We start from the raw sequence: 288,358 nt of genomic DNA, 5'->3' as shown, positions 1-288,358 counted from the left end.
TTTTTGTTTTATTTTAAAAATGTGAACATTGACCAGGTGCAGTGGCTCACACCTGTAATCCCAGCACTTTGGGAGGCTGAGGTGGGCGGATCATTTGAGGTCAGGAGTTCAAGACTAGCCTGGCCAACGTGGTGAGACCTCTGTCTCTACTAAAAATACAAAACTTAGCAGGGCGTGGTGGTGTGCAGCTGTAGTCCCAGCTACTCAGGAAGCTGAGGTAGGAGAATCATTTGGACCCAAATCTGGGAGGTGGAGGTTGCAGTGAGCCAAGATTGTGCTGCTGCACTCCAACCTGGGCGATGGAGTGAGACTCCGTCTCAAAAAATAAAGATAAAGATAAAATTGTGAACATTAATGTAGTATTTCCCCCACATAATATAGTTTTACATTTCCTAAAACTACAAAAAGTAAAATAAGCATAAAAGAAGCATACTTTGTTCAGACCTAAGTGCGCTGATGCCCTAGTTGCCCCCCCATACGCAGCAGAGCGTGTGGGTTAAGAACATGGGCACAGAGGTAGTTTGGTTCACTTATGGGGGCCTCTGTAGTTCAACATCTCAGAGCCTTTAGTGCCCTCCTTTTTTAGATGAGGATAAGAACCTCTTAAGATTTTTGTGGTAGTGTAATGAGCTACTGCCTGTAAAATTAGATGCAGCCTGGCCCAGAATAAGTGCTCACCTATCATTACCTAGGGGCAGACCAGGGGCTAAGGTAAAGGTATCCTCAGGAGAGTAAGCTAATCAGCCACTTTGGAACATGCCCCCAGCTCTCACACAGGAAGATTTAGTCACTGTCCTGGGTTGACAAGTGTCGTACTACCACCCCCACCCAATTCATGTTCACCTGGAACCTCAGAATGTGATCTGATTTGGAAATAGGATCTTTGTAGATGTGATTAGTCAATTTAAAGTGAGGTCAGGCTGGGCACAATGGCTCATGCCTATAATCCCAGCACTTTGGGAGGCCGAGGCGGGCAGATTGCTTGAGCCTAGGAGTTGGAGACCAGCCTGGGCAACATGGCAAAACTCCATCCCTACCAAAAATACAAAAAGTATCCTGATGTGGTGGCATGCACCTGTAGTCTCAGCTATTCAAGGGGTTGAGGTGGGAGGGTTGCTTTAGCCCTGGAGGTCAAGGCTGCAGTGAGTCGGGATCCACTGCACTCTTAGCGTGGGTGATGGAGACCCTGCCCAAAAAAAAAAAAAAAGCCAACATAAAACAAATTGATATCATACTGGATGACTGGATTAGAGAGGGCTAATTCCTGGTATCTTTATACGAAGAGGGAGAATGTGGACACAGACACACGGGGGAGAACACCACGTGAAGACCCAGACACAGGGAAGAGGCCCTCATGAGGACAGGCAGAGTTTGCAGAGATGCATCTACACACCAAGGAATGCCAGGGTTGCTGGCCACCACTGGAAGTGAGTGGAGACAAGGGCTCTCCCCTAGTCTTCAAAGAAAGCTTAGTGATGCCAGCACCTTGATTTTGGACTTCCAGCCTCCAGAACTGTGAGACCATTTATATTGTTTTAAGTCATCCAGTTTGTAGAAATTTTGTTATAGTAGTCCTTGCAAACTAATAGTCATTTAGCAGAGACCACACTGCATTGAGCGGGCCTTATTCCCTGCCTTCAGCTAAAGCCTCTTGCTTTCTTTAGTTGGAAATTTTTGCATGAATGAGATTATGAGAACAAGACTTTAGGGTTTTGACAAATGGGCTGTAGCTGATACTTTATTAGATGATCAGGCATGCGAGCAGATTGAGGCGGATCTTAGAACATGCATTAATTACTGTTGAACTCAGAAATGTTGCTGCAGCAGCAGCACTGACAGAAGCTTTCCCTGTGACTTGTGTGGTTTTTTTTTTTTTTTTTTTGCCAAGGTCTCACTGTTGCCCAGGCTGAAGTGCAGAGGCACCATCACGGCTCACTGCAGTCTCAACCAGGGCTTAGGCAATCCTTCCACTTCAGCTATCCCAGTAGCTGGGACTACAGGCATGTGCCACCATGCCTGGCTGATGTAAAATTTTTTGTAGAGATGAGGTCATACTATGTTGCCCAGGCTGGGGTCAAACTCCTGGAGTCAAGCAATCCTCCTGTCTTGGCCTCCCAGGGAGGTGGGATTACAGGTGTGAGCCACCACACCCAGTCCCTGTGACTTTTTTTTTTTTTTTTTGATGGAGTCTCACTCTGTGCCATGCTGGAGTGCAGTGGCATGATCTTGGCTCATTGCAGCCTCCACCTCCCAGGTTCAAGCGATTCTCCTGCCTCTTCTGAGTAGCTGGGACTACAGGCATGTGCCACCATGCCCAGCTAATTTTTGTAGTTTTAGTAGAGATGGGGTTTCACTATGTTGGCCAGGATGATCTCAGTCTCCTGACCTCATGATCTGTCCGCCTTGGCCTCCCAAAGTGTTGGGATTACAGGCTTATGCCACTGTGCCTGGCCCCCTGTGACTTTTGAGAGTCTGTATACCACTGTGCAGTTTAGGGTATTTTACAGTGCAAAGTGCCCATCAACAGAAAACAAGTGAGAAACCAGCATCACTCAGTGTGGCACAGCCTTCCCTCATTAGACCCTGTGCGCTGGCCTGCAGGGTACGTGCAGTGGCCCAAAAAGCAGCCGCACCCTACCATAGCATCCTAGCTGGGCTCCAGCCCCGCACAGCGTCTTGTTCATTTATTTGCTTACTACACATCTATATCTCTCCTAAACTAAACAAAATCAATTGAAGCGACAACAAAAAACTGTTCCTCCATCTTGCAGCCCTGGCTACTGCCATTTAGCCAACCGTCTTTCCCCATTCAAATGTCCATTTCCTTATTTTCAGCATAGATAGATGGAGCTCATTTATATGCTGAACACTGTACATGCTGGGAATAACAGCAGATCCTTAGCACTCTGTTAGGCACTGTGCTGAAGGATTTGCATATATTATCCCTTCCAATCTTCACAACCCCACTCAATAGGTCATAGAAAATTTTCTATTTTACAGTTGAGGAAACAGGCACAGTGATGGCAGGTGACTTGTTCAAAGTCATAGAACTAGATCAGCTAGGTCTATGAGCTGGTCACAGCGCTAGACCAGCTCAAGGCCTATGTTCTTTACCACTGAGGCCTGTGTGTCTCTTAGAGTAAGATACAATCCCACCCTCCAAGGAGCCCATCTGGGGCTTTTCCTACAAGCTTTTCCTACAGCTTGTAGGAAGGAGCCCAGCACCTTTTCCTACAAGCTTTGATCCTGGCCGGAAGACCTCAGCTTTATTTTCTTCATCTATAAAATAGGAAATCTAACTTTAGAACTGTTAAGTGAAGTGATGCCTAGGAGTGATAAGCTGAGTGCTCCAAGGTGTCTGTTGAATGGAAGTGACAACAATTTACATTAACTGATTCCAAATGAGTATTCATTTATTGTCATGGAATCAAGTGTGTTCAGCTCAGTTTTGTGGGTTCAAGGTCATGACACCCCTTTCTGTCCTCTCTGCTACATATTGGGCAAAAGGGGCCTCAAAAGGGTGGCCTCCCCTGCTACAGAAGCATGTGATAGGATAAGACCACATAGATGAGAACAGAGCTAAGATTTTCTCAATCCTTTTCATCTTTCTTCAACCAAATGCATCCTGCAAATGAATTGACCATATACAGATATCTTCTCAAGCTCATGAAGACTCCAAACAGTACCTTTTGGAGGGTGGCTCTTACGGGCTGAATTGTGTACTCCCCACCAAAATTCCTATGTTGAAGTCCTAACCTTGCAGGACCTTAGAAAGTGACTATATTTGGAGATAGGGTCTTTAAATAATTTCATTAACATGAGATAAATAGGGTGGGCCCTCATCAGTGTGACTGGTGACCTTTTAAGAAGAGGAAATTTGGCTGGCACGGTGGCTTATGCTTTAATCCCAGGCCTTTGGGAGGCCAAGGCAGGCAGATCACCTGAGGTCGGGAGTTCGTGACCAGCCTGGCCAACATGGTGAAACCCTGTCTCTACTAAAAATACAAAAATTAGCTAGGCGTGATGGTGGGCACCTGTAATCCTAGCTACTCGGGAGGCTGAGGCAGGAGAATTGCTTGAACCCAGGAGGAGGAGGTTACAGTGAGTTAAAATTGGGCCATTGCACTCCAGATTGGGTGACAAGAGTGAAACTCTGTCTCAAAAAAAAAAAAAAAATACAAACCTACATAGAAAGATGTGAATACACCTGGGAAAGATGACCATGTACAAGCTAAAGAGAAGCTCCAACAGATCTTTTTTTGTGGTCTTAGAAGGAACCGACCCTCCAGAAACCTTGCTCTGAGACCCATCCTGTGGAACTGGGATGCATACACTGTTGTGAGCTACCCAGTCTGTGATGCTTTGTTCCTGCAGCCCTAGGAACCGAATACAGTGGCTTGCACATTAACAGGTCAAACTCTTTAGGTTCCAGAAGGTTGGGGGACAGGGAGATTTTGTGGTTTAATCAAGTCTTTAGGGATATCTACACAAAAAGGCCTGAACTACAGTGTGAGATAATCAGTGAAGACACTAAGATTTATAACTTTTAGCTCCCAAAGAGTATTTTGGTCTCAACTTTATGGAAAGTTCCTAAAAACTGAGCAGACTCTCCCTTGCTTATTAGGGATTAAATCACCGTAGAAAGAGTTTTGGAGTAGCTATTAGGAAAAGGCTTGATGTTTAGTCCTTTCTGTGCTAGTATTAGGATGGGCTGGGTTATGCTGTAGAAACCTACAAGCTAAAAATTTAAGTGACTTTAAATGACATGTTTTTGCTTTTTTGTTTCTGAGACAGCTTTGCTCTGTTGCTCAGGCTGGAGTGAAGTGGCATGATCTCAGCTCACTGCAACCTCTGTTCTGAGGTTCAAGTGATCCTTCCATCTCAACCTCCCAAGTAGCTGGGACTCTAGGTGCACACCACCACACCCAGTTAATGTTTTTGTTGTTGTTGTCTGTTTTGTAGGGACAGGTTTTGTTACCCAAGCTGGTCTTGAACTTCTGAGCTCAAACAGTCCACCCCCCTCAGCCTCCCACAGTGCTGGGATTACAGGGTGAGCCACTGAGCCTGGCCTTTTGGGTTTTTGCTCATCCCACTTGTCCATCAGTGGTTGGTTGGAGGCTCTACTTTGCATCCTTCCTGCCTGCCCCAGGCTAATAGAGCAGCCACTCTCTAGAACATTCCCAGTCATTGTAAAGGGAAAGGGAGCTCTGGAGGGTCTCACACTGATAATTACATGCTCAGGCTCAGAAGTGACACATGTCACTTCTGCTCATGATTCATTAGTCAGAACTAGTCAGTCTCTACCAACTACAAGGGGGACAGGAAGTGCAGCCCTACCGTGTCCCCGGAATAGGAGAGAGCTAGAATACTTGGTGAACATCACTAATATCTGTAACAGTCTACCCATCTGGTAACCAAATATTCAATTCACCCCTCCTTCACACACAATATAACCATCCCCCTCCCATTTCCCAGGGAGCCCAAGCGTCCCATCCAGTTTCAGTATTCAGCTCAAAGTTTAGGATCTCATGACAGTCTACTTTAGTGAATGAGGCACAGTCTCATTGACGTGGAGTACGGCTCCTCTTGATTTTGAAGCCAGTGAACTAGAAAGATGAGCGATTCGTGTTCTACTCTCTAAAAATGCAATAGTTGAATAAGGCTGGGATGACAGCATTAAATGCTGCCAGTGGAAATGGGAGAAGTGGGAGAAATACAGCATTCGCTGGTCCATAGCAATCCTGAAGTAGACTAAGGGTGGGCGGACATTCTGAGGCCGCCACTCCTGCAGAGACGGTGTGTTTCTTGAACCGGATGGCCCTGAGTCAACTCCCATGAGTAGTTCCTTCTGTGTTCTCCATGGCCCTTGGTTCTGCTTTGTTTTTACTTTCCTGGATGTCATCTGAAGAGGGCGCTACTGAGATGATCTGTTAAATATTATGATATATATGTCATATATTTGAAAGAATACACACAGGTTTTCATCCACATTTCCTGGCTCATAACTCCCACGGCCCTTGTTATAATGTTAGGGTGCTTTAGGCCTTAGAAAACAGAATCTCTGACTTTCTCCTGCCCTCCTTTCGCTCGCTCGTTTTCTTTCCGAGGCAGGAATCTCCCCCAGCCTTTCTGTCTTGGAGCTGACCATAAAGAAATTCTCTGATCTGTCTTGTCTGATTATAGGTCATAAGATGTAAAGAAAGGGTCCTGCCCCATACGCAGGAGGGAGGAATGCTGCACAGAGAGGCCAAGAAGAATCTGAACAGGCACGCCTTGCTGGGTTTCCCCACTCAGTCTATTAGTATTTATTAATCATACCTTTTTTGTCCAGCCATTTCCATATGGCTATCCATCTTTCAGTCATGCCTATCAAATGAAGTCTCTGTAAAAGGCCCAAGGGGGGCCGGGCGCAGTGGCTCAAGCCTGTAATCCCAGCACTTTGGGAGGCCGAGACGGGCAGATCATGAGGTCAGGAGATCGAGACCATCCTGGCTAACACAATGAAACCCCGTCTCTACTAAAAATACAAAAAAATTAGCCGGGCGAGGTGGCGGCGCCTGTAGTCCCAGCTACTCGGGAGGCTGAGGCAGGAGAATGGCGTAAACCCGGGAGGCGGAGCTTGCAGTGAGCTGAGATAGCGCCACTGCACTCCAGCCTGGGCGACAGAGCGAGACTCCGTCTCAAAAAAAAAAAAAAAAAAAAAAAAAAAGGCCCAAGGGGATGGATTCTCCATACCTCTCTCAAAGTATGGAGAACTTCTGGATAGCTGAATATGTGGAAGTTCCTGGAATGCAGTGTCCCTAGGGAGGGCATGGAAGCTCCACACCCCTTCCATACATCTCTATGTATCTTTTTATCTGTATCCTTCGTAATATTCTTTTTTTTTTTTTTTTTTTTTTTTTTTTTTTTTTTTTGAGATGGTGTCTCACTGTGTCACTCAGGCTGGCGTATAGTGGCATGATCTTGGCTCACTGCAATCTCTGCCTCCTGGGCTCAAGCGGTTCTCTTGCCTCAGTCTCCTGAGTAGCTGCGGTTACAGGTGCGCACCACTATGCCTGGCTAATTTTTTTTGCATTTTTAGTGAAGACAGTTTCACCATATTGGCCAGCCTGGTCTCGAACTCCTGACCTCAGGTGATCCACCTGCCTTGGCCTCCCAAAGTACTGCGATTACAGGCATGAGCCACTGTGCTTGGCCTGTAATATTCTTTCTAATAAACCAGTAAACCTAAGTGTTTCCCTGAGTTCTGTAAGCTATCCTAGCAAATTAATCAAACTCAGGAGGTTGTGGGATCCCCAATTTACAGCTAGTTGGTCAGAAGCATGTAACACAACCTTAGGCTTTCAACTGGCATCAGAATTGGGGGCAGTCTTGTGGGACTGAGCTCTCAGCATGTGGTATCTGACACTGTCTCCAGGTAGATAGTGTTGGAGTTGAACTGGATTGGAGGACACCCAGATGATGTCACTGCATGTTGATTACTTGCTTGGCATGTAGGGAAAAACCCCTGCACATCTGGTCACAGAAGCCCTCAGTGTTGATTATTGTGGAATAAGCATAGAGGAAAGACAGTTGGTGATTTGACCTTACAACCTCCTTGGGGGATGAACAGCATTCTCAGACTGGTTGCTGCTCCAAAGTGATGATGGGCGGCGGGGAGGGGAGGAATAAGTGAAATAAGGACTGGGGAGGGGAGAAGGAAAGGGGAAAATGGGGAGAAGCTGACCAACATGTACCAGGCTACAATTAGATAGAAGTAAGTTCTGGTGTTCTGTTAGTCAGGTGATGATGATTAACGGTAAGGTACTGAATATTATGAAACAGCTAAAATAGAGGCTTTTGTGTGTTGTGGCTGCAAAGAAATAAGTACATGAGGTGACACATTAAATACCCTGATTTGATCATTATACAGTATATAATATCACAACATCAAATTGTATCCCATAAATATTTGTAATTACAAGATGTCATTACAAGGATCATGTAAAATCTCAAGCAGTCACATTTTTAGGCTGGGCTAGTGATTCTTTTAAAAACATGGTTAACTTCTTGACTATTTTAGTCAGTGTGGAGGCTAAAGCAGCTCCATCTTTGATGCTAATCCTGGGAATGCCTGTGTAAGATTTCTACTTTCATATGCCACAGATCCTGCCCTTCCATCGTTTACCTTGACGTTAATGTAAACACATACTTACTATAAATTCTGCCCTGAGGCAAATTCCCTCTAATATGTAAGCCCTGGGTCTGGGGTGGGGGTAACAGAGAGGGGATACACCATCTCTTCACTTGCAGCCTGAGGCATGGCTTTTGTTTTTAAGGGCCTGTTAGATGTCCACTTGCCCCTCGAAAAAATGGATTTGTTGCCTCCTCCTTTGGCCCTCAGCTTCCTCAGACTTTGAGGGTAGGTTTACATAGACCTGCTTAGGACACAACATTTTCAGGTGCTTTTTAAAATAACTGACATCTTGTAATTATAGATATTTATGAAATACAATTTGATGTTTTGATTTATATTGTATAATCAAATCAGGGTATTTAATGTGTCACCTTATGCACGTATTTCTTTGTGGCAAGAACATGCAAACCCTCTATTTTAGCTATTTTATACAGTACCTTACCATTAATCATAGTCACCTGACTAACAACGCCAGAGCTTACTTCTAATTATAACCTGGTACCTGTCAGCCAGCTTCTCCCCATTTTCCCCTTACCTTCTCCCCTCCCCAGTCCTTATTTCACTTAATGTCCTACAGGTTCATGCATATTGTCACAAATGACAGGACTGCATTCTTTTTGATGGTGGAATAGTATTGTGTATGATACTACATTTTCTTTATCCATTTGTCAGTTGTTGGTCACTTAGGCTGATTCAATAGTTTGGCTATTGTGACTAGTCCTGCGATAAACATGGATGTACAGCTATCTCTCCGACATACTGCATTTCCTTTAGCTATCTGGTAGTGAGACTGCTAGATCATGTGGTAGTTCTATTTTTAATTTTTTGTGGAACCTCTGTACAATTTTCCACTATACTAAAATACAATCCCATCAATACTGTGTGTTCCCTTTTCTCCACATCCTTGACAATTCTTGTTTTCTTCATTGTAGTCATTGTAATTGGAGTGAGGTGGTATCTCCTTGTGGTTTTGATTTGCATTTCCCTGATAATTAATGATGTTGAAAATTTTGTCCTGTACCCTCTAGCCATTTGTGTGTCTTCTTTTAAGAAATGTCTATTAAGGTCTTTTGCCCATTCTAAAATCAGGTTATTATTATTTGCTGTTAAGTTTCTTATACATTCTGGGCTGGGAGCGATGGCTTATGCCTATAATCCCAGCACTTTCAGAGGCCGAGGCAGGTGGATCACCTGAGGGTCAGGAATTTGAGACCAGCCTGGCCAACATGGTGAAACCCCATCTCTACTAAACATGCAAAAATTAGCCAGGTGTGGTGGCATGCACCTGTAATCTCAGCTACTCGGGAGGTTAAGGTAGGAGAATTTCTTGAACCTGGGAGGCAGAGGTTTCAGTGAGCCGAGATTGGGCCACTGCACTCCAGCCTGGGCAACAAAGCAAGACTCTGTCTTGGGTGGGGGAAAAAAGTTCCTTATATATTCTGGATGTTAATCCCTTGTCAGATGTAGAGTTTGTAAATATTTTCTCCCATTTTGTAGATTGTCCCTTCACTCTGTTAATTGTTTCCTTTGCTATGCAGGAGATTTTTAGTTTGATGTAATCCAATTTGTCTGTTTTTGCTTTTGTTACTTGTGCTTTTGAGGTCTTCGTTAAAAAATCCTTGCTGAGCCCAATGTTGTAAAGCATTTCCCCTATGTTTTCTTCTAGTAGTTTTATAGTGTTGGGTTTTACATTTAAATCTTTAATCCATTTTGAATTGATTTTTGTATAAGGTGAGATGTAGGGGTCTAGTTCCATTTATTGAAGAGACTACCTTTTCCCTAATGTATGTTCCTGATACATTTATTTAAAATCAGGTGGGGCATGGTGGCTCAGGCCTGTAATCCCAGCACTTTGGGAGGCCAAGGCGGGTAGATCACTTGAGGTCAGGAGTTTGAGACCAGCCTGGCCAACATGGTGAAACCCCCTCTCTACTAAAAATACAAAAATATTAGCCAGGTGTGGTGATCCTTGCCTGTAGTCCCAGCTATTCAGGAGGCTGAGGTAGGAGAATTGCTTGAACCTGGGAGGTGAAGGTTGCAGTGAGCTGAGATGGTGCCACCACACTCCAGCTTGGGTGACCAACTGAGACTCCGTCTCAAACCAAAAACCAAAAACAAAAAAAATCAGTTTGCTGTGGGTGCACGAACTTATTTTTGGGCCCTCTATACTGTTCCATTGTTCTGGGTGTCTGTATTTATGCCAAATTTAACCATGCTGTTTTGTTTACTAGAGTGTAAGTTGAAATAAAGTAGTATGATACCTCTAGATTTGTTCTTTTCGCTCAGGATTGCTTTGGCTATTTGAGGTCTTTTGTGGCTCCATATGAGTTTTAGTATTTTTTCTATTCCTATGAAAAATGTCATTGGCATTTTGATAGGGATTGCATTGAATCTCTGGATCACTTTGGGTAGTATGGCCATCTTAACAAAATTCTAATCCATTAACATAGGATATCTTTCCATTTATTTGTGTCATCTTTCATCAGTGTTTTATAGTTTTCATTGTAGAGATCTTTCACTGTCTTGGTAAAGTTTATCCCTAGGTATCTTACTGGTTTTGTAGCTATTGTAAATAGAATTGTTAATTTCTTTTTCAGATAGTTAACTATTAACAAATAGAAACACTTGATTTTTGTGTGTTTATTTTGTTTCCTGTGACTTTAAATTCATTTATTAGTTCTAACAGCTTTTTGGTGGAGTCTTTAGGGTTTTTGATATGTAAGATCATGTCTGAAAACGGACAATTTGACTCCCCTCTTTCCAATTTGGATGCCTTTTCTTATTGTCTAATTGCTGTGACAAGGACTTCCAGTACTATGTTGAATAGGAGTGGTAAAAGTGGGCATCCTTATCTTGTTCCAGATCTTACCCCATTCAGTATGTTAGCTATGGGTTTGTCATATATGGCCTTTATTGTTGAGGTACATTCTTTCTCTACGTAATTTGTTGAGAGTTTTTTCATGAAGGAATTTGAATTTGTCAAATACTTTTCTGCATAGATTTAAATGATGATTATTTTTCTTTTTGTTAATGTGACATATCACATTTATTGATTTGAGTATATTGAACCATCCTTGTATCTCTTGGATGAATCCTATTTCATCACAATGAATTATCTTTTTAGTGTGCTATTGAATTTCTTTACTAGTATCTTGTTGAGAATTTTTGCATCTATGTTTATCAAAGATATTGGCCTGTAGTTTTATGTCTTGTGTCCTTGTCTGGTTTTGGAATCACGGTAATATTGGCCTCATAAAATGAGTTTGAAAGTATTCCTTCCTGTCGTTTCTGGAATAGTTTGAGGAGAATGGTGTTAGTTATTCTCTAAATGTGTAGTAGAATTCAGCAGTGAAGCCATCACGTTCTGGGCCTTTTTTTTTTTTTTTGGGAAGACTTCAAATTTCCTGAGTTGCTATTCATCTGTTCAGATTTTCTATTTATTCATAATTTAATTTTGGTAGGTTGTATGTGTCTAGGATTTATCCATTTCTTCAGTGTTCTCACATTTCTTGGCATATAGTTATTCATAATGGTCTCTTATGATCCTTCACATTTCTACGATGTAAGTTGTAATGTCTACTTTTTCATCTATGATTTCATTTATTCGGGTCTTTTTTTCTTGGTCTAGCTAAAGGTTTATTGATTTTGTTTATCTTTTCAAAAAACCAACTCTTCATTTTGTTGATCTTCTGAAATGTTTAGTCTATATTTTATTTCTGCTCTGAGCTATTCTTTTCTTCCTTCTACCAATTTTGGGTTTAGTTTGTTCTTGTAGTTCCTTGAGGTGCATGGTTAGCTTGTTTATTATAAATCTTTCTCCTTTGTTGATGTAGGCATTTGTTGCTGTGAACTTCTCCCTCTTAGAACTGTTTTGCTGTGACCCATAGGTTTTGGAACATGCTTCCAGTCTCGTTTGTTTTAAGGAATTTAAAAATTTTCCCCCTTATTGTCTTCATTGACCCACTGGTTATTTAGAAGCATGCTCCACTTATTTATAGGGTTTCTAAAGATTTTCCTGTTGATTTCTAGTTTTATACCATTGCCTTCCAAAAAGATACTTCTTGAGTTTGTTAAAACTTGTTTTGTGGCCTACTGAGATTTCTTAGCTTTTGCTTGTCTGAGAAGGTCTTTATTTTGCCTTCATTTCTAAAGGATAGCTTTGCCAAATAGTTTATTCTTGGCTGAAAGTTTTTTTTTCTTTCAACACTTTGAAGTTTATAATCCCATTCTCTCCTGACCTATAAAGTTTCTGCTGATAAATCTGCTGATAGTATAATGGAGATTCCCTTGTATATGACTTGATGTTTTCTCTTACAGCTTTTAGAATCCTTACTTTGCCTTTGACAGTTTGATTATAATGTACCTTGAAAGGGTTTCTGGGGGTTGAATCTTATTAGGGACCTTTTTTTTTTTTTTTTTTTTTTTGAGATGGAATCTCGCTCTGTAGCCCAGGCTGGAGTGTAGTGGCTGATCTCAGCTCACTGCAAGCTCTGCCTCCTGGGTTCACGCCATTCTCCTGCCTCAGCCTCCCAAGTAGCTGGGACTACAGGTGTCCGCTGCCACTCCCGGCTAATTTTTTGTATTTTTAATAGAGACAGGGTTTCGTTGTGTTAGCCAGGATGGTCTCAATCTCCTGACCACCTAATCCGCCTGCCTCAGCCTCCCAAAGTGCTGGGATTCCAGGTGTGAGCCACTGCGCCTGGGCCTGGGCCCCTTTTTTTTTTTTTTTTTTTTTTTTTTGAGGCAGGATCTTGCTCTCTGTTGACCAGACTGGGGTGTAGTAGTGTGACCATAGTTTATTGCAACTTCAAATTCCTGGACTCAAGTGATCCTCCTGCCCCAGCCTCCCAAGTAGCTGGTAGTTATTATTAGTATTGTTTTTTTGTTGGAGACAGGGTATCACTGTGTTGCCCAGGCTGGTCTCAAACTCCTGGACTTAAGTGATCCTCCTGCCTCAGCTCTCAAGGTGCTAATATTGCAGACGTGAGCCACCATGCCTGGTCTCATCGGGGACTTTTGAGCTCCCTGGGTTTGGATATACATCTCTCTCTCAAGATTTAGGAAGTCTTCAGCTGTTATTTCATTAAATAGGTTTTGTATTCCTTTCTTCCATTCCTCTCCTTTTGACACTTCTATAATATAAATACTTGTTTGCTTAATATTGTACCATATGCTTTTCTTCTTTTTCCATTTTCATTTCTCTTTTTTTTTTTTTAAATGCTTTGTCACCCAGGCTGGAGTGCAGTGGTGTGAACATGGTTCATTGCAACCTCAACCTCCCAGGCTCAAGTAATCTTCCTGCCTTAGCCTCCTGAGTAGCTGGGACCACAGGCACTTGCCACCATGGCTGGCTAATTTTTATATATTTTGTAGACACGAGGTTTTGCCATGTTGCCCAGGCTGATCTTGAAGTCCTGAGCTCAAACAATCTGCCCATCTCAGCCTCCCAAAGTGCTGGGATTACAGGCAAGAGCCACCATGCCCAGTCAACGCCTGTCTTAAAGTTCAGAAATTCTTTCTTTTGCTTAATCTAGTCTGCTGCCGAAGCTCTCAGTTGTATTTTTTTATTTCATTCATTGAACAGCTCTAAGATTTCTTTTTTGATTCCTTTTTATGGTATCTATCTCTGTGGAATTTCTCATTCAGATTATAAATTGTTTTTTGGTTTCACTAAATCGTTTGTATTCTCTTATCTTGCTGTGTTTCCTTATTACTTGGAATTTATTTTCAGGCATTTCATAAATATCCTTCTCTTTGGGATCTATTATGGAGATGTATTGTGTTCCATTGGGGGTGTCATGTTTCCTTGATTTTTTTTATGTTTCTTATATCCCTACATTGATATCTCTGCATCTAGTGGAACAGGCACTGTTTCCGATTTTATGGAGTGGCTTTTGTAGGAAGAGGTTTTTTCCCTGTAGTTGGGTCCTAGGATATTGATTGGGAATGGTGCATTGCTTTTGGTTCTGGATGAACTCAGTAACATGGTATTTGTACAGATTCTTCCACTGTAATTCTTGATTGTGATGTCTGCAATTGTCTCAGTGACCTAGGCCATGGGGGTTCATGATAGTGGTGCTGCAGTTTTGCTGGGGCTGGGGGCACTGGGTTGGTTGTCAGGTCAGAGGGAGTGTGTGTGTGTCATGAGCTAGCAAGCTGTGCAGTGAGCTCTGCAGAAGGGCAGGGCCACCACTAGGCTGGGTGCAGGCGTGGCATGCCAGGGAGCTGTGTGGGGTCTCTGGAGGAACAGGGTTGCATCCTCTTGGCTGGATGTTTGCCTGAGGGTGAGTACATGAGAGCTCGGTAGCTATGAGTAGCTCTCTCTGGGAAGCAGGGGGCATCTCTAGGCTGGCTGTCATGCCAGGGGCAGGCACATGCAGGTTAGGCTGCTGTCACACTTCCCCACTGTGCAGGTCCTCCTGTTTCCCTGGGGAATAGGGTGTCTCATGGGTTCAGACATTGGGGTTTTGGTCATTCCTCCAGGCCTAGGCTCTGAGCAGTTGGAGTATTGGTGCTGCAAGTCCCATGTGAATGTAGTGGGATGATGGCAGGGCCTCAGGAATGGAGGGAGTTAGTGGCTACTGGTCCCTAGGACAGGATGTGCTCCAGCTATGGGTCTGGTTTTAAGATGGCATTGTGCCCTACCAGCTTAGATCATGGAGGTTGGGAGTACCAAGAGTGTTCCTGTCTTAGGGCAGGGCAGCGGTGTGGACTCCTGGCAACTCTTTCTCCTGGATTTAAGGCCTGTGAGGACTGGGAGACCCTCCTATAGCAATGACTTCCGGTATTTGTGGCAGTCACGGGGACCCGTAAAGGGTCTTGAGCTTATCTTTTTCCCCATAAGAAGAGGTCTCCTCTGGCTCTGGGCTGAATCCAGTTGGGGAGACAGTGTGTCAGAGGCACGATGCCTCACGCCCTCTCTGCGGTGCCACCCTGAGCTGCTGTGCCCTGCAGGGATTTCACCACTCCACTGGTACTTTCCAGCATTCTTTCTCCATCACTTTAGTCGAAATACAGTGTTTTGGTTTTTTGGTCTTCCTCAAAGCCAGCAGGGAAGAGTCTTTTTCACAAGACAGGCATTAGAAGCTTCGTAATATGGGCCAGATGTGGTGGCTTACTCCTGTGGTCTCAGCACTTTGGGAGGCCAAAGCGGGCAGGTCACTTGAGGCCAGGAGTTTAAGACCAGCCTGATCAACATGGCAAAACCTCATCTCTACTAAAAATACAAAAATTAGCCGGGTGTGGTGATGCATCCCAACTACTTGGGAGATTGAGGCATGAGAATCACTTGAACCTAGGAGGCAGTGAGCCGAGAATGCATCACTGCAATGGTAACGTTGCTAGCCTGAGCAACAGAGCAAGACTCTGTCTCAAAAACAAAAACAAAAAAGACTGCTATGTCATATGATCAAAAGTGACATTCTGTCACCCTTTGCCATATTGTTTTGATTGAAGCAAGTCCCGGGTCCCACCCACAGTCGAAGATGAACATCACAAAGGTGTGAATGTCACAGGCCCACATGATGGGACAACCATAGAATCTGTCTGCCACACTAATTTTCTGATTTTATATATATATATGAGAGAGAGAGGCAGAGGCGGGGGTGGGGGGGGTTGGTAGAGAGAGGAAGAGAAAGAGAGAGAGATAGTTTTGCTCTTCTTGCCTAGGCTGGAGTGCAATGGCGCGATCTCAGCTCACTGCAACCTCTGCCTCCCAGGTTCAAGTGATTCTCCTTCCTCAACCTCCTTAGTAGCTGGAATTACAGGCATGCACCACCGTGCCTGGCTAATTTTGTACTTTTAATAGAGGCAGGGTTTCTCCATGTTGGTCAGGCTGGTCATGAACTGCCGACCTCAGGTGATCCACCCGCCTCGGACTCCTAAAGCGTTGGGATTACAGGCATGAGCCACTGTGCTGGGCCAATGTTCTAATAATTTGAAGTGCACATCTAGCTTCTATAATAATGTACTATTTTTAAAATATTGGGCCAGATGTAGTGGCTCATGCCTGTAATCCCAGCACTTTGGGAGGCCGAGGTGGGCAGATCACCTGAGGTCAGGAGTTCCAGATCAGCCTGGCCAACGTGGTGAAACCCCATCTCTACTAAAAATACAAAACAATTTGGCTGAGCATGGTGGCACTTGCCTGTAATCCCAGCACTTTGGAAGGCTGAGGCGGTGGGCTCACCTGAGGTCAGGAGTTTGAGACCAGCCTGGTCAACATGGTGAAACTCCGTCTCTACTAAAAATGTAAAAATTAGCAGGGTGTGGTGGCATGCACCTGTAATCCTAGCTACTCAGAAGGCTGAGGCAGGAGAATGGCTTGAACCTGGGAGGCGAAGGTTGCAGTGAGCTGAGATTGTGCCACTGCACTCCAGCTGGGGTGACAGAGCAAGGTTTGGTCTCAAAAAAAAAAAAAAAAAAATTAGCTGATTATGATGGCCGGTGCTTATAATCCCAGCTCTTTAGGAGGCTGAGGCATGAGAATTGCTTGAACCTGGGAGGCAGAGGTTGCAGTGAGCCAAAATTGCACCATTGCACTCCAACCTGGGTGACAAGAGCAAGACTCTCAAAAAATGAATAATGTATTAAAGTTTTAAAACTTTAAAAATTCAACAGAAAAAAAGATTATAAATGACCCTACAGGGTACTAATTTCTTTGTGAATTTTTTTTTAAAGTTATGCTCAGTTCTAATTATTGTGCTTCTAAAGTTAAAGTGTATTTAATAAAGCTAATAGGAAAGATTGAATTTTTTTTTTTTTTTTTGAGATGGAGTTTTGCTCTTCTTGCCCAGGCTGGAGTGCAATGGTGCGATCTCAGCTCACTGCAGCCTCTGCCTCCTGAGTTCAAGTGGTTCTCCTGCCTCATTCTCCTGAGTAGCTGGGATTTCAGGTGTACACCACCATGCCCAGTTAATTTTGTATTTTTAGTAGAGATAGGGCAGACTGGTCTCGAACTTCTGACTTCAAGTGATTTGCCTGCCTCAGCCTCCCAAAGTGCTGGGATTACAGGCTTTTTTTTTTTTTTTTTTTTTTTTTTTTTTCCTGAAACCTTACCTCAGATAGGTGGAGGGTCACTAAAAATTAAAATAATCTCAGCACTTAGGGAGGTAGAGGTAGGTGGACCACCTGAGGTCAAGAGTTTGAGACCAGCCTGGCCAACATGGTGAAACTCTCTGTCTCTACTTGAAAAAAAAAAAAAATTTAGCTGGGCATGGTGGCGGGCTCCTGTAGTTCCAGCTACTCCAGAGGCTGAGACAGAATTGCTTAAACCGGTGAGGTGGAGGTTGCAGTGAGCCAAGATCATGCCACTGCACTCCAGCTTGGGCGACAGAGTGAGACACCATCTCAAAAAAAAAAAAAAGATTAAAAGCGCACTCGTTGGCAATGGGGGTCATGTCCAGAAGGCGATGCCTCTCATCAAACCTTCGTGGGGTTGTCTCTAGAAATCCAAATGTTTCCTCTGGAGGCTGTCATGGAAGGAGATCTAAACTAGAATGTGGAGGACCTGGGCTTCTCTGGGCTTTAATTTTCTATTTCTTTTTTTGAGATAGTTTTGCTCTGTTGCCTAGGCTGCAGTGCAATTTTGGCTCACTGCAACCTCCGCCTCCTGGGTTCAAGCAGTTATCATGCCTCAGCCTCCCGAGTAGCTGGGAGTATAGGTGCGTGCCACCACACCCAGCTATTTTTTTATATTTTTAGTAGAAACAGGTTTCGATGTGTTGGCCAGGGTGGTCTCGAACTCCTGACCTCAGGTGGTCCACCTGCCTCGGCCTCCCAAAGTGCTGGGATTACAGGTGTGACCCACTGTGCCCGGCCTAATTTTCTTATATTTAAGATAGGAATAAAAATGATACTTGCACCAGTTGACTCTTTAGAGACAGATGAATGAGAACAATCTATACTATTTGGCTTTCTAGAAGTTCAATGTCTAGAGTCTATAGATGGGGCATTCTTAATCCTCAGTTTTTCTTTTTTAAATTTCATTTTACTTTGAATTCTGGGATACATGTGTAGAACATGCAGGTTTGTTACATAGGTATACATGTGCCATGGTGGTTTGCTGCACCTATCAACCCATTTAGGTTTTAAGCCCCATGTGCATTAGGTATTTGTCTAATGCTCTCCCTCCCCTTGCCCCCCGCCCCACCAACAGGCCCCGGTGTGTAATGTTCCCCTCCCTGTGTCCATGTGTTCTCATTGCTCAATTACCACTTATGAGTGAGAACATGTGGTGTTTGGTTTTCTGTTCCTTTGTTAGTTTGCTGAGAATGATGGTTTCCAGCTTCATCCATGTCCCTGCAAAGAATATGAACTCATTCATTTTTATGGCTGCATAGTATTCCATGGTGTATATGTGCCACATTTTCTTTATCCAGTCTATTGTTGATGGACATTTGGGTTGGTTCCAAGTCTTTGCTATTGTGAATAGTGCTGCAATAAACATACATGTGCATGTTTTTTTTTTTTTATAGTAGCATGATTTCTAATCCTTTGGATATATACCCAGTAATGGGATGGCTGGGTCCAGTCGTATTTCTGGTTCTAGATCCTTGAGGAATCACCACACTGTCTTCCACAATGGTTGAACTAATTTACACTCCCACCAACAGTGTAAAAAAGCATTCCTATTTCTCCACGTCCTCACCAGCATCTGTTGTTTCCTGACATTTTAATGATCGCCATTCTAACTGGTGTGAGATGGTATCTCATTGTGGTTTTGATTTGCATTTCTCTAATGACCAGTGATGATGAGCTTTTTTTCATGTTTGTTGGCTGCATACATGTCTTCTTTTGAGAAGTGTCTGTTCATATCCTTCATCCACTTTTTGATGGGGTTGTTCCTTTCTTGTAAATTTAAGTTCCTTGTAGATTCTGGATATTAGACCTTTGTCAGATGCATAGATTGCAAAAATTTTCTCCCATTCTGTAGGTTGCCTGTTCACTCTCATAGTTTGTTTTGCTGTGCAGAAGCTCTTTAGTTTAATTAGATAGCAATTGGTCAATTTTGGCTCTTGTTGCAATTGCTTTTGGTGTTTTAGTTATGACTTTGCCAATGCATATGTCCTGAATGGTATTGTCTTGGTTTTCTTCTAGGGTTTTTATGGTTTTAGTTTTTATGTTTAAGTCTTTAACCCATCTTAAGTTAATTTTTGTATAAGGTGAAAGGAAGGTGTCCAGTTTGTTTTCTGCATATGGCTAGCCAGTTTTCCCAACACCACTTATCAAATAGGGAATCCTTTCCCCATTGCTTGTTCTTGTCAGATTTGTCAAAGAATTAGATGGTTGTAGATGTGTGGTATTATTTCTGAGGCTTCTGTTCTGTTCCATTGGTCTGTATATCTGTTTTGGTACCAGTACCATACTGTTTTGGTTACTGTAGCCTTGTAGTATAGTTTGAAGTCAGGTAGCATGATGCTTCCAGCGTTGTTCTTTTTGCTTAGGATTGTCTTGGCAATATGGACTCTTCCTTTTGTTGCATATGAAATTTAAAGTAGTTTTTTCTAATTCTGTGAGGACAGTCAATGGTAGCTTGATGGGGGTAGCATTGAATCTATAAATTACTTTGGGCAGTATGGCCATTTTTCATGATATTCTTCCTATCCATGAGCATGGAATTTTTTTCCATTTGTTTGTGTCCTTATTTCCTTGAGCAGTGTTGTAGTTTTTGAAGAGGTCCTTCATATCCCTTGTAAGTTGTATTCCTGGGTATTTTATTCTCTTTATAGCAATTGTGAATGGGAGTTCACTCATGATTTGGCTCTCTATTATTGGTGTATGGGAATGCTTGTGATTTTTGCACATTGATTTTGTATCCTGAGACTTTGAAGTTGCTTATCAGCTTAAGGAGTTTTGGGGCTGAGATCATGGAGTTTCTAAATATACAATCATGTCATCTACAAACAGAGACAATTTGACCTCCTCTCTTCCTATTTGAACACTATATTTCTTTCTCTTGCCTGATTTGTCCTGGCCAGAACTTCCAATACTATATTGAATATGAGTGGTGAGAGAGGACATCCCTGTCTTGTGCTGGTTTTCAAAGGGAATGCTTCCTGCTTTTGGCCATTCGGTATGATATTGGCTATGGATTTGTCATAAATAGCTCTTATTATTTTGAGATATGTTCCATCAATACCTAGTTTATTGAGTTTTTAGCATGAAGGGGTGTTGAATTTTATTGAAGGCATTTTCTGTGTCTATTGAGATAATTGTGGTTTTTGTCATTGGTTCTGTTTATGTGATGGATTACGTTTATTGATTTGTGTATGTTGAACCAGCCTTGCATCCCAGGGATGAAGCCAACTTGATCGTGGTAGTTAAGCTTTTTGATGTGCTGCTGGATTCGGTTTGCCAGTGTTTTGAGGATTCTCGCATTGATGTTCATCAGGGCTATTGGCCTGAAATTTTCTTTTTTTGTTATGTCTCTGCCAGGTGTTGGTATCAGGATGATGCTGGCCTCAAAAAATGAGTTAGGGAGGAGTCCCTCTTTTTCTATTGTTTGGAATAGTTTCAGAAGGAATGTACCAGCTTCTCTTTGTACCTCTGGTAGAATGTGGCTGTGAATCCACCTGTTCCTGGGCTTTTTTTGGTTGGTAGGCTATTAATTACTGCCTCAATTTCAGAACTTGTTATTGGTCTATTCAGGGATTCAACTTCTTGGTTTAGTCTTGGAAGGGTGCATGTGTCCAGGAATTTATCCATTTCTTCTAGATTTTCTAGTTTATTTGTGTGGAGGTGTTTATACTATTCTCTCATGGTAGTTTGTATTTCTGTGGGATTAGTGGTGATATCCCCTTTATCACTTTTTATTTATTTGATTCTTCTCTCTTTTCTTCTTTATTAGTCTAGCTAGTAGTTTATCTGTTTTGTTAATCTTCAAAAAACCAGCTCCTGGATTCATTGATATTTTTCGAAGGGTTTTTTGTGTTTTTCTCATTCAGTTCTGCTCTGATCTTAGTTATTTCTTGTCTTCTGCTAGCTTTTGAATTTGTTTGCTCTTGTGATGTTAGGGTGTCTATTTCAGATGTTTCCTGCTTTCTGATATGGGCATTCAGTGCTATAAATTTCCCTCTTAACACTGCTTTAGCTGTGTCCCAGAGATTCTGGTATGTTGTGTCTTTGTTTTCACTGATTTCAAAGAACTTATTTCTGCCTTAATTTCGTAATTTTCCAGTAGTCATTCAGGAACAGGTTGTTCAATTTCCATGTAGTTGTGAAGTTTTGAGTGAGTTTCTTAATCTTCTAATTGATTGCACTGTGGCCTGAGAGACTGTTTGTTATGATTTCCATTCTTTTGCATTTGCTGAGGAGTGTCTTCCAATTATGTGGTCAATTTTAGAAAAGGTGCAGTGTGGTGCTGAGAAGAATGTATATTCTGTTGATTTGGGGTGGAGAGTTCTGTAGGATTCTATTAGTTCCACTTGGTCCAGAGCTGAGTTCAAGTCCTGAATATCCTTGTTAATTTTCTGTCTCATTGATCTAATATTGACAGTGGAGTATTAAAGTCTCCGACTATTATTGTGTGGGAGTCTAAGTCTCTTGTAGGTCTCTAAGAACTTGCTTTATGAATCTGGATGCTCCTGTATTGGGTGGATACGTATTTAGGATAGTTAGCTCTTGTTGCATTGATCCCTTTACCATTATGTATTGCCCTTCTTTGTCTTTTTCAGCTTTGTCGGTTTAAAGTCTGTCTTATCAGAGACTAGGATTGCAACCCCTGCTTTTTTCCACTTTCTATTTGCCTTGCTTGGTAAATATTCCTCCATCCCTTTATTTTGAGCCCCTGTGTGTCTCTGCACATGAGATGTGTCTCCTGAATATAGCACACCAATGGGTCTTAGCTCTTTGTCCAATTTGCCAGTCTGTGTCTTTTAATTGGGGGCATTTAGCCCATCTACATTTAAGGTTAATATTGTTATGTGTGAATTTGATCCTGTCATCATGATGCTAGCTGGTTATTTTGCATATTAGTTGATGAAGTTTCTTCATAGTGTCGTTAGTCTTTACATTTTGGTGTGTTTTTGTAGTGGTTGGTACCAGTTTTTCTTTTCCATTTAGTGCTTCCTTCAGGAGCTCTTGTAAGGCAGGCCTGATGGTGATTAAAATCCCTCAGCATTTGCTTGTCTGTAAAGGATTTTTTTTTTTTTTTTTTTTTTTTTTTTTTTGAGACGGAGTCTCGCTGTGTCTCCCAGGCTGGAGTGCAGTGGCGTGATCTCGGCTCACTGCAAGCTCCGCCTCCCGGGTTCACGCCATTCTCCCGCCTCAGCCTCCCAAGTAGCTGGGACTACAGGCGCCCGCCACCACGCCCAGCTAGTTTTTTGTATTTTTAGTAGAGACGGGGTTTCACCATGTTAGCCAGGATAGTCTCGATCTCCTGACCTCGTGATCCACCCGCCTCGGCCTCCCAAAGTGCTGGGATTACAGGCTTGAGCCACCGCGCCCGGCCTCTGTAAAGGATTTTAACTCTCCTTTGCTTATGAAGCTTAGTTTGGCTGGATAAGAAATTCTGGGTTGAAAATCCTTTAAGAATGTTGAATATTGGACCCCACACTCTTCTGGCTTGTAGGGTTTCTACAGAGAGATCTGCTATTAGTCTGATGGGCTTCCCTTTATAGGCAACCTGATCTTTCTCTCTGGCTGCCCTTAACATTTTTTCCTTCATTTCAACCTTGAAGAATCTGACAATTATGTGTGTTGCTCTTCTTGAGGAGTGTCTTAGTAGTGTTCTCTGTATTTCCTGAATTTGAATGTTTGCCTGTCTTGCTAGGTTGTGGAAGTCCTCCTGGATAATATCCTGAAATGTGTTTTCCAACTTGGTTCCATTCTCCCTGTCACTTTTGGGTACACCAATCAGTCATAGGTCTTTTCACATAGTCCCATATTTCTTGGAGGCTTTGTTCATTCCTTTTCATTCTTTTTTCTCTAATCTTGTCTTCACGCCATATTTCAGTAAGTTGATCTTGAATCTGATACTTTTTTCTGCTTGATTTGGCTATTGATACTTGTGTATGCTTCACAAAGTTCTTATGCTATGTTTTTCAGCTCCATCAGGTCATTTATGCTCTTTTCTAAACTGGTTATTCTAGTTAGCAGTCTCCGTAACCTTTTATCGAGGTTCTTAGCTTCTTTGCATTGCGTTAGAACATGCTCCTTTAGCTCAGAGGAGTTTATTACCCACCTTCTGAAGCCTACTTCTGTCAATTCATCAAATTCACTCTCCATCTAGTTTTGTGCCCTTCCTGGAGAGGAGTTGCAATCATTTGGAGAAGAGGCATTCTGGTTTTTGGAAGTTTCAGCATTTTTGCACTGGTTTTTCCTCATCTTTGTGGATTTATCTATTCTCAGTCTTTGAGGCTAGTGACCTTTGGATGGAGTTTTTGTGTGGAGATCCTTTTTGTTGATGTTGATGTTACTGCTTTCTGTTTCTCTTCTAGTAGGACTGTCTGCTGCAGTTCTGCCGCAGCTTGCTGGAAGTCCACTCCAGGCCCTGTTTGCCTGGGTATCACCAGTGGAGGCTGCAGAACAGAAAGATTGCAGCCTGGCCCTTCCTCTGGAAGCTTTGTCCCAGAGGGGCACTAGCCCGATGCTGACCAGAGCTCTCCTGTATGAGGTGTCTGTCGACCCCTGTTGGGAGGTCTCTCCCAGTCAGGGGGCAGTGGGGTCAGGGACCCACTTGAGGCAGTCTGTCCCTTAGCAGAGCTCGAGTACTGTGCTGGGAGAATCCTCCTTGTCAGGATCCGCTGCTCTCTTCAGAGCCAGCAGGCAGGAATGTTGAAGTCTGCTGAAGCTATGCCCACAGCAGCCCCTTCCCCCAGGTGCTCTGTCCCAGGGAGATGGGAGTTTTAGCTATACGCCCCTGACTTGGGGCTGTTGCCTTTCTTTCAGAGATGCCCTGCCCAGTGAGGAGGAATCTGGAGGGGCAGTGTGGCCACAGCGGCTTTGCAGTGCTGTGGTGAGTTCCACCCAGTCCGAACTTCCTGGCATCCTTAGAACTGTCAGGGGAAAGCCACCTACCCAAGCCTCAGTAATGGTGGACGTCCCTCCCCACACCAAGCTCGAGCGTCCCAGGTGGACATCAGACTGCTGTGCTGGCCGCAGGAATTTCAAGCCAGTGGTTCTTAGCTTGCTGGGCTCCATGGGGGTGGGACCTGCTGAGCGAAAACACTTGGCTCCCTGGCTTCAGCCCCGTTTCCAGGGGAGTGGACGGTTCTGTCTTACTGGGGTTCTGGGTACTGCTGGGGTACAAAAAAAAAAGCTCTTGCAGCTAGCTCGGTGTCTGCCCAAATAGCCACCTAGTTTTGAGCTTGAAACCCAGGGCTCTGGTGGTGTAGGCACATGAGAGAATCTCCTCATCTGCAGATTGCAAAAACCATGGTAAAAGCATAGTACCAGGGCCAGATAGCACAGTCCCTTATGACTTCCCTTGGCTCAGGGAGGGAGGCCCCTGGGTCCTTGCGCTTCCCAGGTAAGGCAATGCCTCACCCTACTTCTGCTTGCCCTCTGTGGGCTGCACCCACTGTCTAACCAGTCCTAATGAGATGAACAGGCTACGACAGTCGGAAATGCAGAAATCACCTGCCTTCTGCATTGGTCTTGCTGGGAGCTGCAGACCAGAGCTGTTCCTATTTGGCCATCTTGCCAGAGCCACCCCCAATCCTCAGTTTTTCTAGGAACTCAAATTTGGAAATCAAAAGGTAGATCTTTTTTTTTTTTTTTTTTTCTATTTGCAATCCTCCTATAACAATCTCAAACCTCCCTGAGGCATAAGAATTATCTTAGGCTAACTAGGGGAAAAGTCATTCACAAAATGTAAAAGAGAAAAATACATCTAAAATATATTATCCTTATTACATTCTTTCAAGCTTTCCATAATGTCCTTTACCTTATCACCGGTCACCCCAAATCCCTGTCGAGCCCTGCCCAAATTGCCAACTGGAGTAATGACAGTAATGATTATTTATTGGCTACTTAGTATCAGACAGATGTGCTTTTAAACTTCAACCTTGTAGATGTTCATATCCCCATTGAACAGATGAGAAGCTAGATCTTAGAAAAGGAGACTTGTGCAAAGTAGCAGAGCTAATTTTGGGGAGAAAAATTGTTTAGAAAACATTCGTGTCTTGTTTGCTTTTCTGACTTTGGCTCAGAAGTCATTCATTCATTCAAATGCTGCAACTTTAAAACTTTAAAACACAGCAAGAAAAACATTCACTAAATAACATGGATGCTTAACACACTGCTCAATAAATGGCAACCAATATTATTTATTAACATTTCTACTGATGACCAGGAAGATAAATATCTTAGTGTGCGGAGGACAGAGTCCCTCATGGCCAAAATCTTGGTATAGTTTGATATTTCAACAGCTGGGCAGGAAAGAAGGTAAAGTGCTTTGGGAAGACAGGAGATCCTGGGTGAGATGGAAATGGGATTGAGTTTCCCCTTTTCTTTTGGATGGGAATCTAGAACACCTGGGATCTTGTTCAGGTTTGGCTAATACTGTGGAGAGGCCATTTAAGGACCTTGTGGTTTAGTTTCCTTACCCATAACATGACAGGTCAGGATGTTGGCGGCAAATCTGAAAGGGTCTGCAGCAACTTCGATGCTTGCCTCCTCAGAAGAAAGAATTTGAGGGGCATAAGGCAGAGGGAGAGACTGAGGCAAGGTTTAGAGAGTGTCAATGAAAAAGTCAAACTGTAAAATATTCGAAGACATTTATTCTGAGCCAAATATGGGTGACGCAGCCCTCAGGAGGTCCTGAAAACAGATGCACAAAGTGGTCAGGGTGCAGCTTGGTTTATACATTTTAGGGAGGCAAGAGACATCAATCAAATACATTTGAGAAATACATTGGTTTAGTCCAGAAAGGTGGGGCAATTCAAAGGCTTCCAGGCTGTAGATGAATGTAAACATTTTCTGGGCAATTGGTTGAATTTGTCTAAAGACCTGGGATTCATAGAAAAGGGAATGTTCAGGTTAAAAAAAAGGTTGTGGAGGCCAAAGTTCTTTTGAAGTCTCATGGTGGCTGCCCTTAGAGACAACAGATGACAAATATTTCCTATTCAAATCTTAGTTAATCTCTTTAGGATTGGGAGGGTCTGGAAGAAAAAGATCTAGCTATGTTAATAGAGATTCTTTACAGATGCAAATTTTCCCTCATAAAGAACAGCTTTGCAGGGCTGTTACAAAATATGACGAACATGTTTTGGGGTTAAATATTTTGATTTTATCCCTTGTCTCATAATGTTATGCCAAAGTCAGGTTGGAAAATAAGTCACAATATATAGGGCTAAATAAAATCCATCTGATGAGAATTTGATTTGTAGGGCATGATTCCCCAGATCCCTTAGATAGAAATTTGGGCAAGATTTAACAAAAAAAAAAAAAAAAAAAAAAAATTAGATTTTAGTCCTCATGGAGTTTCACCATGTTGCCCAGGCTGGTCTTGAACTCCTGACCTCAAGTGATCTGCTTGCCTCAGCCTCCCAAAGGGCTGGGATTATAGGCGTGAGCCACTGCACCCAGCCTGACCATATGCTTTGCAAGCACTTTATCTGTGATATTTCATTTAATGTTTATAACATCACACCCATTTGCCTTTCTAGAAGTTCAGTGGTTACAAGTCTAGGGACAGGCATTTTTACCATCCATATTCTACAGATGTAGAAACTCGGGCTTGAAAAGGTAAAGTCCCTTGCTCAAAGTCTCAGCTGGTAAACCGGAAGCTAGGAGTCTACGTTAGGTCTGTCTGGTTCCAGAGGCCCCTCCTTTCTCGAACCCTGCAACATGGTGGCGCTTGTTCTCCATTGCAGAGCACTGGGGATGGTCATAAGGTGATGGTGATGGCGGTGGCCATATGGTAGAAGGAACTTCATCCCTCGCAGACCAAGGAATATCGAGAGTGCAGTATGCAGATTCAGACACTAGGTGGCAGAGTGCCACAGGGCAGACAGCTCCCTATACCTGGGTCTGCGGGGTGTGGTTCTCTCCTGCGTCCTGAATTCTTTTAAATTAAGAAAAGGCTACGCTCTCCTGTAAACCATGCGGTCTTTTACACTAGGACCAAGATATGTGCACCTAGATATATGCTCAAACTGTACGTGTTTCATCCTTTATTGCGAGACATGAAGGAATTAACGAAAAACACAAGTGGAAAGGAAAAGAGCAGTGTACTCAATACTGTAAAAGGCAAAGATTCCCTTTACATGGCTGTTTTAAAAAGTTTTTCAAAAAGATTTTTAAAATTTTTTAAAAAGAATTTTAATAAGAAATTATAATGTTTTATTTGGAAACATTTAATATTAAATTTCCTTTAATTTCCACTTAGTTTTTTTAATTGTTATTTTTATTTTACTCTGTCGCCCAGGCTGGAGTGCACTGGTGCCATCTCCACTTACTGCAACCTCCGCCTCAGCTCAAGCGATTCTCCTGCCTCAGCTTCCAGGGTAGCTATGATTACGGGCGCCCACCCACCACCATGCCCAGCTAATTTTTTGTTTTCAGTAGAGAAGGAGTTTCGCCATGTTGGCCAGGCTGGTGTCAAACTCCTGACCTCAAGTGATCCGCCTGCCTGGGCCTCCCAAAGTGCTATGATTATGGGCGTGAGTCACCGTGCCCGGCCTCCGCCTAGTTTTTGAAAGAAGTAGTTAATCTCTTTGAATTCTTTTTTTTTTTTTTAAAGACAGATTCTTGCTCCTCGCCTAGGCTGAAGTACAATGGCATGATCTCGGCTCACTGCAACCTCCGCCTCCTGGGTTCAAGCAATTCTCCTGCCTCAGCCTCCCAAGTAGCTGGATTACAGGCTCCTGCCACCACCCCTGGCTGATTTTTTGGTATTTTTAGTAGAGACAGGGTTTTGCCATGTTGGTCAGACTGGTCTCGAACTCCTGACCTCAGGTGATCCACCTGCCTCGGTTTCCCAAAATGTTGGGAATACAGGCGCAAGCTACCATGCCCAGCCAATTGTCTTTTCCTTTGTTTTACTGGAGGGAAAAATATCATTCTTCCAATTCTGGAAGGAAAGCATATATCATTTTATAAGAAAGAAGTCTAGTTTGATGATTTATTATAGTCTTGCAGTATTTTAGAGTGTTAGACTAAGACTCAAAATCATGTGTTTCTACTATAGGTAAAAATAGGCTTTTAAAATTTATTCGCGCGCGTGTGTGTACTGTGTGTGAGAGAGAGATGGAGTCTCCATCACCCAGGCTGGAGTGCAATGGCATGATTTTGGCTCGCTGCAACCTCCGCCTTCCAGGTTCAAGCCCTTCTCCTGGCTCAGCCTCCTGAGTAGCTGGGATTACAGGTGCATGCTACCATGCATGGCTAATTTTTGTATTTTTAGCAGAGACAGGGTTTCACTATGTTGGCCCGGCTGGTCTCAAGCTCCTGACCTCAAATGATCTGCCTGCCTCGGCCTCCCAAGTGCTGGGATTACAGGCGTGAGCCACCGTGCCCGGCCCCAAAATAGACTCATCTCTTGATGTTGCCCATAAGTGAATAAAGTTAAGGCTTTTGGCTCATATCTTACTTTAGGACAAAGTAGAGTCTGTCCAGTGGCCTACAAGAGGAAGTAATTCTGCCTTTTCCAAAGTTGTCTGGAGCATATTTTAAAAAATGCAGACTCTCACTTTAACCATATGAAGTCTGGAGCACACTATTTTGCATGCCATGATTACTGGTTATTTAAGCATCATCAATGAAAAGAAACAGCAGAGCAAGAGTCAAGCTTTAGTCTAGTAAGAAATGAGAAACTGAAGCTGTCAGCCACCGAATGGAAATGAGGGGACACTGAGCCAAGGACATGCCACCTTCCTACCCTACAACTCAGAACCTCACAAGGGGAGGCTGTTTTGCCTCTTTAGTCCCGTGTTAAGCTGGTTTTAATCTCCATCTTAATTGCCTTCCTTCCAAATGGATGGATATATTCAGAGAGAGGATCCTGATCAATCCTGATTGTCTGCCAGGGTATCTGCTGATATGGGTAGGGCCACCTGGCATACCCTTGTAGGGCCATGCCCCTGTGAATCAGGCAGTCACATTCGGTGGCAAAGGAGACCTGCATTTGATGTTCAAAATGAGCCCAAGGAGCTTCAGCTCTTGGTTGCAACACTGGGGACAAACTATGAATAATAAAGTGAGTGACACAAGGGCTTAAGGTCAAGAACTCCCGTGGCATTTTGGTTTAGCTCAGTTGGAGGCGTGGGAGGAGTGTGATGGAGCTGAACCCAGATTACAGAGGAAGCTCCATCATGCCAGACCAAGTTGAAGCCATTGAGTGACTTTCAACAGGAATAACATGACTGCACTGAAGGCGACAGGGCTGGCAGTGGGGAGACCGGTTCGGATGTCCTTGCAGCAATCCAGGAGAAATGCTGGTGCTCTGAACTATGCTAGCAGCAGTGGGAGAAGAGGGTGGACTCGAGAGCTGTGGGGGGGAAGAACCTGTAGACTTGGCCACCTCGCTGACGTATTCCTGGGAAAGAGTCTTGGAAGTTCTACAGCGCACCTGGAGGGACGGTGGGGTCAGCGAGGCCGACACTGAGGAACACAGGCGTGGATGCTTGCGCACAGCCTCGCAGCAGATCCTGATTCCCGGGAGGACCCCTTTCCTCCCACATTTGACATGGACAGTCTACGCGGATTCCTCAGAAAAACCTCCTCACTGCCCACAGGTTGCTTTTCCTTGTTCCCCATCGGAGCAGCCTGCTGGAACTCAGCAATGCAGCGGACGGTCCAGGGGTCAGACCAGCTATTGCCCATACTTGGGGGATAACTTGGAAGACAGTCGTTTTTGTGGGAGTGCCTGTGTGCTCCGGAGAGAGACGCCAGTGAGTGAAACTGGAATGAACAACCTGACCTCAAGGAAAAAAATGACCTTATCGTTAGCAAAACAGCAAACACTTCCGCAGTGCCTGTTTCCAGAGCGCTTCACAAGCATGAGCTCATGTGATTTCCTCATCACTTGCTTTTCCAGCTACCACAGGTTTGGAGAAGGCAGCTGTGGATTCTCTTTGGCTTTTGTTGGAGAAGTTTCTCTCTTCCTGGTCAGGAAGCCACATGACCTGAGTGTAACTCGGACGGTGTTGGGTGCTTGCTTGTGGACTCCTCTGGGGTCTGCGGATGACGGGCAGGACGCGGGAACCTGCAGGTTTTGCTGGCTTCCTACTTGCATGGACTCTTTCTTGCCCCAGCTCTGGCTAGGTTCCCAGCCTTCGTTAGAATTCAAGGATGCTTATCTGCAAAGACTTCTGGACAAGAAGGTGTAATGCTCTTTTGTGTGTCAATTTGACTGTGTTGGGTGATGCCCAGAAAGCTGGCAAACCTCTATGCGGGTGTCTCTGACAGGGATGGGCATTTGCGTTGGTGACCGAGTAAAGGCGGCTTTCCTCACTGCTGCGGGTGGTACCATCCAGTCTATAGAGGGCTTGAATAGGACAAAAATGTAGAGGAAGGTAGAGTTCCTGTTCTGCTTGAGCTGGGACCTCCATCCTCTCCCGCCCTCAGACACTGGCTTCCCTGGTTCTCAGGCCTTTGGGTCTGGGCTGGAGCCACACCTCTGGCTTTCCTGGGCCTCCAGCTCACAGAGGGCAGACCATGGGACTTCCTAGCCTCAGTAATTGTATACGCCAATCCCTTGTAATCATCACTTTCTATATATCTACATATATATATATATATATATATATATATATATATATATATATATATATCCTATTGGTTCTCCTCCTCTGGAGAGCCCTAATACAATGGAGTATCATGGGACTGTGCCCCGCAAACCCTATGCTGTGTAGCACCCTGATTCCTGTGACACCTTCCTTATGATGTAGGAGATGTTAATACTGGCGGTAAGATTGAAAATAATTTTTTAGAATGGCTAGACACACAAAGTAGCAATGCATTTAAACCTTGTCTCCTATTGTAGTAGCGTGAGGCATTCCCGAATAAAAAGTAAATAGCAGAAACAAGCAGGTTGGTCGCTTGGGAAGGGCACCTTGAGGGGCCCTTATCAGAGCTGCAGCCCGAGGTACTGTGGCAGGTAAATAAGTTCTGTTCTTGACCGATCAATGGAAGTGTTCAGACTTGCCGGCGAAAACCACAACCTAGAGAACGCAGACGGCCCCACTGCAAGGACAAGGAGTCTCTTGGAGCTCAGACTTTCTAATGATATATTTTCTCCACAGTGCCTGGAAACGGTGTCCTTGTTGGTTTTCTGGGAGACAGCAAAGCTTCCCTCCTCTTTCCCCCCATCCTCGGGGTGGGAGTGACAGCCTTATCACTTGCATTTCCAAGTAAATCTGGCTTGGAGAAAGCAGCTGTGGATTCTTTGGCTTTCTTTCTAGAAGTTTCTGTCTTCCTAGTCGATGAGTCCCATGACTTAAATGTAACAAGGGCAGGGTTCTCAGGTGCCTGCGTGACACTTCTGGGCTTTGTAGAGTACTGGCCAAACCCGCCATGGGGGCCATGGTAGGCTGGGGTGTGGGACTCAGGCACACGGAACACTGCACAGTTGGGATTTCAGGAGCAAGGGCATCTCCAGAATCAGACTTCTGTGTCCTTAAGCAGGGTCTAGAATGTGTCAGGGAACCCACTCTGGGCCTGAAGAATTGTCATTTTTCCTGTTGTTCCTAGATTGTCATGGTCAGACGAAGAGACTGTCTTACAAGCTCCATGCAGAATTTGGGACTGTTGTTTGTTGTAAAGGCAGGTATAACTTGCAGTCTTTCCCTTTGAATATATTTGTCTTCCTAAGTTAATCTGTTACAGGACACCTTATTTGACTTCTTGTCTGGAATTTGAGTCTCTTATCATTAGAAACACGATGTTGCTTTGGTGAAGAATGCTCTTCTCTCTGCAAGAGGGGCAGTGCGGCGAAGTGATTGAGTGCAGGGACTTGGCGCGGCTCTGCCTGGCTTTCTCACTAATAACTGTGTGATCTTGGACAAGTTATTTAACCTCTTGATGTTTCTGTTGCTTCATCTATAAAAAAGGAGATAGTCATGGTGTTCAACTACTTCATAGGTTTGTGGCAGGGAGAAAGTCAGTTAACATGAACAGAGCACTCAGAACAGTGCCTGCTGTGTAGTTAAGAGCTATCTGAGGGTTTGTTTTTCACGACTTGAAATTGGAACAGAATATGAAATAAAGGGTGTCAAGGCAAAGCAGGCTCTCAGTAACTTGGAGTAGTGACAAAAGTCTTGGCTTAGAAGGCAGGAGGCCTGCTCTTTCTGATCAGGCTTCCCACTAAGTAGTGGGCTCACCCTGAACCAGTCTGAGCTTCACTTCCTTTATTTTAAAATGAGATGGTGGCTGGATGTGGTGGCTCATGCCTGTAATCCTAGCACTTTGGGAGGCCGAGGCAGGAGGATCATTTGAGAACAACCTGGGCAACATGGTGAAACCCCATCTCTACAAAAAATTTGCCAGGCGTGGCAGTGCACACCTGTAATTGCAGCTACCTGGGGGGGCTTGAGGTAGGAGGATCACCTGAGCCCAGGAAGTCCAGGCTGCAGTGAGCCATGATTGCGCCACTGCACTCCAGCCTGGGTGACAGAGTAAGACCTTGTCTCAAATAAGATGAGGTGGTGAGAACAGATGAATGGATAAACAAAAGGTGGAATATACAGACAGTGCACTATTATTCAGCCATGAAAAGGAATTAAGTTCTGACATGTGCTACAACATGGATAAACCTTGAGGACATTATGCTAAGTGAAATAAATCAGACACAAAAGGCCAACTGTTGCATGATTCCACTATGTAAGCTATCTAGAATAGGCAAAGGCACAGAGACAGGAGGTGGGACTGAAGCTACCAGGGGATGAGGGAGGGGATATGGACAGTATTGCTTAATGGTTATGGAGTTTCTTTTATGGGTGATGAAAACGTTTTGGATATGGATAGTGGTGCTAGTTAGAAAATATTGTAAATGCACTTCATGCCACTGAATTATACACTTAAAATAGTAAAAATGGCAAACTTCATACTATGTATGTTTTACTACAATAAAAAAGTCAAACAATTAAAAAGAAGAGTGAAGTAGGCTGATGTTGAAAGAAAAAGTTACTTGCTATAAACTTTGAAACTTTTCTAGACCATGAGGCTACCAGAAAGAAAAAGTGACCAGCCTGGGCAACATAGTGAGATCCTGCCTCAGCATTAGCTGGGTGTGGTAGAGTGTGCCTGTGGTCCCAGCCACTTGGGAGGCTTCAGTGGGAGGATTTCCTGAGCCCAGGAGGTTGAGGCTGCAGTGAGCCATGACTGTACAACTGCACTTCGGCCTGGGTGGCAGAGTGAGTCCCTGTCTTAAGGAGAAACCAAAAAACCCCAAACACATCTTATTTTGGGACTGAGATGATACATATGTATACACACACATGTAAAGTTTCGTGAAATGATGTTGACCATTACTATATCTGATACAATCAAAATTTCAGATTCATTCCACTTTTAAAAATGTTTGTAGTTACATTAATTTTGTAACCCATTATGTCCTGTTTAAAAAACATTGTTGGCCAGGCACGGTGGCTCATGCCTGTAATACCCGCACTTTGGAAGGCCGAGGCAGGTGGATCACCTGAGGTCAGGAGTTTGAGACCAGCCTGGACAACGTGGCGAAACCCTGTCTGTACTAAAAATACAAAAATTAGCCTATGTGGTGGCCTGTGCCTGTAATCCCAGCTACTTGGGAGGCCAAGGCAGGAGAATCGCTTGAACTCAGGAGGTGGAGGTTGCAATGAGCTGAGATCGCACCACTGCACTCCACCCTGGGTGACAGAGCGAGACTGTCTCAAAAAATAAAAATAAAAAAAATAAAAAATAAAAAATAAAAAACATTGTTATTGGGAGATTGGCTCATGCTTGGATGTGTCTACCACTGGCCACTAGGGGGAGCTTCACTCCTCAAGCTGAGGAGTGAAGGGAACTGGTGGGTTTGCAGGTGATCGTAGTCGCTGTGCTGGCCGGGACCCCGCTCAGCTAACCTCTTGCAGTCCTTACTAAGGCCTTTCACAGCGGGGCGGGTGGTGCTTGTTTGGAGTTTAGCTGAACGAATGTCTATTTGAAGAAACCTTTCCTGCCTCATTCCCGCCTGGGGGGAGCCCATTTAAATGCGTGCTAGTTGGATTTTTGGCTCAGCACTTGGACCCTCTTCCTCCTGGAGAAACACAGAACATGTCTGTTTCCTGTTGGCATAATGACCCCCTTCAGATGTGTTACTGACAGCCTTAAGACTTGCCATGAACGGCGCGGTGGCTCACACCTGTAATCCCAGCACTTTGGGAGGCTGAGGCAGGCAGATCACGAGGTCAGGAGTTCGAGACCAGTCTGGCCAACATAGTGAAACCCGGTGTCTACAAAAAATACAAAAAATTAGCCGGGTGTGGTGGTGGGTGCCTGTAATCCCAGCTACTCGGGAGCCTGAGGCAGGAGAATCATGTGAACCTGGGAGGTGGAGCTTGCAGTGAGCCGAGGTCGCACTTCTGCACTCCAGCCTGGTGACAGAGTCAGACTCTGTCAAAAAAAAAAAAAAAAAAAAAAGACTTGCCATGAACAACCTGCAAAATTCACCCATTGGACAGGTTATGAACCCTACTGTACGTCAGGTGCCCTCCTCTCAACCTCAGCAAATCAGGCTGGTTCTGCCTGCCATTTTGGTTGTTAGGAAAATGGCATCCCTACAAGGGAGTTTGAAGCTCAGCGGGGAAGCAGCATAGAGAAGCAGCCCTGCACAGTGTCAGAAGCCAGCTGCAATGGGGACTGCCTTTCCTGCCCTGGGCTTTCTCTGAAGCAGGTGTGAGAAGTCCCCTATCTTGGCTGGGCGCAGTGGTTCACGCCTGTGATCCCAACACTTTGGGAGGCCGAGGTGGGTGGATCACCTGAAGTCAGGAGCTCGAGACCAGCCTGGCCAACATGGCAAAACCCCGTCCCTACTAAAAATACAAAAAAAAAAATTAGCTGGGCATGGTGGTGGGCGCCTGTAATCCCAGCTACTCGGAAGGCTGAGGCAAGAGAATCGCTTGAACCTAGGAGTTGCAGGTTGCAGTGAGTGGAGATCACGCCACTGCACTCTAGTCTGGGTGACAGAGCGGGACGCCTCACAAAAAAAAAAGTCCCCTATCTTAGCTCCAGGATCTCTTCAGTGTTTGCAGGGAGAAGCCAGAGGTCCTCAGGCATTTCAGCCTCCCTCCATGAGCACAAGGAGGATCAGATCACTGGCTGATTAACCCCATCATCTTCAGTGCTTCCAAAAATGTTGAACATGATTTTTATCTGTGTTCTCCCATTAGCTCCACCTGCTCTCCTATAAGGCTGTTGTCCATGCTTGACCAAAGTGATGACTGCAGCATGCTCCACCTTCAGAGCAGGCAGAAGAGCTGAAACGTCCTTGGGCAATGAGGATTCCCTTAACTTTATTAGCAGGTGGTAATGCTCTCCTCTCAGTCAGCTCCTCCACTTCCACCTCCTGGGGTCAGTATGGCACAACCAATGTCCAACCCCTATGTGACAAGTTAGTCTGGGATCAGCTGTCAAGGTAAAGAAGATGCCTTCAGGTCACTGCCCAGAGACAGAGCTAGACTTGCTGGATAAGACTGCTTCAGAGTAGTTCTTCCACAGGAATTCAGAAATGACTCTGCAGCCTTTTCCTGTTGGCCACAGAAAATAGCCATGGCTTGTGGTGAAATAACGCTCACCAGCTAAGGGTTTAAGGGGACTCTATGATTCATGCCTGTCCCTGCTTTGATTCTCAGTTGGAAGCCAAAGGCTGTGGAGGTCAGATTTCCCCAGTGCTTTATGGTACAGTCTCCTCAGTGGGAACAGGCTAGAGATGGAATTCTTCCCTCACGGGTGCCTCACCCCAGTACTCCTCAAAAATACCGCTTGAAACTAGCTCCCAAGGCCGTGCATGCTGGTCATGTCTGTAATCTCAGCACTTCGGGAGGCCAAGGTGGGTGGATCACTTGGAGGCCAGGAGTTCGAGACCAGCCTGGCCAACATGTTGAAACCCCGTCTCTACTAAAAATACAAAAATTAACCGGGCATGGTGGCACATGTCTGTAATCCCAGCTACTCAGGAGGCTGAGGCAGGAGACTCGCTTGAACCCAGGAGGCAGAGGTTGAAGTGAGCTGAGATCGTACCACTGCACTATAGCCTGGTGACAGAGTGACACTCTGCTTTAAAAAACAACCCCCCAAAAACTAGCCCCAAGACTTTTATGATAGCTGTCTTCTCTTACAGCTGTTTTTGGGTTACCACCCCCATATTTTCCAACAAGCTACCGTTTTCAACCTTCCGCTTACATTCACAGTCACCGGACACTTAGCAGATGATGGCTCTTTGCAGGGGCTTCTTGATGGCAGCACTCAGGGTAGTGATAATGGTGTGGCTGAGAGCTTACAAAAGGGCTCCACCACAGAAAAGGCGCTGCAGTCATCAGTCTCAAGGGTGGACCAGAGTTCCTAGCTCCACCCTTCCCCACAAGTATTTAAGTAGGTTATTAGAAGTATGTCTCCTGAGCAATTCCAGAATCCTGGCTGGAGCTATTATTGGGAGAGGATCCCACTCTGATGGATTTATTGCATTTTATGGCTCCAAATCCTTTCTTTCTATAGCCAAACGTTGCGGCATGTGGCTTTGCAGTTCCTTTCACTGAAGGATTTGTTGCCCAGTCTCTTGGAATCTGGACTGGTCTTGTGACTTGCTTGGGCCAATGGAGTGCCATGAAGTTAATGGAGTATGAGTTCTGAGCCTGAGCCTCCAGGATCCTTGTCCACCTGTATTCTTGCATTTCTGTTATGGCCATGAGAACACACTTTAGCTATCCGGCCTAGGTCAGGTGACAGCTGTGAGACTGGCCAAGGTCACAGAGCCTCTTCGCTGGGCACCCAGAGGTGTGAGCAATACCTGCATACTATGGTAGGCTACTGAGGCTTTGAGGACTGTTACCTAACAAAATTGTGACCATAAATAACTGACATGTTCCACTTAGAAATCAGAATGATGCACTACTTGAAGAGTTATCAGAAGCAACTTTCACCTTCAAATAAAATAGTTCCCTGTAGATTGCTTCTTTCCTTGCATTGCCCCAAACTGAGTATCTTTCATTGATCTTCAGTGCTATAGATGTATTTCATATCTTGGTAAAAACTGGACAGTGAGCACAAGTGCAAAGTCATTCTTTATTAGGCATCAGATGAACAGGAGGGGGAAGCAAAGGGAAGAGTGACTGCCTACATTTCTGTAGACTCTGGCTAACAGCCTGTCCACCCAGATGGGTGGATTGCTAATAGCAGTTAATGTTCGTATGTTGGCACCTGGGTGAAACTCCTCTCCATGCAGAGGTAAATGTAGGTACAGATCATTGAAAAGTAATCTTTAATTAATTGTTTTTGAGACAGAGTCTCACTCTTGTCACCCAGGCTGAAGTGCAGTGGTATGATCTCAGCTCACTGCAACCTCTGCCTCCTGGGTTCAAGGGATTCTTCTGCCTCAGCCTCCCAAGTAGGTAAGTAGCTGGGATTACAGGGGCAAGCTACCACAACCGGCTAATTTTTGCATTTTTAGTAGCGACGGGGTTTCACCATGTTGGCCAGGCTGGTTTCCAACTCCTGACCTCAGGTGATGCCCCTCTCCACCTTGGCCTCCCAAAGTGCTGGGATTACAGGTGTGAGCCAACTATGCCTGACCAAAAGGTAATCTTCAGAAGACTTACTGGTGGGTGATGATAGTGTTTGGGTCCCTAATTTAAAAAAGGGTTAGAAGCAGTGACAAGAATTTGGCAAAACAAATTCTGAGCCCAAGACTGTTGTGCACTGGCAAGTGTAGGAGGTTTGTCCTCAGCCGGAGCCCCTAAACTCTGACACACAAAGGTAAGTAAAATGACTGTGCTCTACCCTTTTAAATACTGTAGGCCAGGCACAGCGACTCATGCCTGTAATCTTAGCACTTTGGGAAGCTGAGGTGGGCAGATCACCTGACATCAGGAGTTTGAGACCAGCCTGGCCAACATAATGACACCCCGTCTCTCCTAAAAATACAAAAATTAGCCAGGCATGGTGGTGTGTGCCTGTAATCCCAGCTACTTGGGAGGCTGAGGCATGAGAATCGCTTGAACCCGGGAGGTGGAGGTTGCAGTGAGCCAAGATGTCGCCAGCACACTCTAGCTTGGGCAGCAGAGTGAGACTCTGCCTCACTAAAAAAAAAAAAAAAAAAAAAAAAAAGTTCTACAGACCACTATCTGTAGCAAAGTTTATAAGACAGACAACAAGCTTCTGGCTATTTGGTTATGTAGTGATCATATATCTCTGACGATGATTGAAGCATATGGGAAACTTCATTATCGTTCCTTTGGTCATTCAAGGCCTCCCATCAATCAATCTCAGCAAGTGTACTTTGAGTGTCCTGTCTCCTGGAGGTTAATTTATAGATGAGAGAAGATGTAAACAAGTTGCCTCCTTTCCCAGTGAAACACGATGTCTTCTCCCTCTTCTAACTCAGACTCATCTTAGTCTCTGACCTCAGCTGTGGACATACAGTATGTGTCCTTAGGCAAGAGGCTCTTCAGTTGGTTTCTGGGTCCACTGGGCCCCTGTGGCTTTCCAACACAGATTACTCAGTCTCTTGGATCTTAGTGTGAACACCTAGGATGACCGTTTTTCTGCTCTGGAAAGGAAAAACACTCTGCAGTTCTGCCCGATGACAGAATCAGAGCCCAGGAAGGAATGCAGAGGCAGCAGCCGAGAGGGCAGCAGTGCAGCACACTCTCCTCCCTACCACCCGGGTTTCCAGAGGAGACCATGATTTTTTTTAATTTTTATTTTTTGAGACGGAGTTTCGCTCTGGTTGCCCAGGCTGGAGTGCAATGGCACTATCTCGGCTCATTGGGTTCAAGTGATTCCCCTGCTTCAGCCTCCTGAGTAGCTGGGATTACAGGCACCCACCACCACGCCCGGCTAATTTTTGTATTTTTAGTAGAGACAGGATTTCACTATGTTGGCCAGGCTGGTCTCAAACTCCTGACCTCAGGCGATCCACCCACCTCAGCCTCCCAAAGTACTGGGATTACAGGCATGAGCCACTGCGCCCGGCCAACCATGATTTTTAAAATATGCATTCATAAGGGAGTGAGCCGACACAGACTCATGGGATTAGCATAAAGAAACATTTCTTTCCAAGTGAAATGTATGAGTCATTTTTTTTTTTCCTTACAAGACTGCTGTGAGTCAAGTTCTATGGCTAAATTCTGGATGAATACAGGATTTATAAACACTTGATATATTGTCCAAGCTGTAGAAAGACAGACTTCCTATTGGGCAATGGTATCTTTGCAGAATTTGTTTATACTGGGGAGCAAAATTTCCACAAGGAACAGGTTAACCCCTTAAGGCTTAGTCACTGGAAACTGCAAATAGACGAAAGCCCTACAAAGATGAAAGAACAGACACTTAGAGCTCCCTGATGGACAGGAATCCTATTTATCAGAGCCCTTCCTTTACAGCAGCATTTCTCAAAGTGGGGTTTCTGGACCAGAAGCACCAGCATCACCTGGGAACTTGTTAGAAATGCCAATTCTTGAGTCTTTCCAGACCTACCGAATTGGAAACGCGGGGTTGAGGCCCAGCAATGTGTTTTCACAAGCCCTCCCGGGGATTCCGATGCACACCAAAGCTTGAGAGCTACACGTTTCTAAGAGACAATCTCGGCAGACTGTACAAAGGAAATGGCTTTCCTTTCACAAAAATATTTAGTCCCTAGTGCCCTAAGGCATCCATTGTAGATAATAGATTACTTTCTCTCTCTGCAACTAGGATGGTACTGGTCTGTACCATCCCTGGGGATTATTAAGAAAGTCATCCAAATAGTTGTCATTGTTCTATGATTAAGTCCCCAGTGACAATTTTGCTGCCACCAACTACTAAGCCTTTTGGTTACACAGTAGCACTTCACTCCCAGGAACCAGTTTCTGTATCAATAAAGGAAACCTAAGTTATGCTGTGCCAGCAAATCACTCCCTAGCTTATCTGGCTTAGCATGATAAAGGATTATTTATTGTTCCTAATACACCTGTGGCACAGCTTGGCAAGGGAACTCTATTCCACATAGTCACTCAGGAACGACGCTAATGGGATGTCTATGTCAACACTTGCTTCCGTGATCATCACTATGACAAGGGAGTGTAAGATATGGTAAACTGGACTGGCTTTTAAAGCTTCCATCTGGAACTGACACATAACCTCTTCCGTTTCATTGGAGAAGTCACATGGCCATGTCTAACTTCAAAAGTAGGTGGGTGGTACATCCTATCCTGTTGTGCCCAGAAAAAGAACTGGAGTATCTGAGAACAGCCCTCGTGACTGCTATTCAAGGTTATGAGTGGGCCACAAGGGCCATCATGCAAAGCTATGTGTTCACATTCAAGAGATAGCAGGGCTAAGACTTTCCAGTTTTTACATTCTTTCACTATCTCTTTGATCATATTGACTCTCAAATCTATACCCTCCTTCGCAAGATCTTTTTTGATCAAACTTTTTCATTTAAAAGAAGTGAATATATATACAGGAAAGCACACAAATCCGTGTGTCTACAGCCTGATGAATGGTCACAAAGTGAGCATAACAGTTCAGCTACCCCCCAAGGCAAGAAATCAACCATTACCAGGAGCTCACCACCCCCGTTTGGGCTCCTTCCAGCTCCCTCATGGCAACACTCCTGATTTCCAACACCATACTTCAGCTATTTTTTTACACTCATTCAACTAGTATTTCTCAGCTAGGCACCGGAACTTCTCAGTCCTGGCAGATGGTGTTACAAACCCAAACACAAGATTTCATCCTAGTAAGCTTCCTGTTGGTAGACTGGATTTTCTGCGGCGTGACCTATTTTAGGCAGGATTGGGGGTGGGTGAGCTCTCTGAACTCTCAGGGATTTTACCTAATAAATATTTTTCTTATTACCTGTTTATTTAAGCACATCCAGTACTTCCTACAAGAGCAGATGGGACCATAGCAAGAATCTCCTTGCTGCCTGACACATGAGAAGCAGCCTGACCAGCTGGCACCTGCTGTCCTACAACCAGCCTCAACACGGCATCGAGCTGCCTGCACCAGTGACAGCAAAGCAGCACCCATCTGTCTACAGCTCAGGTATTTTCTCTCGCTCTCAGTCTCACAGCCTCAGCCTTCCAGGAGGTTTCTAGGGCTGGGTAACTAGTTCCTTCTGGGTTGGGGAATGGGGAACAAGTGTACAACTTATTTTGGCTCAAATATAAGATTGACATTTGGTTTTAGAAATAGGAATATTTCTTATGCAGCTTCCATTTTATGAAAATTAGGGATACGTTTCCCATCCTCTTATCTATTTAATCAACAAAGGTCTTAATGGAGGAGTGGACAGCTGGATTCTTAAAATGCCAGCTCCTTCCCAGTATCCTCTAAATCAGACATTTCTGTTTGAGCATGCACCTGCAAAAATGGTGTTGTTTTCCAGCTTCACTGCAAGATCCTTACCAGAATTCAGGATAGGTATCTCAAGGATACCATTACAAGTTCCAAATAATTCCTCTTTCATGCTTGAAAAGCTGTGACTGTAGGGTCCCTGTAGGGAATAGCTGGTGCCTTCAATGGGGAGGGGCTTGAGAGTGAGCAGCTCAGGGACACTGTGGTCTACAATTCAGCCACATCCTTTGTGGTAATAAACTGCAACAAAGTGTACTTTAAATATATTTTTATAATCAGTTGGCTTTTAAATTACAGCCATGCTGAATAAGAGCAGAGAAAACATATGATTAGTAATTTCCTTATGTAGAAAGTGGAACAGTTTCTGGCTAAGGCCCAGGGCTTTAAAAAATGTGCTTTTAGTAAAAAAAAGAAAATGGAAAACTGTCTTTATTCCAAAGCCAAAGCAATGGTTCATGGCCTCCTCCTGAGCAGTAACAGTCCAGCTCCACGAGGAAGTGGAAATGGAAAAGATGAGCTTGGGAAAATATTCTAAGCTGTCTGCCTACCCAGCCACTGTCATCTATATACTAAGCCACCCTCTCTGGTCCTTATAAGCACAGAAAAATGGGTCTGTGGCAGCCGTGGTTACTGGTCTTCTAGAAATGACTATTCCAGGAGATGCAGAAATGCTACTGAACATGGATGTGCAGCACAGAAAGCCTATGTGGGATCCTGATCACCAGTGAAAGGCAGCTCCTTATAGAGCTAAGGGAAAGCCAATGTTTGTTTTGATGCAGCTCCCCCACCTTGCCTAACACATTTGGGGAAGAATAGATGTATCATGTTTCATACTTTGGGAGCAACAGCTTCTTAATGTGGACCAAAGGCTATGTTCAGAAACACCTGGAATGCTTGTTAAGGACAGGGATTCTCAGACTGAAAGACAGAATCCTCAGAGCAGGCTGGAAATGCGCTTTTTTTTGAGAACAGAGTCTCGTTCTGTTGGCCAGGCTGGAGTGCCATGGGGGTGATCTCGACTCATTGCAACCTCTGCCTCCCAAGTAGCTGAGATTACAGGCCTGCACCACCATGCCCAGCTAGTTTTTTGTAGTTTTGGTAGAGATGGGGTTTCGCCATGCCCAGGCTGATCTCGAATTCCTGAGTTCAGGTGATCTGCCTGCCTCGGCCTCCCAAAGTGCTAGGATAATGGGCGTGTGCCACCGTGCCTGACTGAAATTTGCATTCTCTACCTGCTCCCTCTGGGAATTTTTAAGCATCCTGTGAAGGGAAGGCTTATATGAAATCATAAAAATGTAATTCTACTTGTAGCAAGCTCCCCCCAAAAGATCTTGCAGGATTTACAGACAGGTTATATTTGGTCATTATTTCCTTTGAAGGAGAAATGGTTTTCTTATGTGATTCCATCTGCAAGGACTGTCAGATACCATCAGTACTTCAGTACTACAAAAATCAGGGATACTGTTCTTCTCCCAAGTATTGACAACTTATAAGGAAAGGGCTCAGTGCTTCATTTATTTTGGAGACCAGTGCTAGATGAAATGTTGCTAGTAAATTTCTCCAGAAGCACCCTTCCTCCCCTTTGGTGAGGCATTTAGTTGTCAGTTTAGTCATAATAGTGTCAGGACAAGTTGCCAGTTTTTCTTTTTCCTTTTTTTTTTTTTAAAAAAAGAGATGGGGGTCTCACTACATTGGCCAGGCTGGCCTCAAACTTCTGGACTTAAGCAATCCTCCCACCTCAGCCTCTGTTCCAGTAGCTGGGATTACAGGTGTGAGCCACCACACTTGGCTTAGTTTTACTTTCTTAACATTAAACTCTCAAAAGTCCCACGGTTCCATTCCTGTTGTCTTGGGGTGGCTCCCAACTGTCAGTGGCTTGACTTCCCAGGCAAGGTTTCTGGGAAATTGGCTCTTCGTCACTTAAAGGTTTAAACCTTGTGTGTGTGTGAGACAGGGTCTCACTCTACCACCCAGGCTGGAGTGCAGTGGCACAATCATGGCATACTGTAGCCTTGACTTCCTGGGCCAAGGTGATTCTCCCGTCTCAGCCCCCAAGTAGCTGGCACTACAGTGCATGCCACCACACCCAGCTAATTTTTATCTGTTGTAGAGATGGGGTCTTGCTATATTGCCCAGGCTTGTCTTGAACTCCTGGTCTCAAGTGATCTGCCTGCCTCAGCCTCCCAAAGTGCTAAGATTATGGGTGCGAACCACCACACCTGCCTAGACTTCCCTTAAGCTGGAAAATAAGATCAAGAGTTGCCAACCCCATGCTGGCCTTACTTGGGAACCTTGCCCAAGCCTCCTGTCACACATCCCTTTTATGGAGTTTGTGCCTCAATAAACTGCAGCCGTACCAATGGGGATAATCAGGTTTGTTTATAAAGTGTACCAGGATCCCAAGATAAAAGGCATTGTAAATGCCTAGTGTGATTAGAGCAAACAAGGTACCAGCTAGCGTTCATTACATAGAAGTTAGATACATACCGTGTAAGACCTCACTCAACGATAAAACAAGCACTCATTTTCTTTTTCTAAATCTAGCATGAGAAATCAGAGGGCAGCATGCAGACCCGGGGGTTCATTTGCTCATTTATTTACACTCATGCCTTTCCTTTCTCGGATGGAACAAAGAAAATTCCCAGGCCCACAAACCACCAGAGATACAACCTTATTTGCTCAAAAGGTAGGTCATGCCCATAAGGGGCAGGGGCAGGCCACGCACAGCTCTACCTCTCTACACACACACGCAGACACACACACACACACTCTCTCTCTCTCTCTCTCTGGCTGTGACCTCACTTTCACAGTTCATGCAGAGGAGGAAGGTCGTCCATGTGGTCCTGGGAGAGCTGGTCTGTTGCTGCCCAGGTCTGCCTGCATGGCTCTCACAGCCCCCCCAAGTTTTCCTCCAAAAGGTTCAGATCTTGACCCTGAAACAGACCTCATAATGAAACACCTATGGGAAAAGTCTATTCTCTGGCCTTTTTCCTGAGCTCAATAATGTTTAATTTTTAAAAAGGGGAAGGAAGGAGGGAGGGAAAGAAGTCTGATATTTCTCCAGTGCACTTGGCTCTCACAGATGGCCTTGGTCAAAATTCATCACCAGCAATTGTGCCAAAACACCTAGTTTGAATTCTGGCTGTCATGCTGCTTCATTTAATGAGATGGTTCCAATTTCCTTTACTGTTTAAAAAGAATTTGAGGCCAGATGCAGTGGCTCATGCTTGTAATCCCAGCACTTCAGGAGGCCGAGGCGGGTGGATCACAAGGGGTCAGGAGATCAAGACCATCCTGGCCAACACGGTGAAACCCCGTGTCTACTAAAAATACAAAAAATTAGCTGGGCGTGGTGGTGGGTGCCTATAGTCCCAGCTAAACTCTGGAAGCTGAGGCAGGAGAATGGCGTGAACCTGAGAAGCGGAGCTTGCAATGAGCTGAGATCACGCCACTGCATTCCAGCCTGGGCAACAGAGCGAGACTCTGTCTCAAAAAAACAAAAAAAAAAGCCCGGCTTCATCTCTCCTTTCTTGTCACTACACGTTTCACCCAGTCACCTGGCAGTTGTACTCAGAGTCAAGGACTAGTGCTTCCGCACCTGAGAAGAACCACCTCGGGCTCCCCTTGGAGGCGACCTGTCGGAAGAGTGCTTTGCCTAAGGAGGCCTCAAACTTCAGCCTCCTGACTCGCAATCCCAGTCAGGAGTCAAGCTCTGGAAGTGGACAAGTGCCCTTGGAAGATGCTGTCTCCCTGTCGGAGCCTGTGACCAGTGGACTGGCATACTCGCCCTCCCTGCTCAGCGCAGTCCATCAGCGTGTGCTGCCACTGCTGCTAAGTCAATCGGCTCGGGGTGGACAGCTGTCAGAGATGAATCAGGGACAAGCAAAAGAGCTTAATGAAATTTTATTTTGAAAATATGGCAAGAGTCTAAGGCACTTCAAACATAGAGGACCAAAGGAAATGTGACATGGTATAAAGGAATCCATAAATACAAAGAGAACTACACCATGTTTCTCTAGAGGCAAATACAAGAGCCAATTCCTCTAACACAATCCAACCTTTATCATTAGAGTTGTGCAATTAATAAAAATGATAATGTTACATGTAGTTCTTCATATCTTTAGTATGGAATATAAAAGTTGAAAATACTGTGTCAATTTCATATAGATACTCTTTTTATAAAAAGTCATATATTACATCTACCTAGATAAAACCAAACGAGAATATTCTTTTGTAAGTTTTATACTTTGAGAGTTTTGTCTAGCCCAGGCCCAAGTTACCGATGATCAAAGTCATCTCAACTTCCTTATTTTAAAATAAAAGACAAGAAAAATCAAAACTATGCTGGAATGAGATTTTGGAAGAGCTTCCTAATAGTTCCACATTTAATAAATGTAAATATTTGAGGAAAAATTTTAAAACATCTCAATGAGAACCTGACACTTCTTTGTGGGAGTGAACAGAAGGTGCCCCTTCAGATCAGGTCAGAATTTCCTATGACTGTACAAAACAAAGCAGAGACTCAACAGCAACAGAGACTGGGTTAAAGTGTGCCCTACACAGAGAGAAGATGGCCAGAAAGGAGGCGTGTGTGCCCAGGCTGGCAATCTCTGCACTATGAAAGCTTCAGCCTTTACCCCTGGGCTTGATGCTTCCATTTGCTGGTGAGCTCAGGCACAATACATATACATTCAGTATCTGTCACCCCAACAGGAACAATTAGCAGCTTAATGGTGGCATGTAAATGAGGGCTATTTGCATACAATCAATCAAATGAACCTCGGTGGGTGGGGCCAGGAGACGTCTTCCTTCCAAGCCTAGGGGTGCCCTAGAGACCAGGAAAGGAAAAAAACTGGGGGTTAATAAGTGACTTCAGGCAGATGTGTACCCTGTGACATAGGATCTTGGCCCACCACAGCCAACAACCAGCTGTGGGCCCAAGCCAGGAGAGCTCTGAGAAGAGGGAACAGGTGTCCACAGCTCCAAGGCCAGCTGGGCTCAGCAGTGCTATGTCCGGCTGTCCTGGGAAGTCACCTTCCCACTCAGAGTGAACTGTGGACTACAGGCTGCCTGCCATCTGCTTCACATGGTGAAATAACCCCATGGGCTCGGAGGGTGCTATCTGGATAATTCTGTACAGAATTAAAACCTCTATGGGAAGCTGTGAGAGCATCTGTCTTACAAGGACAAGCAGGGCCCAGCCTCTGCTAAAACAGTTCTCCTGCCCTTTAGGGGCAGAGGCAGAAAAGAAGAACTCTTAAGCTCCAGACTAAAACTTCCATTTTCTGAATCAACATAAAATCTGTCTCCTGTCAGTTCCTGGAGGAAGGGGGTCCACCAGTCTGGTGGATTTCAGCCTATTTACAAATGCCAAATGCACAACACTGACCGGAGACTGGGCTTTTGCAAAGTTGACATGGGCATACAGAAGAACAGCGATGTCCTTGTGTCCTGCTTCCAGGGCGATCGAGAGCGCAGTGCTGCCATCCTTAAGATAAGACGGAAAGAATAAGCCATGTTGGGTTTCTTAAACCTCCAGGCAACCAAAAGGTAGCAGAACAAAACACCCTCCAGTAATTGGCAAGGTTCCCCAAATATCCCTCCTTGTTCCGTCCTCTGGGAAACTTTTTCAGGACCTGTAAGTGTGAAGGCCTGAGGATGTGAAGATGAACGAGGCAAGCCTCCACCCTCCAGAGGTCCCAGTTAAGAGAATTATCTTATCCAACCATTCTGCCCACCAGGAGGGGGAAGCAGAAGATGGGGACAGAAAGTTTTTTATTTTTCTTATAATTATGAATGAGCAGGCAAGCAGCAGTAGTGTGTGTTTAGAGACTCTGCAATTTGCCAGAGATCTTTTACCTTTCTTCTTAGAGAGGGCACTGTGATCCTAAAACCCTAACCACCTCTGTTTAAGGCTCCAAGGAACATCTGTGTGTAAGCACACAATCCCAGTGGGTTACATAGATACGTATTCTGGAAATAAGAGGGGAAACACTACATATGGGGGAAAAAAGCTTCACTTAACTGCTTGATTTCCATTAAATTTCAGCGATTATAGATGGATATACAGGAGTATCAAGGGAAAGAACATAACTTGTTTTCTGTCTAGTCTTTGTTTTTTGAGACAGGATCTGCCTCTCAGGCTGCAGTGCAGTGGGACGATCACACATCACTGTAGTCTTGATCTCCAGGGCTCAAGTAATTCTCCCACCTCAACCTCCAAGGTAGCTGGGACTACAGGTGTGTACCACTACACCTAGATAATTTTTTTTTTGTAGAGATGGGAGTCTCACTATGTTGCCCAGGCTGGTCTCGAACTCCTGGGCTAGAGTGATCCTCCTGTCTCAGCCTCCCAAAGTGCTGGAATTACAGGAGTGACCCACTGTGCCCAGCCTATCTAGTCTTGAAATAAGGATTTCCCTCTGGTCAGCAGCAGCAGGACGACACAGTTCTCCTTTGGTTTAATGTTAGGATCCTTCCCTCACACGCTTTGAATTTTGAAAGAGAATAGAAGTAAAATCAAACAAAAACCACAGCACAGCTAACAAACTCTTCTGGAAGAAACAAGTCAGAAGCTCTCCCTCCCACAGGGGAAGAAGGGAATCTGGTACAGCTGTAGCTCCTGTGTGCTCCTGTGGAGGTAACTGAGTGTGAAGCTAGTCAGTCCCTCATACCAGTGAAAAGCTCAGCTGGTTTGTTCTCCCTACTGGCTTGGGCCCAGAAGGATCTGACCTACAAAGGATATTTTCCTAACTTTTTGGTGTTTTGAGCTGAAGAAGCTCTGATTCAAACCTGTGATCCGTAGAGAGAAACTTTCACAAACAGAACCAAGCCAGCCTGACCTCTATGACCTTTAAACCATCTCACTGCCTACACACCAGTTCCCACGCCTTCTACCTATCGCCACGCCTCTCCTTTGGCCTGGAGACACCCAGAAGTTTCCCGGTCAAGGAGTTAGATGGAAATGTGGACAGCCTGGGAACTGGGAGAAGAGAGCCAAGTGGTGTTGATGGGACAGACTGAGAAGAAATGGGAAAATGCTTCAAGAAGTCAAGCTAGTCTGCAGGCTCTGGGGTATGCTGTGCCATAAGCTACTCACTTTGATGGGTCACAGTGCCTTCACTTTGGCTGGGAAAGGTTCACCGTAGTAGGAACTGGTTTTAGTCACTGTGTAACCCCAGCCTCTAATGATTAATAATCCAGATTTCCAACTGGACCTGTCAGAAGTCACCTACAGTGAATTTGATTCTGCAATGCAAAGCCACTGATTCCTCTTTAGTAGAGTGCCTCTTGGACATGCCCGTTAAGTCACTTTTTCATGTCATGAATTATGGGGTAGGACCTATTCTGCTTTGGGCACTAGTTTATGAGAGTGTTAGTTTGCACACACTAAGTGTAGCCAAGCTTGGCTGTGAAGGGAGGCGCCTGGATGGCAACACAAATCCAAGAGGAGAATAAAGGAGGATTTGGTCTCCCCTGGCCAAACAGCACTCCCAGAGCTCCCGCCCAGAGTCCCCCAGACCCCTGGCCAGGAGGCCCAGTGGAGACGGCTTACGTTGTCCTCCAGGTGACCATTGCAGCCGGGCTGGGCCAGCAGCAGCTTGACGATCTCCACATGCCCATGCTCACTGGCACACATGAGGGCCGTGGAGCCCTCGTCATCCTGGATGTTGACGTCAGCCCCACAGGCCAGCAGGCCCTTCACCATGTCTATCCGTCCGTGACTGACCGCCAGCATGAGGGCCGTCTGTCCCGCCTGTGGGAAGAGATCACAGGGGACTTCAGAAGTACATACTGAGCTGGCAGTGGTGGCTCCTGGTGGGGCTGTGCTAGGGAAAGGGGGAAAACAGTGTGGTGACAGAAGGGAAACAACTGGCCATGGAACTACTTGGGGTGGGTGGTGGCAAGCAGGGAGAAACCAGCTTCCCATGAGCTATGAGCTAAGGAAGGGCATAAAGTAAGGAGCCAATTTCCCTTTAGCGTGGAGGATGTCTCAGTACAGTGAGGGGCTGGAAGTTCAGGTGGTTATAGTCAAACTGTGGGTGGTGGGTCACGCCTGTAACCCTAGCACTTTGGGAGGCCGAGGCGGGCAGATTGCCTGAGCTCAGGAGTTCAAAAGCAGCCTGGGCAACACTGAAACCCCGTCTCTACTTTAAAAAAGAAAAAAAACCAAGTGTGGTGGCACATGCCTGTTAGTCCCAGCTACTCGGGAGGCTAAGGCAGGAGAATCGCTTGAACCCAGGAGGTGGAGGTTGCAGTGAACCAAGATCATGCCACTGCACTCCAGCCTGGGCGACAGAGCGACACTGTCTCTTTAAAAAAAAAAAAAGTCAAGCTGTGAACACATCTGGACCTGGGACATCGCCTGCGACGAAGACACTGCAACAGAGAGACAGGAAGCAACAGTCACCAAGTATCTGATGGGGATGCCCAGTCATTTATATGTAAGGGAACTAACAGCATTTCCATGCAAACTATGCAAGCGGAGGAAAGGCAAGCCAAAGGAGGGAGAAGTTTCCAGTGTGAAATTTAAGCCCATATTTCCCTGGTGTGTTTGCTCAGCAAGGAGCACCAGGCAGTGCATGGACTCAGGGCAGGCCTGCGAACAAGTGCACGTGGTGGGAGTGTGGCAACTATGCCTGCTCTGCCAGAGTGGCCACCACAGTCCTGTCTGCTGGTCAGGGGTGCATTCCTGAGCACAGGAACCAAGCGCGCTAACCTGACTAGCTTTGGCGTTCACATCCCCGCAGCCAAAGAGTTCTTCCACAACCCGCATGTCCTTCTCTGCTTCCACAGCGGCGAGGGCTGCCAGCATGATGGGGGTGTAGCCTGCCTTGTTCTGGTGATCGACGTTACACACATCTGCAAAAAAAAAAAAAAGTCTCTTAGGAAGCAGACCCTTCTAACGGCAGCCGCTTACAGAGCCACTGAAGGGATGGTGTTTACAGGAGCCCAGTGAAATGGCACCAGGTGGCTGGAGACCAAGAGTGACTTAGAATGAAATGTGAGAGATGTTTTCATGCTAAACCAAAAACTTTTTTCACGAGACCTGAAGCAACAGAAACAACGGTAAGCTTCTACAGCATATCTTGTTTGCAACTGGTAGCAGAAATGCAATGGCTTGGAAGTCTGGGTGGTTGTTCTAATGGCTGCTCTTGAGAATAAATGATCATATGGAATCTAAGCACTTAGCTGTGTTTGGAAAGTGAAGCAGGTAGTGAGCTACTCATCAAAGAAGTGTTTGTAAAAGCTTATGTATGGAACGTTGGACAGGGTGGTACCTACTTATCCAAACACTATTCATTCTGAGACTCTGAATTTACTACTCTAGCCTGTCAGGGGTCCTGAGAAGCAGAATTCCAATCATGTAACACCCAGCTCTAGAATTTATGGTCTGAGAGCAAATGCAGTTAAGTCCCCTTAATAGACTCGATGAACCAGACCTTTTCTATTCCTGTAATTCTTAAGGAGTCTTCAGGGATTAAATTATCCTTCGGGCATTTAAAAGTTCCTTCAGCGCCTTCTCTGAAATGACCGGAATGGTGAGTGTTAGAAAGCAGCTTTTATGTGGGACCAAATATGAAGTGAAAATGTTTAGAATGTTTCTATCATAAAGGAAAAGAAAAGGTACCATGAACAACAACTCCACGCTAAGGACATGTTTTTAAAAGTGGGTGTTTTTTATGCAGAAAATAAAAGGCCCTGTGGTGGAGAAGTGGGTGAGTTCGTGTGCGCTTCAGGGCTCCTCAGCCTCTCAGACTTTGCTCTGCATAGATGCTGAAGTATCCTAGATCTGCACCTTATGGAGCCAGAATCTCAGTCTAGAAGGATGAGCAGTAATACTTCATTAAGAAAAGTGATTAACCCAAACCATCCAACAATGGCATTAAAATTATTTAATTTGCCAAGATGTTTTATCTACTTCTAAGTATACTAAGCTGTTCCTGTCAGGAGTGATAGTGAAATCTTGTTTTCAGCTTCCCTGGATATTATCTACTTCTGTTTAAACAGTTTAATCACTCCCGCTGACTGTATCACCAGCTCTGTTTATAGTCTGGAAAGCCTGAAGAGGAGCGGCTTGAAATTCCTTCCTGTAAGATGGAAGCAGTTATATCTTAACATGGCTCCAAAAACAGGGAACAAACACTTATAAAAGAAGGATAAATCTGCTTGGGTTTCTTCTCTGCATTAATTCCAAGTTCCCAAAACAGAGCAGAAGAGATTGGACAGTGGATGAAGAAAAAATTTTGGAAGAATATGCAATAAAACTGTCCAATTTAAGTCAGGTTCACATTGTATCCTCATTAATCAGACTGAGGTTCTGTGGATTCTCTGTGACACACTAGAAGTAAAAATACGTATTACAAAAATTGAAAGATTTGGGGACTATGTGACACAGGGCTGCTCCATTTGAACAAGAAGTTGAAAGCTCAGAGTTTCCTGAGGGGACCACCTGTGTATGTGCCTCTCCCTCACTTCATGTCTAAGACATCCACTGGCTCTATTCTGGGATGACAAGTTTCTACTATTCTATTATGGTTGAGAGACAAGAATCATACGCCCTTTGCTCTATGCTGTTTCCCCAATAATAGAATATTTTGGTGCGAATGGTGATCATTTTGACCATCTGTTATGGTGGCTTTGCTTAGTCCCCATCTTGACTAACCACACACTTCTGCAAGGACAGCAGTCATGGACTAAGGACAAATCAAGTGGTCCACAAGCACCAACGCTGTGACTCTGGGCCTGTAAGCAGTACTCTGCCTCCTGAGTGCAAACCGGCCAAGCCTGCATGATTCAGCTCAGGAGGGAACGTGAGTCATGCTTCTTACCAGGGATACACCTCTCACTTGAATGCAGCTGAACTGCAGCAGCAAGAAGATCCTCAAAACCTCCTTTCAAAACAGATCTGGAATCTGTGTCACCCAGTTTTGTTTAAACTTCAACCCTCTTGACTCAAGAAAACTCTTGCCATGTCATGTGGAAAAGCAATAAAAAGGATTTTAGCATGGTCAGAGAATTCGGGAGCAGCTCAACCAGGTTCTCTGAGATGAGTCACAACCCAAGTGCTGTTAGAGAAGAGATGGGGTAGAGGGGCAGCCAACATACCGGCATCCAACAGCAGCTTCACAATCTCGAAGTTGGAGTGGGACACGCTGTAATGGAGGGCTGTGTTGCCGTTGCCATCTGCCAAGTTGATGACATAGCGGAGGACATCTGGGGAGATGGCCTCAAAAGCAGCTATGTAGTCCCCCACCATGGCTGGAATGGCTGACTTCTGACTGGACACGCGGAACCACTCGTGCTGGAGGGTGTTCAGACAGAACCTCTGCCAAAACACAGTGTGGTCATTAGTTCTATTTATAGACTTTTTGAGACCTAGTTGAAAGCGCAAGTAACCTGTCCTTTTATAGTCAAAGTATATATGCAGTTAGAATCTGCTCTCAAAACCCAACAGTGCTAAGGGAAGCTTCAAACACCAAACTGGGACATTCCTCCTGATTTTAAACCACACGTAGATTAGATCTCATGTCTATAAAGGAGACCAGACAGCACTGTGCAGAAGCAGAGGCTCTGGAGCCAGACCACCGAGTTTCAAATGCAGGCTCTGCTACCTAAAACCTTTATGACCCTAGGGAAGTTATTCTGCTTCTGTTTCCTCATCTGAAAAATTGGGATAATACCATTCTTTCATAGTTTTTGTGATGAGAATAAACACTAAGGCTTGACTCAATTTATTAAGCTATTAATATATGTAATCATACTGGCCTTGAAAACAATTTTCATAGCAATTAGGAAGAAATTAACTAGCCTACACTGAATTATGCTGCTTCCTTCCTATCCAAACTCACTTCCTTCAACTCCTCAGCACAGCACTAGATTGGGAGACTGTAAGGGTATAGCCAACCCAATTCCCACCCCAATCCCAAATACAACTGTTCAACCATGGAAAGGGAAAATAAAAAGGAAGCCCATCTGGAACTAATTTCATTTTCTCATCAGCTCCACTCTGACTTTCTTAAGCTGTGGACACGTGAAGAAGGCACTTGCTTTGTGGATGATCAGCTCAAACCTGGGTCACATGAAGCTCAATGGAGAGTGAGCATAGTCAGTGCTGGTGATGAGGATGACTACAATGTCTTTTCAATGGACCTTCCTTCATATGAGTTTAATATTCATTTCTGCTGAGTTTAATATTCAACTCTTTAAAAGTTTAAAAACATATCAAAGAAAGATAGCCTATGTCAAAAGCATCGGAACTTAAGAAGTCCTCTTTCTGCAGAAAAGGTAGAGTTGGGATTATACAGCTTCCATCTCTTTATCATCCTGCTACTGATTATTTAGTTTTAACCTTTTCAATCACATTTTGGGTCACTTGAAAAGTATCCTTTTTTCCCTGTATTTTATGTATTCAGATTCCCATTTCTTTGGAGTTGTCACACTGAAAGAAGGGAAATTATGTCTTTTGGTCATCCTAACTCTATTACTGCTAAATAACTGGTATCCTGATATGATTAGCCCTGGCACTGTGTTCACTCGTCCACTACTTTTCACAACACAACACTTTCACACCAAATGAAAATTCAATTAACAAAAAAATGTACCCATCACAGAGGGTGTGGATGATACTATGCTTCGCAATTTGTAGGATGCAGGAAAACAAAATCCTTCCCAACGGCCATGTAACGTATTTTGAGAGCAGGGAAAGAAAAGTGTATTATGGCTATAAAATTTGGGGTTGTAAAGCACCAAGTTTTAAGATTAGGTTAAACCTGATGGGAAATATTGACACTGCAGTGAGATTTTATGGTTTTACTAGTGACCAAGGTATAGCCAGGTATTTTCGTGAATACAAATCCAAGAATTTCAATATGTAGTTCTAGGTTTCCCCTTGACTAGGATTTTTTTTTTGAGAGAGGGTGTTGCTCTGTCTCCCAGGCTGGAGTGCAGTGGCACGATCATGGATCACTGCAGCCTCAACTTTCTGGGCCTCCAGCTATCTTCTTACCTCAGCCTCCCAAGTAGCTAGGACCACAGGTACATGCCATCATGCCTGGCTAACTTTTGTATTTTTTGTAGAGACAGGGTTTTGCCATGTTTCCCAGGCTGGTCTCAAACTGAACTCCTGGGCTTAAGAGATCCACTGCCTTGGCCTCCCAAAGTGCTGGGATTATAGGTGTGAGCCACTGTGCCTGGCCTTGACCAGGAATTTTATTTAGTACAGCTAGCCCTCTGTATCCACAGGTTCCATTTCCATAGATTGAACCACCGGCAGAGTGAAAATATTTGAAAAATATGCAATACAAAACAATACAGTATAACAACTATTTATATAGCATTTACATTGTATTAAGTTTTTGAGGCCTGGTGCGGTGGCTCACGCCTGTAATCCCAGCACTTTGGGAGGCCGAGACGGAAGGATCACAAGGTCAGGAGATTGAGACCATCCTAACACAGTGAAACCCCATCTCTACTAAAAATACAAAAAATTAGCCGGGCGTTGTGACAGGCGCCTGTAGTCCCAGCTACTTGGGAGGCTGAGGCAGGAGAATGGCCTGAACCCGGGAGGCAGAGCTCGCAGTGAGCTGAGACCGTGCCACTGCACTCCGGCCTGGGTGACACTGTCAGCATTTCACCATGTTAGCTAGGCTAGTCTGGAACTCCAGACCTCAAGTGATCCACCCGCATCGGCCTCGCAAAGTTTTGGGAATTATAGGCGTGAGCCTCTGCGCCTGGCCTTGTATTAGGTATTATTATATAGAAATGATTTAAAATATATGACAGAATTTCAAGTATATGTGTAGTTTATATGCAAATACTACACCATTTTACATAAGTGACTTGAGCATCTGTGCATTTTGGTATCCTTAGGGGATCCTACATTTTCTCAATGCACTGAAGACAGCTGTCAACCAGTGGGTTAGTCTGGCCTATGAAAGAATGTGCACATAACTTCAACACATGAGAATGTGTCATTCTTGGCCTTGGTGTCAGATTAACCATTGCCATAGAAACACTTATATGTCCTATGTTGTTCCATTCATGATCACTAAGGCAACCACAAACTCTGCTGTTTGCTCTGAATCTCTTAGACTGTGAGAAGATGACAAGTACAGTTATTTTTATGTTGAAAAATAGTGGCCGCCTGCATTCCACATCAGAGCATAGCATACAGTTTCATAACTGAAAGGAATGCTGACCTCAGCCCAGATAGCATATGTTTTTAAAAGAAACCTAACTTAAAAAAATTCTTGGATGCTGCTCCCTGGATCTTAATGTTCTATAAATAGAAATGAAATATGTAGAAAAATGACGACTGACTGCAATTAGCCCTCCTTTCTGTCTGCAAGTGTATGCCTCACAGATGCCTCCACCCCCAAAAAAAGTATAGGGTGGGTAAAGGATGAAGTTGGGCCTCAAGGAAACACTGGCAGTGTGATCCTGGGAGCGAGACATGATGTTCACCCAGCCCACACATGCTGTGAACAGTTCAGGAGAAAAGCACGCAAGCAACAACTCGGGCAGCCTACAGTTGGCCTTGACAATGAGCCCACTTGTGCACCTTGTACACACAGGGGATGGTGTTTGCAGGTCAGACTCACCATATCTTTGCTGGTCAAAGCTTTGGGGTCATTTATATTATTTTTCAGTAAGTTGCATGCAGACAACATCTTTTCACTTAATTCATACCTGAAAAGGAAAAAAAGAACTTACGATTGGGCACAAGAGGAAAATCATTTTTATTTCAACCCAAATATATATATATATAAATTTTTTTTGAGACAGGGTCTTGCTTTGTCACCCAGGCTGGAGTGCAGTGGCATGATCTTGGCTCACTGCAACCACGGCCTCCTGGATTCAAGCAATCCTCCTGCCTCAGTCTCCCTAGTAGCTGGGACTACAGGTATGTACCACCAGGCCTGGCTAATTTTTGTATTTTTAGTAGAGATGGGGTTTCACTATGTTGGCCAGGCTGGTCTTGAACTCCTGACCTCAGGTGATGCACCCACCTCGGCCTCACAAAGTGCTGGGATTACAGGTGTGGGACAGACACTATGTCCAGCTTCAACTTTTAAAAATGTATTTTTAAAAGGCAAGTGGCCCCAAGCCAGCCTAAGCGGGTATTATGGCACAAGGTGCTTGGATAGAGGCAGCACAGGCATCCTTAGGTGTCCAAGGGTCATGTGCACTGTGCAGAGCCAATACCTCCAGCCAGAGATTGAGGCCTTGTTTGGGAGGGTGACTTTCGGCGTCACCAATTTGGCCTTTATGACGCTCTGCAGTAACATTTAGAGATTTTTTTTTTTTTTTGAGACAAGGTCTCACTCTATTGCCCAGCCTGCTCACTGCAGTTTTGTTGTCCCAGGCTCAAGCAATCTTCCCACCTCAGCCTCCCAAGTAACTGGGAATACACGTGTGTGCCACCACACTCGGCTTTGTATTATTTGTAGAGACAGGGTTTCACCATGTTGCCCAGGCTGCTCTCGAACTCTTGGGCTCAAGTTACCTGCTTGTCTGCCTCAGCCTCCCAGAGTATTGGGATTATGGGTGTGAGCCACTGTGTCCAACCTGTTCTAAGTTTTTAAAAATATTTTTAATCTTAAGGGGGTTGAAGGGAGACCCACATTACTTTTTTTCTGAGACAGGGTCTTGCTCTGTCACCCAGACTGGAGTGTACTGGCATGATCATGGCTCACTGCAGCCTCAACCTCCAGGGTTCAAGTGATCCTCCCACCTTATCCTCTTGAGTAGCTGGCATATGACACCATGCCCAGGTAATTGATTTTTTTTTATAGGGATGAAGTCTATGTTGTCCAGGCTAGTCTCGAACTCCTGTGCTCAAGCGATCCTCTTGACTTGCCTTTCCACAAATTACCGTATATCCATTGTGCTGACCAGTAAACCACACATCCGAACCCATACTTGGTGACTCAAGTGTTTAACCCATATAAAAAATGACATATGGTATATAAATTACATCTCAAAGCTGTTAAAGAGCCATGTGAAACACTTGGAAATATAAACTAAAAACACTTACCTTGTGTTAATGCAGTTAAACTTTCATTTGCCAAATTAAATAGAGGTTAAGTTTTCTGAAATGTTCTATTTATACTTCACATAGTGAAAAACCATACTGAAGTTTCCATCTTTTTTATTCTCTATTTTAGGAGCATCAAATCCTTATCAATGGTCTTGAAAGCTTACATTTTTAGGCACGTGTTTCAGCCAACCAGTGTTTTTCAGAGACTATTTATGATATACTCAAATCCATTCTCATGGTATTCCTGATCACTCAATGTATAACAAAATACAAACACGTGATACTGCATCATCTTTACAGTAAATATCTTTGGCTGAAGCCTCATCCACACAATGATCCTGTAATAATGATACTGACACCCGCATCAACACAAATAGCTAAAGATAAAATCTGAAGTTTTAAAGTATGCTGGCCACCAAAAAAAAAAAAAAGTCTTTAAGGTAAGGTGTTCAAACAATGGAAGTTTTAGTGGATTGTGGTTCCATATATTAAATTACGTAGCAGAGTTGAGGTTTCAGAAAACAAGGGTGATTAGGTATCAGGCCATTCTCTTTTCTACCATAAGAGATTTAAGAGTTGCCATAATCTGCACTTGTATATATTAGTATCTCAAGATGTGTGTACCTCTGAGGAACAGATAAAAGCAAACACATTTAATTACAAAAACTCTGAACTGGCCAACTCGATTGCCAAAGTACATTGAATGTGGGAGGGACAAGGGAGGGAAGGGGAATGTACCACACCTCTCTCTGATTTCCACCTTCTCAGGTTCACATTCTTGAACCTGCATTTCATCTTCCACCCTGGCAGACTTGAAACCTTCAATATTAACTGCATGGTGCCCTTCTGCCATTCCCCGAGTGTCTTCATCCTCCTCCTCTTCCTCTTCTTCAAGAGGATACTCAATGACATCACACTCGTCATCTGACTCGGAAGAAGAGCTTTCATCTGAGCTGGAATCATCACTTGAAGTTGTTTCATACCTAGGTGGCAATTGGGATTTCAGGAGATGCAAGCTGTGCCCACAAAGCCCCAGTGATAGAAATTTCTATGAAGGGATTTACTTTTGACTCCAGAAATTCCACTAGTGATTTTAGATCCTGCACTTAGAAGTTCAAAGTGAGGTCTATTTAAATGCCTGGTGGTTTTGAATGGATTCTAACTTAAATTGGTAATCAGTATCATATAACCAATTGGTATCATGTAACACTTGTTAAAGAAAATAACGGCATCTCGGGCTTAGTATAAATCAAGAGAAAACATTTTATGGAAAACAGATTGGTAGTTGCTAAGTTTTTGTCCCCCCCAACCTCATTCATTTCTTCCTATTTCATACTATTAATCCTCCTAGTATCAAGGTGAATAGATTACATAGGCAATCAATAGTTCTGCTGGTGTATGCCCTCCAAAATCTCCTGGTCGTATCACTGAATAAAACTTTTAAGATTTGGAAAACAGGCACCATAAGGTTAAACCCTGATGGTACACTTTGCTATAAACATTATCTTAACTAACTTTGTATTCTTTCTTATGGAGGCCATGTATCAATTCATTGATTTAATTGTAGGATGACAAAGAGGCTTAACTATATACGTGGGGCAATGGAAAGAGAAGGAACAAACAATAACCATTCTATTTAGAAAGCAAACTGGTGATATGGCTATCAATTGTGAAAGGCCCTACGATTTGGGTGGTAAACATGGAGAGCTAAGCAAAAGAACCCATTTTGAAGGAATAGATGACTATTGTTGGCTCAGAGAGTGATGCTCTCAGTCTTTTTCTGCTCAATTGTGAGTTCTCATACAGGTTAAGTACAAGTTGTCCAACACAGTGCAGGAACCCTGCTGCATTCGTTGAAGACTATTTCTTTCAGCTCAGAGGTGAGGAGATGTAAACTGCTCGGCTTCATCAGGTATCCTTAGGACAGTGACAAATCCTTAAAAGACAGCAAGAGGAGGAAAGAAAAGAAGCCCAAATGCACCTTTCTGCCTTTCTGAGGGGGGACTCTTCCATCACCGCGCTGTGGCCACTTCCCCGACTAGGCACCTTGAAATGTGACTTAGATAGGCAGGAGGCAAAGGAGACTGACAGCATTAGCCTTTAGAACCACCATCTTTCCTTACCCTCCATTAATGCCAACAAATTGAAGATTCTTTTTCGCGCCATTTGAATCTTTGTTACCATCTTTCTTCTTCATGATGGACTTCAGTGTACTTTCATTGTTTGTACATGCTGTGAAAAAGTTAAGGTAATAAAAATGAAAACTCATACCCATACATGTTAAATGACTCTTTTTTCCTGTACAATTTTTTTCTTACGCATGTAAATGTAGATCTTGGCATGTGTATGTGAGAAGTTTCCACAAAATTCAATGGGAAAGTGTGGGCATGCAAAGAAAATAATTCAGAGTTCCATTAATAACATTCTTCACATGGGAAAAAAATCAATTAGTACTTCCAGACATAACAAAGTGGTGACAATTGACATTTGTATCCGGCTTTAGTGCTTATAAAGTGATGTCGTGTCTCATTTGGGCCTCAAGGACCATTTAGGCACTAAACAGGGATTATTATTTTTCTTCAGCTGTGATAACCTGCCAGAATGTAAATAAAAGGCTATTTAAAATATTTCATAATTTGTAGTATCAGGTAAGCTTTCTTGTGCAGCTTTCTTTCTTTGGTAATTTTGAGACAGGGTCGATTTCTGTCACCCAGGCTGGAGTGCAGTAGCATGATCTCAGCTCACTGGAACCTCCACCTCCCGGGTTCAAGTGACTCTCCCACCTCAGCCACCCGAGTAGCTGGGACTAACAGGTGTGCACCACCATGCCTGGCTGATTTTTGTATTTTTTAGTAGAGATGGGGTTTCACCATGTTGGCCAGGCTGGTCTCGAACTCCTGGCCTCAAGTGATCTGCCTGCCTTGGCCTCCCAAAGTGCCAGGATTACAGGTGTGAACCACCATGCCTGGCCTCTGTGGTAACCTTATTTAAAGATATTCTGGGCCTACCTTCCAAACGATATTAACTTTCTTCTAGGTCAATTTAAAAGGTGCACTGACATTAAATTGGAATGCTGGCAATGCTGGCCCTAGAATCCTGATGCCAATGACTGTAAGAAAAGTTACCATAGAGGCCAGCGGCGATCTGGTCGTCTGTCAGGTTCACTGGAGACAGCGTATCTTCCTGAGTGGGGAAGGCATCCAGGCTGTTGACTGGCTTTCCTTCTGAAGTCCCCACTTCTTGCTCAGGCTGGGATGTCTGGGAGCTTAAGGGACTTCCTGACTGAAGGCCTCCACACTTACAGGTATATCCCAAATTACTGCCTATCAGGAAAAAGAAAGGTACAGAGTATGTGATGCTAGGACTGAAAAAGCAGGATTAAAAAAACACAACTCTTGCAACTCATAATTTAAAATGGGACTATTATCTCAGCCACCAAAACTCAGAACCCCCTTTGACTCTTCACCTCTCCTGATTTCATTAGCATAGGCAGACTGCTGAGCCTCGTCATTCTAACTCTACAGCATCTCTTCTTTTCTATTTTGGCTGCTACCATCGTAGCCTTGGTTTCTAGTCATGGAAGTAGCATCCTTACTGCCCCTTTTCCATCACTATTTCCACTCTGGCACAATGCTTCAGAGCATTACTCCCAGCCAGCTCCAGTGCCATTGTTATTCTAGCTAAAACAAAATGTGACAACGCCTAAATAGCACCCACTGCTCAGGAAATGTGGTCCACACTGCAGAGCCAGAGATTCTAAATTATCCATAATCTGGCATCAGCTGACCCTCCCAACTTCATTTCCCACTCCTCCTGTCATCCTTACTGGTACAGGGACTGCATCCATTAAGTGCCAGTACTCACTGTACCGAGATGCAGGTCTTGTTTCCTGGCAGCATGCCTCAGCTTATGCCCTTCTACCTGGAATACCTTTCCTCCCCCATCTTCACACAGTGGCACCCTCCCATCACTGCCTCTTCAGACCCTTTCCTGATCTCCTTCGCCAACAACGTTCCTTGACCTGAACTCTCACAGCCCATCTTTTGTACCTTCTCCTGGGATCTGTGATACAAGGTATAAGATGATGTGGATGATGGTTTTAGACTCCCTTGTAGATGGTAAATATTTTGAGGGCATCAAACAGTTCTGATCAACCTTGTTTCTCTTACCAAATCTACTAGAGTGCTTTTGTATGTGTTAGCCACTTAAAATCTGTTCACTGACCAAAGCAGAAAATTTGGATTAAATAATACTTTGTAATCAATGTATACAGATATGTCAATGAAAAGAGTCAAACTCTGTAAAAAAAGAGGTTTACTCTGAGTCAAGTATGAATGACCAAGGCCAAAAGCACAATCTCACAAGGTCCTGAGAACATGTGCCCTAGGTGGCTGGGTTACAGCTTAATTTTATACATTTTAGGGGACTAGAAGTTACAGGCAAACACAAATCAATACATGTAAGGTGTACAGTGGTTTAGTCTAGAAAGGTGGTAGAACTCAAATGAGGGTGGGGCTTCCAGGTCTCAGGTAGATTCAAAGATACTCTGATTGGCAACTGGTTGAAAAAGTTAACTCATTATCTAAAGGCCTAGGAATCAAGAGAAAGGAGTGTGTGGGTTAAGATAAGGGGTTGTGAAGACCAGGGTTCTTATTATGTAGATGAAGCCTCCATGTAGCAGGCTTCATCTACACAGATGGTAAATGTCTCTCTTCAGATCTAAATAGGTACCAGACTCTTAATCTCTCCTGGATCAGGAAAAGACCTGGACAGGTAAAGGGATTCTCTACATAACGTAGATATTCCCCACAAGAGACAACCTTTGCAGGGCCATTTCAAAACACATCAAAGAGGCCAGGAGTGGTGGCTCACACCTGTAATCCCAGCACTTTGGGAGGCCAAGGCAGGTGGATCACCTGAGGTCAGGAATTTGAGACCAGCCTGGTCAACATGGTAAAACCCCGTCTCTACTAAAAATACAAACATTAGCTAGGTATGGTGGTGGGTGCCTGCAATCCCAGCTACTTGGGAGGCTGAGGCAGGAAAATGGCTTGAACCCGGGAGGCAGAGGTTGTAGTGCCAAGATTGTGCCATTGCACTCCAGCCTGGGTGACAGAGTGAGACTCCATCTCAAAAAACAAAACAAAAAAAGACAAAATACATCGAAGAAATATATTTCAGGGTAAAATACTTCAATTTCTTTTAGGGTCTGCTATTTGTTATGTGACACTATACTAGAGTCAGGTTGGAATTTGTTATCTTATTGCTATAAAGAGTCTGTTTTGCCACTCCTAAGATTTCTGTTTTAATGTTAATGCTGGTCACTTGTGCCTGAATTCCAAAGGGAGGAGGGTATAATGAGGCATGTTTGACACCTCCTTCCCATCATGGCCTGAACTAGTTTTTCAGGTTTACTATGGAATCCCCTGGCCCTATTCAGTTGGTTAGGGGGCTTAGAATTTTATTTTTGGTTTACAGGTATATCACAGAATTTTCAACGTGGGCGATGTGCAAAAATGTTTGTAATATATGGTTAATTGAAAACAGCAGATAATACAATTCCATGTATTGTGTGATCCTATTAAAATACATTCTCACACACACACACACACAAAGTTATCTGAAAGACTCCGTGCTAAATGAAACAGCTATGGTAGTTTTAATTTTTCCCTGGAATAGGCTGGGCGCGATGGATCATGCCTGTAATTCCAGCACTTTGGGAGGCTGAGGCAGGTAGATTACTTGAGGTCAGGAGTTTGAGACCAGCCTGGCCAACATGGTGAAACTCCATCTCTACAAAAATACAAAAATTAGCTGGGCATGGTAGTGAGTGCCTGTAATCCCAGCTACTCGGGAGGCTGAGGCAGGAGAATCACTTGAACCCGGGAGGTGGAGGTTGCAGTGAGCCAAGATTGTGCCACTGTACTCCAGCCTGGGTGACAGAGCAAGACTCTGTCTCACCACAAAAAAAAAAAAATTCTCTGGATTTGCCATTTTTTCTGTAGTGAATATGGGTTAACTGTGTTCAAAATCACTTTTAAAAATGAAAAATTATTTGACTTAATTGTCTAAAAATTTTATCCTAAGGATGTAGAAAAAGATACAGAAGGCTACTGTTTCTATGTTTAAAACAGTAAAAAGAGGCAGACAGTCTGCCTATAAGCAACTAGCACATAAGCACTGGTATATTCATACAAAGGAATTCTATACAGCCATTACAAATCTTTATGTAGGAGAATATTAACATAGAAAGATGAATATGGTGTGTATTAAAAATAGGCCATACAATAGTATGGAGAAAATAAACCTACTTTGGTAAATACTTTTAATTTTTTTTTTTTTTATTGAGAGAGAGTCTTGTGCTGTTGCCCAGGCTAAAGTGCAGTAGTGTGATCTCGGCTCACTGCAACCTCTGCCTTCTTGGTTCAAAAGATTCTTGTGCCTCAGCCTCCCGAGTAGCTGGCATTACAAGTACCTGCCATCATGCCTGGCTAATTTTTGTATTTTTAGTAGAGATGGGGTTTCACCATGTTGGCCAGGCTGGTCTTGAACTTGTGACCTCAGGTGATCTGCCTGCTTTGGCCTCCCAAGGTGCTGGGATTATAGGCATGAGTCACCACACCTGGCCTTATTTTTAATTTTTGTCTCAGTTCAGGTTGTTTTCTTTCAAGACGGAGTCTTACTCTATTGCCAGGCTACAGTGCAGAGGCGTGATCTCAGCTCACTGCAACCTGCACCTTCCAGGTTTAAGCAGTTCTCCTGCCTCAGCCTCCCGAGTAGCTGGGGCTACAGGCACATGTCACCATGCCCGGCTAATTTTTGTATTTTTGGTAGATTCAGTTTCACCATGTTGGCCAGGTTGGACTCGAATTCCTGACGTCAGGTGATCAACTTGACTCGGCCTCCCAAAGTGCTGGGGTTACAGGCGTGAGCCGCTGTGCCCAGCCTCTCAGTTCAAGTTTAATGGAAACTAGAAAAGATCACTAGGCTGATTCCCTCTTATGATACATAACACAAATCAGCATCTACAACACAGCTCAGGCCATTCCCACCAAGGGAAGAAAGGCTGGCCTCTCCACCCCTTGTAGGAAAGGCCTGCTTTGTAACACACCAGAATTCATCTGAATCTGAAGTCTTAAGTTTTACTCATGGGAAACAAATATACAAAAGAGGTTTTGTTCTCATTGCTGCCTACTGGCATTAGTAAATAATTATATTTACATATATATGTATTAGAAAAATCATGGAAGGATATACAGGAAAACTGCTTTGCTAAGGCTACTATAACTTTTTTCTTTTTGTCTCTAATATTTCCTAAATTATACTTTATAAACATAAATTACAAACAAAAATTAAACATTTAAATCTACTCACAATGTCAGGTGATTACAACTTTATCCCTTTCAAAGTAAAGCTCTGAAATCTCTTAGATTCTTAGAAGAAAAGCAGTTTAAGTGTTGACTGTATTTTGAGGCAATTTGAAGAAAAAGAACTAATAACAAGCCCTAAAACTGCTCTGAGGTCTACTCTTCATAAGTATCACCTGTGACGTTGGCTAAAATGCAGATTCTCAGGCACACGGTGCCAGAAGATCATTCTGTAGTTCTGGGATGGGGGCCAAGTGACGGTATTTCTGACATTCCCCACCACCTACAAGAATCACTGATGCAGGCGGCCCACTTTGAAAACTGGTTTAAAACAATGACGCTATAATGAAAGAGAGTTGGCAAAAAATTTAAAGTGAGGCATTAGAGATCACCTAAATTTTGTTGTTGTTGTTGTTTTTTGTTTGTTTTGAGACTGAATCTTGTTCTGTTGCCCAGGGTAGAGTGAGTGCTGTGGTGCAGTGCAGTCTCGGCTCACTGCAACCTCTGCCTCCCGGGTTCAAGCGATTCTCCTGCCTCAACCTCCCAAGTAGCTGGGGCTACAGGTGCGCGCAACTGTGCCTGGCCAATTTTTGTATTTTTAGTAGAGACTGAGTTTTACCATTTTGGTTAGCCTGGCCTCAAATTTCTGACCTCAAGGGATATCATCTAAATTTTAATTCTCATACTTCCAGCTAAGGATTCTGAAGGCCAGCTAGGTTCAGTGACTTGCCCCAGGCCACAGAGCTGAACTAGAACTCACGTTTCCTAATTCTGTGAACAGTCCCTTGTCCACATATCAACAGCACAATTCTTTCTCCTTTAGCTGTGGGATGTGGGGGCTACCTGGACGATTCCTTTACAAATCCAACTTCCTCAACACACACACACAATACTGAATTCAGTGGTCCAAACAATGTTTACCGCCATGTAACATGATGTCCCCTATATGTCCCCTAACTGCAAATATGAAAAGCCTAACTTACCTTTGACTTATTTTAAGCAAAGTAAATAAAGCAGGACATTTATCTTCATTTTTCCTTCTCCAAGTCCATTCATCATTACTTAGAAAATATTGCAGTGGCCTCCAAAAAGTCTCACTAGTTAATCAGAGTGACAGAACACTTTTTTTTTTTTTTTTTTTTTGAGATTGAGTCTTGCTCTGTTGCCCAGCCTGGAATGCAGTGGCGTGATCTCCGCTCACTGCAACCTCCACCTCCTGGGTTCAAGTGACTTTCCTGCTTCAGCCTCCTGAGTAGCTGGGATTACAAGCGTTCGCCACCATGCCCAGCTATTTTTTGTATTTTTAGTAGAGACGGGATTTTACCATGTTGGCCAGGCTGGTCACGAACTCCTACCTTGGCCTCCCAAAGTTCTGGGATTACAGGCGTGAGCCACGGCACCTGGCTGCCAGAACACTCTTTTTAGAGAAACGCTTGTACGAAGCATTTTCCTCTTCAAGAACCAACAATGACTTTTTAAATGCAAATACATGATAGTTTTGACTATTATTGAAACCATAAACATTAAAAAGTAGATACTAGTTTAATAAACTCCTGTGTTCCCATTACTAGCTTCAACAATGATTAGAAGATATCTGGTTTCCCTGATAACTCCCTCTGCCCACTCACACTGGATTATTTTGAAGCAACAGCTAGAGATTCTATCATTTTCATCCATAAATATTTCAGTATATGTCCCTAAAAGAACAAACTCTAAAAAATGCAAACCATTGAGGCTAAAACTATCAAACCTTAAAGATAATTCTTTATGATTATCACATAATCCAGTCAGTAATCAAATTTCTTCAGTCTTTTCTTTGATATGGCATCTCACTCTGTCACCCAGGCTGGACTGCAGTGGTGTGAGCTCACTGCAACCTCTGCCTCCCACGCTCAATCCTTCCACCTCAGCCCCTGCTCCAAGTAGCTGGGACCACAGACATGCACCACCATGTCTGGCTAATTTTTTTTTTTTTATGTATTTTTTAGTAGAGATGGGTTTCACTATGTTGCCCAGGCTGGTCTTGAACTGCTGGGTTCACGCTATCTGCCCACCTTGGCCTCTGAAAGTATTGGAATTACAGGCATGAGCTAGTGTGCCGAACCTCCAATAGTCTCTTAAAAATTTCTTTTATAGGGTGTTTGCATCAGAATCCCAGTCATGTGTTTCCATTGGCTGCTATTAAAGTCTTTTAATCCATAAGTTATCTTTGTTTAAATACAGCTTAAAATTAAAAAAAATTCAAATACGATTTATAGACAATAAAATGCACAGAATTAATTAATTACAGACAGGGTCTCACACTGTCACCCAGGCTAGAGTGCAATGGAATGTGATCATAGCTAACTGCAGCCCTGAACTCTCGGGTTCCAGCAATCCTCCCACCTTGGCCTCTGGAGTAGCTAGGACCACAGGACCCAGGTGCATGCCACCATGCCCCATGAAAATGCACAGATTTTAAGTGTAAGTCAGATGGAACTTGGTAAATGTATATGCCTGTGTAACCACCTCTGTAACAGAGATACAGAACATTTCTTTTTTTTTTTTTTTTTTTTTGAGATGGAGTCTAGCTCTGTTGCCCAGGCTGGAGTGCAGTGGCCGGATCTCAGCTCACTGCAAGCCCCGCCTCCCGGGTTCACGCCATTCTCCTGCCTCAGCCTCCCGAGTAGCTGGGAGTACAGGCGCCCGCCACCTCGCCCGGCTAATTTTTTTTGTATTTTAGTAGAGACGGGGTTTCACCGTGTTAGCCAGGATGGTCTCGATCTCCTGAACTCGTGATCCGCCCGTCTCGGCCTCCCAAAGTGCTGGGATTACAGGCTTGAGCCACCGCGCCCGGCTGATACAGAACATTTCTAACAACCTGGTAAGCCTTGCCTCCCACCCCTTCCAGATAGTGTCACCCAGTGATACCCGGTGCTATAATTTTTCTCACCACAGCTTACTTCTGTAAACCAGGGCTTTTTAAAGCTTCTCCAATCAAGGTCCACTTCCTCGTGCAGGCATCCAAGGGTCAATGTGGAAGGTTTCATCTTGCCTGTGGGAATTTTACCTCTCAACTACTCCTCCACTCTGTCCTTTCTGTTCAGAGTGGTCCCGTGACTTAATTACGAGTGGGGAGTAATTAGATCGTCCTACAGGTCTGGAAATTCACCATCCTTCACCAGCTGAATTCGACCCATACTCTTTTCAAGGCTTGGCCCAAATTCTATCTTCTCTAGTCTTTCTTCTATGATACCATTCCAACCATTCCACAGAGATCTCTTTTTTCCCCCATCATTGTCCTGTAACACTTACTATCCAGACTAAAAAATGTCCTGTCTCCTTGATGAGATGGTCAGCATCTTGAGTTCCTCCATGCTACATTCTTATTTGGTGTCCTGTCCAGTGCTTAGAACAGTGCTGGACCATTGAGAGCCTTTAATAAGTGTCCATGTAATTCAACTGAAGGTCATGAGGATTCTACTGAGGCTAACTGGTAAGGCAAAGAACCTCATTAAATTTCAAACCGGCTCTCATTTGTCAGGTCAGAGGGAACTGGTCTCCTATATTGCCAGAAAACGTTCTTTGGATGGTGTTGAAACTCTGGCTGGTCTTGAGTGGCCTATAAACAACTCTCTGAACTTGATAAGGACCCATTTGTAGTTGTAGGCACCACATGCATCAACATAAGACTGACAAATGACTGCTGTGTTTGAGCAAAACAAAGAAAATGTGCAGCCAGGAAAACCAAAGAATAAAGGAGCCCAACAAACAAAATTCAACAGTTTCAACCCTAGCTACCCTTTAGAATCACCTGAATTGAGGGTGGGACTTTAAACAATATAGATACAATAAACTGTCTGGGTGGGTCCAGGTATGAGAGAGAGAGAGAACATATATTTGCAGTTGAAGTAGAACTCCATCTCAAAAAAATAAAAAAATAAAATAGAATTCAGGGGCCTTCCATAATTCTAACCTTGTGGGCTTTCATTAGTTTTACAAAGGCAGTTTAGTCTTGGGAAGGGCTATTATCATCCTTGCTTTAAGGTTAAACTATAAACCAAATTCCGCCCACAGTTAGCGTGGCCTGTGCCTAGGAATGAACAAGGACAGCTTGGAGGTCAGCGGTAAGACGGAGTCAGCTATGTCAGGTTTCTTTTACTGTCATGATTTTAGAAAGGCAGTTTCAATGCCCCCACCCCCTTGGGTTTCAGTACACCTCAATCCTGAGGTGTGAGCTATGGAGAAGGGAAAGGCTGATGACAGCTCTAATTCCTTCTTGCTTATGGGACACAGTTGGGGAAGGGGTTGCCCCCAAGGTAAGAGGAGTGAAACCGTCTTTAAGTTGACTGTATGCATTCACTGGTGTCTGGTTGCGGTCATTCTTATCCACAGTTTTAGTACAGCACATAAGTGAATAGCAGACTGTAAGATTAATGATAAGCCCTACCATAAGGAGTGAAAGTCCTAGCTTCAGGAGTCCCTGTAGAACCAACCTAAAGCCTTGAGGGACCCAGGTAAATGACCCTGAGAACCAATCAATTATTGGGTTATCAGCAGATAACCTTGTCCAAAAAAATGGACAAGGCTGGAATCTAACAAAAGGGGTACTACAGTTTTTCTGAAACATAATTTTTCTCTCTCTGGTTTTCTATTTCTACCAAAGACCAATCATAGTAGGACCAATTTATTTCCAAAATAAGTTTTAGTTTTATTATGCTTGGGCTAATTATTTGCATAAAGTGCAGCAAGAATAAGTATTTGCCATATGCCCCCCACCCCCCCTTTTTTTTTACATTGACTTTGCTGAAATTTTTCATAAGGAATCTCAGATTAGACCGTATAAAAACCTTTTGAGCCCAGCCAAGGATTTATTTGTGCCTGCAGATACCTATATAAATTAGGTGACTTCCTCGTTTCCTAAGGGCCCAAAATAACTTGGGGCTCCTGAGCTTGTCAGAAAGTGACACTCTTTACTTACCACAGGTTAGGAACCCTGTAAAGGACAAGGTATGAGGTCAGTTTTTCCAAGGGGCTTTCACTGGCTCTAAAGGTCAACTTCAGTTCCCCAAAGTAGTCCGTAAACATGCCATTCCATGTCAAACATGGAATGTTTACGGACTACTTAGTAATATAACCAGTGTCTCCAATTGCAGGCATCAGTATTTTTAAACTTCTCCCTAGGTGATTCTATTCTGCAGCCAGGATTGAGATCCACTGAATTAAATTAACCAATATAAAAGTTGACTACTGAAAATACGAGTTTGGACTCCCCTCTAGTTTCAACCCATCAACTTGGATCCATGTGAATTCTTAGGAATTGCTGGTGGTTTAATTAACAGCTCTGGGCCACTAATAGTAGATGTTCATGCTAAACAGACAGTAAATGCTACCTGAACAATAGGGATAAAAACAGGAGTATTTACGGGCTGGGAGTGGCTCACACCTGTAATCCCAGTACTTTGAGGGGCTGAGGCAGGAGGATGGTTTGAGGTTGGGAGATTGAGGCTGCACTCCAACCTGGGTGACAGAAAGAAACCCTGTCTCTATGGAAAAATAAAAACAGGCTGGGTGCACTGGCTTACGCCTGTAATCCCAGCACTTAGTGAGGCTGAGGTAGGTTAACTGCTTGAGCCCAGGAGTTGCAGACGAGCCTGAGCAACATAGTGAGATCCCCTGTCTAACAAAAAACAAAACAAAACAAAGAACAGCTGGGCATGGAGGTAAGTGCCTGTAGTCCTAGCTACTGGGAGGTTCATGTGTGAGGATAGCTTGAACTTGGCAGTTAGGGGCTATGGTGAGCTATGACTGCACCACTGCACTCCAGCCTGGGAGACAGAGTGAGACCTTGTCTCAACAAAACAAAACAAAACAACATGTGGAGTAATTACAAAACACCTTCAGAATTCTGGCACTCTGGTCTAGATGCTCAAAATTCCCACCGGGTGGCAATGGTTTTCACAGGCGCAACTGGGAAGTTAATGAACAGCAGAGTGGGCAACTGTGAAGTCTTCTGTCATTAACTCAAACTTATTGGCCATAAACACCAATAAAGCATGAGCCTCATTTTACGAACTTGGTCAGACTAGTGATCACTAAAGGACAACAAGTGACAGAAATCTCAGTGTTCTGGAAAATAAGAGGAACACCTTCGATGTATTAATTATCATTCCAAAGTGCACTTAGCTTTTATAATTATCCATATATTAAATTCTAAGGCAAATGAGATGACTATAATGAAAAACAAGTCACTTAAAATGAAAACTTTATGTCCTTGACTTTAGGAATGTTAAAAGCAAACTGTTTTACAAGAAAAATAATTCAATGAAACTAGAGCTGGGAGGTGGAAGGGTCACTTGAGCCCTGAGCCCAGAAGTTGGGGGCTGCAGTGAGCCCCGATCATGCCACTGCACTCTAGTCTGGGTGACAAAGCAAGACTCCATCTCTTTAAAAAAAAAAAAAAAAAAAAAAAAAACCACCCAAAACTAGAGCTGAACGGGTTTTAAAGAGATCACTCCTCCAGTTTTCTGTGTAACATTTATCTGTCCAGAATGGGTATTAGTTATTGGTATATAGCAATGGGCTTCCAAATTCACTAGAAAATTGATTTAAAAATACATATTAAAATGGATTTTAAAAGTTGCTCTGTTCATCTATTCCAACTGTTCTGGTATGCTGATCTATATTTGTATTGATAGTGCCAAGTGCTTTCTGAAAACACAAAAAAGAAGAGTGTAGCCAGCTAATTAACCATGTTGCTGTGCCAAATTTTCAGCTTGACATTCTGATTTAATTTTTAAAGAACATCTAAACTTACTTGTTGAGAACAGGTAGGACTGAAATTTCCAATTCATTATGGAATCCTTTCAAATATTCAGGTTAATTTCCCAAAGTATGACTAAAAATTCAAAGGGATCTGAAATAATGTTTGTTTTTCTTTAAGAAAAAGGGTTTGAGGCTAGGCGTGGTGGCTCATATCTGTAATCCCAGCACTTTGGGAGGCCGAGGTAGGTGGATCATGATGGTCAGGACATCGAGACCAGCCTGGCCAACAAGGTGAAACCCCGTCTCTACTAAAAATAATAATAATAAAAAAAATTAGCCGGGCGTGGTGGCGCGTGCCTGTAATCCCAGCTACTCAGGAGGCTGAGGCAGGAAAACCACTTGAACCTGGGAGGCAGAAGTTGCAGTGAGCCAAGACTGTGCCACTTTCACTCCAGCCTGGGCGACAGAACAAGACTCCGTCTCCAAAAAAAAAAAAAAAAGAAAAAAAAAAGGGCTTGAGTATGAATTCACTCTTTAAGCCCAACTGATGGTTTGGGGAACAGGCAGTAGAGATTATTCATGAAGGGCCATCTTCTTTTTTGGTACATACTACTTTGTGAGGAAAAGCATGTAGCTTTGATAGAGGAGAAAGGACAAATATGTTGTTTCTACGCTCTCCTCTCAGAACTCAGCCTGAATGCTAATGCATGTGTGGTCAACAACATAAACAGTTAACTCACACTTGTATAGACTAATCCTGCTGAAGGGACTGTAGGAGAAAAACTAACCTCACCCTATTCGTTTGACACAGGAGGCCACGGAAGTCCACAATCTCCCTGTCTAAAATGATACAGTGGCCTGGTGTGGTGGCTCACACCTGTAATCCCAATAATTTGGGAGGCTGAGGCAGGCAAATTGCTTGAAACCAAAAGTTCAAGACCAGCTGGGCAACATGGGGAGACCTCATCTCTAAAAATAATACAAAAATTAGCCAGGCATGGTGGCATGCACCTGTAGTCCCAGCTACTTGGGAAGCTGAAGAGGGAGGATGGCTAGAGCTCGGGATGTTGAGGCTACAGCAAGCTGTGATCATTCCACTGCACTCTAGCCTGGGTGACAGAGTGAGACCCTGTCTCAAAAGTAAAAACAACAACAACAAACAACAACAACAACAACAAAAAAAACATACAGCAAGTTACCTACATAGCCAGTATGAGAGGTCAGCTCTTCCGACTTCTAGGCCTTCCACTACCTACATCATGCTTTTATACCTGCAGAGTCCCAGAAACACCTGGATCCAGAAACACTTGGACTGCATTGTTTTGGTGCTTTTGAGCATTTTTAAAAGAAAGTGATTAAAAAGCCAAGTGCTAAGACAGGTAAATGATATATTATTTGAACAAGGAGAAAACTACCTAGAAATGTATTTTGTAATGATTTATTTCCCTGCTTTTGCTTTGGCTCAGATCTCTTGTCTATGACTTACTTTCATAGTTATGGGAATGACTTCGAGTTCATTAACTTTTGATGAACTAAGATAACCAAGAGTATAAATATGGAAGCTGATTTTAAAAAGCAGTTCTTGTCAGTATGAGAGATGAATGTTCTATAAATCATGGGGTGGGCAGTTAAATTCCACTGTTACAGTTTTGTTTGTATTTGCTCACAGACAGTTATATATTTTTAGAGTATTCGTAACTGTAAGTCATTTGTCTGGAATTTTCTCTCTCCTCTTCCCTCTCTAGAAGAAAATAGTAATTAAAAAAAGAAAACACTAATCTATGCCTCAAACGAAAACAATCCAACTGATTCACAGGAAGAATAAACTTTTTTCACCAACGTTTTTGTTATAACAGAAACTCATTTCCTCTTGACTTTTTTATTTTATAAAAGAAAATATTAAATGCATTAAACTCAAACTATCAGGAATTAAAAAATACAGAACACTTCTGGTCACCATCAGGTTCCAATTCCATCAAACCCAAGACATTGTCTGTCAAATCCTAGAAAAATGTTCGTGACCTTTTAGGTGAAAAAACACAGAAGCAAACTATGTATGATTCAAATTTTATTACAAAAATGTATGTTTCTAAAATACAGACCTGCAAGCATGCACATCTATAAATACCAAACACACGTGGGCTATCACGGGAGTGCGCCAGGGAGGCTTTAACTCTTTTATTATACACTCTTCTGAACGTTTAATTTCTTTTTCTTTTCTTTTTTTGAGACAGGGTCTCACTCTGTTACCCAGGCTAGGGTGGGTGACAATCACAGCTCACTGCAGCCTCCACCTCCCGGGCTCAGGTGAGCTTCCCACCTCAGCCTCCTGAGTAGCTGGGACTACAGGCGTCCGTCATCATGTCTGGCTAATTTTCGTATTTTTAGTAAAGACGGGGTTTCACCATGTTGCCCAGGCTGGTCTCTGACTCTGGGCTCAAGCAATCTGCCAGCCTCAGCCTCCCAGAGTGCTAGGATTACAGGTGTGAGCCACCACGCACAATCCCACCCCTCTCCACAGACAAGGTCTCATCCTGTCACTCAGGCTGGAGTGTAGTGGCGTGATTGCAGCTCACTGCAGCCTCAACCTCTTGGGCTGAAGAGATCATCCCACCTCAGTTTCCTGAGTAGCTGAGGCTACAGGCGCAGGATAACATGACCAGGTAATTAAAAAAATTTTTTTTGTAGAGACAAGGTCTCACTATGTTGCCTAGGTTTGAACTATTAATTTCTTATGATGCATGCTCCAGTTGTAATTTTAAGAAATTAAATATAGTGTTAAGCATTATGATGCTACTAAAAATAACACTTTTTTGCATACTGAAAAGTGACAACATCAACAAATCTTCAACTCTAGGAGAAATGAACAGAATTCTATGGATTGGCCACTAATACTCTTCGTTTTGAGCTTTGACACGGATTCTGAATGACTCTGGACTGAAAATTTATCAATTTATTTTGTGTTTCCCATTGTTATCTATTTACTTCTTTATATTGATACAACGGTTAGTTGGAGAGGTGTAATAATTGGGAGGGGGCATCACCCAGAATAATGAAGATGAAAATTTAGGTTGAAAACAAAAGACCATTTGTACAATTTCTGTGTGGCATCATTTGTTCTAGATCTACATTTCTATTTCTGGAAATACTCTAACAACAACATCAGTCAGCTTTCGTTGAGCATTTATACTCTGTGCTTTACTCCTATTGACTCACTGAATCTTCATTACAACCCTGTGAAGGAACAAAGACAATCTTGTTCTAGTGACAGAGAAAGAATGTGAACCCACACTGTCTGGTTTCAGAGCCCAAACTCAACAACTTCTTTAAATTAGAATACTGTGTTAGGTTCATATAAGTGATCATTTATATGCTGTTTTTGGTAGGTGTCAGACCCAAATTCCCTACTGTTTTATTTGGGGGAAGAAAGCATTGAGATGAATACCCTTCTATACTCCAGTATATCTTTTGGTACAGAAATGCATTCTAGACTGTGGTGAGTGCTATTCTCTATGGCATGGTGTACACAGGCATGCACGGTGCACCCTGAGCCACCTGGATTCTGAAAGCTTCTAAGTGTTGAGAATCTCCACTTTACTATACCAAGTTGCTTTAATTTTCAGTACACGTAACAAATGCCAGATAACAAAAATGGAACACTCTGCGTTCATTTCCTAATTCATTCCTCACTAGAACTTGGTGAACACACAAATATGTGTATTACAGAAATACTTTAAAGTTGTTCTTGAGTGCGCTGAGAGAGGCTGCCATTGTGACTAAATAAGTGCTGTTAAAAATATTTATTGTTTTTGTTCACAAGTGCTGTAGGTCTCCTGTATTTTAGCTGATTAATTAGGTGTTTGCTAACAAGGTCGGATCTAACCAGTGATGTGTGGCATGTCAGTGTAACTGGAAATAGACCAAAAAACACTGTCACACAGCCAGACCAAACTTGCTCCCTGGTCTCCGTGCTCAGGGGGTCAGCAAATTACTTCACTATTACAGCTGAATATTTTTGGCAAGAATGTGAAATAGAAACCCCAGTTTGGGGAGGAGGGTGGAAGGCTGGGAACAAAATGCTTTTATAATGGATGATCCATTGTGCCATCTGTGTCTGGAGGTATTTAAGAATTTTATTTTGACTTCATCTGACATCATGATTTTTAAAAGGATGTCAAAAGCAGACATGGCATGAGTTCCTGCAGACTGTTTCAGTCCACAGATCATTTTAATCCTGTTTATTCTAAAATGACTTCTCTGTATCTTTATTAGACTCTTTGGATTCTAAAAGGCAAAACCCCACACGTGAACTGTCACGTTCAGTTTTTTCTTCCACAACAAACTAACTGTCCTATAGCACAGATACTGAAAATTAACAATAATTGAGGTTTGAAAGTGGAAACCAGCGGGGCACAGTGGCGCACGCCTGTAATCCCAGCACTTTGGGAGGCCGAGGTGGGCGGATCACGAGGTCAGGAGATTGAGACCATCCTGGCTAACACGGTGAAACCCCGTCTCTACTAAAAATACAAAAAATTAGCCGGGCGTGGTGGTACGCACCTGTAGTCCCAGCTACTCGGAGGCTGAGGCAGGAGAATGGCGTGAACCTGGGAGGCGGAGCTTGCAGTGAGCCGAGATGGCGCCACTGTACTCCAGCCTGGGCTACAAAGCGAGACTCCGTCTCAAAAAAAAAAAAAAAAAAAAAAAAGGAAAGTGGAAACTTAGGAAGATATAAAAATAATATATTTCAGTCTATTTTAATCATTGCTCCATCGGACACTAATAGTCAGGAAGACTGGAATTTCTGTGGATGGCTTACTTAAGTCTGTATTACACATTTTCAAGTAAAATTAATCTAATGCAAACTCTTTCCCAGGTCACACTGATTCATGAGAATTGGAGAGCCAGAAACAGAAGCCAGGCAGTATGGTCCCAAGCTGAGGATAATGTTATACACTGTGAGAGGCAGTGCACGTGGTCACAAGCAAAATCAGGTTGGTGAGGCTCACAGGGAATTACTGTAAGTCATAAAATCATCCAGGTCAATTTTCTGATAATTAGCTTCAATTTCAAGAAGGAAGGGTGAGCAGGAATCCCAATGAATACGAGAAAGAATAAGAAAGACAAAAATGTAAGTGCCTATCAGACCAGGTGCAGTGGCTAATGTCTGTAATCCCACCACTTGGGGAGGCTGAGGCAGGTAGATCACCTGAAGGTCAGGAGTTCGAGACCAGCCTGACCAATATGGTGAAACCCCATCTCTACTAAAATACAAAAAAGTGGCTGGGTATAGTGGTGGGCACCTGCAGTCCCAGCTACTCGGGAGGCTGAGACACGAGAATCGCCTGTACCCGGGAGGCAGAGGTTGCAGTGAGCCAAGATGGCACCTCTACACTCCAGCCTGGGTGACACAGCAACTCTGTCTTGAAAAAAAAAAAAAAAAAAAAGTAAGCACCTATCAAAATGGAGACTGGGAAAAGACTCCCTTCTCTCCAAGTTCTTGCTCAAGGGTCCCTTCTTTGCCCACCTCATCTCAAACGGCCCTCACCCTGACTACTACCACTTGCTGTTCCCACAACTGGAGTTAATTTCTTCACAGTATTTATCACCTCCTGACATATTATAGGTCTACTGTCTATCTCCTGCACCCCACCTAGAATGTAAGCACCGCAGGGACAGAGGCTCTGTTCTTGTTTTGTTCACACTATATTCACAGCCTATACCTATGCTTGAGACCAAGTAGGAATCCAAGTAACAATTTTTACTTCATATTTTTTTAGAGATGGAGGTCTCACCATGCTGCCTAGGCTGGCCTCAAATTCCTGGGTTCTAGCAATCCTCCCGCCTCAGCCTCCAGAGTAACTGGAACTACAGATGTGTACCATTGCACCTGGCTCAAATTCAATAATTATTTGCTGAATTTAACGAATGAATTAATGGAGTCTCTCCTCTCATAAACGTTTTAACTGAAAACATTTTATGTCAGCATTTCTAATTGATAATATACTGGTAATAGTGGGTACAAACAGGGTAGGATTTTTTTAAAGGCAGTTCTATAAATAATGAGCAAGTAAATAACTGAAAGACAAAGAATAAAGCATCTTACCAAACTAGCAGCCCCAGAAGACAACCTCTAGGCCAGCCAACACCAGTTTACTTTTCTTCCAGCGTTAGTCCTCAGCCAGAGGCCAGTGAGGCTACCAGATAATAAGAATCAGCAGAGGTGCTTATGGATTTTGATTCTTAGTTTTCATTCTACAGATTACCACTCTAAAGCTTTCTCCATTTCTCCACCAAAAATGGTTCCAGCAGTTAAAAAATAATCCTTAGCTCCTGGAAAGACATTTTCCCCCAATCTTCCTCATTCCCAGGTCCTCAGGGTACCACCTACCTGTGATTTTACCCAGACTGGTTTTCTGGAAGTCAGGGTTCCTCAGCTCTTCAGTGCTTGCAGATTTCATGACAGAGTTGATAGACGACAGGGTGCTGATGAGCTGAGAGTTGAGGGAGCCAATCTGTGAGTGAGGCTCCCCGAAAGCTTCTGCCAGTTCACTGTAGTTCTCAGCCAGCAGTGTCTGCTGTTCTGCCAGCAGCTTCTGGATGCGCTCAATGTAGTGATCCAGGCCGGTCATCATTCCAGGTGGAGCCTGGGGCTGGGAGTTCTCCAGAGACACCCCTACAGGGTCATCCCCAACCCCCACGCTCCTTCTGCTGGCTGTCAGCCCCACAGTCAACTGTGGTGGCCCACAAGCTATGGTCCTCATTTTGAGACCAACCAGATAGTTGTCATTAATATTTATCTGCCCCACACCTGACTCTTTGGTCTTCACAGCTGATGGCCTGTCAAACCCAGAATGGCCAGAAAGCAACGTTCCAACACCAATGGACCGCGTCTTGGTGGAGGAGTTGATGTCCTTGACACGGCCTTCTCCTACAGCTACTGTCCGCGTCTCCACAGTCTGGGTGCTGGTCTGCTTGTCCAAAGTGCTTAGGCAAGTGTTGGTGCAGGAATCTATGAGGGTGGCCGTCTCGGTGTTGGTGAACTGGTGCACCTGTTCCAAATCCATGCTAGTGTCCTGGTCTGCGGTACGAGGCACTGCCATGACGGCAGCTTCCACTTGGCCAACAGCCTCAGTGTTCACGGCCCGGGAGGCACACTCCTTTGGAGAGCAGACAGTCACGTCAACAGAACAATCTCCACAACCGATAGACCGCACTTCTTTGAGATTCAAGTTTGTCTTGAGGAGTGTGAGGTCATTCACAGACTCCTCTGTGTTGCTGCCTGTTTCGCAGATGCTGACTTCCACACTCACACTCTTGTCACACATTTCCACAGACCTCCCAGCACAACGGTCGTGCATTTCCACCCTCTCCTTAACAATCCACCAATTCATGGGCAGCTCAGGCCCTACGACTTTGTTCTTACATTCGGGCTGGCAGGAGATGCCTACACTGTTTGTTTCCACGGAGGTCCCAACACACGTGTCCACCAGGTCTGTGTGACTGCCGACCATTTGGTCTCTGGTCTGCACCACTGCCTCCACCACCTTACTGAAAACAAGCGGCTGAGCCATCGTGGCTTTGTCAACCTTTTTCCTCGATCCAGCAGCCTGCAGCTCTTGTTTTAGTTTAGTCATCTCCCGGTCATGGGTGGTTTCTCTAAGCTGTACTTCTAGGCGATAGATCTTTTCCTTCAAGGCTTCTATGGTCTGCTGTTGCAGCTCAATTTCTTTGTCAGCTTCAGTCGTCACTCCAAGCATGGCCTCTGTCACACTGACCCCACAATTCCTCATCTCAGTAAGTGTCCCTACAGCTGCATCCTTACAGGACCTGGAGCCTCTGTGGTACACGATGATGTCATTCATGTTCTCCTCGGCACCCACAGCCACAGAACGGCACTCTCCATTCTCCCTGAACTCTGAGGAGGCCTCACAGCTGCTGTCCTGGATCTTCTGCTCCAGGGCTTGCATGTCTGCTGTAAGCTGCCGGAACTCCTTTATCCTCTGGGTGCTCTGTTCTACGCTCTCCATTTCTTCCTCCTCATAGTCGATGTATAGTTCCCCGCCACTTCCTCGGGCCCGGGAGAGCTGTTCCAGCTGGGAGGCGTTCCCTGCACTGTAGGACCGCTTCCTCACACCACAGACATTGTTCTGGGATGCAGCCCTTTGGTTTTTCAGCTGTGAGGCCAACTGCCTTTTCTCTTCTTGCAAGACAGAGATCTTTACCTGGAGCACAGGGATGGTTCGCACCTGCTCCTCCAGTTCCTTCAGGCGTTTCAGAGCAATGGCCATCTGCTCACGGATGTGCTGCAGGTGCATAGGGCTCACGTTGGTCACTGGGGTGGAGATCCCTGAGCTCAGGGGGCTGTGGCGGATGGAGCTCCCCATAGAGGAAGTGGTGGGAGCAGCTGGGGCATAGCCACCATAATCCCCATTACCTTGGTATCCATTGTGAAGCTGGTGTATGGCAGGATTGTGGTTTCCAGAACCCACAAAAGAGGGGAGGGAGCTTGTGGAGCCCATGCCTCCAAAACTGGCCAGCCTGGGCCTCCTGAACTCACCCGGTATCATCTGCATGGTGGCTCTCTCCTGTTCCAGTCTTCTCCGGGTCTCCATCAGTGTCTTGGTGACATGAAGGTTATGCTTTGGGAGTTGTGGTGAGGGAGGTGGCAGCTGTTGATGTTCTGGGATGGTAAGAAAAGGGAGTGAGGTCTCCAGAGGGGCAGGTGGCTTTGAGATTGGAGTTGACGTAACTTGGCTTCTGGCTAGGAGGAAGTTGGGGCACTGCTTGTTGTCATCACTGTTGGAGGATGAGAGGGATTCGGTGGAAGTCCATATACCTTGCTGACCAGATGTGGTCCTGGGTTCTGGGCATGGCACGGATGGCTTCCGCCTCTTCTGGATGTTCAGTCTTTTGATGGTGTTTCCCTTCTGTATGTCATCCACATATTTGAGGAAATCTAAGTCTAGTTGATAACCATAGGGGGTCTCCACAAAGTAAGGGTCTTTTTGTTCCTTGTCCTGGTCTCCATTCAGAATATCATCTGCTTTTCCTAGAAGAGGGAGAAAAGAATATTATAATGACACGCAATACACATAATGGTAAAAACTAGTATTTGTGTTTGTTGCAGTACAGCAAGCTGGTATGATTTTAAGAGTTGACACACCTATGTTGTAAACCTGGATCTACAACAACTGGGTAAGCAAGTTTTTTTTTTTTGAGCCAGGTCACTCTGTCACCCAGGCTGGAGTTGCAATGGCGTGATCTCGGCTCACTGCAGCCTCCGCCTCCCGGGATCAAGCAATTCTCCTATCTCAGCCTCCTGAGTTGCTGGGATTATAGAGGCACACCACCACGCCTGGCTAATTTTTACATTTTTAGTAGAGACAGGGTTTCACCATGTTGGCCAGGCTGGTCTGGAACTCCTGACCTTAGGTGATCCACCCTCCCCGGCCTCCCAAACTGCTGGGATTACAGGCGTGAGTCACTGCACCTGGCCTGGGTAAGCAAGTTAATAAACCTCTCTGAACTTCAGTTTCTCCCTGAGTAAAAATGGAGATGCAAATATTTAACTCACAGGCTTAAAACAATGTAATGAGATAATGATTGTATTATTTTTTAAAATTTTATCTTAGATTCAGGGAGTGCATGTGCAGGCTTGTTACATGGATCTATTGTGTAATGATGAGCTTTGAGCTTCTAGTGTACACATCACCCAAATAGTGAACACTATACCCAATAGGTAATTTTTCAACCCTCACTCCCCTCCTTCCCTACTTTTGTAGTCTAAAATGTCTACTATTTCCATCTTTTTCCATCTTTATGTCCATCAGTACTCAGAGATAATGATTTCAACGAGTCAAGCACACAGTAAGTCCTTACTATTTTTAAAATAATTCATTATAAAAGACACGAAAGGCCGGGCATGGTGGCTCACTCCTGTAATCCTAGCCCTTTGGGAGGCCAAGGTGGGTGGATCACCTGAGATCAAGAGTTTGAGACCAGCCTGGCCAACACGTGGTAAAACCTCGTCTCTACTAAAAATACAAAAATTGGCTGGGCATGGTGGCAGGTGCCTGTAATCCCAGTTGCTCAGGAGGCTGAGGCAGGAGAATCACTTGAATCCAGGAAGTGGAGGTTGCAGTAAGCCGAGATCTCGCCATTGCACTCCAGCCTGGGCAACAGGGCAAAAACTCTGTCGCAAAAAAAAAAAGAGACATGAAAGCATTGTCCAGTAGATAATTTCATTGGTCATCTACAGTCTCTTCGAATATAGACAGCAGACATTAAGATTCCTGTTTTTCAAAGTGTTATCTGAGGCACACAAAAAAACCAAAAGTCAGCAGCAGACAGACAAAGTCAGCAGCAGAACCAGGAGGCCTGGGATGAGATGTCCCTGCCCCTGTCTTTTGCAGACTGGGCTGCCTTTCTAAATGGAGGCCAAGGGCACTCAGCTCCTGACCACCTCCACAGGATTACAATTTGCCTTGACACCTCCCTGGCTGAGAAAGCTGGGGCATGGGATATTTAGTGATTTACTCTGGCAGCAAGGGTACAAGCACACAGAAGAAAGACTTCAACTCTATTTCGTGTCTTCCACTTCTCAGTTTCTCTCCTCATTTAAAAATAAAACCAAACCCTGTCTTAACTATAGGAAAAGTTTTCTCTGTGTTGACTTCTTTTGGACAAAACATTCCCTATCCCAGGAACACCTTGTTTTGTATTGTGATGAGTTCAAACAAATGCAAAGAATGAAGATAAGGGCAAAACCTACATACTCCAACCACTGGATCATGTGGCATTCAGTAAATACTACTTAAGGCCAAACCAGACATTTAAAAGAGGAAACACAAGAACCTTTCAAAGCACAGACCTTGTCGCTGACCTGGGCTATGCATTTCAAATTTAAAAGCAAGGTCATTTTTATTTGTTTAAATTGTAGGATCAAGTCATGTGTTGTGTTTTCCCAGAGCCACACTAACAAGCCGTGCATTTTTAGAGCTATGGAAAGAACCCAAAAGCAATGAGTGAAAATGTAAGCCATCAGTCTCCTTGCCCTCTTCTGAGTATACAAACCTACTTGACGGCTGTCAAGTTTGAAAGAACTTCCAGCAAACCTGGTTGCTGTCCGCCCTCCCAACCCCCAGCACTGCCGAACATTTACACCGCCAGTGTGAATGCTCTGAAGAACACTTCTGTCTCCATCTGCCCGCTTTCTTCCCAAATGTTGGAAAGAAAAGTACAAAAATGTTTGCCAAGCAGAGGAATAAAAAGGACATATATTCTTTATGTCCCAATTTAAAACAATATTAAATTGTTCTAGCTGTTCGATTCTAACACGTGTGGGAAGTGAATTCTATGTGAAAGAAGTGCCCAGCAGCGGTCATGCCCTAGCCCAAGAATGGGAGGGCTGGCCGGGAGCGCCGTGCCTGGAAATTTGTGCTCATGTTCATAGTGCTCATGTTAATAGAATGTAGCCGTCCTTTTCTCTTTCCTTTTTAGCTTTCATCTCCATATGGAGAAGGTGATCACTCAAAATATGCAGCCAGACCTGTTTCCAGTACTGTCTGAAATTCCATAAACAAAGAGAAACTACAGCTTGGGTGTCAGACAGGCAGGCTAATCTGGCCCACCCGGGATGTGTGTGTGAGCCGGTGAGTCTAAGCTGAACGCCTGTAGACCTGTGGGGTCGCTGTGGTCGAGTAAAGTGGCCAAGCAGCACGCAGCCTTCCCGGTCACCCTCGCCCAAGGCCCCCCGGGGATTCCGCCAGCGGTGACCGCCCCACGCCACTCGCAGCTCACCTACCAGGTGGCGCCCGCTGCGCTCTCTGCCGGCCCGCGCTGCACCGCTCACCAGCTCGCTCCCAGCTCACCAGGACCCAGCCTCAGACGTCCTCGATTCTCACCCCACAAGGAAGTTTCAACATTCGTGTAAACTTAGCCAGCCACGCACAAATGCCATAGGCTGAGTTTTCACCAATGAAGTCTCCCTCCGGCTGCAGTGACACCACCCCCAGCACACTCAGCTGTTCCGCATTCCTTGTTTTCTTAATGAAAACAGGAAACCGGGATCTTCTGAAAATGTGTGTTCTTCACTCCAGTTTTGCCAGTTGATTTTTAAATAAAGCTAGCACTTCAAGCATCTCCACAGAGAGGCTCTGTTTTTCCTATACTAGTCACTTCTTCATGAAAGAGTCTGTGTTCTCCTGCTCAGCCCTCGGTCACCTGAGGAGGTGCAGAGGCACAATCACCCCACTGTTCTCTGTGGGTTCTCAGGGTCTCAGCAGCACTCACTGGTTTCAGAGCACTGCAGGATTCTGCTCAGCCCTGGGCTCACGACACGTGGCAAGTAGTTATCCTTTATCATTAATTTCAACTGAGCCTTTGCCACTGATGAAAGCTTCTTCTTAAAAAATGAAACAAAAACAAATCTTTTTTTCCAGATACAAAAGTAGTACACACTTGTAAAAAAAAAAAAAAAAAAAAAAAAAAAAAAAAAAAAAAAGCCATATACAGATAATTTAAAGAACGTAAGAAAAGGCACTCAGATCTCACCATCTAGTGGCAAGCATTAATATTTTGGTGTAACTCCTAGTTTTTCTATGTATTTATTAACATAGCTACTTTTCCCACTTAAGGATTTTCAGTAGGAAAGATGAACTGACTCAACATCAGTATTTAAAACACAACAAAACATATCACAGTTTTTACCAAAACCTAACTGGTCCATCTTTAGTTATTTCTTTAGTTCACCTTGTAGGAATCACAAAAGACATGGATCACACTAAATTACCCCCAAATGAACTTTGGACTTCTGGGAATCAGGAGAGGTTAGAATTTAACCAAGTTAGGCTTGCTTATTTCCTAATACTGTTCAAACCAGGCTACCCAAAAGACTTGTAATTCAAGCTTCCTTCTCCAGCAAGTAAAAAAGTGAGATGTGTTTTCAAGGTGTCATTTTCACAAACAATTGTCCATGGTAAAAATTATTCTACAATAAAACTACCCAGTGTCATTATTTTTTTAATATCCTGCTTTCTAGTGTATGTTTGCATACATCAACATAAATTAGGCATTTATGAGTCCCTGATTTATTTCCAAACTTTAACAAGACCAAAAAAATTTTTTGTCTTTTGTACCAGACTGTAAGCATGCAGACAGCAAAAAATTTAATTAAAAAATTTTTTTCTGGCAGGGAGCGCTAGCTCAGACCTGTAATCCCAGCACTTCGGGAGACCGAGGAGGGTGGATCATCTGAAGGTCAGGAGTTTGAGACCAGCCTGGCCAACATGGTGAAACCCCCATCTCTACTAAAAATATAAAAAATTACCCAAGCATAGTGGCAGGCACCTGTAATCCCAGCTACTCGGGCTAAGGCAGGAGAATCGTTTGAACCTGGGAGGTGAAGGCTGCAGTGAGCTGAGAACACTGCATATACATATATATATATATTTTTTTTTTCATTGCTTCCTCTCCTAACCACACACCAACTATCAATATGTTGGGAAGAAAGGAGATGTTTAACAATGTTTACTGAAGGAATAAATAACTGAATATATAGTATAACATAATAATCTTGCTAGAGTACAGTGGCACCATCTTGGCTCACTGCAACCTCCGCCTCCCTGGTTCAAGGGATTCTCCTGCCTCAGCCTCCCGAGGAGCTGGGATTACAGGCACATGCCACCATGCCCAGCTAATTTTTGTATTTTTAGTACAGATGGGGTTTCACTATATTGGCCAGGCTGATCTCAAACTCCTGACCTCAGGTAATCTGCCTGCCTTGGCCTCTCAAAGTGCTAAGATTACAGCTGTGAGCCACTGTGCCTGGCCAACAGTATAAGAGAATAAACTTTGAAAAACATCTTGATGCTCTGAAGACAGAAGTTGTTTGTTAAATATTAGTGTTGGGAGGGATTGCATTGGGAGTTATACCTGATGTAAATGACGAGTTGATGGGTGCTGACGAGTTGATGGGTGCAGCACAGCAACATGGCACAAGTATACATATGTAACAAACCTGCACGTTATGCACATGTACCCTAGAACTTAAAGTATAATAATAATAATAAAAAAATAAGTACATATCGGAATAAAATAAGACGGTAAAAAAAAAATAAATAAATATTAGTGTTAAGGACATTTCTTACATGATACTATTTCAGTTATCTTTAGGTTGTAGAATTATAGGTGATTTTTATTTTGTTCATTTTATAATTTTTACAACACATGGGTATTTGTCCTTTTTTTTCGAGACAGGGTCCCACTCTGTTGCCCAGGCTAGGGTGTGGTGGTACGATCATGGCTCACTATAGTCTCTATCCCCTGGGCTCAAGTGATCCTCCTGCCTCAGCTTCCTGAGTAGCTGGGAACTACAGGTATGTAGCACCATGCCTGACAATTTTAATTTTTATTTATTTATTTTTATTTTTTATTTTTAGTAGAGACGAGGTCTTGCTATTTTGCTCAGGCTGGTCTTGAACTCCTGGCCTCAAGCCTCTCCCACCTCAGTCTCTCAAAATGCTGGGATTACAGGTATGAGCCACTATACCTGGCCTGGGCATTTGTCTTAAAATATATTACAAGAAGTCACTATTTGGAAGGCAAATGGAATTGATTGCAATAAACTGAGAAAGTTCATTTGGGAGGCGAATGAATGGGGGCAAAGACAGCTTGATGTTCTTTAGTATACATCATCCCCTCCTTCCACACTAATGGGGGCAAATAAAAGTCTATAAGCAGAAGTGTCATGTAGTATACCCCAGGAACCTCCATTAAAAAAACAGAAATAATTCTTTCATCTATGTTCTTATTTGTGCCTTCCTCTGTCCTGCTGCCTGGAATGCAGATGTGATGACTAGAACACTAGTGTAACTTTGAAACATGAGTTCATATCTAGGGTGGAGGAACAATGTACCAGAAGGAACTTGGGCCTCAAAGCACTTTGTGGATCAGAGCTACTATAACATTCCTGAAAAGCCTACCTCTATACTTTTAAGTGAAAAAGATACAAAGGTCTATTTTGTTTTAGATACTGTTTGTTTTGGTCTTGTTTACTTGGCGTTACACTGAATTCTAACAGATACTGCAGTAACTTCCCCCATTCCCTCTCAAAAATTAAGACTAGATCTTAAAAAGGAGAAAGATGCTAAATGATTAACTGGAAAAGTGTTACAATAAAACTTAAATTATTAATTCAGGATGAAGAGGAAGTATAAAAACATCAGTTTTGGCTGGCAGCGGTGGCTCACGCCTGTAATCCCAGCACTTTGGGAGGCCAAGGTGGGCAGATTGCCTGAGGTCAGGAGTTCAAGACCAGTCTGGCCAACATGGTGAAACTAGGCCTCTACTAAAAACGCAAAACATTTAGCCAGGCATGGTGGTGTGCACCTGTAATCCCAGCTTTTCAGGAGGGTAAGGCAGGGGAATTGCTTAAACCAGGAAGGTGGAAGTTGCAGTGAGCCAAGATCACGCCACTGCACTCCAGCCTGGGCGACAGAGCAAGACTCCATCTTAAAAAAAAAAAAAAAAAAAAAGTTTTTAAAAAAAAACTCTACCTGGGTTATACAGAGACTCTTAACTGCTTTAAAAGTCTTTTTGGACTAACAGAACTATGCCTGCTTTCGCACAGTCAAAATTCCACTGGCTATATCTGCAACTGAAATCCTGAGAGTAACAGCTTCCAACTAAATATTCTGGAATTGGAGGGCTGTCCCTGGTGTTTACAAGAATTTTTTGAATGTCTGGAACTCCAGCGGTGGAGACTGCTCCTGGCACCACCTCTACCTTCATTATATAAACATTTATTGAAAGCTTAACTAGGTACAGAAAATGGTCCTATTCAGTGTAAGGAGTAGGAGGAAAAATTTATAAGAAATAAAATAAGATACAGTCTAGCTGAGAGATGACTACCAAACACCCTTAACATAACACTAATTGAGACCAGTTACAAAGGCATATGTCAACAATGCAGGCCGGGAGCAGAGACTCACGCCTGTAATCCCAGCACTTTGGGAGGCCAGGGTGGGCAGTTCACTTGAGGTCATGAGTTTGAGACCAGCCTGGCCAACATGGTGAAACCCTGTCTCTACTAAAAATACAAAAATTAGCCAGGTGTGGTGGTGCATGCCTGCAATCCCAGCTACTCGGGAGGCTGAATGCAGGAGAATCGCTTCAACTTAAGAGGCGGAGGTTGCAGTGAACCGAGATCGCACCACTGCATTCCAGCCTGGGCGACAGAGAAAGATTGTCTAAAAAAATCCAAAAAACAACAACCCCGACCCCACTCTGAAAAACCAAAACACAATGCAGTATGAAAGTATGTAAACTAGTGATCAGAACAGAACCAAGTTAACCAGAGATGAGTTCTGAAGACAACATAAATGACAGAGTAAAAAGGTGAAGGGCCAGGGCAGCGCCTGTTGGTGCTGCTGAAGGAATGCCAAGGTTAGACAAGGAGAAGACGATGAGTAGAGGCCACCAATCTCACAGCCTGGAGCAGGGCAAGTTTTTCCACTGAAACTAGGGACTAAAAGGCGTCAACAAAGATTGTCTTGACAATTGTGTGTGTGTGAGACTGAGGTAGGGAAAGAGGCTAAATTCAATGGGACCAGTTAAAATGTTACAATACCCAGGGGGCAGTGTAGACCGAATAAAACATTTATTCACACATTCAACTTACATTTATAATTGATATTGATAATAAAGGCACATGAATTAGTATCTACTTTCTGTCTCTCTTTCTCTCTCTAGTTTTCCGTGGATCTTCACTTACTATTTAGCATGTACTGTTCTAGGAGCTGGGAACACTGAACAAAAGGGACAAAGCCTCCGCTCTCGCAAGGCTCACAGTCTAGTGGGGAGGGGGTGCATAGAAAAGTAATTAAAGGCAGAAGTGAAGCAAACAGCTACATGACAGCTGTCATTGCCAGAAATTATACCAGTGTCTCAAGGTAAGTGGATGGACTGCTAACTAACACTGGGCTCCATGTCGTCTTAGGTTGGCATCATCTCTGAGCAAACTTACTCCTAGACACCAAGGGTCACAGAGTCCATTTCCTCCCTCTCTCTCCCAACTAAGTTTGCACAGTCTGTAATTTGGGGTAACCAAACACCAATGTGACGGCATCAATTAGAGAAAACTCTCCAAGTTCAGACCAAATTCCCATGTGTTCAGAGAAAAGGTGGAATCAACAAACTGATGGCAAGTCTGCTCCTTATTTATATATTTATCTCCTATAAAACTTAGTGCTCTGTGAGAGGGGCCCAATTTACGGCCTCGAGAACAGTGCGACATTTGCTTGCAATTCTTCTGCATTAACAAAGTGAAATGGAGTTACGGGTATTTCAACAATCATTCATCTAGATTCATAAAGTACTATATGATTTTAACTTTCAGTGCAACTAAACTTGCTGTCCAAATAATACGTGGTTTGGAAAGACATAAAAATTAACGTACTTACCAGGAAGAAGATTAGATCACAGGAAACTAGTCTGGGAGTACTAACCTGCTTGCAGTGATTCTCAACTGGAGGTAATTTTTCTTTTAAACCAACCAAACGAGGCGTGGAGGTGATTTTGCCCCATGAAGAGACATTTGGCAATGCCTGAAGATATTTATCCTTGTCACTGCTTGGGGTGCTACTGGAATCTAGTGTGTAGAGGCCAGAGCTGTGCACACATTCTGCCATGCACAAGACAGGCCCTCCCTCCCCCAACAAAGAATTATCTAGCCCATAATGTCAGTAGCGCTGAGGCTGAGACAGCCTGTGCTGGAGACAGTAAGAAGAATAAAAATTCACAGATAGCAACTCAAAGTTTGGCTGTATAATCTGTAGTCTTCTGCTGGGTGCGGTGGCTCACGCCTGTAATCCCAGCACTTTGCGAGGCGGAGGCAGGTGGATCACCTGAGGTGGAGAGTTCAAGAGCAGGCTGACCAACATGGAAAAACTCCATCTCTACCAAAAATACAAAATTAGCCGGGCATGGTGGTGCATGCCTGTAATCCTAGGTACTTGGGAGGCTGAGGCAGGAAAATCGCTTGAACCTGGGAGGCAAAGGTTGCGGTGAGCCAAGATCGTGCTATTGCACTCCAGCCTGGGCAAGAGCGAAACTCCGTCTCGGGAAAAAAAAAAAAGTCTGTAGTCTTCAAGTTTTTCATTTCCTACTGGGGCCAATAACACTATGCTCAGGTGACAGAGTGACAAAAACGCCACTTTTGAGTAAAAAAAGCATTCAATACTTTTCTACATACTCTACCACAATGAGCCATTCTTTAACATGAGCAAAAAGCACTGGGGTGAAAGAATGTGTCCTGTGGACTTTATAACGGAAGAGACTTTGATATTATTACTTTATCTATTAATTAGGACACACTGACTTCTTTGTTCTGATTTCACTGCTGCACACTCTAGGCCCAATTACTGACTGATGGTGCTGTGAAAAATAATTACACTCTTGTGCCACAACTTTCACACACTATTTATGTGTTTTTCTTCACCAGATACCACACCTGACTGTTGAAACTGAAGAGCTTTGCTAATTCCCATTAATGTTATTGTCCCCTCTCAGATGAAGCATGAAGATTTTGCCTGAAGAGCTGAGTCAGTCCTAGAGAAGTACATAATTATCACAGATTTCCACATTTAAAAGCCCCAGAGTGTAAGCATCCTGCTGTTCAAAGCAGTCAAAAAGATTCCACGTCAGCAGGAAAGCAAAGTAGGATGAACTCAGGAAGACAGGCAAGTTCTCATGAAGCTAATTACTCAGAGTATGAAAGTAATTAAGTTAGCACATCAACTTTTCCAAGAGTGGAAAGTGTTCTAAGAAGACAGGGAAGTACAACAGCGTCCTTCTGAACGGGTTTAGCAGGCGGCATCTCCTGATGACACTGTTCGCATTAAGCTCTTTGAGACCCAGCAGCTTCGCTTCCTATATCAAATTTGTGTGAGGAACACCATTTGTTAGAGAACACGCAATAAAAAGGGTAGCAATATGAGTGTTCCTCCTTCTGGCTTAAAAGAATGTATAGCAAATGAGATTTTCTTTTGCTCTTGCATTTACCAAAGAGTTCTTTTTAAGCCTGCTCTTTTCCCTCCCAGATAAAACCCACTCATTCAGTCATTCAAATGATGGGCACCTGCCAAGTGCTAGGCTTTTTCTAAGAAGCCTGAAATCCTTCTCCTCACAGAGTTTATACTGCCTATTGTAATTTCACCAATACCTCTTCAGGTTATAGGTAGGTAGGTAGGTAGGTAGGTAGGTAAGTATGTATTCATTCATTCTTTTAGAGACAGGGTCTCGCTCTGTCACCCAGGGTGGAGTGTAGTGGCACAGTCACAGCTCACTGCAGCCTTGAACTCCCCAGCTCAAGTGATCCTCCTGCCTCAGCCTCTCTAGTAGCTAGGACTACAGATGTGTGTCATCAAACTTGGCTAATTTTTAAATTTTTTATAGAGATGGGGTCCGACTATGTTGCCCAGGCTAGTATAGCTGTTTTAAATAGCTACCTAAACACTTCATGCAAATACAATTGTAACATTAAAGAAAGCAAAAGTATTTGCCAGAAGTTCATAAGAAATATCAGGTCAGTTGACACATATGTAGCATAACTGCAATTTTACAGGCTTGGTTTGTTTATATGATTAAGTTAGAATGTGGTGTTGCTTCCTGTACTCCTCTTTCTAACTCCTTTTGGCTTCTCCCCCGCAATCTTTGGATTTCCTCTCATGGATACTCTTATCTTGACTTTTTTTTTTAACAGACATTAACTTGCACACTACTCCTATATCTTCCACTGTCTCTCATCACTACCCCTCTCCATACCAGCTCCATCTTCCATGTTTACCTGTTCCCACACTCTGTAAAGAGAATGCTGATCTAAGGAAGATGCAGTTGTTACACTGAAAGATGGACGTATTCTTTCATTCAGCAAATATTTATTAAGTGCCTGCAATAGGCCAAACACTGCTAGGTGCTAAGCAAAACACACACAGAGCCTGTCTGGGTAGAACTTATGAAGCATAGGAGGAGACAGACAAGTGATCACATAAATAACAACCGTACTAAGTGTTGTGAAAGTAAAATACAGGCGTTATGCTGGAACAGAGCGGGGACCCCGCCTAGGCTACAGGTAGGGAGGGTTCTTCAAGGGAGTGGTAGCTAAGGAATCCACCGGGCAGTGTGCTGGGGATGTGTGGAGGGATGGGAGAAATTCTAGGCAGAGGAAAGAGCATATGCAAAACCTTCCACTTTTAAGAACTGGGAAGGGGACTTTGCAAAGGCTGCAGTGAGGCAGAAAGGGGACAGACAGAGCCCTAACCCAACAGCACCCTGGGGATCAAGTTTTTGCATCACAGATGCATTGGTAAGCTATTGAATGGTTTTAAACAAGGGAGTGAAATGATCAGATTTGCATTTTAATAAGATTGCTCTGGCTAGATGCTGGAGATTAAAATTCTCCTCAGTATCCTCCATTAGGGTTTCCATGGATTATTCAAGTCCCCATGAATTTTTGTCTAGGTATAACAAATTCCTTTTCACCATGTGAATTTTATCTACCCAATTAGAAAATAAGTGGTAATAGTAAGAGAAGTTCTGGTGGTATTCAGCCACTAGAACTTTGACACTGTCTGCATTTGGGCTAGCCAGCCTGTAGCCTTAACTCTGTCTGCCCCTAATACTTAGGAGGAAACTGAGAAGGCCCAACAAATTCCAGCTACTCTGGGCTGACCTGGAGACCAGGATCAGGTCTCCAGGCTTGTCTTCTAGGGCTGTTACCTCATTCTGCTACTAAAAAAAAAAAATTCTTTAAACCAGTGGATGACTCACCGCAGAGAAAAGTGATGGGATTCCTTTTCTGAAGGTTATTAAAGTATGAGAAATCTAACCTGGGAAGGACGGATATGGCATGAGTGAGGGCAGGAAGAAAGAGGAGACAACATTTTTGGGAATCCAGGTTCTGATTTAGCATGTTGAGATGCAGAACACAGACTTGCTCTGTGTTTGAAACTCTAGGATGGGAAGAGCAAGGACTGAAAATGCCCGTGAGACTAAGACAATGCAGACCCTGGCAGCCAGCAAGTGTCTCTGGAGGCAGGAGAGAAAGGCGGGCAGCACGCTGTTTCCAGCTTTGTGTACCTCTCCACCCACACCTGACCAGGGCCTGAATTGGCCAATAGGGAAAGCTAAAGGCAGATGATAGGGCCTGGGGAACTTAAGCAATATACTCTGAAAATGCAAAACTTCTACCCACCAGATGGTCTCCGACAAGCTGAATTTCAGGTTGGCTTGCCTCTAGTGTCCCAAGTGTTACTGCCTACCACAGATCTTGTTGCAGGTGACCCATACTGTCAGAGATAAATACATATCTAGAACTCAGATAACACCCTCTGCCTACCAGTTATTATTCTCAATCGTCGTAAGACATCAGATTGGCTATTTAATGCCAGTGTCAAGGGTCTATTTGATTCAAACTCTTTTGAACCCCCACTAGCCAAATCTAGGATAATTTGAGCATTAGTATAATTAATGATAGTAACAAGTTACAATCCATTGAATAAACTAGGTATCTACTTGTGAGTCCACTATGCTATAATAAATATGTTGGAATACCAACTAATATATACAAGGAATTATGTAAACAGAAAATCACCATGGACCAATTATTAGAACAGTGGCTGATTCAGGTAGGAATTACTAGCTAAGGTTAGTGGATAGAGATTTCCTACCAAAGACTAGGACACTGGTGTGGTCTCAGAATATCTCACCAGAAAATAACATCAATCATTAAAAAAAAAAAAGGTGACTCTATGATAAGAAAGCTGACAAATAACCACCTCGACCAGGTGATCAAAGTTGACATCATGTATTTGCACGGGGAAGAGCAGAGCGTCACTTTTGCACTGTCCTGCCAAGAAGGCATGGCCTGGACCCTGCTTGAAACACATTCTATAGAACGTCAGGCCTCTCTTTTTAAAACCATCAAGGCCATGAAAAAAAGGTAAAAATGAGAACTTTTCAGATGGAAGGAGACTAAAAAGACATGACAACTGCATTTCTACACACACACACACACACACACACACACACACACACACACACGGAACAAATATGGTAAAATGTTAACCACTGGGAAATCTGAATCTGGGTGAGGGAGCCATGAGAGCTCTTTTAACAAATTTTCTGTATGATTAAAATTATTTAAAAATAAGTATTATTTATGTCTTTCTTCGTTTGCGCATCAATGTCCTTAGGGTGCATGAGTGCAGTCAGCCTGTCACCAGGGAGCACAGACCAGACTCTGCTATTGCTCATAATGCAAATATGCAGCCTGTTTTCAGGGGCAGATGGCTTTGCTTTCCTGTATTACATATTATTTGAGAAATTTTACATTTGTTTCAGGTATTCCTGGAAACGTCTACAACTTCTCAATTACTATCCTTGCAAATTGATGTGCCAGGAGCTCCATTTTAAAGAATAAAGCCTAAAAGCTCTTTTCTGTGGCATAAAATGTCAACAATTTAACCCCAATCCAGCACCTCCCAGGGTCCTCCCAGCCCAAACCTCAACATACTGGGAAACTTTCAAGCTTATCTATCTTTGTTCATTCTATCCCCTCTACCCAGCTCATTCTATACCTCTACCCTTCCCCATACTCTCCCATCTGTCAAAATCAGCTGCATCATCCTTTTTAAAGGGCCCAACCCAGATGTCTCATTTTTGTAAAGCCCTACTTACCCTCAACTGCTCTGTCCTGGGAAGAACTGGTCCCCTTCTTCCCTCTTTTTTCCTAAGTCACTTTGCCTATATACGCCGAACTGTTAGCAGGCACATGCCTGTGTTTCTACCAGACTCTTAAGTGTCTAGGGGAGGCAGAAGTCAAACTTTGTTTTTGAGACGGAGTCTTGCTCTGTCGCCCAGGCTGGAGTGCAGTGGCGCGATCTCGGCTCACTGCAAGCTCCGCCTCACGGGTTCACACCATTCTCCTGCCTCAGTCTCCTGAGTAGCTGGGACTACAGGCGCCCGCCACCACGCCTGGCTAATTTTTTGTATTTTTAGTAGAGATGGGGTTTCATCGTGTTAGCCAGGATGGTCTCTATCTCCTGACCTCGTGATCCGCCCGCCTCCGCTTCCCAAAGTGCTGGGATTACAGGCGTGAGACACCACACCTGGCCCTCAAGCAGTATTTATGTTTGTATTCCTCAGTACTTGGCGCTTGGTACATGGCCCTCTTAGTATCTGTTGAAGTGAAAAGCATCTAGGCATCTACTGATGAATAAGTATAACAGAGGAAGAGAGGAAGACATGTAGTGATTTAAAGCAGGCACTCTGGGACCAGACTGCCTGGGTTTGAATCCTGGCTCTGCTGCTTTGCAGCTGTCAGCAAATTAGATTATATTCCAATTGTTTGAGAAAATAATAGTACCTGCATCAGTGTGTTGTCACTTAGAACAATGTGTGGGTTCTATTGTCGCTACTACTGGTACCGGATCACCCTCTGTTGTCTGGAGAAGCACACAACCCTGGCCCCCCAGAGAGGATCCAGAACTCTTCCTCCTCTATACCCTGCCCCCACCCCCATGAAGTCAGGGTTTAAGGTATTTGTGATACTTGTTCAAGATCAAGTAAGTTCTGCTATGGTTTCTTCTTCTTAAGAGTGGATGAGGGAGATGCCAGCAGGGCCCTGTACGGGATGTGTTAGTGTGTGCGTGCACTGCTTGGGCAGAGAGGTATGTACTAGGTAAGGGGGAGTCCTAGTCCAGCACAGGAAGGAAATAAAAGCAAAAGCAGACAAACACCCCCTAACTTTTAGAGTATATTATGGCCAGGTTAAAATATCTCCATCTCACAACATGAGGACAAAGGTGAGTGCTGATTATTCTGCACACTCATTCTGCAGCTCTCCTGAAGTCCTCAGGGCACAGTGCTCTCTAACACACCATGCAGAGACAGTGCTTTAAACCACCTAGAGCACCTCCATGGTAGTCATCCTGAATGGCCTGCCTAGGCTGGGGGAAGGTATACTTTTCTTTTCATAAAACAAGAACAGGAACTATGATCACTTCCTAGTTCATGGATGAGCAATGGGCAGGAGAGCCCTGGAATCATACAATGCAGTGATGTGATTCATACCCTTAAAACGAGGGGGTCAGTGGGACTCTGATTTCCAAAGTTCCTTCCAGGCTATGAGTAGCTGTTGACTATACTTGATACAAAATTTCTTAACATGGCATGCTATGTAACCAAGTGAAGAAAAATGAATCACAGCAGGTGTTAGACCAGATGAGCTCAGGCAGACAGAGCCTGCAGTCTTCCCCTCTGCACATCCCACTCAGTGGCACCTTTCCAGCTGCATCCTAACTGGCATGACCTAACGATCCCCAGTGCAGTGTCCCTCCTGGGTATTGCCAGTTCTACTCTGGGCATGATTTTAGAGGCCAGAAGCCAGGCTGCACGTAAGAGTGAGGGGAAGACAGCGGAAAGGGTTACTATTCTCAGTAGTGGAACAGCCTGTCTTAATAAAGGGCACATTGTGCTAGGGAGGCATGTGATGGTAACAGGGGCCTTGCGGTTCATACAGTGGCCCTCTTCTCCAGTGTTCAGTGCCGACTACAAGAGGCAGCAACTCTTCACCCCAAATCTGTCTCAAAAGAGCCAAAATGCCATGGGTACCTCAGTACAACCCCAACTATGCTGCTCTCTAATGTCCACTGTCTAATTTTAAAAGTTATTGCTGAAATACAGCCCAAATCGATCATGCATGCACAGAAGAGAATGAGCTTGGACTGTTATTTTCCAAACTTTCTTCAAAAGTAACATGCTGTTCTAAGCGTAAAAAGGAAATGTGCCAGTCCAGAGAGTAACTCTGTGAAAAGCAGAAAGGAGCACCGGCTCACTGAGGGATAAAACAGGCTTTTCTAACAAAACATTACAGTTTTTTGGCCAGGGGGAGGTGAGGGGCAGTGGAAAACTATTATTTGTATGAATCCCTGTCCTTATTTTGTTTTATAGTGTTTATAAGAGAAAAAGAAGCCAGCTTTAATGAATATTGAGCAACTCCCTATTAGAAAAACAGAGCTGAAAACAAATACCCAAAGATGGACTTAGCAACAAAAAAGGAAATTCTTGAATTGAACTAAACCTTAAACTTAAAAACTCAAATGTTAGCATATATATATGTACAACCATTCACTCCTGCAACAATGACATCTTTATGTTAAAGCCATAGGTAAAGCTGAAATTTTCACTGGACCAAAAATCAAGTACTGGGTTATTCTTTCTGGCTTGAAGTAAAAGCAAATCTTTTTCACAACACACAGAGCTCGAGTTTATATTTCACCAACCCCCACTCAAACATCATGCTCTCCTCCTCTCTTTCTTTTGTGGGCATTCTTACTTACCCACCCAGAAACAAAATAACTGTGATTTTCAGCGAGCAGGAAGCCAGGTCTCAGGCAAACTTCCCTCAGCATTAAAGGGACTCCACACATTAGCAGGCATAGAGCCCAGGAGCTGTTGCAGAGAATTTATTTATACCCATTTGGAATTTCCTGACAAACTAACAGCCTGCTGGCCACGGGGTTTAATTCCAGGACTCTCGGCGTCAGTGAGACAGCAAAAATTACCAACTAACAAAACTGCTAGCAAGATCTTAAAAAAGAGACAAAGACCTCTCTCATCTCCCTTCTGATTTTTCACACTATCCTCATACTCTTTAGACATATGAAATGCTGACCTAGAAATGCAGCTGTAAGCCTGTTAATTCTAGGAAGAAATCAGAAAGGCACCAAATGTTTCCTTACTGTTTGTGCTGACTTACTCCCTCTTTTCCCAACCCTCCACTGCAGAGAAAGGCTCTCTGTTATAATTTAAGCTATAGCACAGCAGCTGGCTTGTGAAGGAAATGATTTAGTTTTATGCTGAACCGAGGCTGGAGTGGAGGCAAGTGGTTCCTTTTTGGTTTCAACATATAATTAGAAGCTAAAAACAATTACCATTTGTAAACCATAGGCCCAAGCCTCTTTCCCTTGCTCTGTACCTTCATACACTTAAACACTGCATTGCTAACATCTTCAGCAACCTTTGTTTTTGTTTCAAAAAGTTAGTAAGAATGGTATGTTCCCCTAATGATTTAAATTCATCACCTCAAAAAAAAAAAAAAGTTTTTTTGGGATAGTGTATCACTCTGTCACTTAGGCTGGAGTGCAGCAGTGCAATCACAGCTCACTGCAGCCTCAACCTCCTGGGCTCATGTGATCCTCCCACCTCAGCCTCCAGGCATATGACACCATGCCCAGCTAATTTCTGTATTTTTTGTAGCGATGGGGTCTTACTATGTTGCCCAGGTTGGGCTCAAATGCCTGAGCTCAAGAAGTCCTCCGGCTTTGGTTTCCCAAAGTGCTGGGATTACAGGCATGAACCAACACACACGGCCCAGAATTTTTTTTTTTTCAAAAGCAGAAGAAAACATTTTTGTCAAAAGTAAATGATAAAATAAAGCTCAAGAGAATTTTTAGAGTTATAGGTATGTTCTAAAACTGGATTATGGATATACAACTGTCCACATTTACTAAAACTTATCAAACCATACACTTAAAATGGGTGAATTCTATGGTATGTAAAACAGCTCAATAACGTTTAATTTTTAAGTCAAAAAAAAAAAAAGGAAGAAATAACGTAACCCAAATCTCTTACTAATGGAGGTCTTGTGGAAAGTAATATGAAATTATTTGGATCTGCTATTTCAAAATATCTGGCACTTGAAGCTTTGTTGTTAGTTATTTTTTAATCTGTTGGTTTATTTGGTATAAACCAAGCCCAAATAAGTGCCATGGTCTTATAGAGTTTAATCTTTGTATCTTCACACAGGAAAATGTGTGTCTCAAAGATAATCACCTTTAAGGTCTCCCATCAGTAACTGTGGTCACCAGTAAGAGAACAGACAGAAGGAAAGTAAATGGAATAAGGCAGGGCATGTGCAGGCACCAAGATAAGCCAAACTAGGCAGGTCTAGTAGATTCTCATAAAACGGTGCCTCTCTCTACACAGCTGTCCCGTGTTTTGAATTTTACAAAACAAGCTATTTAGAGTCATCCCTCATCTTTGTTAATCTGTTTTATTGTTTAGAACTGGCTTTGCTTGCCTGCCATGTGATAAAATTCAGTAAATCTTGTTCAATTAGTGCCACATTTACTCAATGTACTTGGACACAGGTGAAGAAGGCATTTAAAAGAACCCTTTTCTGGGGGTGTGGGGGTGTGGTGGCTCATGTATGTAATCCCAATTCTTTGGGAAGCTGAGGAAGGATTACTTGAGCCCAGGAGTTTGAGACCAGCCTGGATGACACAGTGAGACCGTCTCTACCAAAAAAAAAAAAAAAAAAAAAAAAAAAAAAATTAGCCAGGTATGGCGACTTGCCCGCGTAGTCTCAGTTTCTTGGGAGCTGAGACTGGCAGGATTACTTGAGCCTGGGAGGCTGAGACTGCAGTGAGCTATGATCCTGCTACTGCACTCCAGCCTGGGTGACAGAGTGTTCTGGTATTACTCCTTAGTTACATTACTATATTCCAAACCAAGAATTAATATGGGCTGGGTGCAGTGGCTCATGCCTGCAATCCTAGCACTTTCGGAGGCCAAGGCAGGAGGATCACTTGAGCTCAGGAGTTTGAGACCAGCCTAAGCAAAATAGTGAGACCTTGTCTCTATTAAAAAAAAAAAAAATACACACACACCTAATTTAAGAAATATCAAAAGACTTGTTCTTAAATGTTAAACGAGTAAAGTACTGAATGTAGTGTTTCTTGATCCTGCAAAAAAAAAAAATTCTGCTACACTTTTATTCATAAATATTGTGTTCTGGTAAGAGTATAGATATATATAAAGCAGTCAAAGCAATTATTTTGCTAAAGTAGCTTGTATCTGACCCTGTGGGTGTTTGCCTGTGTGCTTCTGTGAAGGTGAGGTCCAGCAGAAAGAGTCATTGTATGCAAATAAATGTCTAGTCCTTTATCAGATGATGACAAGGGCTGGGAAGGGAAACAATTAAAAATATGAACCCCTTCTGCCTGGAAACCATCAGTCACAAAGATTCCCACTGAAGAGAGAAAGACACACCTATCTGCCTTCACTCTCTCAATATACGTACAAAGAAAGAAGCCAAATAAGATGTGGGAAGATGAAGATGTACTCAAGGCTTGGCCTCTGACAGGCAGAGTAGCCAGAAAAGGTGACGCCCAGTGAGCAAAGGAACCTGATGGAGACAAAAGCCTTCTGTGATACAAGCTGGCTGAGAGTATACCAGTACAGTCTTTATCCCTGGGATAGTGACTTCAGAACTTTGAGACCTGAACCTTCAGTTCTTATGTTTAACAGGATTACTGCTGCAAGACTTTTCCCCCCAGAGGGCCTGCTCCCTTTGTCTAGAGATAAGAACAAAGTTAAATTAAGTAGTTTGTGGTGGCCTGAATTATACTGTGGACAGGTCAAGATGCCTATTTCCTGACATCCACTGAATTTACCTTTCTTCCCTAATGTTCCCTGTCCCTGTCTTTCCCCACCACCCGCTGTGCACAATTCTTCTGGACTCCACTGCTCCAGGTGCCTTTTACACACACGAACTCATTTAATCCTCACAAGCCTACAGCAAGGTATGATTATTTCGGTCTTTCACAGGTGAAGTGTATGTCATGCGTAAGCATCCTACTATTCTACTGCTACTGCCTACTCTACTGTTGAATTCATACTACTTTGGTACTGAAAAGCCACAAACTAGGGACATTCTCTCTTATAGTTCTTTTTTTTGTTTTTTTTTTTTTTGGAGACAGTCGCGCTCTGTCACCCAGGCTAGAGTGCAATGGCGGGATCTTGGCTCACTGCAACCTCTGCCTCCCGGGTTCAACCAATTCTCCTGCCTCAGTCTCTCAAACAGCTGGGATTACAGGTGCCCACCACCACACACAGCTAATTTTTTTTTTTTTTTTTTTGTATCTTTAGAAGAGATGGGGTTTCACCATGTTGGCAGCCTGGTCTCAAACCCCTGACCTCAGGTGATCTACCCACCTTGGCCTCCCAAAGTGCTGGGATTACAGGCATGAGCCACCATGCACAGCCTCTTGTAGCTCATGTAAACAACAACAACAACAACAAAACCCAAGGACAACAGTCAAAACAATCTCACATTCCTCCCACCCTTTCTGTCTCAGGTAAGCTTACCTTGTAAAAACTCTACCTATGAGTATTTGCCTTAGAGACAGACTGAAAGGAGGATGCGCTGCTATCCCACGCCAAGGGCCTGGGTTATTTCTGTTATACTGGACTTCCCCAAACCCCTAAAGAGTTCAAATATTGTATTGTGCTACTTTAACCCACCCCTTCCCTTAGATGCTTGGGATGGGTGTGAGACCTACACTGTCTGAGCTATAATGAGGGAGAAAGTGGGTATGGCCCTTTCCACAGCACCAAGGCTCTTCTCCACCCACCTTTTTCATAGTCTTAGGGTGTGACAGGATTTAGGGGATTAAAAGGGAAGTCCAGCAAAGGCGCCTGCTTTTCCATTCCTCCTCCTGTGAGGTGTGCATCACGTTGGGTCTTGGAAAAGGACTCCTCCTTTACATGCCTGGATTAGCAGGATCTGCTCAGAAGATTTAATGTGAGGGCAGATTTTCCAAGGAGAGGCCACCCTGTCTTCCACATGAGGAGGGTGTTCCCTGGCAGAGGGGTCTGATTCTTGACAGGAGAGTGACTAGGAAGAGGATGCTATCTGATGGTCCTATCTTAAAAGACAAGAAAAATAAAAAGTCTTGTGTCTTCTTATCCTTTATTCAACAAATGCATTTCCCCAAATATATGTGAAGGCTTAAAACTAGTGTCGCATGGACTTTCTACACCTTAGACTTTCTTTACAGTTTGGATTGCCCCATGGTTATTACCTTTATCACATCTAAGTAAGAGACGGTCTCATAATATATTTTCATCCAAGATTTGAAATCAGCATTAAGAAAACCAAAATCAAATGAATTGGGGGACACAGAACTATATAAGAGAATTAAGACTTTAACTTAGATTACTACAAAGACTCTATAAAGGATGTAAATAAGGGATAATAAGGACTATTTATCTCCTCACACCTAAAAGAGGTGAGGTCTGTAGAGACATTCCCAAAAAAACAGTGGGAAAGAAGGAAAGCAGGCCAGCCAGCCATAGTCCCAGGGGCTACCAGCTCAGGTTCTTACCTCCAGTTGCAACCAGCCCACCAAGCTGCACCAGAGAATAAGCCTGAGACAAAAGGAACCAACTGGAGTCCTACCTCCTCTCTCTCTGGCTGTGTTGTTAACAAGCCGCAACAGGCAAAGAAAGGCCATGGCAGCTAGAAAGAATGTTCCCAATGGCCCCTGACAATAATCTCTCCCTTGGACAGCCACAATGTACCTGGTCACCTCTCTCTGGAACCCAAGGCATTTAACAGACAATGCCATGTTTCTCTCTCTTTTTTTTTTGTTTGTTTTTTTTTGAGACAGAGTCTTGCTCCGTCGCCCAGGCTGGAGTGCAGATCTCAGCTCACTGCAACCTCCGCCTCTCGGGTTCAAGCTATTCTCCTGCCTCAGCTTCCCAAGTAGCTGGGATTACAGGCGCCTGCCACCACACCCAGCTAATTTTTGTATTTTTAGTAGAGATGGGATTTCACCCTGTTGGCCAGAATGATAAACTCCTGACTTCAAGTGATCTGCCTGCCTTGGCCTCCCAAAGTGCTGGGATTACAGGCCTGAGCCACCTCACCAGCGGCAATACCAGCTTAAGCCTGCCTTAGAGCAAGTGATGGAGAGAAAGCAGATAACTACAACTTTCACAAGAGGAGGCAGAACGCAAGAGTGTGTGTGTGACATGGTGAAAGCCATCTGTTCACCCAGGAAACATACCCAGGTGAAGCGTCACACATGGATTCACAGAGCGACCAACTGGGAACTTAGGGGAAAAAGTAGCAAGAAAATTGCAAAGTGTATAGCACATCAGATTGGCAACTGGCAGGGCTCAGGCCCACAAATTCTTATGCAGGTGCTGGGCCTGATTTTTGACCTGTATCTATGCCCAGCATCATGCCAGCACAAAGTAGGTGCTCTGCAAATATTTGCTGGTTGAACACTGAGTCTGCTGACTCTACAAGGACCACTAAGCAAGGCATTGTTGGGCATACAAAGAAGATGACATGATTCTTGCCTCTTAAAACACTCAAGTTTATAAGATTAGTGAGGCACACAACCGTAACTCTTAATTAAAAGCAACTGATGGCAACTATTTAATAGAAATAATAATAGAATAATAACAGAATAGGAATAAAGAAGAGGAAGAGAGGAACTCCCACTGGGAGTATCTGAGAATGCTTGTTGGGAGAGGTAAGAGAGGTTGCAGGACTTGAAGGATAAGAAGGGCTTATATTAATAGATATGGGAAAGATGTTCATGTTAAGAGAACAAAGCCACTAACTGGGAAACAGGACAGGGTAGGACTGGGAAACAGCACTGGGAGGGAGCAGATGCCCCTATTTCTTTTTTTTTTCGAGACGGAGTCTCGCTCTGTCGCCCAGGCTGGAGTGCAGTGGCCAGATCTCAGCTCACTGCAAGCTCCGCCTCCCGGGTTCACGCCATTCTCCTGCCTCAGCCTCCTGAGTAGCTGGGACCACAGGCGCCGCCACCTCGCCCAGCTAATTTTTTGTGTTTTTAGTAGAGACGGGGTTTCGCCGTGTTAGCCAGGATGGTCTCGATCTCCTGACCTTGTGATCCGCCCGTCTCGGCCTCCCAAGGTGCTGGGATTACAGGCTTGAGCCACCGCGCCTGGCCGATGCCCCTATTTCTTACACAACTCTTTGGATACAGCTGGTCTCTGAGTACCTGTTGTCACGGACCTCTGGAAAGGCCTACTGTGATTTTTATACACACAAGAACGGAAGAAACAGAAACAGACCATGATTTCAGCCAAAATAAGGCCCAAAACAAAAGTTCAGAGTTAAGAGAAGGAAATAATAGTTAGAGATTAAAGTTTGTGAAAGTGAGAGTGTTTGGGGAGACAGAAAAGTAACAGAAGAATACAAAGCTCAATGATCCTTAATCTTGCCAGCCATCCTTATGTATACAAAACCACAAAGCTGGGAGAAAAAGGCAAAGAAGGACCAATGCTCACAGCCTCGGGGCTGGTCCATTACACAAAGAAGGAAAATGGCCACCCTTCTGCCAAATAAACTTGTATGGTCATTGAAAAGTGAGTGACTGAATGAATGAACTCACTGAACTGAAGTATTTCTATGGAGTTACATAGCATTCCTTCCAGTAGTCCCCAAACACCACCCCAATTTAAATTCAGCAGTATTTGCAAAGTCTCATCATCAAAGCGTCCAGGGACAATATGCCAAAGGATAATACGCCAGAGGAAAAGCCCCCAGCCCTAAGCTCCCTTTACCTTTCTGGAAGATGTTCTGTCTCAGGTTTCTTCATTTACAATCAGTGTTCTGAGGTGTTGTGAATTCTAGCTGCTGTTTTCTAGCACCCAAGTAACATCTAGCATGTTCCTCAGAGAACACGCAGCTCCAGCACGTGTGTGATGCCCGGGCCCACTGGGATCCCTTACCGGATAGGGTCATAGGTAAGAATCATTGCTCTTATGATGCGATGCCGCTATTTCCCCTCACACTGCCAAACGGCTGTCCCTGGGGCAGATTTGGAAGCGTGTAAAGTGTGGTGTTAATGGAAAAATCCGGTGGCAAAGGGCATCAGTGTTTTGCAATTAATTTTTTTTTTTCCTGTAAGCTTCATTGTTGAAATGGTTTGACATGCAAATCATCCCTCCCTCCCGACCAGTGTACAGACTTCCAGGTCTCCACCCTAGTGTGTTCTAAAAATCAGTGTATCATCAGGCTGATTCACCACTTGAAGAGGTGGGACACCGGTTGGGTTACGTGCTGCATAAGCTCAGCAAGTACTTCTGCCTCCTCTGCCAGGTCACAAGAAGACAAACCAGTCTTTGTCGCATAGCTGAGGGGGAACATGCCAAACGGGTTGCCCCAAAAAACATATTCACAGTGCGTCCCTGAGTTGAATAAAGCATCCCACTCAATCCACCTAAAAACGCTGAGGGAAAAATAAATAAATCAGCTGCACTGTGTTGGGTATACGGACTTACACGAGGGGGATACTGAGAAAAGAGGAAGAGAGAACTTTTTTTCTGGTTTTAGTTAGGAAAAAGAAAGAGCTGATGCACGCGAGTAGGGTTTTTAAGATATTAAGCACTGGGCATATAAGTTACTGGAAATACCCCATCTCTCTCTTTTATGTTTTTAGTTGGGAATATTCTTCCCCCTTTCTTCCTGGAGAGTCTTAAATGTACCTGCTGTACAGAAATACTTCAATCGCCTTGGCCTAATGGACAGTTGATGCAAATGGAAAAGGCACTCAGTAAATTGGGCAGGGATGGGAAAACTGGGCAGGACAAGCTGAATCAATGTTTTCACAAAATTATTTGCAAAGCGGATGGATGGGATTTATCAACTAAACCAAATATTGTGAGACTAAATTCAGAAAGCCACACAGCTATCTTTTGATTCTACCTAACAGAGATCATGTCCAAAGTATAAAAGATCCCTAAGGGAAAACTTTTCCAATGGAATAAAATCATGAAAAAGGAAATAAAATAAACTCGGTACTAGTAACTGTTAGTAGCAAATTGTTTCCATAAATGGTTACTCTAGTACTACCTCCTTTAAGTAAAGGTTTGTATGGTGAAATTCCAATTCCACAACCTCTAATCCAGTTGGGAGGGAAAGCAGGGATCAGGCAAATCTGGCCATAAACAAGGTAAGAGTACAAAGATTTAACTTTCAGGATAAGAACAAATCCCACAAATCCAACAATTTGTCCCTTAACACAGCTCTCCCTTATGTCTGTAGTTCTGTTTTTCTATCTGTTGATTAGAATGGCCTTCTCATTTTTATAGAATATTATTTAATCTGAGTTTCAGCCATGGCTTGCTTTAACTAGGACAAGAAATCTGGTCACTATATATATTTTTAAATCTCAAAATAGCAGCATACTTATTTTTAAGTGGTGAGATAACTCATCATATAGACCTACCAGCTGAGATGACTAATGCTATACGTACAAACGGGCTGCATTTCAAAAACTTGTGTTTTCAGGATTCATAATGAACAGCAGCCCAAAAGCAGAACCAGGCTTAGCCTGTAAAACATGAGCATACTTTTCCTAAAGCATGTGGAAGTGAGTAACTCAGTTAAGGCTCACTCCAGAAATATCCAACAGAGAAGCCAAGGAAGGAAAAAGAAAATAGTCTGCTTTTGGTTTTTTGAACTTAGAATTTCTACAACTGTTTGAATGAATCTTATAAAATCTGATTTCCTAGATGGGTCTTCTAAAAGGTTTTATTAGAGAAGTCTACCCAATGCAATTAAATTTTTTTTGCCAGGAAGGAGCAAGAACTTATCGTTTCTGTGACTTTGAGAATTATGATAATATTTTTCATGCCAGATCAAATCAAACCACCTTTTATAGAAAAGGAGCCAAAGCAGTGGCTGTGAGCTTTAGTCACAATCGTTTTCCTCCAAGCCCATACAAACCTTTCTCAGAAACTGCACAAAAGAGATGAACTGAAATTATCCCAGCCACAGGAAGAAGGCAAACCCTGGAAAAGGAAGCGAACGAGCTATACCTTTGATGGGTTCAGCGAGCCCACCCAAGTCATTCAAGAAAGAGGGGAAGTGCATAATCAGAAATAAATGCCAATACTCACAATGGGAAGTCTGCTGAGGAAGAGCAGAGCACAGAGTTTTCAAATCCTTGTAGGAAGGGCCGTTTTAATCCTTTGACTGGCTACCCAGTCTCTTAGAATAATAGCAACAGCTCGAGTCCTTAACACAGCGAATCTCCCTGTTGGGTATTTATTTTGTGTGTGTGGTTTTTTTTTTTTTTCCTTTTTGGCACCTATAAAGTTGGTACTGGACAAAAATCCCCAACCAAAGGGTTTCTTTGCTCAGTACCCAGGAGCAGGAGCACAGATTTTCTCCTTCCTACACTCAAATAGGCTGGAACTCACTGGAAGATAAATCATCCTTCCTTGGCTTAGCTTGAGAGCTAATCGCCTGTCTGAAATCTGATGCTTAAGCCATTATGATTGGCTCAAGGCTTGGAGCAAGAAAGCTTATAAGGTGAAGCTGGCTACAGGTTAAAACAAAGCCTTACGAGTTTATAAAACAAGCAAGCTCTGATGAGCGAGGGGCTTTTCCAAACCTCTCCGGGGAGTGGGTGAATTCTGGGGTTCTGATTAACCGACAAGCAAGACTTCGAAACCCAGGGTGTCCCCTATTTGTAGGTGCTCCCAGCATTTTAAGAGTTATGAAATTGAAATCTAAGAAGTAGTTACATTATCTTCTCAAACACCACCACTATAAGAAAATTATTTCATCTATAAACTTCAGTGTGAAATTAGCCTTCAAAAGACTAATAACTAGTTTCACTGAAAGTTGAAATGCATAATCTAATTAAATGCAATTATTAAACACACTAATACTAGGATGAAGCTGTATAATGCAATAAATAAAGGAATTAGAATATGTTTATTAATTTGAAATAATCCACACTAAGAAAAAAAATAACTTACCAACGTAATCCCTGTCAGGGAGGACGTTTTATTTTCAACCACTATACTTTAGGGTTTTATGCAGTTTTCTGAAATATATACTTTTCCCTTCATCTGTTTAATCAGAACTTCACAGATATCACACTTCTGATTTTAAATGTCAACATAATAAAGAACCTTGAACAAAGGAAAAACGTTCTACATGTCTAATTTCTGGCTTAGTCATTAGCTGTGTGAGCTCAGCAAGTTGTGTTTTGTCATCTGAGAGTATGGAAGGAAGCCTGGACAACTGAAATGAAAAGACGCCCTTTTAGTTCTTACCTACAAGCTTATGGTAGGCTCCTACCTATGTGTTTATGTTTTACCCTCTCAGCTACTCTAATAGTATCCAACACACTACTTATGGGAGAATACAAAGCACAAATAAGAACATACGTTTTAATCCTTCTGCAAATTCATTCAACTAGGAGACCCTGAAAAGTCACGGAGGGTACCCATGAATTAAAGCAGCCAGAGTTTCTAATCAGCGAACCCTCTGCCTTCGGGGTAATGCTAACACAGATGACAGGTCTAAGACTCACCACTATGGGTACACCGCCTCTGCTGTGCTGTGTCTTTCCTTACAGATGGTCTCAGAAAACACCAGGTTGGTTTCAGCCAGACCAGTCAGTGCAAACTAGTCTTATACTCGACAAACAGCACATAATTCCTGCTGTCAGGTTCACCGCAGTGGGCTCAGAGTTCTGTTTGAGAAACGCTCCTGCCCAGAAAAATATTTACACAAGTGAGAGTGGGGTGCACCGCACTGCAGCATTCTGCCTACCCTGCCATGAGTCTGGCTCTGTCTGATTGACCCGGTCTTATCAGTGGCCTTTGTACTCATTTGAGATCAGCATAGAGACAAAAGCTGGAGCCAAATAACTGACCAAGATAACAAGATTCAAGCCCCACAACAGTTACTAAAGCCATGAAAACACTGTGCCCTTTAACTCAGTCATCCTGCTTCTTTGAAATTGTTGGGAAATAATAAAAAAGGAGGAGAAAAAAGACCAGGCAAGATGTTCTCTGCAACATCAGTTACCATAGGGAAAATCTGGAAGCAGTCCAAACATCCAAACAAAAAAAGAATAATTCAACTGCTAGAAACACCATAAGGAATATTATACGGTCATCGAAAATAATAATTTGAAAATTGTTTTCTATGAAGACTTGGAAAAATGCAAAGAATGTTAAAGTCAAGAGTTGATACCCAAATCTATAAAAGCTTATTGAAACTGCATTTAAGTTTGTTAGCCTGAAAAGGTTGAAAAAGGAATACTAAAAATAAGATGTAGTGTGGAATTTTGAGTAATTCTTCTCTTCTGGTTTCCTATCAAATTTTATGTTATCATTAATTTAAATAATTTTTTTTTTTTTTGAGATGGAGTCTCACTCTGTCACACAGGCTGGAGTGCAGTGGTACCATGTCAGGTCACTGCAACCTCCGTCTTCTGGGTTCAAGCAATTCTCCTGCCTCAGCTTTCCGAGTAGCTGGAATTACAGGCACCCACTACCACGCCCGGCTAGTTTTTATATTTTTAGTAGAGACGGATTTTCACCATGTTGGCCAGGCTGGTCTCGAGCTCCTGACCTCAGGTGATCTACCTGCTTCGGCCTCCCAAAGTGCTGGGATTACAGGCATGAGCCACTGTGCCCGGCCTAAATAACATTTTAATGCAATTCAATAAGCATCTTTAATAAATAAATATGTATTTGTCTGAAACAATATATATCCAGGCTGTAAAAAAAGAAATAGCATGAGGCAAAAGCTATAATAAATTGGGGAAGGCAACTATTAGCAAAAATAAAGGCGATGAGAGCAGGCATAAAAAGTCACCTCCCAGTGCTCATCCATTATGTCATTTAACTGGGTTTAATGAGGATGTTAATACAACTCTGGCCCCGATATCATGGCGTCCAGCAGGGCCTGACAGGAGGGTACCTGGGGTGTTTCCTGATCAGCAGCTCGTGACAGGGACAAGAGAACAAGGGGAATGGTGCTATCCCCTGATATCTGACCAGCACTTTATGTTTTAAAAAGTGTTTTTACAACTATTGTTTTATTTTTTCCCCGCACAACCACCTTGTGAAGAAGGTAGGATAGCTATTATTATCTTTCTTTCACAAATAAGCCACTTGTTATTTGGCTTTTAAAGCACATCTAAGCTCTAATTAAAGTTTCACAACATTAATTAGTGTTTAGAGAGGTATCAATCAGTGCATCCAATTTACAACATGATTCAAAAACTTGGGGAAAAAGCAGACTGCCTCATCCCCACACCCCAAAGAGATACGGCTATTTTCCTAACCAACGATCACCATTTACTTCCTAGCTGGCTATGAGAGAACAGTCAAGAGCAATTTATGATACTCTTATCTCCTTAACAAAAGACATTAGAGTACTGTTAGCAGTACCATAATAACATGTTTTTTGTTTTTTGCTTTAGAGGTAGGGTCTGGCTCTCTCACCCAGGCTGGAGTGCAGTGGTACCATCATAACTCACTGCAGCCTCAAACTCCTGGGCTCAAGCAATCCTCCCACCTCAGCCTCCTGAGTAGCTGGGACTACAGGTGCATGCCACTATGCCTGGCTAATTTAAAAAAATTTTTTTTCTTTTTTGGTAGAGAGAGACTCTTGCTATGTTGCCCACACCGGTCTCGAACTCCTGGCCCCAAGCAATCCTCCCTCCTCGGCCTTCCAAAATGTTGGGATTACAGGTATGAGCCATGCCATCTGGCCTAAAATGTTTTAAATTAAAGAAAACAATACTGTACTGATCAAGAGAAGTAGGATGGAGGATCTGGTGAAAAAGAGAGAACACTATGAGGAATGACTGATATTGATGGGCTGGTGGTAAGGAAGGGCAGGAGGGGGTGCAATCCAGAAGGGGTACATAGGTAGGGCTGCACACAAAAGTAGAACACCATTAAATTGAATTTTAGATAAACAATGAACACGTTTTTAGTATTTTTTTTTTCTGGCAACTGTGTACACAGACTTCCAACTTTCCCTAGAATGTACAATCCTTGAGGGCAGAAATGTTTGCCACTTTTGTTCACTGCTGTATCCCCAGTACCTAAAACAGCACATAGTAGGTGCTCATGTGTATCTGGCCTATACTAATAAGGTTTATTTCTTAAGCTAAGTAGTGTGTACAAAGGTGCTTGTTATATAACTTTCACACATTATGTATGTCTGAAGTGTGGCATAATACGTTTTACAAATTACAGCATTAATGAATAGCTCGTTTTAAAAGCAGTTTCTTTTACCCCACCTCACTGAAGGACTCCAATGGGAAGTCAGAGTATAAAAGGTTGTGAATCACCCCTTACACCCCATTTAAATGTTACATGGGGATGTCAACTTGAGATGATCAGTCGTCAGATGTATTTTGTGCTAAGGGCATGGTTTGGCCTTTCCCAGAGGCTCCTCTTTGGCTTGTTTTATTTCCATAGTCTTATTTTATTAAGACTATGGAAAGTGCTTCCTTTGCCACTGCCCTGACTCCATCGTCACATGAAATTTCCCCTCATGCTCTATGGAGCCCGAGCAGCAATTTTCGGAAATTGAAAAAACATATAATTTACTCCACATCTAAAACTCCTACTAAACCCAAATAGCTTATCCTTTTCTCACAGGAGACCAGTAATTGGCCCTCACTAGCTGCCATGAAGCCCTTTTTATCTCACCTTCATCTAGGCTCTCTAAATGTTATTTATATGCACAGAAGTGTATTTATAACCGGCATCTCTTACATTGAGTATTTTTTTAAACATCGGAGAGGTGTTTCTTTTGTAAACAAAGTGGGAAAAGGTAAAGGAATGATTTTTATAAACATATTCTCAACCATGTGAAATATATAACATTAGAAGACTACGTAAAAAATAGGAAGACATTTATTTGTAGGTGGTATTATTATCAGTAATTCTTGCTTTTGTTTTGTTTTGTTTTCAGGCAATACGACACTTTTAAATTTTCAGCTGGGTGCGGTGGCTCATGCCTGTAATCCCAGCACTTTGGGAGGCCGAGGTGGGCAGATCACCTGAGGTCACGAGTTCAACACCAGCCTGGTAAACATGGTGAAACCTCATCTCTACTAAAAATACAAAAATTGGCCAGGCGTGATGGCATGGGCCTATAATCCCAGCTACTTGGGAAGCTGAGGCACAAGAATCGCTTGAACCCAGGAGGCAGAGGTTGCAGTGAGCCGATATCGCGCCACTGCACTCCAGCCTGGGTGACAGAGCGAGACTCTATCTCAAAAAAAAAGAGAAAATTTTTTTTTCTATGAGTGTCATATATATGGTGTACACACATTTGTGTTTGTATATACATATATGTATGGATGTGTATTACTGTGTGCATATATACATATACAGACACATACACATATATGTATGTTTGTGTATATATTACTGTTTATGGTTGAGTCTCTAATTAGATTTGCTTACAGACGTACAGGGGTCATGGTAAGTAAAAAATCTCCCCCTGCACAGTCCAGATACCCGTCTGCAGTAACAATTCATACTTTGACACCCTGAAAGCCGCAAATCAGAGAGCTTTCTTTTGCTTTCCACCTCAATGCCTAGACCTGTTAGGCAGAATACCAGGTGGGAAGGAAAAGTTATAGCTTGCTTATTAGATCTCAGGAACAAAGAAAAAAGGTAAGTACAGAACAAACCAAGTTGGAAAGGAATTAGTGGGGTATGTATTTAAACCTATGAAGAAAGGATTTTGCCCAAGGCACCAGAAGAAAGTTGAGGTCTTGAGGCACCAACAACCATAAACACCTCTTCTCCTGAGCGTGTGAATGGAAGCAAATGGAGGGCAAGGGAGGAAACCACATCATCAGAGGGAAGTGAAACCCACCTACTACACTTGAAATTTCATGTTTCAATTTCCTCTCTCATCAAATATTTTACTAGAGAAAGCCATCATCATTCTGATTTATTTATTTATTTATTTTGATATGGAGTCTCACTCCGTCACCTAGGCTGGAGGGCAGTGGTGCAATCTGGGCCCACTGCAACCTCTGCCTACCAGGTTCCAGCCATTCCTGTCTTAGCCTCCTAAGTAGCTGAGATTACAGGCATGCGCCACCATGCCTGGCTAATTTTTGTATTTTTGTAGAGATGGGGTTTCGTCATGTTGGCCAGGCTGGTCTTGAACTACTGACTTTGGGTGACCCATCCCCCTTGGCCTCCCCAAGTGCTGGGATTACAGGTGTGAGCCACCACCCATAATTCTGATTTATCTTACTTCATTTAAGTAAGTCCCTGAACTTCTGTGTGACATTACATAGGGATGATGATGACAGTAAAATAATAGTTTATCTCATTAGATTATTGTGAGGATTAAGTATGAAAATGCAGGCAAAGCATTTTAGGCACTATAGTGCATATTAAGTGTTCAATGAATGTTAGATGTTACCATTCATGTCTTTATTATTGATAGTAGTCCCACAGCAGAATCTACAAAAGTCTCAAGAAGCTGGGCAGTGAAAAGGTCAAAAATGGAACGGACAGGGAAAGATCAGTCATCCCAGAACAAACAACTGACTTTATCTGGGTTTGGGTTACAGTGTTCTACCCAGAGGAGATACTTGCAGCTGAGACTGCTAGAATAAAAAGTCACATTCATGGGCTGGGAATGCCCACTTTAGAGGTCATTTCCTGCTGTTGTCTTCAAAAGTGCTTTACGGCTTACATAGCTCCTGTAAGTATGTTTCTGGTGCGCTCACTGGTCCTAAACTGGCAGGTGGACATACTTACCGATGGTTTACATGTGGAGAAATAGCCCTGCCCAATATTTCATGGTTAGTGCTGGAACTAGGACTCAAATTCAGGTTTCCTGGCTCCAATTCTACACTTGCTCCAGTATATAATGTTGTCATTTGAAGGTGTTCAGAGCTAGCAGAGGTAGGACTCTGAACTCAGATGCTCAGAAAAAATTTCTGCATAGACGATTACTGTTCTCACTCATTCAGCTATCTGGTAGATAACTCAACAAAGAAATGAACACTCGGCATGCCATTTTGGGCAGGTTGTCCCCATGGTGATGTGTCTCTTAGGAGGTTCTTCTCTGCATTTCGTGTAGATTTCTCCCAAATCTCACAGGAGCAATATTGGAACAGAAAGTGAAACTATATAAATCTCTAATATAACCAAAATAAGAATTCAAATACAGGTCTTTATGATTCATAATACGGCTTGTTGCATATTCCTAATAGAATCACTTTACAGAATATATACTTCTCTTCCCCCCTTTCTCTTTGTTTAGCAACATCAAACAAAAGCTGCTTGGAAGTGGATACTAGGAATTGGTTTTAAGCATCCAAACTAATTTCCTTTCTCCTCATTCAATCCCTCAGAAAGAAGTGCAAGAGGAATATACATTACATTTGCATCAGCATTCAGGATTTAAATTTGTCTTTTAACACTTCAACAGAATTGACTTAGGTAATACTTTACTCAACTGATTTCAGTGCAAGACTCTAAGATAAAAGTAAATTTTCTGAGAGTAAAACAAAACAAAACCAAACTTCAATGGATAGAAAATTGCTTTGAAATCCTAGTTATCTAGGCAACTTGCTATTATCCGTTCATTATTAAAGAGAATAAAAAATTAGTTTGAGAAAACACATACATTTAAACACACACTCCAGAGCACAGGGTTACCTGAGGCACTGCCGTTAACCTTTGTGGTATGAGCCATGCTGGCTTGAGCCCAGTGATAGATCCAGAAAGGAGTGAGGAGTCATGCAAATTTTATGCATCAAGTTCTCAAAGGCATTCAACCTGAAACAATAAAGAGAGCCCCATCAAAATGGATCATTTAAAAGTATGTACAACACTAAATCTTAGACTTCTATTTACAAAGATGACTGCTAACAGAGAAAGCAAATCAGAATGGGGGAAGAAAGACTGTAGATCCAGGAGGTGACTGCACTGGACCTGGCAGTATGGAGATAACACCCATGGATGTACCAGTGGCTGTATACTGAGAGGAGGTCTCTACACATAATACTCTATGGGAAACAAAATTGGTTCTCTAGAAGTGTGACTATTTTAGGAAAGCGGTCACCAAATACAAATGACCTCCTAATGTGTAGCGCTCTACAAAATATTTTTGTTTTTTAACCATATCTTCCTTTCCAAATTCTGGTTCAAAAGGTTCATTTATTCAACTGCATTTCAAAGCAATTATTGCACCAAATGTTTACATTTTTAAAAAGATTAACTTTATGGAAATTCTTTTGAGATATCTGAAGTCTTTCTACCAACGCCTCTTTCTTACATGCAACCAGCTTTCTAAAGCACAAATCTGATCCAGTCAGTCCTCCTCCTCTTAAAACAAACAAACAAAAATCATTATCTCCCACTGTGCTGTTGGATAAACTTCAAATTGTTAGAGGCATTCGAACCAGAGTAACTCCATCTTGAATAGGGGCTAGATAAAATAAGGCTGAGACCTTTATTTTAAGTCTACATTCCCAGGAGGTTAGGCATTCTTAGTCACAGGATGAGATAGGTCAGCACAAAATACAGGTCACAAAGACCTTGCTGATAAACAGGTTGTGGTAAAGAAGCCGGCCAAAACCCACCAAAGCCAAGATGGTGATGAAAGTGATCGCTGGTTATTCTCACTGCTCATTATACACTAATTAGAATGCATTACCATGCTAAATAACACTCCCACCAGTACCAGGACAGTTTGCAAATGCCATGGCAATGTCAGGAAGTTATCCTATATGGTCTAAAAAGCGGAGGACCCCTCAGTTCCAGGAACTGCCCACCCTTTCCTGCAAAACTCACGAATAATCCACCTCTTGTTTAGCATATAATCAAGAAGTAACTTTAAGTATAATCAGTTGAGCAGCACATGCTCCTGCTCTGCCTATGGAGTAGCCATTCTTTATTCCTTTACTTTCTTAATAAACTTGCTTTCACTTTACTCTATGGATTCGCCTCTTATTCCTTCTTGTGAGAGATCCAAGATCTTGCAGTCTGGATGAGGACCCCTTTCCGGTAACAAAATGATAGAGCATGGCACACAGTTTTGAAACACTGGGGTCCACACTGGGCAGTATATTCATTTTATATTGATATTTCTATTTAAAAGTTACCTGAGATTACCATAATAAGACTTATATTTCAATCACAAAATTTAAAACAAAAAAAGAAAAAAAATGAAAAAAACACTTGTTTCCCCTTTGGTTTTTCCAAATACCACCTGAAAAATACTAGCAAACAGTAAACAATAGTACATATAGAAATTCCATTTCCATGGTGCTCAAACTCTGACTCTAGACCCATGAAATCAGAAGAACTGGGGTGAAACAAATTCTAAATTGAGAACTGAAGTGTCAATTCAGAAATCTACATGACCTCCTAGCAACAGGATGCTAGAATAATATCCGTATACACTAATTTTAATGCAGCCATTGAAATCATGTAAGTTTTTAATAAGGTAAAATATTCAAAGTATGTTAGTTAAAAGAAAAACAAAACTGTGTACTATCCTCAACCTAATTTTATTAAAAATACGTATGTGTATACGTACATATTTAATTTAAACAATGAGAAGTAAATGTACCAAAATGTTCACTGTGGTTGCCTCTGGCTGATGAAATCATGGATTTTAGCTCTTTTCTTATTTTTGTGATAATAATTATTAAAAATAAATATTTAGGCCGGACGCAGTGGCTCACACCTGTAATCCCAGCACTTTGGGAAGCCGACGTGGGCGGATCACCTGAGGTCAGAGTTTGAGACCAGTGTGGCCAACACAGCAAAACCTCATCTCTACTAAAAAAATACAAAAATTAGCCAGGCTTGGTGGTGTATGCCTGTAATCCCATCTACTTGGGAGGCTGAGGCACCAGAACCACTTGAACCTGGGGGGGCAGAGGTTGTGGTGAGCCGAGACTGCACCACTGCACCCCAGCCTCGGTGGCAGAACGAGTCAAAAAATAAAAATAAAATATAAATATTTAGACCCTTTCTGTCAATGTTGTTTTATTTGCTTTAAAATCCTCAGGGAAAAGAAAAGGTATTTTTTAAAATGCTATGCAAAAAAGGAAACTATCAGGCTACAATCATGAAGTATAGGGGTTGGAAATATAAGTAAATAAAAAGGAAGGAAAAGGAAATGGCTGATTGCTTTGATCACACAGGGTGAGAATTTCTTGCCACTTAGCTAGTGAAATTTTCCTCATTGTTTAAATGGGTTTGCACCACAGTTCAAAGCTAACTACCGTGAAAGCAACTCAGGGTAAACTGAAACTTTTTTCTTTTTTTTTTCTTTTTTAAACAGATTGCTTCTGACAAGCCTGCCCCCCGCATGGCTTTTCCAGCTACACTGACTAGCACTGTGTTCACCTGCAGAGAGGAGATTCTAAACCGTCCACTCCCTGCTGATCCTTAGTTTCTGGCTGGTGGCACACCAGGACAGGATGGCTCCAAGCTCCCTGATGAAGGGGTAATCACCTGACTTTCTCTTGGAAACAGAGGCACTGGTTCAGGTCCACAACATTGAACTTGGAGAGCAATAACCTTTGTGTGCACAGTCATTGGTGGCTGAATCAAAAGGCAGGCTTTAGGGATAGAGTAAATACTGTCTTTTAAGAATAGGAGTGAACGTCTATAAATTTCTGACAAACGCAGATTTGGAAAAAAAAAAAAAAGGGGGGGGGAGACTGGGAAGACCAGAGAGGGAGGCGGTGGGGAAATGAAGGGGCAAACGAAAGAAGCCCAGTTTCTGGAATTATTCAACTAAGCATACTTTTCAAAGCTAATAACCACAAAACCCTAAGCCAAACCCTGTTTACTGGCCCCCTCCTAGCCTTGTGTGTTTGCACTCTCGCTCCATAACGGCTTGTAAATACCACCATGTAAAACCTTGAAGGCAAACAGAAGACAAGAAGGGACAAGCTGCATGTGCTGGGGGTGAATGAAGTATGTGTCAAGGTATTTGGATGGAGATGTGCCCAGAATCTTCCTAGTCAAGCTTAATAAACTTTGGCCCAAGGTCCTCTCCGGCTATTGAAACTCTTTCATCTGGCAGATCTTTTTCTCAGATCCAAATTGGTGCCTCCCACCCTTCTCCAAACTGAACAATAAAACCAAAATAAGTAGGAAACCTAAAATTAGGAACTATAAGCATATCACTGGTAAAATAACAAGACACCGTCGGCCGGGCACAGTGGCTCATGCCTGTAATCCCAGCACTTTGGGAGGCCGAGGTGGGTGGATCTCCTGAGGCCAGGAGTTCGAGACCAGCCTGGCCAACATGGCAAAACCCCATCTCTACTACAACTACAAAAATTAGCTGCGTGTGGTGGTGCACGCCTGTGATCCCAGCTACTTGGGAGACTGAGGCACAAGAATCACCTGAACAGGGAGGCAGAGACTACAGTGAGCCAAGATCATGCCACTGCATTCCAGCCTGCAGAGCAGAGTGAGACCCTGTCTCAAAAAAAAAAAAAAAAAAGACACTGTCACTGGGTGTGGATCCTGGCAGTGTCTGTGCAAAGAGAACGGCTGTATATTGTGCATTGATTTTTCTCAGTTATTGTTCATGCTGACAGGCGGCCTCAAATTGTGAGGGCTCATTCTTCTTAATGCTATGCAGATTCTTATGCCGGTACATCGTATAAACCAGAAAAGGTTTGGCCACAGTCCATTCCTGTGTTACAGATCGATAAACTGCTTCTTTTCTCCCCCAGAGGAGAGTGCAAACCAGTAAATCTTAACTGGTACAATGGTGGCTTAGTTCTCCTAGCTAAGAAAAAAGCACTCTTGCGAAAGGATTTAGGAAAATACATCAGAGAAAACAAAGAATTTGTCTTCGTCTATATTTCGGGAGACTGAATGAAGGATGCTGATGCATGTTTTAATAGATCACCAAGTAAGGCACAATGAATGACGGAAACATTGCATGAGCTGACCCCACAAATACTTTACATTAGCTAAAATGATACAAATATGAAAAATAGCACACTAGAACTTTGCTAAAAAGACACCAATGCAAACAAGTAGTTATATAAAATTGAGATTTGATATATACTCTGCACTGCTAAACTATCAAATGCCACTATCTCAGCTAGAAACAAGATAATGCTGATGATAATATTGATGGTAATGTTGATGGCAGCTAATGTTAATAGACCTCTTACTACTATTATTGAAATATAAAATGTCACCTAAAGTGTATCATTAAGTACTACCAATAAAAAAGATGTCACTTAAATGACAAAATGCTAATCAAGAAATTACATTCATTATAAGACACATCCTCAATTCAGAGGCGATATGAGAAAAATGTGTATCTTACAACTGATGAAATTGTTACATTCAAGGGACTTTTAAAAACACTTAACAGTTATTACCTTGCTTAAACTTCACAACAACCCTACAAAGTACTACCCTTCTCTCCATTGTATACATAAGAAACAAGCACAGGGAGTTTTAGAACTTGCTCACATCACACAGCTAGTATGACAGCACTGACATTTAAAGCTGTGTAATTCAGCCCTAGAGTTTTGTGATTATGTCATTTAGAGTAAGGGCACTATGGTTTTAACAAATGAGAACTTAAGGCATAAATGAGTGATGCATATATGTAAGGTAGTCACTTTAGTTACGTATATGCTTACTGCAAGGAGGCTTTGCACAAATCCTTTTTAGATAAGAAAGCTGCATCTCGGAATTTCATGTTTTTTTGTTTTTCTTTTTTGAGATGGAATCTTGCTCTGTTGCCCAGGCTGGAGTGCAGTGGCGCAATCTCAGTTCACTGCAATCTCTGCCTCCCAGGTTCAGGCGATTCTCCTACCTCAGCCTCCCAAGCAGCTGGGATTACAGGTGTGCGCCACCATGCCTGGCTAATTTTTGCATTTTTAGTAGAGATGGGGTTTCACCATGTTGGCCAGGCTGGTATAATATGTTTTTAGAGCAATTGTATTTGCAACCTTGTTCCTTGGAGTAACACATTTAAGAGCCTGAAGTACTTATATGACACACAGGAAATGTTTCTCAGTACCTAACCAGTACACTTTGAGATGGAGTCTCGCTCTGTCACCCAGGCTGGAGTACAGTGGCACCATCTCGGCTCACTGCAAGTTCCACCTCGTGGGTTCACGCCATTCTCCTGCCTCAGCCTCCCCAGTAGCTGGGACTTCAGGCACACGCCACCATGTCCAGATAATTTTTTGTATTTTTAGTAGAGATGGGGTTTCACCATGTTAGCCAGGATGGTCTCGATCTCCTGACCTTGTGATCCGCACGCCTTGGCCTCCCAAAGTGCTGGGATTACAGGCGTGAGACACCACATCCGGCCCCAGTACACTCTTTTCTAGACTGCACAGTATTAGTAGAGCAGGCTTGACTATCAACCTTGTTCTTTACATGAATGTCAACTGTTTCAAAAAATCAAATACTTTCTAAACTGAAAAACAAAAAACAAAAAATCCACCAGGTGGAAGGTTCTAAACGCAATGGTAGGAGTTTCCAAAATGCATAAAAACTAGGGCAGGATATTGGAATCAGAATCTTGCCACTCAAAATAAGAATTATACTTAAAAAATGTAGATGAAAGCTGGCTTCACTTCTCCCCACAGAATAACCAAAATAAACATACGTCATCGAGATTATCACCAGCAATCTCCCAGAACTCATGAAACAGAATGGGTCAGTTCCTGGGGCCACTGAGAAGTAAAAAAAAAAAACTCCAGGAGACAGTAAGAGAACCAGATTTTCATATCTGTGACACCCTTCTGCTTGGTATCAAGCACATGTAATACTTCCCCCAACTCAGATTCTACACTGGAAAAAGTGAGATTAAGGTGGACACATAACTTGCCTACCATCGTGGCTTCTTTGGCAGGAGACCTATCCATGCCTCAACCCATGAGACACATCAAGGGTGCCTGAAGGGAGACACCACCCTGTGGACAGCCGCACACAAAGGGAGGAGGTAGGATTACCATCTCCAGCCCTGGAAGCTCCACTCTGTAACTCAACCAAAGGAGATGCCAAATCAGCGTGGCTGTTCAGCAGCACTATGCTGTACGAGGTAGATTCCACAGGTCTCTTGGGCATGAACTCCTAGCCAGCCTTTCCATACCACAGGGATAGCTCCTTTGGAACCTCCCCCATTCCAGCCAGGCAATCCTCTGATCCTTTGCTAGAAGAACAGAGGCAAACCTGGGTTTTAAGTACCCCTTAGTGCAGAAAAAGAGGCAGTGATCTAGCAGAAAAAATGTGTAAGAAATTCAACAGATAAATTACAAATAATCTCTAAGCAAATGTAACCAGTAAAAACCAAAATAGACTAGACAGAGAATACTGGAATAATAAAAAATCCTTTAATGCAAAGACACAGACATATATCCACAAGAACATGGAACCATGACCTCCCCAAATGTATAAAGCAAGGAACCAGTGACTGACCCTAATGAGATGGTGATTCATGAGCTCTCTGACCAAGAATTCAAAATAGCAGTTTTATGGAAACTCAGGGATCTCCAAGATAACACAGAAAAGCAATTCAGAAACTTATCAGAGGAATTTAACAGAGATTGAAGTGATAAAAAAAAACCAAATGAATCTTGAAACTGAAAAATATATTTGCTAACTGAAAAATTCATTGGAGGCTCTCAACAGCAGAATGCATCAAGCAGAGGAAAGAATCAGCGAGCTCAAAGACAGGCTCTTTGAAATTACATAGAGGAGAAAAAGTAAAATGAATGGAAAGATATTATAGAAAGATTGCCTACAAGATATAGAAAATTACCTTAAAAGACCAAATCTAAGAATTATTGGCATTCAAGAGAATGTTGAGCAAGAGTGAGGGGTAGAAAAAAGCTTACTCATATGAGAAAAATATCCAGGTAGAGGAAGGTCAGAAAACACCAAACAGATATGACCCAAATAAAACTACCCCCAAGGCATACAATAATCAAACTCTCAAAGGTCAAGGACAAAAAGAGGATACTAAAAGCAGCAAGAAAAAAGGAGGAAATAACATACAAAGAAACTCAACTTCATTTGGCAACAGACTTCTCAATGGAAACCATATTAAGTCAGGAGGAAGTGGAATGATATTTTCAAAGTGCTGAAAGAAAAACCCCCCAAAACCCTGCTATCCTCAAACACTTTATCCAGCAAACAGCAGAAATAGCCTTCAAGTATGAAGGAGACAGAGTCTTTTTCTGACAAACAAAAGCTAAGAGAATTTACCATCACTAGATCTGTCTTACAAGAAATGTTAAAGAGGGTTCTTCAATCTGAAATGAAAAAACATTAATGTGCAAAAAGAAAACATTTGAAGGTATAAAACCTGCAGGTAACATCAAGTATAGAAACTCCCAGAATATTCAAATACTATAATTGTCATGTGCAGTCCACCCGTAAGTAGCCCATAAGTCTAGTATGACACCTAAAAGACAATCTATCAAAAACCGTAACAGCGACAGCAACCTGTTAAGAGACAGGCAACATAAAAATACATAAATTGAGACCAACAAAAGTCAAAATGTCAGGAGATGGAATTAAAGATGGAGGGTTGTTTTAAAGTTTTTTATTTATTCTTTTTTTGTGATCTAAGACAGGGATCTCCAACCCCTGAGCCATGGACCAGTACTGGTCCGTGGCATGTTGGGAACCAGGTCACACAGCAGGAGGTGAGCACAGGCCAGCAAGCATTACGGCCTGAGCTCCGACTCCTGTCAGATCATCAGCAGCATAGATTCTCATAAGAGTGCAAACCCTATTGTGAACTGCAAGTGTGAAGGATCTAGGTTGAGCATTCCTTATAAGCATCTAATGCCTGATGATCTAAGATAGAACAGTTTCATCCCAAAACCATCCCCACTGCTCTGTCTATGGAAAAATTGTCTTCCATGAAACTGGTCCCTGGTGCCAAAACAGATTGGGGACTGCTTATCTAAGATAAGCTGTCATCTCTTTAAAATAACTTGTTATATCTATAAGATGTTTTCTATAAGCCTCATGGTAGCCACAATGTAAAAACCTATAATAAACACACTAAAAAATAACAACAAATTAAAACATAGTACCAGAGAAAGTGACTTAACCATAAAGGATGACAGGAAGAAAGGAGGACAAGAGTTATAAAACAACCAGAATACAAGAAACAAAATGGTAATTCTCCATTCAGAAATTTATCGGAGAAATTTAACAAAGAGGCATTATTCAAAAAATCAAACAGAAATCTTAGAACTAATACATCTGATGGACTGAAATTCAGCTCCCAAGTATATAAAGCAAACATTAATAGATACAAAGAGAGAGAGACTGTAATACAGTAATAGTGGAGGACGTCAAATACCCCACTTTCACCAACGAACATATCATCTAGACAGAAAAATCAACAAAGAAACCACTGTATCAAACTACACATCAGACCAAATAAGTCTAACTGGTATTTAGAAAACACTTCACTCAACTGTTCAAATACACGTTTGTTTCATCAGTACATGGAACATTCCCAAGAATAAACCATATTTTAGGCCACAAAACAAGTTTCAACAAATTTTAAAAAGCAGAAATCATATCAAGTATCTTTTCTGACCACAATGGAATAAAACTCGGTATCAATAAGAAGAGGAATTTTGGGCCGGGTGTGGTGGTTCATGCCTGTAATCTCAGCACTTTGGGAGGCTGAGGTGGGCGGGTCATCTGATGTCAGGAGTTCGGGACCAGCCTGGCCAACATGGCAAAATCCTGTCTTATTAAAAATACAAAAATTAGCTGGGTGTGGTGGTGTACGCCTGTAATCCCAGCTACTTGGGAGGCTAAGGCAGGAGAACCACTTGAACCCAGGAGGTGGAGGTTGCAGATTGTGCCACTGCACTCCAGCCTAGATGACAGAACGAGACTCCATCTCAAAAAACAAAAACAAAAACCTTTGGAAATTATACAAAAACATGGAAATTAAACAACATGCTCCTGAACATTGAGTTGATGAAGAAATAAGAACATTTAAAAATTCCTCAAAACAAATACAAATGGAAACACAACATACCAAAATCTATGGGATACAGTAAACACAGTACTAAGAGGGAGGGTTATAGCAATAAACATCTACATCAAAAAAGTTGAAAGACTTCCAAAAGACAACCTAAGAATGCAGCATCTCAAGGAACTAGAAAAGCAAGACCAAGCCAAACCCAAATTTACTAGAAGAAAGGAAATAAGGATCAGAGAAAAATAAATGAAATTGAGATTAAAACATTACAGAAGATCAACAAAACAAAAGTTTAGTTAAAAAAAAAAGACAAACCTTTAGCTAGACTAAAAAGAGAAGACACGAATAAATAAAATCAGAAACAAAAGATACAAAACAACAGAGACCATAGAAGTACAAAGAATCATTAGAGACAATTGCCAACAAATTGAAAAATCTAGAATAAAAAGATACATTCCTGGACACATACAACCAAAATTGAACCATGACGAAAGAGAAAACCTCAACAAACCAATAGCAAGTAATAAGATCAAAGCTATAATTAAAAGTCTCCTATCAAAGAAAAGTCCAGGATCTGATGAATTCTACTAAACATTTCAAGAAGAACTATAATAATTCTACTCAAACTCTTCAAAAAAAAAAAAAATTGAAGAGGAGGGAATGCTCAAACTCATCTTGCAAGGCTGGCATTACTCTGATACCAAAATCAGATAAGGCCACAATGAAAAAAAAAACAAAAAGACAATGATAGGCTAATTTCACTGATGAACACAGACAGAAAAATCCTCAACAAAACACTAACAAACTGAATTCAACAACATATTAAAAAGATCATTCAACATTATCAAGTGGGATTCATCCCAGGGATGCAAAGATGGTTCAGCATATGCAAATCAATAAATGTTATACACATTAACAGAACCAAGAACAAAAACCATATGATCATTTCAATAAGTGCTGAAAAGTATTCAATTAAATTCAATATCCCTTTATTTTAAAAACCTTCAACAAACTGGGTACAGAGGAAACATACCTCAAAATAATAAAGGCCATATATGACAAATTCACAGCTGACATCATACCAAACAGGGAAAACCTAAAAGCCTTTCCACTGAGATCTGGAACAAGACAAGGGTGTGCACTTCCACTACCTTTATTCAATATAAAGTGGAAGTCCTGGCCAGACAATTAGTCAAGAAAAATAAATAAAGGGTGTTCATATTGGAAAGAAAGAAGTCAAATTAGCTTTCAATGTAGATGACAGGATCTTCTATTTTTAAAAATCAAAAAACTACTAGAAGTAATAAGTGAATTCAGTAAAGTTTCAGGATACAAAACCAACATACAAAATTCAGTAGCATTTATATATACCAACAGTGAACAATCTGGAAAAGAGAGAAAGCAATCTAATTTATTATATCTACACAAAATGTAAAATACTCAGGAATCTTTTTTTTTTTTTTTTTTTTTTTTTGAGACAGGGTTTTGCTCTGTCACCCAGGTTGCAGTGCAGCAGCGTGATCACAGCTCACTGCAGTCTTGATCTCTTGGTCTCAAGCGATCCTCCAACTTCAGCCTCCCAAGTAGCTGCAACCATAGGCACGTGCCACCATGTCTGGCTAATATTTTGATATTTTTTGTAGAGATTATGTCACACTATGCTGCCCAGGCTGGTCTCAAACTCCTGGGTTCAAGCAATTCTCCTGCTTTGGCCTCTCAAAGTGTTGGGATTGCAGATGTCAGCCACTGTGCCTGGCCCCTAAGAATCAATTTAACCAAAGTTGTGAAAGATCTTTACAAGGAACACTATAAAACACTGATTAAATAGATGACACAAAAAATGGAAAAGATATTATTCCATGCTCATGGATTGAAAGAATACTGTTAAAATGACAACCCTACCCAAAGCAATTTACTGATTCAATGTAATCCCTATCAAAATACCAATGATACTCCCCATAGAAATAGAGCAGACAATCCTAAATTTTATACGGAACCTCAAATAACCAAAGCAATCTTGAGCAAAAAGAGCAAAGCTGGAGGTCTCACACTACTTGACTTAAAAATATACTACAAGGCTACAGTAGCCAGATCAGCATGGTACTGGCATAAAAAACAGACACGAACACCAACTGAACAGAATAGTGAACCCAGATATAAATCCATGCCATTTGCAGCCAACTGATTTTTGACAGAGGTGCCAACAATATACAACAGAGAAAGGACCGTCTCTTCAATAAATGGCACTGGGAAAACTGGATAACTATATGTAGAAGAATGAAACTAGACCTCTATCTCTCACCATGTACAAAAATCAAATACAAATGGATTTAGACTTAAATCTAACACCTGAAATTATAAAACTACTAAAAGAAAACATTGGGGAAATGCTCCAGGACATTGGTCTGGGCAAAAATTTTTTGTTTAAGTTCTCAAAAGCACAGGCAACAAAAGCAAAAAAGGACAAATGGGATTACATCAAGCTGAAAAGCTTCTGCACACCAAAGGAAACAATCGACAAGCTGAAGAAACAACCCATAGAATGAGAGAAAGTATTTGCAAACTATCCATCTGACAAGAGATAAACCACCAGAATATATAAGGAGCTCAAACAACTCAACAGCAAAAAGTCATTAATCTGATTTTTAAAAGGGCAAAAGGCCTGAACAGATACTTCTCAACAAATGACCAATGGGTATAGGAAGTGCTCAACATCAGGAATTATCCAGAAAATGCAAATCAAAACCACAATGAGATATAATCTCACCCCAATTAGAATAGCTTTTATCAAAAAAGACAGGGACTAACATGCTGGTGAGGATATATAGAGAGAAAAATCCTCACACGTTGTTGGTGGGAACGTAAATTACAACAGTCACTGTAGAAAACAGTTCAGAAGTTCCTCAAAAATCTAAAAGTAGAATACCATATGATCCAGCAATTCCACTACTGAGTATATATCTAAAAGAAAGAGGCCGGGCGCGGTGGCTCAAGCCTGTAATCCCAGCACTTTGGGAGGCCGAGACGGGCGGATCACGAGGTCGGGAGATCGAGACCATCCTGGCTAACACGGTGAAACCCCGTCTCTACTAAAAAAATACAAAAAACTAGCCGGGCGAGGTGGTGGACGCCTGTAGTCCCAGCTACTCGGGAGGCTGAGGCGGGAGAATGGCGTGAACCTGGGAGGCGGAGCTTGCAGTGAGCTGAGATCCGGCCACTGCACTCCAGCCTGGGCGACAGAGCGAGACTCCGTCTCCAAAAAAAAAATAAAAAAAAAAAATAAATAAATAAATAAATAAAAGAAAGAAAACCAACATATTGAAGAGAGATCTATACTTGCATGTTTATTGCAGCACTATTCATAATAGCCAAAATATGGAATCAACCTAAGTGTCCCTTAATGGATGAACAAAGAAAATGTGGAGGCCAAGGCAGGTGGATCGCTTAAGTCCAGGAGTTTGAGACCAGCCTGGACAACATAGCAGGACCCCATCTCTACAAAATAATAATAAATATTTAAAAAGAAAATGTGGTAAAAATACACAATAGAATATTATCCAGCCATAAAAAGAATGAAATCCTGTCATGTGGAGCAACATGGATGAAACCGGGGGTCATTATGTTCAGTGAAATAAGCAAAGCACAGAAAGACAAATATCGCATGTTCTCACTCATACATGGGAGCTACAAAAGTGAATCTCATGAAGACAGCGAGTAGACTGGTGGTTACCGGAGGCCGGGAGGGGTAGAGGGGATGGGGGATGAAGAGCAGTTGATTAATGGGTACAAATACACTTAGAAGAAATAAGACTTGGTGTTCGATAGATCAGGAGGATAATTACAGTTAACATTAATCAAGTGTATTATTAATACACTCAAAATAGCTTGAAGAGAGTAATTCAAATGTTCCTAACATAAACAACAGATAAAAATTTAAGGTGACTGATATCCCAATTACCCTGATTTGATTGTATGAATGTATGAAATTATCACATGGACCCCCAAAATATGTACAATATATATCAGTTTTAAAAATGAAAAATATGAAAGGAGAAACCACCATTTTGATATGAAAGTTCTAGAATCTTTTTATAATACATCACAGTATTTTTGTTCATTTAACAATAAAATTTAAAAGTCAATATAATTAACTTTACCTAAAATCTGGAAAAGACAGAATATACAAAAATTATTCAATCTTGCAACCCTAACAATTGTTATCACTGGAAGCTATTTTCAATATTTTATATACTTGTATGAATATTTTAATTACTTACCATAATACATTTTAAAGATCTACAATATCCTAGAATTTGTACCAGGCACTCTTTAGTTTCTATGTTGGAGGCATAACATAGACTAAGGCATTGTACCTTCCCTAGAAGTTCATACACTAGGGCTGGAGGCAAAGATTATAGAAACAATTAGAAGAGTAGTGTATACACAGTTCAATTCCAGTCCATAGAAAGGTGGTCTTATTTTGCCTGACAAGGGTGCATGTGGCCAAAAAAATTATTCATAATAAGAGATCACTTGGCCTAAGTCTTAAAGGATGAGTGAGTGCTTTTCAGGTCAAGAAAGGTGGAAGGGCATTCTAGGCAGAGGGGATGGCACATGCAAAGGCGGAAGATGAGAAGAAGTGCGTGGCAAGTAGCAGCTGGGGCCAGAGCATGGTCTCCTTATGAGGACTTAGTCGTAAATGAAGCAAACTGCCTGAGATAAAAGTGACCTAAGGAGACTGGGTAATAAAGAGGAACCTTAAGGAACTAGATTCTACAAGAACCAAACTGAAAAACGCACACACACAAATACAAACATTTTACCCTAACAAAAAATGCAGAGCTCATTTGACTTCTTCAAGTAAGTTAGTCTTTCATATGGGCAACCAAAAACCTATCTTATTATACATCAAGTATGATTACTCACATATTCCTGTAGACTACACAAAAATAGTCAATAATTAAAGTAACAAAAGTATGCTGGAGTAGAAACTCTCACCACAGTTTATTATCTGATTATCTTCTGGTGATTTCCAATACTGGCTCCTACCATAGGAAGAGTAGGGGTAATATTAACCAGCTCTTAGACATTTTGCAACCAAATTACCCAACATGACCTAATCCCATTTGACTTCTTCGAACGTAGTAGATAATTTTCTTGGTATGAGTGGGTTAGAGGTGAAAAGAAATCTCAATTACGGATCAAGATCTAAATTATAATCTGTGTTAGTCAGTTTCTATTACTACAAAGCAGTACCTGAGACTGGGTAACTTATAAAGAAATGAGGTTTATTTTGGCTCATGGTTCTGCAAGATGTACAGGAAGTGCAGTGCCAGCATCTGCTTCTGGTGAGGGCCTCGAGAAACTTAGAGAAGGAAAGGGGGAGCTGGCATATTACATGGTGAGGTGTGGAGCAAGAGAGAGAAAGGAAAAGTGCCAGGCTCTTTTTAAACAGCCAGCTCTCTCATGAAGTCGGGAAAAAGCTCATTTCTTTCTTTTTTTTTTTTTTAAATTTATTTTTTATTATTATTATACTTTAAGTTCCAGGGTAGGAAGGCACCAAGCCATTTATGAGGGATCTGCCCCCGTGATCCAGACATCTCCCACCAGGCCCCACCTCCAACATTGGGGATCACGTTTTAACACGAGATTTGGAGGGGACACGGATCCAAACCAGATCAGAATCTTACTTGGATACTGGCTTTCATTTCTAACGTAGGAAAAAGGTTGAGATTTGCCTATTAGGGAAATTTTATGCTGTGTTTGTCCAAACATTTATACTTGCAACTTTATTCTTTGGGGTAATAAAGGTAAGAAGCTGGTGGAGGTATTTTTATCACAGGCACAGAAACAAATAAAAATCTAGACAATAAAGAGAAAATATGGAAGAAACAACAGTAAATAAATTCATTTATTCATTCAACAGATGAATTTGTGTGCCCTTTGTGTGCCAGGCACTGTTTCTGGCACTGAAGATAGAGCAATGAACAAATTAGATACCTACCCACCCTCTCCCCCAAAAGTAATCTAAGTAGAGAACTGTGCTTTGAGCCCAAAGAAAATTAAATTTAGGTTCATACTGTGCTTAACAGATTAGCTGTCCTAAAGGCTAATTCCTGACTCATCTTTTTTGCCTTAGGTATTAGTCCATTCTCACAATGCTAATAAAGACACACCAGAGACTGGGTAATTTATAAAGGGAAGAGGTTTAACTGACTCACAGTTCAGCATGGCTGGGGAGACCTCAGGAAACTTACAATCATGGCAGAAGGGGAAGCAAACGCATCCTTCACATGGCAGCAGCAAGGAGAAGTGCCAAGCAAAAGCAGGGAAAGCCCCTTATTAAAACCATTAGATCTCGTGTAAACTCACTATCACAAGAATAGAATCAGGGTAACTGCCCCCATGATTCAATTACCTCCTATCGAGTCCCTCCCACGATACACGAGATTATGGGAACTACAATTCAAGACGAGATTTGGGTGGGGATACAGCCAAACCATACCACCTTATTTGAAGAGTTCCCATGATAGCATCTGCCTCCTTGTGTCCCAAAGTGCGCATGAGTGTGTTCAGCCTTTCTAGAAACCCTCACTGCTCATCCATTCTACATCATGAAAGTACACATCAGTATCTTTCCAAGAGCGTACACAAGGGCTGCACTGCAAACGAACAGGTTAAAACCATCTCGGAGCTGCAAATGCTTTCAGAATCCCGTGCTGGCTCTGCTCCAGCTGGGTCTCTGAGACCCACACAGCTTCCTGAACATTTAAAGAAAACTGACACTTATCAGTGAAGGTTTATCAGATCATGAAAACCTAGGCTGAAAATCAGCTGTTCTGCTACAAAAGAAAGCAGCAACAGATAGTCTAAAGAAGAGCATCTGAATGAAAATCAGAATGATTAAACTTTCTTCTTCTTCAGTTAACCACCTTTATGTTTCTTCCTGAGTTGGGAGGAAAATAATTTTATGACTCAGTATAGGTACAATAAAACAGTATTCATTTGTTTGTAATTGATCTAGGGAAAACAGACCCTAGCAGAAACCTAAACCTTGACCTTATAAACATGATTGTATTAGTGGAGTCTTGCTCTTACTGAGCAAACATTCCTACTGCTGGTAGTTTCAACTAAAGTATCAGTAATTTTACCTATTTAAGCATTAAGGAACAACAATGTAGTGGCCACAGATATAAGAGTGAGTTTAGCATGATTTGAAAGGCTTTCTGTTCATTTCTTATTTTAAATGTACAGTTCTCATTTATTTTCTGCTTTAGCAAAAATTCTTCCTTTAATTCCACTGAGATTGGATTCTTATGTGACCTTCTCTGATCAACTCTTAAATTGATGAATACTGTTAACAACAAGCTCAAGTGTGCCTGGGACTGTCACTAAGTAAAAGGGTGACATATAACACATCCTCAGATTCATTTTTTTCTGAAAACAAGTTTTATTTAAATAAGGGTTTAGGCCCAGCGTGGTGGCTAACGCCTGTAATCCTAGGACTTTGGGAGGCCAAGGTGGGTGGATCACCTGAGGTCAGGAGTTTGAGACCAGCCTGGCTAACATGGCGAAACACCATCTCTACTAAAAATACAAAAATTAGCCAGGTGTGGTGGCAGGTGCCTGTAATCCCAGCTACTCAGGAGACTGAGGCAGGAGAATCACTTGAACCCAGGAGGCGGAGATTGCAGTGAGCTGAGATCACGCCACTGCACTCCAGCCCGGGCGACAGAGCAAGACTCTGTCTCAAAAAAAAAAAAAAAAAAAAAAAAAATTAATTTTTATATAAGGTGTAAGGAAGGGATGCAGTTTCAGCTTTCTACATATAGCTAGCCAGTTTTCCCAGCACCACTTACTAAAAAGGGAATTCTTTCCTCATTTCTTGTTTTTGTCAGGTTTGTCAAAGATCAGATGGTTGTAGATGTGCGGTGTTATTTCTGAGGCCTCTGTTCTGTTCCATTGGTCTCCATCTCTGTTTTGGTACCAGTACCATGCTGTTTTGGTTACTGTAGACTGTAGTATAGTTTGGAGTCAGGCAGTGTGATGCCTCCAGCTTTGTTCTTTTTGCTTAGGATTGTCTTGGCAATGTGGGCTCTTTTTTGGTTCCATATGAACTTTAAAGCAGTTTTTTCCAATTCTGTGAAGAAAGTAACTGGTAGCTTGAAAGGGATGGCACTGAATCTATAAATTACCTTGGGCACTATGGCCATTTTCACGATACTGATTCTTCCTATCCATGAGCATGGAGTGTTCTTCAATTTGTTTGTGTCCTCTTTTATTTTGTTGAGCAGTGGTTTGTAGTTTTCCTTGAAGAGGTCATTCACATCCCTTGTAAGTTGGATTCCTAGATTATTTTATTCTCTTTGAAGCAATTGTGAACGGGAGTTCACTCATGATTTGGCTTCTATCCATCTGACAAAGGGCTAATATCCAGATTCAACAAAGAACTTAAATTTTCAAGAAAAAAATCAAACAACCGCATCAAAGAGTGGGCGAAGGATATGAACAGACACTTCTCAAAAGAAGACATTTATGCAGCCAACAGACATGACAAAATGCTCATCATCACTGGTCATCAGAGAAATGCAAATCAAAACCACAATGAGATACCATCTCACACCAGGTAGGATGGCGATCATTAAAAAGTCAGGAAACAACAGGTGCTGCAGAGGATGTGGAGAAACAGGAACACCTTTACACTGTTGGTGGGACTGTAAACTAGTTCAACCATTGTGGTAGACAGTGTGGCAATTCCTCAAGGATCTAGAACTAGAAATATCATTTGACCCAGTGATCCCATTACTGGGTATATACCCAAAGGATTATAAATCATGCTACTATAAAGACACATGCACACATGTTTATTGCAGCACTATTCACAATTCACAACAGCAAAGACTTGGAACCAACCCAAATGTCCATCAATGACAGACTGGATTAAGAAAATGTGGCACATACACACCATGGAATACTATGTAGCTATTAAAAAGGATGAGTTCATGTCCTTTGTAGGGACATGGATGAAGCTGGAAACCATCATTCTGAGCAAACTATCACAAGGACAGAAAACCAAACACCACATGTTCTCACTCATAGGTGAGAACTGAACAATGAGAACACTTGGACACAGGAAGGGGAACATCACACACCGGGGCCTGTTGTGGGGTGGCAGAAGCGGGGAGGGATAGCATTAAGAGAAATACCTAATGTAAATGACGAGTTAATGGGTGTAGCACACCAACATGGCACATATATACATAAGTAACAAACTTGCATGTTGTGCACATGTACCCTAGAACTTAAATAAAAAAAAGGGGGGGGGTTAAATACATTACACATAACATTAAAACTGGAGGGAAAACAAAACAAAACAAAACCTCAAAACCAGTTTGTTACTTCCCATGGCACTGGACAGCTGTTGCCATTAAGCTGCAAGCTCTACAGCTAGCTACATGACTGCTACATCAGTTTGAGATTTGTTCCCTTGTCAAAGGTTTAACTTTGATGGAAGGTTGGCCTCACATTCTGGTGTTTGGACATCCCTTAGCTAGGATATGTCTGGTCAAAAAGACCTCTGTGGTAAGCCAGATGTCCTATCATCTCACTACTGGGAAGAGGGCCTCTCTAAAACTCTGCTCCTGGTCAGGTTGGGGACACCAGGGGATCTTTCTTTGACCACCAAAGGCTCCCTTCCAGTGGTAGAGCTGCTGTTGCTGCCTTACCCCATCCTCTCCTCTCAGATTCACCGAGGATTGTTCGGGTGGTGACATTCTCTTAGGACAGGGAACTCTGCAGAGGGAGAGCAGAGGAGCATCTGGCCAGACGTAGTTGTCTATGATCTTAGGGCTGAGTGTGGCTGAAACATGATGGTATTGCTTTGTTTCAGGCTTGACACTGCCAGGCACCTACTGCTTGACCTCTGTTTAAATGAGGCACTTCAAGACTAGACAGCATGGTTCTTTTCAGTTTACTGCATGAAGGAGTTACCCTAGGCCAAGTTAAAAGCAGACCACAAATGGTTACATTATACAAGCTGTGAGGTTTTTAAACTTGTGACAAGGGACAGAAAGGAAATTCTACTCATTGCAAGGAAATCTTCACTCAAGCTTCAGCGAGCCATAGCACTTAAAACCCATGAACATTTAGCTGGTTGTCCTTAGCCATTCCAATCTCTATGAGGAACTGCCATATGTTCTTGCGCTGGTCACCCTGTAGCTGAATGACTTCTCCATATTCTGGATGCTCAATTACAGTACCATTTCAGGCAAATTTCTTTTTAAATGCCTGCATTGATTTATTTTTATCATAATCATCAGCAATCCCTTGGACAGAGTAAGGGTTTTCTTGCTGTTTCTCTGTTGGATGAATTCTTATACGGATATAATCCTCAGTGCCAGGAGGGAGCAGGTCATCACCCTTACTTGTATCAGCAAAGGGGTGGAAAGAATGGAGGTTCTGGATTGTGGACATACGATTCCTTGTCCTCAGTGGAAATGGCTGCAAAAGGGGGAAGTGGCAGGAGAAGGGGGAGCTGAGTCCTTGGCAGTGGCGGCGACTCAGTGACTCGGGGCTCCTCAGATTCTTAACCTTAAAACACTAGTGCTTGATATGGTTTGGATTTGTGTCCCCACCCAAATCTTATAAGTCCTAATCCTCCATGCTGGAAGAGGGGCCTGGTGGGAAGTGATTAGATCATAGGGGCGGACTTCCCCCGCGAACTGGTTGTTTAAAAGTGCATATAGCATCACCTTCTTCCCTCTTTTTTTCCTGCTCCCACCAATGTAGGACATGACACCTTCCCCTTTGCCATCTACCATGACTGTAAGTTTCCTGCGGCTTCCCAGCCATGCCTCCTTTACAGCCTGTGGAACTGTGAGTCAATTAAACCTTTTTACTTCATAAATTACCCAGTCTCAGGTAGTTCTTTGTAGCAGTACAAGAACAGACTAATACAGTTCTCAAAGTGGGCTCCCAGAACAGCAGCATCAGCATTATCTTCTGGGAACTTGCTAGAAATCCAAATTTTTGGGTCCATCCCAGACCTATGGAAGCAGGAACTATGGGTTTGGGGTCCTGCAATCTGCATTTTGATAACCCTCTAGGTGACTCTGAGGTAGGCCAAAAGTTGTCAAAACCCCTATCTTCAAAGATGGGTTAATTGGGAAAAAATTATGCCCTAAGGCTCCAAGAGCCAAGAATATCCTCTGATTTTAAGAAAATGACACCTAGGGATTTAGAAAACATCCCTCAGGAGGCCTAACTTTGTTTCACTCATTTATTCAAAAACAGTAACTGAGAACTCAGTATGCAATAGGCACAGTACTAGGCACTACAGTGGTGAACAAAATAAACTCAGTTCTTACCTTTTTGAGGCTTTAGGCATGAACTGTATGTGCACAAACGAAAAAAGTTATAAATATATTATCGTAAATGCTATGAAGGAGAAAAAAACAGGTGATGAGTGAGAATAACAGAGGCACCCCTCCTTAAGACTGAAGTTGAGCGTATGCAGATGCATAGGAATGGGTGGTCCTTAAGGGTCTTTCCAGGGAAACAACATTGAAACTAAGACCTGAAGGATAAGTAGGAGTTAACTAGGGGGAAGGTGGAAGGTGAAAATGGTCCCAGGAACAGCATACGGCCCAGAAATAGACCCACACAAATGTGCCCATGTGATTTTTGACAAAGGCATTTCAGAAAAGAAAAACTCTTTCAGAAAAGGAAGGAAAGTCTTTTCAACAAACAGTGTTACAGCAATCTGATATCTATAGTCAAAATAACGAATCTTCTTGACCTTCTGTCTTATATAAAAGTTAATTCCAAATGGATCTTAAATCTAAAATTAAAACAAAAACTATAAAACTTAAGAAAACCTAGAAGATCTTTAAGGCCTAGGGGTTGGAGAGGTCTAGACACAATACCAAAAGTAAAAGCCATAGAAATAAAAATTGACAATGTGGTCTTCATCAAAATTACAATCTTTTTTTTTTCTTTAAAAGGTCTGGAGGCTCAGGGCCAGAAAGAGCTCCATATATTTGAGCTACTGAGTTTTTAAGAGAGGGAAAGAGCAGGCTGGGCTGAAGTGAGAGGTAAGCAGAGGCTAGCTTATGAGATGTGCTTAGTCCTGTTGGTCATACTAGGAAGACTAGGTTTTCTTCTAAATTAAAAGTCATTGATGGGTTTAAGCTGATGAGTAAAATAAAACAAATGATCTTATTTTTAAGTGTTATGTTTATGCATAGGCTTCTTACTATATTTAAAGAGAGGCAGCTCTGGGCTTCCTTAGTTTATCATCATGGGGAAAGGACACTGGATATTCCAGGAATAGTTTATTCAGATTTCACATAGAGGATTTCACCTTGAAGATATAACCAGCCCTTCGATTTAAAAAATACATGTATTTTTTCCACTGTTTAAAGCAGAAAGGAGCTGAGTATGGTGGTACATACCTGTAGTCCCAGCTACTTGTGAGGCTGAGACAGGAGTTCGAGGCTGTAGTGAGCTATGATTGCACCTGTGAAGAGCCACTGCATTCCAGCCTGGGCAACCTAGGGAGACACTATACCACCCCCACACCACCACCACCAAGAAAACAGAAAGGCTCATGCTAAATGGAAATTTCCCAGTTTTTCTTGTGTTTTCTTCAGAACATACAAGTTCCTAACTTAAGCTTTAAAGAGGTCAAGTGTCTGACCTAGAGGGGGCTTTACAATTTGCTGCCTGATAAAAGCTCTCACAATGTTAAATTTATGTTACCAACACAGCATACGCACCTCAGCTGAAAATGGATATGGGAAAAGCTGGAACCAGAGATTGAATTCGGAGTTTAAAAAGGCAGAACCAAATCAAAACCACAATATCACCTTATACTCATTAGGATGGCCACTATTAAAAAAAAAAAAAAAAAAGACAAAAACAAACAACAAAAAAACAAAGCATTTGGTAGCATGTGGAGAAACTGGAACCCTACATTGGTGAGGGTTGTTGAAATTGTAAAATGGTGCAGCTGCTATAGAAAACAGTATAGAGGTTCCTCAAAAAAATAAGAACTACCATATGATCCAACAACCCTACTTCCAGGTATATGTCCAAAAGAACTGAAAACAGGAACTCAAAGAGATATTTGTACCCCATGTTCACTACAGAATTATTCACAACGGCCAAGGTGCAGAAGCAACCTAAATGTCCATTAACAGATGAGTGCCTAAGGAAAATGTGGTATATATATACAATGGACTATTAGCCTACAAAAAAAAAAAAAAAATTCTATCACATGCTACAACATGAATAGAATGGAAACTTGAGGATACTAAGTTAAGTGAAATAAGCCAATCACAAAAAGCCAAATTTCTGTGACATATACATGTACTTAAACTCAGAAACAGAAAGTAGAAAGGTTGGTGCCAGGGGCTGGCGCGAGGGGGAGGGGGAAACAAAGAGTCGTTTGATGAGTATAGCATTTTAGTCATGTGAAACGGAAAAGTTCCAGAGATCTGTCATATGGCAATGTGCATACAGTTAACAATAATGAAATGTACACTTAAAAATTAAGAGGGCAAATCTGTGCTATGTGTTTTTTACCACAATAAAAAAAAAGGAAAAAAGTAGAAGTAGCATTTACAGTGCTCCAATCACACTCAAGGTCAAGCTGCCTTATGTTGCTTTCCTTTAGTGGAAATAAATCTCGCTTAAGCTTTTCACTTTTTAATAGAGGAGACTCAGAACAATATCTTCTTTTTTATTGTCACAGACTCTCCTGCTAGGACAAGCACATCCCTTTCATGATTCTTTGAGTTCTGCTGACGTTCGCCTACTCATGCTAGACAGGCAAGTATTCAGGCACGGGAGGGAGTAGGGGCATCTGCCATGGAGATGCCTATTTAAAAATAAGAAATGACTGAAAAAGCCTGATCCCATTCTGTTGAGGAATGTCTTGGAAAACAGGAGTATGGTCAGAGACTGACCAATGACAGGCCACACCCAGGAGACAGAGCCTTGTCCCCTGGTCAGCATGAGGTAGAGGCAGAAGGGGAAGACCACTGGCTCAGCCCCATCCATTTCCCAAGGAAGCTTTCGTAGCCTCTAATTCAAATATCAACCACTTCCGCCATGTTCCGCTGAGAAAATGCAACAGGCCAGAGGAAACAGATTCCACAGAAGGGACTTAAACTCCTTCTTCCTCACACGAAGGTCTTGTCTCTCCCTCTCTCCTTCTGAATAGGCTCTGACAGCAAGGTCTCAACTCCACCACACTAGGAAAGGCGCCAGACTGTGGGACCTGCCAGAGAAAAGGCTTCACCCCTAACCCAGGCCTGAAAGGTTGGGCTCAAGCCAGAGACACAGGATGAACTCATGTCACAAGAAGACTGGCTCCCAGAGCCTGCAGTCTGACAGCAAGAAAGTACCAAAAGTGACTAGCTCCTGCAACGAGGCCCTGGGGCATTACTAAACTTTCAGCCTCCGAGGGCAGTAACACCTAAAGGGCAAGGTCTAAGGCAAGGAGGAAGCCAGAAGGCAAGATTCTCAAACTCAATGAATCCTGGGACTCAGTTATAAAGGGGAAAGGCCTGTTAATACATGTGTCATACTAAAGCAAAATTAATTTACAAACATTTGATTGAAACTCTGAGTAAGCAGGTAGGGAGAAGCAAAAACAAAATGTTTTAGCTATCAAAGGAAGGGAAATAGTCCTTAATGGCAAAATATTTGTTGTTTCTAAGTTAAGGTATCTGAAACCTCAATGACATTGCTTTTATTTGTTCTAGACTACTTAAAAATACATAAAAACTGTGTGTTAAGCACTTACACAGGTCAACACTTTGTAACCACCTCACTACTCAAAGTGCAGACCCCCAGGCAATCGCAGCAGCATCTGTCAGACTTGATTTAAAAAAAGCAGCATCTTGGGCCCTACCTTAGACCTATGGACTCAATCTGCATTCCAGCAAGACCCCCAGGTGATTTGTATGCACAATGAAGTGGGAGGAGCACTGGTTTGACCTTTATTTTTCCTCATCAAGTCTTAAGCTTCCTAACCCATTACCTTTTTATCTGGAGCGACCTACAGTGATGGTTCACAATCTTGGATTTTTTTTTTTTTTTTTTTTTTTTTTTTTTTTTTTTTTGAGACAGAGTTTTGCTCTTGTTTCCCAGGCTGGAGTGCCATGGAGTGCTCTCCACTCACTGCAACCTCTGCCTCCCGGGTTCAAGCGATTCTCCTGCCTCAGCCTCCCGAGTAGCTGGGATTACAAGTGTGTGCTATCATGACCGGCTAATTTCTTGTATATTTAGTAGAGACGGGGTTTCACCATGTTGGCCAGGCTGGTCCTGAACTCCTGACCGCAGGTGATCCACTTGCTTTGGCCTCCCAGAGTGCTGGGGTTACAGGCGTGAGCCACCGCGCCCGGCTGGATGATTATTAGAATTACTGTCTAGGCCTTACCAAAGACCAATTAAACTATTCTCTGGGGGGTGGGACCTGAGCAGAAGTGTATTTCAAAGCTCCTCCAGGAGATTTCAACTGCTACATTTGAGAGTTATTGGTCTATTCCAGTGGTTCTCAAAACGTGTTCCAAGATCAGCAGCATCACCATCACTAGGCAACTTGAACCTGTCAGAAAACCACATTTCTTTTTCCTTCCTCCCTTTATCTTTTTTTTTTTTTCTCTCTCTCTCTCTCACACACACACAAATGCATATCCTGACTACGCTTATTAAAAAGGAACTCAGTAAAACTTGAGGAAATTCTCAGAAAGCAGGTATTCTGGTATCTTTCATACAATATATTTGGTACCTGAAACAAAAATATTTATGTCTTAGAAGGATGACTTAAAATTCACTTTAAAATGTGGATGCTGCTAGGGGCTGCTGTGGTCATAGGGTCAAAGCAGACAATGGATGAGAAAACTATTAGAGTGGTAAATATATTGTCCCTTCTGGTTGAGTGTTTGAAAAAATAGTGGTTTGCAAACAAGTGACGCTCTATGGGGCTTACCTGATAGCAACAGAATAGTAGTTCCTCCAAATCTGATAATATAGTATGCCAAGATTCTCCCAGAGATTTTGATTCAGTGAGTCTGACACAGGGTTAAAATTTACATTTCTAACAAATATTCTCAAGTGATTCTTGTCTTCAGCAAAATTTGGAAAACACACTGCCTTCTAAGACTCTTATTCTCTGGGCCACTGTTTCTCAAAGTGTGGCCGTGGACCAGTGGTGTCAGCATCACCTGGGGACTTATTAGAAATACATATTCTTGGGCCCCACACTGGGCTACTGAATTGGAAACTTTTCAGGTAAGTCCAGTCATCAGTGTGTTAACCACTGCATGTGGCCACTTTCAAAACTTGTATCTTTTAAGTAAAAACTATCTGCTCTTATTCAAATACCTAATTTTTAGTAAGAAGCCACTCAATTTCAGCCTCAGCTTGTGTCTTTCATGTGGAAGCATGAAAGGGCATAATGAACAGTCTTTGGCTATAACCATGAAGTATCCATGCGGACAGGAACACATTGGAACACACTGCAAAAAATGAAAGCAGTTGTGCTAGTGTGATGGGAGCTTTAAAAAGTATTACACAATTTTACTTTTATTGGAATGACAATCTAACAGCAACTGTAAACACAAAGAAAACACTAAGTATCCAATGTGATGAGGCTTGTTCATTGTCCTAGATGCTTTCCTTTCCTTCTCTTTTTTTTGTTTGAAGAAAACATATCAGCAACAAAGGTATGAAAACCAAACCAGATCACAGTTCCATTACCTCCAAATGCAAGAGAACTGCTTGAAAACAGGGGAGCATAAGACAAAGGACATTTATAACCCAGGGACAGGCTTTACAGAGCTCTTGAAACCTCCGAAATCATATGCAAAGTTTTGTGGTTTTCAGCAAACATGCATCATTCAAGGGAGAGGTTTCGCAGCCTTTATTTAGTATCCAAAAGAAGCCAGACCCAAGGAAAGTCAACAACCCCTGAATTTCCACGTATCTCAATGAATGCATATCTGAACAAAAGTCCTATTAATTTAATCTTCTCTTACATGAAAAAAAATTCTCTTACCTGGAAATCTTTTGCTCTGTAAGGCTTGTGAGAACTGGAGACTCATCCACCACAGCAGAGCTTAGAGACAAGCAAAGTAGTAGCACTAGAGACACCAAGAGCCTGGGAACTGCATTTTCATTTCCACTTGGCCTCAAACCACCTCTGGGACTCTGGGAATATTACTTAAATGCTCTGGGCCTCGGATTCTTCATGTCCAGACTGGGACAGCCCTAATGACACTTCCAGGCCTGACAGACATTCTATGATTACGCTCTTCTAAATCCTGGGCCCACAGGGAACACAAGGCTCCCTTGAGCTGACGTTGCTAAATAAAGTTAAGGCCATATGGGATGCTGTGTATGAGTCAGCAGGACACAGGTCTTGCCTCACAGGACCCAGCTGTGTGCAGGAAGCTTCTCTGGCACAGTGAGGACTAGTCAGAGAATTCCCATTGCCGATGCCAGAAGAGATGCTGAAACACCTGGGCTCTGTGTTCTCCTCTAACTCAGCTCCCAGGGTGGCTACTTTTGTCCCATTCCTTCCAAATTAAGTTTTCTATTCCCTCTCCACGTACTAGTACTAAATATTCAACAATAAAGAAATGAATGAGAGAGAAAGTAAAAAAATCAGCCGTAATTCTACTACTATCAAGGTTTTGGTGTATTGCTTCCCAGTTCTTCCTTGTGCTTATATAAGCATGTATGTACCTATACATTTTCCCCAAATGTTCCTTTATAACTTTTAACTTCATATTAATCTTCCTAAGATAATAACCACATCTCTTTTTAATGGCTGCATAGTACTCCCCTTTCATATTTGTGTCATTTGGCCTTTCTTTATTGTTGAATATTTAGATTCTTTCTTCACACTGCAAACACTTTATTTTATCTTTGAGACAGTTTCGCTCTTGTCACCCAGGCTGGAGTGCAGTGAATGGCACGATCTCGGCTCACTGCAAACTCTGCCTCCCAGATTCAAGTGATTCTCCTGCCTCAGTCTCCTGAGTAGCTGGGATTACAGGTGCGCACCACTATGCCTGGCTAATTTTTTTGTATTTTTAGTAGAGATGGGGTTTCACCATGTTGGCCAGGCTGGTCTCAAACTCCTGACCTCAGATGATCCAACCCGCCTTAGCCTCCCAAAGTGCTGGGATTACAGTTGTAAGCCATCGCACTTGGCCCATGCTGCGAACACTTTGATGAACATACTTTTACATGCAGCTTTCTGTACCCGTCCAATAATTCCAAACGAATATGTGCAATAATTAATTATAAATGGGTAAATTACAAGAAGTGAATCTGTGAGATGAAGAAAATAAAGACTACACATTCTAATGGATAATGTCAGGTTGTCCTTCAAAAAGCAGGTACTCATTTATATTCTCACCAAAATATTATAGGAGGGCTAATGAAACTAGATTCCATTCATAAATTTATTGCTTTGAACACAGTAAACACATCCTCAAAACAATGTATCAAAAATCCCTGCATACTATTAATTTTAATATAGCAACTTTAGTTTTTTAACATGGGATTCTATGTTTATTTTTCATTTCTGGCTCAGAGCAATTTATATATTATAAAACTCAACCTCTGTATATCATACGGACATTATCTATGAGGGTAAATTTGTAGATAATTTTTGAAATTCCCTCATCCACAAGTCTAAGAATGGAAAATCCCTAACTTACTTAGAGCATCTCATTATCCACTACATTATATAGAGCCTGATGTGTAAAACAATTAGTCAAAATAGAGATGTGAATAAACTCCAGACTTCTGTCCTAAGACTGAAGAGGTCATTGTGTTGAGAGAACAGACTGAGTACAGAACAGAGTTGGACCCAAGGTAACTTGTGGAACAAGCATTCCTTTATCGTTTCAACAGAGGACATATCTAATGCATGGTACTTACACATATACCCAACACATGCAGATGCTTAGGGAAAATGCCAGTAAGTCACAGAAGAAAGTTCTAGCTATTTCTGCCACTATTAGGCCAGGTTTCCTAAATTAGTATGATGGAAGCAGAAATTAACACAGCCAACTCTGGATTATATAAAAAGATAGAAAATTTTTCAAGAATTTTGAAGCAATGAAACAAAATAGATTTTCTTAAAAGGAAGAGAACAAAGAATATAAATAAAAATATAAAATGCACATATATTAACACACACACTTGTTTTGGAGGTGCTCTTACAGAAATAAAACCCCATCCCTAAGGACATATGTATGATTTTTAATGTTGTACGACCACAGAATTCTTCGTTGCTATGCTTTAACAATTGAAGGGGCTCTGAAAACTGTCCCGAGTTCAAATTCCTCCTTTCACAGATGAGGACGTTTTTGTGAAAGAGCAGAGGTTAAACAGCCAGAATACAGTCACACAAACTAGTTAGTGGTGGCCCTGTTGCTTTATTTAGAGGTGGAAAGAGAACGCACATAACATTTTTTTTTCCTTTGATAGAAGCAGGAGGAAATGGAACTCTCCTTTCTGCATTTCTTCTCATTTCCTATTTTCTTAGTCTTCCAGCCCTTCCCTCCACTTCTTTCCTTGTAGCCTTTAATAGATGTAAAATAAGCCGTTACTGGAAGTCCAAATCCATGGACTATAACATTTCTTTATTCGGTTCATTAGCAGGAACACTGGGCCTCTGTTAGAGATACTTTAAGATTGGTAAAGAGACCGGAGACAATACTTAGGCTATAAAAGTCTGGGTGGTCCCTCTTACCCTAACCTCTAGCTAAAACACAGCTCCTCCTGACAGATGAGGGTCTGGTGTGTGCCACTCTAATCTGCATATTTTACAACAGTGATACTCGGAGTCGGAGCCTGCTGAAGCACACACTTCCTGACAACCTGCTACTCAAGTCATGGCCTGTGGTCCAGCAGCACCAGCATGCTCTACAGCTAGTTAGAAATGCAGAATGGTAGGCCCCCATCCTAGACCTGGAGTCAGAATCTACATAACAAGAGTCTCACATTAAGGTGTGAGAAGCCCTGTTGTAACAGAGATCTTTAAGCCACTTTTCCCTTGCTGGAGAGTAAAACAGGGATCGCACTAAAAATGTTTCATTCCCCTGATTTTTCTTTATTTCCTGATCTTTTACTTTCACTTTGCAAGAATTAAATAATATACATTATTTGGCTCTAATAAGCACAGAGGCCAAACCCAAACTCTAGTACAGCTGCCAACAGAGAAAGGTAGATTTATGTATTTGATTTTAACTCAGCACAATTTGCAATGAACTTTTTGCAAGCTGTCCTACAATGAAAATATTAGGATTGCATATTAATAAAACAGTAATCCCTCCACCTTTATACAAATTTCATAATGCTGGCAGTAGGGATAGTTTTATTCTATTATATTGGGGATTGCAAGCAGTCATACAAAGTGGCACCTTCCCCTCTGCTCAGAAAAACACAGGACTGCAGAATTTTCTCTCTAGGCTTTTGGACCTTTCAATCCTCTTTTCTCATTCTAAAAGGGTAGCAGGGATGAGGCAGAGAAGCTTCAATGTAGGGCCATCCCTCCAAGCTGCATCGTTAACTGTCATCCCATGAGTCACACCAAAGGAGGTGCACAGGTGGGGAGGGGGGACAAAAGCATTTTACATCTCCCTGGTTGGCTGCCATGGGTGAATGATGGTCAAAAACAAGATCAATACTAGCTTAACACATAGCTCACAGTGAATGAAAACCTTGATGGGCCTTTAAGAAGGAATGTCAGTCTTCAAGCTCCAACAAGCCATGCTATGGTGAAAACTACTGAAGTGTCAAAGCTACCGTTCTGTGCCAGAGTGAACAAACACATGCTTTCGTTTTAACAGCTCATTAGGAAACCTGCTGTAGTGTGTAGTTATAATCAGGCACTACTTACTGAACTCTGTAAGTTGCATTCCAGGATATTACTGGACCAAATCCACACTCTGTAAATCAGCTCAGCTCAGTGACTGAAGTCAGTTATCACAGATCTGTACAATTTCACTAATTTGCTGGCTCTTCATTTAATTTTCTTCTATGCTTTGAGCCAGGGTGACCAGTTAAGGTGAGGTCCAAGTTGGGATGCTTTTGAGGGTGTTAAAATGTTAAGTAGATGGGATGTAGGGACAAGAGACATAAACTAGGACAGGGAAACTGGGACATATAATCTCCCTACCTGTAAAGAACTAATGGGAAAAAAAACAGAGGGGGAGGGGGAATAGGAATAAAGAGAAATACTGGAAGATTGCTATGAAGACACTCTAGAAACCAACTATACAACACATATCTTATATATATCCTTATATGCCAGGAGGCTTAATATATTATCTTATTCGCAAGATACAGTAAAAACATACCATGGGTACTAAGAATGGCTGACAATAATGTGAGATGTCAGATGAAGCTGTGCTGTTCTTAATGTCATCACCACTTAGTATAAATGCCAACAAAATGATTTCTGAAATGAGAGTCTCCCAATAATACAATCTCAAACATTCTCCCAGGAACTGCATTTGACATGCAGGTACGTTGTTTTCCTCACTTTAACTAGAGTCTCATCCCTGGATTATCTACATGGTTTCAGAATAAAGAGTCTCTCAGCTTCTATTTTAAACTGCACATGACAACTGACATGTCCACAGCTTTATAATTTTACAGTGTTTTCACATGCATTATCTTAGACATGCTTCAAAACAGCTTTATGAGATACTCTTCCTCGCAACAGATAAAGAAATTGAAGTTCAAAGACGTGAGCTCCCTTGGCCTGTGATTCCGCAACAGCACTTATTATACTCTACCTTTGTTCCCATCATGTTGCTCTTCCCCACTGGGCTTTACGCTTTGCAAGTGTGATGATTATGTCATTTTAATTTTCCGAGAGCCTCACACTCAGAGCCTAGGATACCCAATGTTCAAAATTATTTTTAATTAATTATAATACTTCTTTTGCATGAATGGATAAATTTCATAAAAAAGGAATTGGTACATTTCTATTTCTATGTCTGTGATGCCATTTAATGACCCAGAGATGGCAAATCTTTTATATATAATATATATATATATGGCATATTTCTTAAATATGTTGAGATGATCCTATTAAAGAAAGAAGAAAGAGAAACTTAACTACTATGCAGTTAATACAAGTTAAAGGAAAAGAACCAGACAGGCGTCGTGGCTCACGCCTATAATCCCAGCACTTTGGGAGGCCAAGATGGGCAGATCACGAGGTCAAGAGATCAAGACCATCCTGGCCAACATGATGAAACTCCGTCTCTATTAAAAATACAAAAATTAGCCAGGCATGGTGGTGCATGCATGTGGTCCCAGCTACTCGGGAGGCTGAGGCAGGAGAATTGCTTGAACTTGGGAGGCGGAGGTTGCAGTGAGCCAAGATTGCACCACTGCATCACTCCAGCCTGGCGACAGAGCAAGACTGTCTCAAAAAAAGGAAAAGAACACCCAGAAATGGTGGTCTCTAATCTGTAGACTGGCTGTGTGTGAGGTGCACATGAGAGCAGAGGGTTGCAATGTACTGGACCAACTGGGTCCTTTAGTGTTCTACCTGATTTCCATGGACTTCAACAACATCTCTACAAAGAACACTTTCCCAAAATTACCCACTGAAGATCTGGGATTGGGGCTGTTTCATATCTCTGCTATATGTAAGTGTGAGCCAGAAGAACTGAGGTTGTTTGGCACTTTCTTTAGTATTTGTTGTTCTGAGTTAACAAGTAAAAAATAGCTCAGGACATCTGACGAGATTGTGGTGAGAACTTTTGATCCTAACATTCTTACAATGCTTCTCCTCATTTGACACTATGGATACTCACAACTCTACTAAGAGTTTTCTCAAGACCACTCCCCTTAAGGCAAAGTGAAACTTAAAAAAGAGTGGGGATTAAATATATTTTCGTAAAGCAGAAGACTGTATCTACTAAAAAAACTGCACTTGTTTCTGTAGTTTTCACTAGTTTGGAACCCGATCAATGTTAAAGACAGAGAAAGAGACCAAAGAGATATGAAGTGATAGAGTCTTCTTAAAGTTTCTGTTTATTATTTATTTCTCATATTTCATAAATATAATAAAAGTACAACACAGTATAGTCATTTATAATGCCAAGAATTTTAATAAATCATTATGTAATAATGACACATCTTACCCAGAACTTAGTTGTCTAGTCACAATAATTAGAAAATTAAGGAGAACAGAAATAATCAAATAAGTTAATAAACTACCAAAAATACTATGGATGAATTTATCTTATACAGAAGGCTTAAATCCACGACAAATTTATACTTGGTTCTAATTAACTTTGGATGTCTCCCTCCCCCCTCCCCACGCTATAGCTTAGGCCAGATGACAAAGTCATGGCAATTGCTTCTGGAAGGCCTAGTAACTCAAAGCCAAATTCCTATAGCAAGGGAAGTGATTTTTACAATGATGTTTAAAGGTGGGCATGGTGGCTCATGCCTGTAATCCCAATAGTTGGGAGGCTGAGCTGGGTGGATCACTTGAGGTCAGGAGTTTGAGAGCAGCCTGGTCAACATGGTGAAACCCCGTCTCTACTAAAAATATTTAAAAAATTAGCCAGGCATGGTGGCATGCACCTGTAGTCCCATCCCAGCTGCTTGGGAGGCTGAGATGCACGAATTGCTTGAACCTGGGAGGCGGAGATTGCAGGAGCCGAGATCGTACAACTGCACTCCAGCCTGGGTGACAGAGAGAGACTGTCTTTAAAAAAAAGATACTTAAAAAACAAAAATGATCCGGCAAATTGCTCTATAAACTGTCCAGTTCCTAGGGACATTGTCATCACAGTACAATACAATAATATGATTGAAAACAATGAACCTAAGAGATGATTAAATTATGTTCAATATAGTATTATACAAAGACTGAAAGCATATAACTTTAGAAAGTTTTGAAAAGAAAATTATTTAAGTGAGAGAGGAATACAGAAGATATAATTAGAGAGAGAACTCATGTACCATTGGGTAAGCTTAGCTTTTCAGAATAGCTTATTTTCAGACAGAGAAACATAACCTACATTTTTACTACAATTGACTTATTTTAAATTTTATTAAAAAAATTTTTTAAGTAGATACGGGTCTTACCATGTTGCCCAGACTGGTCTTGAACTCCTGGCCTCAAGTGATCCTCCTACCTTGGCCTCCTAAATCACATGCTGAGATTACAGGCATTAACCACTATGCTTGGCTTATAATTTATTTTTAAATATTTTTCCACCTATTTCCTTGTGGTGCCTGGTGATAATCCCTATTTTCTGAAGATCTGTATGGTTGTCAAAACAGGTATCCTAAACAAACTTAGAGAAACTTACAAAGTGTCTACTCTGCCTTGAAATTATCAGCTCTGGCCGGGCGCGGTGGCTCAAGCCTGTAATCCCAGCACTTTGGGAGGCCGAGACGGGCGGATCACGAGGTCAGGAGATCGAGACCATCCTGGCTAACACGGTGAAACCCCGTCTCTACTAAAAAATACAAAAAACTAGCCGGGCGCAGTGGCGGGCGCCTGTAGTCCCAGGTACTCGGGAGGCTGAGGCAGGAGAATGGCGTGAACCCGGGAGGCGGAGCTTGCAGTGAGCTGAGATCCGGCCACTGCACTCCAGCCTGGGTGGCAGAGCGAGACTCCGTCTCAAAAAAAAAAAAAAAAAAAAAAAAAGAAATTATCAGCTCCATGGGTCCACTACGATGCCTCAGACCTCTTGTTATTCCTACACATCATCCAGTCAAATGGGTAAGCATTCAATAAATGTTTGTTGAAATCAATCTTTTAATTTTGTGCCTAAATCATGAGATAATTTCCTAATGCTTTGTTTTTGTTGTATAGACCAATTTATTTTTTTTAGATGGAGTCTCGCTCTGTCGCTCAAGCTGAAGTGCAGTGGCAAGATCTCAGCTCACTGCAACCTCCACCTCTGGGGTTCAAGCAATTCTCCTAACTCAGCCTCCCGAGTAGCTGGGATTATAGGTGCATGCCACCACCACGCCCAGCTAATTTCTGTATTTTTAGTAGAAATGGGGTTTCACCGTGTTGGCCAGGCTGGTCTTGAACTCCTGATCTCAGGTGATCTGCCCATCTTGGCCTCCGAAAGTGCTGGGATTATAGGCATAAACCACCAAGCCTGGCTTGAAGTCATATTTTAAAAAATGAAATCCCTAATATAAAAAAATAGACAAATTTATACATTAAATACTTTTTAAACATTAGGGATTTCATTTCTTAAATATATGACTTCTTTTATTTCACTGCTTATTTTTTTTTTTAAGACGGAGTCTCATTGTGTCACCCAGCCTGGAGTGCAATGGTATGATCTCGGCTCACTGCAACCTCCAGCTCCCGGGTTCAAGCGATTCTCCTGCCTCAGCCTTCTCAGTAGCTGGGATTACAGATGTCCACCACCATGCCCAGCTAATTTTCGTAGTTTTGTATAGATGGAGTTTTGCCATGTTGGCCAGGCTGGTCTCAAACTCCTAACCTTAAGCGATCTGCCCACCTCAGCTTCCCAAACTGCTAAGATTACAGACGTGAGACACCACGCGCTCCCTAAGCCTAATTCTTTTTTTTTTTTGTAGAGATGGAGTCTTGCCCCATCACTGAGGTTGGAGTACAGTGGCGTGATCTCTGCTCATTGCAACCTCCACCTCCCGGGTTCAAGCAATTCTCCTGCCTGAGCCTCCCGAGTAGCTGAGACTACAGGTGAACACTGCCATGCCTGGATAATTTCTTTTGTATTTTAGTGGAGACGGGGTTTCACCGTGTTGCCCAGGCTGGTCTGAACTCCTGAGCTCAGGCACTCCACCCGCCTCAGCCTTCCAAAGTGCTAGGATTACAGGCGTGAGGCACCATGCCCGCTAGGGCCTAATTCTTAAACAAAAAATGTCACAGCAGAATTCAGTTCCTTTTCACACAGGTTAATAGTAATATTAATGCTTGATATGGTTTAGATCTGTGTCCCCACCAAGTCTCATGCTGAACTGTAATCTCCAGTGTTGGAGGTGGGGCCTAGTGGGAGGTGATTGGATCATGGGGGCAGAGCTCTCATGAATGGGCTAGCACCATCCCCTGGGTGCTGTTCTTGTGATAGTGAGTCAGTGAGTTACTGTGAAATCTGGTTATTTAAGTGTGTAGCACCTCTCTCCTCTCTTCCTCCTGCTCTGGCCACGTAAGATGTGCCTGCTTTCCCTTTGCCTTCTGCCATGATTCTAAGTTTCCTGAGGCCTCCCCAGAAGCCACCATGCTTTCTGCATGGCCTGCGGAACCTTGAGCCAATTAAACCCCTTTTCTTTATAAATTGCCCAATCTCCAGTATTTCTTTATAGCAGTGAGAGAACGGACTAATCAATGCTTCTCAAAAGGGTAGCACATACACACAAATCATAGGTACTTACCATCTTGATTGAAACCTTAGTGACCATAGCAATTTATAAACCTGTGTTTTGTTTAAGTGCATTCCCAGAAGACACTATAGCTCGGTCTCTAGACCTACAAGGCCAGGATCTGCTCTACTTCTGCTTCCTCTGTTATAGAGATCAAAAAGACTGGCGACTAGCATTACCACATTACTAGCAGCATTCTACTGCATATAGAATAACCAATGTAATCATTGCATTGATAAGAACAAATCATGCTCCTTATGACACGACACTGCACTAGAACACACATTTTCTCACATGCAAAAACAAATCAAGGCCAGGCACGGCAGCTCACACCTGCAATCCCAGCACTTTGGGAGGCCAAGGTGGGTGGACCAACTGAAGTCAGGAGTTCGATACCAGTCTGGGCAACATGGTGAAACCCCGTCTCTACCAAAAATACAAAAATTAGCTGGGCACAGTAGCAGGCACCTGTAATCCCAGCTACTCAGGAGGCTGAGGCAGAAGAATTGCTTGAACCCAGGAGGCAGAGGCGGAGGCTGCAGTGAGCCAAGATCATCCCACTGCAACTCCAGCCTGGGCAACAGAGCGAGACTCTGTCTCAAAAAATAATTAATTAATTAATTTAAAAAAAAAGGCAAATTCTAGTTTATTTACATTAAAAATCTTTTGCTTTTAAACCGAATTCTTATGGGAGAAGGCCCCTAAAGCTTGGACCAAAATTTTGGGTAGGTATTAAACAAACCAAAAAAAGGTACTGCAAAAAGGATCTTATATCTGCCAAAAAAGCATTTAAGAGTTAACTAGTATTTGAAAGATGTTTTTAAATGGCAAAAAGCAGATCTTAAAACAATAACTACAGTAAAAGTAATCAAAAAGATATTTAAACGCAGTGACTTTGATGCTCATTAAAGTTAGGGATCTTCTCACCAGAAAATAAAGATACACACCAAACATACACCAAAAAATCTGTATGAAATTTCAAAGGAAGATGGAGATGAATGAGGGTCACTTCCTACCTTCAACGGATCCTTGGTTCAAAACTTTTTGTTTTAAAGGATAAGATCTTTCCAAATTGTGATCTGACGAGAACCTTAAAAATGACCTATCCTGTGCTATTTTTATATGTTTCCAAATAGGCTTTCCTCTTTTTTATTAAAAGGTCCAACCGTATTTAATACGGAGCTATAAAGTAGAAGAAAAGGAGATAAATTACTTAGTAATAAACATGCATTAAAAAAATTTAGAACGCTAAGCATACTTACCATTGCCATTACTTTGACACTGGCTTTACAAGGAGAAAAGAAAGCCAAGGAGAGGCCTAAAAATAAAACTCTCAAAATATCAAAAGGAAGCACTAACTTTCTTCCATCTATAGAAGCAGCTCACTAGATAGAGAGAAAAAAAAAAAAAAAAAAAAGGTGACAGGCCCCTGTTTATTGTGAAAGAGAGAGAAATTAATTTGCCTCTAGAAATTCAAATAAATTTCAAGTAAGAGTTACCTACCACAAAAGTTCTTGTCTGGCTTGAATTCTTCTCCCACTCAAAGGAGGATAATTTTATCAGCTGGCAATTCATAGAAATGTAAACCATCACACTGTTCTGTGTCCAAGAACCAAGAATTTTTCTACAGGAAATTTACACAAGTGACCTTATGCACTACCAAGATTAGCAACATCAAAAACTTGTTCAAAACTAGGTCTGCCACCTAAACTCTACTCTTCTTGTAGTTTTTAGTTTGTTCAAGTGTAAGTCAATTTAGAGAAGCTGCTGTAAAAATAATGTCAATTTTTTAAGGTTAGGCAGGATGAGAAAATCGCTTTTTGTATGTGACCCTCAAAGATAAAGGTTATTCCCTTCCACTATCTTTGTAAAACACAAAATGGGGTAACTTAACCATGCAGTTTTCTGCAGACCCATTTATTCTAGGACCTTTCATGCTTTTATGATACAGAGGTAACAAGCCAGAGAGCACAATGAGGAAAGAGGTTAAAAAGTCCAGCACCTGCTGTGTCAGAAGTAAGCTGGTTTAATCCGCACAGAAATCCAAGCCAACAGTTCATGTGAGCTCAACCTTTCTGACTACTGGCATCCTATCCCCCAATTAAAACACAGTATTTAATATACCCATGGACATAGAAAGTAGAATAATGATTGCCTAGTGCTGGGGGCTGTGTGCTGGTTGGGGGGGAAATGGGCTTTTGATTGCCAATGGGCATGGGTTCTCTTTTTGGGGTGATGAAAATGTTCGAATGTTGTTTGTGGCAGTGGTCACGTGATGATGTGAATTTACTAAAAACCACTGCATCATATATTTTAAAGGGTGGACTGTACAGTTTGTGAATTATATCTCAATAAAGTAGTTCTTAAAAAACTAAAATGTATGAATTTCCCTGTCATTAAGATCAGGGTAAGTTGATAGGTGAAGGTTAAGATAGGACAAAAAGGTATTAGAAGAAATGGCAAGAGTGTAAGATAAAAATAGGTAGAGAAAAAAAATCACTGGGTTCTTTCTTACTGAATCACTCCCCCATCAACAAAGGACACGGGCTAAGCTTCGTTGCACTTAGGATTTGACGATGCCTCTGTTCCACGTTTCTTCAGTACAGGGTAACAAGCCTTAAAATTATCTGGAATCCCAACGCTTAGCAGAACACCCTAAACTTTGTGCAGCAGCTCCATCTGCATGTTGTTCATGGTGGTGATGATGATCTTAGCCATTTTATAAAACAAACCCGTCTCTTGGAAAGGATATACAGAGTACCAAGAAACAAGGAGGAACACCAAGATGGATGTTCTACTTTCCTTCCAGTGACCAAAGCAGGTATCTGATAAGGAGGATTCTTCTAACTCAGGAAACAACAATTAGCTCAAACACTTTTATTTGTTTATCTGATAAAGACAGATTATACACATTCATGTCCAGACTATCCTTAAACATACTGTTCACATCTGATTGCATTAATTATCAGTTCCATGGGAAAACCCAGTTTCTTACTGCATTTCTCACCATCACAGGGCTTCTTCCCACACTGGACTACATTTTTCAGGCCTGAAGTGTATCACTGGTGTAAATGGAAAATTGGTTTGGGCTATCAACATGGCTCTTGGCAGCATCTATTTAAAAACTGACATCAAAATTTAGCTCTCCCTTTTAAAATTTCACTGCATCACAGACATTTAGAAATGGTGGCTGGGTGCAGTGGCTCAGGCCTATAATCCCAGCACTGTGGGAGGCCGAGACAGGTAGATTACCTGAGGTCAGGGGTTCAAGACCAGCCTGGCCAACGTGGAGAAATCTCGTCTCTACTAAAAATACAAAAATTAGGCTGGGCACAGTGGCTCACGCCTGTAATCCCAGCACTTTGGGAGGCCGAGGCAGGTGGATCACCTGAGATCAGGAGTTCAAGACCAGCCTGGCCAACACAGTGAAACCCTGACTGTACAAAAATTAGCTGGGCATGATGGTGGGTACCTGTAATCCCAGCTACTCGGGAGGCTGAGGTGAAAGAATTGCTTGAACCCGGGAGGCAGAGGTTGCAGTAATCTAAGATTACGCCATTGCACTCCAGTCTGGGAGACAGAGCCAAACTCCATTGGAAAAAAAAAAATAAAAAATTAGCTGGGCGTCATGGCACACATCTATAATCCCAGCTACTCGGGAGGCTGAGGTGCATGAGAACCACTTGAACCGAGGAGGTGGAGGCTACAGAGAGCCAAGATTACACACTCCAGCCTGGGCGATAGAGCGAGACTCTGTCTCAAAAAATAAAAATAAATAAAATAAAAATGATGATGCATGCCCCCCAAAAAGGAGTTTCTGTTCAGATGCACTACCCCTGCCTGAGCAGTGAGAATGAGAAGCCAAGAGTCTTTAATCTCATGAAGCATACAGTTGGGAAGACAAACTCTTGATTTCTTAACTCAAATGTGGAGTTACCCTAAAATGAAGCTGAGTACAATGTGGTCTGAGAGACTGCTATGGTCTCAATGTTTGTGTCTCCCTAGATTTATATTTTGAAGCCCAACCTTAACGTGTTGGCATTAAGAGTGGGTCCTCTGGAAGATGATGAAATCATCAGGGTAGAACCCTCATGAATGGGATTAGTGCCCTTACAAAGGGTTTGAGGAAGCTTGTTAGCTCTTTTGCTCATCTGCCATGTAAGGACATAGAAGGTGCTATTCTCGAGGAACAGGCCCTCACCAGACACTGAATTTGCTGGCACCTTGATCTTGGACTTCCCAGCCTTCAGAACTGTGAGCAATAAATTTATGCTGCTTATAAATTACACAGCCTGTAGCATTTTGTTACAGCAGCCTGAATGGACTAAGACAGAGACTTTCCTTAGAGCCTGAGACACACACAGAAGGCAGAGGGTGTGCCACTGTTTGGTAAATCATCTAAGATCAGGCCAGGCACAGTGGTTCGTGCCTGTAATACCAGCACTTTGGGAGGCCAAGGTGGGCAGATCACTTGAGGCCACAAGTTTAAGACCAGCCTGGCTAACATGGTGAAACCCTTCTCTACTACGAATACAAAAATTAGCCAGGTGTGGTGGTGTGTGCCTGTAATTCTAGCTACTTGGGAGGCTGAGGCACAAGAATCACTTAAGCCAGGGAGGAGGAGGTTACAGTGAGACAAGATCGTGCCACTATACTCTAGCCTGGGCGATAAGAGTGAGTCTCTGTCTCAAAAATAATAATAAATAAATAAAAATAAAATAATCTAAGATCAAATCTCCATGTGAAAAGAAGTGAACTCTTGCCACACTGATTACTGCCAATGATAAGGAGAGAAAATTAAAGGGAAGGTATATATTTAAGTGAAATAGGGTGGAATGTAATCCCAGCTAAAGTAAAATGACAGCTTTGAAGAGACCTGTTGAAGCCTAGTGAAACGAAGTGTTCAGCAATCAGATCTGTGGGGGAAAAGTATGTCTTAAGAGTGTTTTAATGGGACTCCTGTAGGAAGGTAGGACTGAGGTGTGATTTTGTTATGCACTATTCATTTTATGAAGCTTCTAGATCATTGACTTTGCTCAAGTGAATGTATTAAAACACACAAAAATAAGTACAGTCAAATCCACTTGCTCAGTCATAGGAAAAAGGAATGAACTGCTTCTAAGTTGTGGACATTGCTGATGCCCCTTTATCTGTCTCTTCCTGGCAGTAACACAGTCAAATTGAATGGCAGAGAGAATTATTATCTCTGGAAGAATCTCTGGAAGGGTTAGAAGAGAAAATTTCAATACTCTGATGGAGGATCAGAGGAATCTACAGCAAAGAATTAGAAGGAATCAAGTACTTCTTTTGCAGATAGCAAATTTAACAAGTTTATGAAAGACAACAAAGTCAATCTATCTCGAAAGAATGGAAATTCAAAGTTTGCCCAGAACCTGGAGGTAAAGAACCAATATATTCTTTGCCAAATATTTTGCCTTTGGTTGAAAAAACACATTGAGGCACTTTACAGAGCTGGTGCTAACAACAGAACTTGAGCCCCAGTGGCCAGGAAATAGAGATTTATCTGAAACTCTGTTTATATGCTTATCCTGAACCAAACAATCTCTCTGACATAGCAGAGGGTCACAAGTTACTTACCTTCTTAAAAGGCAAGATGATGATGAGAGCAAAACCTCAGGACCAATGTAGGAAGAGAAAGCAAAAGTGGCAAAATATGATTCAAGTGACACTCCCGCTCAGTAGGCTCTACTGGTATCAGCAAGGCGGCTTTTACCACGTGCCCTGACCCTGGACTTCTCAGCCTCCGTAGCTGTAAGAAAAAAATTTCTTTACATGCCACCCAGTTTTAGGAATTCTATCATAAGCCACAGAAAATGGGCTAAGAAACTACTCAATGACTGCTCTGTTTGTATCTTAAGGATTGTATTTGATAAGAAGTTCTGGATCCTCCATTTCAGTTCCTCTAATAGTTACTGATACTGCATAAGCTTGGATATTAAACAGTATACATCTGTATGTAACCTGGATGTGATGCTTGGCACTTCTACAGCCATTCAGAGTGACTCTGAACATGTACCAGCACATGGTCCATGGCACAATGGAATGAAGAGTAGGAACCAGAGTCTCTGATGGTTTCACTGAGCCAATGAATCAATCAATCCCAAAAGCTGCTTCTGGAACTTACGAAAAATATTGGCTTTTCTTATGCTGAAGGCAATTTCCCATCTGTCTCAGTCTAAGAGTTTTTTAAAATATATGACATATTGGGAGTCTCACATAAAATACTCTGAGTACCCACTATTAAGAAAAGTATCTGACAAGCACCTCCCTAAAAAAACTCTCAACATGTTAACATTAAATATTTAACCAGAAAAAATATACACTCCTTCCTGGCTTATTTCTTGATCCCATAGGACAGTGGTTCTCAAAGTGTGATCCCCAGATAAAGCATTAGCATCACCAGGGAACTTAACAGAAATACAAATTCTCAGGCTTCACCCCAGACTTGGTGAGTTAGATATCCTTGAAGGTAAGTCCCAGCAATATGTACTTCAGTAAGTATCCCAGGTGATTCTGATGCATGCTAAAATTTATGAAACTTTGCTGCAAGAAACACTACTTATGTCATCAGCTATCAGTCATCATTAGTCACAATGTAATGAATGCTGAACCATACAAAATGGGCTATACAAGTGCCACCTTACCGTCCATATTCTAAACAAAGTACTGTCATAGATGATGAAAGGTCAGAGAAAAATGAATATTCAACAAATGCTGAAACAAAAGCTTTCACATCATTATTGTATATAGATAATGAGACTATTTGGTAGTGTTTGAAGAAAACAGAAGACCTGGGAATAGCAAACTTGAGAAAGAATAGGGTTGAGAGAAGGACAACTCTTCCAATTACCTAGGAGAAGTTCTGCTGATACAGCTGAAATTAAGCAGTTGTTGGAGGAATGGAATAAAGTAAAAACTGTTAAAAAATGGGGAGAAGCGGCACACAACTGGATGAAATAAATAGAGCACTAGATAAAATATTCCTGAAAGGTACAAACAAAGTTTTGAATAGGGGACTACAGAAGGGCTGGCAAAGTCTGAAGTGGCTTGGTTTAAAAAACGTCTCTGAGGGAAAGGTTGGCTCTCTGGGACTAAAGGAAGGGTTTTTGTTTTTGTTTTGAGACAGAGTCTCACACTGTCGCCCGGCTGGAGTGTAATGGCGCAATCTCGGCTCATTGCAACCTCCGCCTCCCAGGTTCATGCAATTCTCCTGCTTCGGCCTCCTGAGCAGCTGGATTACAGGCGCCCAACACCACGCCCAGATAATTTTTTGTAGTTTTAGTAGAGATGGGGTTTCATTATGTTGGCCAGACTGGTCTCTAACTCCTGAGCTCATGATCCGCCTGCCTTGGCCTCCCAAAGTGTTGGGATTACAGGCGTGAGCCACCGCGCCTGGCCAGGAAGGTTGTTTAAAGGTGTACAGGACAGAATGCCCAGCAAATTGTGAAGTGGACAATGTTCCGGACTCTGTTGATGGGAACTGACTGAGCCTCCATGATCTCTTTAAATATTGTTCTGAATGCTGTGGAACAGAAGAGAAGTGAGATGTTTACAATCCAGGCAGGAAAAAGGAAAAAGGGAAGGTGGATGTTTAACCATCGAACATAAAAGAAATCAGGACATACCTTGCATGATCAGAGGTGCTAATATGAGAAGCAGTAATATATGGCAGCAGTCTGGATAAGAGCTCTGAAAAGTCTGAAATTATTCTGATAATTCTCAGCAAGGAGAGTTTTGCATATAAAGATCTAAGAGCAGAGCTCTCAACCTGGCCGCCACTAGAATCCCTGCGAACTTTTACAGTAACAGCCTGGGCCCTAACCCAGGCCAATTGAAACTGAATCTTTAATTGATGCTTGGATAGGCAAATGTTTTGAAAGCTCCTCCGATAATTCTGATGTACAACCATTTGTCTTGAGAATATCAGAAAAACAGTAAAACTATGAAAATCTAAAGGCTATGTGTACCATGCAGAAACTGAGTTAGTGCCTCATTAAGAAGGAATAAAGCCAGGCATGGTGGCTCACGCCTGTAATCCCAGCACTTTGGGAGGCCGACGCAGGTGGATCACCGGAGGCCAGGAGTTCAAGACCAGCCTGACCAATATAGCGAAACCTGTCCCTACTAAAAATACAAAAATTAGCCAGGCGTAGTGGTGTTCACCTGTACTGCCAGCAACTCGGGAGGCTGAGACAGGGGAATCACTTGAACCCGGGAGGCAGAGGTTGCAGTGAGCTGAGATTGTGCCACTGCACTCCAGCCTGGGCGACAGAGTAAGACTCTGTCTCAAAAAAAAAAAAAAAAAAAAAAGGAATGTGAGTAAACAGATGAAGGGATATTAATAAATTGTGAATGCCACATTAACTTTTTCTTATTCTACTAATATAGAATTCTCACTATTCTAATAATAGAAAGGGAACGCTATTACTCCATTTTAAAGACTAGCTCCAGTCTCAAGGGGCTGATTATGAATATGATGTAAGAGTACTTCCATCTGTGGGTTATATTAGTCTCAGCATTTTGGGGAAAAGGTTTACACAAATAAAGTCAGCGTTTGTGGTTCTCTGCGAAGTACATGAGGGAATAGAGAGCAGCACAGGCACGCCCCAAAGGATCTCAGGGTCCAGCTAGAGAGATGTGACCTTCACACAGGTGGCAAAGGGGTAGAACAGGGACGGGGCAAGGAAAGTTCCACGGAGCAAAGGGAACTTGGGTAAAGGCCTGGGGGGCTGGGTACCTAGGATCTAGAGGGGCAGAGAGGTTTGGTGGTAGGCAGGCACAGGCTTTTTAGGGTTACCATGAGGTCAGGGTGGAGGAGGGATATATAGGGAGAAAAGGAAGCCCTATAGTCCTGGTGGTTGACTCTCCACCTCTGTTCCCCCTATGCTGGTTACCATAGTAACAACATTCCCTTTACCTGTGATTGGCTTGTAAAGGACCATGTGACTCATTTTTGGTCAATGTGATGTAAGATGTTCTCTAGGGTGTGTCTGGAAATGTTTCCTCACTCCTACAAGATCCACAAGATGCCCTGTCTAGATGTGATGCCTGGCACTTCCGTAGTCATTTTGCCAACAGGCAGAGCAAGTCTCAGGATGTACCAGTGCATAGTGGATGGCAGAGTGAAGTGACAATAAGAACCTGGGCCTCTAATGATATCAGTGGGCCACTAAATCTGAAAGCCCTTTTGCAAAAATTATGACAGTGAGAGAAATCTAGCATCGTTCAACCCCATCCTGCTTCTGGCCTCACAGGCTGGCTCATTCCTGGGCATGGGCTATGACAACCATGGGAGAAATTTAGTTTATAATTTAACTTTGAAACAAGGATGGTAACAGTCCCGCCCTAAAACTGATTCTCCTCCTTGTTCAGGTGCTGAAACTGCCTTTGTAAGACTAATAAAAGGCCACAAGATTATAATTATGGGAGGGGCCTAAATAGTATGCTGAAAAGTATGCCTAAAATGTAGGCATACTTTCTATAATCCCTTACTGCTCAGGAGTCAGGTGGCCAGAGGTTGCAAGGTTTGTGACTTCCCCAGTTGCTCCTATAGATAACATCACTACTATAGAACCTAAGATTGGTCTTTTGAGATGCTTGTCAGACTTCTGCATTCAGGCAATTGAGTGACCCCACCAGGAGCCAGGACTCATAACTCAACCAATCCTGTGCCTCACCCAGGAAGTCCAGAGATGGACTCAGTGCAGGTGAGGTGGCACAAGATTGGACCATTTTCCACACCCCTATGATTTCATCCCCAATCAATCAGTGGCACCCATTCCCTAAGTCCTCTGCTTACCAAACTATCCTTGAAGAGCCCTAACTCTGAGCCTTTGGGGAGACTGATTCGAATAATAACTCTATCTTCCACATTGTTAGCCTAGCATTCATTAAACTCTTTCTTTACTGCAATACCACAGCCTCAGTGAACTGGCTTTGTCTGTGCAGTTGGGCAATTACAAATCAACCCCAGAAGTTCATCTCTGAACTTATGAAAAAGATAAACCTTTCTTACCATGTAAGGCAATTTGTTTCAAGGTTTTCTTGGATTTTGACTTGCATCTATTTATGGCCTGGTGCAGTGGCTCATGCCTATAATCCCAGCACTTTCGGAGGCTGAGGTCAGAGAATCATTTGAGGCTAGGAGTTTGGGCCCAGCCTGGGCAACATAAGGAGACCCTGTCCCCACCAAAAATAAAAACTTAACTAGGTGTGGTGGCATGTGCTTGTAATCTCAGCTACTTGGGAGGCTGAGGCAGGAAGATCTTTTGAGTCTAGGGGTTCAGGGCTTCAGTGAGCTATGAACAAGCCACTGCACGCTAGCCTGTGTGACAAAGGGAGACCGTCTCAAACATTAACAAATAAAACAAAACACCACTCTCATTGTCTAATGAGGATCAAAGCAGATAATGTGATAATTACAAGATAAATCCTCAATGTGACTCAGTGGAATGAAAATGTCCTCCCTTGTCCCTCACCTTGGCAGTCTATGTGCAGCTATAAAATTAATTTTAAAAGACCCATCCAAAAGGAAGGACTCGCCCTGTGCCTGAAGGTTACTAAACTTGCATTTGAAAGAAGTTGCAAAAAATTACAAGCTGCTTTATTTTTCACAAGACCTCCATCTGCACAAGTTACAGTATATGTAGTAATTATCTTTATCTTCTCAACCAGTTTTTAAAATATTTTCCATTCAACTTTCATTTTAAGATTAACAATACAATTACTAAACCACTGTCCTTTAACCTCTTCTCTTAGAGCCCTAAGGTAAAGCTCAATTATTGAGACAAATAATTACACGCTGTTGATGTATCATCCTAGACATCAAAATCTAGGGCCATGAAATTTCAGTAATATTTTTGGCCAAAAAAATCTGGAAAAGCTCGCTGCCAGTATCTGATGTTAAAGGAAAATATGAATTCTGACTTCAAAAGAAGTTCACTGCCACTTTTTAAAGTTTGACCATACCTAGTCAAACTCAAATTAAGGGTCAAATGTTATTTCGTTTTCATTCAAGCCTTTGTTAAGTGACTATTAAGGGTTAGACACAATCCTAGGGAGACAGGGATTAATGACATAGTCTTTGTACTCATGGAATACAGAATGATAGAAAAGAAGTTATTATGGCATACTGTAATTTAGCAGTGTGTTAAATACTTATCCTATTGGTGTGAGCTGAGAGCTACAGAACCACAGTGGTAGATCACCCAAACTGGCATGTGAAGAAGGGTTATCTGAGGACACCACCCCTGAAATGAGGCTTAAAGATGACTAAATTGGCCCCCAAGGGGAGGAAGTACGGTCTTCAAAGAGCACCCAGAGCAGATGCAAAGGGAAGAAGAGACCACAGAATGGGGTGTGTGAGGAGTTAAATATGAAAGGGATGGATGACTACGGGTTTTGCATACCAAGCTAAACAGTTGGACTTTATTTTGGAAACAGCAGGAGTCACTGAAAGACACCTGAGCTCAGAAGCCACCGTACTGGGTTAGTTTTCAGTAATTACTGCTCTGGCTGAGATGAGGAAAATGACTTGCCTTACCTAGAGGAGGAAGAATGTGTTAAAAAGGAGATCCCAAAAGGTTGTTTCAGTGCAGAGGTATAGTGTGGGAATTAGGAGGGAGGTCTAGGCTGGAAGTACAGATGAGAAGCCTCAGTGCGTGGGATGGCTGAGCTCAAGGGTATAGTTGATGGTCCTCAAGGAGATGAAAGGAGAAGTCTTAAATCTTAGGATGGAATACCAAGGAGACTATGAAATTTTCCTGGTTAAGGCTGCCCAGGGGGGAAGCCCCACAAATCCTGGGGTGCTAATGAGGCCACACAGCATTTCTTTTTCTGTGTGGGCTGCATAACTTGCATAGATAATTCTGTTTGATGGGCATAGGCTGTACTATATATTTAATCTATTTTCATCTCAACTTATAAATTCATGCCCTTTGTCTCAAAGGCAAAGGAGTAAGGAAATATTTGTGGTGCAATGCAAAACATATTAACACCGAACAGAAACAACAATAACAACAGCAAAAGATACCTATCACTCCTAGAACTGCTTATACCAAGACACATATTTCTACCAACCAGTCATATCCTCACTTGGCCTTTTCCTTAAACAACCAACAACCAGATCTTGACTAAGCCTTTTTTTTTTTTGGAGATGGAGTCTTGCTCTTTCACCCAGGCTAGAGTGCAGTGGCTCAGTCTCGGCTCATTACCACCTCTGCCTCCCGGGTTCAAGTGATTCTTGAGCCTCAGCCTCCCAAGTAGTTGGGATTACAGGCACCTGCCAGCACACCTGGCTAAATTTTTGTATTTTTAATAGAAACAGGGTTTTACCACGTTGGCCAGGCTGTTCTCAAACTCCTGACCTAAGGTGATCTGCCCGCCTTGGCCTCCCAAAGTGCTGGGATTCAGGCATGAGCCACAGCGTCCAGCCCTAAGCTTTCTGCAGCCTCTCTCACCTTCCACCTGAAACAAAGCTATGCTTCAGATTATTACTTTTTAATCCTTTTTTGTTTTTAATTATTTATTTATTTATTTATTTTGAGATGGAGTCTCGCTCTGTCGCTCAGGCTGGAGTGCAGTGGCGCGATCTCAGCTCACTGCAAGCTCCGACTCCGGGGTTCACACCATTCTCCTGGCTCAGCCTCCCGAGTAGCTGGGACTACAGGCGCCCACCACCGTGCCCGGCTAATTTTTTTGAATTTTTAGTAGAGATGGGGTTTTACCGTGTTAGCCAGGATGGTCTCAATCTCTTGACCTTGTGATCCGCCCACCTTGGCCTCTCAAATTGCCGGGATTACAGGGGTGAGCCACCGCACCTGGCCCCTGCCCTTTTTTTTTTTTTTTTTTTTAAGACAGAGTCTCGCTCTATTGACCAGGCTGGAATGCAGTGGTGCAACCTCAGCTCACTGCAGCCTTGACCTCCCAGCCTCAAGCAGTCCTCCCACCAAAGCCTCCTGAGTAGCTGGGACTATAGGCACATGCCACCACGTCTGCTAGTTTTTGTATTTTTTAGTGGAGACAGGGTTTTGCCATGTTGGCCAGGGTGGTCTTGAACTCCTGGCCTCAAGGGATTGGCCTTTCTTGGCCTCCCAAAGTGCTAGGATTACAGACGTGAGCCACTGCGCCTGGCCTTCATTTTTATTCTTATCATTATTCCCTTGGTTTTTGAAAAACAAGCACTCTTCCACTTATAGATGAGCAAAGTGCCTAGTACAGTGCCTGACACACAGAAAACACTCAGTAAATGAGTTATTATTGCCTGCTGTTTAAAATATGGTTCTCTCCCTGAATCACTGATTGGGGCACCCATTAGTCTAACTGTCCTCTCTACTTTGTTATGCCACTTCTCGCTACATATGTATACAAGGTGTTATATCTCCAACACGTTTGTACTATAGGTTACAACCGTGAGGCACTGTAACTGAGTTTTTCGAGATCTCCACTGGAAGAAGGAAGAATCAGGCATCATTTGCTATTTATATCTGCTTCAGAGACCAATACACTTCTCTCAGGATGTGTTTGGATGTTGTATAATTTATTCATATGTGATGTGCCTTTACAGAAGACACTAGAATAGTTAAGTTACTGAATCATAAAATGTCATCGCCTTTCCTAACAATGTACCTGAGCAGATGGCAAACAACTACTTTTATGGCTTGTTTCTCCATTACACGTAGAAATATTTATTAACATTGTATTTCTGTCATATGTGTGCAACCAGCAAGAAACCAAGTTAGGCAGCTGCTACCGTGGCTGGGGGAAGAGAGAGTGACGGGTGACCCACTCTGGTTTTTGTCTTAGCAGGTGACCAAGCAAAGCCTCAGCCTGAGGGAGGGGGAGCAAGAACACGGCTTACTCCCCTGGTGCTAAAAAGTGGTGAACAAGGCAACCCCATCAGCGGTGGGGAGCAACTCTCATGACAAAACAAGTGTTTTATCAGATCTGATATCTCACTGACCATAAACATACATTATTTTACATACTACTGAGAAAGGAAAAGCATGCAAGATGGGATTTTTATTTTTTTGGAGACAGAGTCGCACTCTGTTGCCCAGGCTGGAGTGCAGTGGTGTGATCTCGACTCACTGCAACCTCAGCTCCTGGGTTCAAGTGATTCTCCTGCCTCAGCCTCCCGAGTCGCTGGGATTACATGTGTTCATCACCATGCCCAGCTAATTTTTTGTATTTTTAAAGATGGGGTTTCACCATGTTGGCCAGGTTGGTTTCGAACTCCTGGCCTCAAGTGATCTGTGCACTTTGACCTCCCAAAGTGCTGGGATTACAGGTGTGAGCCACCATGCCCAGCCCAAGATGGAAAACTGAACAGGGATCAGGGACCACTTGAATCCAGGGAACCAAAAGGCCGCAAAGAAACCCGCCATGCAGAAAGGGATGGCAAAGAGCCTTGCATGTTTCAACCTGGGAACTGGGCAGAGAGGGGAGGAATCTCCCCTGAAGATTTGAATCCTAAGTCAGTAGTTACTCTCATTTGCATTCTGAACTCACACCACCACTGTGGTTCAAATGCCATCAAGCAGGGAATCTAAACTTTGGTCTTAGTTTACCAGCACCTCAGGTGACCAGCAGACACAGACACTGAAGAAATGAACTTCCATGGCAACTTTTTAAGATGGATCCCAATTTCAGATGTTAACTATAAAAATATGTACATCTGTGAACAGAAAAACAGGAACCCCCACCTACTGGGAGGCCCATTCTGGGAGTTATTCAGGATTTGGAGCTAAGAATACCAAAGTTAGGAAGAAGGCAAGACAGAAACCAAAGTCTCAAAAACAAGACGAGGTCTGACCAGTTACCCACTGAAGGGAATGAAAGCACACTGGAGACAGGCAGAATCACGAAAGACTCTGCAGCCAGGAGCAGGTTGAAGACAAGCAGGCTGGGGCTTGGGCTACAGCTCCGTCCACTTGTTTTCTGACTTCAAGAATAAGGACAGAAGCTATCCCAGCTTCAATTCCTCATCAATAAGATGCAGGAAATATTCTCTAGGATTACTGAGGAAATGAAATAAGCAACTGTATTTTAAGTGTTTAATATACTGTAAAAGCATTGTGCCAATAAAATTATACTTGTTATTCTAGATACAAATATTCTGAATGCTCCTTAAGACAGATTCTGTTTTTCTTTTTTGTTGTTGTAATTTTCACTTAGCAGGAGGCTGTATATAAATCAAGCCCTTAGTAAATCCTTATTTAGTGAATATATAAATACTGCCAACATCTGGCCCCAGCCCTATTTGGCCTGAAATTCCTGAGGGTTGGTTACCACTATTGCTGAAAATAGAAAGGGAAAAACAAGAACAAAACCCACCAATCCAAGACAGGATGTATTTGTGCTTAATTAAACAAGCACACGGCACTCTCCCACCCACCCTTGGTCTCCCTGAAACTCAGACCTGCAAAACCAAGATACGAGCTGGAATGACATGATGCTTTCACAATAGCAGACTGAGGAAGACTCCAGAAGACAACTTTACAATGTATTAAACAAGATAAACGGCAGCTTCGAAACAAGAAGATTGTTCATTACTGGCAAAAAGACCCACAACATCATCAAAGAGCACCTTGGGAGAAGAGACTGAATTTTAGTTCCCCAGGAATATCCTGATAATCAAGCTTACCAGCAGAGATAAGAGAAAAAGGTCCTCGCCTGGGCACAATGCTTCCAGTGGGAGGGGGAGAAGCTCTGTGGCTGGGAGTGAGAAATCCCGGGCAGAAGATGAGGACTTCCATTTCCAACCTGGGTAGCCCTGGGTACTCAAAGTAGGCTTTGTGGTCTAGGGAGAAGGAGGAGGGAATGGAGACTTGGGTTCTTCCAGGCTCTGCCCTCATCCATCACATGTTTCTGGGTGGACTTGTCCATAAAATGAAGAGTAGGACAAGAGGATCTACGGCACAATCTCTATCTTACACTTCATGATTCTAGATTTTCCAGGATGGCAGTATTTAAGGAAAGGAATTCTGTGCTGTTCATTCTCTGTTGTCCAACCCCACCTTTTTTTCCCCCCTTGGAATAAAGGGTACAAGAAAAGAACAAATCAGATAAATATGAAATAAAGACCAAAGAGATACACAGAACACCAAAAGGAATGAGTTAGAATGTGAAGAGAAGCACCAGTGTACACCAGTGCAAAACACCAATGGCAGCTGTCTGTCTTCTATCTGATTTAACACACTGTAAAGCTGTCTTCTGGAGTCTAACTTCAGTCTGCTATTGTGAAAGTATCATGTCATTCCAGCTTGTATCTTGGTTTTGCAGGTCTGAGTTTCAGGGAGACCGAGGGTGGTTGGGAGAGTGCTGTGTGCTTGTTTAAGCACAAATATATTCCGTCCTGAATTGATGGGTTTTGTTTTTTGTTTCTCCTTTTCTATTTTCAGCAATAGTGGTAACCAGCCCTCAGAAATCTGAGGCCAAATAGGGCTGGGGCCAGATGTTGGCAGTATTTATTTATTCACTAAATAAGGATTTACTAAGGGCTTGATTTATGTACAGCCTCCTGCTAAGTGAAAATTACAACAACAAAAGAGAAAACACAGAATCTGACTAAAGGAACATTCAGAATATTTACATCTAGAATAGTAAGTATAATTTTATTGGCATAGCTTTTTTTTTTAGATGGAGTCTCGGCTCTGTGACCCGGCTCACTGCAACCTCTGCCTCCTGAATTCAAGCAATTCTCCCACCTCAGCCTCCCGAGTAGCTGGGACTACAGGCGTGTGCCACCATGCCTGGCTAATTTTTTTTATATTTAGTAGAAATGGGGTTTCACCATGTTGGTCAGTCACTCCCAACCTCAGATGATCTGCCCGCCTCGGCCTCCTGAAGTGCTGGGATTACAGGCATGAACCACTGCACCTGGATGCACAATGCTTTTATAGTACATAAAATATTTAAAATACAGTTGCTTATTTCATTTCTTCGGTAATCCTAGAGTATTTTCTGTATCTTATTGATGAGGAATTGAAGCTGGGATAGCTCCTCTCCTGACTCTTGAGGTCAGAAAACAAGTGGACAGAGCTGTGGAATGCACAAAGGCCAAGCATGAAAGGGGAGGGCCAGAAAGTTGACTGGAGTGCAGGGGAGTTTCTGAAGTGATTTAAGGTGGGAATAAGAGGCTCAGGATGAAAATGATCATATGAGGACCATGGAGAATGGTTAAAATTGGGAAATGAACTGAGTGGTGAGAGATATGGGCAGCCCAGAAAGAGGCTAAACTATCATAGACTTTCAGTACACAGTGCAACACACTCAGGGACTGAGCTTTTTAAAGCACAGGTCCATGTTTGGTCAAGGAGACTCAAAACTTCTTTCCATTCATTTTAGTCTGAATACTTGTTTGAGTAACTCTTTCAGAATGTTTCTATAGGGGCTGTTTCAGTTAACAAAGCAGAGAAAAGCAGAAACCTGTCTAAAACACTAATTTTTAAAGAGTGATCTCCATGTTGTTGTTTTCCAGATATTCCTCGCACAAGAAGGTTTGTAGAAATACAGAACTTTTAACAATGGATAACTATGAGAAGACCCAACCCACAAGTTTCCTGTAGATTAAGATAAAAGAAAAACAAAAATATAGGCAATCTTGGAGGCCCAAGATTCGCCTAGTAATAAACAATTTCTCTGGAAAACTGGAAACAAGGTTTATTTCACCTCAGTCAGGCTGTTAGCCAGCATTTTTGTTGGACTCAAGTTCTTAAAGATTCAAATATTTCCTATTCTCAACCTCTGGCTTACAGCTAAATACTTCACGGTTTTTATCTGCGGGCTGGCCCTACTTGATAAGGACTTAGAAAACTGTACTAAAAAATATGTTTAAACAAATCTTTCCCGTGACAGTAGCAGTTTTTTCCTCCATGAGGAAATCTGGCTCTTACAGCTAATCTGCAGGAATTCGTTGCCAAATAGATCTGTGAGCTGTGGGTTTGCCCAGGACACTAATAGTGCTAACTGCTGCACACTCTTAGGAGCACCTTTCAGACCCCAGGGCATTGTACAAACACAATTTCATATTCTATTTCATTCCACTGACATTTCATAATTTAGAAATTAAGGAACAGAAAAGTTAAATAGCTTGCTCAGGACATAAAGTAAGTCCAAGTCAAGGTTTAAGCTTTTAAACTGAAGCCTGTCTGGCTGCACACTCCTTTTCCTCAGAGAGGGGCTCTCATTGGTGGTTTGGTAAGGTAGCTTTTTTTCAGTTGTATTTTTAAAGAGGATATTGTTTTTGTTTGTTTGTTTGTTTTTTGAGACAGAGTCTCGCTCTGTCGCCCAGGCTGGGGTGCAGTGGTGTGATCTTAACTCACTGCACCCTCCACCTCCCAGGTTCAAGCGATTCTTCTGCCTCAGCCTCCCAAGTAGCTGGGACTACAGGAATGACTATGTCCGACTAATTTTTGTATTTTTAATAGAGATGGGGTTTCACCATGTTGGCCAGGCTGGTCTCAAACTCCTGACCTCAAGTGATCACCCACCTCAGCCTCTCAAAGTGCTGAGATTACAGGCGTGAGCCACCACACCCAGCCTGTTGTCACCCTTGTTTTTAATGCAACTTTTACGATGCTTCTGGTTTTCCTAATTGAGGAATAATTAATAGAAATTGTACATATTCAAGGTATGCAATGTGATTATTTGATATATAGATTGTGTAATGATTACCACAATCAAATTAATCAACACATCTGTCATCACACTTAGTTACCGTCTGCATGGGGAGGGAAGAGAGTAAGGATACTTCCTAATCTCCAGAACATATTCATCTTATAAATGAAAGCTATACCCTTTGACCAACATCTCACTGTTTCTACCATGCCCCAGACCCTGACAATCACCATTCTACTCTTGGCTTGTGGATTCAACTTTTTTATATTCTACATATAACTGAGATCATACAGTATTTGTTTTTCTGTGTCTGGATTATTCCACTTAGCATAATGTACTCCAGGATCATCCATGTTGTTGCAAATGGCAGGCTTTCCTTATTTTTATGGCTAAATATTGTTCTATCCTGTATATATACACCACATTTTCTTTAACCATTCTTAGGATAAATGGCACTTGGGTTGTTTCCGTATCTTTGCTATTGTGAGTAATGCTGAAATAAATATGAAAGTGAAGATATCTCTTTGACATACTTATTTGATGTATTTTAAATATATATCCAGAAGTGGGATTGCTGGATCATATATATAGCTGAATTTTTACAAAACTTCCGTACTCATGTCCATAATGGCTGTACCAATTTTCACCCTAATAGTGTAAAAGGGTTCCCTTTCCTCCATATCCTTGCCAAAACTTGTTACATTTTGTCTTTTTGACAGCAGGCATCCTAACGAATGTGAGATACTAGCTCGTTGTGGTTTTGATTTGCATTTCTCTAATGATTAGTGATGTCAAGCACCATTTTGTTTTTCTTTTCTTTTTTTTTTTTTCGAGACAGAATCTCACTCTGTTGCCCAGGCTGGAGGGCAGTGGCATGATCTTGGCTCAGTGCAGTCTCGACCTCTTCATGTTCAGGTGATCCTCCTACCTCAGCCTCCTCACCTCAGTCTTGCGGGTAACTGAGATTATAGGTGCATGCCACCACGCCTAGCTAACTTTTGTATTTCTTGTAGAGACAGGGTTTCGCCATGTTGTTCAGACTGGTCTGGAATTCCTAGACTCAAGCAATCCACTTGCCTCGGCTTCCCAAAATGGTGAGATTACAGGCACGAGCCAGTGCCCCTGAAAAGCATCTTTTCATTTACCTGTTGGCTATCTGTATGTCTTCTTTGGAAAAGGGTCTATTAAAGTCTTTTGCCCCCACCTTCACTTTTTTTAGTATTGAGTTGTATGAGTTCCCCATATATTATGAACATTGACCTCTTATCAGATATATGGTTTGTAGACATTCTCTCCCAGCCTGTATGTTACCTTTTCATTTTGTTGGTTGTTTCCTTTGCTGTGCAGAAGCTTTTTGGCTTGATGTAGTCCCACTTGTGTGCTTTTGCTTTTGTTGCCTGTGCTTTGAGGTAATAGCAACAAAACCATTGCCAAGGTCAATGTCCAGAAGATTTTTTCCCCTATGTTTTCTTCTAGAAATTATATGGTTTCAGGCCTTACCGTTAAGTCTTAATCCATTTCAAGTTGATTTTTGTATACAGTGTTAAGGGTCCAGTTTTATTTTTTAGCACGTGGATATCCAGTTTTCCCAACAGTATTCATCGAAGAGACTGTCCTTTCCCTCACTGCGTATTCTTGGCACCCCTTGTCAGCGTGTTTCTGTGCAATCCTCCAGGTAGGTACTAGATCCATCTGACATTTAGGTAATTACGCATTTATCATTTACTCCCACTGGATTTTAAGCTTCTTTCCAGGGCAGTGACCATGCCTTATTTATCCTGTAGCAGCCTTTCACCACACTTAGAGCAGTGCCCCAACACACGGAGCTTAAGAAGAGCATGAAGTGATGACATACACAGATTATTAACTTCTTTGTGCTCCAAGGGAAGTCTTTTATGGAGACTAAAAGTACAAGTCATCAGTTCCAAATGAATTTAAATAGGTTTCAGGTATTCTTCTACTGACCCAAATTAGACCACTCCTTGTTCCCCTTTTCCTTCCATCCCTTGTAAATTCCCATGACACAACAAACCAACAAAAATTCTAAAAGTAGACTGTTGTATGAAAAAGACCCTAAACCTATCAGTTTAAAGAAGAGCTGGAAAAATTTTTAATGAAAACCAAACTCAGTATAAACTTTTCTTCCCCTCTTCCCTCCTTCCTTCTCAAGAGGCTTCGGCAGCACCAGAGCTCCCCAGAACAAACCAAAGCCCTCTGGTGGAGCATTTGGATTTCATCTCCCATGAGGACTGTACCCCTTCCACCGGTGAGGGCAAAGTTCACATGTGAAGTCCACAGAGTAAGATGCCTCGATGGGTAATGTGGGGATTCAGGAACAAGCGAGTAAGCAGGGCTGGAAACAGATTCGAGTTGCATTTGTGGTAGGTTCTGCTTAGGAGATGGGAGGGCAACCCATGCTCTTGTTGACAGCAAAGGAAAGAGGAACTCACCACTGGCTGGAGGAATGTCCACTAGTCATGGGAAGGCAGAAATGGATTATCAAGTTTCAGACTTAAAACAAAAAACAAAACAAAACGAAAAACTGTAATTGCGGATGTTCCTTGCATTTTAAGATCAGAGTAAAGATACCAGTACAAAATCACTGGAGTCAAAGGCCTTTGTATGTGTGTTTTTTCCCCCCAGTAATGGGTCACATGGTCAGAACTCCCTGTATGAACTCTCTTTTTTGGTAATGATGACTTGAGAATTTCCACACTTGCCAAGTCAGTATTACGTGGAACTCAAACCTGACTTGGTGCATATGAAGACTTTGCTCACACTTGTTTTTACTACAGTCAGCAACACTTCATAAAGCCAAACTTAATGATGTAATTTTGGCAGAGCTAATATAAATAGCTCAAAATTATTAATTTACCATTGGTTGCAATTATTAACCAGTATCTACGTTATGTGACAGCTGTCAGTTTTCTATTTACCTTTATTAGGTGAGGCCCCAAAGTAAAATTTTTAGCTAAATATATTAGGTTCCCCGAAGAGTCAGGAAAGGAGCCTGAAAACAGAGAAGAGACTGAATTGAATAGCTTAGATTTCTAGTACTGGGCATTCTGAAAGTATTTTGGCAATTTATTCCGTAAATGAGAATTTAGATCAGATGGGAGATAATAAATTAGAGAATTTGATTCAAGAGGCTTAACTCTGGTTAGTCAAATGATGACTCATTTCCAATCTGGAATTTGATCAATCAGTAAACCAGTACCTCAAAATTGGTTAAGAGTAAAATTGTCGAGAGCTGTAGTCATTTTAAAAAGGTGTTATTTCTTATTCCCAATCAAATCTCATATTGCTGAATTCTATTATGCTCCAATATTAAATTTTAAAAAGTTGGCTTTTTAAAAATTGGTTTTTGAAAAATTTTAAAAGTTGGTTTTTAAAAATTTAAAAAATTTTTAAAAGTTGGCTCATGCCTGTAATCCCAGCACTTTGGGAGGTTGAGGCAGGCAGATCACGAGGTCAGGCGTTTGAGACCAGCCTGGCCAACATAGTGAAACCCCATCTCCACTAAAAAATACAAAAAATTAGCCGGGTGTGATGGCGGGCGCCTGTAATCCCAGCTACTCAGGAGGCTGAGGTAGGAGAATCGTTTGAACCTGGGAGGCGGAGGTTGCGTGAGCCAAAATCATGCCATTGTTCTCCAACCCGAGTGACAGTGCAAGACTTTGTCTCAGAAAAAAAAAGAAGAAAAAAAGAAAAAAAAAGTTATAATTATCATTGTTATTTTGCTTTTCTCACAAAGAATTATGTCTTGCTTACCTTGGCCCAAGAGAGCAGGTTTTATTTAAGTGGCAGGTCATTTAAGAGTTAACATCCTATTCCAAGAGGGTGGGAAAGGAATGGATGTGATTAATGACACTGAGTAATAGAGGGTACGAGTATGCGCATTTTGGAAGACAACAGTGTACCTGACAAAGTTTTCTTGCCTGCCTAGACCTGAACTAGACTAGACAACTGAGAATACAATGAAAGAAATTTTTTTTTGTTTTTTTTTTGAGATGGTATCTTGCTGTTGCCCAGGCTGGAGTGCAGTGGCGCGATCTCAGCTCAACCTCCAGCTCCTAGGTTCAAGTGATTCTCCTGCCTCAGCCTCCCTAGCAGCTGGGATTACAGGCGGACACCGCCACACTTGGCTAATTTTTGTATTTTTAGTAGAGAGGGGGTTTTGCCATGTTGGCCAGGCTGGTCTCGAACTCCCGACCTCAGGTGATCTGCTCACTTCAGCCTCCCAAAGTGCTGGGATTACAAGCGTGAGCCACTGCACCCAGTCACAACAAAAGAATTTAAACTAGCTAACTCTACATGGAAAAACAATCTCACCAGTGGAAGACTCTGTTTAAAGCATTTAAAAATCATTGCAAATTATTATTTTAACATTTCAACATCTTAATATGGGAATGTATTGCATATTAAATCCTTGAAAATTACTGTACGGCTGATCTACGAACATCTGCATTCCATAGTCCGTGCGCAGCCGCAAGTCAAAGGTAAACTTTCTTGAGGATCATCACTTATCTTCATCACTAGAAGAATGCTGAAGAGTTATTATGATTATATAGTAGCAAATCTGATTCTAAAAGAATGATGAATTCAGCTACTCTGAACTAATGTTGGCTCTTCTTTGCATTAATATTCACATGTTTTCAAATTTTAAAGCAACTGGGCCACCCAAATCTGACAATAGGCAAAGGGACAATTATATAGTACCTGTCCCAAGAAAGAAGTTGCTCTCACATCAGCCTGTCCCTGATGCTGCTGCCCTAATTTAATACTACTTTTTTCTCTCGCCCCCTCTTCTACCCAACTAGATAAATTAAACCGTGTGATGGTTTTAAGTGCTGTGTGGCTTGAAATATAACATTTATACAAACTATTCTAGAGGCACAAATAAGAGGCCTCTCTGAATTTCAAAAGCACTGTAGCTCTCCCCTGTTCCTTTAAGTATTGACTCTAAAGCAAGAACTGAGGATTCAGAACTACAAGGAAGCTTTTAACTGACCTGGGTAAGCATTTAAAAAGAGAGGCATGTACTTAGTTATGGCCATTTTCTCTCCTAAAGGTCCTGCGGATTTTGACCAACAGATACTAAATTTATGTTCAGAAAATGTAGAGTTCACATTTTAAAACATTTTCTTAAGTCATAAGGTGCCTGAAAATTAGTACTGTGGTTATTTTCTCTAATTTTCTACTTTTCTTCTTTGATAAGTTTATTCTCTGTTTTAAGGCTTGTGAGGAACAATGGATTAATAAGGTGGAGCCAGTTTTGCCTCAGGACAGATATTAAATGTCAGGGATGAGAGGAGGAAACACTGCCTGTTCACCCAGTGTGCAGGAGCTTTCTTACTGAATGGAAGCACCACTTCCCAAATCAGCAGTCTGGGTGTTGTGGTTGAAGACTTAAAAAAAAAAAAAAATTAAGCAAGCTCTGGCATTCATCATCATTTAAAAAAAAATCATTTCATGAATGTCTACTGTGTATGTGAAGCAGTGATTCAGATGCCTAGCAGTGAATATGTTTTTTTAAACGATGCAATCTTTGCTTTAAAAAAAATTGTTCCGATAAGTATTTTGACCAAGAGACAATATCTGTTTCTTCATTTTAAAAATGTGATCTGGGGCCAGGCACGGTGGCTCACGACTGTAATCCAAGCACTTTGGGAGGTCGAGGTGGGCAGATCACTTGAAGTCAGCAGTTCGAGACCAGCCTGGGCTGACATGGTGAAACTGTCTCTACTAAAAATACAAAAATTAGCCAGGTGTGGTGGTGAGTGCCTGTAGTCCCAGCTACTTGGGAGGCTGAGGCAGGAGAATTGCTTGAACCACAGGTGGAGGTTGCAGTGAGCCAATATCACGCCACTGCACTTTAGCCTAGGCGACAGAGCAAGACTCTGATAAATAAATAAATAAATAAATAAATAAAGAGTGATCTGGAATAAGAATAGCCTATATTTTCTTCAATGAATGCCATAATTTTACATTACATGGGCTCTAATCTGTATATTTTATTCTTGGGAATACTTTTCTTTACCCAAAGGAAGCAGAATTCCATGGGTAGTACTGAAATAACCTTCAAGATAATGCCTTGTGTGCAGGACGAATTACAGTTTGGCAGGTAGGCCAAACTGATTTTTTTGATAACTGCCTACAGTAAGTGGCATCTGGAGAGTGGTTCCATAAATGTTACTGACTGAGTCAGGATTCATGTCATCCTCCACTCTGCCCACACTCTCTTTCAGTAAGAAATTCCATTCTATAAATACGTGTTTTCTTTTTCACAAAAGAGAGAAGTCTTACATGGAGCCTACTCCTATGAGAAACCCGAGCAGCAAAGAGGAAAGTGGAAGAAGCAATCTGAAGTGTGCACATGCACGTGTCACAAACTGGCCTGCCGAATTTCTGCCAAGGAGGACAGGTGCAGAGTGTCAGCCTATCAGCCTAAGTTTACGGTGGGAAAATTTCAGCCTGGGAAGTAACTTTTCCTGCCCACCCATATTGGTGTGCCTCTCCCAACAGCCAGGTGAAAGAAGAGCAGCTGGCTCCGTATCAACATCAAGTAGCTGTAAAGGTGGTATTGGGCTCTGCCTGCCAGGCTGCCTTCAGGGTCCCAAAGAACAAAGCTCCAGGGTCCTGAATGTCTTTAGCCAGAGAAGAAAAGTAACTTGCTTCCTAGACTAAACAGATAAACCCATGTGAACATGAGCTAACATTTTTGAGAAAATAAGGGAATAAAACGTAGGCTATTAGACATTTGCCACACGTTCCTAGAAAAGTAACTACTTCTTAGACTAAACAGATAAACCCGTGTGAACATGAGCTAACATTTTTGAGAAAATAAGGGAATAAAACGTAGGCTATTAGACATTTGCCACACGTTCCTGCTCCCCAATCCTTCTCCTAACCAATTCCATTTATCCTTTGAAGATAAAAGACAAGTCTGGTTTTGAAAAATAAATGTTAAACAATGAAGGCAACAAGTGACAGTTATAGAATACAGACTGTTAAAGAAACTAAACCACTGCCAAAAGAATTGCACTCAGTAAAATAACATTAAGAACAGTTCAAATATATCATAAATTCTTTATATTTTATTAGACATAATGATTCTTTGCAAGAATGAAAAACAAAAATTGACCTAACTGACCCACCATTCACTTATGGTACTATATTAAAAAAAAAAAAATATTCTTAGACTACTGAGATCTTCTAGAGAAGGGACTGCATTTTAGACATGTGGTAGATCACATTACTATTCACCAAAATTTCCTGCTCCTTCCTAAAGACGAATCACATATCCTCACCCCCACTCAACTCGGGTGTGGCCATGTGACTTGCTTTAACCAATGAAGTGGTAGCAGAAATACCACGTCTCGCTTCCCGGAAGAAGCTTTAAGGGCTAGAGTGGAACTTTGCCTTACTTTCTTTCCCTCCTCTGCTATGAAGAAGAGCAATGACATAAACAGAGGCTGCTCCATCACAGATTGAGGTCAACACTGAACAGAGCTGCAGCTGACAAATAATGGACATGTAGCATGAGTGAAAAATCAATGTGTGTTGTTGAAAGCCACTGAGATTTGGGGTCTTGTAGAATAATTACTATCTTGATTGATACTGAGTGGCTTACAAAGGGCACTTAGTAAAGCCAAGTCTGGATGGAAGGACAGAGGATATAAAGTATTCAGAAATTCTAGGGGCGAAATTTGGTAGGTATCAAGTGAATATAAATCAAATATTTCTTTGATTTATATGTGTAAAGACAGCAGCTTTTAGGTTAAATGACAGCTTGGAGAAGTGACAAAATAGAGGTTTCATAAATTAAAGATCTGGCTATGCAGTTTGATAGTAATTTAAGTGGTGTTCAGGATGTCTATTCTAATTATCAGCACAAGATCTATTATCTTTATTCCAAGTTGCTTCAGATGTGAGTTGATACAATATCACCTAAGCGCTGAGGAGTCACTGAAGTGACTGCTGAAATGGCTTCACTTTAGTCCTCATGGATATGTCATGCAATAAGGTAGAACTGGATAAAAGTTAGAAGTCTAGTAACCCAAACAAGTTCCTAAGTTCACCTAAACCTGAAAATTTCATCTTGTTGATTGAAACTCTTCAGCATTAAACATTTCTTTATTGAGCTTCCGTGCATGTGGTGCTCAGCTGATGCTGGGTGGGGAGGTGACATCGGTATGATGGATACAGACGAGTCCCTGTTGATCCTTATTATGAGAAACTTTCCTTAGGCTTTCCTGCCTGAAGAGGCTTGTCTGGGCAGGCAAATGGCATCAACACAGGTGTTGAACATATGCTATCAGCTGGCACCACCTTTGGCTCTTGGCATACCAAGGACTAGAAGTAGGCCAGCATTTTCCCACCTGGATTCAGCAGTTGTTTTCCCTGTTCATTCTTTCATTCCCCATGGGTCTTTAGCTAGGTCAGGCATCACTTGGGATCTCTTCTACCACTATCTTCTGTCTTTAAATGTCAAAGAGAATATATAACATTTGTTCTTGATGTCTTGGACATACTTTATGGTAACCTAATATCCAGAAGCTGGTGTTAACTGAACAAATGCAAAGACCAACCAGGGAAAATAAACTGAAAACACACCAATTAATCAAGTGTTTACCTAGAGTATATACTATGGGACTGACTCTGTGCTAGGTACCACAAGAACAAGTGGGAATCAAATTCCAGCCCTTCAGCTCGAGTCGCCTTTTTAGTCTATTTGATAAGAAAAAGAGAAAAGCAACAAGATTATCTCCCCTCTTCTTAACTAGCGCAATTTTAAAATGTGGGTACTCAAACCATCACAGGTAAGGCTTTCTCTCACCCAATGATACTTCTGTAGGAAGAAAAAAGGAGGGAATTCTAGCAAAAAGGAAGAGCACATAATGCCAGATGGACTAAAAGAGCAAAGAATACAATTCATCAGCAAATTATTTGTCTATTAACAGTTTCAAATAAAATGCAATAAAATATATTCATAGAATGCTGTTATCAAGAAGATGATATACTATGCCAGGTGCGGTAGCTCAAGCCTATAATCCCAGCCTTTTGGAAGGCCAATGCAAAATGGACTTGCTTGAGGCCAGGAGTTTGGGACCAGTCTGGGCAACACAGGGAGACCCTCTACAAAAAATTAAAAATTAGCTGGGTATGGTGGCACACACCTGTGGTACCAGCTACTCAGAAGGCTGAGGTAAGAGAATTGCTTGAGCCCAGGAAATGGAGGCTGCAGTGAGCCATGATTGCATCACTGCACTCCAGCCTGAGACCCTGTCTCAAAAAAAAAAGGCGGGGCGGTGGGTACCATAAAGTTATATATGTACAATTTTGTACTATGTTAAAAACTGTATGTAGGAGTAATCACAATCAGCATACATACATAAATATGAGTGAGTAGAAGTTTAAGGTGATGCACTGTAGTTGTGATTTTTTAAAAATATAAAGTAGATTTACATACATTTATTTAAAAAATCATACTCACTAAATCCACAAGGCCCATAACCTACGCCAAAACCTCTAGTCCAGCAGTTTTCAACACTAGACAGTACTGCCCCCACTCCAGGAGGCACATGGAAATGCATGGGAGTGTTACTGGGCAATTATGTCTGAGGGGCACTCCTGGCATTTAGTGGGCAAGGGCCAGGAATGCAGAATACCCTGTCGCACACAAGACAGCCCCACACAATGAGAAACTGTCCTACTCATAACACCAGCAGCACCACTGTTAAGAGACTGCCGCTAGGACAGGACCAGGATCAGTGTCACCCAAGATATGCTATAAAAATCCTAAAATTTAACAAAATACCATTAACTTTATGCCAGTATGATTTAAAAATAAATCTTTTTCATTTAAAACACTGCAGAAGTATATAATCACTCCTCAAAGATGGAAATGGGTAAAAGATCATATTATCTGAATAGAGAAAATAATCTCATTTCCTGAGAGAGATCATATTGCTTTCATGTTAGAAACAATTTAAACAAACACTGAGGGTCAAAAAATTATCCCCATCTGCTAAACACACTTTTGTACCTTATCAATACACCATTGTCCCACAGGTGGTTTGTTAATTCGTCAGTAACTCCTGCCCCGGATTGAAAGTTCAAAAAGAAAGCAGCAAGGACAAGTGGCTAGAAACCCTGCAGCCACTGGTATGACCAAGAACTGAACACTCTGCTGGCCAACTTGCTCCTTGTGAAAAATGGCCCTTGAGTGCCACCCAGAGATGCTTGGAGCTGCTATGCACAGTGCCTTCTTCCTGGCCTCAAATAAGAGGAGAGGAGAAAATGGAAAACTACTCTTTCATATAGGGTGTAGAAATGAGATCCTTTATGCTCAATTAAATGGTTTTCCTACTTTGCTGCATGTTTAGTACTTAAGACAGTCATGCTCATATTTAACTTCCCAAAAGGCTGTTGATACTGCCATCTAGTGAATACAGTCCTTTTTACAACAGAAAGTCACAAAACTTAAAGAGTTCATGAGCCTACATTTCTAAAGTAAAGTTCAAGAAGTGTAAGTATCCTGTTTTTAATCTCATTTGAAATACTACTTATTTTACATTGAGAAGAGGAAAAAAGTTAGTAATAGAGAGTTTGCACTCTGTGGATTCCTTTTAGGAATTAGCAAAATTTCAAAAATGAATACAACAGGAGAAGGTAAGCAAATTTGATTTTCCATAAAGCAGGGGAGTCCAATCTTTTGGCTTTCCTGGGCCACACTAGAAGAACTGTCTTGGACCACAAGTAAAATACGCTAACACTAATGATAGCTGATGAGCTTTAAAAAAAATCTAATGTTTTAAGAAGTTTACAAATTTGTGTTGGGCTGCATTCAAAGCTGTCCTGGGCCGCATGCAGCCTGTGGGCCATGGGCTGGACAAGCTTGTCATAAAGGACTGAAGCTCTGCACTGTCTCCAGCAATGATTGTTACAGGTGTACTTGCTATCTACTGTGCTGTTCAGAGCATAGTCCACTTGTCCCTATATGGTGAGTACTTGTACTTTTCTTGAGTTGCTAGCTTACTGAATCTTAAAGACACTATGAACTATGTATCTGGTCACAATTCCTTCTTTGCCTTAGCTGCTAGGAAGCATGGAGCCAAATTACTGGCCTATTTCAGTCTACTTACAAGATCTTGTACAGTACATGCTACTTCTATCTTCACTCCATATTTCCTCCTCTTGATATCTTCCTTCTGTCCCAATATGTTCACCCACTCATTTTAAATTTTATTTTGTATGCCCCTTTACTTTGGTACATATAAATAAAACACATTAGTGTTATTTACTGTGTGTATGATGCTCCTGTTGGGATTCTCTGTATGTAACCATAGGCATATGGATGGCAAATATCACAGGCAAAGGTGATTTGTGTCTTATATACTCTTAGGGCCTCTTTCTACTTCTTAATTCCCCATTAGGAGAGCTGCTGCTGGTCTAAACTGGGGTTTGAAAGATACAGTCAAAGGTATTGCTCACGTATAACTGCTACCTTTTCCACATTCCATTCCAGCATGGCCGCCTGAGATGTCTGGCTTAAATTTCTGCAGTTCTTCAACTGATGGGACTGCTTTTTTTTTTACTTCTAACCCCACAAATCTTGTCTCATTGTTTCTGTACTTTGTCCCATTCCTAGATAGTTGACCTATGTATCCCAAATAATTTTTAATATGAACCTTTTTTTTTAACATAAAGGCTTACTAAAAGGCAGAACATAAACTGCTGTAGCAAAAGGCATAAAGATGATGATACTGAAACCCTAAAGGCTCTCCTTCAAAAACAACGGATAATGTGGGATACCTTATCACCACTTTAGCAGACATCATGCTTGTCTGAGAAGCCAGGCCTACATACTGTTGAACTGTATTCATTCCTGTTGAGATAGTAACACCCAGTGAGATTTCATCACTGGGACATCTTAGACTTTGTACTGAATTTCTCTTTCCTATCTCCAACAACTGGCTATTAAAAAAATATTGACTACAAAAATCACATTCTCAGTCTTACCCAAGAGCCACAACACCTGGCTTTGCGTATTTTCTTTACAGCTGCCAAAAGCACAAAACAACAGATAGTTTCCTATTAACAAAGTACAAAGTAAGAGGTATGGGTGGGTTTGTGTGGGAGGTACTATGGGTAATATGTGTGCTCATTATGCAAATAAAAGCCAATCCTATTTTTAAATGTACTTTTATAGGTACAGGCAAGTACACATAAGAGTTACATAATTGGCCGGGCATGGTGGCTCACACCTGTAATTCCAGCACTCTGGGAGGCCGAGATGGGCAGATCACAAGGTCAGGAGACCGAGACCATCCTGGCTAACACGGTGAAACCCCATCTCTACTAAACATACAAAAAATCGGCCAGGTGTGGTGGTATGCGCCTGTAATCCCAGCTACTCGGGAGGCTGAGGCAGGAAAATCGTTTGAACCTGGGAGGCGGAGGTTGCAAGGAGCCAAGATCGCATCACTGCACTCCAGCCTGGGCGACACAGCAAGACTCTGTCTCCAACAAAAAGAAAAAAAAAAAGAGTTAGATGGTCAAGGTCAAGGTGATGAAGGTTACGAAAATATTACTGGGAAGATAAACTATCAAAAATGCCTACGAAATGGAATGACAGTGTCATTTGACAGATAATTAGTATCAAAGGTTCTGAATTTTAGACATGCTCATATCTAATGGGATTGACATACCTATCTTATGAAAAAGTGAAGTGAAATGTAACTTCCTTAGTGGCTTGTTTGGAATTCAGCTTCTGTGCAGGGAGCAGGAACTAAGACACATCTGAAAAGCATGACAGACAGAGGACATGGGCCGTAAGGTTTTTATTCCAAGTTCAATCATTACTTGAGTCCTGTACTTTTTTCTGTGTCCTACACAGAATCCTGGAGATAAGTGTAGTCATCGAAGCTTACACATTGGAAATTAAGGCATAGAGTCGCTGAGGAACTGGCCCAATGAGCTGGGCTCTTGGTTCAGCGACAACTGTCGGTGACTTACTAAAAGATTCTTTAGTTTGCCTGTTGTTTTTAGTAGAAAGCTGTGGGCTGGACCCAATACTAGCAAACGGAACTCAGGGGGCTGACAGCGACATCTCTGAAGGCCAAAAAACCTCCTCACATGTCAAGTCAACCATCCCTTTAGGTCTTGGGGATGGAGACAGGGCTGGCAGGTGGAGTGGCAGGAGACAGGGCTGGCAGGTAATCTAATTATAATCATGCCAGAGTAATAAAGTGAGTGAGAACATAAAGGACACAGAAGACACTTTCTGTCAGAGACAAAGAATTCAAAAACCACCAAACAGGAGAATACCATTGCATTCTTCTTCTGTGGGACTGTGGACTATGTTAACCATTTATAAACAGCACTCTTGTGTACTGGCCTCTTTCCCTTTGCACAGTCTCAGTGCCCAGAAAAATAACCACAAACATTATTTCTGCCTCCAGGTCTAGAAGACAGAATCAAATCTCAAACTCAGGTCACAGATGTGCAAGTCTAAAGTTGTCTCAACTAACCCTCCGAGCTTTCCAAGGCTAGATATGCCTCCAGTTCCTGGAATGTACAATTCTCTTATCTACAAGGATTCTTCAATGACCCTTAAACCCAGGAAAGCTGGAACCTGCAGGTTCTAGCCATCTCTTGATCAGAGTCAAGGGGGCACAGATATCATTTAACATTACCTAACGCTGCAGACGGTACTCTGTCAAACCAGCTGCTATATTAAACCAACACTGGACACCTCTATGGCTTGTCCGCAGAGGGAACTGCCAGGATTCTATTTTTTATATCACGTATCTAAACCAGTACTTTATTTTTTCACCTATATAGTACACCATTATCACTTCCATATCACTCAATTCTTCAGGACTATCTTTTCTCATTCTACATAACATTTGCTTAAGGTCTCATCATGGTTCACTTTGGAGAGCAGGACTGAAGTTCAGTGAGAATTTTTTTTCATCTTATATACTTCTAATATTCTAATTTATTAGGATAATTGTGTGCTACTTTTATAAAGAGTTTTGGTAAACATAAGTATTTAACCAAATTAAAATGTATTCATACCTTTAATCTAGTTATTCTTGTGAATTTATCACAAGGAAATAACTTATTATGGCCTGAAGATTTCACTGCGATGATACTTAAAGTAGCAAAGAATTAGATACAATCTAAATTTTAAACATGAGAAAGTCAGTTTTAGAAATTATTGTACATTAATGTAACAATATTTATCATTATAATTGTAAAGGCTTCATGAATGAGTGGGAAGTCCTGATACCTCATTTATATGAGGTATTATATAAAAAAAGCATTCCAAATAAAAATTAAATCACATAAATATATGTATAAGAAAGATAAAAACATTTGTGAGAGTGGTAAAATTCATAGGTAATTTGAAATTTTTAAAATTTTCTTTAGTGAATATAAAATACTTGCCAGTAGCCTGAGAAAAAATAATTTTGCTATAGTTTCAAACTATGATATTAATCAAATTAAGATACTTCTCCTTTATTTAGAATTAACTTCAAAAGGAATGAAAGAAGTACCAATAGATTAAAAGGCAAAATATGGTAACAGGATCAATGTCTATTGAATCTATTCGTTATTTAATTTAATTTATTTATTTATGTTTTGAGACAGAGTCTCACTCTGTCACCCACGCTGGAGTGCAGTGGAGCAATCTTGGCTCATTGCAACCTCCACCTCCTGGGTTCAAATGATTCTCCTGTCTCAGCCCTTTTAGTAGCCGGGACTATAGGTGGCATGACACCACACCCAGCTAATTTTTTGTATTTTTAGTAGAGATGGGGTTTCACCATGTTGGCCAGGCTGGTTTTGAACTCCTGACCTCAGGTGTTCCACCCTCCTTGGCCTCCCAAAGTGCTGGGATTACAGGTGTGAGCCACCGTGCCCAGCCTATTGATTCTATTTAAAATGGACTTGTAGCTAGCAATAAAGTTTAAGGAATTCCCAAACAACTGTTTGGGAATGCAAATCTATTTAATTTATAAACAATAAATTTATAAAGTGTTATCTAAATTAAAATAATATAGTGGCACTATAATAACACCACTGCTATTAGTAGTTTAATAATGTGGTAAATAATACTAGGTAAACCCAATTGCTATTTGTGGAAAATCTTTTCTTTTTCAACCAGCTTTCTGAAGGGTTAGGGATCAAGTTTTCTTCCCTTTGAGTTCTGAGAACATGAAGATTTTCAATGATCTTGCAGAAGTTCAAGTCCCACTGAACAAGGAAGGAGAGAGATCAGCAGTGACCCCGAAAGCTAACAACAAGCGTGAGTATATGCCCATGTGTTATTTCCCATGCTTCCATCCAAGAAAATGCTCTATTGAAGCAATGTGTATGAATGCATCTATTATGTATATCACCATGGCCTTATCCCACTCAGTCTCAACACTGGCTTAGTTCACCTCCCTTGGAGACAATCTGGACCATCAACTGGGGTGGAGGCTGTTAAGTAACTCTATGAGTTGTCCTCATCTAGGTAGCTCTTCAGGTGTGGTTCATCAGCCACACCCTAGTAACTGACAAACTTTGTGAACAATTTTTCAATTCTGTTTACTGTTTATCTCCCTGGCTTGATGAAAGACAGGCTGACCAAATCAGCTGGCGTGATGACGGCACTCCTCCTGAAGTGACTAGAGAGACAGCCCACTCTTGTAAACTCCAACTACCTTGACAGTTTCCACATGTAAATGCCCTAAAGTCAATCATCTTCATCCTACATGCTCTGAAACAATGATCTTTTCTTATAGGTAACATTGGCCAACATTATATATAAATAAATTTTTAAAAATGATTTCTTTTAGCTCTTTAAGAGAATACACAAATACTGATAAAGGAGAGTTGGTCTATTGTCATGTAGAATGTGCTACACAACAAATGAAACCGTTACAATTCTGAAAGTTTTTTAGTCTTTCCTTCAAAGATTCCATGACACAAGATAAATTACACACATATACGCACACACACAGAGATTTTCACAAGGAAAAATGAACATTACAATACAACCAGGTAAACGTACCAAGAACATGAAAGGAGGTTGCTAAGGTGTTTCCAAAAGATTGGCCTAATTTTAACACGACATCCATTTCAGTGCTTTTTTCTTTGCCTAAAATCCTTACCACCACACCATAGTATTTCCTCCCAACACAGTAAGTTAGGAGAACAAGGAAACGGGAAGAAACTACAGAGGTTCTTACAGCCCTGCCAGCAAATTTTCCTAGCACTCTGCTGCTGGGTTGGGTGAAGAGAACAAGGCTAGCCATCCTGGCCTGGGTGAGCCACATGTGCAGGTATGTGCAGCTGGTCCTGGACTTGGGCAGGAGCAGGAATCTGCGCAAGAACCAACAAGCCCACAGGAGAGGTACTCAACCAAACCAGTGTTTAACAGGCACAGCCATCTCCTTTTCTTTTTCTTTTCTTTTTTTTTTTGAGATGGAGTCTTGCTGCAACACCCAGGCTGGAGTGCAATGGCATGATCTTGGCTCACTGCAACCTCTGCTTTCCGAATTCAAGCGATTCTCCTGCCTCAGCCTCACAAATAGCTGGGACTACAGGTGTGTGTCACCACACCCAGCTAATTTTTGTATTTATAGTAGAGACGGGATTTTACCATATTGGCCAGGCTGGTCTTGAACTTCTGACCCCAAGTGATCCACCCGCCTTGGCCTCCCAACGTGCTGGGATTATAGGCATAAGCCACTGCACCTTGCTAACCATCTGCTTTCAAGTGGATTTTGATATGCCAAAGTTTACCTCAGTGCCACTCCGAATGACCCAACAAGCATGCAAAGAAATTGAGGAAGGTGAAAGAGAGTGCCATTGTATTAATTACTAGTCTAAGACCCTGTTTTAGAGAATGACCCAGGAAAACATAAAACTAGAATTCAAGTCCCAGTCCCACAGTTTTCCTTGGACATAAAACACTTAAAAATAAAAATCTGAATGGGCAACTACACCTCACTAGTTTCTTCTTAGTTTTTAAGCCAACTCAGTAGCCTGCCTTATCTCATTCTAAACCTTCTGAGAGCAGGGACTTTGTTTTTCCTTTCTGCTGTTTCCACAGTAGTAAGAACATATGGTAGGTCCATATATATTTGATGAGAGGATGAATACATTTCAAGAGCTTACTAGTTTCAGTCCTCTCCACAAAAAAGGAGATAAAAGATAGATAAAAAAGTAGATAAAAAGTAGATAAAAAAGAATTTTTATCTACTAAAAAGTAGATAAATTTTTATCTACTTTTTAAAAAGCTTTAATCTTCCTTTGTAGCTACCACTGTCATAACAAAGCACTGACATATTGCATCTTTTATTTTCTAAAAAATACATGTGTATACATATAAAATATAGATGTAAATAAAATATATATGTGCATATATAAATATATAAAAATATATGTGTGTGTGTATATATATACACACATACAGAATTTCGCTCTTGTTGCCCAGGCTGGAGTACAATGGTGGGATCTCAGCTCACTACAACCTCGACCTCCTGGGTTCAAGCGATTCTCCTGTCTCAGCCTCCTAAGTAGCTGGGATTACAGGCATGCACCACCACACCCGGCTAATTTTATATTTTTAGTAGAGACAGAGTTTCACCATGTTAGGCTAGTCTCGAACTCCTGACCTCAGGTGATCCACCTGCCTTGGCCTCTCAAAGTGCTGGGATTACAGGTGTGAGTCACCGCCCCTACCACCCCCAGCCCTTCTAAAAATATATTTTTTAAAATTTTACATATTATATAAAAGTTCTATTATATATGTATGTACGTATATATGTGCGAGAGTGTGTGTGTGTAGGAATATGTGTAATTCAATGCCATATACTGGGGGAAAGCTCTATGGTTTTTCTTCCCCTATAATTTTTCAAAAGGGAAGACATGATCATCTTAATTTGATAAAACTGACTGAATAGTAAAACCCAGAACCAGAATTTAGGGTGTGGCATATCTTGTTTAATCACCACCTATTCTAATGGAAAGGGAGTCAGAACACAGGGCCCCCTGACAACAAAGACCTGGCATTCCCCTCAAATGCCATCTGGTGTATGGGCCAGTGAGTTCCATTACCATTTCTCTCTCCCATCCTGATCACTGCTCAACCCATAATAAAATCTGGGCACAGTGGCTCTCTGTTCATTTCCCCATATTCCAAAGTACTGAGGGAGAGTGGGCCACTGGGTGGTCCCCATCTCTATCCCCCTTCTTTCCCCTCAACATCCCCAGCCTGATCATGCTTCTTCTCTTTTAAAATCCAGAATTTTACTATGGCATGGCACTCACAGTCATTCATCATTTGGTCTCTCCCTGCCTCTCCACCTGTAGAGAAGAGATCACAGGAAACAGTATTACACAGCTGCCTCATGTTTAATGCTCTCTTACCCCTCTACATCTTTGCCCAGGCTGATCATTCTGTTTACAGCAGGAGGGCTTCATTGGTTTTTCCTCCCACATGCTCTTTAAGACTGAGTGTAGGCACTTCCTCCCCCTGCAGGAAGTCCTTCCTGATGCTCTCTGCCTGTTTTAGATGCCCCTTCCCTGTGTCTCCACAGGAACCTGTGCGTGAATTCAGAACTTAACATACAGTTAAGCACATGCTTTACTATCTGAGAGTGATTATCTTGCCTCATGGCTAGTATTAGGGGGTTTCCTTTTTTTTTTTTTTTTTTTTTTTTTTTTTTTTTGAGACAGTCTTACTTTGTCGCCCAGGCTGGAGTGCAGTGGCACAATCTCAGCTCACTGCAACCTCTGCCTCCCGGGTTCAAGTGATTCTCCTGCCTCAGTCTCCTCAGTAGCTGGGATTACAGGTGCACACCACCACGCCCAGCTAATTTTTCTATTTTTAGTAGATACAGGGTTTTATCATGTTGGTCAGGCTGGTCTTGAACTCCTGACCATGTGATCTGCCTGCCCCAGCCTCCCAAAGAGCTGGGATTACAGGCGTGAACCACCACTCCCGGCTGGAGGTTTCTATTAAAAACAAATGAGATGGTACTTGCAAACTGTCAGACACTGCCCAATTGCATTAGTCCATTTTCACACTGCTATAAAGAACTACCTGAGACTGGGCAATTTATGAAGAAAAAAGGTTTAATTGACTCACAGTTCTGCATGGCTAGGGAAGCCTCAAGAAACTTACTATTATCATTATGTTTTGAGACAGAGTCTTGCTGTCACCCAGGCTAAAGTGCAGTGGCACAATCTTGGCTCACTACCACCTTCATTTGTCAGGTTCAATTTGATTCTCCTGCCTCAGCTTCCCGAATAGCTGAGATTACAGGTGTGCGCCACCTGCCCGGCTAATTGTTATTTTTTTAGTAGAGACAGGTTTCGTCATGTTGGCCAGACTGGTCTTGAACTCCTGACCTCAAGTGATCTGCCTGCCTTGGCCTCCCAAAGTGCTGGGATTATAAGCGTGAGCCACTGCACCCAGCCAGGAAACTTATAATCATGTATAATCATGGTGGAAGGCCAAGGGGAGGCAAGGACCTCTTCTTCACATGACAGCAGGAGAGACAGAATGAGATGCGGGTGCAAGGGGGAAACTGCCAAACACTTTTAAACCATTAGATCTCATGAGGACTCCCTCACTATCAAGAGGACAGCATGGGGTAAACCATCCTCATGATCTAATCACCTCCCACCAGGTCCCTCCCTCAACATGTGGGGATTACAATTTGAGATGAGATTTGGGTAGGGACACAGAGCCAAATCATGTCACCAGTACAATGTCTGCTACACAGTGCTCGTTCAATAAATGGTCATTATTAGAGTCATCATCATTGTTTACCACATATGTCTCCAGGAAAAATACAAATTTAAGGACCATAATAATCAGAACAATAACATATTTGGTACTTTGAATATCAGCTGTAACATTAATCTTAGACACTAATTTATTTATGAACTGGTACCCCAAAGTCAAAATTCCACAGGAGGGGAAACCTTTTTGCTGAAATCACTGACACTCCATTCTCCTCCTCAAACATAAAGTTAATGAAAAAACAAAGACAAAGAAACCAAGCATGGTAAGGCCAAAATAATTTTACTTTTTTTTTTTTTTTTTTTTTTTTGAGACAGACTTGTTCTGTCACCCAGGCTGGAATGCGGTGGTGTGATCTTGGCTTACCGCAACCTCTGCCTCCCAGGTTCAAGTGATTCTCATGCCTTAGCCTCCAGAGTAGCTGGGACTACAGGTGCATACCAACACGCCCAGCTAATTTTTGTATTTTTAGTAGAGCCAGGGTTTCGCCACATTGGTCAGACTGGTCTCAGACTCCTGACCTCAGGTGATCCACCCACCTCGACCTCCCAAAGTCCTGGGATTACAGGTGTGAGCCACCATGCCTGGCCTACATTTTTTAGAAGAGAAAAATTCAAACCAGTACACTTATTAATTAATAATAGAATCGAAGTAAACTATTTTGCTGTTCTAGAAGTAGGGAAAGGTAAAGAAAATGATGATTTTAGAGTTAAGGTACTGTTAAGAGTAAGAATTACTGAATGTCAATGTGACGTCTCTCTACATAACTAGGTCTAAAGGCACCAAGAATATGACTTACATTATTCACCTTTACATTAGGTGGAAGACACACAAACTGCTCTTAGTAAATTCTTCTGGCTGAGTATCAAAGCTACTTCAAGTTCTCTTATTGCTGCAAAGATAATTTACACATTCAGGGTCAGAGTCAGCCAGTCATGTTTCTGAACTGCACACAATTCAATACTAGGCTTATTTGCCAGTTGAGATTTGTGCCACACTGACACATTTAACATCACCTCCAAATTAATGTGCACCAGGGATGGGATGAATAGGGAAATTTCTTACAAAATGCCATGGTCCAGAGGACAAACATCCTTGAAAAAGATTCATCTTTTAAATCCTGATATAAATCTACTCTTAGATCTATATTCTGAAAGAGAATAAGAGACTCTTTACCCATATATAAGAAACAGGTGGTAAGGCCCACAAATGAGTTCTGAGATAGAACAAAATGCTTAAGAAGATAATTATCACTGTGGATAAATATGTTTTGTAACTATGATAACCCCATCAGCCACATGTGGAATGTGCCTTGACTGCATGTTTGGTATTCACAGAAATAACTGTTCAAGAGTTGAGATGTAATAGCAGAAATATGAAAAATTATAAAGGAGTCATGCTGGAATCTCATCTAAACAAGATCTATCTTGCAAGAACTAAAAACAGCAGTCAAAAGAAGTTCTACTGAATCACTGAATCATCAAGGAGAACAGGCTTTCAATCTTAAATATTTTGTCAATGTCCTCTGACTGTAAAGACTTCACACATCAAATTATAAGGACAAAAATAACTTATCAAAAGTTTATGCAAAAAGAGTTACTTTATTATAGGATGATGAATCTGTACTTAGACATTGTAAATCAGGTATTTACCTCTATAACTAACCAAAAGATATTCTCATTAAAATATGGAATAGGGGCCAGGCACGGTAGCTCACACCTGGGTAATCCCAGCACTTTGGGAGGCCAAGGCGGGCTGATCACAAGGTCAAGAGATTGAGACCATCCTGGCCAACATGGTGAAATCCCGTCTCTACTAAAAATACAAAAATTAGCAGGGCATGGTGGTGCACACCTGTAGTCCCAGCTACTTGGGAGACTGAGGCAGAAGAATTGCTTGAACCCAGGAGGGGGAGGTTGCAGTGAGCCAAGACCACACCACTGGACTCCAGCCTGGTGACAGAGCAAGACTCCATCTCAAAAATATATATATACACAAAATTTTTAAAAAATGTAATGGGCTAAAAATGAGAGTAAAAAACCCAGGAAGTTATTGAAGGTATGTCAAAAACGTCTGGATGCTAATGCTAGCCTGTCAATGTAAAAGCATTTTTCCACAAAAAGTTAATCTATTCCATTGATAATCAAAGTACCCATTTTTCTACAGGGTATGTGCACTGATTTTAACAACTCAACATTAAGTGATCCAAATGACTTTACATCAAAGTTACTGACTACCTAGAAGTGTCAAAAATGAGTTTCAGACCAGGTACAACCATGTTCACAGGAAAGAGCTTACCATAAAACTCATGGAAGACAAAAGCAATGCCACCCCAGTTGCAATGTGCCTGTCTGGTACCCAGATACTGGTTTCTAAACACCATTGTCCAATAAAAGGACCCAGGCTCCTTAGAGAAGTGATTGATTCCAAAAGTAGGGCAAGGAAAATACAAGATTAGCCTGGAGCATCAGAGGATGCCATAAAGTGAGAAAGTACTTGAAAAAAGATGGAAGCACGTCAAAAGGACATCAGAGTCAGCTTGAAGGAGCTCCCAGTGGCCAAAGCTAGAATAATTTAAACAACAAAATAATGATGATAATATTGGGTTATAACCCACAGAATGAAGTAACTGTCCATGATGAGTCCACACTAATGGCACTAGCAATAAGGGAAACTGACATCAAGTAACCTCTGTTATGAGATAATAAAAAAGATACATCATTGCTTTTGTGGTATTCTTTCAAAAAAAAAAAAAGCATAACCTAAAAGTAAACATTAGAAAACATCAGACAGCCCCAAATCTAGAGTCATTACACAAGATAACTGACCAGAAACAACTGACAAGGAATGACAAGGAACTATCACAAACTGATAGTTTAAGGAGTCAGAACAACTCAATACAATGTGGATCTTGGATTGGCTCATGGAACAGAAAAAAAGGATAGTGGAAAACTGGATAGAAAGCTAGTAAGGTCTGTTGTTTAGCTGGAAGTATTAGACCAATTTAAATTCCCAATTTTGATAATTATATTAACGATATAATTAATATCTTACATAATATGGTTATGTAAGATGTTAACATTAGGAGAAACTGAGTGAAGTGTACATGAGCTCCGTACTACCTTTGCAACATTTCTCTAAATCTAACGTTACTTCAAAATAAAAAGTTTTTAAAGACTGATGGAAGAGGAAAGCACCTGTGGTTACTCTTACTCCTCACTTCCATCTGGCTTTCTTTTCTTTGGGCATTTTACAAAAGTATCTCCTTCTGCTTTAGTTAATTGCGAAAGAGCACAGAAAGGTACAAGACACGAGACTCAGAAAGACAGAACATCATAGTGACCCTCCTGAAAAATGAAGATGGGCTGCCTTTTGGAGTGTAGCTAAACTTTTCAGTTATCCCATAACAAAAAGTATTTAACTTTAGAATGTGTTAGTAAATTCCCAAACTCGTCTTTCTTGGATAGTGCAAAAGAAGAGAACACCGGGTGTTCACAGAATCTGTCAACAAGCAGAAGATCTTTTGGCACAAAATCCAAAGCTACTTAAAAATGACTGCCAGCAATAGGTAGAGGGATAATGAAAGATATGTTGGGAGTCAGATGAGGTGAACAGAGGGCAAGAGTACAAGCCCAAGAAGCATATATGTGCTACTAGTTGTTTCCTCACCTAATAATATGAAGTTGGATCCACAATGCATTTACAAATACCTGTTTATATAGCCCATACACATACCTAAAAGGACTTCTTTTTATTTATTTATATTCTATTTAGATTATTACGTATGTTACCACATTGTATGGGAATGAAAAGAGTCAGACATACTCTTCTTTTTCTTCTTTCTTTCCAAGTATTTAATTACTCAATGTGATGCTCTTAGATAACAGTGAATAGCATCTACAATGATATAAACAGGCACTTAAAAAAAAAAAGGAAAAAATATATTTTCCTGTCCATTGAAAAGTACAACATGCAACAATGGAATATTATTCAGCCTTAGAAAGGAATGAAATTCAGACACGTTACAACATATATGAGCCTTGAGGACATTACACTAGGTAAAATAAGCCAGTCACAAAAAGACATTGTGTGATTCCACTTATGAGGTACCCAGAATGGTCAAAATTACAGAGACAGAAAGTAGAATGGCCCCCAGGGGAGTTGTTGTATAATAGATATAGCGCTTTGTTTTGAAAGATGAAAAAAAGGCCGGGCGCGGTGATTCATGCCTGTAATCCCAGCACTTTGGGAGGCCGAGGCGGGCGGATCACAAGGTCAGGAGATCGAGACCACGGTGAAATCCCGTCTCTACTAAAAATACAAAAAATTAGCCGGGCGCGGTTGTGGGCGCCTCTAGTCCCAGCTACTCGGGAAGCTGAGCCAGGAGAACGGCGGGAACCCAGGAGGCGGAGCTTGCAGTGAGCCGAGATCGCGCCACTGCACTCCAGCCTGGGCGACAGAGCCAGACTCCATCTCAAAAAAAAAAAAAAAAAAAAAGAAAGATGAAAAAAAGTTTTAGAGACTGGTTGCACAATAATGTGAATGTAAATAACATTACTGAGTTGTACAATTAAAAAAACAGTTAAGATGGCAAATTATATGTTATGTATAACACAAAACTTTAAAAAAAATTTTAAGGTAATTATGTGCATTTTTTTCCTCAGCAATTCTTATTACCTTAAAGACGTACACGGGTATATGCTCATTTGGGTACAAAATTGTTAACTGTTGCATTATTTATACTATAAAACACCAAAAACACACTAAATGATCATTAAAATAAAGCCTTAAGCAAAGTACAGTCATCCCTTGATATACGAGGACTGGTTCCATGGCTGCCTGCAAATACCCAAATCCTCACATACTGAAGTTCTATAGCCAGCCCTGAAGAACCTGCATAGATGAAAAATTAATTCTCTCTTTATGCAAGTTGCGCATCCCTCAAATACTTTATTTTCAATCCATGTTGGGTTGAAAATATCTGCATAAAAGTAGACCTACATGTGGACCTGCATTTAAGTGGACCTGCATATAAGTGGACCCTTAAGTGGACCCACATATAAGTGGACCCTTAAGTGGACCCATGTTGTTCAAGGGTCAGCTAGATCGCACATCAGTATGATGGGTTACTCTGCAGCACTTAAGAGAAATAAGTACACTCACAGAGAAAGACACAATCTATAATCATGTAAAATAGTAAGTTAAAATGTAAGACAAATTATATGATTTTATTCATAGTAAGAAAGTATGTTTGTATATAAATGCATGGAAAGTACGTAGAAGGATATATATCAAACTTAACAGGGACCACTCTAAGGAACATTTGGAGGAATAGTGGGGTTCTTACCTTGAATTTTAAAATAACCACTAGAGAACATTTTTTAAAAAATAAAAATATTTCTTGCCGGGCATGGTGGCTCACAACTATAATCCCAGCACTCTGGGAGGCCGAAATGGGCGGATCACCTGAGGTCAGGAGTTTGAGACCAGCCTGACCAGCATGGAAAAACCCCGTCTCTACTAATAACACAAAATTAGTCAGGCATGGTGGCACACGCATGTAATCCCAGTTACTCGGGAGGCTGAGGCAGGAGAATCGCTTGAACCCAGGAGGCGGAGCCAAGATCACGCCATTGCACTCCAGCCTAGGTGACAAGAGTGAAACTCCGTCCCCCACCAAAAAAACGAATAAAAACAAATCATTCATAAAGGAAATTAAGAAAACAATTATATTTATAATTGCATATAAAGAATAAAATACCTAGGGATGGCCAGGCATGGTGGCTCACACCCATAATCCTTGCACTTTGGGAGACCAAGGCGGGCAGATCACCTGAGGTCAGGAGTCTGAGACCAGTCTGGCCAACATGGCGAGACTGTCTCTACTAAAAATACAAAAAATTAGCCGGGTGTGGTGGTGTGAGCCTGTAATCTCAGCTACTCAGGAGGCTGAGGCACGATAATCGCTTGAACCCGGGAGGTGGAGGTTGCAGTGAGCCAAGGTTGCGCCACTGCACTCCAGCCTGGGCAACAGAATGAGGCTCTGTCTCCAAAAACAAACAAGCAAGCAAGCAACCTAGGAACAAATTTAACACAGGAGGCAAAAGACTTACACACTGGAAATTACAAGACACTGCTGAAGAATAAGATCTAAATAAATGGAAATACATCCTACATTCACGGATTCGAAGTCTTAATATTGTTAAGATGACAGTATTACTCCAAATCATCTGCAGATTCAATGTACTGCTTATCAAAAATCCAACAGCCTTTTGCAGAAATGAAAAAAGAGATCCTTAAATTCATATGAAGCTGAAAGGGATCCAAATAGCCAAACAACACTAAAAAAAACAAGAAGAAAAAAGTGAAGAACCCTCACTTCTCAATTTCAAAACTTACCACAAAGCTACAGTAATCAAAAACGGTGTGGTACTAGTATAGGGATAGACGTATGGACTAATAAAGAGTCCAGAAATAAAATCTCACATATATGGCCAACAGATTTTTAACAAGGGTACAAAGACCATTCAAATGGGGAAATATAGTCTCTTCAGCAAATGGTGCTGGGAAAACTGGATATCTACATACAAAAGAACAAAGTTGGGCCCCTACCATATAGAAAATACCATATAGAAAATTAACTCAAAATGAATTAACAACCTAAGTATAAAAAATAAAACCATAACTTCTTAAAAGAAAACATAGGGAGGCCAGGTACGGTGGCTCACGTAATCCCAGTACTTTGGGAGGCTGAGGTGGGTGGATCACCCAAAGTCAGGGGTTTGAGATCGCCTGGCCAACATGGTGAAACTCTGTCTCTACTAAAAATACAAAAAAATTAGCCGGGCATGGTGATGCATGCCTGTAATCCCAGCAATCCGGGAGGCTGAGGTAGGAAAATCACTTGAACTCAGGAGGCAGAGGTTGCAGTGAGCCAAGATCTTGCCACTGTACTCCAGCCTGGGCAACAGAGCAAGACTCTGTTTCAAAAATAAAAATCAAAAAATTAAAAAAAAAAAAAACCTTAAAAATGAGAAAAACTGTGTGCAAATCATGTATCTATTAAGGGTCTAGTATCCAGAATATATAAAGCACTCTTACAAGTCAACAACAAATAACAATTTTTAAATGGGCAAAGGACTTGAACAGACATGTCTCCAAAGAAGATATGCAAATGGCCAACGTGCACATGGAAAGATAAATACCATTAATCATTAGGAAAAGATAAATCAAAACCATGATAAAATACTACTTTATGTCCACAAGGATGACTATAATTTTTTTAAAAAGGAAAATAAGTGTTTGCAAAGATGTGGAAAAATTGGAACCTTGTACATTATTGGTGGGACTAGAAATGGTTTGGCCCTATGGAAAACAGTTTTGCAAAAAGGTTACAAAGAATTCCCATATGACCCAGCAATTACACCTTTAAGTATGAACCTGAAGTAACTGAAAACAGGGACTCAAGTACTTGTACACCCACGTTCACAGTAGCCTTATTCATAAGAATCAAAAGGTGGGGAAAAAAATCAGAAGTCTATCAACAGATGAACTGATAAACAAACTATGATATATCCATACCATGGACTATTCAGCCATAAAATGGCTGAGACATTACAACATGGATGAATTTACTAAGTGAAAGAGGCCAGACACAAAAGGTCACATTTATAATAAACGAGAACATTTATTTTACATGTGGTATCTAGAATTGTAAATTCATAGAGACTGAAAGCAGATGAATGATTATCAGGGATGAGAGAGGAGAGAATAGTGTGTCACTGATTACTGATTAGAGGGTTTTCTTTTGTAGTGAAAAAAATGTTTTGGAACTAGAGAGAGATGGCAGCTATACAATATTACGAATGTACTAAGTACGTCTGAATTGTCAATTATTAAACTGCCTATTGTTATATTACGTAAATTTCATCTCATTAATAATAAATAAAAGTTAAAAAAAAATGCATAGGTAAGACCAAAATACCAAGGGGAATTGGTAAAGTAATGATGGCGTAACGAGACAGTAGTACCACTGTAAACGGGCATCTTCTGAAACCCATTGCCTCTCCGTGGAACATTCTAAATAAAGAGCTATTGCCAGGGGAAAAGGAAACCTACTCAAAACCAGGGATGGTAAATAATCACTGGCTCCGTGACAGCAAAATGATACACTGCCAGAAACAAAAGCCTAGTTTAGCTTAGCATAGGGGCTCAGAGGACAGCCAGACTTGGTAGCCTTTAGTCTTTTCTCTATCTGAACTTAACCTACAGTGATGTACATTAAAAGAAGTTCCACACCCTCCCTTACAGGTGAGGAAACTAAACCATGGCTGCTTCTAGAGCCCATACACCGGGATGTGGGTAGGAACTAAAAAAATATTTACTAACTTGGTATACAAGTTGAACGTCCTTAATGCAAAAATCTGAAATAGAAATGCTCCAAAATCCAACACTTTTTGAATGCTAACATGACACCAAAAGTGGAAATGTCACACCTCGCCTCATGTGACAGGTTACAGTCAAAATGTGGTCAAAACTTTATTTCATGCACAAAATTATTAAAAATATTGTATAAAGTTACCTTCAGGCTTTGTATCTAAGGTGTATATGAAACATAAACGAACTCTGTATTTAGACTTGTGTCCCATCCCCAAGAAATTTCATTATGTATATGCAAATATTCCCAAATTCAAAAAAGTCCAAAGTCCATAATACTTCTAGTCCCAAGCATTTGGAATAGGGGATGCTCAAACTGTGAAAGTTATTTGTTGTCCTTTGTCAAGCTGTGGAAATTAACAATTCTTCTATCTATCATCATAAATCTTCTCATGAGCCTGGGTGCAGTGGCTCATGCCTATAATCCCAGCACTTTGGGAGGCCCATGCAGGAGGATCACCTGAGACCAGGAGTTTGAGACCAACCCGGGCAACAAAGCAAGACTTCACCTCTACAAAAAATAAATTAGCCAGATGTGGTGGTGCATTCCTGTAGTCCCAGCTACTCAGGAGACTGAGGTGGGAGGATCACTTGAGCCCAGGAATTTGAGGCTTCAGTAAGCTATGATCATGCCACTGCTCTCTAGCCTGGGCAACAGAGTGAGACCCTGTCTTAAAAAAATAAAAGAAAAAGAAAAAAGAAAAAAATTCTTATGAATAACTGTCCAAAAGCACACCCTAAATCACAGCAGGCTCATTTTGCAAGCTTTTCCTCGGGTTCTTGTTCTATTTGCAATGCTCAAGTTTGGAGCTGAGGTGCTCCTGCAATGGCATTAGGTCTCCCCTTCAGAGTGCTTTCACAGCAAGAGAAATTCACACCAGAAAAGGCACTGTTCCTTTTAGCCACTTAACCCTTCTTTCAACAGGTATTAATCACCACATTTTAAAAATAGAGACAGGGTCTATGTTGCCCCAGCTGGTCTTGAACTCCTGGGCTCAAGCAATCTGCTGGCCTTAGCCTTCTGAGTAGCTGGGACTACAGTCATGTGTCACCATGCCAGGCCATCATTGCATTTTAATTTAAACTATTTGTTTTGGCTATTTCAATGTGATTATTAGGACAAAACAAGAAATTTAAATTAAAAGGCAACTTTTCTAAAAATTCTTTTTTTCTTTTTGAATCTGCGTTCTGCTGAATAAAAATTCTTAAAATCAAACTGTTTCTATAGTAACAAAAGATGTCAAAGTATCTATATATCTTTATTGTTTAATTCCTCTGACTGTAATAAATAAGCCATTATCAATACAGAATGGCTGAATCCGAAAGGATTTGTTTTATATATTAGAGGTTGGAAGAGGAGAGACAGGGAATCTGAACTCTCCAGATTTTTACATTTGATTTTAAAAGTCTTTTCCTCATTTAAAGTGTCATTATTAAAAATTATTAATTTTTTAAAAATTCTAGACACAATTGAAATCACATTCAATATTTCTGAACATTCCAAAACATCTATAATTGTGGATCAGAGTTTAGGAAATCAAAAAAACACTCAGGGATTCTCTACTTCATTTCATTGTATCTTAAGACATTTTACAAAATATAAACAATCTCACACTTATTAACTATTTAAGACTTTAGAGTGTTTCTGGCTCACTTTAGTCTCTGGCAGGGCTGGTTCCCATTTTGAAATGAGAACTCCATGTTAAGGTGGAGGATTTAGAGACTTACAAAGTCAAAAAGAAATCATAACTCCTACATTTTTAATCATCCATCCTTCTGGTATATTATTTGTCCCATAATTCTCACCAGAAAATGAAGAAAGTTTTGAAGAACGAGTTATTCTCAATGTAAATCTCCAGCCAGCCTCTGTCAATCATGTTGGCCTTTTCCCCCTAGTTAGCCTTTTTCCACCTCCTGCCTGAAAACTACACTACTATTTAATTGCTTTGTGACTTCACATTTTATTAAAGGCAGAAAAACATAAAGAGCTAAAACAAGGAGATAAGCCTATTGCCATAAATTGTCCCCTTAAGCAATGAAACTTGCCTCTCTAGTATAATAAGGTGGGTACTGTGAAAACCCCCAACAAGTGCAATTCTGCATAAGTCCACAGCCCCCATCACTTACAGCAGACCTTACAGTTCTCTCTCGAGTGCAGCGCCATAGATCAGACCCCAGGGCAGTCAGCAGCATGCTTTCTAAAGCCAGTGTGAAGGGCACAGCCCAGGGAGTCACTTTGCTCTCTACCCTCACTCACTCCAAATTTATCTTGGGTTCTCATGGCCGGTGCGGGGAAAGCAGAAATAAGAGACAAGGTTATAAAAAATTTTATAAACTGATAGCACCCCACCTGCCATCCCATTCCCTAGAAATCCAGTCATAACCCAGTGAACACATTTTAGCTAAGTGTTCATTTTCATAAATTTAGAAGAATTCACTTCTGTCCCTTTTGAGTCTCCATTTCTTCCTCTGTAGTGGGAAGGAAATCATCATTATCAGATTATATCATGTTTCTGAATGTGCCCAAGCCCCTGCCCTCTGGAAGATCACATCCAATGATTTACACAAACAAATCAGGTCTTTGTGTTTAAAGCCCTATGAAAACATCAATGGGCAACTTCTCTAAGTTACTCTGGTTTTTTTGCGACCAGCCAGAAAACAAAGGCTTGTGTCTAGAATTTTAAAAAAATTAATAATTTTTAATAATGACACTTTAAACGAGGAAAAGGCCTTTAAAACCAAATATAAAAATCTGGAGAGTTCAGATTCCCTGTCTCTCCTCTTCCAACCTCTAATGTATAAAACACTGAGGTGTATAACAAAGTTTATGACGTTAGTCAAAAAAAACATGCAAGTATATGGTGGGGGGGGATGTGTAAAGATCTAATAAATCCACTAAGCATAAAAAATGTCTGGAAGGATATACAATAAATTTAGCAGTGGTTATACTAGGAATAGGATCAAAAAGTGGGATACAAGAATCCTTTTTTTGTCTCTATAAATGTTTGAATATGTGACAATGGGCACATGTGACTTTTGTCATTAATCTTAATTTTCAAAGAGTTAAAATAAGGAAAAGAATAATGACCAGTATTTTCCAAACCAAAAATTGGAACACGTGGTCTGCCAAAGAATTTTTATTCCACATCTAGAGATAAGAGGCAGTTAGGAAAAGTAGTCACTGGAATGTTCAAATTTCCAGGTTTCATTGGTTTAAAAAAAATGGCAGCCAGAATAATCTAAAACAAGATTGTCTACTAGCATTAGATATTGAGCAAATAGTACAAATCCCTAAGTCAGTCACACTGTGTCTTCTTTCCTCTTAGAAGGTAGGCTATGGTGAGTGACCCCAAGATCATTTTTCTTGGTATTGAGCCAGCATGCTCATGAGGAATTTGGCTCAAGTCAATGAACAGTTTCTGCATTTACGTTTTGCACAAAGGACTACCCAAGGAGAGAAAAGCAAACAAAAGAAACAAAAAACAATATAATAGTGCTTAAGGACTATAATTTGAGTAAGACTCTCTAACAAACAGGAACCACAAAAATTGCAGGTGCTATTCATTTGGGAAAGAAATGAATTTTAATTCCTATCTCAAATCACATTTCAAACTAAATTTCATACAGATAAAATATTTTAAAATATGAAATGAAACCATAAAACTACAATAAGGTAAATATAGGTAAATGTCTGTGAATCTTGTGGTTAGAGATGTAATATTGATTCACTTCTTCTATAAATACTTGCCAGGTCTGACCAGCAGATCCTGGCCAAGTGATGGATGAAAAAACGTACTCAGACACAAGTATCCAGTGAAAGAGCGGGCTAGGGGACCGGGCTGCTCACAGAAAGAGTCCTAGCAGCTGTGACCCTGACAAGCCAGCACTGCGGGCATTTATTCAGTACAGATTTAATGACAAAGGCTTTGAGTCAACATACTTGTGGGTAATTAACATGGTTCCCCTCCCCCAGGTTTCCACAGCTCTCCCCAGGCACGCCCCCGCCCAGAGAGCAGTCCTGCACACAGATGATTAAAGGCCAGCCTCCAAGGCCTAAGTAACTTCTCTAGATCAATTCCTTTACATCCCCTTGTTATCTAACCTTTGCTCTCAGGCTCCGGGTAAGAGAATTTGGCTGCCTTAGGTTTGCATCTTTTCCTACAATTTCTCCCACCCTGACCAATCTCCTACAAATACTATATGTTAAGTACTAGAGATCTTGCTGTGGACAATACAGACAAGGTCCCTGCCCCCATGGAGTTACAGGCTAGAGGGGGAAACAGGAAAAGAGTAAGTTAGTAAGAAATAATAACTATGGCTGGGCACAGTGGCTCACTTCTATAATCCCAGCACTTTGGGAGGCTGAGGTGGGCGGATCACCTGAGGTCAGGAGTTTGAGATCGGCCTGGCTAATACGATGAAACCCCGACTCTAATAAAAATATAAAAATTAGCTGGGCATGATAGTGGGCACTTGTAATCCCAGCTACTTGGTAGGCTGAGGCAGGAGAATCGCTTGAACCCAGGAGGCAAAGGTTGCACAGTGAGCCGAGATCGCACCACAGAACTTGAGCCTGGGCAAGAGAATGAGACTGCATCTCAAAAATAAGTAAATATATAAATAAAAAATTGCATACTGAGAAATGCTCAAAAGGGTGTGTGTGCATGTGCACACACATGCATGCCTACATTTTCCAAGCAAAGAAACTGCACCTGCAGAATCTCAGGGACAGGAAGGAGGTTGGCATATTCCCTGGACTGAGAAGAGACAAGTGGGGCTGGAACACAGTGTTCAAGGGTGAGTGACAAGAGGTGGGGCTTTCCAGCAGGCAAAGCAAGATCATGCCAGGCCCTGCAGGCCATGGTAACAAGAATGCCATGACGAGCTCAGGCAGGGGTATGCCAAGATGTGATCACACTTGAAAGAGATTACTCTGCTATGTGAAGAACTGACAGTGGGCAACAAATACCAAGGCATTCTTACGTCCTAGTTAGCCTATATGGAAACCGTAAAGGAAAAGATTTGACAACCTAAATTTAAATATATACATTTAAAAACAGTATAAAAATTGGAAGAAATTATCAAAACAATGAACATACTTTTATAATAAAAGACATTTTTAAAAATTTAAATCTTTAAAATCTTATTGTTGCAAGTCAGTAACAAAAATAGCAAATACCCCTCTGGAGAAATGGGCAAAGGATATGAACAGAAAAATCACAAAGGAATATAAATGGCATATGAACAGATGTTCCTCTATCTAGAAAACTGTTAAGGTTTTTTTGTTTGTTTGTTTTAAACTGCACTATCCAATGTTAAAAAAGGTGTGGGAGAAGAGATCTCTCGCATACTGGTGATGGAACTGTACATTAGTTCAGTCTTCCAGGCAGTATGTATTATACATTAAACCTCTTTCCTAATCTTATAAGGAAATAATTAAGAGCACCTCACAAATATAGTTAGAAGGATGTACATTAATGTACATGTCCAAAGTGAGATTTGATAAAATATGTTCCTGAAGCAGAATATTCATCAACCTTTAATAATTACACAGCAGTGACTACTGATAAGGACAGAGGTTTACAATTTTCAACTGAGAAAAGCAGGGTACGTTTCTGTATTTAAGAATCTAATTTAGGCATATACACCTAAAAAAAAAATCTCTGGAAGAATACAAACAGTGGTTATTTAATGGTGGTAAAGTTACACATTTTTAACAGGTTTTTTATTTATCGATACATCTTTCATTTTTCTACAGTCACTATATACTGCTTTTAATAATGCATGAAGTCTCTAAGCAAAAAAAAAAAAATATATATATATATATCTATATATCTATCTATCTCTAAAGCACCATAAAATAAAACTTGAGACATACTAAACTGAATGGTAAAGGAGGAGATGGAGAGGAGGCAGTGTAGACTGGAGTTGGATGAGAAAATGGTAATGTTAGAAAGGGACTTTGGGGGGCATGTGCCTAGTCCAACTCCTCATTTTGCAGATTAGGAAAGCATCTACATCTACCATCTCCTCACTTCACCTCCCTGACTGTAATAACAAAGGTTATTAGAACACAAAACAAAACTATTGCTACTAGGTCTTCACTAATTAAAAAACCACGTACCCCGTGAGAAGCAACCATAAATATCATCACTGTGGCACTTAACTCCTGAGTAAAAGGTACCAAGACAAGAGCACAGCCTGACAGCTGCTTTGGTATTTGGAAACAAGAGGGTTATTGCGGAGTGCCGTTTTTTTCCTCACTCCTCAAGCAATTAAGAAATATTTCCCTCCTAATATTGCTCCTGTGCCTGTCTAGCACTGAACTCACAAAGAAACATCCTCAGATGGTTACATACATCTGGCAAGAATATCCTCAGCATGCCTAAGGCGTTCACAGAATCTGTCGACTTGGAGCCCAGACGTTTTTATCTGGGTCCTGCCTCCTGCGCACAGCAGAGGTCTTTGGCAGGCATTTCTAATTCCTTGGCCCATTTCCCACAACAGATACTCTAAATGGTTTCCCTTTCTCAAATCTAAAACCCCAAACCTACCACTTTTACTCTCCAGAAATAAATACTTTCTTCTTTCTTTATTCAGGCCATAACCCGCCAGCCCTCTTAATGTTCCTTTCTATTTCAAATCACCTGTGTCTACCTGCTCCATCTCCTCCCTCCTTCCTGGCTCAGGGGTGGCATCCCTTCTGTCTCAAAGATGAAGCCCTCCACCCTGATCTATTCAGCCAGTCCTGTAGTCACAGAAGTCCTGGCCCCCTAAGTTTTCCCCTTTCTTTATGACTCCTTCCCCGCCCCCACCTCTCTCCCCACTGGGTACCTCCCTCTCTTTTAGTATATCTAAGTTTCCTTACCCCAACTCTGCTGCCTCCTCCCAGTGGCATCCTCTTTTGCTCCTTCTTTTCCAGCAAATCTCTAGACCTGGGCATCTACACCTGCACCTCCTTAGCTTATCATGATGTTAAGAAGCATCAAGAGTAAGTATTTACAGTCGGAAGGCCCAGAGTACACATTCAGCTCTGCCACTGACCATTTCCCACAACCTTCAGTGAGCAAGCCACTTAATCCTCCAAGTCAATTTCCTCCTCTGTAAGATGAGATTAATAACACCTGCTCCATCTCCTTCACAGCTGTGTTGTGAGGATCAAATGAGATAATGTGTGTGGAAGTGCACTGGCAGCTTAATATAAAGCACTTTAACATTCTAGTTATTCCTGTTATTACTCTATCCCTGACCTCTCAGCATCAACTGAGTCAGGCAAGGTAATTTGTGATCTTCAGGTTGGTCACAGTGTTAACGCTAACAATGCTTCAATGTCAGCTTTTTAGCTTAATTCATTCAAAAACAAGTACAACCGTGCGTTTTTTTAATCATATGGGCAGGGACTTCTGGAAAACAATAGCAGTAAGCCAACAATTATTGAATACATACCAAAAGTCAGGTGCTGTTCTAAAGTACTTTACCAGAGAGTTTTATTACTATTTTCATTTTACTTATGGGGAAATTGAGGCAGAGCACAGTCATGATTTGAACCCAGGCATCTAACTCTAGAGTCTATACCCTATCCAATTCTGTTAGTGGCAAAGTGGGTGCCAGATAGAAATAAACCAGTCAGGAGATCATGACTACTACAGCATTAGAGGCAAGAGATAATATGGGTTACAGGAATACCTAGAATGTTTTTTAAAAACACATACCTTTCTTTTTTCAAATAGCTAACTACCAATGCTGCTGAGAGCTGAAAGTTACCAGGTACTTCAATATGCTGCTACTGAGAGTATAAACTGCTGTGACCTTTCGAGAAAACAGAGTACATCAACAGAGTAAATTAACAGAATACATCAAGACCTGAGTGCTACATTCTATCAGTGTTCAGCAATGCCACTTGTAGCAATTTATCCTAGGGAAATAATCACAGATGTGCATGACAGATGTTCACTGCAATGTTATTTCTAAAAGTAAATAACAAGAAACAATATAAATGTCTAATAAAAGGAGATGGGATAGAGAAACCATTACATTTCCATATATCTGAACACTATGCTGTCATTTAAAATGATGCTGCAGAAAAAAGGAATAAGCATTTTATTAAGGAAAAGAAGTATGTAAAAAAAAGCCCATTGATATGGGCTTTGGTATCTGATTGGTTAAGTTCTGAACTGGTGGGTTTACCAGCTATGTGAACATGGGCATGTCATTTCCTTCCTTCCTTCCTTCCTTCCTTCCTTCCTTCCTTCCCTTCCTTCCCTTCCTTTTTTTTTTTTTTTTTTTTTTTTTTTTTACCAAGTCTAGCTCTGTCACCCTGGCTAGAGTGCAGTGGTGTGATCTCAGCACAATGCAACCTCTGTCTCCCAGGTTCAAGTGATTCTCCTGCCTCAGCCTCTCTAGTAGCTGGGATTACAGGCGTGTGCCACCATGCCCAGCTAATTTTTGTATTTTTATTAGAGACAGGGTTTCGCCGTGTTGGCCAGGCTGGTCTCGAACTCCTGACCTCAAGTGATCTGCCTACCTTGACCTCCCAAAGTGCTGGCATTACAGGAGTGAGCCACTGTGCCTGGCTAATTTCTCTGAGCCTCAATTGTCCTGTGTATAAATGGGGATAATAAAAGTACTAACCCCAAGGGTTATGAGAATAAATTAATATATATAAAATGCTTGGTATTTAGCTTGTCACAGCACAAACATGCAATAAATGTTACTCAGGTTGCAAACATAGAGAAAGCTAACACAACACAAACACATATTCTAAAAACTTGGAAGATAATATAGTACAATTTTAACACTGATTATCTCTAGAAACAGTGTAACAGATTTTGATTTAAACTCTATTTTCTAGATTTTATTTATTGAATAAAATCAGCAACATATTAATATTTGAGTATCTCCATTTTTTCAAGTAGTCTTAATACTCCTTTTGATCTATTAAGTTTCCCTAGTATTATCCAGTCTATGCATATTGTGTTTATGAAAATGGGGTATTTAATTGATTTAACCTGAAGAGTAATACAATTCACTTTTATTCTTCAGAGTAAAACAGCTTGCTCATATTTCATCCTATAAAAGTCTTTTCCACAATCATACATGCGTAGATCAAGAGCAGTCTGAACAGATGAATGGAGCATAAAAGACTAGAGAATGGATTTGTATCTCTAAAAAGCAAAGTTAAAGGAGACAAACATGACAACTTCATGATAGTTATAAAGAAAAAAATAATATGTTACCTTAATTACGTAAGGTCAGAAATTACTGCAATAAATATTTCAACTCCATGGACAATTTCCTAGTGTGATCAAAAGATGAAAGTAATTCACTAGTTCAGAAGTCCATCCAGTATAGTGACCATCATTCTGAAAGGAAAAAAAAATCTCTTTGAGGGAAATGTAATAGAACAATCCTCATTTTTAGGCTTGAGATCCACAGGAGAGAGGAATCAATTATTAGAGACAGCTATGCATTTTGGAAATCAAAGTACAGTTAAGCCACTTTCCTGCTGGGGGTGCAGGGGCAGGCCAGAATAAAAGGGAGCCTAAGATACCATGCAAAGAGCCCCTTTTGCTTTAGGTAAAGGCTAGCTATTTGCTCTTGTGACTCACCACCACTGCAAAGAAAAGTGCTGGATCCCTCACAGCTTTCCACCTTCTGTCCTGTTCTCCTCCTCCGTGTGTTTGGTAGTACATACATAAGAAGGCACACGCATACCTCTCTATTTTTATATATTTTTTAAACTCCGTCATACTTACTCAGACCACTCCATAACAAACACATGGCCTTTCTACTAAAACTGTTAACGGCAGTTCCCTGGGACTAAAACCTTGGAACTGTTTTCAAGTCATCCCTCTTATCGTTACCTTTCACTAACAGTCCACCACCACTTTTCCCCGAATGTCCAGCTGCTCTCTACCCCTTCTTTTTCACTCCTATCACACTGCTAAACCAAACTTCCTTGGCATACCCCATCTGTTTATAACAAGAGCCTCTAACTTGGCCCCTCTGCAGATCACAGCCTATCCACTCTCTTACAGAAAAATTGCTTTCATCCTATTTCTGTAACCTTGAACAGGATTGGGCCCATCCCTTTGACTGTAAAATGAAGAACTGGTCTCAACGTTCTCCATCCTCACTGTGCTTTGAAGTCAGATGTCACTGGACATGAATCCTGATCCAGCCACTCTGCAAAACTTAGACAAGTATGTCTGCTCACAATTCAGTCTTACAATGCATAAAATAAAACGGGAACTAGTACATCTACTCCAAAGGCTGCTGTAAAATAATAATGGGATCTTATGCCTTGCAGATCACACAGCAGGTACTGAACAATACTGGTTATTCCCATCCCACCTTACAGAATCCCACAAGCTTTGAAGTTCTCTGGTCTTATAACTTCCAAACTTAACATCTTACATCTACATCCATAGTGATAATGATTTTCTCTTCCATCACATATAAACTCCTCTGTTGACCTTCAGTTCTTCCATTATCTATCACTACTTTATCTTCCTCTAACTTCCAATAAATGCCTTCTATTCAATCAGATTAGTCTGATCATTTTCCCAAGAACACACACTTACACCCTGCCTTTGTGCCCATCAGTTCCCCATAGACTTTTCTTATCCCCTCTGTCAAAGTCCAGTTTGAATCCAAAGCCGCCCAATGCCGACCTTGCAAATACTTTAAACCTCACACACTGCCTTAACATTACTGTCTACTCTTTCATGTTTACCGAGATGAGCTGTCCAGCTGACAAAGACTATTCCGATTATTCCAAGTTAAGCTTTTTACTTCAGTGTGGATTGTATTAGAGTTTTTACAATCTACATATTTTTTGGATCGGTTCTGTCAATGCTGTTTGAAATTCATAGGCCTTTGTGCCTTAAGGTAAGAGTCTTTTATTAATTCCATCATTTTTATTTGAGGCTCACACAAGGAGCTGGTTCCATTATCAATGGGTAGACCATTGGCAGACAATCTGACAGCTGTCTCATGAAGCCAGATAAGAGTTCTAAGTATGTCTAATGTCTGTCAGATTTTGTGACAAAGTGAACGTGTTCTAATTTCAAGTACCATTTTAAGACTAAACTCTCAATGGCAGCAAGGATGATGCATGGTGGGGAAAGATGACTGGTCACTAGAGTTTCACCTGAAGATGATGGTTGAAGCTCCAGGGATAAATGAAGGTTCTAAGGGGAATCAGTAGAAGACACAGTGAAGGGTCAAGGGACATGGAAGAAGACACTGAGTGGTTACAGAGGCAGGAGAGCAACTACAAGGGTGGAGAGGCACACAAGCCCAAAGAGAGTTGAGTAACACATCAAATGCTGCAGATGAGGACAAAATGTCACTGGGTTTAACAATTAGGAAGGCATGACCCCTTAAGGCAATTTTCAAAATGGCAGATACAGGATGCTGACTCAGGGCATTGAGGAGAAACTAGGAGGAAGGCAAACGGAAACAAGCAGAGACTGCCTGCCAAGAACTTTGGCTCTTAAGCCAAAAGGTTTGTGCTGGTCATTTTCTAACCTTGAACTTAACAGCTCAATGAAATACCCAAGCTCACTCTTCTTCCCTGCCAAGAACTTTGGCTCTCAAGCCAAAAGGTTTGTAGTGGTCATTTTCTAATCCTGAACTTAACAGCTCAACAAAATACCCAAGCTCACTCTTCTTCCCTTGCTTCTCACCTGTCCATGTGCAGAGATAACTGACAGTTGACTGCAAACCCTTCCCGCCTTTTTTCTTCCAACACCACCTTCACATGCCTGGTTTTGGTTCCCTAATAAATCTTACAGAACTATTCAACAGCTATATGTTATCAGGTCTCAAAAGCTAAGTTACATTCTTCTTCTGCTGTAGGTAAATGATAGTTACTTAACATAAAAGGAAAGACACCAAAATGTGTCAAATCAACAGAACAGAAGTCCAGGTTCGGATCAACTACCATATTACTATCTTTGGGTAACCTATGTAATTTATGCTGAATTATTAAAAAATAGTTTTTCTGCCTTCAAAATAGTGTTTTGTTCTTTACTGTTAAGTTTAGAAAAATCAAAGAAAAAAATAAAAATCATGAGGATAATTAGCACTTTGTTGAACCTCCTTCCACTTTGATATGTATTCATGACATATAATACACAATGTGTAAGTGCATGTAAGTTTCACTGAAAGTGAATCATATGGTATTACTGGTAACTTGTTTTTCCCACTTATTCTGATGGAAATTCTGTATCACTGAATAGTCTTGTATGCTTTCATTTTTAATGACTGCTCAATAATCCATTTTAATAAATTCCCTTGAAGTACTTAAGTCACCTCCAATTTTTGATTATATATTTAATGCTGAGAAAGATATCCTTCACTATACCATCAAGTATTTGCCTGGGATAAGGTCAAGGTCAAATGTATAGAAAATGTGAGCATCTGATATTGACAATTTGCCCTACACAATGTTTGACCCAGCAGCACATAACAATACCCACTCTTCCACACCCCCTCTAACACTGGGTCATGTTATTTTTTAAATTGTATTCTATAGATTTAATTTTAAAATTTTGATTAGCATATCTTTGGGGTTGAACACTTCGTACCTTTTTACACTCTTGTTCATGTTCTTTATTTTTCTACTAGTGTGTTCATCTTATTGATCTGGAATACCTTTTCGTATATCCAGGATATTAATTTCATATATCCAGAATATTAATTAAGGATGTATAGATTGATATATTAATATATAATGGATTTTTACATTTATATATTAATATTAATCTATATATCCTGGATAATGGAGAGAAAATAGTGTATTTATTAAAACTTTTGCCTACAAGGAACAAAATCAACTCAAGCATATTAGAGCCAGAAAGGATCTTTATATAAGGATACTGAGGGATCCTTCACATAGAAGGATACTAATATATAAGCTTTGTCATGTGTGTATTACAATTCGTTTCCCCAGTGTATTTTATTTCTAAAATGGAAACATGACCACTAATCTATTTTGAAGATTCAAGAACATGCAAGTATTAAGTCATGAGTGGAATTAATCATCCTATAAACAAAAACAAAATTGCTGCTACTTAGGACTTAATAAGGTCCCGTATTCTCTGTCCTTATGATGAACCTACTAGGCAGGCATTTCCATTCCTCTTTTACAGAGAAAATGTAACAGATATCCATAGATAGTAAAGTGATAGTTAGATTTTAATTTTTACAAATAAGCTCTTTATTGATCCTAAAAAAGACTTGGTAACAGAATTAATCCCAGCTGTGTTTGTAGTAAAATTTCCTCCTTAGAAGTAATTCCAGGCACTACTCCCATTTGTCTGCCAGCCACAAACCCAGTTACTAGGTTCTGCAGCAACCATTCTTTTAAGTTTCTCTAAATTCTCTTCTTCCCCTTCCTCTATGACATCTTTACTATTAAGTGTCATTCTGATAGCAAGAAAAATATTTTTGGCAAGGAGCCAAGGCTACATTATCAGTCACTACAAGTTTAACCTGATGGCAGTTACTTTGCTAACATTATAAATACATTAAAGGGACTTCAGTGGCTTATACGTTAGTGACGTCTATAGTAACAGCATACATCTGAACCCATGCTTTTGTCAGGGGCGAAGCACACCGTGCTGTATAAATATTTTATGTACAGCCTGTACTGAAATTCTAGATTAAGAGGCATTCACAGAGCCTCTGTAATATGCTGGTTGCTCAAGACAGCATATTTTTATCACAATTGTGTGCAAGCTTTGCCATATTCTACAGAGATCTCCTTTATTTAATCATAGTTCCCCCACCCCCAAGTGTTTTTATTTTTTAAATGCATTGGTTGTGCTATGGGCAAGGCAGCATCTGAAATAATGGCAAAAGTAACGTAGCTGATCATTGAACTGGTTGTACTCAATTAGCCTGGCCACTGAGGATTCCGAGGGCAAAAGTGCACAGTGTGAGTGAGCCTGGTAGATGAGATTTTTGCAGGAATATTAACAGAGCTAGACTACCCGTTGCCAGAAAAGGGAAAAGGAAATACTTTTATTAGTTCACTGAAGACTTACAGAAAATGCTTAGGAATTTGAAGGCTACTCTTATGGAATAACAGGTTTCCAAATGGGTTTTGGAAACAGACAATAACAACAACAAGAAATACCTCAAATCCTCCTGCTAATTTGGGGCAGGTACAGCCACACCCCCCCATACTCCCCTGCTCCCAAAAACCCCCAGCAAGTAGCCACGAGGAAGGGCAGCTGCCACCTCTACGTGGGGAACTGGCCAATAGGCGACTGTTGCTAGGTGACCACAGAGGAAGCAGTGTCTCTTGCACCACCTGGCGGCAGCCAGCATTTGAGCAGTTACCGACTCTGGGGCAGGGGGAGTTCTCAATGTTTTTTCTCTCTGAAATTTCGTCACTCACAAGAGTCGAGGGCTCTGGCTTACCTGCTTCAGGGAGGTTGTGGTAGGGTTCCTTAAGGAGAAAAGTGGGTGAGAAGATAGAAATGTCTGCCACACTTAGGGGAGATCTTGGAAGTGAATGAGTGTGAAACTCTGAGTGGCAGATAGCCATACCTGCACTCTGGCTGCACCCTCAGGTGTGCAGCAACCCCAGGGGGATGGCTGGATGTGGACAAAGCATCCTCCATCCTCCCTAGCCTCAAATGCAGCCCAGAAGCAGTAGGGCCTGGTGTAAACGGATAACTTAGGAGGTCTTCCTGACATCATGACATTAGTAAAGCCTGGAACCTTGGCACAACTCTGGGAGAGTGATATGGGAAACAAATCCAAGAATAATCGAGATGAATCTTTCTGCTACCCAAAAGCAGTAGAAGGTTAAAGTCAAGATTAAGTCTATTTAGCAAACTGCAATATTCTCTGCACCTCTAGTTTGTGAACTAAGATTCATTCCCAATTCAAATTAACCCCTTAGTAAACAAGTACACTACTGAAGGAAGGGTTCATAGCTAGTAACCTATATATTTTTCTCAGTTCAACATCATTGACTCCCATCAGTGGATCAGAGATCAAAATGGTATTCAGAATAAAGGACCCTTTTAAAGCAGATTCACGAGAAGGCTCTTGTATCATGCAAGCATTTCACAAAGAACTTCCAGTCTTACTTGCCACCAATGCCATGTAAAGGGTCTGTTTAAGATAGGCATCACTGGAGACAGCAGATGCTGACAGTCATGAAGCCTCATGGGGTGGAGTCACTTTGGAAAATTCAGCACAATCCAGGACTGATTCACTGTCTGGCCTGAGGTTTTTCACGTCCAACCTCCAGATTTTCTTAGAGCCAAAGATGATTACTTTCCAAGTGTGGGGTTAATGAATAAACCCACAGCAACATGTCAATGGAATAACATAGGGAGAATGCTTTTGTTCCATCTATGCAAGCTACTCCCCTTTGGGGTCTTCTAACTGGTCACAGGGTCAGAGGTAGACCTCCCATAGTGCCTCCCTGCACTCAATTACCTCCCCCACCATGGCTCACTGGACCACATAAAGACGTGAGACCTACGCTGAGCAAGATGCTCCTTCCCTAGGGCTTTAAAATTGGGGCTGAGGAGCTGCCAGGCAGGCTCCAGATGGAGCTGGATCTGTGTGTTGCATGCTGTGGACGACACAACAGAGCTGGAATGCAGAAAGGTGAGGATGGAGCTGAGAGAAGCAGGGACAACACACGGAGACAGAGTTCTTCAACTTCCTTGGGCTTTTCTATTTTTGATTCTAGGTTTTCTCTGAGGATCTGGATTTTGGGGAGGACTTCGGTATCCTGATAACATCTTCCCCAAGTTTGTTTTGTTCCTGGAAGCCAAAGATTCCCAGTTGAATACCATCCTTTTCCCATTACCAAGCTAATACCCAGCTGTGCTAGGGGAGCCCACACTGGGGGCAGAGGGAAGCAGACCCAGGGTGGGTGGGTCGGGGAAGTCTACATGGAGGGCACCAGTCCTCAACTGAATACCTCCCCAGTTACTAGACCTCCCATCCCTGCAGCTTCAGTGTGCCTTCCCTGCCACACTGTGCCTCACTGAACCTGATTTTTCTAGGCTTGCAGGCGGAATACTCTGCTTCAGCTGGCATTTTTTGTCTGTGTGTTCAAACATGCATATAGTCAAGTTTTCCTATTTTCAGCTGCAGACATTTTATTAAGTCAAGATATAACAGTGAAATTCCTAGAGTTATGAGGGTGCTCTGCCCTCCATCCCCTGCTCATGGATAAGCTCGTCACCTTCGAGATGGAATTTTTAGCATGGCTTGAGCCTACATTTCAAATAAAAGTTAACTATTACACAGAGGTGGGTGAAAATGATTATCTAGAGTAATATCAGTTTTCTGACAGAACTGGTAGGATCTGGAATAATTTCTCCCATAAACATCCAAGTACAATTTCTCGAGGGTAAAGAAGAGTCCAACTTAGTAATGGGCATTTTATTTTCAATTGTCACGCTTGATTTTTTTCTAAAACTTGCACTGATGCTATAACAATGCATAAATCTAGCTGTTTACACATGTATTTTCAAAAATCAACATTGAGATATACTCCTAAACTATGATGATGTCCCAGGGGAAAACAATTAGAATAGATACAGTTTTTAAGATTTTTGTATAGAGGGCTGCACCACCCCACATACACAGAAAAAGGCTTTTTCTTTCAGGATTAATAAGAAATGAAACATTTAATTGTCTGTGGTCCATGTAAACAATGTTGCTAATATATATCATTTTTACCCTCCATGGCTTGGCAAAGGCAAACACACACACACACACACACACACACACACACACTTGAAAGATAAAAATAGACTCAAGAATCCAAATCATACTTCCTTACTTGATATCTAGATATATAAAGCAAGAAAGAATGTTTCCTACTTTGTTTGAAGCAAAGAAAACAAAAAGTGAATGCTTTTACTGATTTATTTCTGGGGTGATACAACGAGAAAGCAGTTTTCTGAGGGATCCTCATTTGGCTCAGTTCTGCCCTTTAAACCATAAGCCAGTATGGCCAGTTCCATAACCTCTGGTGTTTTTCTCTTCTCTCTCAGTTCTTGTGGAGGAAGTGACCACATCTAAGGGTGACCTGGTTACAAGGTAGAAGGAGGCCTCCTAGCTGGGCTCTGAGTGAGGGAATGATGTGTGCACAGGTAATGATAAGCAACTAGCACTCTTTCAGGCTTTGCAGGATGCCATCGTGAGCTTCAGGGTGCTCCTATCCCCAGAGTTTACAGGTGAAAGAGCTTTACTTTCCCAGAAAATTATAATAAAAAGTACAATTTCAAAATCCTACTTCTCATGTGTAAAGCCAGTGGTTCTCAAATGTTAGCATAAATCAAAATCACCTGCAGGGCTTGTTGAACCATAAATTCCTGGGCTCTACCCTCAGAATTTCTGATCCAAGAGGTTTGGGGTGGAACCTGAGAATGTGCACTTCCACCAAGTTTCCAAGTGATGCTGTTTCTGGTCAAGGGACATTTTGAGAATCAATGCCTTAAACAAAGAAGTTTGAAGGGTGGGCATAAACTATCTGGGAGGTGATACTGAGAGGTGAAGCCGGCTGGGCTTCTGGGTCCAGTCAGGACTTGGAGAACTTTTCTGTCTAGCTAAAGGACTGTAAACACACCAATTAGCACTTTGTGTCTAGCGAAAGGTTTGTAAGTACACCAATCAGCACTCGAAAAACGCACCAATCAGTGCTCTGTGTCTAGCTAAAGGTTTCTAAATGCACCAATCAGCGCTCTGTGTCTAGCTAAAGGTTTGTAAGCACACCAATCAGTACTCTAAAAACACACCAATCAGCGCTCTGTGTCTAGCTAAAGGATTGTAAATGCACCAATCAGCACTCTGTGTCTAGCTACAGATTTGTAAACGCACCAATCAGCACTTTGTAAAAACGGACCAATCAGCAGGATGTGGGCGGGGTCAAATAAGGAAATAAAATTTGGCCAACCAAGCCAGCAGCGGCAACTCGCTCGGTCCCCTTCCACGCTGTGGAAGCTTTGTTGTTCTTTAGCTCTTTACAATAAATTGTGCTGTTGCTCACTCTTTGGGTCTGCACTACCTTCACGAGCTGTAACACTCACTGCAAAGGTCTGTGGTTTCACTCCTGAAGTCAGCGAGACCATGAACCCACTGGAAGGAAGAAACTGGACACATCTGAACATCTGAAGGCACAAACTCCGGACACACCATCTTTAAGAATTGTAACTCACCACGAGGGTCCGCGACTTCATTCTTGAAGTCAGCGAGACCAAGAACCCACCAGAAGGAACAAATTCCGGACATAATACAAGCTTTCTGTTAATAGTATGGGAGTCTAACAGTTATTTATCATGCACCAGGTACATGGTATGTACAGGGAATGTCACGGTTTGCAAAAAAGACAAGGTCCCTCCTCCTCCTCTCCCACAAACCTGAAATAAAATTACTGTCCCAGGAAGAAGCACCAACTTCAGAATGAAGCTTTCTGTATCTCCAACACAAACTGCATGCCCCATGAGGAAATGTACAGTCCCCCTAAACGAAACAATGTCAAGTCTCCTTGATTGCCAGTGGAAGAATTGAAGCAAATATCTGAGCCTGCTCTCAAGAATGAGATTACAACTAGAAAATGATGATGCACCCAAAAGATATAAGGAGCACACTATGACAAGCACATGATTGGCATGAGGGCTAAATGCAGGGGACCTGTGGGAAAGACAGACACAGTGCCTGGCAGAACACAGGCAGCTCAAATATTGGTTCCTCTTCTGCTTTCTTACCTATCTGTACATTACAAGGGAGGCCCAATAAGGGTTGTCTATGCTGGGCCTTCAAGGAGGCTACCAGCTGCTTCTTACCTTGTATATACTCAGGACCCAAGGTTAAGTTATCTCAGCAGCCCCAAGCATTTAAACTCATAAAATTATAAAAGGATGGTATGAAGCTAGTGGTACTGAAACTTTTATCATGCATCAGAAGGATCTGGAGGGCTTTTTGAAAACACAGATTCCTAGACTCACACATTCAGAGCGAGTAGTAGGTCTGGTAGGTTCCAAGAATTTAAAATTTCTAGTAAGTTTCCAGATGATGTGAATGACGCTGGTCCATAGACCATACTTTGGGAATCATTCATTAAACTTACTGTTTTTTGTTTTGAGATGCAGTCGCACTCTCGCCTAGGCTGCAGTCCAGTGGCACAATCTCAGCTCACTGCAACCTCCATCTACTGGGTTCAAGCGATCTTCCTGCCTCAGCCTCTCAAGTGGCTGGGATTACAGGCATGCACCACCACATCTGACTAATTTTTGTATTTTTAATAGAGACAGGGTTTCACCATGTTGGCCAGGCTGGTCTTGAACTCCTGACCTCAAGTGATCGGCCCATCTTGGCCTCCCGAAGTGCTGGGATTACAGGCATGAGCCACTGTGCCCGGCTAAGCTTATCGTTTAAGCCATTCCTTCCTTGCTATTAACTAGAACACTATCTCTGTAATTAATTTTTTTTGAGACAGAGTCCTGCTCTGTTGCCCAGGCTGGAGTGCAGTCTACATGATCATGGCTAACTGCAGACTCAACCTCCCAGGCTCAAGCAATCCTCCCACCTCAGTCTCCTGAGTAGCTGGCACACAGGTGTTCATCACTGTTCCTGGCTTTTTTTTTTTTTTTTTTTTTTTTTCCTGTAGAGACAGGGTCTTGCTATGTTGCCCAGCTGGTCTCAAACTTCTGGGCTCAAGTGATTCTCCCACCTCAGTCTCCCAAAGTGCTGGAATTACAGGCAAGAGCCACTGTGCCTGGCTTCTGTAATCTATCATATAAAACAGAAGTCTCATATAAAGTACTAAGAATGGTGGCTTTTATCACCAACTGTGTGACTTACCTCAGGCAAATACCGCACTAACTTTCTCTGTGCTTTAACTTTCCAGATATAAGTGGAGCTTACCTCCAAATTATATAAATCTCACTGAAGGTTATTACTATGCAGTTTTAAGGACATTACCAAGTATCAGCTGCTGCCTTATCTTCTAGAATATTGTTCACTGCTTTAACTGAAATACATCAGAACATTTAAGACAAGTACCCTAGACCCCTCATATGCCAAGCACGATGGGAGAAGCCCAGGAGCTTTTCCTGTTTTTGTTTTTTGAAACATAAAGCCTGGCAAATGTTAGCCTTCTCAAAAATCAGAATAATCTGAGAAGATGCTTTTGATATAAAATGACTTCAAGTTTAACTGTGGGCATAAAGACAAGGCAAATACAAGTTTCAACTTAAAAAATATAGGCCAGGCACAGTGGCTCACGCCTGTAATCCCAGCACTTTGGGAGGCTAAGGTGGGTGGATCACAAGGTCAGGAGATCGAGACTATCCTGGCTAACACAGTGAAACCCCGTCTCTACTAAAAATAGAAAAAAACTAGCCGGGCGTGGTGGCGGGCCCCTGTAGTCCCAGCTACTCAGGAGGCTGAGGCGGGAAAATGGCGTAAGCCTGGGATCGCGCCACTGCACTCCAGCCTGGGCGACAGAGCAAGACTCCGTCTCAAAAAAAAAACAAAACCTCTCTCTCTCTCTCTCTCTCTATATATATATATATGTATGTATGTATGTATGTATGTATGTATGTACACATACACTTAAAAAGAGAAAAAATATTTTCTTTCTTTTTTTTTTTTGAGACAGAATCTTACTCTGTCACCTAAGCTGGAGTGCAGTGGTGCGATCTCGGCTCACTGCAACCTCTGCCCCTCAGGGTCAAGCGATTCTCCTGCCTCAACCTCCCGGGTAGCTGGGACCACAGGCACGTACTACCATGCCTGGCTAATTTTTGTATTTTTAGTAGAGATGGGGTTTCATCATGTTAGCCAGGCTGGTCTCAAACTCCTCACCTCAGGTGATCCACCCGCCTCAGCCTCCCAAAGTGCTAGGATTATAGGCATGAGCCACCATGCCCGGCTAAGAAAGAATATTTACAATCATTACAAATAAAAAGGTTTCCTCCCTGTTGAGAACAGAGTGGTACAGCTACTCATTTCAATATTAACAATCACATAAATGACATACTTCAATCTAGCAGAAAAGCAGGAAGTGAGGCTCGTTTTCCCAGAGCACCCCAGTCAACTAGGTCAAGCATTAAAATACACCAAGGAAATGTTCTCTCCAGCCTCATTCATTATCAGAGTGCAGACTCTGGTATTTCAGTAAAGACCACTGGGACCCTGCCCACTCAACATCCTCATGATCTTTAGCCTTTATAGAATGTTACAGGTGCAGAGCTTCGGCCCCCTTTCCTAAGGGAGGAGTGGGTATGAGCTGGGCCTTTCAAACATGTCCAGCCAGAGAACAAAGGCCACATGATGCTAGTGATGCATCAGTGATTTCTATTTCTACAGGACAAGACTCCTTCCACTATAATAAAGACAAATCCAGGTTGCCCTGGCAAACTTTTTGGAAGCACAGAGCTGCGGTGGATGGGCACAGCCCATTAATCTCCTCCTTGGCTCCTCCAAGCAACTCTCAGCTTTCTACTCTAAACCTCTAATTAAAGCTAAATGCAATTACAAAACAAAAAGTGCACTGTTAATCTATAGTCCACCCAGTTTAACAAAAAACCTTTCTAAAGTGTATATGAATCTTGTAAATGTAGGGAAATTGACCTTCTGACATCAGTCACTCTCACCACAATGAAATAATTCCTGTCTTTTCACTCAGGATTTTTAAAGCAAATAATCAATCAATGGGTGAGGGTGGGGGTGGGACTGCTGAGCTAGAAAATATCAACCATTTTAACATTTTCTTTAAAATAAAAATAAAATGCCTGCGACTTACTTAATCCCTGCTATCCTCACCACCTTTTCTCGCTGATAATGGCTTATGAAATTCTGGCTTTAAAAAAAAATCCTCAGCTGGGCGCGGTGGCTCACGCCTGTAATCCCAGCACTTTGGGAGGCTGAGGCAGGTGGATCATGAGGTCAGGAGATCGAGACCATCCTGGCTAACACGGTGAAACCCCATCTCTACTAAAAAATAGAAACAATTAGCTGGGCGTGGTGGCGGGCGCCTGTAGTCCCAGCTACTCGGGAGGCTGAGGCAGGAGAATGGCGTGAACCCGGGAGGCGGAGCTTGCAGTGAGCTGAGATGGCGCCACTGCACTCCAGCCTGGGTGACAGAGCGAGACTCCATCTTTAAAAATAATAATAACAATAATAATAATAATAATAATAAATCCTCATTTTTATTTATTAGATAAGTTTAGTGACTGGTAAGGCAACAACTTTATTCCTCTAGGTCCTCCACATTTACAAATTATACTTTATTCTCTGATAATAGACTGTCCTTTGGTAATGACATTAACTCATGTAGCACTTGACTAATTGCAGCAGCATATCAGCATCATGAATACTCAGAGTCGGACTCTCTTCCATATCTGCCAGTAACTACAATTTACACCAGCTCAAATATTTTCTCACAAAGCATGCCAGAAGAAAAGAGAACTTTTGGTTAAACCTCAACCTTATTGTATTAGTACATAAATTGTGATAATAGTAATGAGATTGCAAAGTATGAAAAGGAAAGTCCTAAAGAGATCACTGGATCCAATCTTACCTTTTTCTAGCCCCAAAAGAAATTTTATTTCAGAAGTTTTTAATATAAAGATGGAAATGTGTAAAGACCGTTATGCCAGAAACAGCGATGTTTTAACTCATGAGTTAAAAATGGAAAGTCAGTGTTTTCCCTCCACTAATACATCTCTAACTTATAGTTGTAATAAACAGTGATTAGAAATATACTTTTTTTTTTTTTAACTCATGAGTTAAAACATGTTCTGATGCAAAGAATGCACTGACATCAGAAATTTCTGCTTAACGCACGTGTCCTTCAAAAAAGCAAAAGTAGGGCTGGACATGGTGGCTTATGTCCATACTGTAATCCCAGTGCTTTGGGAGGCCACGGCAGCAGGATTGCTTGAGGCCAGGAATTCAAGACCAGCCTGGGCAACATATCGAGACCGTCTCTACAAAAAATAATTTTTTAATAGCCGGGTATGTCAGCACAAGCAAGTAGTCCTAGCTACTCAGGAGGCTTAGGCATGAGGATGCCTTGAGCCCAGGAGTTTAAGGCTGTAGTGAGCTACAATTTCTCCACTGCACTCAAGCCTGGAAAATGAGCAAGGCCCTGTCTCTTAAAAAAAAAAAAAAAGTATATTTCTAATCACTGTTTATTACAACTGTAAGTTAGAGATGTATTAGTGGAGGGAAAACACTGGCTTTCCATTTTTATTTTGTTTTAAACTGAAATGCACTAAAAAAGGAAAATAAGCATTTCCTACCAGCAACCTCCAAAGTTGGATGGCAGAAAAAGACGCCCAACCACAACGTTCCAAGTCGTTCTGCACCTCGACCCACAAGTAACCTGGGAATACTATCACTTGGTGACCTTGGGACTTGATTTATGAGACATAAAGCTAAAGTACAAACTCAGAGTCCTTACCAAATAGGTAACAATTTTCCTATAAAAACCCATGTTTTTCTCTCTCTGAATAATCTATGTGCCGCCTTGTAAACAAAATGAATTGCCTTTAACTTTTCTGATAAATGACGGAATATACCTTGCTCCACATGTCTGTTTCTCAGCTGAGACTCTATAGTCCAACTGTATTTCAGGCATTCATTCAAAAACGCCAAATTGTTAAGTCTCTAAATGTAAATTTATATAAGATTAAAAAGTGCCTAGGAATGAGACAGTTATCTTAGTCATGTTTTTCTTTTTAAAAAATGTATTCTCTTTTTTAAATATTTTTTTATTTAGAAGTGAAGCATAGCTATTTCCTTGCCTACTACAAAGAAAAAGTAATCTACCTTGTTAAATAACATGTGACCTCCTTGGCTAAATCTTAACAAGCAATACATTCCTGACTAAGGCTTTTTATTTTATTTTTCCAGTGTAGGTGTTCAGAATTTTCATTAAAAAGGGCTCTAACACTGGAACAAATCCATTAACACATGTTGCCAAAGGAACACTCTGTAACTTCTGCATTATCATACCCTCTAGCAATTGTCAACAGTCTCTCTGGCAAAGGCTTCCTCTGGTTTATACATAACGGTATCAAGTATCTCTGTTTGCCTTGGTAACAATGCCTTTTCTTGTAGAGAAGACATATGACACCACCATGTCACACAAAACACCCCACAGTGAAGCGGTTTTGGATGGAGCGCTGGAACCATCAAGCGGCTAGGTCCCCAAGGAGATGGGCACTCTCTCATACCTCAACGGAGGTGCAAACTGGTCCCATTTTTACAAGAAATCAATTTGACAAAATGCATCAAGGGTCTTTAGAGTGGTTAGTTTTTTAAAAAATATATGTTTGTAACTCCTGACCCAAACATTTCACCTCTAATAATATACAGTAAGAAAATAATGTTCAAAAAAATTCCACACTTCAGCACAAATATATTCACTGGCCATTATAATAGCAAAAAGTCAAAAACTTACATTATTATTAAAATAGTATGCAGAGATTAAGCATGTTTAGAAAGTCTCATGAAAAACTAAGCCAAGGGATCTTAAAACAACTTTACTAAATTCACATGAAAAGCAACATAATTTAGTCACTAATTAGCATGCATATTTCCTAAAAACTTACAAAAACTACAAATTTTCAAAGGCTTGGTATATATGACAATTAGTGTAAGTTACTGGAGGCAAGTGGTGTTAAAAAGGAAAATAAGTCTCCAAAGCTCAGTTTCCATAATAGAATGAAGCAGCATGCACTCACATTTTATCAACAGCATTTAGAAAATTATTTCTGCCTTTTATGTTGATGAAAGATCCTCTAACAGATTAACTTTCTGGTAAGAGCACCCCAGAGACAGGGTCTAGGTCACAGATTAGGCTTCTAGGGACCTGTGTCTAGATTTCTATTTATACGGCACGCTGTATACCCAGCTGGGCCCACTGGACAACAGTGCAGCCATCAGTGCAACTGCCAGCAAACGTCTCTCTTATCTCAACACTGTTAACTATGCTCAAAAAGCAAGTCAAGGCTTTACACTCAGGGCAGGCTAAGGACATCAAATTTTCATTGTAATGAAAACACAGCTATAGATTTAAAATTTTAAGTCTACATTATCTCCACAAAAGCGTTTTGTCCCCAAATGTACACACACAATCATACTAGGCCAAAGAAAAATACATTTTGCAAAGTAGCAATGAAAGACCACTCTCCAAGCACAGATTAAAACAAAGCCATCACAGATATAACAGACATTTAAACAAACAAAAAACCAATACATGGAGAAAAAAACTATTCTATTCTCCTAAATGTTTTAAAAAACATAAATCCTAATATGAGACTGTGTTGAAAGTAATGAAAAGGCCTGGGGTGGGGAAGGTGTATAATGAATGAAAACAGAAACCCTACAACATATCAAATGTTATGGAATCTGATGCAGGTTGAGAACAAAGAAAAATGTAAGCCCTACATAATTAACATAAGTGAACTACATATTGAAATGAGAAAAAAAAAACCCCAAACTGTTTGAAAAATGATTACAAAATATTTCACTAATAATGAATGCATTAATAGAAAAATCAGAAGTGATAAATTCAAAAGCTTCCTTGAAAAGTCAACCAGAGAAGTAAATTTCTTGTAAGTCTAGATGAAAGAAAAGTGAACACAATTAGAATAAATGTATTATCAGTCAATTTTCTGTTGCTTATAACAGAATACCTGAAACTGGGTAATTTATACAGAAAAGGTATTTATTTCTTACAGGTACGAAGGCTGAGAAGTCCGAACTCTAGGGCTGCATCTGGTGAGGGCCTTCTTGCGGGTGAGGACTTGGCAGTCTCGAGGCAGCACAGAGAATCACATGGTGAGAGGGCCGAGTGTGCTAGCTCAGGTCCCCTCCTCTTCTTAAAAGCCACCAGTCCCACTCCCGTGATAACCCATTAATCCATTAATCCATGAATGGATTAATCCATTCATGAGGGCAGAGCCACCTCTTAAAGGCCCCACCTCTCAACATTGCCACATTGGGGATTAAGTTTCAACATGAGATTCACATGAGACATTGAAACCTTAGCAAACACTATAACGTACTGAGGGACCATAAATAGGAGAATGACGAACATACAGAGATAGGAAGCTATGCTTTTTGAGACAAAGTTGATAAAACAGAGGGGAGGCAGGAAGAAAGGAAGGCAGGTGGGCAGGACTGGGTCAGGCAGCTGGATACAGTAGTGTGTCAGGCAGATACTGAGAAGATACCTCTGCACTAACAGCCTTCCACTGCCCCACAGTGGAGCTGGTCTCTAGATAAAGCTCTACAGCTGGGTAGAAGAGCACCAGAGCCATCCATCCCTCCCCAGGAGCTCTGTCTACAGTGAGCTATGTACTCAAACATACCCTGATGAGTATGGAAATCGATCCCATTTTTAAAAGACATCAATTTGGCAAAATGTATTAAGGGTTCTTTAAGTGATCATGATCTTTCAAAATGTGACTTCTGACCTGTAATTTTGCTTCTAATAATACACATACTAAGGAAATAATGTTTTTAAAAAATCAACCTTGGCCAGGCATGGTGGCTCATGCCTGTAATCCCAGTGCTTTGGGAGGTTAAGGTGGGAGGCCAGGAGTTCGAGATCAGCCTGGGCAACATACTGAGATCCTGTCTCTACAAAAAAATTTTTAAAAATTAGGCAGGCATGGTGATGCACACCTGTAGTCCTTGCTATTCAGCAGGCTGAGGCAGGATGATAGCTTGAGCCCAGGAGTTTGAGGTTAAAGCATGCCATGATTGCACCACTGCACTCCAACCTGGGCAACAGAGTGACAATCATGCCACTGCACTCCAGCCTGGGCCATGGAGCAAGTCTCTGCCTCTATGGGAGAGAGAGAGAAAAAAACCCCACAGACTTACACATGAATACATTCACTGCCTCACTATTGTAAAACAAAAATTTCAGAAACGTAATAATTATTAAATTATGATACAGATCTTAAACATGTTTAGGAAGATGAAGGAAACGCTTACTTTATAAAGTTAGGTTGAAAACTGGGTATGATGTTGAAGATTTTAAACAAAAATACAAAAATGAATGGAAGGGAATATATCAACATTTGAACATTTTTGCCTTTGGTGTAAAAAATCTTGAGAGGTTGATTTTTAACATGCATTATAGATAAGATTACAACCATATCATTAAGATAAATGTAAACTACTCTCACACAGGATCACTCTCTACCTTATACCTGACTCATCTGTGACTTTAGTCAAATTAACTTTTGAGCTTTGTTTTCTTCTCTGTAAAATGAAGGTAATCATAGTTACCCGATATGGGTGCAGAGAAAAAAAATAAAACCAAGAATGCCAAGTGCTGAACTTTGGCACTCTCTCTCTTTGGAAGACTGTAAGCTTTGTCCATGCTGATGACTTTGGAGCCAGTTTTAAAAATTAACTCTAAATTCAATACCACTGGGCCTCTTAAAGTTATAAAACATCCGCAACCTTCTATACTGCAAGAATGTACTCAAATGAGAAAGTCTAATTCTGATAAGCTCGGGCATCTCCCAAGGTAACCAATAAATTTTAAAATGGGCCAACACTGCGTCAAAGTTCCATGAGGAAGGGACTTATCAAGAAGTGCTGCCTTTCAGAGGAAAACATTCTCATGGATGACTAGGTTTCACATTTCCAAACACGTTTCATTTATATGGCACATTCAAACTAAGAAATGCTGCAAAAGTTCTCTCTGCTGGCTCCAATCAATGTAAAAGGGACTTAGAAGAGGGAAGTGAAACTGCTTTTGCAAAACTGTGACAGTGAGAGATATATGACCCTTGCTTCTAACCTCCAAACTGTGCTTGGTCATTCCTGGGCATGGGCAAGGCTAACTTCGGGGAAAATTTAGTTTATAGTTTAACTTTAAAGCAAGAATGAGAATAGCACTTTCTAAAACAAAATCAATTTTGTAAAACTAATGAAACAACACAAGGTTAGGATTATCAGAAGGGCCTGAATTCTGCTAAGATGTAGGCATAGAAGGCAACTCTAAGCAAAAAGAACAAAGCTGTAGGCATTACACTACCCAACTTCAAACTACACTACAGGGCTACAATAACCAAAACAGCATGGTACTGTACAAAACCAGACACACAGATCAAGGGAACAGACTAGAGAACCCAAAAATAAGGCCACATACCTACAACTATCTGATCTTTGACAAACCTGACAAAAACAAGCAATGGGAAAAGGACTCCCTATTGAATAAATGGTGCTGGGATAACTGGCTAGCCAGGTGCAGAAAATTCAACCTAGACCCCTTCGTTACATCATATACAAAAATCAGCTCAAGATGGATTAAAAACTTAAATGTCAAACTCAAAAACTTGGAAGATAACCTAAGCAATACCATTCTGGACACAGGAATGGGCGAAGATTTCATGATGAACACATCAAAAGCAATTGCAACCAAAGCAAAAATTGACAAATGGGATCTAATTAAACTAAAAGGCTTCTGCACAGCAAAAGAAACTATCATCAAAGTAAACAGACAACCTACAGAATGGGAGAAAATTTTTGCAAACTATCCATCTGACAAAAGTCTAATATCCAGCACCTACAAGGAACTTAAATTTGTAAGAAAAAAAAAAAAAAAAAACTCCATTAAAAAGTAGGCAAAGGCATGAACAGACACCTTTCAAAAGAATACACAAATGCGGCCAACAAGTATGTGGAAAAAAAGTTCAACATCACTGATCATTAGAGAAATGCAAATAAAGACCACAAGGAGATAACATCTCACACCTGTCAGAATGGCTATTATCAAGAAGTCAAAAAATAACAGGTGCTGGTGAGGTTGCAGAGAAAAAGGAACATTTACACACTATTGGTGGAAGTATAAATTAGTTCAACCATTGTGGAAGACAATGTGACAATTCCTCAAAGTTCTAAAAATAGAACTACCATTCCACCCAGAAATCCCATTACTGGGTATATACCCAAAGAAATATAAATCATTCTATCATAAAGACGCATGCACATGTATGTTCACTGCAGCACTATTCACAATAGCAAAGATATGGAATCACCCTAAACGCCCATCAGTGGTACAGTGGATAAAGAAAATGTGGTACATATATACCATGAAATACTATGCAGCCATAAAAAAGAATAAGATCATGTCCTTTGCATGATAGTTAGAAGCCATCATCCACAGCAAACTAACGCATGAACAGAAAACCAAATACTACACTTTCTCACTTATAAAAATGGGAGCTAAATGACGAGAACACATGGGCACGTAGAGGACAACAGACACTGAGGCCTAATGGAGGGTGGAGGGTGGGAGGAAGGAAAGGATGAAGAAAAATAACTAATGGATACTAGGCTTAACACCTGGGTGATAAAACAATCTGTACAACAAACCCCCATGACACGAGTTCACCTATATAACAAACCTGCACATGCACCCCTGAACCTAAAATAAACGTTTTTTTAAAGTGTAGGTATAAATGATAACCAGCCATTGTTATGGAAGTCACAAGATTTGTAACTTCCCCAATTACTCTTGGAAATAGCATCACTTTTGTGGAATCTAAGATTGGCCTTTTGAGATGTCTTTTCAGACTGTTGCATTTTTGAAGACTGGCTGACTCCACCTGAACCTGCAACTCATGACTCAACTGGTCCTACAGCCCCTAACCCAGAGGCAGACTCAGCGAATGAGGGCTGTTTTCCACACTCCTATGATGGCATCCCCAGCCAATCAGCAGCATCCATTCTATAGTCCCCTGTCCACCAAACTATCCTTGAAAAACCTCAACCCCTAAAACTTCAGGGAGATTCATTTGAGTGATAACTCCATTTCCCATGTGGCTAGCCAGCTTTGCGTCAATTAAACTGTTTACTGCAATACCATGGTCTCGGTGAACCGGAAGACCCTATTGGGTGACTACACAAGTTGTGCTCTGCAGAAGAAATTCTTAAACTACTGCCTGCACAAGGTAGAATGGGAGCAAACATGAAACCATTCTTTAGGGCTGACTTTCCCACTGCAAGAACTATGGGCTAAATCTTAAAGATGAAGCTGCTACCATTTTTCTCTTCAGCAGCAACTAGTCAGGGAGTTGAATGGGTGGGAAAGATCTTAGCAGGAATAAATGTTCTCCAGTTCTCCGATTAACTTAAGTTGCAAAAGGTTTACCTGACATGCCTAGTGGTCTTCAAAAGATATAGGTATGGATTTGCAAAGGAAAAAAAGGGGATTTTTCTGTTTCTAAAGTCACACTTTGGTCTCTCTTCTCTAACCATCGACATTTGTCTAATAGTGAAAGCAGTCACCATTCTAGCCTCACCAGGCTACTTCTCAGTGGAGCTGCCCTGCACACACTCCTTGTTACCAGGCACGTCTGTGCCAGTGTCTTCATTTCCCACCTCATGCAGTCACCTGTGTGGACCAGAGTGGGCTTCCCAAGAGAAGCCAAAAACAACGCTGTATGTCAATGAGACTCACATGAGTTGACCTGGAATGACAAGGTGAACTGAATCAATCAGATACTGACTCTCAAGAATATGAATTAAGAAGCATAGAGAATAAGCAGTTAGCAGTAAGGGTATCTCCTGCAAGAGTGTTAGGAAGTGGAAGAGGAGCTGCAAAGAGCCAGAACTGGGTGCATGCTCAGATTACGAGAACACCAAAAGTACACATGGGCAGAAATAGGTATAGCTTTTAATATTAATATGAAGCCATCATGGTTATCAATACATCCTAAAACACTACCTTTCATCTCTTCTTTTAACATTGCAACTATGTATGTTTCATATTAGCATAAAACAATCTGAACATGACATGTATTCTCAATAGAGATATGTTCACGTATATAATTTACAACTAAGTGTACATATTGAGGATACATGTTCAGATTTTTTGTATGTATGAGGGTGTCTGGTAAGAAAAAGTTTTACAAATTCTACTTTGCTATAGAAAGTGCACATTCTATGACACTAGGAGACAGACGTGAGAAGTTAAGACAGCTGCCAAGGACAGTAAGACAAAGATCCTGTCTTCTAGAGGTTCACAGGCCATAATGTGTTACAGCGAAGAAAGAAAAAAAGCACCAGTGATTTTTATTGGGTTTCTAACAAATATTTGTTTAGCACCTATGTGTGCCCTGTGCTAGTCTAGGGATTTTATATCACTTTCTAGTGACACAGTCACCATGAATCAAATAAGCTATCAGGGCTGAATTGAATTTGCTGGGTCAGTGGTCCCTAAACATTTCTGAACCACAGAGCAATTTGAGATTCTGATTAAAAAGAAAAGAAAAGAAACTTCTCCCTAGGAAAGCACACATAACTACAATTCTGGACTCAATTTCACTGACACTTCTAACCTAACACCCAAGGATAAGAAACTAATGGGTCTACTGCCTATTTGAAAATATAGACATACACATCTATTAAAACATGTGATCCTACACTGAAGGATTGTTTCGACAATGCAAAGTACTTATGAGGTTTATTAATAGCCTTATATCTTCAGTTAACAACATATTATTAGTGGCAATGAGAGAAGTCCCACCACAAATAAAACAGCATGTTTATTCTCAAGTACAATGCATCCAACTGACACAGACTATCACTCCAGTTACACAATGGCTGTTCAGAGTTCTCAGTTAATGGAATATTCACAGTTTAAGACCAAACACAATGCACAAAGAACAGAAAAATAGACAAAGTTGCCATATTAGGGGTAGCAACATTAGCTTCCTAGCAACAGAGACTCTGGGGAGGGCTACACATAAAATTATTTTCTATTAAGGGTCAGTAACTACTGTAAAAATAAAGTCTGACAAAATATTTCATTCATTTGCTCTAAGTCATTTTACACAACAGAGCTACAGAACACAGGCTTGGTTCCATCTTTCCTCTTAAATAACCAAAAAAGGTACCTGATCTAATCTCTTTCATGTAATTAGAAATCACCTGAAAAATGCAGAATCTGGCTGTGAGAGTGATTTGAGAATCGATGGATCTGTTTCCCTGCTCGTAAGATACGAATAGCAGTACTTACTTCACAAAGGTAAGAAGCACACATTTTCAAGGGTGCCTCTCTAACGTGTTAATAAAACAATTTCATTTTTTTCATTCAACAAATATTTAGTGACTTGCAACTATGAGCCAAACACAAACAGTAAGGCAAAATCAAGCAAAATCAGACCTAACTTCTGCCTTGATGAAGTTCACTAGCTCTTTCATCCATTAGAAAGCTTTAAGTTGGAAAGTTCCACTAGAATCAGTTGTCTAACTTGACAATTAATATTTGTAAAGCATTTTACAGATCATAAAGCACTATCCGATATATCATCTCAGGAAATCCTCACTGTAACTCTCTCTCTGACTTGTACTGGTAATTCAGCTCCTATACAGGTTAAGAAACTACAGCTCAGAGAGGCCCAGTGGCTTACTCAAGCAGTGAAGCTGGAATCCCCTTTGCTGATCATCTCAGTGCACTACACCATCTCACTGCATTGAGCTTTAGGTCATGAGGATAAAACATGTGCAAAAACACTTTGAGCTCTTTACTGGGAACATGATCTAAAGCAGCTCTTTGTCTGTTCCCATCTTCCCAAGAAGCAGTTGTTACCCAGCTCTGACAGGATGTAGAAAATGCAATTTACTTAGCTGGAAAACCCCAACTTACCTAAGTTATAAAATGGTTAATCTGCTGAAAGACTCCTTTACTATTTCTATCATACATGCAACCTAACAGCATTGTGTTGTTGCCTGCCACGTGCCTCTCTTCCTTGGTCAATTTCTACAGTGCTTTCCGAATACAGTAAACTTCTGCAGTTATTTTCCCTGTTACAGACTCTTAACAGTTTTCTATAACAGTGTGACTTACATAGTAAGACCGAAATGTGAAAATTCTAGATGAAACAGTCACCTGGTCCTACATTAAAACTTACACGAGTTTTTTAAGGAGCCTGAGATCACTGTCCAACATTCAACCCACTGCCAAAATCCCTATGACAACATCTCTAATTTGGGGTGATCTGACTTCTTTAACACATGCAGTTCCTATTACTGGTAACAAGCAGTTTGGCAATAAGTATCCAAAGCCATAAGTAAATAGTACTAATGTCGACTCAGCTTCTGCTGCTAAGAATTTGTCTTAAGGAAACAACAACTCAACAAATATACAGGGATGAGTGTATTTGAGATATCTTCATTGTCGTGTTGTCGTTTATACTAAGAAATTAGAAATGACCAAAGTAACTATCAGCCAGGGATGGTTTTAATAAATAAGAGTGCATTCATAGAGAGAGATGCTATGTAGCCATTAAAAATCATATGAACATATAAATAGTAACATAAGATATACAAAGCTCTATCAAGTGAAAACTGATTACTAAATAGTATATGATATCCATTTTATGTGTGTTTACAGAGCAAAAAATCTTAATTTATTGAAGTAGAAAAACATGTCCTTCTTATGTCTACTCATAAGTTCCAATCCTGTCCCCTGAAGTTGAGAATTAACTTTGCTCTCCTTTCTACCTGATAGCCTTTCAACTATTCCTGGTAGGGCATAGTTTCTAGTCCACTTACTTCCCTGGCTTACCCTCTTAAAATGTAGAACTTGTTTGAAAACAAGCCCTTGGAAGCAGCCTAACAAAGTCAGCAAACAACGGGATGATTATCTCCTTAATTCTGAGTACTGTGCCATTAAAGCTGCCAGAGAAGGCCACCCATATCAAATGGTTGGCTGAAATCTTAAATCTTTTTAACAAGAGCTGCTACTGATCCAGGTCTCCCACTCTATAAACATGCACTTTTTCCCCTGACTCTACGAAGCTGCATTCAGTAGAGCTTAATTGTATATGTGTTCATACTGATTGCCTTCAACTTTTTGCAGCCTTTTCTATTATGATGTCTGACATCCAGTTGGTTAGCTTCCCTCCCAAAAATGGGATAGACACAAATCTGATCACCTTTCTTGATCAAAGACCACTCTTCTCTTTTTTTTTTTTTTTTTTTTTTTTTTGAGACGGAGTCTCGCTCTGTCACCCAGGCTGGAGTGCAGTGGCCGGATCTCAGCTCACTGCAAGCTCCGCCTCCCGGGTTCACGCCATTCTCCTGCCTCAGCCTCCCGAGTAGCTGGGACTACAGGCGCTCGCCACCTCGCCCGGCTAGTTTTTTGTATTTTTTAGTAGAGACGGGGTTTCACCGTGTTAGCCAGGATGGTCTCGATCTCCTGACCTCGTGATCTGCCCGTCTCGGCCTCCCAAAGTGCTGGGATTACAGGCGTGAGCCACCGCGCCCGGCCAAAGACCACTCTTCTCAAACTAGAATACCATGACATTTGGAAAGGACTACTAAAACATTTTATTCGGTGATAATTTAAAATATTTTAAAACCAACACAGGTATGTTGAAAATACAAAGTGAATGCATCTTTATGTGAAAACATGAGACTTCAAAGACATTTTGCTCCTGGCTGTGCTTCTAAAGTCTCCCTATACCCACCCATAACCCAACCTTTAATTCCTGTACCCTCAACCCTCTAAACCCTCCAAAATAAAGTATAAACTTTCCTCTTCCTTAATAGTTCCTTGACGGAAAATTTAGAATAGCACTGGCAAGGCAGCAAATTGCACAAAGTCAACAGTTAATCAACCTGCAACACATTCATCTATCTTACTATAATCAAGCCCAAGCTTTTCCAGCTTATCCATAAAAAATCCTAAGAAACTTAATGAAACATGAGGTTTTTTATTCTGATATCCCCTAACAACAACATTACCCAAATTCTCTCTCCAATAAGTATCTGATTTATACAGGAAATGAGGTTAATTCAAGAAAGGCTTGTTATTGAGAAACCCACGCAGACTTAACCACACTTCTTTCCCAGCTAATCACAAATTATCCCTTCTTCTATCCATTTATTCCATTAGAGGATTATTTTCATGTCTGCTGTTTAAAAGGCACTGAACTAGGGTCTACAATATAAAACATGGAGTAAGACAGAAACTTCTCTTCTAGGAGGAAGAAAGATGACACATAACTACAATACATGGTAAAAATGCTTAAGAAAGTTCCAGAAACAGGGAAGCACTAGCCAGCAGAAGGAAGGGTATGTGAAGAACAGAGTATGTGTGAAAGGGTATAACAAAGATAAGACTGGGGCACATGGTAGAGAGCCACAACTATATTTAACCTGAGAAAACTCAAATCTTGTTAGGAAATCACCTGAAAGCCTTCTGGGTCACATTTAGAAAAATCTCTCATTCTCTATTTCAGAAAATTTACATGTTTTTAATTTCTGAAAAATATCTGTCTTTTCAGTCTTTTTCACCTTTCTCCTGTCTTGAAAGATTGTCAACAGAAGTCTACAAATCAGAAATTATTATGCACTTACATTTGACAGTTTACAGAGGTTTAAGGTTTATACAGCATTTTCAAGCAGATTGCCTCTGCAAGACTTTTTTAAGTATCCCAAGATACAATGAAATCAGGGCTGGACACTCAAACTCAATTTCAAGTACCACATATTCAGTCACCACCCTCAGCCTAGGCATCCATCACTTTTACCTACATTTTTTTTTTAACCTTTCCAATAAAAAAGTCATCATCCTTCAAGTTTTCTAAGCTTGGAAAAAATGAAAATCACAAGTGAATGACAGTGTTGACTGTACAATTAAAACCTTCAGTGCACAAAAATATTAAATGGATGATCTCTGCAAAAACCTCTGCAAGAAATTATAAATGGCAACTACCATTAACTTTTAGTTTAGAATAAATCTATAAAACCAAAAGAACAGACTAGACAATTCACAAGAAGGTGACAAATCTTTGGGAAAAACACTCAATGCCTATCAAACTCCCCAAAAAAGGCTCATTAAAAATACAGATCACAGTTGTCAATTAAGAAATAAAGATGAAAAAATACAGTGCATCCTTATTATTCATGGATTCCATATTTGCAAATTCATCTTCTAAAACTTATTTATAACCCCAAGACCAACGCTCATGGTCATTTGCGCACATGTGGAGAGAACCAATTTTTTTTTTCTTTTTTCATTATGGAACGTTTCACTAATTTGTGTCATCCTTGCACAGGGGCCATACTAATCTTCTCCGTATCATTCCAATTTTAGTATATGTGCCAACTGCAGCGAGTACACACCAAAATATTTGAGTCACTCCACATACACGTACCCAGCTGAAGCCAAACCAGACTACACTCTTTGTTTTAGTCCTTATATTATAAACAAATGTCCTTTTTGTGACCAGTTTTTAGGACAATTTTTTTTTTCATTTTTGTGGGTTTCTTGGTGATTTTGCTGTTTAAAATGAGCCCCAAACATCATGCCTTAGTGTTGTCTAATGTTCTTAATCACAACAAGGCCATGATGTGCCTTAGGGAGAAGAGATGCATTGGATAAACTTCATTCAGGCATGAGATATAGTGCTCTTGGCCATGAGGTCAATGTTAATGAACCAACAATGTATACTAAACAAGGTATCTTTAAACAGAAACACATGTAAAACAAGGCTATGTATTGATGGGTTGACAGTTGACAAAATCGTTACAAACCAGAGGCTCACAGGAATCTAACTCTGTATTGTTCCCCTAGGAGCAATGGCTCAGTATTCACTAATTATGTCCTTAGTGACTTTATAGAACATAACTGCCACAAATAATAACAGTGGGGTGTTTTTCCAAATTATCCTCTATTTCCCCTATTTCCTATCTCTGGATATCCTATTTATATAACAGAATGTTATATACATTGTTACAGTTGGTTTGTTCATATAGGAGTCCAAACGAAGTCCCCATACTGCACGTCATTACTGAGTTCCAAGTCATAGGTCTAGACTTCCTTGCTACGCTCCTCCTTAATGCCCTTCTAAAATTTTCCTCTAGGCTTTTCAAAGGTGCCTTCCCATTCTACACTGGTTTTCTCCACCTCCTCTCACAGCATCTGACTAATCCTCTCTTCACTCCTGGGTTTCTTGACATTCCTACCATTGTTTGTATAGGTTTGTTTGTTTTTTGAGAGACAGTCTCACTCTGTCATCCAGGTTGGAGTGCGGTGGCACGATCATAGCTCACTGTAGCCTCAACCACCCAGGCTCAAACAATCCTCCCACCTCAGCCTCCTGAGTAGCTGGGATCACAGGCATGTGCCACCATGCCCAGCTAATTAAACCAACCCAGGCTGGTCTCAAACTTCTGGGCTCACACAGTCCTCTCACCTCAGCCTCCCAAAGTGCTGGGATTACAGGTGTGAGCCACCACACCTGGCCGCACAAGTCCTTTTACAAAACAGATTTCCTTAGTTCTTGGGGGCCCTCTGTAACTTCTTGGCCTGCCTTCTCCTGTTCTTCCTCACCCAAGGATTACTACTCTTGTTATCTGTCTTCTACATTACTATCTGTGGCCATGAGATCATATATATATTTTTGACTAACAGGTTGGCTATTTTTCAATAGCCACCTACCAAAAATTCCCTGCCTTAAACTCCAGGATGATATGGACATTTTTCCCCACTGTCACTTAAAGTTCCTTTAGAAACATCTGGTAGGATGCTGAAACTCCACATTCATTTTTGTTCTAATTTTTTAAACCTTCTAATATGAAAAACTTCAAATATATACAAAAGAGAATACTATAGTGAATACAATGCGCCCATCACTAAGCTTCAACAACGATACATATTTTGTCAGTCTTTTTAATATAGTCCCTCTTTTTCTGTTCTATTTTTGCTGGAATCTTAAAGCAAAACCAAAACAATATATCTTTTCACTTATAAGAACATCAGTGTGTGTTTATAATTAATGAATAAAAATTTTTTTTTTCCTTTTGAGACAGGGTCTTGCTCTGTCACACACGCTGGAGTACATTGGTGCACTGTCATCTCACTGCAGCCTCTTGAGCTCATGTGATCCTCCTGTCTTGGCCACCCAAAGTGCTAGGATTGCAGGCATGAGCCACCACACTCGGCCAGAAATTTGTTTTTAAAGTAACTACCATGCCATTAACCTAACAAAATTAACAATTTCTTATCATCAAGAACTCAATCCATATTCAAATTTTTATCGTCTCAAAGGTGTCTTGTTACAGTTGGTTTGTTCAAATAGGAGTCCAAACAAAGTCCCCATACTGCATGTCATTACTGAGACCATACTGGGACTAAGGCAGAGAGGAATGAGCTCTAAGTGAGTCTGTAACAAGGAAGAAAGAAGCTCATTCAACTAAAAGAATTAAATTGGAGGCCTGGCCCGAGAAAGTGGAAAAATAAACAAAGAAAACTAAAACCATTCAGGAACATCATCAAGCAGGGCAAGAGCTAGAGAGAAAGTACCAAAGGGGCTAGGAATTTGAGTAAGGCGAGTAATTGGACAAATGACAGAATTATCTTAATGGAACAAGGACTTTAGCTTTAAAAATCTCACTTTGGATCAATGAAGTAATGAAAAACAGTTACTAAAAAGCAAAACCTCACAGTCATTGTATCTAATTTAATTCCCCACATTTTAGTTTCATAAGCACTTTTGTACACCATAGCACTTTAATAAGTTTAAAATGATCATGGCTAACTCCATGAGACTAAGATCTGGATCTGGCTGACTCCAGAGACTAAGACTCACCACGTAGTCAGAGGAGAGCACAACTCAGAAACCAAAGTTCCCAAAGTCTTCCCTGGGAATCACTAAATTCACACTGAACTTCTATCTGCATCAGATATGGACACACACAGAGAAATGTTTTATATAAGCAATGCATGCTTATTAATTAAAAAAAAAAGGTAAGCAGCAAGATAAATACTTCTCAGTTTTTGAGGTTTATTAGAAATAGCTCTAAAATTTCTCCTCCTCTTTAAAATAAGCTTTTTAAAAATGCTTCTGTATTCAGTTACAATTCTTTGGGAATTTTCCCCCCAAGGTAAAGCCAAAACAGACTCTAGAGAAAGAAGAAATAAGAACTACAACTTATTACAACTACCCCACCAACAACTTTGCAGTAATATTTTATAGTATGATTAAAAAGTCATTTTAAGTATAACTCTGAAAATGTTTAATGATTACTTTAAATGTGAGCACTGATGTTTGTCTACACAAGTTAATGATGTATTATAACATCATGAAGGTTAGAAGTTGTTTGTTTTTATTTAAACAGAAGGGGTTGTCAGCATCCTTATCACCACTAAAGGTAGTTTTAACATTTCAAAGGGATTTTTTCCTAAATGTATTTTGAGAAACACATTTTTAAAAACACGTATGTACTAGGAACTCACAGATCTTGTCAAACTGAGTATTTCATATTCCAGTACAAGTCTGGACACATCAAATCTAAAGGAATTTCTTAAGGCTTAGTAAACCAGCCGCCGTGATCTAGTTTCCAGCCAAAGGGGAATCTTACGCTTTTACAGTTATTTCAGCTAATTCTTAGTCACTACAAGAAGAGAAACTCAGCAAAGGTTTGATGCTGAAACATTCCAGAGAAAGGATAATCTCCACCATATACAAACTACAGTATTTTATCTAATTGGTATCTCAATCCTGATTTACATTCACTCATTTATTTAATTTAGCAGTATAGTGACTATGCCATATACGTAGCAGACTGAGTGGAAGTTTTTTTCATCAAAGCTGACACTGTGTACACTTTGCACACCTAAGTCACGTGCCATCATGTACATGGTGTGGAAGGTAGGGGAGGCAGGTGTCCCCACTATCTTCCCAATAGTGGTGATGGCTCCACTGAGTCATCTTATCACCCTTGACTATGGAGGACTTCAGATCACCATCCTGCTTTGGATTACTGATGTGGTATAAGACTAGGAAATGGCTTTCTCAGGGATCATCTACTGGCCAGCTCATTTCACTAGCACTTATTACTATGTAAGGGTTCTACTGTCTTACAACCTGAATGACAGCTCTGGTCATTCAGATTATTCTGATGTTAGTTCTGTTTAGAAATAATATTTTCTATTTTATTTTCACATTGAAAATCAGTCCAATTTGCTTCAGCCTCCAAGAGCATGTTTATGTAAAATTAAATGAGCACTGGCCACAAGCTGCACTTTTTTTCTAAGTGGGAAAATGGTTAAGAAGACCGCCATTGTGGATGCCCATCAGTGTGGATCCAATCACTGAGGACCAGAATAGAACAAAAAGGGAGAGGAAAGGCAAATACGTGCTCTCTGCTTGAGCTGGAACTTCCATCTTTTCCTGCCCTCAGACATCAGCACACCTAGTTCTTGGATCTTCAGACTCAGATGGAGACGGAAACTTATGCCAGGTGCTCCTGGGTTCTCAGCCCTCAGACTCAGACTGAATTAGACCAATGGCCTTCTTGGTTCTTTAGTTTGCAGATGGCAGATCTTGAGACTTCTTGGGGAACATCCTGGGACTTCCTGGCCTTCATAATCACATGAGCCAATTCCTACAATGAATCTCCTTCCTAATACACCTATGCTGTCTCTTTGGAGAACCCCAATTCTCTTTGGAGAACTCTAATATCTAATACAGCTGGAAACTTGTCAAAAATGTAAATCTGTAGGCCAGTCCCAGACCTCCTGAATCAGAAGGTCTGGGATTGGGGCCCAGCTATCTGTGTTTTAACATAATCCTCCAGAGGACCCAAATGCACGCTAAAGTCTGAGAACCACTGCTATAAATTACATTTTTTAATTGAGCATTCATTCAGATTTCCATTACATTTGGGTTTAATTTCCATTAAACCTATTAAGTACAGTTTATTTTCTAATATTGCTAAGTATAGATTTTATAATATTCCTATAAAAGTAAATTCGTATAGAGGGAAGCTTTGAATTTACCAACAGTTCAGTAGAAGAGGGTGACTAATATGAAACTGAACAACTGGCTTCTGTTTTTCTCATACTTGGTCTCTGGAACAAAATCTTTACAACAGTTTATAAGGAAATGCTTCATTACATTTCTCACATTTACTTCATCCCCTGTGTTACACAGGTTCTCGGCATTTGAGGTGACTTCTGATAATTGCCTAAAATGAACCAGAATTACAGGGTGCTGAAGATCAAGGACCCTGAGAAGACATGAAGCTGAGGATTAAGCTTCATTGCTTTCCACCTGTGTGTTCTAAGAAAACTCCGCCACTTTAAGCCTCAGTTTCCCCAAATGTACAATAAAAATTACAGTATACCCCTCATCACAGGGAGAAAATCAAAGGTGTTTAAAGCTGACTGCCTGGCACAAAGTAGCCCTCAATGCTCCACAGTAATTTAGTCATTTTTAGCTAAGAGAATTATTTCATTTTAAATACTTCTGAACACACTTAAGTCCCTAGAAGGTAGAGACTGTCAACATCTAAACTGCTTTTCACAGCAAGCACCTGATAAACAATTTCTAAAAATAAAGGTGATGAAATTACAATTGCATTCTTTTTTTTTTTTTTTTTTTTTTGAGACGGAGTCTCGCTCTGTCACCCAGGCTGGAGTGCGGTGGCCGGACCTCTGCCCACTGCAAGCTCCGCCTCCTGGGTTTACGCCATTCTCCTGCCTCAGCCTCCCGAGTAGCTGGGACTACAGGCGCTCGCCACCTCGCCCGGCTAGTTTTTTGTATTTTTTTTTTTTTAGTAGAGACGGGGTTTCACCGTGTTAGCCAGGATGGTCTCGATCTCCTGACCTCGTGATCCGCCCGTCTCGGCCTCCCAAAGTGCTGGGATTACAGGCTTGAGCCACCGCGCCCGGCCTACAATTGCATTCTTTTACAAATACTCTGTCACCCAGGCTGGAATGCAGTGACACAATCACGGCTCACTGCAGCCTCAACCTCCTAGGCTCAAGCGGTCCTGCCATCTCAGCCTCCCAAGTAGCTGGGATTACAGACGTGTGCCACCAGACCTGGATAATTTTCTGATTTTTTTTGTAGAGAAGGGGTCTCACTATGTTGCCCAGGCTGGTCTCAAACTCCTGGGCTCAAGCTATCCTCTTGCCTCGGCTTCCTAAAGTGCCAGGACTACAAGCGTGAGCCACTGAGCCCAGCCACAATCACACTGATTTCTAACAAAGGATTCCATGGTAGAAAAATAGCTCATTCTGCAAATAAAAGCAGTGTATGCAATATATGTAACCACAAACACCCTCATCAAGAGAAAACATTTCAAAATGTATTCTTTAAAGATCCCTAAACTGTCATAGGGAAAAAGGCCACGGAATAGTACAGACTTGAGCAGATTAGTCAAGAATGTGATTTGATGAATTAAAGAAATTACATTTTGGCAGGGCTAAAGCAGAAGGCAGGCAAAATTCCAAGTTTCTTCCGGTTAATTCAAATGAGCAGTACCCTTCCTTTGTGCAGCTAACATAATATTAAAACATATTATATTTAAAAGGTCAAAAAGCCATGTGAAAAGAAAAAGTCACTTAAGAATCTTTTAGATATGGGCCAGGATGACATGAACACCATCATCAAATACTGTTGAACAACTGCTGAGGAGATGAGGGTGTGGGGTCTTCATAAAAATAAGTTTGAATCTTGGCTTGGGCAATCACCAGCTAACTGAACCTTAGTTAGGCAACCTCCTGATTGGTCTTCTTGCTTCTACTTTTGTCTCCCACAGTAATCACACAAGCAGGCCAGAGCTCTCTTTCTACCTCAGTATCTTTGCATACGCCGTTTCCGCTTTTCCCTCTCAGAGCACCCACTGCCAGTCTTCACACGGACAATTCGATCAGTCCTTCAGGTCTTAAGGCACTTCTCAAGAATGCCGTTCTTGCCTAGGCTAGATTAGATCCTCCTGTTACATGCTCCCTTTATTTTTGTGTTTTTGAGACAGGGTCTCACTCACCCAGGCTGGAATCACAGCTTGTTGCAGCCTTGACCACCTGAGCTCAAGTGATCCTCCCACCTCAGCGTCCTGAGTAGCTGGGACCACAGGTGCACGCCAACACATCCAGCTAATTTTTGATATTTTTTTGAAGAAACAAGGTCTTGCTATGTTGCCCAGGGTGGTCTCCAACTCTTGGGCTCACGCAATCCTCCTGCCTTGGCCTCTCAAAGTGCTGGGATTACAGGCGTGAGACACTGCACCTGGCCCTTTATTTTGAAACTCTTATCACCATTATAACAACATTGATCGTGTCTTTTAAAGTTGTCAGTTTGCCCTGCTAAACTGCAAGCTGTGTGGAGGCAAGAACATGTCTGTTCACTGCTGTATTTCTAGCACCAAGTGGAGAGTCTGGAGCACAGGTGAGAGTAACCATTACACCCGGTCCTCGCCATTGTCTCAGCCATCCAGGATCACCTGTTGACTTCACAGAGTTAAGAGGTAAACACTTTCAGATCAGTTGGGTTCACAGATGTGCAATATTGTCAGATGAAAAGTAAATTCAACATCTTTCTGGTTTCCAAAAGCAGAATCAAGAAAAATCTGAAAAACTGTGGACCCTCTGAATTTAAACTGACAGCTAACTTCAGATTCAAAATTTGGGAATCATGCCTATAAAACCAAACAAACTAGTAGATTGAATCTGGTATGAAATACCATCATGGGTAACAGCTGTGCCTCCCATCCACTCAATCTGGGTAAAAAGAGGGAAAACACGCAAATGTGTGTTTTCTGCTTGCTCTCATTCTTCATCTTTCCACCTTTATTGTAACTGCAAAAAGCCCCAGGCAACAGAGGGGGAGAGCTGCCTGAGCTTCTTATGACAATCTGGTTATACTGAGCCATACATGCTGTATTAACCATGAATTGCCACCCCAACCCACATCACGTTCCTCATTCATTCCCATCCATTTTCCATCTTGGCTTTCCTCCCTCACCCATCTCTTTTTCAGCTTTACTTTCTACCACTCAACTTCTCTCAAGACGTGAGGCACAAAGATACAGCAGAAAGAGGGCTGGATTTAAAGACTCCTGGAGCCTTTTCTTGGAGAAACTGCTAAAACATTATCACAGGAAATTATTCTGGAGTCTGGGGAAAAAAAGAGTTTAATAAAGTACAAAGACAGTTCAGAGAAAGAATGGAAAAAGAAGTAGGATAACATGAAATTGTTAGGAAGAAAAGACTCCTGGGCCTTACACTCATAATTAACCTTGTAACTCCCACACCGCCAAACATCTACAGTGAAGAGCTTGTGTATCTTAGGCTGCTGGCCACCACCTTGCACGTGAGAGAATTTAATCCAACAAAGGAGACCAAGTCATTTTCTGACAATGGTGTAATGCTTTTGTTTTATTAGAGACAGGATCTCCCTCTGTTGCTGAGGCTGGAGTGCAGTGGTGCGATAACTCATTGCAGCCTCAAACTCCTGACCTCAAGCAATCCTCCCACCTCAGCTTCCCAAATTGCTGGGATTGTAGGTGTGAGCCACGCCACCTGGCCTTGATAGGGGTGTTTTGGTAAGATATCTGTTCTTGCTGCTTAGCCCAAAGAAATATACTGTTCAAGATCTGCAATCAGGCTTCATGTACGGATGTGGAGAGAAAGGAGTGGCTAGGCACCGTGTTATTAAATAATAAGTGGGTTTTTTTTTTTTTTTAGTAATAAACACCCTATAACAGCTTTCATAAAACCCAGTTAAGATTGGAGCTTTAGAATTACCAATATCCAAAACAATACTTAAAATTACAATCTCCTCCGGTGGGGGGGCGGTTGAGGGGGGGAACCTACCACAGACTGCTTATTTATCCCACCTGCAATGTGATTGCTTGCAAACAGGTAACTCGTGATTCTGAATAATTGTCCTGCATCCAACCCAGTGGTGTTGCGACTGCTGACATTCCACACAAGAAAGCAAGTCTTTTCTCGTGAAAGGTGTCAGTTATGTGGAAAGGACCAAAACCCACCTCAGTGTCCCCAGTGTTAATTCTCCTTTGTATATTTCCCTAGGGAACTTTCTGACCACTGCCCCCTCAACCCAGGACTGTGTGTGTACAATCCCCCAACCTCCATTAAGGTTCATTTCACCCTGTGGAAGCTAGAAGGAGATGAAAGCACATCTCCAGGAAGAATTGGGCTTATTTCCTCCACACAGACAATAACCGCCACCTGCATGAGGATTTACACGCCTCCCCCCACCAGCTTCCTAGTTCCTATGTCATAGAGTCACAGCCACTCGTACCCCAGAGAATGATGAGGAGAAAGAACAAAGGGGCCAGGTGGCTCGGGCAGAGGGAGGAAAAGGTGGCTTCTCTCTCACACTCCCACAATACAGCTATTGCCAGTGGAAGCCAGGTTGATCCCCATCTCAGGCTGTGTTGAGACAGCTGTTGGAGCCAGAATAGGAAAAGGAAGGAAAAAACTGTCCTCCCTAAGGACTGCTAGTTTTTTTATTTTGAAGGAAGGAAAATGCTGAACACAAACGGGAGCCTGTCTTGAAGCACTGTGGAGCTTTCATCTATCAGTTTAGTTCTATCCTGCCATGAACCACTCCTTGGCAATTCTCACCAGCAATTGGAGAGCCTGAACATGAACAAAGTCAGCCATAGGAGGAGGCCATTGTTTACTCTTTTCCCAAAGGGCACAGTCAGTGACAGGAGTCTTCGGCAGGCACCTGGCACACAGTCACATCCACTACAGGAAGTCAGTGGGGAGACCTTACAGGAAGGTTCTGGGAGGGGCTCTTCTCTATTCTCTCAAGAGGCCTGGGAGGACTGTCAGAGTAAGAGTGAGGACAAAATAAAATCAGAGAAGAAAAGGTGAAAAGCTGAAAATTCACACAGGTTTCCTTGTCCTGTTTTTCTGTGGAAAAAGTAGGAAAAAAAAAAGAGAAAAGAAACTTTACAATTATTGGTGGGATTATAACGAAAAAAGGTAACTCTATATGACCATATCTGTAATTTCATGCAATGACAGTTCTTTGACCAGACCATAAAATTTCTGTCATTTATATATTTGCATTTACTGTCCCTCTCTCTTATTTTATTTTTTAAAAATAGAGTTTTACTATGTTGCCCAGGCTGGTCTTGAACTCCTGGGCTCAAGCAATCCTCCCATCTCAGCCTCGCAAAGTGCTGGGATTACAGGTGTGAGCCACTGTGCCTAGCCTCTATTTTATTTTTATTACACAAACATAACATGCTCATTATAAAACTTTAAAAATCTTGATAAAAAATTCTAATTAAATTCTCTCAATTCCCAGAGAAACTTTGCAATTAACATTTTAGTATATCCTTTCATATTTTTTCTATACACACATAAAAATACACGATGGGTTAGTTGGTAGGGGTGTGTTTATAAAAATTTCCTCTATTACAACTATTGGAATTTTTTCACAGAAGTCACAAATATCTGTTTGTGCAAATAAATCTGTTTGCATTCTTTTCTTAAACATTCTTGAGAGATACCCCTGCTATTTAGTGTTAAAGTCAACCCAGAAAGCATGTGAGGGCATCTGTACATGCTGCTGAGGGTTTAAAAGCCAAAGAAGTAAGTACCAAGTTCACCTCCAGCAATAAAAAGCTCAGGAACCCCCCAACTATCTCACTGACAAACCTTCAGAAAGCCCTCCTGAGTTAATACCTAAAATAACACCAAGAAAAAGCTAGGACTCTTTCCTGGAGGATCTTTTGCTAGCTGCCTGAAGTGAGAAAAACCTTTTGTAACCACTTTTACTGAAGGTGTGCAATGTGGTTTAGAATGACTGCTGATACTAAGGTTTCATAATTATCTTATTTTCCCTTATTTATCCACAACAAATATTTTCTCAAGAAATCATAAGGAATTGTTTAGTACTAATGTAATAAAAGGATTTGGCCAAACCATGAAATACATGAGAAATAGTTTTCTTAACTACAGAAAACCATATGCTATCATAGTTATGAACGAAGATTATGGATTTCATGGTATAGGCAACTTAAACAGATGTTTAACAACACTTCCTGCAGTCCTAAGGAAAAAAAAAAAAGTTAGATGATCTCAGGCTTTTTTTAACATCAACATCCTTCAGCCTAAAACTTACTACTTTTTGTCCACCACCACCTTCCTCTTTCATAGCATGAGTTAGTCCACTACAGAAATGTAAAAGCTCCAATGTGGTTTACTATTTTGTAGAGTGGCAGACCAAGCAGTTATACACAGACACAAGAAAAGCATGCTTATATCATTTATATAACGGTACCCACCATGCAGGAAGAGAATTCTTATCACTAGCCCTATTTTTGAAACCCTCTCTTAAATGTGAAAGACAATTTAATAGAAAGAGGTCTAAAATATATCTGCATAAAGAGCAATTCAGAAGGGAATGTGCCCACAACCAAGGCCTGCCTATTTCAGATTCAACATGGCCAGCAGTTTATCTTAATCTGTCTCCCCATCACCATCTTTAAATTAAGACACTTCCTGTTTTTAACCCAGTCTCTCTCATTGCTTGCACACACTCTGTGCCAAATCTTAACATTCAAGCTTGTTTTCATTCTTGCATAGACTTTAGATTTATACATTGTTTCAGGGTAAAACATTTCTGAAAACAGAAAAGGCAACTTTGCTCTTCAAACTTACCCAGGGCTTTCTAAGACAGTTCTGTGAATTCAAGTCCTTCCCCATTGACAAAATGTTACTGTAAACGTTCTTGTTAATTGAACGCAAGACACTGTCAGCCTGACATTAGAGGGGCTCACAAAACTTAGCCAGCAACCTTTTGTACTGAGCAAAATACAGATTACCAAATGAGCAGCCAGCATGTCTAAGGGACTCTCCTGCTGCAATTTGAGAAGGCTGAAAAAGAACACCAAGAGAGGGAGCTGCTAATTAATTCTTCTCCTCAGTATCAGCCCCAAATGTTTCAAACAACAACTGATCTGGGAACACAGTTTTGACATTGTTGAGATAATGACCTGATTTGTTCCCAAAATGCTGGGAGAGCTGCTGCAACCCTATCTGGTGAGAACCATTTGTACTCTTTCCTTCCCAAAGCCAGAGTAGGCTCCTTTCCAAAGACAAGGAATATTTCCTGTCTTTTTTCCAAACCTGACAGTCAAGGGGCTAACTGTGCATTAAAGCCTTATCAACACAGCACTGAAGTATGGGCTACTTTAGATTAGCCCGTACTTGGTTGCCAAAATAGAATTTCCTGACAGATACTATTAAAATACAGATGTTTTACAGTGTGCCCAGAAACAGAAATTAAGGACACAAGATTGCACAGAATTTACTGCTCAGGGAGAGTGGGGGTGGGAGAGGGAATAGTGAAAATGGCTACATAAGAATAAACAGATGAAACCTACAACGTGATGAATAAGAGTTCTATGGTAGAGAGGTGGGAGAGGCAAGGTGAAAACTGCCACAAGCAAATGAGACTGCAGCAAAGTATGTAAGGAGACTGTTCTCGGGTCCACCCACCTCCAGCTATCACCCTCTCTCACCGCCTTTCCCCTTAAGCCTGAAAGGTTCGCAGACACCAGGGTTTCTCAGCACAATTGGTATTTGGGGCTGGATAATTCTTTGTTGTTGGGGGTTGTCCTGGACACTGCAGAGTGTTTAGCAGCATCTCTGGCCTTTACCCACTAGATGACAGTAGCACCTACCCTCTCTGGTTCAGTTTTAACCATCATAAATTTCTTCGGATATTGCCAAATGTCCCCTGGGAGGCAACACTGCCCTAGATTGAGCAGTGCAGATATATCCTAGGCCACCATGCATGGAAGGTGTATTCCGCATACTAAACAAGTGCACCCAGCTAAGGTGGTACCTAAGAGCTGAAGTCCCACGCACGGTCCACTCACCAAACCAGGGACTATGTCCATCCAGAAAGGCACACATTTTCTAATGTCCTCAAAGGCTCTGTACTAGCAGGGCGCGGTGGCTCATGCCTGTAATCCCAGCACTTTGGGAGGCAGAGGTGGGCGGATCATTTGAGGTCAGGAGTTTGAGACCAGCCTGGCCAACACAGCAAAACTCTGTCTCTACTATAAATACAAAAAAATTACCTGGCATGGTGGTGCATGCCTGTAATCCCAGCTACTTGGGAGGCTGAGGCAGGAGAATCCCCTGAACCCATGAGGCAGAGGTTGCAGTGAGCCAAGATCACGTCACTGCACTCCAGCTTGGGTGACAGAGCAACGAGACTCCGTCTCATGGGGCGGGGGGTGGGGGGGGGGAGAGGCTCTGTACAGGCCAAGAGAAGTACTGCATCTCCATATGCGGTCACTCTGCCATGAAGCCCCTGAAAGTTCTTGTTGCTAAGCCCAGCAGAAATGACTCAATTCTCATGGCTCTGCAGGAGCTAATGCTGGTAACCACTGCCACCTTGAAATGCACCCTTGAAGGTTTCCTCCATGCTTTCTGTCCATTCTTCCTCAGTCTCCTTTGCAGGTTGCTCTTCAGAGTTCTGCCCTAAGCCCTCTTCTGCTCCCCCACCTCTAACTAGGTGATCTTATCATCTCATCCGCTGCAGTTACCATCCACATGGAAAAGACTCCCAGAACTCAATTCATTGTGCTCTGTTTTCTGAACTTAAATGCAGGGTTCAAGCTCACATTTCCCCTTCAATGACCTGTAGATCCTTGAACTCAATATGTCCATAAATGGGCTCATCATCCGCCCTCACAAACCTCCCAGGCTTCCTCTCACTGAGTAGCAGCCAGATCCTCCCAGAAGTCTGGGCACTGGGCTTGATGTTTCCCTCTCCCCATTCAATCAACTCACAGAGATTCTACTCCTAAACTGCCATTTGTCCACTTTTTCTAGTCCCAAGGCCAGCTCAGGCTACAATTTCTCTCACTGGGGGATTACTACAGGTGCCTCCATTCTCAGGCCACCCTCACATACCCAAGCTGGAGGGGTTCTTCCAGCCGGCACTTCACCTACCAACTTAAAACTTGTCAGTGATTTCCCACCACCCTTGAAATAAAGTTTAAAATTTCTTAACAGTTTACCAGGCCCTTTATGACCTACCCTCCCACCCCCCCACCCAACAATCACACACTAAACTCTCTTTGGTTCTAAACACAGGATGCTCCCCCTTCTCTCCTCTTCCCCAAATCTACCACTTCACCTGGCTAACTCCACCTCACCCAACAGGTTTCAGCTTCAACTCTCTGACCTCCACCTCCCACTAATGTTCCCAGTATTACGTGCCCATAACAGCCCGTACTTCCCCTATCAGAGGGCTTACTCTGCTTATTTGTCTGGTTTCCCGATGAAATATGTTACATCTCCGCTTTGCATCATCCATCAGCTTCGGCCTCACTTATTACTCCACATAGTGTTTGTTGGCCGGTCCATCTATTAATTGTTAATCTCAAATTTGTTATGGCTCATCAGCAATAGTGAAAATAATAAGTACCATGACTACAGAATGCCCCTCTCTGCACCAGATGCTGTAGTGATGTTAAAATACATAGACAACACAGAACTAGTCCTCAAATATATTAAAGTGGGGAAATGACATAAGAAGTTAACAGGGCCCGGTGCAGTGGTTCATGCCTGTACTCCTAGCACTTTGGGAGGCTGAGCGGGGGTGGCTTGTTTGATTCCAGGGGTTCGAGACCAGTCTGGGCAACATAGTGAAACCCTGACTTTACAAAAAATTAAAAAAATTGGCCGGGCGTGGTGGTGTACACTTGTGGTCCCAGCTACTCAGGAGGCTGAGGTGGGAAGATCACTTGAGCCTAGGAAACGGAGGTTGCAGTGAGCCATGATCATGCCATTGCACTCCAGCCTGGGCAACAGAAGCTTACCTCAAAAATAAAAATAAAATAAAATAAAATAAAAACAAAACAAAAGTAACAGAATATGAAATGTTATATTTACTAAGCAAATAAAGGTAGCCTAAGAAAATAGGTAGGTGGGTAAGAAACAAAAAATTGAGAAATTATCAGGATTAAATAGATATGATATGGAGCCTCCTAACAGAGAAGCCCTGGATGTGGATTCAGATTTTGAAGATGGTAAGGAGCAAAACATCAGGCATAGAAATTAACTAGAGAAATGTCAAGTCTTGCAACAATCAACTACTTTTTAAAATCAATTAGAGTTACATTTTTTTAAGTGGAAACTTTGTAAACTGCTGCTAGTTTTCCATCTGCACTGATGGCATGACGCAGAATGGTCATTTTTTGGTGAAATGAGAACAAGTCACTGAGATCTGTGCCGACTTCCATAGAAGGACAAACACACAGTAGTGTGTCTTCTGAAGCCTGGGGATTTTCAAACATCAGTGTTTTTTGTTTTGTTTTGTTTTTTGAGATGGAGTTTCACTCTTGTTGCCCGGGCTGGATTGCAATGGTGTGATCTTGACTCACTGCAACCTCCAACTCCTGGGTTCGAGCGATTCTCCCACCTCAGCCTTCCGAGTAGCTGGGATTACAGACGCCCGCTACCATGCCCAGCTAATTTTTTTTTTGTAATTTTAGTAGAGACAGGGTTTCACCATGTTGGCCAGGCTGGTCTCGAACTCCTGTCCTCAAGTTATATGCCCACCTCGGCCTCCCAAAGTGCTGAGATTACAAGCGTGAGCCACTGCGCCCGGTCTCAGTGTTCTCAAAATACATTATATTGTATAGAAAAATTAATAAACAGGTTGGGTGACAAGTTGACTTGTTACCTTTAACGGTTTATCACTTTTCCTCCCACTTTTATTAAGGTTATAATTAAAAAATAAAAACTGTATATATTTACAATGTACATGGTTTGACGTACATAGACTTTGTGAAATTAAATCTAGCTAATTAACATATCTACCTCACACTTATTTGTGCTGAGAACATTTAAGAGCTAATTTCTTAATTTCCAAGTATACATTAACTACAGTCACCACACTGTACAATAGATCTCCAGAACATATTTATCCTTACTGAAACTTTTTACCTTTAACCAACATCTTCCCAAGTACTCCTAATCTCCCAGACCCTGACAACCACCATTCCACTCTCTGCTTCTGTGAGAGTTTGATTTTCTTGGATGCCACATATAAGTGAGAAAACGCAGTATTTGTCTTTCTGTGTCAGGCTATTTCATTTATGAATAGGTTCATCTATATTGTTGCAAATGACAGGATTTCTTCTTTTTTAAGGCTGAAGAGTATTCCATTGTACACGTATACCATATTTTCTTTACCCATTCATCTACTGATGAACACTTCCATTGTCTCCATATCTTGACTATTGTGAATCATGCTGCGAGGGACACAGGCGTACAGGTATCTCTTCGATTTCAGTTCCTTTGGATATATACCCAGAAGTAGGATTGGTGGATCATATGGAACTTCAGTTTTTATTTTCTGTGGAACTTCCATACTCACACTATTTTCCATACTGGTTGTACTAACATTCTCATCAACAGTCTAACAGGGTCCCTTTATCTCACATTTTCGCAGCACACTTGTTACCTTTTGCCTTTGTTACCCATTCTAGTAGATGTGAGGTGATATCTCACTGTGGTTTTGTATTTTTTAGTAGAGACGAGGTTTTGCCATGTGGCTAGGCCAGTCTTGAACTCCTGACCTTAAGTGATCTGCCTGCCTCGGCCTCCCAAAGTGCTGGGATTACAGGCATGAGCTACTGCACCTGGCCGCTCACTGTGGCTTTGATATGCATTTCCCTGACTAGTAATATTGAGCACCTTTTCATATATCTGTTGGTCATTCGTATGTCTTCTATTGAGAAATGTCTATTAAGGTCCTTTGTTCATTTTTTAATCAGGTTATTTGTTTTCTTGCTATCGAGTTGTATGGATTGCTTGTATATTTTAGATATTAACCCCTCAGATGTATGGTCTGCAAACGCTTTATCCCATTCTGTAGGCTGTCTCTTCATTCTCTTGTGTGTTTCCTTTTCTATGCAGCATTTTTTTTTAGTTTAACACAATCCCATTTGTCTATGTTTGCTTCTGTTGTACTTCTGAGGTCATATCCAAAACATCATTGCCCAGACTAATGTCAAGAAGCTTTTTCTCTGTGTGTTCTTCAAGTAGTTTTATACTTTTGGATCTTACTAAGTCTTTAGTCCATTCTGCAGTCAAATCCTCTACCCGAGCCATGCCCCCCAATCTTTAGTCCATTTTGAGTTGATTTTTGTATACGGTGTGAGAAAGGGGTTTAATTTTTCTGTATATGGATGTCCAGTTTTTCCAACACCATTTATTGAAGAGACTCTTTCCTCCATTGTGTGTTCTTGGCAACTTTGTCAAAGAGCCACCGACTGTAAATATGAATTATTTCTGGGGTATCTATTCTGTTCCATTGGTCTATATGTCTGTTTTTACGCCATTACTATGCTGTTTCGATGACAGCTTTTTAGTATATTTTGAAGTCAATAGTATGATGCCTCCAGTTTTTTTTGGGGGGGTTTTCAACAAACTAAAACTTAAGAGATGCAGCAAAAGCAGTACTACAAGGAGGTTTACAGCAATAGACTCCTACGTTAAGGAAGTAAGATCTCAAATAAACTTACCTTTACACCTCAAGGAATTAGAAAAAGAACAGCCCAAAGTCAGCAGAAGGAAAAAAATGAACATCACAGCAAAAATAAATGGAGACTAGAAAAACAATAGAAAAGATTAATAAAACCAAGAGTTTTCTGAAAAGACAAAACTGACAAATTTTATCAATTTTAGCTGAACTAAAAAAAAGACAAAATTATAAATGAAAGATGAGACATTACAATTGATATCACAGAAATACAAATGATTATAAGAGACTACTATAGACAAATATATTCCAACAAATTAGATAACCTAGAAGAAATGGATAAATTCCTGGAAACATACAACTTACACCAAGGCTGAATAATACAGAAATAGAAAATCTGAAGAGACCAATAGTTAAGTAAGGAGATTGAATCAGAAATCAAAAACCTCTCAACAAAGAATATTACTCCAGAACGTCATGGCTTCACTGGTGAATTTTACCAAACATTTAAAGAGAAGAATTAACACCAACCCTTCTCAAACTCTTTCCCACAACTGAAGAGGAAGGAATCAACCCTTCCAAACTCATTTTACAAGGCCAGCAAGGAAACTACAAGAAAATAAAATTATGGGTCAATATCCTTGATGGCTATAGAAGCAAAAATCTCAATATAATACTAGCAAACCAAATTCAACAGCACATTAAAAGGATCATACACCATGAACAAGTGGGACTTATCCCTGGGATGCAAGGATGGTTCAACATATGTAAATTAATTAAAATTAACACCACATTAACAAAATGAAGGACAAAAATCATGTGATCATCTCAATAGATGGATAAAAATCATTTGAAAGAATTCAGCATCCTTTCATGATAAAAACTCTCAACAGATTAGGTATAAAGAACGGACCTCGACATAATAAAGGCCACATATGGCATGCCCGTAGCTAATATCATACTCAGTGGTAAAAAGCTGAAAGCCTTTCCTCTAAGATCAGGAGCAAAACAGGAGGCCCACTCTTATCACTTCTGTTCAATACAGTACTAGAAGTTTCAGCCAGAGCTATTAGGCAAGAAAAATACAACACATCAAAAATGGAAAGCAAGAAGTTAATCTGTCTCTGTTTGCAGATGATATAATCTTGTATATAGAAAACCTTCAGAACTTCACCAAAAAATTGTTAGAATAAATGCAGTAAAGTTGTAGGATACTAAAATCAACATATAAAAATCAGTAGCATTTCTATTATAAATACTAATCATGAACTATCTAAAAAATAAAGAAAATGATTTCATTTACAATAGCATCAAGAAAGAATAAGGCCGGGTGCAATGGCTCACACCTGTAATCCTAGCACTTTGGGAAGCCGATGCAGAAAGACTGCTTGAGTCCAGGAGTTTAAGACCAGCCTGGGCAACAGAGAGAGATGTCTCTACAAAAAAATTTAAAAATGAGCCAGACATGATGGTGCACACCTGTAGTCACAGTTACTTGGGAGGCTGACGCAAGAGGATCACTTGAGCCCAGGAGTTCAATGCTGCAGTGAGCTGTGATCGCACCACTGCACTCTAGCCCAGGTGACACAGCAAGACCCTGTCTCAAAAAAAAGAAAGAATGAATGAATGAAATACTAAGTAATAACCAAGGAGGTGAAAGATCTGTGTGCTGAAAACTATAAAACATTGCGTAAAGAAACTGAAGACATAAATAAATGGAAAGATATCCTCTATTAATGGATTGGAAGAATTAAGACTGTTAAAATGTTCATACTCCCTGAAGTGACCTACAGATTTAATACTATTCCTATCAAAATTCCAATGTAATTTTTTACAGAAGAAAAAAATTCTAAAATTTGTATGGAACTAAAAAACGCCCCGAATAGCCAAAGCAATCTTGAGCAAAAATGTACATGACATTTAAAAACTAGAAAGTTTTAAGCCAGGCATGATGGCTCATGCCTATAATCCCAGCACTTAGGGAGGCCAAGGCAGATGGATTGCTTGAGGCCAGGAGTTCAAGACCAGTCGGGCCAACATGGTGAAATCCTGTCGCTACCAAAAATACAAATATTAGCCAGGCGTGGTGGCTTATGCCTGTAATTCCAGCTACTCGGGAGGCTGAGGCAGGAGAATCACTTGAACCCAGGAGGTAGAGGTTGCAGTGAGCTGAGATTGTGCCACTGTACTCTAGCCTGGGCAACACAGCAAGACCGTCTCAAAAAATAAATAAATCAAACAAACACACACACAAAAAAACAGGCAAATTTTCAAACTAAAACTTTTACAGGTGTCATTTATGAAGTACTTACTATGCTAAATGTCTAACAAATATGTTGTCAATTGACCCTTATAACCATCCTCTGAAGGACAATCATTATTTCCGTATTACAAATACGAAAAATGGAGGCTCTGATCCAATCAGAGACAGAATTCAACACCAAATCTGACTCCTTCCTTATGTTCTAAGCTGACTCTCAAACAAATAACTAAGCAAACAATAGCTTTTGCTAGATAGCACCATGCTGCTGAAACCCACCTGTTTGAAAGAACCTCTGCAGGTATCTATAATTAAGTTAGGACTGTTCCAACTTGAACTAGTTGCTGTCAGTTTAGTTTTAAAAATTACTCCAGCCTGAGGCAGAATGTGCCTCTTAGGAACCTCAAAATTGTTTTGTCAATCATGGAGAAACCTTTACTGAAATGCTATAAATGCTTTTCTTTTCCTCTTCTTCCTGGAGAACTGAGAACAATTTGGAAATGTGTAAGATGTCTGCCCCTCCTTTATGCAACTTTTTACAAAAAATAGGGTCCTCAGACAGAAGACCTTGCACACAGTCTCCTGTTCAGCTGCCTGAGAAGGCATTACTGAGCACTTACTGCATCCCCAAGTTTTTGCAACACGATCTTTCTCAAATACAACCATCCTAAGTTGGGCACTATTATTAACTCTTTTTTTTTTTTTTTTTTAATACAGATGAGAAAGCAGGGGTTGAGAGAAGTCCAGAGCTTGTGTTCTTTCTGCTCTCCCAACCATGCTGATTCTGCCACAGCTCTACCATCTGCTTACCAGCACTGCCCTCAATAGCTCTGCTCCAAGACGAAAAAAAGGATGAATAGCTAACAAGAGAGAGGGGAATCAACAGTAAATAGATGTTTGAGCCTACTCAGGGCAACTTGTGTTGAGTGAGAAAATAAAACGATGGACCCTATCCTCAAAGAAATTAAATCCAGGAATAGTGTTAAGACACATGAAAACAAGTAAAATAGAAAATATTCCTTTCTCAATCAAGAGTTCTCCACCTCAGCACTGCTGACATTCTATAACTCTTTGTTGTGGGCTGTTCTGGGCATCTCTGGCCTCTACTCCCTAAGATGCCAATAGCAACCCTCTCCAAAATCATGGCAATCAAAAATGTCTCCGAACACTGCCAAATGCCCCTGGGGGGCAAAAATCAATCTCCCACCCCCACCTGTTGAGAATCACTGCTCTGAATGACACAGGTGTTGAAAAATACCTATTATTATTATTTCAGGTTATTCCAGGACTTCATCTTAGGTGCAAGCTTTCAGAGTTCTTTTTCAACATACAAATCAATCAAGATTTATAATCTCAAGAGAAAAAAAGAGCCCCCCAAATTACTTGTTTATCAAAGACATTAGCAACACTTGAGAGACAATTATCCCAAACCTGTGGCTTGTTGAAAAATTAATTTACCCCATCCATGCTTTGATCTTCTAGCAAATTACTTTCTGAGACAAGATTTAACTTGTGAGGGCCTGACAGGCTAACCAGCTGTCAGACAGGAACTGGCATCAAATTCCAAGTGTCGAGTGGAGAGGGGGCTTCTCGTCCTCCCCAAGGGAACCCTGCTCAGTAACTTACCAAATGTCACAGAGGGGTCCAATTTTCCCACGAAAGAGCAGAAGTGCAAGCATCAGCGCAGCTTAGCTTTGTTTTCAAAGGAAAAAGTGTCCTTTAGGAGGTGGTTTAATTTTATATTTCAGTATTTCCGTTATGAAAGCGTTCTTGTTGTTTTAGTTTTAGTTCTTAATTTCACCATAAGCAAGAGAGTCACAACTCAAGTGATCTCCTTTGCTTCTCCCTCACTTCCTTACTTTAAAAGAGACAAGGAGGTAGCTTCCAGTCTTCCAAAAGCTCTTGTTCATCTCACGCCTGGCCTGCAAGGTGTGTGCTGCCATCCAGGTGGAAGAGATGCACCCTGAATAAAATGCTTGATTAGAAACCACACACTTTACCTAAAGGGGTACCGACTGTGAACTAAGAGAGATAATGGTATTGTGTTTACGCCTTACTGTATGTGGCAGGCAGAAAAATGCGCCCCCCAAAGGTGTCCAACTTCTAATTCCCGAACCTGTGAATATGTTACATTCATGGCAAAAGTCATTGTGCAGATGGCACTAAGATTAAGGACTTTGGGATGGAGAGATTTTCCTGAATTATCTAGATGGACCCAATCTAACGAGTCTTTTAGAAAAGTCTTTTCTTTCTGTGGTCAGAGAGAGAAAGGTGGGATCACAGAAGAGGAGCCAGAAGAAATGTCAGGCGTAAAAGGGACTAAACTTGCCACTGGTGGCTTTGAAGATGAAGGAAGGGGTCACAAGCCAAGGAATACAGGTGACCTCTAGAAGCTGCAGCAGTAAGGAAATAGATTCTCTCCCAAAACCTTCAGAAGGAACTGGTCCTGCTGACTCCTTGATTTTATTCCAGTCTGTGCTTTTGTGTATTTTTATTTTTTTTTTGAGACAGTCTTGCTCTGTTGCCCAAGTTGGAATGCAGTGGCACAATCTCAACTCACTGCAAACTCTTGCCTCCCGGGTTCAAGTGATTCTCTTGCCTCAGCTTCCCGAGTAGCTGGGATTACAGGTGACTGCAACCACGTTTCGCTATTTTTTTTTGTATTTTTAGTAGAGACAGTTTCACTATGTTAGCTAGGCTGGTCTTGAACTCCTGACCTCAAGTGATCCGTCCACCTTAGCCCCCTAAAGTGCTGGGATTACAGATGTGAGCCACCGCACCCCACACGTGTGCTGTTTTAAGCATGAAATTTGTGGGTTTTATTACAGCAGGAATAGAAAACTAATAGACTTTAGTACCTGGAAGTGGGGTGCTGCTACAACAAATACCAAAAAATGTGGAAGTGCCTTTGGAACTGAGTAGTGAAGGAGCCTGGAAGAATTTTGAGGAACATGGTAGGAAAGGTTTACGTTGCCTTAAACAGACCTGTTAATAGAAATATAAACAATAAAGACTGCTTGTGAGGACTCAGAAGACTGCTTGTGACAAGCATGGTAGAACATAAATAGCCTCAGAGAATACCTCAACTGTCAAGAACACAGGAAATCACAAATACCGTGATTCTACAGCCCATTTGCTGCCTACTGTGCACCAAGCAAGTGGAGCCCCAAAGCGGGCAAAGGCCCTAACACTCAGGACAACTCTGTCACCCAGCAGGTGTACTGTATTGTCTGTCTCACTTCACGCCGAGAGTAAAGCCATTTTCCTTGCATGTTACTAATTTCCTAGCCCTGTGACCTGGGGCGGACCACCCCTCTGAACATCACTCGGGGATGATCATAGTACCTGTGAGGTCACACGTGAAAACTCACAGTACAGTGCCCAGTAAACAGTAGGCACCAAAAATGTGAGCAATTTCTCTACCTGGAGAGAAAGAAGGGTGGGCAGGAATAGATCCTTCCTTTCTCCTACAGGAAAGCCCCTGAGGACTCTTCCCCCAGTGAAGACTTAGGGCCTCTGCATAAGGGAAGGCAACAGACGCAAATGTAGGGAATCATCAGGAAGCCACATAAATCAAAGGCAAGGTTTGGGGACCTAATGGGGTTATTCCAAAAGCAAGGGACATAGGTACTGAAGTCTGAGGAAACTGCCCTCGGCAACAGAGAAAGAAAAAAAGGAGGCTGCGTTGTTTCTTTGGGTGACTCTATTGCTGGAAATTTGCCCACTGCAGTCTGAGAACACTGGGCAGAGTTACTGTGCCACTGTCAGTGCCAACTTGGACAGGAAGTGATGTGGCCAATCCCACGGTTGTGAGGCCAGCAGGAGGGGCAAAGGGGGCATCCTCAAAGAAAGACATCATTTTAAATTCTCTGGCCTGGCTTCTTACCTCAGCTTCCCCTCGCCCCAACCTCCACCCATCTCCATCCATGGAATTATAATACACAACTCAAATTAAAAGACTAATTGTTCCTACATGGGCAAAGTTTTACAGAAACACAGAATTTACTACTTAAGATGAATAAACAGCTTTCTTATTGTAAACATGTTTTAGTGTTGGTGCTTTTATCAAGTTTCTGGGAGAAGCCATCAGAGGAAGAAAAAAGGCACTAGAAACATCTGATCCTTTCTGTCTCTTTACATCTGTACCCTTGACTATAAATTACAGTAATTCATTCCCCAGGATGAACAGTCAATAGTTAAATGTCAGCCTGTAGGTTGCTGCCTAACTAAGAGGGGGAAAAATCACCCTAGGAGTGATCAAGATAAAACTAAGGGGCAAATAATTGAATAATTCTCTGCTGGTATTTTTAAAGACGTATGTCTGCCAACACGGTCCACATTTTTTGCTTAAGAGCAGCATTTTCCCCTTTTCTTTCAAGAAAATCTCCTTAGTGCCTGCTGAGAAGATATCACATCTTACATCATTTTCCGTTGATAGTGAAATCCACAGCCTCCACAGCAATGTGATTAAGGCACAAATTTTTGAGACCAAAGCACATGTACCCAACTGAGCACAATAATGCTTTCAAAAAAAGAACAAGTTTCAAAAGTTCTTCTAACAATTCCATTGTTCAGGATTCACAAGCTGGAAGAACGTACATTTCTGCATTTTCTGAATTTCCACAAGTTGGGTCAGTCTAAAGGCTCATTCTTCACACTCCCACAAACTATTTATTACTCTATGCCCTTTCCAAGTAAATCAAGACAGGCAGTTATCAAAGCAGATGCATTATTTGGGTCCAGCAGAAAACAGAGTTGGTTCTGCCCACCCTTTCTCCCAATCTGCAAGCCTCTGTTCATCCCTGTGAATAAAAATGCCGAATGACAAAAAAGGTTGGGTGACTTACATTATTCTCCTTATTTCAACACAAATGTGAAATCAGCTAGTCAATCTCCAGGTCCTCCTAAAAGACAATGTGCCTGGTGGTTTTGTTTTGCTTTTCACAAACATGGAAAAGGGGAGGCATGGCTTAGAGGCAACTACATAATGAACTTAGCAGCCGAAAACAAATTCCAGCCTACTTCCAGAAGATGAAAAACAACACATAATGCATAGAAACTGTTCAAAGCTCCCATGACCTTTGCATCTGTCTCACTCTATCAGGAACTAGAAATGCCACCTCAGTTTTGACATACTGGGCCTCCAAAAAACAGCCTCTCTCATCCTTGGCTTCTCACCCAGCAGCACCACCTTCAAACTAGGACAGTCCAGATACCAGAATATGATCCAGTAAAAACTATTCAGGATTCCGATAAGTCAAATAAAGATCAGATGGTCTTAAGAGTGTTTTGGAGGAGGGGAAAATATACAAATAATTTTCCATTTTCTATGCCTGTCCAGGAGCACTAGGTAGTATTTAGACTGTGCCTGCCACTTTAAATGCATTATGCCTTACTTCATCTGTACCCCACAAAGAGCCCAGTGATAAACTTTCTCTATGTCCCTTCTTCAGATGGAGAAACAGGCTTAGAAAGGTCAAACATGCCTGAAGTCACAAACTGGCAAATCTAAACTCTGCACCCACACTAATGCTCTTAACCTAGGCTTAATATCTATGATATACGGTGATCAGCAACAGATTCTAAAAACAGCTATGACCCCTCCAAATCACCCTTGGGGTTCAATGAATTTTACTGAAAAAAATTAATGATTATCTCCTTTTTTCAGCAACCTTTGTTCAACACCTCACACACGCAGCTGTGCCTCTGACTGGCAATAAGTCACAATATCTCCATGGCACCTGCTTCAAAGCAATGCGAATATTCAAAAGTGCTTTCCTCTTCAAAGACATCACTGCAGGACAAAATCCAATTCGAAAACTGTTCCGACCAGCAACATGGTGCCAGAGATGCCCCATTATCTTCGGCAAAACACCCAGCCTCCAAGCACAGCCACCTCCCTGCTTGCTCCTGCAGCTGTGTACACAAGGTTTATTATACCCAAATGGCCAGCTTTGCTTTCTTGCCAAGAGATAAGAAAAACAAGGTTGAGACCCTACTGCTGGCATGAAAATCTTCGATTCACACTCCAGAAATCTGGAAATGCACTTCTACATAATAAACTCAAACAGTTTTACCCACTTCCAAGATGTTTCAAAAAACAGTGATAAAGGCTGTATTTTATTCCCAGGGTAAGGCTTAAGCGGCAAATAAGATGCTCAAGCCAAGTAGCTTCGTGAAGACTTTTGTATAAGGAATGTTAAGCTTCTGAGTATCAACTATATATCTAAATTTAAAAATAAAACAATTAGAATGTAGAATGGTTGTTACCAGGGGCTGGAGGGAGTGGAGGGAAATGCGGAGTTAAGGATTGAATGGGGGCACAGTTTCTATTTAAGAAGATGAAAAGAGTTCTGGAGATGGATGGTGATGACGGTTGCACAACAATGTAAACATACTTAACATCACTGAACTATACACTCAAAATGATTGAAATGGTTAAAAAAAAAAAAAAAGGCTTGAGGCAGGAGAATCGCTGCAACCCAGGAGGCAGAGGTTGCGGTGAGGTGAGATTGTGCCATTGCACTCCAGCCTGGGCAACAAGAGCGAAACTTTGTCTCAAAAAAGAAAAAAAAAAAAAAGGATGGATGCTCTCAAACTCCTTTTAAATGTGTATGCACTGTTATGTCTAAGTGGGGACCAAGTCCTCTTTAGAGTCATCCAAGAAAAGGACTGACCACAGGGGCTCAGAGTGGCCCACAGATGATTTTACAGTCTAGTCTATAATATCTGTGTTTGTGCTCATGTCCAGTGTTTTACATTAATTATCCTATAGGAAAAAAACAAGTTGTTGAAATTCCTCACTCATGTGCATGCTGCTTGGAGGCCAGGTGGATGTCTCAGGTGATCATCTAGACAAAAGTTCTCTTCTCTCTTGGTATCACAATATAACACAACAACAATCCAGCCCACACACACACAACACACACACACACAGAAGCAGCCACCTTTTTTCCCAATATATGGGCTATTGCAGAGTAATACTGAGGACATACGCCACAAGGCATTTTATTCTGCCACAGTTCAGAATACAATGGTCTCTGGTTCACTACAGTCTCTTTTCTTCATCTTAGGCAAATAAAGACTTTCCACAGAAAGAAAATCACTGATGCTGCTGTACTCTAGTTAACTACTGATGCTGTATTTTCATCACCTGAGACTGGACCGCAAGTCACATCTCAAATGACAGAGAGCCCCCACAATCAAATCTCTTTATCCAACTCTCAAACTGAGTTTTGCTTTGTAATTGTTGACCTATTTAATTGCTTTTTCTCTTCCTCAAGTCTGCATGTTCTGATTTGTAAGCCGATCTTGATCCCAAATTAAGTACTACCTTATTTTCTCTTTTTTGAGACAGGGTCTCACTCTGTCACCCAGGATGGAGTGTAGGGGTACAATTACAGCTCACTGCAGCCTGGACCTCCAGGGTTCAAGTGACTCTCGCACCTCAGTCTCCTGAGTAGCTGGGACTACAGACACATACCACCACATCTGGCTAATTTATTTTTTACAGAGGGAAGGTTCTTGCTTTGTTGACCAGGCTGGTCTCAAACTCCTGGCCTCAAGAGATCCTCCTGCATGGGCTTCCCAAAGTCCTGGGATTACAGGCATGAACCACCACACCCAGCCAATTAAGCACTTCTCACCATTGTTTTAGCATCTGTTTCCCCCTCATTGGAGGGATTAAAAAAAAAAAAAAAAAAAAGGAAGCAAATCTTGTGTTAGAAAACTCTGACCTTTACCAGCCTGGATCCCTAAACATTTTTTGAGTTACATAAAATATGACCAGTTTCCTTTAAAGTTTGCATAATTCATTTTTAAAGATTATTTTGTTTTATTGAGATGTTGTCTCACTTTGTCACCCAGGATGGAGTGCAGTGGCACAATCATGGCTCACTGCAGCCTCAGCCTCCCAAGTAGTTGGAACTACAGGCGTGCCCCACCACGTCCGGCTAATTTTGTATTTTTCATAGAGACAGAGTTTCATCATGTTGTCCAGGCTGGTCTTGAACTCCTGGGCTCAAGCACTCCACCCTCCTGGGCCTCCTAAAGTGCTAGGATTACAGGCATGAGCCACCACTCCCAGCCACATAAATTCATTTTTAAATGCCACTACAAAACTGACAGTTAACATCAACAATAAAATATTTAATGCAAGCCCAATCCTCCCTAATACAAACATATTCTTAACAATTAGAATAGTGTCACAACTAAAACATGAATAGCTCAACACCACAGAGCTAGGCAGAGCAACACAATAGACGTTAAGAAACAGACACACAGGTATGTGGGATTTAGTCAGAGGGAAAATGGACTATTAATAAATGACTGGGAAAATCAGTAGCCATCTGGGAAAAAAAGTAAACTGGGATCCATATGTACTAAAATAAAATCAATATGGATAAATAATTTAAATATAAAAATACTGAAACTACAGTAGTTCCAAAAGAAACTGTGGACATTTGAAAAATAATAATTTTAAGATGGGGAACTCCTTTTTCTCTTCATGACATTAAATCCAAAGACTTTAAAATAAGCTGCTGATAAATTCATCTGCATGGAAAAATCTAACATAACCCGAGTCAAAAGATGAACAAACTGCAAACAACTCCAATTCTTATCACATGAGGGGCTTATTTCCCTTAGGTATAATGTAATACAACTTGGTAACAGCCCAATGGCAAAGGATATGAACAGTTCGCAGAAAGATAAATACAAACAGCTCTTACAAATTTGTAAAAATATGCTCATTCTCCTACGAGAAATGCAAATTAAAACCAGATGAGATACCATTTTTTACTTAACAGATTGGCAAAGATTAAGAAATGTCATAACATACTGTGCCGGCAAGGATATAAGGAAACAGGTACTTTCATACCTTGCCTGTGACGGCATATGTTAGCACAGCTTCCATGAAAGGCAGTTAGAGTAGTATCTTTGACAAGTACAAATGCACATATCCTTTCACCTGGTAATTACACATTCATCACACATGGCACTATCACCTGTGAGCATAATAATACATGTACAAAGTTACCCCTTGCAGCATTGCTGGATGTAGCAAAATCAATAGGAAACCGATTAAACAAAATATGGAGTTAAAATAATACTATGCTGCCATTTAAAATGATTTTTTAAAAAACCCATACCTCTATATGGAGCAGTCTGAAGACATACGGTTTTAAGAAAAAAAGATGCATAACAATATATAAAGTCTATCATCATCTGTGATTTAACAGGGAGAGAGAATATGATCATACACACACACTTTTAAAAATATATATGAGGCTGGGTGCGGTGGCGCATGCCTGTAATCCCAGCACTTTGGGAGGCCAAGGCGAGCAGACCACGAGGTCAAGAGATAGAGACCATCCTGTCCAATACGGTGAAAACCCGTCTCTACTGAAAATACAAAAATTAGCTGGGCATGGTGGCGCCACTGCACTCCAGCCAGGCCACAGAGCAAGACTCCATCTCAAAAAAAAAAAAGTATATATATACACACATATATACACACACATATATACCCACATATACACATATATATACACATATATGCATATATACATATATACACATATATACATATGAACAGAGTTATCTCTGGAAGGAGGAATACCAGGTGCCTCTAAAGAGATAATATGGTAGCTAGTACAGGAAGTGGGTGGCTCTTCACTATACACCTTTTATATCTTTTAAATTTGAGCCATGGGCCAGGCCCAGTGGCTCACACCTGTAACCCCAGCACTCTGGGAGGCCAAGGCAGGAGGATCACTTGAGTCCAGGAGTTCAAGACCAGCCTGGGAAACATAGTGAGACCCTATCTCTATAACAAATAATAAATTAGCTGGACGTGGTGGTGTGCACCCATAGTCCCAGCTACTCGGGAGGCTGAGGTGGGATGACTGCTTAAGCCCAGAAGGTCAAGGCTGGAGTGAGCAGGGATCATAAGACTGCATTCCAGCCTGGCTTACAAATAAGACCCTGCCTCAAAGAAAAAAAAAATTGAGCCATATTAGCCATTTGAAAATGGCACGGTGGCTCATGCCTGTTATCCCAGCACTTTGGGAGGCCGAGGCCGGTGGATCACCTGAGGTCAGGAGTTTGAGACCAGCCTGGCCAACATGGTGAAACCGGGTCTCTACTAAAAATACAAAATTAGCTGGGCATGGTGGTGGGCACCTGTAAACCAGCTACTCGAGAGGCTGAGACAGGACAATCGCTTCAACTCGGAAGGCAGAGGTTGCAGCGAGCTGAGATCAAGCCACTGCACTCCAGCCTGAGTGACAGAGTGAGGCTCTGTCTCAAAAAAAAAAAAAAAAAAGTTACTTTTTAAATCAGTAAAATGGTTGTAAGGTAAAGCTGAGGAAATCCACCAGAAAATGGAATAAAAAGACCAAGACATAGAAAACAGGAGAGAAAAGGGTAAGATAATCAGAGGATTGCCCAGAAGGACCACCAACATTAGAAAATGCAAATTCAATGAAAAGAAGGAAAGTTATCTAAATATAATTTTTTAAATGTTCCAATAACTGAAAAACATTAAGTTTCCAGTTTGAGAAGGCCACTGTGTGCCCAGAAAAATGAATGCAAAAAGACCAATCAGAATACTTGGACAAAAAGAAAAATCCTAAAAACTTTCCCGCCTCGGAGTCTCACTCTGTCGCCCAGGCTGGATGGAGTGCAGTGGCGCGACCTTGGCTCACTGCAAGCTCCGCCTCCCGGGTTCATGCCATTCTCCTGCCTCAGCCTCCCAAGTAGCTGGGACTGCAGGCACCCGCCACCATGCCGGGCTAATTTTTTGTATTTCTAGTAGAGATGGGATTTCACCGTGTTAGCCAGGGAGGTCTCAATCTCCTGACCTCGTGATCCGCCAGCCTCGGCCTCCCAGAGTGTTGGGATTACAGGCGTGAGCCACTGTGCCCCGCCCCTAAAAACTTTTAAAGAGACGTGATGGGCAACTAATTTTTTTTTTTTTTAATAAAAAGCTAGAACTTTAGGGAACAATCTCTTTAAAGTTCTGAGGGAAAAGGACTTTCAAACTATAACTGTATACGTGGCCAAACCAGCAAGTGTGAAGGTGAAAGAAAGAAAGAAAGAAGACAATTTAGATATGCCAGATCTCAAGAAGACTATCTCCCTTGTAACCTTTTGCAGAAGCTGTTGGCCAATGCTCTCTACCAAGACCAGAGAGCAGCCCAGTGTAGTGGCTTACACCTATAATCCCAGCACTCTTCGAGGCAGAGGTGGGCAGATCACCTGAGGTCAGTAGTTCGAGACCAGCCTGGCCAACAAAGTGAAACCCGATCTCTAACAAAAATGCATAATTAGCCGGGTGTGCTGGCACCTGCCTGTAATCCCAGCTACTTGGGGGGCTGAGGCAGGAGAATCATTTCAACCTGGGTGATGGAGGCTGCAGTGAGCCGAGATCCCGCCACTGCACTCCAGCCTGGGCAACAAGAGTGAAACTCCATCTCAAAAAAAAAAAAAGAAAAAGACCAGAGACAAAAAGAAACCACAAGGAAGGAGGATACCGCAGTATCCAGGGAAGAGAACATACAGAATGGCCTGGACACTTCAGAAGGGATGCCTTCAGGAGGAAAGGATGAATGGACAGCTACCCTGAGGTGTGCAAACACACAGAGAGCAGGGTTAGGCTTCAGTTTGGGAGTGAGTCAGTGACAGGTACTTAAAACAAGCACTCAAAACAATTATTAACTCTGGGTGGGCAAAAGCTATATGAGGAAGGAAATGTCATTTAAATTACATGTCTTGGCTGTGAATTATTTCCAGCAAAAATAATACTATAAACATTATATATTAACCAAATAAAAATCTCATTAATATTAGAGCAGGAGAAGAGATGTGTTGGGGGAAGTCATAAGAGTTTATCTTCATCTTCCACAGTGTCAGGAAAGTAAATATCCAAAATTGAATTTAAAAAAATCAAGAAATGACATGATAAGAATGCTTTCTTAAGGTACCGTCATTTTCACAGGTCTAAAGCAGTCAAATATCAGCATTTTCTTATCGCTCAACATCAGAAGATAGATGAGCGATTCCTCTGAGGAGAGGGAATCAGGTGGGAAGAGCAGGGCAGAGAGCTACTATTTTCATGGACGGTTTTGTAGAACTTGACTTTTTGAAGGGTGAGAAGACACGTATATAAAACATGGCTAAATTTTTTCATTTAAAGAATTTTTTGTAATTTTAATTTTTTTTGTACAGAGAGGGTCTTGCTAGGTTGTGCAGACTAGTCTTGAACTCACGGCCTCAAGCAATCCTCCAGCCCCAGCCTCCCAAAGTGTTGGAATTACAGGCATGAGCCACCGCACCCAAACTTAAAATCTGTCCTAGAGCCAATATTCAAGGGTTTTTCTCATATAAGAACCAATGATGGTCTTATGTGTGCTGCTCCCATAACAAAAGCCATATTTCAAATCACATCTAAGACAGTCTAAGACTTCTAGGTCAACCACTGCTGGTGCTGCCCACCAGCTCCCACCTGTGGGCTGGGGAACAGTCATTGCTCTGCCATCCCATTTGCTGGGAGAAATGCCTGAGAGACAGCAACAGGATCACACTCCTTGAAGACTTCAGGATTTTGCAGGTTTCTCATTAGCTCCATAATTTTTATAATTGTAAAGTGACTAAGATCACAAAATAAAATCAGAATTCCTACTTTTGTGTTCTCCAAGAAAGGCCTCATTCTCCTCAGAGGCAGAGAGGGATACATGTGGGTTTGCATGCAGAACTCAATTAAAAGTAACCTGAATAAGTAACAACTAATTTGTCAATGGCTTCAGGTTACCAAATTTCATAAACAAACTGATCCTTTATTTTAGAAAGTTTAGAAAAATACTGATCCTTTGGGTGACAAATGCAATTTTTTTTTGTAAAACTGTGCGGTTTCCAAGGGGTCCTTGTGAAATCCCCAATTCCAGGTCTAATGGAGAAACAGCAGCCAGGGGAGCAGGGAAACCAGCCCAACCTTTGGTGCTTATTCTCCTGAATCACAGGGCTAACGTCACCACATGCCTCCTTAAATAAAAATATAACACTTATTAGAGCCATTGACAAATCTGGCCAGCTCAAAAATACAAAATTCTACAGTTTTTTGTATTCCTCAGTTTGGGAAGCCAAGGCAGGTAGATCACTTGAGGCCATGAATTCGAGACCAGCCTGGCCAACATGGTAAAATCCCATCTCTACTAAAAAAATACAAAAATTAGCTGGGCATGGTGGCACATGCCTGTAATCCCAGCTACTCAGGAGACTGAGGCACAAGAATCGCTTGAATCAGAGAGGTGGAGGTTGCAGTGAGCCGAGATCATGCCACTGTACTTCAGCCTGGGCCACAAAGCAAGACTCTGTCTCAAATACACAAACATATATATACACATACATATATATACACACACACACGTATATATACATATTCTGTCAGAAATGAGGGTCTTTGGGTTTCAGAAGCAAGAGTTGGCTGGGAGCAGTAGCTCGTGCCTGCAATCCCAGCACTTTGGGAGGCCAAGATGAGCGGATCACCTGAGGTCAGGAGTTCGAGACCAGCCTGGCCAACATGCCAAAACTCCATCTCTACCAAAAATATAAAAATTGGCCAGGTGTGGTGGTGCGTGCCTGTAGTCCCAGCTACTTGGGAGGCTGAGGCAGGAGAATGGCTTGAACCCGGGAGGCAGAGGTTGCAGTGAGCCGAGATCGTGCCACTGCACTCCAGCCTAGGTGACAGAGTGAGACTCCATTTCGAAAAAAAAAAAAAACAAAACAGCAAGAATTTGGGATTGACTAACCAAAGCAATAAAGCAATAGACAACAGTAGTTTACAAGCATGTTAATACCTGTATAAGTGAAATTCAATCAAACAGAACCCTGTAGAGAGACAGCATACCTAAAATTACTTTCAAAACACTGATAAAAACCAGTAACTAGCCGGGCACGGTGGCTCACACCCATAATCCCAGCACTTTGGGAGGCCGAGGTGGGTGGATCACCTGAGGTCAGGAGTTTGAGACCAGCTGGCCAACATGGTGAAACCCCGTCTCTATTAAAAATACAAAAATTAGCCGGGTGTGGTAGTGGACACCTGTAATCCCAGCTACTTGGGAGGCTGAGGCAGAAGAATCGCTTGAACCTGGGAGGCAGAGGTTGCAGTGAGCCGAGATCGCAGCACTGCACTTCGGTCTGGGCGACAGGCCAAGACCCATTAAAAAACAAACAAACAAAAAAGCAAAAACAGTAAGTGACATACTACCTGAAACAATGGTGCCAACCTAGCCAAAGCTAAAATAAAACCAGCCATAAGCTAAGATAAACAAATCTCTGTAATAAACGAATTCTCTTCCTTTGAAGATTGACTTGAATTCTTATATGCCATACACTCCCAAAAGTTACTTGAAAAGTCAAACAATAGGCAAGGCGCGGTGGCTCACGCCTGTAATCCCAGCACTATGGGAGGCTACTCAGGAGGCTGAGGCAGGAGAATGGAGTGAACCCGGGAGGCGGAGCTTGCAGTGAGCGGAGATCACACCACTGCACTCCAGCCTGGGTGACAGAGCGAGACTCTGTCTCAAAAAAAATAAATAAATAAATAAATAAATAAATAAATAAAAGTCAAACAATAAAAGGCAGCGTTGTTGTCAAGAAAAAAAACAGAACAACGTAATCAAGTAAAGGCTAGGGAAAGCGGAAAGGAAGGAAAGGGTTGTATTATTTCACCAGCAAGTTGAAGCCAATCACTTTCACAAGCAAGCATGACACTTAGTTCCTGGCATCCTGGTAGCCAAAGCAGAAAAGGGAATCAGGTAAGTTGGGAGTTCCTGTTCAACAAGGAAATAAACAGTGAACTGAAATATATATTTCCTCACATAATGGATTCTGAACAGCACAGTAAATCCTTATCGGCAGTTCATTTAACAGCAAACATCTATTCAAGTGTCTTCTGTGTTTCCAGGTTCTGTTCTAGGAGCTTGATGTACCACCAACCAGCAAACCAGCTAAAGGTTCCTGCCCTGGAGAAGCCCATATTCTACTGGGATATGCTGAAAATAAACAATAAATATAATAGGTAAATTCCATAATAATACTAGTTAATTTGTGATATGAAAAAAAAAAAAAAAAGAAGAGGCCAAGCTGATTAAGAGGGACCAGGAGTACCAGGAGAAGACAGGTTATAACTTTGAACAGTCACGGTACTGACATGGGGACATCTGAGCAAGGACCTCACTGAGGTGAGGACAGAGCACTTCAAGCACAGGAAGGAGTAAGTGCAAAGGCCCTAAGGGAGGCAACAGGGTAATCTGTGGAAGAGCAGAGAAGGGGCGAGCACAGGAGAGGTTACAGAATAACAAGGGACCAGGCAAGGACAGCCATGGAGTTCACTGTAAAAACTTGTCCTCCCAGGGAAACAAGGAGCCAACAGAGAGTCTACGCAGTGCCACAATGTGAATTTTGTTTCTAAAAGATGGGTGTTGAGAATGGATTGCAAGGGGAGCAGAGAGTCCGGGTATCAGGCTAGTGTAGTAATCCAGGTGAGAGAGGATGGTGGCAGTGGAAAGAGGGAGGAGGACGCAGATTCTACACATATTTGAAGGTGGAACAGGATTTGCTACTGAATTAAAGGTAGGGTGTATGAGATAGGGGAGTGAAGATGATTACAAAGTTTAGGGGTTTTACCACCAGAAGCCTGTGGGGAGAAGGAGTTTGGGGGAAATAAGAAATTCTGTTTGGGTGACGTTGAATTTAAGGTGGCCACCACGCACTCGGGTGTAGATACTGGGGAAGTAGTTGGACCTTATGGAGTGGAACTGGAGAAAAAAAGTCAGAGCTGGAGACCTAAATGTGGGAATGATTGGAATATCAACCACACTTAAAGTCATGAGAGAAGATTAGGTCACCATGAGAATGAGTGTCTACAGAAAAGAGATCAAGAACTGAAACCTTACAGAAGATTTTTTGCATTATCCATCAATAAAAGCAAAAGGCTAACATTAAGTCAGGGAAGGCATTTTCATGGGAAACCACAGCTCAGCAGTGCAGGCATTTAGCTTTCGGGCCAATTCTGGCTTGATTCCCATGAGCTGTCAGCACCAAGGGAGGAGTAATGAAGTGAAAACCAGGGCAGGTCAGAGGCTGGTGGTCAGGACAGCACAGGCAGGCACACATTGCTAAGCCTAAAGAGTGCATTAGAGTTTACAGAGTGAACTACATTAGATACCAAAGTCACTCATCAGAAAATACCAACTTAAAAACCCCAAAGTCAGCATGAAGTCCCTTCCAGTCTGTCCCTGCAGAAGTAACCATTATGGTATTTGCCTTCTGCCAGTTCAACCCCACTCTGGGTCCCAGGCCTGGAGAACAGACCCTGGGGCACACCAGGACCCCCCTCCTCATGTGCAAAAGGGCTCAAAAAGAACGTCTTTCTCTGAGTCTCAGTACTGAGACAGACTACTGAGTACTCTCGGTATGACACCGAGCATACGCTCTGCTTGTGAGAACCATGCAGGAGACCGAGTGAGCATGGAAAGGAGCGTTAGGAGTGCTATCTAGCTGTGTGTATGTGCACTCCCTTACACAAAGCCCTCTTAAAACTTTTAACAGAACGAAGGAACCATGATATATGTATCTGTACCCAATCTTGGTCCAAAACACCTGCAGCATCTTTCAAAACTAGATGTAATATTTACGTTTAATTTAAAAATAAATAAAATTCAGCACAAGGGAGAACAGAATTGCAAAATGAGACCTAAATGAGTAAATAACCATCATGAAGCTCTCCATTTCTTTTTAACAGTGGGATATAAATTTGGTCAAAGCAATGAGGAAATCACAATCTCTTACAATATTTACATTATTCAATAAATCAAACATTTTCCCAAGAAATGTGCCAACATCTTCTAATGCCAAGGCCTACAGCAACTTTTCTAACAGTTCTCAAAAAAAGGGCCACTGAGAGAGGCAAAAGGGATCACCATGTGTGAGTTTCCTATGGCTGTTTCTTAAACTATTCTCTATTTCTAAATAATGTAAGCTGAAGACATACTAGATGTTCACTCAATAAAAGAATCTGGGCCAGGCACCGTGGCTCATGCCTGTAATCCCAGCACTTTGGGAGGCCGAGGTGGGTGGATCTCCTTAGGTCAGGAGTTCGAGACCAGCCTGGCCAACATGGTGAAACACCATCTCTACTAATAACACAAAAATTAGCCAGGCGTGGTGGCACGCACCTGTAATCCCAGCTACTTGGGAGGCTGAGGCAGGAGAATCACTTGAACCCGGGAGGCAGAGGTTTCAGTGACCCAAGATTGCACCACTGCACTCCAGCCTGAGCAACAAGAGCAAAACTCTGTCTTCAAAAAAAAAAAAAAAAAAGAATCTGGAGGGAAAAGTACAGAATTCCAAGTGCCCAGTGTTTTGACGAAATTTCATGAATGAACACTATTTCCCAAAAACGAATTTTCATGAAGAGTTGGAAGTAGGTTAACAGCTCAGGAAGAACTCCAAGTGCAGCAGTCTGACACCAGCTGAAGCTTGGTCCGCCTACACTAAAAGTCAACCAAGCAGAAGAGACTTCAGCATTCTCATAAAAATTGCAGCATCTACCGCAGACTCTTTTCTGATGCCCCCACACCTCAGAGTGTGAGGGTGAACATGCAGAAATGGCCAAGCTTCCCCACAAAAAGAATCTCAACATGTAGATGGTGAATAACCAACTGAGGCACAAATGTTCTGTTCCTCACAGCAATGTGTGATTATATTTTGTCATCTTGCTTCAAAGAATTCTGATTTCATATCTTTTATATAAGACAGAAATTTCCAGTAAGAATATCAGCAACAGTTCAGCAGTTTCATTTCTGAAAGAAAAATACCAAGACGGACTGATGAGGCCTTAATAAATTTTATTTCTGTCAAAAGGCCCCATCACTACCCTTCTTTTGCCACTTTTAATTGGCTGCCAAAACCATATTAATTCAGGCAATTAAACAAAAATCAACTGGCCAATAGGATAGCAACAATGCATGGAAAATCAAGATATAAAAGTCAAGAGAAGAAGTGTAATTTCTTGATTAAAATACAGATCTAGAGCCATGGGAAACAACTAATGGAAAGTTACCAAGTTGTTGGTACAGCTCTCCAACTCATAAAAGATTAATCAGTCCTGTCCAAAAACTAGACCCTATTTTCCATATCTAGGCAGATTTCTGAGGCATAACCTTTTCAAAATAAAACTCAAAGTACAGATTTAACCAATTCTAAAAACTATTTCTGAATCAGAATACAAGCCAGTAAATCTTTTCGAGTTAAATATAGTTTTCCATTATGGTAGATTATATTGTTGTTTTCAATTATTCGCTAACCTCCCTGAAAGAGGATTATATCCCCCATTGTCATGTGACTTATAGCATTTCCAGATGGAAGAATTAATCGCACTTCTCCACCCCATTGCTAGCAGGCCTGGCCATATGGCTTTCTTCAGCCAAATGAAGGCGAGCAGAAGTGACACACAAGCAGAAGTGTTAATAACTATGAATGAACTGGTTATTTCCTTTTTAATTTTTATTTATTTGTTTGAGACAGGGTCTCACTCTATCAAGCAGGCTGGAGTGCAGTAGTACGATCACAGCTCACTGCAGCCTCAACCTCCCCAGGCTCAGGTGATCCTCCCACCTCCCCCTCCCAGGTAGCCGGGTCTACAGGTGCATGTTACCACACACTGCTCATTTTTGTATTTTTTGTAGAGATGGGATTTTGCAATGTTGCCCAGGCTAGTCTTGAACTCCTGGGCTCAAGTGATCTATCCACCTCGGCCTCCCAAAATGCTGGGATTACAGGCGTGAGCCACCGCACCCGGCCATGGTCATTTCCTTTCTTACCCTCTACCATAAGTATGTCCCAGAGTAGAGTGGCTCATTAAGTCTAGAAATTAAAATATATTGTTTTAAGTCACTGAGCATAACTAGACTAATGTAAGTAATGAAACCACTTCATTTTTAAAGCTGTTTCAATGATCAATGGAATGGAATGAATGATCATTAAGTTTTTGCCTTATAAATGCATGATTTAAGGGGAGGAGAAAAATCTAAATGACTTGTTTGACCTTTAAAAGACCTTATTGAGAACAATAGTACGTTCAAAGACAACAAGGTTCAACAGCTTGCCATTCCAAAGGCATGTAATTAATCTCTAACTGATGGAGGATAAAACAAGGATCGAGGTTATAAACTTAACCGGCATACTAGTCTCCTGGCAAAATAAGGAAATATAATTGTTTGGGATTTTATGAGAGATCAAAATCATTCCAAAAAGTCCAGGTTCTTCTTTAGCTTTTTAGTATTAGTCTCTGCATGGGAAATCTTTTTTTTTTTTTGAGACCGAGTCTCAGGCTGTTGCCCAGGCTGGAGTGCAGTGGCGCGATCTCGGCTCACTGCAAGCTCCGCCTCCCGGGTTCCCGCCATTCTCCTGCCTCAGCCTCCTGAGTAGCTGGGACTACAGGCGCCCGCCACCGCGCCCGGCTAATTTTTTTTTTTGTATTTTTAGTAGAGACGGGGTTTCACTGTGGTCTCGATCTCCTGACCTTGTGATCCGCCCGCCTCGGCCTCCCAAAGTGCTGGGATTACAGGCTTGAGCCACCACGCCCGGCCATCTGCATGGGAAATCTTACCAAGATCTGAGGATGTGAATAGTTTCACAAATGACTGCTTAAAAAAGAATTTGATGAAAATTACTAGACCTCTCAAACTTTTTTCTAGAAGCCAAAGAGAAACAATACCCAAAGTTAAGACTCCTCTCATAGCTACTCTCATGAAAATATACAAGAATTAAAAACTTAATTTCTGAAGGAAAAACACTCAACACCACCTCTTACAAATTTGTGGCAGATCCTGACAAGTTGCAAGTCCAGAGAAACTCAGAACACTTACTAAGATAAGGCTGACAGATCTTGATATCCAGAGGCTGTGGTGAGAGCGGGCTTTGGGGGAAAAGACACAATTATAAGGTGCCTAGTAAAAGCTGAAAGACGCCAGATGCAGTGGCTCATGCCTATAATCCCAGCACTTTGGGAGGCCAAGGCAGGCAGATCACCTGAGGTCAGGAGTTTGAGACCAGCCTGACCAACATGAAGAAACCTCGTTTCTACTAAATGTACAAAATTAGCCAGGCGTGGTGGTACATGCCTGTAATCCCAGCTACTCGGGAGGCTGAGGCAGGAGAATTGTTTGAACCTGGAAGGCGGAGTTTGTGGTGAGCCGAGATCACGCCATCGCACTCCAGCCTGGGCAACAAGAGTGAAACTCTGTCTCAAAAAAAAAAAAAAAAAATTTAACACAATGCTAAGAAAGTCCACATAGGCTTCATGGAGTTATGGTTTCCTACAAGACTTGGGTCTCTGAGCCTGCCTCTACCCTTTACTTCCTGCCAGAGTTCTACCTCTCTTGTTCACTGTATCTCATCTAGGGTCACTGCCCTTTCTCTGCTCCTCTGGCCTAAAGTAAATGAGGTGGCTCTTTGGGGACTTTTCCTAGGGAGTTTTATAGTCCAGAAATACCACATCCTAGGTCTTCCTTCATCTTCCTCCCAGCTTCTCCTCCTTACACACTTAAACACCATGGAATGATAGTAATATTTCTTTCCAAACACAAAGAAGCAAACAAAACATACACCTGGCAGGAAATAGTAGAGTTTAGATTCTAGAACCCATGCTCCCAAACCCATGCTCCTAACCCCTAGCCTAGATTGAATCAGATCCCCTTGAAGTGTCTGGCCAAAAAATAAAGGTAAAAAGCCAGGAAGAAACGGGAAAGTAAAAACTGCCCTGGGTCACTGGGGGTCAAGAAGGGAGAAGGGGAGGCTCAGGATGAAACAACCCAGCCTGGGACCTGAGCTTAAATACAGACTTCAACATGTGAACAATTGCTTTAAGCCAGGACTCAAATCAGATGGGCCTCCTAAACAGGTAAGCACAGTTATCTGGTCAAACTGGATGTGAGGTCAGAGGTTTACAACACTTTCTTTGAAACGTTCCCAAGAAAATGATTCATAAACTATACAAACGTCAAGCCCCTTTAGCAGTGTTTCCTCCTTTTGCTATCAAAGTTGACAAAGCATGAAAGAGTGACAGTTTTTTCCACAGTACTAAGGCTACTTTATCAGGTCATTTGAGGATGGCTAAGAACCCTCAAGGTTGGCCGGGTGCAGTGGCTCATACCTGTAATCCCAGCACTTTGGAAGGCTGAGGCAGGTGGATCACTTGAGGTCAGGAGTTCAACACCAGCCTGGTCAATAATGTGAAACTCCGTCTCTAGTAAAAATACAAAAATTAGCCAGGCACAGTGGGGCACTCCGTAATTCCAGCTACTTGAGAGGCTGAGGCGGGAGAACTGCTTGAACCTGGGAGGCGGAGGTTCCAGTGAGCCGAGAGCACACCACTGCACTCCAGCCTGGGCGACAGCAAGACTCTGTCTCAAAAAAAAAAAAAAGAAAAGAAAAGAAAAAGAAAAAAATCCTCAAGGTCTTATTACTCATTCTTAACCTCAAAAGGTGAGCCACTGGCACACCCTTCCCCACAACAGGCAGAACTGAGCCCAGACATATTATTCCCTCTCTTTCTCAGTATAAGAGATGCTTACCTTCTCTAGAAAGTGTGAAAAAGCTCTATAAGCACATAGGATTTCACTAAAAGGAAAAAAAAAAGCTTCCAATTAGGTTTTCCTATTTTCCCATGAATATCCTAACAGTAGGCTTTTGTTTCCTGAGGTTGGCTAAAATAAACCTAAAAAAGAAACAAAAAGAAACAGTGTTCTTTATTAACCTAAAAACTAATCAAAACTGTCCTGACAAAACACAGCTTGCAGCCCAGCCACAGTGGCTCACGCCTATAATCCCAGCATTATGGGAGGCCGAGGTGGGCAGATCATGAGGTCAGGAAATCGAGACCAACATGGCCAACATGGTGAAACCCTGTCTCTACTCAAACTACAAAAATTAGCTAGGCATGGTGGTGCATGCCTGCAATCCCAGCTACTTGGGAAGCTGAAGCAGGATAATCACTTGAACCAGGGAGTCGGAAGTTGCAGTAGCTGAGATCACACCACTGCACTCCAGCCTGGGGGACAGAGCGAGACTCTGTCTCAAAAACAAAAACAAAAACAAGCAGCTTGCTGAATTTTGGAAGGATAACTAATAGCTCCCTCATGGCTCTAAGCTCACCAAAAAACACAAGAAGGGTGTGTGTGTGTGTGTGTGTGTGTGTGTGTAGAGGGTGGTGAAGAACAGAAACCACACTCAGATGCACACCTGGCAGGGCAGCTGGGGTCAAACCTCATTAGGACAAATCTCTTCATAACACTGAAGGACAGGTACCACCCAGTGGGCTAAGCCACTATAATGATAACTACTGAATCAATAGCTTCATGCAGATCTGACAGCCTTAGTATGCTACTGATAAAATGATCCATATTCATTCAACAAATATTTCTGAATGTCTATGAAGTATAACCTAGTAACTCCCCTCCCACCTGGGCACATCATAAAAGGCCTTGCTATTCCTCAAGCCAGTGTCTCTGCACTGCACCTCCCACCCACATTTCTGTCATTCCCAGCATTACGAACAATTTTCAGATCCCACTCTACAGCCAAAACCGCTCCCCTTCCCTCCTCACTGACTCTAATAAAGACCCACCAGAAAGAACATCACTAAGTTCATATGATCTCATTTGGGAGCTAGCCCTGAATTCCCTAAACTTTAAAAAAGTAAAAACAATATACAACTTTCATCAGCAGTAATTTGAATCGCTTCTCCCAACTGTTACTGAAACATGTCAGAGCTGAGAAACCGCGATGAATTAAGCAATCTTCAATCACGTCTCTCAATCAACTTTCCTTCATAGGAATTTAGCAAACTTTCCTCCTACTCCTGAATTATAACTCCAAAAGGAATTAAAAGTGTGGTGTCTCTGGAGGCAGAGAAATCTTATTCGCCTTCAAGGTCAGAAGCCTGAATTCTCCAAAAACCCTTTAGATTATTCGACCCAGGACATAGTCTTGCCACCAAGAGGTCAAACAATACCTGTAAGTACCTTACAGATATTTAAGACTACCTTGTGTCTATTCCGTGATCAGCAATACTCCAATAATATTTAAGGGAAGATGGAATATATGCACAGACGTACAAAGCTAGATGACAGTGGCATGTTGGATTCCTAAAGAGGCATACCGGTCTTAAAAAGAAACAACTGAGAGGATAAAACAGGTGCCCAGAATAAAGCTAAAGGAAGAAATTTCAAAATGTCAACAGAAAATAAATTAAAACAAACTCAAACACATCAAACCATATGTGAGTTTTCCTTGAAACTACCCATTTCACTTGCTAAGAAGTTACAAAAACTTACAGCACTGCTATTGACGCCTCACACTATCTAGCTTATCCCTATGTTAACAATTCCTCTTTTACCGTTTAAAAAATTGTGCATCAGCTTCTCAAGTTTTCTTTTACATTTATGTGGAAATTTAATTCCTGGAAACTACAGAATATGATTCAAATTCTCCTATGAAAATATCAAAATGAAAGGCAAAAATCAATAGATTGATTTAGCAAATTAGAAAACCTGAAAGAGTAATACAGTACAAGCAAAGCTTCACCCTTTAAATACCTTAATTCTCAGAACTAGTAGAGTTATCCAAAAACTTCTCTGTTCTTTAAATTTTTATTAGAAGTAAATTCCTTGAAATACATCTCTCATAAAACTAAAAGAAAAAACCACAATGAATGAGTGTAGAGAAACAGAAAAGCTAGAGTCGTTAAAGAACTGATACAATGTCTCTAGATGAATTCTTTAATTGGCTTTGTTTTTCTACTTTGCTATGCAATAAAATAAAAAGTATGAACCCTTTTTGAGGTGTTCATCTTCATTAGTCATCCAGGGAATCAATAACACACGTTTACTAGATTAGTTAAAATAAGACAACAGACAATAACAAGCACTGTGAAGCAACTGAAACTCATACACCACTGTTGGCAATATCACTTCATAAAACCACTTTGACAGTATCTACTCCAGCTGAACTGCATGGCCCAAAAATTGCACTCCTAGATCTACATCTAACTTAAATGTGTAGATATATTCACCAGAAAATACAAAATCATTCATGACAGTACTGTTCATACTGGTCCAAAACTGGAAACCCAGTGTACATCTACGATAGGATGAATAGCAGTATTCACATGATGGAACTCTATACAGCAATAAGCATGAACCCATAACCACGTACAACATGGATCAATCTCACAAATATAACATGGAGGGAAGCTAGACACAAAAGAGTACACGCTCTGTGATCTCAGGTACATGAAGTTCAAAAACTGACTAAATTGATCTATGATATTAGATGTAAGGATACCCCTGGGGTAAGAGTTGTGACTAGAAGGGGATATGACACCAAGATGGTCAGATTGGTCTGCGGCTCCATTTGCGTAAAGGAAATGAGGGAGTATTTGGCAGAACACTGAACTGAACCACCTCATAACAGGAATAAGCCCATCCCCTAAAAAGGGCTACCCTGAAGCTATTATTTTTATAGGAAAAAGCAGCTCTATTGACATGAATAGGGAGGGACTGAGGAAGGAAGGAAGGAAGGGAGGGAGGGAGGAAGGGAGGGAGGGAGGGAGGAAGGAAGGGAGGGAGGGAGGAAGGGAGGGAGGGAGGGAGGGAGGGAAGGAGGGAAGGAGGGAGGAAAAGAGAAAAGGTGAATACAGTATTCAGGTTTCATTTCTACTTTTGTTCTTTGAGATAGAGTCTCGCTCTGTCACCCAGGCTGGAATACAGTGGCGTGATTTTGGCTCACTGCAACATCCACCTCCCGGGTTCAAGCAGTTCTCCTGCCACAGCCTCCCAAGTAGCTGGGACTACAGGTGTGCACCACCAAGCCCAGCTAATTTTTGTATTTTTAGTACAGACGTGGTTTTGCCACGTTGGCCATGGCTGGTCTTGAACTCCTGACCTCAAGTGATCTGCCTGCCTTGGCCTCCCAAAGTATCTACTTTTGTTCTAATTGCTTTTATTCTATTTTTCCCCAAGGCCAAAGGGTGAACCAGTCAGAATTAACAACAGAAATCTGAAAAAATTTAGCCAAAAATATTATGCAGATATCAAACACAAATTTACATTCTTGCCACTAACCAAGCCATATTTTATTAATAAGACAAATATCAAAAGAGGTTATATCTGCAATATACAATGAATGCAAACCAACAAGACTAGAGGTTCTTATGTGTTTCTTGGGTGATCAGATAATTATAAAAAGGGATTAGTTATGTGTTCTGAGAGTTAAACTAAGCCCCATTGCTCAATTATATTAACTAAATGAATTCAAAAAAAGAAAAAACCCAAAACACCCCCAACAGAGTTACAGGGCTCCTGACACTGTTTCCAATTAACTGATTGCTTTGGTAATGAAAAAAGCAAGAGAGCACCTATTTCTGACAGGTTTTTCTGCATGCACATCCACATACAAACACTCAACTCAGCCATGTGTTTGTAATAAGATTCTTCATTGATGAAAATACCATTTGCTTCCAGCATTCATAATTTAAATGCAAAGTGCAGGGAAGGAAAAGGTAAACAGGTATCTGAGTTTAAAAGCCAAAGAGAGAAAATAAAAACTCAAATTATGCCACCTGCTAGGCTCACAAAGAGGACATGCTCATAGACAATTCCCATCTCTAGTGGCTGCAGTGTTTTAACAAGAGCCTCATTGTCAAGCATCCCCCATTCAAGGCAATTTTGCTGTTTTTCTGCCGTGTCCCTCCCCAACACCATACCATTCAACGAACCTGAGTTTTCCATATCTCTATGGTCTGGTAAAGAATAGACTGCTTTATTTAAATCAGAAAGGTAACCAAAAGAAGACAACTAAAAATAATAAGACAAAAATAATAAGATATCTAATAAAAACTAGGAGACAGAGAGAAGAAGAAAGAAAGGTGTGAGGGAATATAAATTCCACTTCTTCCTTAGCAGGAAATTAACAGATACTGTCAAATTTATGAACCCAAGGATAGACTAGCAGTATATTTTATACTGCAAATTCTTTGACAGTCCCATCAAGTGGCAGGTCGATGTCCCCTCTTCTTGAGTCTGAGCAAGTTTTGTGCTACAACCAACAGTTTGGCAAAAGGGAAGTTATGTAACTTCTGACACTATGTCATAAAGGGCCATGCAGCTTCCAACTGGTTTGCCTGAGGTGCTCGTAGCACGGTGTGATGGTTAATTTTATGTGTTGACTTGGAGGATGTTTTCAGATGAGATTCACATTTAAATTAGGTAACTATGGGTAAAAGAGACTGCCCTCCATAATGTGGGTGGGCCTCACCCAAACAGCTGAAGGTATGAACTGAACAAAAAGACCAGCCTCCCTGAGCTAGAGGGAATTCTCCAGCAGACCACCTTCAGTCTTCTTCTAGATTCTCCTGGTCTCCATCTGTCGGCCCACACTGCAGATTTAGGACTAGCCAGCCTCTAAACTGAATAAGCCAATTCCTTGTTTTAAAAATCTCGTGTGTGTGTGTGTGCGTGCGTGTTGTGTATATATATACACACAATGTATGTGTATACATACACATATATATGTATACACACATATGTATGTATATATACACACACACACACTATTGGTTATGCTTCTCTGGAGAACTCTTAGCAATACATGAGGGAAGCCTGCTGCCACACAAGTTCAACTACCTGGAGCCACCATGCAGAAGTCACCACGAAGACACGTAGTTGCCATGAAGACAAATGAAGTCAACATGTGTAGGTGCTCTGCTCAACAGTCATTGCTGAGCCCAGCATTCCAGCTAGTCCCACCAAGGCAGCAAGTCACGGGAGCGAAGCCTTTTTGGACCCTGTGGACCAGAACATCCACCAGCTGGGTACCAGGGAATGACCTCAGTCAACACCAAAAGCAGCAGAATCACCCAGCCCTGCCTGAATCCCTGATCCACAGAATTCAGAATACCAGAAAACAAATTTTTAAGCCACTAAATTTTGGGGGCTAATTTGCTTAAAATAACAACTAGAAGAACTAAAAACAGAAACAGCAGTTATCACACCTAAACCAAGACTGTAGCTGAGTTGGGACCAGACAAGAGTGATGAGTTTTGTTTTTATTTTAAACTCTTGTGGTTTATATTATTTACACTATGTGTATTAGAAATTTTAAAATTCAGATATTTAAAAATTAAGGGAATAACAGCAAACATGTTTAAAACTTACTGTATACCAGCCACCCTTCTAAGTGTTCTTGAGTCTGGACAGGTTTGTGATTGCCTCAACCAACAGAGTTGGTTTTAACTCATTCAATCCTCACAAGCACCCAATAAAGGAGGTGCTTTTATTATTCCTGTTTATAAATGGGAAATTGACACACATAGAGGTTCAGTAACTGTGTCAAAGGTCACACAGCAAGCAACAGATCCTAGATTAAAAGTAGCCAGCCTGGGCCTACACCTGCAATATTTCCAGAGATCACCAGGCTGGCTTGGCAGTCACAAGTCACAGGAGGAAAGGTACAACCTCAAATTGCCATTCACCTGGGTCTCCAAGCATATGACTGACCATGGTATTATGTATCAAGCACTGCCAACTTTTACTTTTTCAAAACCTATTGCCTAAATGCAGTGCCCTTTACTCTAATTCCCACCTGTACACATTTTTCAAGGCATATCACCCGGATCTCTCTACTCAGCATTAATTTCTCCATCTCCTTCCTTTCCAGAGTGAACTTTTCATATCAATATTGGGTATTTCTATCATTTTGCCTATTCTTAATATGATTTTGCATCATTATACATTCATTCCCTATGAACTCTTAGCTTTCTAGTCTCTGATTTCCCCCACCAAGGCCTTGCACATAATAGAAATTTAAGTACTGTTTACTAAAGTTAAGTGATACTGGCTTATTCTGAATGAAGGCTGGTCTAGTAGCCTTCATCTTAGAGAAATTATCACTGAATTTTACCTGAGGGGAAAGGAGTTAAGATCTACAATTAGGCAAAGAAGCAGCCTACTGCATTCTAATCTCTGGCAGGTGTTTACCATTAAACTCCATGATGCTGACTAGAATGCACCAAACAGCTTTCTCCCAAAAAGCTCTAAGTACTTTTTTCTGCCTATATATTAGTTCACTTATTTTTGGCATCTTCCAGAAAAAGAATGGTAAGGAAGCCAGCAGCACCGACCCCACTGTCCAGTGGTCAACTGGGGCTCTCCCTGTGCACCGTTGATCTCTCTCTTTGAGAAGGCTCAGTGTCTCTTTAGTGATGTCTGCTCCCTAGCCAATTTCTAGATTCCTTAAAGCTAAGCTCAAGTCTTACTTTTGGGGGAAGCAACTCCTAACCATCCAGACAAAAAAGATTTCTCCCTCAGAACTTAAACAAGCACTGCATTTGTAGAATAAACACTCCTTGGTCATGTATAAGAATTTTGCCTAACTGGTATTTTTAATTCTTAGATACAATTTCTGGACAATCAACTACTTAATGGTATGATCCTTCTTATATCCTTTCAAGCTCTTGGCTCAATACCTTTGCAAACAGTATCATATAAAGAAAACTAGTAAGTGATCGGTAAATGAAACTGCCACAAAAGTTCAATTTATGCTATTTTTAAAAAAGTTATCAGGGTCAACCTCACCATTATTTTCAGAATTGCAGTTTAACCCAATGAGACACCCTTTTGCAGGTAATAGCAATTTAAAGATTTCTTAGACTGGGTGCAGTGGCTCACATCTGTGTGCCAGCACTTTTAGGAGGCCAAGGAGGGAGGATTGTTTGAGGCCAGGAGTTTGAGACCTGCCTGGACAACCTAGCAAGACCCTGTCTCTTCAATTAAAAAAAAAAAAAAAAGGAAAAATTAGCTGAGCACAGTGGCACGTACCCGTAGTCCCAGCTACTCGGCAGGCAGGCTGAGGCGGGAGGATTGCTTGGGCCTAGGAGTTCACAGTTACAGTGAGCTCTGATCCTGTCACTGTACTCCAGCCTGGGTGACACAATGATATTCTGTATCAAAAAAATTTAAAATTAAAAAAAAAAGATTTCTTTAACCAATTCCATATTAGGTTCAAGGACAACTCTGCAGGCAGCAGTTTAACAATAAAGATCTCAAGCCACATAAACAAAAATCTCAAATTTATGAAATACCCAAGACGGAGGTAAATACTGTACGCACAAAGATGATTTCCACAACAGTATGTACTAGTAAAACACCAGAAATTAACACACATTTCTAATGAGAGGATTATTAAATGAAAGCATATCCTTAGACACATTCAGGGACTAAAAAGTCATAGAGACTAAAGCAATATTAAGATATTGTGTTAAGAAACAAAATACAAAATTGAATATTAGAATTGTGACTTCATAAAAACATGAACAGACATGGAAAAGCACTGGAAGTGAAGACAACAAATAATTAGTCTGCTAGGATGGGTTAAATACAGGTCATAATGGGCCGGTGGCTCACGCCTGTAATCCCAGCATTTTGGGAGGCTGAAGTGGGCAGATCACGAGGTCAGGAGATGGAGACCATCTGGGTCAACATGGTGAAACCCTGTGTCTACTGAAAGTACAAAAATTAGCTGGGTGTGGTGCATGTGAATGTAGTTCCAGCTACTCCGGAGGCTGAGGCAGGAGAATCGCTTGAACTCGAGAGGCAGAGGTTCCAGTGAGTCCAGATCGCACCACTGCACTCAGCCTGGCGACAGAGCGAGACTCCGTCTCCAAAAATAATAACAATAAATAGGTCATATTTTGTCCATGTGCCAAACTCTGCAGATCTACTGCTCTTCCAATTTAAAAAGGATGCCACAGAACTCTCTCACACTGCGGGTAGAAGTATAAACTCTACAACCACATCAGAAATCTGCTTGACCATATCCTCTAAACTGAATCCTAGTTCAGAACTTAGAAATTCTGCTTCTGAATAGAATTTGTACAAATGTACACATTTGTATTGGGTATTGTGTATCAAGACATATACTAGAATTAGAATGTTCAAAGTCACACTATTTGCCATGGAAGAAATTGGAAACTATGCAAATGCCCCTCAACCCTAAAAATTGATAAATTGTAGTCATACAATTGAATATTACACAGCAGTGAAAATAATTGTACAGCCACAAGCAACAACACAGCTGAATCTCACAAATATCATGTTGAGAGAAAGAAACCCGGATACTAAAAGCTATATACTGTGTGAGTTTGTGTAGAGCATGAAAACAGACAAATCTATCCACAGTTGGTATAACGGTTACTCTTCGGGAGGGGCAGTGATTGGACAAGAGTATAGGGGCACTTCTGCAATGCTGGCAATATTTTGGTTCTTTACCTGGGTACTTGTTATATGCTTACGTTCACTTTGTGAAGATGTACTCTTAAGATGTACAGCTATGGGCCAGGCGCGGTGGCTCACGCCTGTAATCCCAGCACTTTGGGGGGCCAAGGCATGGCAGATTACCTGAGGTTGGGAGTTCGAGACCAGCCTAACATGGAGAAATCCCATCTCTACTAAACATACAAAATTAGCCGGGCATGGTGGTGCATGCCTGTAATCCCAGCTACTCGGGAGGTTGAGGCAGGAGAATCGCTTGAACCTGGGAGGCAGAGGTTGCAGTGAGCTGAGATCACGCCATTGCACTCCAGCCTGGGCAACAAGAACAAACCCCATCTTGGGGGAAAAAAAAAAAAGGGCCAAGCTGGGTGGCTCACGCCTGTAATCCCAACACTTTGGGAGTCAGAGGCGGATAGATAACCTGATGTCAGGAGTTCCAGACCAGCCTGGCCAACATGGCGAAACCCCGTCTCTACTGAAAATACAAAAATTAGCTGGGTGTGGTGGCACGTGCCTACAGTGGCAGCTACTCAGGAGGCTGAGGCAGGAGAATCGCTTGAACCCAGGAGGTGGAAAGGTTGCAGTGAGCCAAGATCTCACTACTGCACTCCAGCCTGGCAACAGAGCAAGACTCTGTCTCAAAAAAAAAAAAAAAATTAGCCGGGCATGGTGGCAGATGCCTGTAATCCCAGCTACTTGGAAGACTGAGGCAGGAGAATCGCTTAAACCTGGGAGGCAGAGGTTGCAGTGAGCTGATACTGTGCCATTACACTGTAGCCTGGGTGACAAGAGCGAAACTCCATTGGCGGGGGTGTGGGGTGTGGGAGACGTATGCCTATGGTACAGCTCTTCCTCTTGTTTTGAGAGAGGATATTGCTCGGTTGTCTAGGCTGGAGTGCAGTGGCATGATCACAGTTCACTGCAACCTCAAACTCCTGGGTTCAAGTGATCCTCCTGCCTCAGCCTTCCAAGTAGTTGGGACTACAGATGTATGTGCCACCACACCCGGTTATTTTTTATTTTTTAAGTAGAGACGGAGTCTTGCTATGTCAATGTTCTAAATTACAAAAAAAAAAAAATGGCATAAGCCAACTCACCCATGCAACAGGCCTAAAACTTCCCCGAACACTTGAAAACAAGTTGACTTTTTATTGAAGGGTGAGTGAGAAGTGTAGTGAATATTGCATAATTTGGATGGCTTCAACTCTCCTTACTAAAAATGATTTTTAATACATGCACACATTATCCAACAAAAAGCCAGAGTGAAGGGTCCAATTTTTCAGACCCACTCTGCTGCTTCAGAATCTGCTCACCCTACAGTTACTCCATCTTAACAGTCCTCAGCTCCCACAAGCACTGCCCCTTTAGGCCATTCTCCCATCCCTCTCCCCAGTTCCTTGCACTGCCCCCAACTAGATCCTTTTCCATCCTCCTCCTCCCACCTGGGCTAAAAAGTTAATGTATGCACACACTAACTCAGAACTATTTATGAACAGACACCGATACTCATGAAATGAAACTAGTCTTCAATGTATCAATTCCAGTAGCCATTTGCCTGTGGTTTTTTGGTTTCTTTCCTTGGGGCCAGTTTGGATATTTAAAAAAATTATTTTTAAGCCTACAGTCTTTTTTCCTTCTAACATTCCCTGCCGAGAGCGCACACACACACACACCCAGAACTCACTTTTGCTGAGATAGAACCTCGACTAGAGTGATTTATGGACTAGGCAAGTCTAGAGTCCAGAGAGCATCCCTGTGCCCTAAGGGGATAAAATGTATTCCCAATTTGTGTATCTCTAAAGGAGGCAATTATTCCTCTACTGGAAGCTTCTCTTCCATCCTTATTCATTTTAACCTCCCCATAGGACAGTCAATACTTAATTTTTCTTCCATTGCTTCAGCAGCACCTTTCCCCAAACCTAGTAACAGAAAAAGGACCGAAGGTAATAACCTCTCGTTTTCTCACTCAACCTCTATCTTGGAAAAACTTCCTAAGTACCTGCCTTAAAATGAGGGAGAAGGGCTGGGAGATGTAAGAATGACTGCTAATCGGCATAGGGTTTCTTTTTGGGGACAACAAAACAGAACTAGATAGTAGTGATGATTTCATAACTTTATGGATATATTAAAAACCACTGAATTTTACACTTTAGAAGAGTAAATTTTTATGTTTATTACACTTCAACTTTTTAAATAAAACGTGGCACTTCTCAACACTTTAGTAGAGAAAGTTTGATGAAAAGAGAAACTGGCAGATGAATAGCTAGTTAGCTGTTACACCACCTAAAAATGAACTTGAATAAACTCAGGAATCCAAAATAAGCAAACAGACCCTAATTTCCATTCAACTCCAGAGGTGGGGGGCAATGAAGGTGAGGAAAGGAATTGCACGATTATAGATCTGGATGATTAAGCTTCTTTATTAGTCTCGGGTATCAGGGTCTAATAGAATCCATTATTTAATAAGATGGGCTGACCCTCCGTAGAGGCCATGTGCAGAAAGCGAGCGCTGGGGGACGCCATAAATTGTTGTTAACGCTAACACGGCCAAGGCCTTCACTAGGTCATGCTCGTGCAGCACGGCTCGTGCTGACCTGCAAGAGTCACCAAGAACAGTTGCCTCTGAAAGTTCCATGAGACCCAGGTGAAGAAGACGAATGGTCAAGGGGCAGTGGCTGCTGCGAGTGCCACTGCGTGTTCGCCAAAGCGGCATGGAAAACGGGACATTCAGGGGCAAGCCCGCTTAAGGGCCCCTGCACCTTCCTTCGACCTGGAACAGCTGGTCCTCCGAAACCCACGCTGTCCGCGCCCGGCTGGGCTGCCCCCAGAGGCCCTGAGCGCCGCAGCGCCCACACACACCCCTCCCCCACCTCCCCGCCCTCCAACCCTGGCCGGAGCCATCTCGGAGTTGGCGGAGGGCGACCTGAAGCCACCTGCCCCTCTGGGGCCGAGGATAAAGGGGTCTTGACCGCCACTCCCTCCTGCAGAGCACAGCACCGAACTTCACGGAGAGCCGCTTCAGAGAGGGTCCCCCATTCCACCCTGGGCTGGGGAACGGCCCAGAGGCATCCAAAGGCCAGAGCTCCGGGCCGGGGTCGGGCAGGCGCCCACACCTTCCCGCCGGCCGGCCCAGTACGAACTTTCTCGCTGCTCTGTGCCCAGCGCGCCTCTCCGTCTTCCAGACCGGCCGAGCTCCGCCGCTGCACAGCGCGCCAAACTCCGACGGCCGCGGGGCCGACACCACCTCTCGGACCCCTCCCTAGGACCGCCCCGAGGCCGCCGGGTTCACCCGGGCGAGCGGGAGCCCGCGGGGCTGCCCTCCGCCACCCCCACGGCCACCGTGCGACCCCAGCGCGCGCCAAGTTGGCTCGGCGCGGGGGCCAGCCTGAGGCAGCGGTAGGGGCCTGGCGCTCCGGGGCAAACCCTCAGCGAAAAGGGGCGCAGCGCAACCCTCCCACGTCACTCACCTTCAGCCGCTCTTCCCAACCTGCCAGCCGTTCGCTCGCTCCGCCGCGGACCCGGAGCTCGGGGAGGGGCGGGGCGCAGGGGGCGGAGTCGGCCCCGGCTGGCAAGCGCCAGAATTAAACCCTGAATCGCACAGGAGCCTTCGGGCTCTGCGGCCACCGCCTGGGCGGGGAAGCTGGGGCAGACCAGCAAGCCTCTCACCCGGGGTGGGAGACAGCTGTGGCTGCGGCTGCACTCCGAAGCGGCGCGTGAGAACGGCGCGGCTGGTGAAGCCCTGACTGCTCCCTCAGTCCCGAGGACGCCCGGCTCTCCGCCGCGCGCTCTTTGTACCGCAGAGCCGGCAGCGGGCGGATCTCTGCGCCTGCGCGCCGCTGCAACTCCACCAGGCCCACGAGGCACCTTCGTGCACCTTCGCCGCGTCGCCTGGCCCGCGGGCCTTGCCGCGGCGAGAATTAAGCAGAAGAGCTTCCTCCACCCCGGCTTGCTCCTTCTACCAACCTGTATTTACCACCTCCATCCTCGCACACACACCCGCAAGGGGAAAAGAAATCCACCCCACCGTGAGACGGTGCGGTCCTCCCATCTCCGACTGGGGCGGGCGGGGGGTCCTGGCAACGAGGATGGCCTTGCAACGTCCACCCCAGCGCGTTTGTACCGCCCCTCCCTCCACGCAGCTAAGAAGTTTGCTGACCGCGGATGAGAGGGACGGGAGCGTGCAGCGCTGTTTCCCACAGGTGCCTCATCAGCGGCCAGAAACCTCCCGCCTACAAGGGCACCTCCCTTGTGACCTCCGTGCATTCGTCCTGGCTCGGCGGCAGGACAGAGTCCTCAGTGGAAAGGGGAGGATGCGTGTTCAGAAGGTTCCAGGTGTCTAGGGGCTCCATAGAAGACCCAATGCCTGCCTCGGGGACTCAGGATTGAACTGGCTTCCTAGTTCAGTCCTAAATACGCGATTTGGAGCAATCCAGTAGGTACAAGAGAAATTAGTAGAGATTGAGAAGTTGTAACTTTAGTCTTTCAAATTGAAGGTAGCTAGAATAAACAGAAGAGCTTGGGAACAGAAGGAACGACTTTATAAAAACCAGGTATTACTTAAAAAACAATGTCAGCTCTTCAATCAACTGATTTTCTTAAGGGGGAGAGTCCTCCCCTCACCCCCAAGCTCTCTAGCACCGCACACATCCAGCAGGGCGTTGCACACGCTTAGTCTTTTTTGTAAGTGTGCAAGTGAAGAGCCATCAAACTTTACAAGGCAACATGCTTGCCTCTGGGGAGAAGACGCTGCTTCCCCACAGTTCACAGCGAAGCACACCTGCAAATTCCTGAACTTGATGGCTCCTGACTGTTTAGGGAATAGGTAAAGGGCAGCTGGAAGAGATGTGAAGGCAGGAAACCTCATTTTGAATCTCAGCCCCTTTGCCAGCTCACTGGGTGGCAGTAAACAAACTCTTTCCTCCTCCTGGGCCTTTTTCATCTGTAGAATAGGGCATTGGATGCAGTAGATATTTTCTAAAATCCCCCCCCACCACCACCACTCCGCCCCAAATGTCTACTATTCTATGAAAAGGAGAATTGTTTCCATGGTGATAAGGGATGAGATATCAGAGGCAGCAGGACTCCTGCATTTAAAAAGTACTCGTGGGCCGGGTGCGGCGGCTCAGGCCTATAATCCTCGCACTTTGGGAGGCAGAGGCAGGTGGATCACTTGATTCCAGGAGGACAATACGGTGAAATCACGTTTCCACAAAAAAAAAAAAAAAAAAAAAAAAAAAAAAATTAGCTGGGAGTGATGGCGCGGGCCTGTAGTCCCAGCTACCCTGGAGGCTAAGGTGGGAGGATCACCTGAGCCCTGGAGGTCGAGGCTGCAGTGAGCGGAGATCGAGCCACTGCACTGTAGCCCAGGCGACAGAGTGTAACCCTGTCTCAAAAATAAATAAATAGTGCCCTCGACTGGGTGCGGTGGCGCACACATATAATCCCAGCACTTTGTGAGGCCGAGATGGGCAGATCACTTGAGGCCAGGAGTTCAACACCAGCCTGACCAACATGGTGAAACCCCATGTCTACTGAAAATACAAAAAATTCGCTGGGCATGGTGACGCTCACCTGTAATCACTTCAACCTGGGCGACAGAGCGTGTCTGTTGTCTTAAA

General features: G+C 41.9%; 1 protein-coding gene, 1 long non-coding RNA gene, 1 other non-coding gene and 1 pseudogene across 24 annotated transcripts; 1 reads left to right on the top strand and 3 right to left on the bottom strand.

Moving 5' to 3' along the window:
* Positions 1 to 45,519: 45,519 nt before the first annotated feature.
* Positions 45,520 to 286,340, bottom strand: LOC105491800 (KN motif and ankyrin repeat domains 1). Of its 19 annotated transcripts, none has more exons than XM_071077720.1 (14): positions 286,208 to 286,340; positions 206,001 to 206,126; positions 186,849 to 186,884; positions 114,137 to 114,256; positions 78,177 to 80,837; positions 60,800 to 60,997; positions 59,798 to 59,906; positions 58,418 to 58,657; positions 56,236 to 56,323; positions 52,742 to 52,961; positions 50,352 to 50,494; positions 49,188 to 49,388; positions 47,022 to 47,120; positions 45,520 to 46,460 (listed from the first exon to the last, which is right to left on the bottom strand). In XM_071077720.1, the coding sequence occupies exons 4-14, from the start codon at positions 114,171 to 114,173 to the stop codon at positions 46,398 to 46,400; spliced, it is 4,059 nt and encodes a 1,352-aa protein (XP_070933821.1). In that variant the 5' UTR covers positions 114,174 to 114,256; positions 186,849 to 186,884; positions 206,001 to 206,126; positions 286,208 to 286,340; the 3' UTR covers positions 45,520 to 46,397. The 19 variants fall into 19 exon arrangements, with proteins under 19 accessions (XP_070933821.1, XP_070933822.1, XP_070933820.1 ...); XM_071077721.1 differs by lacking the exon at positions 186,849 to 186,884 and adding an exon at positions 181,229 to 181,319; XM_071077719.1 differs by lacking the exon at positions 186,849 to 186,884 and adding an exon at positions 155,475 to 155,646.
* On the bottom strand, positions 131,208 to 140,500 carry LOC139358122 (eukaryotic translation initiation factor 1 pseudogene; annotated as a pseudogene).
* Positions 179,421 to 206,974, top strand: LOC139358123 (uncharacterized). 4 transcript variants are annotated; one of them, XR_011612495.1, is made up of 4 exons: positions 179,421 to 179,520; positions 183,694 to 183,834; positions 203,687 to 203,755; positions 206,840 to 206,974. It is a non-coding gene; the product is annotated as an uncharacterized lncRNA (long non-coding RNA). The 4 variants fall into 4 exon arrangements; XR_011612497.1 differs by lacking the exons at positions 203,687 to 203,755; positions 206,840 to 206,974 and adding an exon at positions 204,495 to 204,632; XR_011612498.1 differs by lacking the exons at positions 203,687 to 203,755; positions 206,840 to 206,974 and adding an exon at positions 200,516 to 200,655.
* On the bottom strand, positions 232,817 to 232,922 carry LOC112428481 (U6 spliceosomal RNA). Its single transcript, XR_003020432.1, has one exon. It is a non-coding gene; the product is annotated as a U6 spliceosomal RNA (small nuclear RNA).
* Positions 286,341 to 288,358: the final 2,018 nt, after the last annotated feature.

Source organism: Macaca nemestrina, chromosome 14, assembly GCF_043159975.1.
Source record: "Macaca nemestrina isolate mMacNem1 chromosome 14, mMacNem.hap1, whole genome shotgun sequence".
NCBI classification, from domain to species: Eukaryota; Metazoa; Chordata; class Mammalia; order Primates; family Cercopithecidae; genus Macaca; species Macaca nemestrina.
Note: the sequence above shows the minus strand (reverse complement) of the source record. Positions and strands in the feature narration are given on the sequence as shown.

Excerpts from the sequence above, each read along its gene's own strand:
- LOC105491800 (XM_071077720.1), bottom strand. The coding sequence starts at position 114,173 with ATGGCTCATACCACAAAGGTTAACGGCAGTGCCTCAG. Across the intron at positions 59,907-60,799 it reads GATCGCCGCTGGCCTCTATG|CATGTACAAACAATGAAAGT; the intron begins GTAACTTTTCTT and ends ACTTTTTCACAG. Across the intron at positions 52,962-56,235 it reads CTTTGACCAGCAAAGATATG|AGGTTCTGTCTGAACACCCT; the intron begins GTGAGTCTGACC and ends GTGTTTTGGCAG.